At 43.7% G+C, this 270,009-nt stretch overlaps 3 protein-coding genes and 2 long non-coding RNA genes across 6 annotated transcripts in view; all 5 read left to right on the top strand.

Annotated features, from left to right (window-relative positions):
• LOC113017857 (uncharacterized) overlaps nucleotides 1–1,571 on the top strand; it is a 4,625-nt gene extending 3,054 nt beyond the window's left edge. For both annotated transcript variants that reach the window (XM_026160962.1, XM_026160961.1), the window contains exons 7-8: nucleotides 530–639; nucleotides 1,079–1,571. In XM_026160962.1, the coding sequence (XP_026016747.1) occupies nucleotides 530–639; nucleotides 1,079–1,384 (416 nt within the window). In that variant the 3' untranslated portion in view covers nucleotides 1,385–1,571. The remainder of the gene's footprint in view (nucleotides 1–529; nucleotides 640–1,078) is intronic.
• A 36,058-nt stretch (nucleotides 1,572–37,629) lies between these two features.
• LOC113017859 (adhesion G-protein coupled receptor G7-like) lies at nucleotides 37,630–78,432 on the top strand. The gene is made up of 17 exons (XM_026160964.1): nucleotides 37,630–37,663; nucleotides 41,640–42,224; nucleotides 42,444–42,545; nucleotides 42,642–42,751; nucleotides 42,867–43,007; nucleotides 43,085–43,173; nucleotides 44,173–44,321; nucleotides 58,437–58,550; nucleotides 59,189–59,379; nucleotides 61,845–61,997; nucleotides 62,071–62,094; nucleotides 62,495–62,586; nucleotides 71,229–71,593; nucleotides 71,679–71,760; nucleotides 72,985–73,106; nucleotides 73,139–73,299; nucleotides 78,268–78,432. Exons 1-17 carry the CDS (start codon nucleotides 37,630–37,632, stop codon nucleotides 78,430–78,432), a joined length of 2,679 nt encoding a protein of 892 aa, XP_026016749.1.
• Nucleotides 78,433–87,161: 8,729 nt separating this feature from the next.
• LOC113017855 (uncharacterized) lies at nucleotides 87,162–88,746 on the top strand. Its single transcript, XR_003271602.1, has 3 exons — nucleotides 87,162–87,237; nucleotides 87,669–87,726; nucleotides 88,670–88,746. It is a non-coding gene; the product is annotated as an uncharacterized LOC113017855 (long non-coding RNA).
• Nucleotides 88,747–119,146: 30,400 nt separating this feature from the next.
• Nucleotides 119,147–219,707, top strand: LOC113017856 (NACHT, LRR and PYD domains-containing protein 12-like). Its single transcript, XM_026160960.1, has 17 exons — nucleotides 119,147–119,639; nucleotides 123,589–123,690; nucleotides 124,075–124,176; nucleotides 124,561–124,662; nucleotides 125,047–125,148; nucleotides 125,534–125,635; nucleotides 139,609–139,687; nucleotides 168,200–168,386; nucleotides 168,543–170,328; nucleotides 208,667–208,840; nucleotides 209,711–209,884; nucleotides 210,171–210,344; nucleotides 210,809–210,982; nucleotides 212,968–213,141; nucleotides 214,974–215,147; nucleotides 218,876–218,925; nucleotides 219,101–219,707. The coding sequence occupies exons 1-17, from the start codon at nucleotides 119,542–119,544 to the stop codon at nucleotides 219,622–219,624; spliced, it is 4,278 nt and encodes a 1,425-aa protein (XP_026016745.1). The 5' UTR covers nucleotides 119,147–119,541; the 3' UTR covers nucleotides 219,625–219,707.
• Nucleotides 219,708–256,669: 36,962 nt separating this feature from the next.
• LOC113017858 (uncharacterized) lies at nucleotides 256,670–257,401 on the top strand. The gene is made up of 3 exons (XR_003271603.1): nucleotides 256,670–256,703; nucleotides 256,806–257,222; nucleotides 257,306–257,401. It is a non-coding gene; the product is annotated as an uncharacterized LOC113017858 (long non-coding RNA).
• Nucleotides 257,402–270,009: the final 12,608 nt, after the last annotated feature.

The raw sequence follows: 270,009 nt of genomic DNA on the forward strand, positions 1-270,009 counted from the left end.
AGGCCTAATCCCCCACTCCCCCTCTCCTTCTTGAAGGAGCTGAAAGCCGCACCTTTACTAGTTATGCGCAGGGAAAACAGACTCAACGCTACAAAAGGCTAAAAATACAAACCAACAGGCCGGTTTAGGAAAAGGTTGTTGTGTAGGCTCACTACACAACATACAATGTAAGATAAATCCCTTTTTGTTCCCCCTCCCTCCCCTCCTCAGTATTAAGTTTTACAGACTGACATTAATGCAATGTAAGTCAATGTAGGTGTAGTTAGCATACAAGCATAAGTCATATTAGCCTACTGTAAACACAGTATACAACAATTATCTACACCATTTAGCATTTTTTAGGTTACTGTGAGAAGTTTAAACTATGGATTACAGCTTTAACTTTCATGTGCTAGTGTCTTGTTGTTCACCTTTTCAATCCACGATGGTTGTCACTGGCCAAATATTTGTTGTTGTTGTTTTGTTTTTTTTGATCTTGAGGATTTTGTTTAAGTGTGGTAATGAGATGATGATTCTTTTTTCTGTATAGCTGAACAGGCTCTTGAGATCCTACATGTGCTGCCATCACTCTTCCCATCCACCTCTGCTCCTCCAAAGAGGGCACGGGATGCGAGTGAGGCTCTGGTGCATGTCCTTGAGGTGAGTTGTGTAAAATGTTTTTTGTTTTTGTTCTTTTTGGGACAACAGTATTTAAAAAATGCTTCTTCTGATGAGTGCGAAAGTATTTTATATTCACATATTATATGTTCTAAGCCTTCAAAAGGCACCTAAAACACATTTTTGGAATGAGGGTTCTCACAGGTTAGATCTCTGTGACCAGTAAATACAAACATGGATGCATTACGTGGTAGCACATTTTTATCACCTCAATGATACCTAATTAAATGTAGCCTTTGTTTTCTGTTTTTCAGGAAGGCTAGACAGATGTGAACACTAATTCCATCGAGAATAATTAAAAGTAGCAATTTCAGATGTGTTTTCTCAGAACCTCAACTTTTGTTGTAATTTAGCTTTAGTTATGTGTTTGAAACAAAAGTGCATCATCCTTACAAAAGTATGTCTGTGTTATGTGTTAAAGGACCAAGAAGACCCTAATACCTATCTGATGAAACGTCCTCTCTCCTGCCCAGTCCTGATTGTGAGTCCATCCAACTGCATCCTAGCGGTAGGAGATGTGCCAATAACCACATTTCCAAAAGACTTGGTTACCGAGGGTGCTTTATACCTTATGGCCTACTATTACACCCTTCACCTTACATACCCAAAGTGTGTAGCCACTCTGCTTTCCGTCATACAGACGGAGGTTCTCTTGGACAAAATCCATGAGAGAGATCTCACATCATCTTACAAGAAGGCTGAGTGGACTGCTTTTATTGGCCAGTAAAGCCAATATGGTCAGATGGACTATAGGAAAGCACTTCCTTTCTCCTTCCACAGCTACTACAGTCCATGTTGGTTGTGATTGATTTTTGTTTGTAATTTGGCCAGGTTAGCCCAGTGTTATAATTAAGGGTGCACGATAATATTGGCTAACATGCCGGCATTTTGTGTTTGGTTTGTGCAGTGCAGAGACGGCCTCGCTTTTAGTTAATTTTAAGTTTTTTTTTTTGTTTTTTTTTTTTTAATGCTGAGTTTAGACAGAGGACTATTCAGAAAATAGGCTCTACTGTGAAAGAGTAAATTGACTAAGCTGAGACTGACTAGTTTGGTATAAAAGTAAGAATTGCTTTATTGTGTATTGGCTAGTACAACTGTAAAATATTAGATATAGCTGAAAAATCAAATACTGTGCATCCTTAATGATACTGTTATGGTATTGTTTGAAGAATGTGGTCAAATGTTCATGTTAAAAGCACTTTGTAATAATAAACGTTACAGGTTGAGGAGTTTTAGCCTAGCAGTGTTTGTCTGTACTTTGCCTGTGCAATGCACATATGTTACAGGTGTGTTTAGTGTTAGATTGGGCAGGGGAAAAAGTCACTGCAAAATGGCTTTCTTTTATGTAGTCCCCTCTGTTTATGGGGTTTTATCAATAAAGTTATTGCTTTTGAAGTCTATAGTTCTCATTTTTTTTGTCTTATAAACAGTAGGTAAAAGTCTTGAATATGGGGTAAATGCACTAGAAATAGAGAATTATTACAAAAAAGATTGCCTAATACTAGTAAAAGAATGCTAACTTTAGTACATTTTGTCTCGAAATGCCAATTTCTAATCTTATTTCAAGTAAGGTGTTGGACTTAAATCTAGATGGGTGTCACATTTTTAGAACTGAAAATAAGTTATATACACTGAAAACAATGAGGATGATGTTGGGAGGTTTATAGAAAAAATGTTTTTTTTGAGGGGAAAATACTACTTTTGAGCACCACAAACTTATTATGAGACTCAAAAACTTCACAACACTAGTAAAATATAGCTAAGAATGAGTTTTTCCAGCTAATTTCAAGATCTCGTAAGGCTTGATTCACTGTCTTATTTCAAGAAATCTTGTCAAGAGAATTTTCACTTGTTCCATTGGCAGATTTTTTCACTTATTTCAAGCAAAAAATAACTTGTATTAAGTTTGTTTTTCTTGTTTTTGGAGGGCCATTTTTTCCAGTGTGGCAGGGCTTCTTTGAGCAGTTTTGTAGGAATGGGGTCTAAAAGACACGTTGATGGTTTGGAAGAAGTAATTATTGAAGTTAACTCAGAAAGATCAATTGGAGAAAAACAGTCTAACTTAACATCAATGGTACTAAAAGTAGCTGTAGATAATATTACATCTGTGGGATGATTATTGGTAATTTTTTCTTTAATGATAAAATTTTTATTTGTGAAGAAGTTCATGAAGTCATTACTAGTTAATGTTAAAGGGATGGTTGGCTCAACAGAGCTCTGACTGTTTGTCAGCCTGGCTACAGTGCTGAAGAGAAACCTGGGGTTGTTCTTATTTTCTTCAATCAGTGATGAATAGTAAGATGTTCTTGCTTTGCGGAGGGCTTTCTTATAAAGCAGCAAACTATTTCTCCAGGCTAAATGATGATCCTCTAGATTTGTGACACGCTATTTCCTCTCCAGATTACGAGTCATCTGCTTTAGGGTACGTGTTTGAGAATTATACCACGGAGTCAGGTACTTCTGATTTGAGGCCTTAGTTTTCACAGGAGCTACAGTATCCAGAGTCGTACGTAGTGAGGAGGTGAAATTATTAACAAGATAATCGACCTCTGTTGGGGTAGCGTTCAGATAGCTGCTCTGCTCTATGTTGGTACATGGCATTGAAGATGATAACAGTGGGTGGATTATATTTTTAAACTTAGTTACAGCGCTTTCAGAAAGACATCTACTTTGATAAAGTCTACTCTCCACTGCTGTGTAATCAATTATTGTAAATGTAAATGTTATCAGGAAATGATCAGACAGGAGAGGGTTTTCAGGAAACTAAATGTTAAGTTTCTATGCCATATGTTAAAACAAGATCTAGAGTGTGATTAAAGTGGTGGGTGGGTTCTTTTACATTTTGAGAGAAGCCAATTGAGTCTAATAACAGATGAAATGCCATGTTGAGGCTGTCATTTTTAGCATCTACATGGATGTTAAAATCACCCACAATAATTATTTTATCTGAGCTCAGAACTAAATTAGATATAAAGTCTGAGAAATCAGACAGAAACTCTGTGTAAGGCCCAGGTGGACGATAGATGATAACAAGTAAGACTGGTTTCTGAGTTTTACAGCTGGGGTGAACAAGGCTAAGGATCTGGCTTGCAAATGAATTAAAAGTCTGTCTTGGTCTTTCATTAATTAACAGGCTGGTGTGATCGTGGCTCAAGATTTGGGCGGTCGCCTTGTAATCGGAAGATTGCCGGTTCGAGCCCTGGCTCGGACAGTCTCGGTCAGTGTGTCCTTGGGCAAGACACTTCACCTGTTGCCTACTGGTGGTCGTCAGAGGGCTGTAAAGTGCTTCAGGGTCCTTAGGGATTAGTAAAGCACTATACAAATACAGGCCATGCCAGGCCAAAAATTCCTCCCACACCGACCTCAGCCTGTGCTTCAAGATTTCTGGTAGTTAGAATGACTCGGGGGTGTTGATTCATTTAAACTAACATAATCATCCTGCTGCAACCAGGTTTCTGTAAGGCAGAGTAAATCTCCAGTGCCAAAGTCCCTCCATCCAACCTCACTATACAGGAAAAGAAGGCCGTCGCTTCCCTGAGCAAAGACCACAACATCACTGTTTTACCAGCTGATAAGGGAAGATGCACCGTGGTCCTAAACACTACAGATTACCATACAAAGATCACTACTCTCCTCAGTGACAACAATACCTACGAAAAGAAAGTTATAGCTTGCCTTCAAGACTTTGAAAAGGACAAAATTATTGACCGCCTTACATATCACTGCCTTTACCCGGGGGATGCCATACCCTGCATCTATGGACTTCCGAAGATCCACAAGGAAGCTGTCCCACTCAGACCCATAGTCAGTAGCATAAACTCAGCCACGTATAACATTGCAAAACACCTTGCTACCATCCTTGCGCCTCTAGGGGGGAACACCTCACACCACATCAAGAACTCCACCGACTTCACCGAAAAGGTTCAGAAACTTACCCTGGATCCAGATGAAACCATGGTGTCCTTTGATGTAGTCTCTCTCTTCACTTGCATACCCACCACGGAGGCCGTGGAGACGGTCAGAAAATTATTACAAGAAGACAGCTCCTTGGAGGACAGGACCAACTTCACACCCGATCAGATCTGCACACTGTTAGACCTCTGCCTCACCACTACATATTTCAAGTACAACGAAGGCTTTTACAGACAAAAACATGGCTGTGCCATGGGCTCCCCCGTGTCACCTATTGTAGCCAACCTTTACATGGAGGAAGTGGAAAGGAAGGCTCTTGGCTCTTTCAAAGGGAGAGTACCCAGCCACTGGTACAGATATGTGGACGACACCTGGGTCAAAATCAAGACACAAGTAGTGGAATCCTTCACTGCGCACATTAACGCTGTGGATAAAAACATCAAGTTCACCAGGGAAGACACAAAGGACGACTGTTTGCCTTTCCTGGACTGCGCCGTGCACATTGAAGAGAACGGCAAACTCAACATCGAAATTTACCGGAAGCCCACACACACGGACCAGTACCTCCTTTTTGACTCCCATCACCCTCTGGAACACAAACTTGGAGTAATTAGGACCCTACACCACTGGGCAGAACATGTTCCCTCTCAACCTGAAGGAAAAAAGAAGGAACACACACATGTAAAGGAAGCACTCAAAACGTGCAGCTATCCTAAATGGGCGTTTTTAAAGTCAGCAAAGAGGCACAGAAAAGAAGACCAGACACCAGCGAAGGAGGATAAGAAGGACAGATGCAACAACATTGTCATCCCCTATGTAGCCGGTGTATCAGAAAAACTCAGGAGAGTTTTCTCCAAGCATGACATCCCAGTGTATTTCAGACCCAGCAACACACTCAGACAGAAACTGGTTCACCCGAAAGACAAAACGCCAAAACACAAACTTAACAATGTGGTGTATGCTGTACAGTGCAGCGAGGAATGCTCAGACCTCTACATTGGAGAGACCAAACAGCCACTTCACAAGCGCATGGCACAACACAGAAGAGCCACCTCCACAGGACAAGACTCAGCAGTCCATCTGCATCTTAAGGATAAAGGACACTCTTTCGAGGATGCCAATGTTCACATTTTGGACAGAGAGGACAGATGGTTTGAAAGAGGAGTGAAAGAAGTCATCTATGTCCACTGTGAGCGACCATCTTTGAACAGAGGCGGGGGTTTACGACACCAACTCTCTGCCATCTATAATCCAGTTTTGAGATCCCTTCCCAGACGCCTTAACGCCCACTCACATCCTGGGCCATCTGACCTCAGGAATTCGCATGACAAGGTGGGGCCAGGTTTCACAATGAACACACCCGAAACTCTGGCTGATTGGGTCCCACACCCAATTTCACACCTTGGCTCAGGTGATTAGAGGATCATCAGGGGCTCCTTTTGTCCCTCTGTGGGGGTCACTCCCACTAGGTTTATATCTGGGACTCTCCACCATTTGACCTTAGAACTGAAGAAGCTTCTCGGATGAGAGGTGAAACGTCTTCAAGCAACTTAAAGAAGTCCAGACGCTTTTCTTTGCAAGCTCCTTTGACGGCAGAGTAAATCGATTTGTTGATCAATTATTAAGTCATGCTCTAACAGAGACTTGGAGGAGAGAGACCTAATATTTAAGAATCAGAATCAGAATCAGAAACTTTATTGTCATTGTCATGAGAACAACGAAATCAAGAGTCATTGCATCATCCCTAGCAATATCAAAATATAAATAAAACAATAAAATTCAATAAATAAAATAGATAGAATACTTAAAATACTAATAAGATATAACAGTAAAACATTCACATACATTCCCACACACATGCTTCAGACCGTGCATAGATTAACACAAGAGTGGCGTGATGGACATTTTTTTGTAGTATTCAGATGTGTTATTGCAGTTGGATAACAGCTGTGTTTGAGTCTATTAGTCCTTGCTCTGATTGCCCTGTACCGTCTGCCTGAGGGCAACAGTTCGAACAGGGAGTGGCCAGGATGTGAGGTGTCTTTTATGATGTTTTGGGCCTTTTTAAAACAGTGGGCGTTGTGTAGAACTTCCAGTGTGGGGAGAGGGCAGCCAGTGATCTTTTGGGCGGTGTTAATGATCCCTTGGAGTGCTTTCCTCTGAGCCCCTGTGCAGCTAGTGTACCAGATGCATATGCAGTAAGTTAGAACACTCTCAATGGTGGCTCTGTAGAAGGACACCAGCAGTCTCTGTGTGATGTTATTCCTCCTGAGAATTCTCAGGAAGTACAGTCTCTGTTGGGCCTTTTTCAGCAGCTCGGAGGTGTTCACACTCCAGGAAAGGTTCTCCTCTATATTGACTCCCAGGAAGCGGAAGCTTGCCACCCTTTCTACACAGTCCCCATTTATGAATAGTGGTTGGATCTCTGCCTTTTTCCTTCTGAAGTCTATTATGAGTTCTTTGGTTTTTGAAGTGTTGAGGAGGAGGTTATTGGCCTTACACCATGACGTCAGCTGCTCCACCTCGTCTCTGTACGTAGACTCGTCTCCCTTGGAAATGAGCCCCACCACTGTGGTGTCATCTGCAAATTTCACAAAGATGTTGCTGTGGTGGCGAGGAGTGCAGTCGTGTGTGTAGAGAGAGTAGAGCAGTGGACTGAGCACACAGCCCTGGGGTGAGCCAGTGCTGAGACTCAGGGCTGAGGATGTGTGATGGCCAACTCTGACTCTCTGTCTACGGCCCGAGAGGAAGCTATTGATCCACATGCAGGTGCTGTATGGAAGCCCCAGGTCTTGTAGCTTGGCCACCAGTTTGTGTGGAAGGATGGTGTTAAAAGCTGAGCAGTAATCCACGAAGAGCATCCGCACATAGCTACCATGCTCTTCCAGGTGAGTTAATGCAGCATGGAGTGCTGTGGCTACAGCGTCTTCCGTGGATCGGTTTGCTCTGTAGGCAAACTGGTGTGGATCCAGGCTGCGGGGCAGGGCTGCTGTGATGTGTCTGCGGACCAGCTTCTCAAAGCATTTCATTACCACTGGGGTGAGTGCCACCGGTCTGTAGTCATTCAGGCCGGTGATGTGGGGCTTCTTAGGCAAGGGGACTATGGCAGAGGACTTCAGGCAGAGTGGGACAGTCACCTGTGCGAGGGATTTGTTGAAAATCCTGGTGAAGATCCCAGCCAGCTGTCCTGCACAATCCCTCAATATTCGACCTGGCACACCATCAGGACCCGCCGCCTTCCTCGGGTTAACAGCCTGCAGCATGCGCCTCACCTCGTGCTCTTCCAGGGTGAGGGTGGTGCTGCTATGGGTGGCGTGTTGCTGCTGTGGCTCCAATACCTCCGGTACCCTGGTCTCAAAGCGGGCAAAGAAGATATTCAGCTCCTCTGCCAGCTCCAGGTCACCGTCCGCAGCTCCAAGATTGATCTTATAGTTGGTTAGGTGCTGGATGCCTTGCCACACCTGCCGGCTGGTATTACTCTTCAAATGGTCCTCGATCCTCCTCCTATAGTCCCCCTTTGCCTCTCTGATGCCTCTCTTCAGGTTGGATCGGGCTGTGGTGTAGTAATCCCTGTTGCCAGACCTGAATGCAATGTTCCTCTCCTTCAGCAGCTGCCTGACCTCCCGGGTCATCCAGGGCTTTTGGTTGGGATAAGCCCGGATCCGTTTGACTGCTGTAACAGTGTCTATGCAGTGTTTTATATAGCAGAGGACACCGTCTGTGAACATTTCCAAGTCCTGATGTTCAAAGATATCCCAGTTAGTCCTGTCAAAACAGTCCTGCAGCTGCTGAGAGGCACCCTCTGGCCATATGGTAATATTCTTTGTGATGGTAAGAGCAGTTTTCTTGAGGGGGGCATATGCAGGGATTAGAAACAGTGACAAGTGGTCAGACTGACCCAGATGTGGCAAAGGTCTGGCCCTGTAGCCCATTTTGATGTCGGAATAAACTTTGTCCAGAATCTTGTCACCCCTAGTGGCACACTTGACGTGCTGGTGGAATTTGGGGATTGCTCTTTTTAAGTCTGCGTGATTGAAGTCCCCTGCTACGATATGTACAGCGTCAGGGTAAGTGCTCTGTTTATTATTGATGTTTGTATGCAGGAGTGCGATCGCAGAGTTAGCATTAGCATCTGGTGGTATGTAAACAGCTGTTATTATGACAACGGTGAACTCCCTAGGTAGGTAGATGGGCCTGCATTTAACAGTCAGATATTCAATGTCCGGTGAACACATTTCACTGTTTTACTCTTTGGTTCAGATGTGGATACTGTATTGTTCTTTCTTTGTGATTGTTTATGTTTAAGTTGTTTGTTGCTGGTTTTTAGTTTGTTTTTTGTCTGTTTGGGAGCTGACACAGTCTCTATGGAGATGGGTTTTTGGGAGGTTAGCAGGAGGAGAGAAGCTGCAGAGAGGGGTGTAAGACTGCAACTCTGCTTTCTGGTCCCAACTCTGGATAGTCATATTTTGGGGGGTTTAATAAATTTGGACTACAGAGTCCGACATTGTTTTGGCAAAGTTGCACACCGATTCAATATTAATTTTAGTGACCTCCGATTGGCATAACCGGGTGTCATTACTGCCGACGTGAATTATGATTTTACTGAATTTTCGTTTACCCCTAGCCAGCAGTTTTAAATTTCCTTCAATGTCGTCTGCTCTGGCCCCTGGAAGACAATTGACTATGGTTGCCGGTGTCTCTAGCTTCACATGTCACATGAGAACAGAATCACCCCCGGCGGGTGTGTCTCCGAGTGGGGAAAAACGGTTAGACACATGAACGGGTTGGTGGTGTACCTGGGGCTTCTGTTTAAGACTATGCTTCCTCCTCACCGTCACCCAGCCGCCCTCTTTCCCCAGCTGCTTGGGGTCTGCCGGGGAACAGCTAGCGGGGCCTACGCTGTCTTCGGCTCCACCAGCTACAGGGGCCTGGCTAGCTACGGATGAATGAAGGATGCGAAGCCGAGTCTCCAATTCAGTAATCCTGGCCTCCAGAGCTGCAAATATGCTACATTTGTTACAGATATCATTACTGCTAAAGGAGGCCGAGGAGTAACTAAACATCTGACACAATGAGCAAGAAAGTGCAGGAGGGACAGGTGAAGTAGCCATGGTGCTAACGAGTCTTCTACGAGCTAAGCTAAGCTAGCGAGACAGTACAGAGACAGTGAGTGAATACTTTGGCTATAAATTAGGTAGTGAGTACACAGAAAGTGTGCTTCGGATGAAGCACGTGAAGATTATACTATGAAAAAAGAATGTATTTAAAAGTTTTTAATTAAATTGAAAGCAGAAACGCTACTCAGAAGCTACTGAGCAGGAACAGGAAGTGATACTCTACCACAGAGCGAGCAAGCACCAAGTGACAGCGCCACCAAGAGTGCAGGATCAGAAGAAGATCAGTTCTGCAGGCAGAACACAAAAGCTCCTTAGACAGAGGTTCTAGTCTGAGTACGTGGGAAAGGTACAAGGTAGCACCAAGATGAGGATGGGGAAAACTGGAGCACCAAAATATAGCTGTGGGAGAACTGTAGAGTGATGGGAGTGTCATCTGTTACTACTGTTGTTGTAAATATAGTTTTTCTTGTATCTGAACTGCGCACAAAGGTCATCCCACATATGGTCCATCTGTTAAAGGGGGACAGAGGGTCTCAAGGGCAAGAAGAAATGGACCCTGCAACACTGGATTATAAGATGTAAGTGATCTCTTTAAAAAGAGATCAAAGCGGGAATCATGAGATTATTAAATTATCTTATGCCACGTTATACCCCTAATTAAAGATTGTGAAATTATTATGTAGTTTTAGTTTGCATTATTCTTCTGATTTAGAAGAAGATGATAACTATTACATTTATTAAACTTTTTTGTATTGCATTACACTTTTATTGTGAATGAATGATACTGTTTTATGATGCATGTTACTGCTGCATTATAAGAAATATTGTTTTCAGAGAATCATGGCCTTATTTGTCTGATTAGAAAAGAACCGAACATACTGCACAGGAAGCTATAAGAATGTGAGAAACGCTCAGACACTTCGAGATCAGGCAGACACCCTCCCGCGCTCATCACCCCTCCGGATGATTAATGCGCAAAAATGATTGTTGATTGAGCCTTTATACACTGAGTGTTGTCCTTCCTTCAGCCCAAAGATCAAAAGAACTGGAGATTTTAACAGTTCTTAAATCAGTGGCCATCTCACAAACCCAATCGGCAATCTTATTTCTCCTCATGCTCACATTTCAGTTCTAAGGAAAAAAGTCATCAGGTATCAGACAAAAAAAATTTCACAATTACTAACAAGTTTAAATTTAGATCACGTTTCAACACCACTGTCGCTAGCTAGAATGAATTAGCCAGACAAAAAGAGCGCTGACTTAGTTTATCATACAAAATTAGCTTTCCTTCTCTGACATGCATTATGTTACTTTCACATAACCGCAAGTTAATATAACCCAACTGTGGCAAAAGTATGGACAAAAGGGAGAGACCTTACATTCTTCCACTGTCACACGTTGATGACATATTTGGAAATCAATTCAGCTGGCACATGACAACAGTGCCCCCTGCAGGAAGATTTTCTAGCTGTCTGATAGCACGTGTTCTGAGACCTGACGACTTTTTTTCCTGACAACTGAGACCTGACAACTTTTTGACTGAGACTGAGACCTGACATTTTTTTTGTCTGATACCTGACATTTTTTTGTCTTAGACCTGATGACTTTTTTCCTGATAACTGAGACCTGACAACTTTTTGACTGAGACTGAGACCTGACATTTTTTTTTCCTGAGAACTGCGTTTGGCAAAAAGCAGTAGTCAATGCAGGCACACCACGACGGATTGATCAGCAAGCGAGTAGATCATATGACAGCTACAGGAATGGCTAAATGGACTCGTTCTTATATAAGGCTTTTCTATTCAACTTGTGCATTCACACCGATTTTCGAAGGCACATTTTTCTAAGTGCTTTTTAAATAACATTCACACAGACACACTCAAGAGCAATTTGGGGTTTGTATCTTGCCCAAGGATTTCTGGCATGCAGACTAGGTCAAGCGAACCACCAACCTTCCAATCAGTAGATGACCTGCTCTATCACCTGAGCTACAGCCACCCCATTAAGGCTCTCGCTTAACCTCTGATTCCCTCAGATTGCTAGAATTTGTAATAAGATAGTTTTGTGGCCCTGTTGTAGCACAGCCGTTTCTATTAACTCCAGCGTTGCGGAGAGAGGTGCTCAAGTTATCTCCACCAATGAGAGTATAGCGCCTCCGGTCCTGGGGTAAGCCGTTAAAACTAGTTTTATTAGCATTCACAGCTACAAGAGGCTAAGGTTACATTAATCCTTTGTTTTAGGGTTTGATTGCTGCCTTCACCTCTTCGTGGCAAATCGTCCAACCTTAATTGGAGAATCAAGACGCCTGCCTAGTCGCTGTTTGAAGGCTCCTCTTCGGTGGAGCTGCTGTCTTGTCTTGTCTCGTTTTTTTGGTGTCTTTTATTTTAGTGGAACCGTTTTTATTAAGTGGGTTTACCTTTTTTTGGTTCACCTGGTTTCATTCTATTTTACTCTGGACTGCTGCTTGCACCCACGCCTCTGTGATCGGGCTCGAGCGATCCTCTGCCTGAGTGCCGTGCTGGGAGCTTTAAACCGCCTCAGTTGCCAGTCCTGGTCTGTGGGGAGCCAGACCGGCCTGTGATCGAGGCCTGGACAATTACCACTAGCACAAGCTGTAGTTTACTGGTGGGGTGTAAGCCTTCCAGTTTGGTGTGTGTGTGTGCTCGTGTGATTTCTTTTATTAAAGTTATTAAAGTTGGTATTTAGTTTTTATGATATGTAGCAAGCTTGATGCTCAGTGTCATTTTTATTCTTTTAACGTGTTCTGTGTTTTATTTCAGTGAACAGAGGATGTACCAGTGGCCCTGGGACCTCAGGTGGTAGGTCGATTTCACACTTTCCTTTGTACAGCACTGGGTGGGCTGTAGTGATTTTCTTTTTGTGTGATTTTCTTTTGGGTCCGCGGCTGCTGGTAAGTCCAAGTTCCATGATTGTTTTATTGTACTTTTAGGACACGCTTGGTGGTGGTGCCTAGGGACCGTAAATGTCCCATGTTCAATGGCAGAACAGGCATCAATATAGCTGAATGGGTTGAAGAGGTGCAAGCGTGCATGCGTGTCCGGCATCTGTCTGTTGCTGATCAAGCGTTCTTTATTTTTGACCATTTAGAGGGAGAAACAAGGGAGGAGATCAAATTTCGCTGTAATTCAGAGCGAGGGGATCCTGCTCGGGTTTTGAATATTTTAAAGGAACTGTATGGTAATTCACAGTCCTATGTCACTCTGCAGCAGGCTTTCTTTTTGAGGAGACAGCGGGAGGGAGAGACTTTTTGCAGGAGTTTTCCTTAGCGCTAATGGCTCTGATGGAGCAAGTAAAATGAAGTGCACCTGACGGCATGCATAATGCGGAGGTGTTGCTCCGAGACCAGTTTGTGGGACATGATGTTGACAGTGCTCTCCGCAGAGAGCTTAAACAATACGTTCATCGCGTTCCCACTGTCACCTTGTTAGAGTTGCACGGGGAAGCAATTAGATAGGAAAGAGAAGGGTTTCCAGGCGGTGTTTGCGACCGTGGCTATTCCCACCCATCAGCGTATGGTTTTCAGTGTGGGGTGCACACTAGCCATAGGTCTGCTCCTGTTAGTACACCCGAGTGGCGTGAGCTAAAGGAACTCCTAAAGCACCAGCAAGAGCAGTTAAATCAGCTCACTGAGACAGTGGTTTCTTTACAGAACCCCGGAAGAGGTGTTCAGCCCTCATGGGGTGGCTCGGTGAATTGTCGCCGGTGTCAGCAGCTAGGACACTTTGCTAGGGAGTGCACTGGGGAGTGAGCTTCATGCCACACCAGAGCAGGTTCTGATTCAGGCCCTCCTCGTACGGCAGTTGGTAATCACCTTCCCGCTACCCAGTCGGAAAATTAAAGCCCTCTGAACTCCCCCACAGTTCAGGTGGGGAGTTCACTGGCTCACAGAAAGATAGGATTGGCAGGCTAATTTCATCTTCTCCAAAGACAGACGTGGTGATTAGTGGGGTGACTGTCCCTTGTTTGGTGGATACTGGTTCCATGGTTTCGACCATCACGGAGAGCTTCTTTTTGGCACATTTAGCACCCTGGGCACAGGAACGCCTCCAGTCATGCCATTGGTTGCAGCTTCGGGCCGCCAATGGGCTGGCCATTCCCTACATTGGTTATTTCGAACTCAGTGTACTCCTGTGTGGCAAGGAAATGCCCTCTTGTGGAATCCTTATAGTGAAGGACCCTCCTGGTACTATGCCCTCCGTCCCAGGCATCTTGGGAATGAATGTAATCCGCCGCTGTTATCAAGAGCTGTTTGGGGCTTTCGGTGGCTCTTTGTTTAATTCACCTTCTGTGTCACAGGCTCCTTTTTGTACTGGATTTCAATGTTGAAGTCCTGGAGGAGTAAGGACCAGCGCATAAAGCGCTGGTTGCTGTTCTGCATCCAAGTTAGGAACTGGAGAGGGTTGTGGTCAGAGAACACGACGGTTGGAAGGGGACTGGACCCAAGGTACAGTTCAAGGTGCTGCAAAGCTAGCAATAAGGCTACGGCTTCCTTTTCAATCGTGCTGTAATGCAATTGATGTTTTAGGAATTTTTGGGAAAAGAAACAGACTGGATGGTCAATGCCATTTTCATCCTCCTGCAAAAGCTTTGCACCAGCCCCAAAAGCACTGGCGTTCACCTCAAGCTTGAACGGATGTGCGAAATCAGGGGCGGCCAGCACAGCAGCATTGCAAAGGAGAGCTTTGGCAGCTTCGAAAGCAAACTGACATGTCTCTGACCACACGAATGGTAACTTTGGACTGGCAAGACTGGTTAATGGGGCTACTACCTCGGGAGAAGTTTTTTCAGAACCCACGATAATAACCTGCCATACCTAGAAAACGACACAGCTGTGGAGCTGGTAAGTTTAATATTGCCTGCACTTTAATGGCAACAGGGAGGACTTGACCCTGTCCTATTTGTTTCCCTAGGTAGGTTACAAACTCACATTTAGCCGAGTTTAGTGTCAGAGAGGCATCACGCAAGCGGTGAAATATTTCACTTAGGGTTTTGAGGTGTTCAGTCCAGGTGGATGAATAGGGCACTATATCATCCAGATACACTTCACAGTTTATGACTCCATGTAACACAGTGTTCATCAGTCGCTGGAATGTGGCGGGAGCATTTCTTAACCCGAATGGCATGACGGTGTCTTGCAAAAAATGGTCGAGTGTAACAAAGGCACTGATTTCTGAGGCGCGTTTGGTTAATGAGACTTGCCAGTATCTTTTTAGGAGGTCAAGTTTGTTCACAAATTTTGCCGAGCCCACACGGTCGACCAGGTCATCCATGCGTGGGAGTGGGAAAGAGTCTGGTTTTGTAACAGTATTTATCTTCCGGTAATCGTTACAGAAATGGTAGGTTTGATCGGGTTTTGGGATGAGAAGTGATGGTGAGCTCCAGGAACTATTAATGGTAAAATGGTAAATGGCCTGTATTTATATAGCGCTTTACTAGTCCCTAAGGACCCCAAAGCGCTTTACATATCCAGTCATCCACCCATTCACACACACATTCACACACTGGTGATGGCAAGCTACATTACTGGGAAGGACCAAACCATGGTCAAGAAGATACTGGACTTCTTGCTGCATTATGGCACGCTTAGTGGGATTTACTCTGTAGGCATGTTGCTTTATTGGTTTGTGATCACCCACATCAATATCATGACTTAGCACGTGCGTTTGAGTGGGGATATCACAAAAAAGAGTTGGGTAATTGTTAATGAGCTCACGGACATCAGATTTGGCAGGATCAGACAGATGTGCTAAATAGATATCCAAGTCAGCCAAAATTTCAGAGTTCCTCAGACGTGTAACGGAAACAGAGCTGTGCCTGTCATCCAACCCATCATCGCAGGGACTATGTAAAGGTGGAGAGACGGACACTGACACAGTAGGTGACACAGCAGACGACGGACCAGAGCGTTCACGACCAACATACTCCTTCAGCAAGTTGATGTGACAGACGCGACTTTTCTTCTTACGATCAGGGGTTAACACGACGTAATCGGTTTCACTCAGCTTACGCTCAATGACATACGGACCGGAAAACTTTGCCTGCAGGGGAGAACCAATGACAAGCAAGAAAATCAACACGCGATCACCTGACTGGAACATCCGTGCTACAGACTTTCTATCAAAATGGGTTTTCATTCTGACCTGAGCCTTTGCTAGCGCGTCACGAGTAAAATTGCAGGCATTATGCAGCCTCTCTCTAAACGAACTAACATAGTCCAGAATGTTTTCTCTTGGACGATGCCTATCTGAGAGAAATTTCTCTTTCGAAAGACGTAGCGGACCACGCACAGTGTGGCCAAAAACTAAATCAGCTGGACTGAACCCCAAAGACTCCTGTCATGTCTCCCTGATGGCGAACAACAGTAGTGGCAACCCCTCATCCCACTCACGGCTTGAATTTGCAAAGCATGTTTTTCAGAGTTTGGTGGAACCTTTCTAATGCACCCTGACTCTCCGGGTGATACGCGCTGGAAGTGTGATGCTTGACACCAAGCTCTGTCATGACCTGGGCAAAGATTTTAGACATAAAATTTGTGCCCTGATCTGTTTGGATGCGTTTAGGCAGTCCAAAGGTAGAAAAGAACTTAACAAGTGCTTTCACAATTCCACAGGTGTCATGGTTCTGGGTCCGTTGGACCCAGTATTTTGAGTTTATTATGTTTCGGTTTAATTTTGCATCATGGATTGTTTTCTTGTTCTCTTGTTGTGGTTGTGATTATTATTATTATTATTATTATTATTATTTCATGTTTCTGTTATCCATGTTTTAGGAATTGTGGTTTCATGTATAGTTCAGTTCCATGTGTCATTTTCTGTCTCTCTGTGTTGAGTCCGTGTCTCTGAGTTGTGATTCATGTTTCCTGTTTTATTGTGAAAGTCTTTGTCTTATGTTAGTGTGTGCAGCTTTGTTCCCCCTGTCTCGTTAGCCCTGATCTCTCCCAGCTGTGTCTCCCTCCTGTTGCCGATTCCCCCGTTACTACCCTGTATATAAGCCCTGTGTTTTCCCATGCTCGGTGTCGCGTCGTACCATCAGATTATGCCTGTGTGTTTTTTTAGTCTCAGTGTTCAGTCCTCACTTCATGTTTTGTTTTCTTGCCAGCAATAAAGCTGAGGTTTTTGAGTTGCATTCCGTTTTCCGAGTCCTGCATTTGGATCCTCATCTCCGCCTGCCCGCACACAGAGCCCTGACAACAGGTTTTTAATGAGCGCAACACAATGGCCTCAGGATAACGGGTGGCAGTACACATCATGGTGAGGAGGTATTGGTTTCCGGACAGGACCAACACAATCAACAATAACATGCTCGAATGGCTCCCCAACGACTGGGATGGGTTTTAACGGAGCTGCCGGAATCACCTTATTTGGTTTACCGGCAAGCTGACATGTATGGCACAAGCGGCAGAATTTTACTACATCAGATTTGAGACCAGGCCAGAAGAAGTAACAGAGGACACGGTTGTATATTTTTGTGATTCCCAAGTGACCGGACATGATGTGGTCATGAGCTAAGCTTAGGACTTGAGAACGGAATGACTGCGGAACAACTATTTACTGCACTCCCTCATGGGTGCAGCTAGAACTGGGAGTCCAGTAGCGCATCAGCACCCCATCCTCAATGAGGTAAGATGCAGATTTCCTACATTTAGGTTCCTTCACATAAGCCTAACAGGATGACAAGCTTTCATAATTTTTCTGGGCTTCTATAAGCTTGTCTTTATCTACTGAGAGTGTCATAGCTTCCTCATCAGGCTGAAGCTCCACTGAAACAGGGGTACTTTCACATTCGGGTGGTGCACTTGTTGGATCTGAATCACTTAGGAAAGATTCGCTAAGATCCACCAACTCTCCATATTTACGTGCCTGTGCACGCGTCACAGCACACACAGGAAACAAAGGAACAGAGTTTGGCGCGGCAAGATCAAAACCGCTGGTGTTTGTAACTGGCATTTCAACTACCTCAGGCAATGGGAAAACTTTGCAGCCAGCTAGATCGTTTCCAAGGATGATGTCAATGCCTGCCACCGGTAACTGGGGTCGCACACCAAGTTTAACCTCACCTGACACAAACTGAGACGAGAGCTGCACAAAGTGCAAAGGCACACGCATTACACACATTCTAACTTCCCACGCCAACACATCAGCTCCACAATAGGATTGAGCTGAGAACGGTAAGACACTCTCACGAATGAGTGACTGTTTTGCACCAGTGTCACGCAAAATACCAACAGGAACCCTCTTTTCTTCTCCCATCAATGAAACAAAACCTTTTGACACAAAAGGCTTGAACTCTTCATCTACTTTATCACTTTGAATTACAGTCACATCTTCCAAGGCATAAGGTTTGGTCTGTAGAAGGTTGATTGGGGAAGGAGATTTACCCTTCCTGGTCTGTTCCTTTTTTTTTTTGAGAATGGGACAAGCAGCAATGAGGGGTCCCTGCTCATGGCAATAATAACACTCTCTATTTTCAATGGATGAGGTGGTGGTACGACGGGTGTTCTTTGGAGACCAGATTTTAGGGCTAACAGAGGTCGGTGGGCTGTGAACAGGAGATGAAAACACCCCTTTGTGTGTCAACACAAACTCATCAGCCTGTACAGCAGCAATGGCAAGAGTTGTAAATTTCTGTTCGTTTAAGTAGGTTACCACTTTTTCTGGGAGTTGACTTTTGAACTCTTCTAACAACACCAACTCACGCAAGTCATCTAAGGTTTTTACTTTTGTAGCGTGACACCATTTATCAAACAGAGTTTTCTTTTCTCTGGCAAACTCCACATAAGTCTGGGTGGCAGATTTTTTCACATTCCTAAATCTTTGCCTATAAGCCTCTGGCACAAGCTCGTATGCACGCAGGACAGCAGCTTTCAAAATGTCATAGTCCAAACTGTCCTCAAGTGAAAGAGCTGTGCATACCTCTTGAGCTTTCCCCACCAATTTGCATTGAAGTAAAAGAGACCATACATTCTTTGGCCAGTGTAGTGCACCTGCAATGCGCTCAAACACTGTGAAATAAGAGTCTACCTCAGTTTCTCTAAATGCTGGGACTAATTTGATGTGCCTACTTACATCAAAGCTGTCTTCTGGCTTAGGGGATGGTGACTGCGGGGATGGTGACTGCGGAGCTGACCGAGGTGTAGGAGGACTGGCAGATACAGAGGCTTCCCTCTCTATCTCCAGAGCCCTCACCCTTAAGTGCATAGCTTCCACCTCCAACTGCTTCTTTTTTAACTCCACCTCCTTTATGCTCAGTGTTAACTGCAGCTCTTCCGCAGAAGGGCCAGTTTGAGGAGGGAGATTTTTCAGTGGGGCAGGAAAACCAGCAGCAGCTCCCAGCTCAACTCCCTTTGCAGGACCTGGCTCACCAAACAACCCTTTTCATGCAATTTAATACAGAGGAGCTCTTTAAGCTCTTTTTTCTTTGCATTCAATGGCACAGTCACATCAAAGAAATTGGCAATAAGAATGAGGTCATCCTTTTTACATCTGTCCAACTTTTCTTCAGTTGGGTCTAAATTGAAATCCTCCAATTTCAATTCCATACTAACACACACTCTCCCACACAAGAAAAAACTGCCAACCAGAAAATTAGAGCTAACCAAGAACACAGGTAACCTACCTGCGACAACAGCAACAAATAAAGAACAAAGAATGAAAGAGCCCACACGCCAAGTCAACCCGACGAAAAAAAAAAAAGGATGGACGAGCCCCCAATTAATGTTACGTCCTTTGTCTAGGCGTGTATTGAACGCAACAAGAAATTGGCCCACTCCCACACCACCAAAGCAAAAACACAAACAGTAGTATCTTTTAAAGTGCTAAGCAGCCATTTAATTGCTTCAGCAGTGATCAGTGCCAAAAATAACAAATAGAACTCCCTAATGGTCCCTATGCTTTCCTACACAAATGAAAAACCAACCAAAAGACAATTCACTTACCTAACTTCCTAAATGAAAAACAGGAGAAAACTTAATCAACAAAAATGGCTTCTCACACCTATTAGGCTGCTGCAGTGAGGAATATATATAAGGTGAACAAAATACACAATTGCTACTTTACAAATCTATTTACAGCTATTTACAAAATTAAGATACTAAAACCAGACACACACACACAAGGTAATACTTGCAAATCACTGGGCACAGACACTCAAACAACGACTCAAAAACACATGCTCTTTGTTGGATGGTGGATCTAGTAGAGAGGGGGGTCAGGTGGCTGTAATCCGGTAGTTAAGTACTGGAGGTGATCAACCAATTATCCAATCCCAGGACAGGAAGAGACTCCACCCAGCTACTCAGCAGGCACGTCCAGGTGTCCACCTCCTAAGAGAGAAAGGGGAAAAAACCCACAGCCATCCTCTGGTGGGAGGAGTCACACATAAAACAAACACTGACAACATTGAATCATAACAGTGGGCCACAATTGCGGAGAACAGCACGTTCGACAGCTGGTCAGCACTCGAATGTTCATCACTTGACATGTCCTGTTGAATCTGGACCAGTCACTAATGCTCAGCTTGCCATATTCAGGCCATGGTGTTAGGTTTAGTCATTGTCAGGGCGCCAATGTAAAGCCGGATGGGCTACTCGCCTTTCTTTTTCTCTCTCTCCCCCTCGCTCACTCTACTGCTCTCGCTCTCTCTGGTGCTCGCTCAGTCCGTCCGTATAAAGTTAAGCCGGTGGTCTCCTGGATTATTCCTCCCGTGCGTTTGGCAAAAAGCAGGAGTCAGTGCTGGCACACCGCGACAAATTGATGCTGTGGCTGGGGCTGGGGCTGTGCGGGGCAGACAGTCTGTTCCAGCTCAGATAAACAGTCCTCACTTGGCTGACTGAGCACCTCTGAACATCCAGCAAAGGATGGAAAGGGGTCGGGCCCTAGGCTGAACTACAAGCTGAGCAGCAGGCTGAACTACAAGCTGAGCAGCAGACTGAGTGAATAGATGGGCAGCAGACTGAGTGACTAGCTGGGCAGCCGACTGAGTGACCAGCTGGGCAGCAGACTGATTGGCTGCTACAGGTTGGGCCGATGACTGAGCTAAAGCTACAGGTTGGGCAATGGAGGAACTAATGATGGCACAGCAACTGCAATGATCTCCAAGAATCCACAGCTAGCTGAGGCCTCCACTTCAGTCCCAGGGAAGCCCTGGAGTGAGGAAATGTCTCATGGCCGTCGGGCTTAGCTAAACAAAGCTCAGACACAGAGCTCTCAACACATCAGCAGCCACAAACATAGTCTCTGGACTCTCAAGTACTTTAACATTAATAACCTCAGGAGTGTTTTCCTTCTGTCTCTTCTCCTCAGTCAGTACTTGCTCTTCCTGCCTTCTCTCTTCCATCTCCACCTCTGCAAGCCTCTTCTTCTCTGCTTCTACTCTTATCCTTTCCTCCTCAACTCTTTTCCTCTTCCTTCATTTGAATAGTCACAGAAAGGGAATTTGCAAAATTAGCAGAGCCCAGTTTACTCACCGCAGCGTCCCGTACTGCTGGAGTTGGAAGCAGGGTGGAGGCTGCCATAGGTGGAGCAGATGGCTGAACTTCAAACTGCTTAGCCGATATCCGGGCTACCTTAGTGTTTGTTGTCTCACCATCTTCTGTCAATAGACGAAAAGACCGAGTCGGTTAAGAAATATTGTCACTCACCACAGCCGGAAGTAGGAAGTCCAGGAATCCGCTTGCGGTGAGGAGCACCGCCAGTGGCGAGCGTCGCTTCCTTGACCATGCCGGGGCCGGCGTATCAGGCTGAGGATCCGCCAGCTGGCCGGGCAGCCTTAGTTGGAGAGTGGAGGTGGAGGGTGTAATTAAGAAGTCAGTGACGATTGGAAAGAGACGGTCCATTGCCGAAGGGAAACAAGCCAGTGTTTCCTGCAGCCGCTTTTCCACTGTGCAATGCACTACTTCCCCGTGCGTTGCCAGCCATAGGTCGCATAGTCTATTAATTTTATCCGTCACCTCCCTGCTGAACCTCTCCAATGAGTACGCTGGATCCATTGTGTGGCTGAATCGTTCTGTCACAGTCTGCGTGACAGACCTTGGGCATGTGAGGAATGAGGACCCAAAATGCAGGACTTTATGATGAAGGCAGTGCGTTTATTTACATTGGTGCAATGATCCAAACAACAATAAATCCCCAGTGGGATCCCGACTCCTGTTCCGTGTCTTCTTCTCAGTGCCTGTGCTCTGTGTCTCCGCTCCCGTGAGACTTGTGCTCACTGCTCTCCCGTTCCCACACTCCTGCTGGAAAACCACAAAGGCAGCTGTTAACCCACAACTCAACAGTGACAGACTAGCATGCACCGAATTTGCTGGAAACACTGACGGGTAGTTACTCAATGATCCAGCGTTGAGGAGTTCTCAGCCACACTGCTTTGTAGCTCCTTTGACAAGGCTTGATCAGCGCCAGGTGTGTGTGAAGATCCTTGGGTGTGACTGGTCATCTGGCAGGCCACACCCACCAGGCCTGAAGCTGCCTGTCACGACTGCACCCACACACACACAGACACACCTGCCAATACACAAACTTGGAACACAGGAGCAGCAGCAGTGTAGAATACACAGATATAATATAATAAGTCCACACTGCTCACGGATCCCGAGTCCCTGGAACTGGGTCCGTGACAGGTGTAAGCAGGGATTTATAAAAAAAACAGTGTAAAGAATAATCTGAGCAGGATTAGTGTATGTGTTATTTCAAATAACAGCGAGACGTGAAATTATTTCGAGGAAGTCGACATGAAATCATGTCGAGGAACTTGACATGGTTTTACGACATGATTTCAACCAGTTTGTTCTTTAGATACCAAAACATTACATGGTAAATGGCCTGTATTTGTATAGCACTTTACTAGTCCCTAAGGACCCCAAAGTGCTTTACACATCCAGTCATCCACCCATTCACACACACATTCACACACTGGTGATGGCAAGCTACATTGTAGCCACAGACACCCTGGAGCGCACCGACAGAGGCGAAGGTTAATAAAACTCAGATATAACATATGAAAAGTCGTCATGGCAGCTTCTGTCACAACTTCTCTAAAGAACGAACATATTTGTCATGGTCTGGGTCATTTTGACCCAGCTTTTTCTATTTCTTATATTTTGGTGTTTTTCTCAATTATGATTTATGTTGTGATTCTTGAGTTGTGCTGGTTTGATTTTGTATTACGGGTTATTCTGATGTAAATAGTCTCCTTGAGTCTACGCTCAAACCAGCATTCCTCCCTGTCCAGGATGTGTACATCCTCATCATTGAAAGAGTGCCCACTGGCCTGTAGGTGGAAATAGACTGCAGAGTCCTGGGCTGAAGAGGTGGCTTTTCTGCGTTGTGCCATCCGCCTCGCCAGAGGTTGTTTGGTTTCCCCAGAGGAAGAACGCTGGTTCCAGCGCGGAGTCAAGGAGGCCATTTACGTGAAATGGGAAATGCCATCTCTGAATCGAGGAGGGGGCCTAAGGGTACATCTTACATCATCTTACAATGCTGTGATTGCAGCCATTCCCCAATTCTCTGTGAGTGGTACTCATGGTCATTGATCAGTGGGCTTTGATGAGTGGTTGTTGATCAATGGTCATGAGAATTTGCATAATAATGATGAAGGAACTGACCTCCCAGCCCATTGTTCCTTCAGTGGTGCTAGTTCCAGTTATTATGCAAATGTACTGGTTATAAGATTGGGGAAACCTGCAGTGAGCTGAGACTGAAGAAGTCACTTGGATGAGTGACGAAACGTTTCTCCCGCTGAAAACGCTACATGCAGATGTACAGAATCAACTTTTGGAGATTTACTTACCTGGATGATTGACCATGCATCAAGACCTGACTCAAGCTAGCTTCTATAAGTAATGTGGAAACAAAAACTATGTAATTGTGTTCTTCTTATCAGCTAGCATGTCAAATGGAAACATTTGAAAAGTAACAAGCTGCAAAACAAATGTTAGACCAACGCTTTTAAATGTTAAGTTTTCTGGAGTGCATAAATCTGAGTACTGAAGAAAGCCAAAGTACAGAAATAGCTGCAGAAATACATCACCTACAGCACATTCCAGATGTGGACCACTGGAAAGAATGCTGAAAACTTTCTGACAAGCAAAGAATTGTTGATTGTAAGGGTCAGAGTCCTGTTTGTAAGATGGCTGGTAGCAGGACCTTTTGATCATATCGTAATATTGATAGATTATAAATACAAAATTTGGACTGTTCCCTTATCAGTGTCTAACAGTACGTGTATGAGAGCCATGTAACATACTCTGTCCCTTTACATTTTACATTGCATTTAAAAGTCTGCTATTACTGCTAACTCACCAATGGAACCAACTCTGGAGTTTTAATGAATTTTAGATTGGTACGTGAGTACCATGTGTTCAATGCAATATAGACTAGCTATCACACTTTGATTTCAAGTCCTCCTTTACTTAAAAAACAAAAACCAAACAAGCATTCCAGCATCTTTGTGCAACCTAGAGCATCAAGAGAGGCCACATGTTCCAGCTTGAGCATCTCAGTGTGTGCTGAGCAAATTTATCACTACAGCCTCTGGACCATGCTATAACTTGTCCTCTCCAGCAGGACATGGAGTTAGATCTCTCGTCTCAACCCATCCCGTTCCATCATTAGTGAAACATTAAACTCTGTCTACACTGGGAAGATGATACAATTCCCAACTGAAGATCACTCCTATGTTATAATTTTAGCTCCTTGACCTACATAGACAGAGGCAACAGCTGCATGACTCTTGTTTAACCACACATTGATGAGAGATTTTTTTAAATCTTTTAACAGATAGTCTACCGTGTTTTCTTATCTGTCAGACAAGTATTAACATTGTTATGCCTGCTTATCCTTGTTAAGGGGTTCTTAAAAGATTCCAGAACTGTTCAACCTCCTCTCTACACCACTGCGAGAGTGATTGTCATAGCCTCAGTAACCCAGTCCCTCTTTCCCTTTCTTTGTGTACATGTGAGTTTAAATAGCATGCAAACTTCCTAGCAGGATAGCCTGGAGGCATTTCTTCTTTTCATGTGTCAAGTGGCTGGAGGCATCCATCTGTTTCACATCCACTCATCACCTCCGTGAGTACAACAGCCAGTTCTCCACTCATTTGTTGTTGTGGATAACTCCTTGTGAAATCATTTCTGTCATGAATCGCTGTGTGGCAGGCAGGGATTGGACCCAAATGCAAATTCACGGGGACAGAACTTGAACTCAAAAGCACAGCTTTATTGCTGGAAAATAGAACAAAAGCAATACAAAACTAAACTGGGAAAAGCTAATTATAACACATACCAGAAGACACGGGGAGAATCACACACAGCATGAGGGAGAACGCGACACAGAACTGAGGGAGACTCAGACATAAATACACAGAGGGTTAACGAGGGAAGTGGGAGCACACGGGGAACACAGGTGACACTGATAATCATAACGAGAAATGGCAGGAGTGAACACAACACTGACGGGAGACGGGCAAAGTAAAACAGGAAGTACAGAGGTTCAGACAGGAGGAGAGACAGCACGGGGAGAACATAGACATAACGGGCAGGGGAAACAAGGAATAAACACAAAGAAAGACGAGGGCTCATAAATACACAGAGGGGCACACAGGGGGTAAGAGTCACGAAGGGAAAACACTTAGGGAACAACACAACAGGACAACTCAGGAAACATGGCCTAAATAAGGAATGAAATACAGGAATACAAGAAACTAAGAATACTGGGCCAACATGGCCCAGGACCATGACAGTACCCCCCCCCCCCCCCCCCCCCCCCACAAGGGCTGGCTCCCGACAGCCCAAACCCAGGAACCAAAACGCAAGCAAAACAGAAAACACCCCACCCAGGGCGGGAGGTGGGGGACCAGGACGGAGGGAACGAAACGAACAAAAAACAAGGAGCATGAGAACAAAACTGAGTCCAGAAATACACAAAAAAGTCTAGAACAGGGAGGCGAATGTCCAAAGAGGCCCGAAGGCCAACCCGAGAGGCGACAGCACAAAAGTCCAGTCCAACCGTTCCGGAGGCCGGCCATGGGAAAGGTGGCCACGGCGACAGAACAGATCCGGAGGCCGGTCGTGCAGAAGGCAGCAGTGGTGCAGTTCAGGAGGCCAACCCGGAGCCCGCGGGCACAAAAGTTCAAGGGTCACACGGTCGGGGGGCCGACCAGGCGGGTGACACAGGTAATAGAGCCGGTCCGGAGGCCAGCCATGCGGAAGGCAACGGCGGCGATGACGTAGAGACAGGTCAGGGGGCCGGCCGCGCGGAAGGCAGCGGAAGGCAGCGGAAGGCAGCGGAAGGCAGCGGAAGGCAGCGGAAGGCAGCGGAAGGCAGCGGAAGGCAGCGGAAGGCAGCGGAAGGCAGCGGCGGCGGCGAAGGAGACGACGGAGCAGTTCAGGGGGCCGACCGCGCGGAAGGCAGCGGCGGCGCTCCAGTGTCAGGCGTAGTGGCCGAGGCCCGGTGGGCACAGGACCAGTCAAGGCTGGACCCGACGAGGCAGGACCAGACAAGGCAGGAGCGGATGGTGGCGTGGCAGTCACAGGCGACGGAGCCGGACCAGGCGAAGGCGATGACGGAGCCGGACGAGGCGAAGCGGGGGCCGGACCAGGTGAAGCGGGGGCCGGACCAGGCGTCGCTGAAGCAGAGGCCGGACCAGGCGACGCTGAAGCAGATGCAGAGGCTGGACCAGGCGACGCTGAAGCAGATGCAGAGGCTGGACCAGGCGACGCTGATGCAGATGCAGAGGCTGGACCAGGCGACGCTGAAGCAGATGATGCTGGAGCTGGACCAGGCGACGGCGTGGGTGGAAACACGAAGGCTGCCGCTGGCGAGGGTGGAGACTCCGAGGCTGCAGCTGGCGGCGGCGTGGAAGCCAGGGCCGGAGGCGCTGCTGCAAACGTGGATGAGGTTGCTGGTGGGGCAGAGGGTGGCTGGACGGGCCCCTCGGACCCTCCAGCGGAGACAGGAGGCTGAACGGGCCCCCCGGACCCTCCAGCGGAGACGGGCGGCTGAACGGGCCCCTCGGACCCTCCAGCGGAGACGGGCGGCTGAACGGGCCCCTCGGACCCTCCAGCGGAGACGGGAGGCTGAACGGGCCCCTCGGACCCCCCAGCGTATACGGGGAGGTGCTGGCTGGGCTCGCTGGAACCCTCAGCAGACGAGGTAGATGGCGGCGCGGGAGCCGCGGAGTGCTGGATGAGCTCATCCGAGCTTCCAGCAGGAGCTGATGTAGAGCCAGAGAAGATTGGGACCCCTGGCTCAATGGTAAGCTGGCTAGAAAACTGCACTGCCACGGGGAACTGGGCCAATGGTTCAGGTGCGAGCTGAGCTACTGGACACACGGGTGAGAGTGGGAGCTGAGCTACTGGACACACGGGTGAGAGTGGGGGCTGAGCTACCAATGGTGGTGAAGTAGATAACTGCACGGGAGACTGAACCAGAGGTGAGTGCACAGGAGACTGAGCTAATGGTTCTGTTGCAAACGTAGCTGCTGCTGATGGAGCAAACGGCTGTGCTACAGGGAGCTGAGACACAGGAAACTGAGCTAGTGGTGGTGGTGGTGAGAGAGGAGACTGGGCTGACCGGACGGGAGGAGAGTGGGATATTGGCGACAGAGTGGCACACTGAACTGAGGGCGACGGAGCTACAGAGGACTGGAGAACAGGAGACTGAATCACAGGGGAGTGGAGGACTGGAGACTGGACTGCAAACTGAACAGTAGGAGAGTTAACTGACTGGGCTGGCGAAGCTAATGGCTGAGCAGGGGTTGGTGAGGCTAATGGCTGAGCTGAGGGTAGATTGTAATCCACAGAGGAAAATACTGCTTTACTCTCGGTGGGTATGCTATCATGATGTCTGGGATCTGAACGCTCGAGCGGAACGAGAAAAAGACAGTCGCTCTCGCCAACGGATGAAAGCTGCTCCGCTGCTCGGGAACGCCGGCGACGTGAACGCCGTTTTCTCCGGGAAGGGGGAGGAGACGAGCCGGGCCGCGAATCCTCCAGCGGACCGGGCTGAACGCCCTCCGACTCTTCGTACTGGAGAGGCAGCTCCGGGCAGATGCGTACGGTGGAGACGAGGAAGTCCTGGATGTGGGGGTGTAGCGCGCCGAATAACCATGGGAGTCCGGACATCCTCTGTAGACGGATGGCTACGGTCTCCCGGTATTCTTCCCCTGGCAGCGCTACCCACTCCTGACAGTGATATTCCACCGTGTAAATTAGATCCTCACGGAGCTCAGCGGAGGGGTTGTGAGCTGCTGGGTCCATGTCGTGGTCGCGTTCTTCTGTCATGAATCGCTGTGTGGCAGGCAGGGATTGGACCCAAGCGCAAACTCACGGGGACAGAACTTGAACTCAAAAGCACAGCTTTATTGCTGGAAAATAGAACAAAAGCAATACAAAACTAAACTGGGAAAAGCTAATTATAACACATACCAGAAGACACGGGGAGAATCACACACAGCATGAGGAAGAACGCGACACAGAACTGAGGGAGACGCAGACATAAATACACAGAGGGTTAACGAGGGAAGTGGGAGCACACGGGGAACACAGGTGACACTGATAATCATAACGAGACATGGCAGGAGTGAACACAACACTGACGGGAGACGGGCAAAGTAAAACAGGAAGTACAGAGGTTCAGACAGGAGGAGAGAGAGCATGGGGAGAACATAGACATAACGGGCAGGGGAAACATGGAATAAACACAAAGAGAGACCAGGGCTCATAAATACACAGAGGGGCACACAGGGGGTAAGAGTCACGAAGGGAAAACTCTTAGGGAACAACACAACAGGACAACTCAGGAAACATGGCCTAAATAAGGAACAAAATACAAAAATACAAGAAACTAAGAATACTGGGCCCACATGGCCCAGGACCATGACAATTTCCAGTTTTCATCTGCTCACATACATCCACTGTTACAGCTTGCTGATCCTACTTTCCAGAAGGAGCCCTTTCTTTGGAAAATATAAATGTTACTTCGACTGCCGCTGCTGTCATGCACTGATATGTGGCTATGTCTTAAAGTGATGACTTTTGAACCGGATGTTGTTGTCCGGAAGGAGGTCCCGTAAAGTGGCTAGTTGTCAGATCGACATTGTTCAATAAAGCAAGAGAAAGATCATGCTTTATGTCCTGATTTAATTCAGAGTGCCTAATAATAATAATGGATTGGATTTATATAGCGCTTTTCAAGGCACCCAAAGCTCTTTACAATACCACTATTCATTCACTCTCACATTCATACACTGGTGGAGGCAGCTACAAGTAATACAAGTATTACAAGTAATTCAGTAATAAGGTCGGCACACAACAATGGCGACGAGAAAGACACTGTTACGCCCCTGTTTAGGGGTGCAGGAACGTAGCATAAGTTAAAAGAAGAGTGACCCCGCCCTGGTCCCCAAAACCATACACAGAAAAACCAATTTCTTAGTGAACAGTGGTTTATTGTGCCTAAACTGAAGCGTGACTCTGGGGTGAGCAAAGGCCGAAATAACAAAGAAAACCAGCTTAATCAGTCAAGGGGGTGCTACCTAAACCCTACTTGATAAAAAGAACAAATAAAAGACAAATGCTACCCTAACTCCCTAACTGAATAAACAGGAGAAAATAATACAGAAAATAACAAGGCAGCTCACCCCTTCAGCTTCAGTGACTATTTACACGTGACTCTAAACTACACACTATATACAGAAACTCAGGAATCCTCAGGAACACACATGCAAGTAACACAGGGTTTGGAGGCCAATGATGGGTCTGCTGCTGCTGTCAGTTGCTGCTGACAACTGTTGGTGACAGATTTTCAAAGCAACCACATGATCAGGGACCAATCAGCAGCCGTCAGCTTCTCCAATCAGCGACCTGCAGAGACTCTTAAAGACAGAGACAGGCAGAACAAAAAACAGCCACCAACACACATTATGGCCAGGGCCGTAACACCCCCCTTCCCAAGACCATACATCTCCCCTATAGATGTTTGGCACTTAGGAATGGTGCTATTGACACCCTTTTCTCAACGAGAAGTCTGGGCTCGGGAGAGCCCGAGTGTCCTGGAGGGACTTTCCCTGCCGGATACACGATGGACGGGTGGCAGAAATGGAGGATTGTGTGCCTTGCGGGACTGTCGATCGAGGACGCTGAAGATATCTACATATTCGGAACCATGATAACAGGGTTCTTGCTGATCGGAGCTGGCTTGGCCCTGGCTTATCAAAGAATTAAGAAAGCGGAGCCAGCTGTTCAAACCCCCCAAGGCTGCCCACTGGGATTGAAACAATGGGACGAGGCGCGACTTCTCAGTATGGGCTCACTGAGTGCAGTATGGTTAAGATCTTGGAGAAGCTCACGGCTGCGGTGAATACTCAGAATGAGACCTCTGAGCGTATATTGGATTACATCATGGAGAAGTTCACTCAGAATAACATCTCTGAGCGAAAGATGGATCACATCGTGGAGCAGCTCACTGCAGTCGTGAGTTCTCAGAATCAGCTCCCTGAGCACAAGAATGACAAGACTATGGAGCGTAAGTTTGATAACATCATGGAAAAGCTCGCGGCTCTCTAACGGGAAATTGAGAGGTTGGTGTCGGAGTGTTAAAGAACAGCTTTGAAATTCTCATGAGTTGTTCGCACAAAAGAAAAACCACCATCATAATGCAGCAATCCCTCCGGCGCCAGCTGTGGGCTCAAGGCTGGAGCTGAACAAAAACTCCCTGATAATGACTGTGTTTAGACTGTTCTTCCCACTCTATACAAGGCCACCTGGGTTGGCTGGCAGACTGTTTATTTGATACTGATAGGGTGAAGGACACTGTCTCAGCTGAACTATGGACACGCACACGCATACACTTACACTGATAAGCACTCACTCATCCCTCCTCCCCTTCCAACGCCTTCAATGCTTGTTCCCTCCTTGAGAACACAGCGGGTCTGGGCCCGCGCTGCAGAGATGGCGCAGTGGCAGGATGGCTGCTGTGGTTGCCTGGGATTATTCCTCACCCCCTGCCCAACCCTGTTGCTGGTCACGTGCTCCATAATGTTGTAGTGTAGACATTTATGTGCTTTCTGTGCAGAGGAGTTTTTTTGTTTCCTGTTCTTATGCTTTCCTCCATAGGAGCCCAGCATGAGTAGAGGTCTCTTGTTTTCCTCTTGTACTTTCCAATTGTAGTGTACATTTCAGTGGTTTTCTGTAATGCAACCGTTCTCTGACTTGTATCCCCATGTGATTTCTCTGTTGTGTGTGTAAGGCCGGGGGCGGGTTCATTTCACTGCAGGGCAACCTGCATGTGGCGAATAAAATTTGAACTTGAACCACACGACAGTGCATCTGCCATTACATTCTCGGTTCCTTTTTTGTGATGGATCTCCAAATTAAAGTCCTGCACTAAGAGGGACAATCTCATGAGCCTCTGGTTAGAATTTTGCATCCTAGTCAAAAACACCAGGGGGTTGTGATTGATGTAATTGTAACCGGTGTGATTCTGCGTTGTGTCTGACGATAAAAGGTAAAAGAAAAAAAGACCTCCAAGTAAATAGCTTGCCCGCTCCAGCTCCTCTCCCAAAGGGGAATTATAGAAAAAGGCTGGCATTTATTTTTTACATTAAAGATAAAGTATGAATTTACACGTAACATATTTGACATAAGATAAAAAACAACAACAACACAAAATTCGACATACCTGACGATAAAAGGTAAAAGAAAGAAAGACCTCCAAGTAAATAGCTTGCCCGTTCCAGCTCCTATGACCAAATACAAACTGTGGGGAAGAGGGTTAGCTCAACCCACCACAACTTACAAGCTAGCAAGAAGTATATATTCATGCTAGCATTAATGGCGCCTAAAACATATTTATGATACACACATACTACACACTTATAACATCTAACAAAAAACAGGCCTAATAATGACAATAATTGAACTAAAATCACAATCATGAATATGAATTATATGTGTGTTTTAAAGTGTTGGAAAGAAATGACACCCACCTCTCCCACAGGGGAATTATAGAAAAGGGGAAAGGCCAAAGGGGTACACTGTTTTTATAGGGTTGCACCAAAGAAGAAGAAGAAAAGAATGAGGAGGGGCTCTAACTGATAATGAACATAACTACAGGCTTGGAGGTCCTAAAAGTCAGGTATAAAAGGAATGGTTAGGGGGTTTAGAACACATTTTGTGTAATTATAACAAGATGTGATTTATGACCCTGTTACATAAACAATGACAGGTGATGAACTACACCAGACATATACTTCGAAATGTAGTGCAAGCAACAGGGAAAGAACTTTTTTTCCAATGGTACTGTATTTTTGCTAGTGAATGTTGAACTTCTTTGAAAAGTAACCAATTGGGTGAGCAACACCCTGCTTGTCTTCATGCAAAAGCACCGCACCTGCACCATCCACCTCGAGTTTAAAAGGACATGTAAAATCAGGAGCGGCAAGTACTGGTGTGCTGCAGAGGAGACCTTTGGCAGACTCAAAAGCATTCTGGCATGTGGCTGACCACACGAATGGTTTTGACACACTTGTGAGACTGGTGAGAGGTGTAAGTACATCTGCAAAATTTTTGCAGAAGCCACGATAATAGCCGGCCATTCCAAGGAAACGGCGAACCTCATGTCTAGTGCAAGGCACAAGGAAATCTAGGATAGCCTGAATTTTGGCCAGAAGGGGACGTATCTGACTCTGATCCACCTGCTTCCCTAGATAAGTCACAGTGGCTTTACGGGCCAAAAGGCATGACGGTGTACTGGAGGAAGTGATCAGGGGTAACAAAAGCAGAAATTTCAGATGCACGTGGAGTGAGGGGAACTTGCCAATAACCCTTTAATAAATCCAGCTTGGTGACCAACCCTGTCAACACAGTCTTCCATGCGAGGAAGAGGATAGGAGTAAGGTTTGGTCACACTGTTCACTTTTCAAAAATGGGTACAAAAACATGGGCGTTTGTCCTTCTTCGGCACAAGAAGGCATGGGAACTCCAGGCACTAGAACTCATAACAGCTAGACCATTTTCCACGGGTAGGAAACTTCTTGCTGAAAAAGTGGGCGTTTGGTAGGGTTCACACGATAAGCGTGTTGTTTGATCGGAGGGTGGTCACCTACATCTATGTCATGTTCAAGGTCAGTAGTGCGAGATGGAGTGTCAGCAAACAGGGATGGGTAAGTATTGATCAGAGAGCACACATCATTCTGGGCAGCATCATCTAAATGTTTTAGGTGGGATTTTAAATTCTCTAATATTTCAGAGTTTCTGAGTCAGGAGCAACCCTCAGTATAAACGAAAACTAAGCCATCACTTTCTGGGCTATACTGAGACGGGGATGCTGGCACAACTACCGGCACGGCAGAGGGCGCAGTGGGGGATGAAGAGGTGTTTACACCTGCATCACGAATAAAATAAGGCTTCATCAGATTAACATGGCATAACTACGTTTTCTCCTACAGTCTGGGGTACCTATAACATAATTTGTGTCACTCAGTTTCTGTCAAGGGACCGTGACAGTACCCCCCCCTTAATGGGAGCCTCCCGGCAACCCACCAGGCTTATCTGGATGATGGCGATGAAAGTCCGCAAGCATCCTGGGATCCAACATCGCCTTGAGGAATCCAGCAAGGTTTCTCAAGGCCATAACCCTCCCAATCCACCAGATATTGAAGACTCCTCCCGCAGCGGCAAGAGTCCATGTTGCGGGAGATCGTGTAGGCAGGGAGTCCACCAATGACCCGGGCGGGCGGAGGGGGCCTGGAAGGAGGGCACAATGGACTGGAGAGACACGGCTTAATCTGAGACACATGGAAGACATTGTGTATCTTCATGTTGCACAGCACCTTAAGGCGAACAGAAACTGGGTTTATCAAAGCAGCAATTTCAAACGGCCTGATGAAGGTTGAGGCGAGTTTCTTTGATTTGGTATGAACAGGAACAAAGCCTGTGGACAACCAAACGTTTTGACCGATGGTGTACTCAGGAGCGGGAGTGCGGCACCAGTTGGCCAGACGCTTGTTGCGTTCCTTTGTGCTCAGCAAGGCTGCCTGGGTGGCCCTCCAAACCCGGCGACACCTGCGGAGGTGAAACTGGACTGAAGGGACAAAGTGCTCACCTTCCAGAGCACGGAACAGAAGAGGCTGATACCCCAGGGAGACCTCAAACGGACATTGCCCTGTAGCTGAAGACGTTAGGCTATTGTGGGCATATTCCACCAGGGCAGTTGGTCGCTCCAGATGGTTTGGTTGGAAGTAACTATGCAGCGCAGAGCGGTCTCCAGCTCCTGGTTGGTGCACTCAGTTTGTCCGTTACTCTGTGGGTGGTAACCAGAGGAGAGACTGACCTTGGCTCCTAGCGCCGAGCAGAACTCCTTCCATACACGACATGTGAATTGCGGCCCACGATCCTCTGGGATGCCATGGAGGGGCAACACATGATTCGTGAGGAGCCGAGCCGTCTCCAGAGCCGTCGGGAGCTTGGGGAGTGCAACAAAATAGGCAGCTTTTGAAAAGCGGTCAGCAATAGTCATTATAGTGGTGTTACCTGCTGACTGTGGGAGGCCGGTAACAAAATCCACAGCTATATGGGACCACAGCCGTGACGGTGTAGGTAAAGGTTGCAGCAAGCCAGCCGGAGGTTGATGTCCCAGCTTGCTGCGGGCGCAGGTTGAACAGGCAGAGACGTACTCCTGAACGTCCAGTGATAACATGGGCCACCAGAAATAGCACTGAAGAAAGGTGATCATTCTGCGTACTCACAGAACAACACAGACACAGAGAAACACAGGGCTTAAATACACAGAGGGAGCAATCAGGGATTGAGTAACAGGAAGGAAACACCGCTGGGGCAAATCAGGCCTAACGAGACAAAGGAAGCAAAACCAGACGCATTTACATGAGACACGGACTTTCAAAATAAAACAGGAAACATAACACAGAGACGCGAACTCGACAAGGGGATACAGCTGACGGGAGACAGAGCAACTAGAGAACAGAGAGACATAAACCATAAGACAGAACTCTAACAAAGAAACCAAAGACTAGAAATGATAAATAATATAATAAACTCAAAACCCTGGGTCAACGACCCAGGCATCCTAACATTTTACTGAAATCCCTAATAAACCAGCGATAAAAATTTGCAAAGCCGAGGAACTGCTTAAGCTTACGGCGATCAGTTGGTTCCGGCCATTCCACTACAGCTTTAATTTTGGGCGGATCGGGTTTGAGGTTACCCTGGTCAACTATGTAGCCCAGGAACAACACTGTTTGAACGTGAAATTCACATTTCTCCCCTTTTGCAACACACCATGGGGGTTTTATGATGGGGTCGCTTCTATAAAACTGGTTGTAACAAATAAAGAAGTGAAGATCTGCAAAGGGACAGCGGCCTTGCACATCTCCCCTTCAAGAAGATGCATGCGTAACTAAAGATGAATAAAGGTTTTTGTGAAAATGACTACTGAGTCCGGTGCCGTCTCTGGATCCCCGAGGAATAAAAAAGAACCAGGGTGAAACTGCTTTACATAACACCACCTTTCAGAGAAAGTGAGGTTGACTCTTACTTTAATGCCTTTGAACGCATTGCAACCACTTTAAAAATGGCCCAAGGATGTGTGGAGTTTGTTGCTGCAATGTAAATTGGGGGGAAAGCACAAGAAGTTTGTGCAAACTTATTCACTGATGACAGCCTGGATTATGAAATTGTGAAATCCACTATTTTACGGGCTTATGAGTTAGTTCCTGAGGCATATTGCCAAAAGTTTCAGTCATGTGAAAAATCTGTCAACCAAACACATGTAGAGTTTGCCAGGGAGAAGTCTCTCCTGTTTGAAAAGTGGGTAGCTGCAAGTAAAGTGAATGGTTTTGCTCAGCTAAGAGAATTGGTTCTGTTGGAAGAATTCAAAACGTGTCTTTCAGAAAATGTTGTCATGTACCTCAATGAGCAAAAGGTGGATTTGTTGTCTAAAGCTGCTGTTCTCGCAGATGAGTTTGTGTTGACCCACTGCGCTACGTTTTCAGCTGTCTGCCATGAATGTGCTCTGTTTTCTAAACCGGCGAAGAGTTTAAGGGTTTCTCCTAAGCGTCAAACGCGCCCTGACCAGGTAAACCATGACGATCCAAGAATGCTTTTATTGCCATGATATTGGCCTGGATTTGTTTTTTGTGAGAAGTAGACCCAGCGACAGCACGGTTTTAGCGAAAACCTGTGGGCTACCATGGAAAAGCCGTGTGAAGGATCATCCGTTCGCCTGCTACACTGATCCAGCTAAGCTTGGACCAAGGTGGTTAACATCTTTTGAGTTGTTTGCTGACGGTAAAGGTCTTATTTTGACTGATGATGCCACAGACGCGATCAGACAGCGGAGACGTGCTCTTCTACTTGGCCGGAAAGGACGTGCAGGACGTCTTTTCCACTCTACCACAGACAGGGGATGCAAAGGAATACAGCAAGGCGGTGACTGCACTCCAAGCTTATTTTATTCCTCAAGTGAATGCAGCGAACAGACGCCAAACTTTCCACAAATATTCCCAAACACCAGGTGCGACTGTGCAACAATTTTATACACGTTTAAGGCGGGCTGAGTAAATGCACTTCTGAATATTTATCTCTGACAGCTGCTTTACTTGAACCTGTGGTCAGTGTATAGACTTCAGCTTATACTGTTTGTGTTCAGTGTGTCACAGTCACTGTTACTGTGACAGCCATAACTGTAAAGCCAGAGTCACAGCTGTATTATCACAAGGCTGACAGGACTGAAGAGGCTGAATTTATTGTGATTAGAGGTAATGGTGAACCACTCCTGGGGAAAAAAGACTGCTATAAAGTTATGAGTGTTGAAAGTAGGTAAAAATATGGCGGCTGTCACAGATTTAAAGCAGACTCTTAAGGAAAAGTATCCAAAAGTGTTCAAAGGAGTAGGAAAGCTAAACACCAAACAAACCAGCCTGTACGTTGATTAAAATGTGAAACCAGTAGCACAGCCATTGAGGCGCATACATTATCATTTGAGGGATGCAGTGGAGAAAAAGATCAATGAACTAATCGACATGGACATTATAGAATGTGTAGAAGAACCTACACCTTGGGTAAATCCTGTAGTGGTACTCCCAAAGAAATGTGACACACAACAGCTGCCTACTCAATTACACACTCTCAGATTCTGACTCTGTCTGCTTTATCTATTTATCTGTCATAATTACACAGTTTTGTAATCATAGCAGTGATGAATGTTCTCAGCACAGAGAAGAAGTTCCACATGATTCACATGCCAGTAGTACCAGCTTACTCTTGCCTGCTCCAGAAAGGAGTTACAGTGTCCAGACTCTTAAGTGCTTGAGCTTGTAGCTAAACGTGTAACGTTTTGATCCAGATGGCTGAGAGCAAGGCACTGAACATTACCTCAATGAACTAGATTACGTCAATGAACCCTAACCCTAACGCAAACTAGTCGAGTTGCGAAATGCATCCAAAGAATTAAAGTTTAAGTTGTTTCACAATTTGAGTCACAAGCTCCAAGTGTCTGACATGACTATTGTGGGCTCCAACAGGCACTAATAGAAAAATGCTTTTATTGTGCTGATAAGACCACGTCATTCAGCACTCCGGTTAAAACTCAGCTCTTTTGCTGAGTGCACTTCAAAGTCCAACTTTTATAAGAGAGTCATTAAGAAACAGTAAATGTAGAATCAAAAAGAAATATAAACTGAAAAAATCATCAGATAAAACGAAACAGCCATAAACTTTGGCATTGGATAGGTGCCTGCAGTAGTTTAATTGAACCTTTGAGCTGCTTTGATGATCCTTATTGTTTTATCGGTGGCTGTTTTTGGAGCACAGAAGCTAGTTGTTTTCACACAGACTCACACAGCAACAGGATCTTTAAAAGTTTTAAATAATTGGACTGTGAAGAAACCTGTTCTGCAGCTGCTCATCATCATGGATGGCTGGGTTTGGCTTGTTTTAACAATGGGTGAGAAAAACTAAGCTTTCTGACATTTCTAAAGAAATTAGTGTGTTGAGTCAAGAGGTCATAATTGCACAATATTGATTGCACAAATAAGGTTGATATATATATGATCCATCAAGATAGACAGACAGCTTAGGAAAAAAGTTTCTTTTTTTGTTGCTCTTCTCAAACATAATACAAGCTCTGATTCCACATAAGTGTGAGTAAGAGAAGGATACTGGTAAAAATGTGTTATGTCTCTGGTTAATTATTAATGATTACACAATTAATGATTATTATAAACTATTTGGAATATATAGAGCCCCTGAAAGGTCATGGCGAGTATTTATTCATGTTTTGTTTTTTTTATTTTACATTTCTTCTCATCCACGTGAACAGTAAACTCGATCCACACACAGAGTGATGCTACATTACTGATACTGTCTTCCTGTCTGGAGACGTTTTACTGCGTTGTTATTATTTCTGTTATACAGAAATAATATTTATCTCTGACAGCTGCTTTACTTGAAGCTGTGGTCAGTGTATAGACTTCAGTAAAGCCAGATTCACAGCTGTATTATCACAAGGCTGCACTTATAGATCCTCTACAGTCTGTCTCAGCTGAACTCATGTATTGTTCTTTATTCCTGCTTTCTCTCTCTCTCTCTCTCTCTCTCTCTCTCTCTCTCTCTCTCTCTCTCTCGTGTGAGATGGGAATTATTAATGCTAGACATGACATACATTCATTTATAGACTGTTTATTTTTGGTTCATTTGTTTTTGCTTTTTTTGTCCCTGTCTTGTCCTACTTTGTCATGTTTGTCTAGCATTGAAAATAAAAACACACCTGGGGGTTATTGCTGTCTTTCTCCATTGGGTTCTGAAAGAAAATGTTGCCCAGAAAAATGTATCTTGCTGTGATGTTTCAGAGGCTTTATATAAATATGAGTACAGTTTTTAGCCACAGTAACATCAACATCAGTCATTTCCTTCATAGCTTGTTGGAATATCCATCCATCCATCCATCTTCTTCCACTTATCCAGAGCAAAGCCCAGATCTCCTTCTCCCCAGCCACCTCCTCCAGCGTATCTGGGGGGAAAACAAGGTATTCCCAGGCCAGCCAAGAGATATAATCTCTCCAGTGTCTCCTGGGCTTGCTTCAGGGCCTCCTCCCAATGAATAATGCCTGGAACACCTCAACTACGAGGCGCAAAGGAGGCATCCTTGTCAGATGCCCGTACCACCTCAACTGTCTCCTTTCGATGTGGAGGAGCAGCAGCTCTACTCTGAGCCCCTCCTGAATGGCAGAACTTCTCACCCTATCTCTAAGGTAAAGGTCAGCCACCCCTTGGAGGAAGCCCATTTCTTCCACTTGTATCCGTGATCTCATTCTTTTGGTCACTACCCACAGCTCATGACCATAGGTGAGGGTAGGAATGTAAATTGACTGGTAAATTGAGAGCTTCACTTTTACATTCAGCTCTATCTTCCCCACAACAGACAGGAACAGCGGCCGCATCACTGCAGCTGCAGCACCAATCCGTGTTTTGATCTCCCTTCTCCCATCACTCGTGAACAAGACACTGAGATACTTAAACTCCTCCACACTTGGGTCAAGGACTTATCCCTGAACTGGAGTGGGCACTCCACCCTTTTCAGGCTTAGGACCATGGCCTCAGATTTGGAGATGCTGATTCTTATTCCCACCTCTCGGCTGCAAACTGTTCCAAAGCGAGCTGGAGGCCATCCCCGATGAAGCCAACAGAACCACATCATCCAGGAAAAGTTTCTGAGACCACCCAAGTGAAAGCCTTCCACTACTTGGCTACACCTAGAAATTCTGTCCATAAAAATTGTGAACAGAATCACCCACTAGGAACGAGTCAGACTTCCCAGCTATGCTGACCAAGCTCTTGCAATGGTTGTATAAGGATTGTGTGGCCCGTAGCAATGGGCCAGACACCCCATACTCCTGGAGCACCCCCCCACAGGACCCCCCCGAAGGACACGGTCGAATGCCTTCTCCAATTCCACAAAACACATTTAGACTGTTGGGCAACCTCCCATACACCCTCAAGTATCCTTGAGAGGATAAAGAGCTGATTCAGTGTTCCACGACCAGAACGAAAACCACATTGTTCCTCTTGTATCCTAGGTTTGACTAACGGTCGGACTCTCCTCTCCAGCGCCCTGGCATAGACTTTCCCAGGGAGGCTGAGGAGTGTGATTCCCCTATAGTTGGAACACACCCTCTGGTCCCCTTTCTTAAAGATGGGAACCACCACCCCGGTCTGCCAAACCAGGGATACTGCCCCTGATCTCCGTGCTACATTGTAGAGGCATGTCAACCAAGACAGCCCTACAACATCCAGAGCCTTCAGGAACTCAAGGGGGACCTCATCCATACCCCGAGGCTCTGCCATCAAGGAGTTGTTTAACTGCCTCAGTGACCTCGACCTCAGAGATTGGCAGGTCATCCCCTTCGTCCCCAGACTCTGCTTCTGCCACGGAAGACGTGCCAGTAGGATTTAGGAGGTCCTCAAAGTATTTCTTCCACCACCTGACGATTTTCTCAGTCGAAGTCAAGAGCACTCAACCCGCACTATACACAGTGCTGGTAGAGCACCGCTTTCCCCTCCTGAGTCCGAAAGTCTTTTCCATGGCCTCTCTGAACTCCTCCCCCACCCGAGTTTTTGTTTCAACCACTGCCCACGCCTCATTCCGCTTAGCCTGTTGGTATCTATCAGCTGCCTCCGAAGTCCCACAGGCTAACCAAGCCTGATAAGACTCCTTCTTCAGCTTGGTGGTACCAGCATGACAGGAAACAACCACCTTGTGGCCACAGCTAAGTGCAGTGGCTTTAGCAATGGAGATGCTAAACATAGTCCATTCGGACTTAATGTCCCCTGTCTCCCTCGGAATGTTGTTGAAACTCTGCTGGAGATTTGCATTGAAGATCTCGCCGACCGGGGCCTCTGCTAGGCATTCCCAGCACACCCTCACTGTACTTTTAGGCATGCCAGGTCTGTCCTGCGTCCTCCCCCGCCACCTGATCCTACTCACCACCAGGTGGTGATCAGTTGACAGCTCAGCCCTTTCTTTACCCAAGTGTCCAGAACATAGGGCTTTAGGTCTGGTGATACAATTACAAAATTGATCATCGAACCGCAGCCTAGAGCATCCTGGTTCAATGTGCACTTATCGAACATGGTGTTCGTTATGGCCAAACTGTGGTTTGCAGAGAAGTCCAACAACAAACTTGGCTCGGATTTAGATCAGGGAGGCCATTCCTCCCATTTATGCTTTTCCAGGTCTTGCTGTCGTTGCCCACGTGAGCATTGAAGTGTCCCAGTAGGACAACAGAGTCCGCAGGCATAGCACCTTCCAGTAGCCCACCCAGGGACTCCAAGAAGGCTCGGTTCTCTGAACCGCCACTCGGCGCATAAGCGCAGATGACGGTCATGACCCGTTCCCTGACCCGGAGGCGCAGGGATGAAACCCTCTTTTCCACTGGGAGAAACCCCAACATACAAGCAGCAAGACACCCAACCCAGCCTGACGCCTCTCACCAGGGGCAACTCAAGACTGAGACAGAGTCCAGCCTCTCTCCAGGAGAGAGCCCAATCCGTGCGTTGAGGTGAGCCCCACTATATCTAGCCGGTACCTCTCAAACCCATGTACTAACTCAGGCTCCTTCTCCACCAGAGAAGTGACATTCCATGTCCCAATTTGCAGTCTTGGTAGCAGTAATATTAAAAACAAACAAACAAGAAAACAAAAAGGAAAGAACTGGGCAGATGGATTTTGATAACAGGGTTCAGATGTTCATGTGTATCAACAGCACCACCAAAACTATCTGGATCTGGGCTTTGTGTTTAATGCTAATGATGATATACTGCGATCAGGGTGAGCACAGTACATATTATCCGTGCTAAATATTAGCATGCTAGCATTGTTTATGAACTAACTGATCATTGTAATGCTGATGTGTTTCCCACAGCTGTTCCTTTAGCCTCCTCCATGGCTGGAGTAGAGATCACTGCAACAACAGACATCCCTGCAGCTACTGAACTCCAGCCTACTGATGTCCCTGCTACTACTGCTCCCTCTACTACTGCACAAAGTATAACTACTGAGCAAAGCATTGCTACTGTAACTCCAGATCCAACAGCCAGTCCTGTTCTTACAACCACCGATTTTACCCAGCCTGATACGACTGTTAGTCAGACAACTGATACTACCTCCAACCCCATCACTGATCAAATGATTACTACTCACCATTCTCCTATTACTACTATTGCAAGTGATGCTAATACAACTACTCCTCACACAAACACTACTAATTACTCAACAACTGCAAATATTACTACTTACAGTACTGCTATTACGATTCCTTCAGCTAACACTACTCATTTTATTTCACCTACTATACCTATTACTACTGCTAATACTACTACCACCACTATAATCCCAACTACGGTTACCCCTCCTACCACCACTGCCCTGAAATGTGAGAACGGAGGGGAAAACGTGAACGATGTCTGCATCTGTCCTGATGAATGGACTGGAAAGACATGCTCAGAAAGTAAGGTTTACCGACTAGAGTCTCTTCAAATATGATGGGCCAATAAAAACTGTAATTTGTTTAAAATGCCTACTGTACCAGCTGTAAAGATTTCTACAACCTAAAGTGATGTTCAGTATACATTAAAAGGTCTTTTTTTCTTTTGTAATTAAAATAAGGTACAATTCCTTGTATTCCAAAACAAACAAAAAAACATGTTTTTTAACAAACTTTTCCTAGAAAACTTCTGCAAAGAGGACCAGATAGGAGGCTTCAGGTTCCCCCGTACACCCATTGGCTGGTTTGCATATTCTGAGGAAAAATGTGAAACAGGAAGTGCTAGTAAGTCATCCACATCTTCTGCGTCAGTCCAACATCCCTCTATTAGGTACACTCTGGTGTTTTAATGTTTCTCTTTCTATCACCATCCCCACTCAGCTGGTAAACCTCGGGCTTCAACCAGATGCTTGTCCATGAATGGATCACCAGCTTTCAGTCCTCCACAGATCTTCCAGTGTGACCTGACGCTCAGTGACATACAGCAAAATGTAAGAACTGTTATCATTCATCTGAAGACTTAAAGATTGAAAGTGTCACCACATGCAGAGGATTCCAGATTCAGTAAAGCACCACATGAAGGAAATCATGTCTTTCTTCTCTCAGCTCACAAGTCCAGCTGATTTAGAGATGCTGGCGACCAGCACTCAGATTCTGACATCCAAACCAGAAGAGCTGACGGCTGAAAATGTTACAGCAGCAGCTGAGATCACCAACACACTGCTGCTGTCTGCAAATTCCACAGAGGTACAAACATTCAACAAATCTTAAGGAACAGAAAGAAGGTAAGATGTTAATTTGAGTTCATATTTGTGTGTGTGCAGAGTGTCAGAGTGGCAGCAGTAGCAACAGTCAGTCAGCTGCTGAATGCCAAAGTGCCAGATGATACCAAGGAAAACAACGCAACTCTGCGGTAAATTAAATAGCTCATCAGCAGTCTTTTAACACTTAAAAAATGCAGTAGAGGAAGCCCTGTGGGAAAGATCATAAAAATACTTACCATGAAACTGCAGCCACAAGAGCTTATGAAGATTAATCAAATAGAATGAGAAACAGAGAAATATCTGCTGTGACAGTGGCAAAAAGCAGATGTTTGCCATATTCACTATCTTCATTTGATTGGATTTTTTGTAATTCCTCTGAAGTTCGGTGCATTTTAGCATTGAAAAAGGAATTAGCAGTAGCTTAAGTTTTTCTGTTTTAGAAACAAAATATCCAAATTAAAAAACAAATATCCAATACTAAATGAATATTAATTAATTCAGAAATTTAAGAGCAGTTTAAAGAGTGTTACCATTCTTAATCTTTCCTGTTCCAATTCAAACAGCACATATCTCCAACTGTAAATAGAATCGTTAGACCTTACATACATTCATCAGGTGAGTTCATGTTTGAGATTAAAGTAATAAAGGTAAAGTTGAAGCTCTAAACTCAAAAGGCACAGCTTTATTAACAGGAACACTAGGAGCGATACAAAACTATACTGAGAGAAACTAAAGCTAAGGCACAGGGGAGACACAAGGAAACATACACGAAGGTAAGAGGAGAACACAGAACACAAGAAGTGGGAAAACGGCACCAGAAATAACACCACAATATAAGCACAGACACACAGAGGGTGACTATATGAGGGAAACCTATAAAATACTCAGGTAACTATAAAGAATACAGGAAACCTAAACTAGCACACGATGGAATAAACTAAGATAACAAAGAGAACCTTAACCATCAGATAACAATACTAAATCACAAAGACACAAAGAACTCAAAATGCTGGGTCGAGACAACTGACAACTAAATATTAGAATCTGCAAATCTGACTAAGACAAACAATGTTTTGTGTTTCTTTGTTTGTTTGTTTTATTATTATTTGTTTTTGTTTTGGGGTTGTTGGTTTTTTTTAAATGTCCAGGTTGACTGTGACTCTGGACCAGCTCTCTGTGAACCTCAGCCTCAGTCAAAATACATCTCAATCTCAGGTGGTCCAGCCAAACCTGGTGGTCCAGTCGGCACAGATCCCTGCTGTAGACACTCAGGGAGTCCAGTTCACCTCTCTCAGAGGTTAGTGAGAAACTGTGTCAAACAGCAGTGATCATCTTGTGGACTGGTTTTTATCACCGCAAATACCTTTAACTGTTGATACATTTTCCATAAAAAGTAGATGGAGTAAATCATTCTTAAGCAAATACCTGCAGTTCAATCAAAGATTCTAACTGACAGATCTAAAAGCAAAGATTTGAACACAGGAGAGAACATATTAGCTTCTTCTTTGTAGTTTATTAACCAGGTTATGACTTCTACTTCACTTGAGGTTTCAGTAGTCGAACTCTTGAGTGAACGCTCAAGGTTGAGAAGTTCATGCAGTTGACGGCTCTAAAGTCCATCTGTGGTGATTTCTTATCTTCTGTATGAAGCAAGTTTGTTTGCGTCATTTGATGGTTTTACTGTTTTAATTAGCTGCTGTTGTTGTACTCTGTGTACTACCCACTGTTTTGTCAAGGCTCTGTGTGCAGGCAGAGATAGGGATCCAAATGCAGGACTCTGACATGGATTTACAACTAAAAAAACCTCAGCTTTATTGCTGGCATGGAAACAAAACATGAATTGGAGACTGAACACTGAAACCAAAAACACACAGGCATAATCTGAGGGTACGACGTGACACAGAGCACGGGAAAACACAGGGCTTATATACACAGGGTGGTAATCAGGGAATGGGCAACAGGAGGGAGACACAGCTGGGAGGGATTGGACTAACGAGACAGGGGGAGCAAAGCTGCACACACTAACATAAGACATAGACTTTCACAATAAAACAGGAAACAAGAAACCAGTAAACAAAGACGCAGACACGACACTGAGAGACAGACTAGACACTAAACTAAACCTGCAATAAACATGAGAACACAAAACCTAAAAACTAATCCCTAAACAAGAATAACTGAAACATAGATTCATAATAATCATCATCATGATCATCATCAAAAGCACCACAATAAGAAAAGAGTCCAAAATGCAAAAACACACCAAAACATAACTCAAAATGCTGGATCAAACTGACCCAGTACCGTGACATGTTTAGTCTTTTACTACTGTTTCAACAAGTGTGATGGACTCTCATGTTTATCACGACTGTCTGTTAAGGTTCTCAGTCATCCAGGTCATCGTAGTCAAAGGAGCTTGCAAAGAAAAGCACCTGGACTTCTTTAAGTTGCTTGAAGACGTTTCACCTCTCATCCGAGAAGCTTCTTCAGTTCTAAGGTCAAATGGCAGAGAGTCCCAGATTTAAACCCAGTGGGAGTATCCCCCCAAAGAGGGACAAAAGGACCCCTTGAGCCAAGGTGTGAAAATGGGTGTGGGTCCCAATCAGCCAGGGTTTTGGGTGAGCTCATTGTGAAACCTGACCCCACCTTATCATGCAATTTCCTGAGGTCAGGTGGCCCAAGATGTGACTGGGCATTAAAGCGTCTTGGGAGGGAACTCAAAACTGGATTATAGATGGCAGACAGTTGGTGTCGTAAACCACCACCTCTGTTCAAAGATGGTCGCTCACAGTGGACATTGCCATTTCTCCGTAACAGTTGCCCATAGTGGACCTCATCACAGCCACAGAAACCGCCATACGGATTAATAAATTATCACAGACAGAAGCAGAGCAAATTAGGATGAAAGTCTCAGCCACCCTCTCCAGTGCCAAAGTCGCTCCATCCAACCTCACAATACAAGAAAAGAAGGCCGTCGCTTCTCTGAGCAAAGACCACAACATCACTGTTTAACCAGCTGATAAGGGAAGGTGCACCGTGGTCCTAAACACTACAGATTACCACACAAAGATCAGTACTCTCCTCAGTGACAACAATACCTACGAAGCCTTGAAGCGAGACCCTACAAGCAGCTACAAAAAGAAAGTTATAGCTTGCCTTCAGGACCTTGAAAAGGACAAAATCATTGACTGCCTTACATATCACCGCCTTTATCCAGGGGATGCCATACCCTGCATTTATGGACTTCCTAAAAATCCACAAGGAGGATGTCCCACTCTGACCCATAGTCAGTAGCATAAACTCAGCCACTTATAACATTGCGAAACACCTTGCTCCTCTCGTGGGGAACACACCACACCACATCAAGAACTCCACCGACTTCACAGACAAGGCCCAGAAACTTATCCTGGATCCAGATGAAACCATGGTGTCCTTTGATGTAGTCTCTCTCTTCACTTGCATACCCACCACTGATGCCGTAGAGACTGTCAGAAAATGACTACAAGAAGACAGCTCCTTGGAAGACAGGCCCAACTTCACACCCGATCAGATCTGCACCCTGTTAGACCTCTGCCTCACCACTACATATTTCAAATACAACGAAGGCTTTTACAGACAAAAACATGGCTGTGCCATGGGCTCCCCCGTGTCACCTATTGTAGCCAACCTTTACATGGAGGAAGTGGAAAGGAAGGCTCTTGGCTCTTTCAAAGGAAGAGTACCCAGCCACTGGTACAGATATGTGGACGACACCTGGGTCAAAATCAAGACACAAGAAGTGGAATCCTTCACTGCGCACATTAACGCTGTGGATAAAAACATCAAGTTCACCAGGGAAGACACAAAGGACAACTGTTTACCTTTCCTGGACTGCGCTGTGCACATTGAAGAGAACGGCAACCTCAACATCGAAGTTTACCGGAAGCCCACACACACGGACCAGTACCTCCTCTTTGACTCCCATCACCCTCTGGAACACAAACTTGGAGTAATTAGGACCCTACACCACCGGGAAGAACACGTTCCCTCTACGCCTGAAGGAAAAAAGAAGGAACACACACATGTAAAGGAAGCACTTAAAACGTGCGGCTATCCTAATTGGGCGTTCATAAAGTCAGCAAAGAGGCACAGAAAAGAAGACCAGACACCAGCGAGGGAGGATAAGAAGGATAGACGCAACAACATTGTCATCCCCTATGTAGCCGGTGTATCAGAGAAACTCAGGAGAGTTTTCTCCAAGCATGACATCCCGGTGCATTCCAGACCCAGCAACACACTCAGACAAAAACTGATTCACCCGAAAGACAAAACTCAAAAACACAAATTTAACAATGTGGTGTATGCTGTACAGTGCAGCGAGGAATGCCCAGACCTCTACTTTGGAGAGACCAAACAGCCACTTCACAAGCGTATGGCACAACATAGAAGAGCCACCTCCACAGGACAAGACTCAGCAGTCCATCTGCATCTAAAGGATAAAGGACACTCTTTCGAGGATGCCAATGTTCACATTTTGGACATAGAGAACAGATGGTTTGAAAGAGGAGTGAAAGAAGCATCTATGTCCACTGTGAGCGACCATCTTTGAACAGATGTGGTGGTTTACGACACCAACTGTCTGCCATCTATAATCTAGTTTTGAGATCCCTTCCTAGACGCCTTAACGCCCACTCACATCCTGGGCCATCTGACCTCAGGAATTCGCATGATAAGGTGGGGCCAGGTTTCACAATGAGCTCACCCGAAACCCTGGCTGATTGGGACCCACACCCATTTTCACACCTTGGCTCAGGTGATTAGAGGATCATCAGGGGGTCCTTTTGTCCCTCTTTGGGGGGATACTCCCACTGGGTTTAAATCTGGGACTCTCCACCATTTGACCTTAGAACTGAAGAAGCTTCTCGGATGAGAGGTGAAACGTCTTCAAGCAACTTAAAGAAGTCCAGGTGCTTTTCTTTGCAAGCTCCTTTGACTACGATGACCTGGATGACTGAGAACCTTAACAGACAGTCATGATAAACATGAGAGTCCATCACACTTGTTGAAACAGCATTAAAAGACTAAACATGTCTCTGTTTATCATGACTGAAAACATAAAATGGTTTTAAGACCCTAAAACTTATGGGAGGATTATAAACCTGAACTCAACTTAATCATGTGAATAACTTTGTCATGGGCTGGGTCTGGGACCCAGCAGTTTCTTTTCATTTTTTTTTTTACCATTGACATGTTGTCAAGGGTGAACAGTTATCAAACACTCAGGTGAAGAAATGACACTCAGACAGTTCAACAGTTAACGTGCACGGGTGAGAGCTCAACAAGACTCACACCCCTACACTTGTCTTGCATCTTTATTTATACACTTCACGCCACATAGAAAACAAAGTTAAAACAGGAACTTAGCTGCACGCTCTTCACTCGTGGGGGAAGAACATGCAGTTCCTGGAACTTAATCTAACAATAACGGCTGGTGTTGACAACTTCCCATCCATCGATCTTCATCCGCTTTATCCGGAGCCGGGTCGCGGGGGCAGCAGCCTAAGCAAAGAGGCCCAGACCTCCCTCTCCCCAGCCACCTCCTCCAGCTTATCCGGGGGAACACCAAGGCGTTCCCAGGCCAGCCGAGAGATATAATCTCTCCAGCGTGTCCTGGGTCTGCCCCGGGGCCTCCTCCCGGTGGGACATGCCTGGAACACCTCACCCAGGAGGCGCCCAGGGGGCATCCTTGTCAGATGCCTGAACCACCTCAGCTGGCTCCTTTCGATGTGGAGCAGCAGCTGCTCTACTCTGAGCCCCTCCCGGATGGCCGAACTTCTCACTCTATCTCTAAGGGAGAGGCCAGCCACATTTCGGAGGAAGCTCATTTCTGCCGCTTGTATCCGCGATCTCGTTCTTTCGGTCACTACCCACAGCTCGTGGCCATAGGTGAGGGTAGGGACGTAGATCGACCGGTAAATTGAGAGCTTCGCTTTTACACTCAGCTCCCTCTTCACCACGACGGACCGGTGCAGCGTCCGCATTACTGCAGCCGCAGCCCCAATCCGTCTGTCGATCTCCGGCTCCCTTCTCCCATCACTCGCGAACAAGACCCCGAGATACTTGAACTCCTCCACTTGGGGCAGGAACTCATCCCCGACCCGGAGTGGGCACTCCACCCTTTTCCGGCTGAGAACCATGGCCTCAGATTTGGAGGTGCTGATCCTCATTCCCGCTGCTTCACACTCGGCTGCGAACCGTTCCAGTGCGAGCTGGAGGCCCTCACCCGATGAAGCCAACAGAACCACATCATCTGCAAAAATCAGAGATGAGATTCTGAGGCCACCAAAGCGAAAGCCCTCCGCCACTTGGCTGCGCCTAGAAATCCTGTCCATAAAAATTCTGAACAGAACCGGAGACAAAGGGCAGCCCTGGCGGAGCCCATCACCCACCGGGAACGAGTCCGACTTATTGCCGGCAATGCGAACCAAGCTCTTGCAACGGTTGTATAGGGATCGAATGGCCCGTAGCAATGGTCCAGACACCCCATACTCCGGCAACACCTCCCACAAGACACCCCGAGGGACACGGTCGAATGCCTTCTCCAAGTCCACAAAACACATGTAGACTGGTTGGGCAAACTCCCATGCACCCTCAAGTATCCTGGAGAGGATAAAGAGCTGGTCCAGTGTTCCGCGACCAGGACGAAAACCGCATTGTTCCTCCTGTATCCGAGGTTCGACTAGCGGACGAACTCTCCTTTCCAGCACCCTGGCATAGACTTTCCCAGGGAGGCTGAGGAGTGTGATCCCCCTGTAGTTGGAACACACCCTCCGGTCCCCCTTCTTAAAGATGGGGGCCACCACCCCGGTCTGCCAGTCCGCAGGTACTGCCCCTGATCTCCACGCAACATTGCAGAGGCGTGTCAACCAGGACAGCCCTACAACGTCCAGAGCCTTCAGGAACTCGGGGCGGACCTCATCAACACCAGGGGCTCTGCCACCAAGGAGTTGTTTAACTGCCTCAGTGACCTCGCCCCCGGAAATTGGCGGGTCATTCCCCTCATCCCCAGACTCTGCTTCCTCCTCGGAAGACGTGTCAGTAGGATTAAGGAGGTCCTCGAAGTATTCCTTCCACCGCCTGACAATTTTCTCAGTCGACGTCAGTAGCGCTCCGCCAGCACTATACACAGTGCAGGTAGAGCACCGCTTTCCCCTCCTGAGACGCTTGACGGTTTGCCAGAATCTCTTCGAGGCAGTCCGAAAGTCTTTTTCCATGGCCTCTCCGAACTCCTCCCACACCCGAGTTTTTGCTTCAGCCACTGCCCGAGCCGCATTCCGCTTGGCCTGTCGATACCTGTCGGCTGCCTCCGGAGTCCCACAGGCCAACCAAGCCCGATAGGACTCCTTCTTCAGCCTGGTGGCTCCCTTCACCTCTGGTGTCCACCATTTGGTTCTGGGATTACCACCGCGGCAGGCACCAACCACCTTGCGGCCGCAGCTCAATGCAGCAGCTTCGGCAATGGAGACGCTGAACATGGTCCATTCGGACTCAATGTCCCCAGTCTCCCTTGGAATGCTGTTGAAGCTCTGCCGGAGGTGTGCGTTGAAGATCTCGCGGACTGGGGCCTCTGCTAGACGTTCCCAGCACACCCTCACTACGCATTTAGGTGCACCAGGTCTGTCCAGCGTCCTCCCCTGCCACCTGATCCAACTCACCACCAGGTGGTGATCAGTTGACAGCTCAGCCCTCTCTTTACCCGAGTGTCCAGAACATATGGTCGCAGGTCTGCTGATACGATTACAAAATCGATCATCGACCTACGGCCTAGAGCGTCCTGGTGCCACGTGCACTTATGGACACTCTTATGTTCGAACAGGGTGTTCGTTATGGCCAAACTGTGATTAGCACAGAAGTCCAATAACAAAGCACCGCTCGGGTTCAGATCAGGGAGGCCGTTCCTCCCAATCACGCCCCTCCAGGTCTCGCTGTCGTTACCCACGTGAGCATTGAAGTCTCCCAGCAGGACAACAGAGTCTCCAGGTTGAGCACCCTCCAGCACCCCCCCCAGGGACTCTAAGAAGGCTGGGTACTCTGAACTGCCACTCGGCGCATAAGCGCAGATGACAGTCAGGACCCGTTCCCCGACCCTAAGGCGCAGGGAACAAACCCTCTCGTCCACCGGGAAAAACCCCAACGTACCGGCAGCAAGCCGAGGGGATATTAGAATACCCACCCCAGCCCGCCGCCTCTCACCAGGGGCAACTCCAGACTGAGACAGAGTCCAGCCCCTCTCCAGGAGACTGGTTCCAGAGCCCAAGCCATGTGTAGAGGTGAGCCCGACTATATCTAGCCGGTACCTCTCAACCTCACGCACTAACTCAGGCTCCTTCCCCACCAGAGAGGTGACATTCCATGTCCCTATTGCCAGTCTTGGCAGCCGGGGGTCAGTCCGCCAGGGCCTCCGCTCCTGGCCGCCACCCGGCACACAATGCACCCGACCCCTATGGCGCCTCCTGCGGGTGGTGGGCCTGCGGGAGGATGGGCCCATGTCTCCTCTTCGGGCTGTGCCCGGCCGGGCCCCATGGACTAAGGCCCGGCCACCAGACGCTCGCCCTCGGGCACCCTCCCCGGGCCTGGCTCCAAGGCGGGTCCCCGGTAACCCTATCCCGGGCAGGGTAAACTGTTCCCTCGGTGTCCTTTTCATAAGGGTCTTTTGTTGACAACTTATTTTGGTTAATGCTTTGTACGCTTGCAAAGATAATTATATTTGCACACATCTCTTGTGATTTCCTCGAACAGTGGTGACCCACTGTTCAGAGAGTTCATGATAGAAAGACATTTGCATAAGCATGAAATATAAACACTTATCAATATATCACTCAGTTACATTTCATGACAATAAACGTTAAAAATTCCCTGACACATGTACTGTAGAACACGTTCTAATTTGTTGCTGTTTGTATCATTTGTTAGGATTTGATTTGCCTTCTGACATGCTTTTATGATAAGTCATCCAGTTACCTTAAAGTTCCTTAGTTGCTCAGTCTTTAGTCCTTGTTTATCTAGATCCTGTCATGTCATCACCTCTTATGTTCCTGTCTCCCTTGTTCATTGTGAGGAGAAAATTGTTAGAAGGCAAAGAAACTCAGATATCTTTTACATGTACATGGGCGATCCCCCTGACACTGCACCAACGTGTGCACTGTGTTTGTCACAAAGAAATCGCACGGGGCTCCCAGCACATTCTTTATTTATACTTCAAGTAAGCTTTCACAGCAGTAGGAGTGGCATGTATGGAACTGATAATATCTCCCTAAAAGGAGAGACCTTTAGCTTGTCTGTTGAAACAGGAGATAGCTTGGTATGTATAGAACTCAAAAACATTTCCTTAAAAGGAGAGAGACCGTTAACTTGTCTGTTGACACAGGAGGTAGCATGGTATGTCACAGCATTTTTTCTGCACATATGGTCTCACTCCCTTTTCCTGTGGTGGTTCCAATTCACAAGCTCTTCTTCCATTAACTGAAGCTACAAATAAACATAACACAAAACTCAAAATCTTTCAACATTCCCTCCTGTTTGTAGCTGAATTTAACAATATACATCAATGTGTTTCAGACACAGACCCTACATTGTGAGTGCTTTCGGTCTAGTCATCATAAAATGTGTATCATTCAAACATAATCATTCATCACATTAGTTTCATACTCATCGTCTTCTCCTTCCTCCTCGTCTGGCACAGTGACATATGCAACAAGAGACTGGGATATCATTCTTGATACCATTCCTCTTACACAGGGAATAATGCATGTAGTAAAGATACAAAACATGATAAGTATTACGCCAATAAACATCAAAACCTTAAACATCAGTGTTCTCCATCAGCCGCTCATAAGCCAATCCCACCAATTACTTTGTTAATTTGCCCAATCGGTTACCTGTGCCTGTTGAACATTTCTAAGTAATTGTAGAGCATTTGTCATATTATCAGAATGCACATTGTCTGGAATATATGTGCAACAAGTTACATTAAACAAAACACACAGTCCACCCTTTTCTGCCAAGATCATGTCCAGAGCAACTCGGTGTTGCATAACAGTTATTCTTATGGCATCAATTTCCTGATTTTGCTCGTTGTTGATGCTGGTCGATGCATTTAAAAACAGCCCAAAACGATAATCCAATAGTCAGAGGGTCACTGTGGTTTAGGACAATTCCTGAATATTGATAACCTAGACTGGCAAAGCTTGCTGCGCATGTCACTTGAGTCATGTTCATAGGTCTGCCATATAATGTAGCATGCTGTGTTATAGCAGGCATGTGTGAGCATATATAACAATCTTTGCCTTCTGTGCGATTATATATGTATCTATACCAGGCGTTGTTCATCCAGGGATGGATGTGGTCCTGTGTTACTTCGCCCAGGTGTGAGTTGTCATATGTCCATGCCCTTCTATGCAAGTTGACTTCTTGATCCATTAAGTGCATCAGGGTCCATGCTGTAAGCAGCAGGGCCAAGGTGGTAAGCAGAATAATCTTCATGATAACCAGACACACCGATTTGCTCTGGTGAGTAGACTACAGGCGAGAAGTAGAAAGGCGGGATATACCCAATCAGCCCTACCTTCACCTGTAGATCACCAAAGAGTCGGGGTGGTGGTATCTTTAGGTTGTGCTGTCACTCACTTCCACTTTTTTACAATGGCTCTGGTGGATCCAAGAGGGCCTCTCAGTGATTTTGCAAGCTGTTGGTGTCGTTTGGAGTACTTGGTATGGACCTTCCCACCGGGGTGAGTTCCAATTCTTTCTCTGGAGTACTCGTAGAAGGACCCAATCGCCTGGCTTTAATCTGCAAGAGACTTGAGAAGCGTCGCACGACAGTTCAAAACAATATCCCTATTTTCTACTAGTTTTGCCATCCATTCTACTAAAGTTGTCTTTCTAACAGATTTATCTATTGGTTCACTTGCATCAATTCATGCATCTTTTCACTGAGGTCTGATTCAAACTATCTTACTTCTGTCTGTGAAGGTTCTCAGTCATCCAGGTTATCGTAGTCAAAGGAGCTTGCAAAGAAAAGCGTCTGGACTTCTTTAAGTTACTTGAAGACGTTTCACCTCTCATCCGAGAAGCTTCTTCAGTTCTAAGGTCAAATGGTGGAGAGTCCCAGATATAAACCTAGTGGGAGTAACTGTGGGGACAGAGGGACAACTAGGTTACTCCCCCAGGGGGTCCTTTTGTCCCTCTGTGGGGGGTTACTCCCACAGAGGGATCAGTCCTTAAAAACTTTTAATTTGAAATCCTTTCGGCGGATTACTCCTATTTTTACAGATAGATCCTTTCGGCAGATCAGTCCTTAAAAACTTTTAATTTGAAATCCTTTCGGCGGATTAGTCCTATTTTTACAGATCCGTGCAGTGGGTCAGACTAATTAAATCCTTTCGGTGGATGAGACCTAAGTTCTTTTTACGCGAGTGTAAGTGAGTGGTTTCTTTACCTCCCAAAGATTCTCTGGCTATGTTGAAGGTCAGCCACTGGATCCCAGCGTCGTGGACCACTTGATTAGAACACTGGCCAGGAATCGAATTTTAACGTCCCTGGACTTTCACTCCTTCCTAGAAGAGGCTGTCGACAGATTTCAGTGCAAGATCTCCACGACGGCAGGACACAGTGGCTGATGCTTGCTATCCGGCTCGGAGGACCAAGAAAATGTGAGGAGAAAATTGTTAGAAGGCAAAGAAACTCAGACTCAGATATCTTTTACATGTACATGGGCGATCCCCCTGACACTGCACCAACGTGTGCACTGTGTTTGTCACAAAGAAATCGCACGGGGCTCCCAGCACATTCTTTATTTATACTTCAAGTAAGCTTTCACAGCAGTAGGAGTGGCATGTATGGAACTGATAATATCTCCTTAAAAGGAGAGACCTTTAGCTTGTCTGTTGAAACAGGAGATAGCTTGGTATGTATAGAACTCAAAAGCATTTCCTTAAAAGGAGAGAGACCGTTAACTTGTCTGTTGACACAGGAGCATGGTATGTCACAGCATTTTTTCTGCACATATGGTCTCACTCCCGGGGTGGCTGTAGCTCAGGTGGCAGAGCAGGTCAGCCACTAATCAGAAGGTCGGTGGTTCGATCCCAGGCTGCACCCTGGCTGCATGCCAAATATCCTTGGGCAAGATACTAACCCCGTGTTTGCCTGTGTCCGGCAGCCTCGCCTCTGTCAGTGCGCCCCAGGGCAGCTGTGGCTACAATGTAGCTTGCTATCGCCAGTGTGTGAATGGGTGAATGACTGAATGTAGTGTAAAGCGCTTTGGGGTCCTATGGACTAGAAAAGCGCTATACAAATGCAGGCCATTTACCATTTTCCTGTGGTGGTTCCAATTCACAAGCTGTTCTTCCTTTAAATGAAGCTACAAATAAACATAACACAAAACTCAAAATCTTTCAACATTCATGTTAGTCAGTATTGTCTGCCTCCGTCATGTTTGTTATTGTATTTTGAAAGAGTCTGGTGTTCTTCGTTCATTGTATTTAGTTTCACTTCCCCTGTCCCATTATTAGGTTCGTATGTCAGCTGTTTCTCCATGTGATTCAATTTCCCCACATCAACTCTCCGTTCCGTCTCCTTCTGGGTCCTCATTCTCACTCTCGAACAGTCAGCTCCAACTGACCATGACAAATTTGGTCTCAAATCACATCAAATCAAATCAAATCACTTTTATTGTCACATCACATGTGCAGGCACACTGGCACAGCACATGCGAGTGAAATTCTTGTGTGCGAGCCCCACAAGCAACAGAGATGTGCAAAACACAACAACACAAACGAGCTAAATACAAGAATGGCCAACCTGAAACTAATAAATATATGTATAATATATAATAGTGTATGCATTTCTGGATGTGTATACTAAATGTTTTTCTACGTGTGTGTGTGTGTGTGTGTGTGTATACACATTTTTACAAATTAAATAGTACAAAATAATAAAATAAAATATATAAAAATATACAGAGTTGAGACATGTGCAAAACAGTGGCATTACTGTACAGTGTGTAGTGCATAATGTTGAAGTTCCAGTAGTGAAGCTGAGGTGTCTATGAAGTGTTCAGCAGTCTGATGGCCTGATGGAAGAAGCTGTCTCTCAGTCTGCTGGTACGGGACCGGATGGTGCAGAACCTCCTTCCTGATGGAAGTAGTCTGAACAGTTTATGGCTGGGGTGACTGGAGTCCTTGATGATCCTACCCGCTTTCCTCAGGCAGCGCTTCCTGTAGATGTCTTGGAGGGAGGGAAGCTCACCTCCAATTATCCGTTCAGAGCACCGCACTACTCGCTGGAGAGCTTTGCAGTTGTAGGCAGTGCTGTTGCCATACCAGGTGGTGATGCATCCAGTGAGGATGCTCTCAATGGCACAGTGATAGAAGGTCTTGAGGATGCGGGGGCTCATGCCGAATCTTTTCAGTCTCCTGAGAAAGAAGAGGCGCTGCTGCGCCTTCTTCACTGTTTTGTTTATGTGTACTGACCACGTAAGATCCTCAGCCAGATGTACTCCAAGGAACCGGAAGCTGCTCACTCTCTCCACAGCAGCGCCGTTGATGGTGATGGGGGTGTGTACTTCTCTGCTTCTCTTACTTCTCCGGAAGTCCACTATCAACTCCTTTGTCTTTGCGACGTTGAGGGTGAGATGGTTGTCTTGACACCAGTGGGTCAGGGCGCTGACCTCCTCCCTGTAAGCCGTCTCATCACCGTTGGTGATAAGACCCACCACTGTAGTGTCGTCCGCAAACTTCACAATGATGTTGGAGTTGTCAGTGGCTGTGCAGTCGTAGGTGTAGAGTGAGTACAGGAGAGGGCTCAGTACACACCCCTGTGGAGCACCAGTGTTCAGTGTGATGGGGGATGAGGTGATGCTGCCCAGTCTGACCACTTGGCGTCTGTCAGACAGGAAGCTAAGGATCCAGCTGCAGAGGGAGCTGCTCAGTCCTAGATCCTGCAGTTTCCTGTCCAGCTTCGAGGGAACGATGGTATTGAATGCTGAGCTGTAATCTACCAACAGCATTCTCACATACGCGTCTCTCTTCTCCAGGTGTGACAGGGCAGTGTGTAGTGTCAGGGCTATGGCATCATCAGTGGACCTGTTGTGGCGGTATGCAAACTGTAGAGGGTCCAGTGACTCGGGTAGTGCAGAGCAGATGAAGTCCCTGACCAGCTTCTCGAAGCATTTGCTCACGATGGGGGTCAGGGCTACAGGTCGCCAGTCGTTCAATGAGGAGATGGTGGAGGATTTGGGTACAGGGACGATGGTGGCCATTTTGAAGCAGGCTGGGACTACAGACAGAGAGAGGGAAAGGTTGAAGATGTGTGTGAACACTCCAGCCAGCTGAGCCGCGCATGACTTGAGGACGCGGCCGGGAATCCCGTCCGGACCAGTAGCTTTGCGCGCGTTCACCTTCCTGAAGCACTTCCGCACATCCTCCTCAGACACAGTGTGCGCACTGACGTCATCCGCGGTGCGCACACTGTCCGGGCTCATGGTGTTCGCTGTGTCGAATCTAGCGTAGAATACGTTTAGATCCTCACACAGAGAGGCCGTGGTCTGCGGTGTGCTGGTTTTCTCTCTAAAGTCTGCGATCGTGTTTAGTCCCTGCCACATACTCCGAGGGTTGTCAAACTGTTGCTCCACCCTGTCCCTGTACTCACGTTTGGCTGCTTTGATCATCTTCCGGAGTTGGTAATGTGCGTATTTGTAGTCCGATGTGTTCGCGGAGGCAAAAGCCGTGCTCCGTGCCGCGCGAACACTCTCTGAATTTGCATCTAATAATATTTTCAGACTCAAAACACAGAAAACAACAATGAAAAAAGAACTTGACAAAGTCCGCAGAAACTAAAGATGCAGCTTAAAACCTGTCTGAGATTCTGTCTGCTTTTGTCAACCACATTTATCCAGTTAATTTGCCAAGGAATAAATGTGATCAGAATTCTTCCACTGGACAGCCCCCAAGAGTATTTGTATGGGTGAAGTCCTTGGCTTGTGGTATTTTATGGCTCTGCTGAACAATAAAAAAAACAAAACAATAAAAGGATTTCATCAAGATTTTAAAAAGTGGTGCTAAATATTTAAAATGTCAGGATTAGAAGTTCAATTCTTTGAGACTATGTCAAAGTTACAAAGTGACACTAAAAGTGAGTCCAACATGCATTGAATCCCAATTAAGTTTGATATATGCCACTTTCTTTTACTTTTTTTTTACTTTCTCCAGTCAGTTATATTAAATTGAAATGATCTTGTTCTAAAAAATATCATCTTGTAAAGAAATTATTTTAATTTTTTAATTTTAACTTTTGGAACTTAAAGATTAAAGACCCAACAGTAAGTTTCTACAATTTTTGATGTGTTCACTAACATTAAGTCATCTTGTCACCACAGGGATATCTGGAAATTTTTTGCCCAACAGAATTCATCTGAACACAAACGCAACACAGGTTGTGGTGGAAAACAGTTTCATAGCCGATGCCCTCATTTACGTACGATTCCCACCAGGTGAGTATTCTTCACTTCCACAAACTGGTATTCCTGGGATGGAACAAGACAGCTTGTTGGGATGCCAAAAGTGTCAGTGAGATTCATTTAAGAGAGCTGTTATAGTTTTTAGTAAAATATACAACCCTAATTCCAATAAAGTTGTGATTTTTTTCCAAAATGTAAGTAAAAACTGAATGAAGGGATTTGCAGTTGCCATAAATCCTTATTAAATTCACAATAGAACACAGAAAACATATCAGTGTTTAAACTGAGGAAGTTTACTGCTATGTGACTCATATCACCTCACTTTGAAAATGTCGTAACCAAGTTAGGATGGGAGCAACAAAAGGTTGGAAAAGTGAGTGGTACTAAAAAGAACACTTTGTAAATAATTAGGTTACCTGGCAACAAGTTAGTAACATGATTGGGTGTTTTTTCAAAAGCATATTAGAGAGGCAGAGTTTCTCGGAAATGAAAATGGGCATAGGTTGGTAAATCTGCAGAAAAAAAAACTGTCTATTAAATGTCTACTGCATTTATTTGAACTGGGGTTGTATGTGTAGTTGGGACATTGTCAGTCTTTTTAAAGCTAAAAAAAATCCTCTAATTTTAACAAGTTCTTACTCATAACACTGGATTTCTTTCTCTCTTATCAGCTGAAGGTGTCAGAAGTCGTCAGACAGACTCAAACGTCTCTCTGGGTTTCGTTCTTTATCAGAATGATCGTTTCTTCCGTTCAAAACTCTACATGAGCCGACGGGCAACCATCAGGGTCCTGTCAGCCAGCATCAGAGGGCAGGAACCCAACATGGAACCACAACATGTGGAGATGATGTTCAGGCCAAGAGTAAGAAATCCAATGTTATCATTCATATGTAGCCTGGCTATATTAAGCAGGCCAGAACACAGATTATCTTTGGTGTTCTTTTAATCTGAGTTATAAAATGAGCATCCAGACAAGAATAGAAAAGTTGTAAAAATAAGGAAATAAAATTGGTTCAGACAGTTCTCACCAAGTAACAGCTTCACGTACCAGTAACCCACTGTTACTAGAGGTTATTATCCCAACTTTCAGGGTCTGGAGCCTGGAGATGTCTAATATCAATTTGTGACTGATATAAACCCATCCAGAAACAAAACAAACCTAACACAGCAAAAATAACTGTAGTGGCTTCTCCTGCTAAAATACAGAGTCAAAACTGAGCAATTAACCATAGTACATGGTCCCTCTTATGCATGAAAATATTGTGATACAGTTGTGAACTCAAATACACACAGTGGATTAATCCAGCAGGAATACAGCCCCCCGTCGGTCGCAGAAACACCTGGTCTTCAGTTGTTTCATGCCTCACTCTTAAGCAGCCCACGCAGCAAAAAAACACCATTGCACACCCACATTACACCAAGTCAAGCTAGCACTTCTGTGACAGTCTCAGTAATTCCCCATCATCCCTTGTGCTCCCAGGGTTACCCCAAGAGAAACAGCACCGTCCAGTGGCATGTCCCATAATAAATGACTTTCGACCTGCCTACATATACATACAATAGATGATGCCTGCTGGTTACAATTTAATGTCTCTAGCCAAGATGCAGTTCCTCCTGGTGCAAATCTGACAACATTGACAGAGTAGCTAATTTGTCCAGTTGTGTTATTGATCTGTATAATTTTGAGAACGAGTTTTGTTTTTTTGTTTTTTTGTGAGTAATGGATTTAAATGGATAGTTTCTTTTAGTTGTAGGTATTCCAGAAGGACTTTTCTTCTGATTCCGTGTATCAAGTGGAAGAATCAAACCAGGGTATTATTATAAAAAAAAACACAAGTTGCAGATGTGTTGCCTTTTACAATCTGTGTGTGAAAACACAATGATGTCTGTTACAATCCTGGGTCATTTGACCCAGCGGTTTGAGTTTTCCTGTGTTTTTGTCATTTTGTATTATTATTTATCTTTAAGTCCTCTGTGTTAGTTATTCTATTGGTGGTTCTGTTTAGATATTTTTTTACTAGACTTCCCCTGGTGTCTTTGCCCTCTGTGTGTCTGAGATTATATAGTGGTGAAAGTTCTTGTGCCTGGTTTCCCCTCCTTTTGTTTTATTCCATCATGTTTCTCCAGCCTGTCATGATCGCTCCCTCTCGTGTGCCTCTCCTCCACTCTTGCATCATGTTCCTCTGTTTCCTGCTTTACAGCAACAGTCCCGTGTTTTTCATGTTCGGTTTATCTTGTTTTGCTTCCCGACGCGTCTAGTTAATTCGTGTTCACCATGTTAATTCTGTGTCTTCCTGTGCTTAGTTGTCGCAATCTCCCTCATTCCCGTCTGTGTGTTCTGCTTGCCAAGCCTGACTAGTTTATTTTGTATCTACAAGTTTATTTATGTGTTTTTTTCTAGTGTCCAGTAATAAACCTGCTTTTTGAGTTTAAGTTTAGCCTCTGCATATGAGTCTGCATTTAGGTCCTTTCCTGCCTGCCTGCATACAGATTATGACAGATGTCATGTTAATATGAAATATACAATAGCCAAATTGTCACGGTCTGGCTAGGGCAGACCGTATGTTGCAGGGAAGGACTCAAACGCAGACCAAAACGTGGTGTGGATTAACAAAACAAGCCGTTTATTGAGGTTAGCAACGAGGGTACAAAATAATAGGGCATCGGTGAAAACTAAACAATAACCTAAACTGGGTGAACTAATAACAAAACATGAAAAACCTTAACCATAGTGAACTGACATGGGTACCTGGAGATGAGACATGGATGAGCAGACGACCTGACAACGAATGACTGAAAGCACACGGACTAAATAGACACAGGAGGATAATGAGGAAAGTGGCAACACATGGGGAACCAGCTGACACATGACCATAACGACGTGACAGTGGGAGAGTAAAACTGAACACGATGAACACAGAAACACCAGACCTCTTCACAATAAAACAGGAAACATAATGAGACGGAGACATGACAACCCGAACTTGACAACGTAAGACACAGACATGAAACACATGAAGAGCAGGGGAGATTTAACATAGTTGGAACACGAGGGGGAAATAATAAAAACTAGAAACACTTAGGCATGATAACAAATGAACTTAGGAAACCTGATGAGCTTAAACATACACTATAAACATCAAAAGAACTAAAACTCAAAACACTGGGTCATAAGACCCAGGATCGTGACACAAATATCAGAATTGATTCACAGCAGATATTTTGAGCAAAAAATATCAATAGTGTTTACAAAACAAAATTGAAACAAACAAACACCACAAAATATGTGTTATATCTAAATTATCTGTTTGTGTGCTGCTCTTTCAGCTGATCAATGGGACATCTCTGTATGACTTCTCCTGTGTTTTCTGGAACTACAGTCAGAAAGACTGGAGCACTAGCGGCTGCTCTAAAGGAAACACTTCAGATGGACTTATGAGATGTTTCTGTAACCACACCACCAACTTTGCTGCTCTCTGGGTGAGTATCACATCTCTGCAGGCTGATACATGAAGCCACAGCTTGCTGTGTCATCAACAATTGGAAATCACAGAGCTTTAGTGAGACTTTTGATCATGTCAAAAGTCTCATCGATCGTCTCAGCGATCGTGGCTCAAGAGTTGGGAGTTCGCCTTGTAATCGGAAGGTTGCCGGTTCGAGCCCCGGCTTGGACAGTCTCGGTCGTTGTGTCCTTGGGCAAGACACTTCACCCGTTGCCTACTGGTGGTGGTCAGAGGGCCCGGTGGCGCCAGTGTTCGGCAGCCTCGCCTCTGTCAGTGCGCCCCAGGGTGGCTGTGGCTACATTGTAGCTTGCCATCACCAGTGTGTGAATGTGTGTGTGAATGGGTGGATGACAGGTTGTGTAAAGCGCTTTGGGGTCCTTAGGGACTAGAAAAGCGCTATACAAATACAGGCCATTTACCATTTACCATTTACCATGTCTGTGTTTCAGTCATTCAGAGAGAACTATGCAGAAGTATGCAGAAGCTCTGGGTGTGATCTCCACTGTGGGACTCTCTCTTTCTTTTCTGGGATTGATTGTGACGATCATTTATAACGTTAGAGAAATGTAAGACTAGACCACCCCACCTGCATTGTATTGTGTTATTTGACAAAAAAGTGTAGTTATCTAACAGGGTTACAACATATTTGACTATAATGAACATGTAGCAAACGTTTTAGAAACAGAAGTGTAATCTCCAGAGTCAACACTGGTCACAATATGACAAAACCTTAGCCAAAAATGTGGATATTTTAACGACTTCCCTGCTCTTCTCTCAGTGCTTTGTTTACTTTATTTAATTTTATTGTAACTGAGAAAATAATATTGTTTAATAAGTTGCCTTTTTTCAGAAAATGAATAATCTATTTCATGATTTTAAATATATATATATTTTTAGAGGTTTTCTCCACATTTTTACAGTAATATTTTAATTGTTTTGTCTGGATGCTAAACATAAACAGAAGGACAAATTGCTCCTGGTTTCTCCTATGTGTGAAACCAAGGGAGCATGTGGCGCTTTGAAAAAATTATTTGAAAATAACATTATGGTCAAAGGAGCTTGCAAAGAAAAGCATCTGGACTTCTTTAAGTTACTTGAAGGCGTTTCACCTCTCATCCGAGAAGCTTCTTCAGTTCTAAGGTCAAATGGTGGAGAGTCCCAGATATAAACCTAGTGGGAGTGACCCCCCACAGAGGGACAAAAGGACCCCCTGATGATCCACTAATCGCCTGAGCCAAGGTGTGAAACTGGGTGTGGGCCCCAATCAGCCAGAGTTTCGGGTGGGTTCATTGTGAAACCTGGCCCCACCTTATCATGCGAATTCCTGAGATCAGATGGCCCAGGATGTGAGTGGGCATTAAGACATCTGGGAAGGGATCTCAAAACTGGATTATAGATGGCAGAGAGTTGGTGTCGTAAACCCCCGCCTCTGTTCAAAGATGGTCGCTCACAGTGGACATAGATGGCTTCTTTCACTCCTCTTTCAAACCATCTGTCCTCTCTGTCCAAAATGTGAACATTGGCATCCTCGAAAGAGTGTCCTTTATTCTTAAGATGCAGATGGACTGCTGAGTCTTGTCCTGTGGAGGTGGCTCTTCTGTGTTGTGCCATACGCTTGTGAAGTGGCTGTTTGGTCTCTCCAATGTAGAGGTCTGGGCATTCCTCGCTGCACTGTACAGCATACACCACATTGTTAAGTTTGTGTTTAGGAGTTTTGTCTTTCAGGTGAACCAGTTTCTGTCTGAGTGTGTTACTGGGTCTGAAGTACACTGGGATGTCGCATTTGGAGAAAACTCTCCTGAGTTTTTCTGATACACCGGCTACATAGGGGATGACAATGTTGTTGCGTCTGTCCTTCTTATCCTCCCTCGCTGGTGTCTGGTCTTCTTTTCTGTGCCTCTTTGCTGACTTTAAGAACGCCCATTTAGGATAGCCGCACGTTTTGAGTGCTTCCTTTACATGTGTGTGTTCCTTCTTTTTTCCTTCAGGCTTAGAGGGAACATGTTCTGCCCGGTGGTGTAGGGTCCTAATTACTAATTACTCTCTTCAATGTGCACGGCCATGCACATTGAAGACAACGGCAACCTCAACATCGAGGTTGTCTTCAGGCTGTTCCAAACCCCTCTGATGTTGTCCTGTTGCAGCTGCTCTTCCATCTTCCTCCTGTAGTTTTCCTTTCCTTGTCTTATCTTCCATTTCGGCTTCTTCTGAACAACTCTCAGCTCCTGTTTGTCTCCAGATCTAAACACTCTCTTCTTCTCCTTGAGGAGAGCCTTAATTTCAGGATTTATCCATGGCTTGTTGTTAGAAAAACACCATACCTTTATGCTGGGTATGGTGCTGTCCACACACAAGTTCATGTAATCCGTAATGCAGTCTGTGATGCTGTTGAGGTCATCCTCCAGGGGGCTGCAGAGGTTGTCCCACACAGTAGAACGGAAAAAGTCTCTCAGGGCCTCTTCAGTCTCTGCCGACCATTTCCTTACTGTGCATTTCACTACTGGTTCCCTATGTACTAGAAGTTTATACACAGGCTGGAGATGAACCAGGTTGTGATCTGAGCCCCTGAGGGGAGGGAGGTGATGAGCTGTATGCCTCCTTGGTATTGGCACATAATAAGTCCAGTGTTTTATTGTTTCTGGTGTGGCAGGTAACATACTGGGTGAAGGTGGGGAGAGTGGAGGACAGGGAGATGTGATTAAAGTCCCCAGAGACCAGGAAAAGGGCCTGAGGGTGCTGTGTTTGGAGTCTGCTGGTTACAGTGTGCAGGACCTCACAGGCTGCTGCAGCGTTAGCAGAGGGCAGGACATACACAGCTATCACAATAACGTGTGTAAACTCTCACGGTAGATAGCACAGTCTCATGCTAACTGCTAGCAGCTCAATGTCCTCACAGCATAGCGTCTCTTTGATAGATAAATGCCCAGAGTTACACCATCTATCGTTCACAAACACAGCCAGACCCCCTCCTCTCTTCTTACCACTCTCCGTTGTTCTGTTGGCCCGGATCAGTTGTAAACCATCCATGTTTACAAGTGAGTCCGGAGTCAGCGCAGTTAGCCATGACTCTGTGAAGCACATCAGGCTGCACTCCCTGTAGCTCCTCTGATGTTGGGTAAGAGCCGCCAGTTCGTTTATTGGGGAGAGATCTCACATTCCCCATAATAATGGATGGATTCGCTGGCCGGTACTTCCTAACTTTACTGCGACCCCCGATCCCGGACCGAGTACCACTTCTCTTCCTCCTCACCTCGCGGGGGATGTTGGCTTGCTCGGCGGTAGGCAGGGCAGCAGAGGCTCCGAGGGCTAACAGCTGATCCCTGCTGTAAACAATGGGAGGTTGGACCTCCACGTGCTCTCTGAACACAGACACCGTGTCATAAAGAACACCATTGTCCATAGAATTCTGAGCTCCATTGTTGGGGACAGCAGTCCACAATAGATGAACAAAAACAAGACACACAAGAACAACAAAGGAACATATATTAAAGAGAAAAAAGGACTCGGTCAGGTCGGAGCTGCTGATACTGGCTGCCAGCTCGGAGCGGCGCCGGAGGCATCATCGTATCATCATCAATAATAATAATCACATTTAAAGAAATAACAGTAAACAATTTAATATTTTAAGAAGTCATATATTTCTAATGTTCTTCTGTTGTCCTATATGTTACGAACTTGTATGTCCGTGTGTTTGTTTGTGCAAGTGCTGTGTTTTTGTCTATGTTAATTTAGCTGTGCCAGGTCCCTGTTCCGATTGGTGCGTGGACTTACTGCCCCGGTGTGATTGGATCCAGCTGGAGGACCCGCCCATTAAAAGGAGGCTGGAGTGCTACAGCGGGAGAGGCCCTCGCGTTTCTCCTCATCACCCAGCAGTAGTCCTGTGGTAGCCGCTGGCTGCAGTATACGCTTGAAAGTTGTGGAAGTGGAGTGGGTAGGGGTGAGCTGCCATTTCTTTTGATCACCCGTTTTCTCCTGTTTTGAGTTAGTTAAGGAGGTCAGACTCTGTCTTTATTTTGACTTTATTTCGGCGAGGTCAGGGGTGCGGGATTTGTGTAGGTTTGTTTTGTTTATTGTTTTGGCCTTGGCTCACCCTGAAGTGTTGACACTCCCGTTTTGGTTCTCTTTATTCACATTGTAAATAAATCGCCTCATATCTAACGGATTTGTTGCGTGTGACTGCTTGGGTCTTGGGGAGGGAAGCGAGTGCCTCATTCATGTTATGGCCTGGCCCTAGACGGGTCGTAACATGAATTGGGGGCTCGTCCTCTGCCTTTTTCTGTGGGTTTTTGCGTGTGTTTGGTCTGTTGGCGGTTTTCTTGGGTGTGGGGGTGGTAGGTGTGTGGAATTATAGAGTTTTCTTTGGATGATTTTGTTACTTCGCCTTCGTGGGATAGAATTGTGAGGTGCAGGAAAGCGGATTTGCTTATCATTGCTAGTTGTTATGATGTTCAAGTGTCCTATGGTGCCCGCAAAGCGGTGGTTAGGGACGCTTTGTGTGCAGAGTTGGTGGAGCGAGGCGTTCTTCCTGCCCCGCAGGCAGCTGTAGAGCAGCCTGATGGCGGGGGTGTGAAGGTGGCTCCGGAGGCTGAGCCGGGGTCGGATGCCAAAGGGCCTGTTAACGTGCTACCAGCCGAGGCGGACTCTGATGCGGCTGAGGCGGGCTCTGACACAGCCGAGGCGGACTCTGATGCTGCTGGGGCGAAGCCTGAAGCAGCTGAGTCTGGTACGGCCGGGGAACCCCTGGCGGGGCGGTCTACGGAAGATCTCCGTTTGACCCTCCGTATTAGGGAGGTGGAAGCCCGTGCTAAAGAGCTTGAGGTACAAGCAATGCACCGCCGTGTCAGAGCTTTGGAGCTGGAGCGAAAGCCCTCCACATCTGCCTCTAGTCATCCTAGTACGTCCACCGCGGTCCCGACAGGTTTTGACATCACCAAACACGTTAAACTGGTTCCCCCGTTTCGTGAGGCCGAAGTGGATTCCTATTTTAACGCTTTTGAGCGTATAGCGGCCGCGTTAAGTTGGCCGAAGGAATTTTGGCCGCTGCTGTTACAATGCAGATTGGTTGGCAAAGCCCAGGAGGTGTGTACCAGTTTATCGATTGAAGATAGCCTGGATTATGACGTCATGAAGAAGACTGTGTTGCAGGCATATGAGCTCGTCCCAGAAGCCTACCGTCAAAAATTTAGGAAGTGTGAAAAAACCGCCAATCAGACATTTGTGGAGTTTGCCCGTGAAAAAAGTCGCCTGTTTGAACGATGGTTGCAGGCCAGTAAAGTAAAGGATCTCGAGGGGCTGAAAGAGCTTCTTTTGTTAGAGGAATTCAAAAAATGTTTGCCGGACCAAGTAGTTATTTATCTGAATGAGCAAAAGGTGACCTCACTTGCTAAAGCGGCAGTGATGGCTGATGAGTTTACTCTCACCCACAAAACTATATTTTCAGCCGCTGTCTCACAGAATATTAGGGTGGGACAGGAAAGGAAGATAAAGTCACCAAAGATAGGACTGAAAGATAGACAGGAGGATGGTGTTAATCGCGACTGTTTTTATTGTCGCGGACCCGGACATCTAATCGCTGCCTGTCCTGCGCTCCGGAGGAAAGAGCAGCGCAAAGGCTCTAAAAATCCAGCGGGCGTAGGTCTCATCAAAGTTGTCCCTTTGCCTAAATCGCATTCCACTCTCACCCGTGATTTGCACCATGTGGATGCAGAAATAGAGCCACGTTTTAAACCGTTCATCACGAAAGGCTTTGTTTCTGTGACGGGAGAAGAGAGGGACAAAGTGCCTGTTACTATTCTTCGGGACACAGGTGCGCATCAGTCGTTTATGTTGGATAGTGTACTGCCATTGTCAGATAAAACTGCTTGTGATTCGGATGTGTTGGTTTGGGGAATTAAGATGAGCGTTCTTCGGGCGCCGTTACACAAAGTCCATTTACATTCGCCCGTGAAAACGGGGCATGTCAAAGTTGCGGTGAGTTCCCAGTTGCCGATTAAAGGGGTTTCGTTTATTTTAGGAAATGACTTGGCTGGGGGAACAGTTTTCCCACCGCCTGAAGTGGTGGAAACGCCTATTTCTTCTGTCACTGAGGTTGCCGCCCCTTTGTTAAATGTGTTTCCTGTTTGTGCAATCACTCGTGCGCAGTCACGCAAATTTGATGACGTTATGGATGTTGCTGACACGTTTATGGCGACGCCAGACGGGAGAATATCTCCCAGCCGTGAGAGTGACAGAACAAAAAGCGATGTGATGAAACTGATGCCAGAGCTGGATGAGAAATTGAATAGGAATGCATTGATAACCGCTCAGCAGAATGACTCATCACTGGCTCCCTGTTTTCTATCTGCAGCTAAGAGTGCAGGAAGTGAATCACCCACTTCTTATTTTTTGCAAGATGGAGTTCTTATGAGGAGGTGGTCCTCTGACCGGTGTGGTTTGCCTGGTGCTACGCAGGTGGTGGTGCCGAAGCCACATCGAGGGCAGGTGCTTAGCTTAGCGCATGATGCCAGCATGGCTGGACATCTTGGGGTGAACAAAACATATCATCGGGTGTTGCGCAACTTCTTTTGGCCAGGGTTGAAAGCTGATGTGGTGGCTTATTGCCGTACCTGTACCACATGTCAGATGGCGGGGAAACCTAACAGACCCATTCCACCTGCTCCGTTACATCCTATTCCAGTAATAGGTGAGCCGTTTGAAAAAGTAATATTGGATTGTGTGGGTCCCCTGCCAAAAACCAAATCCGGACACCAATACATACTTACAATAATGTGTTCAGCAACAAGGTACCCAGAGGCAATTCCACTACGCACGCTGAAAGCAAAACCGGTGCTAAAAGCACTACTTAAATTTTTCTCTACTTTCGGACTTCCAAAGGTTGTTCAAACAGACCAAGGAACGAATTTCACCTCAAAAATGTTTGCACAGGTTGTGGAGGAGTTGCACATAAAACATGTAAAATCCAGTCCATACCACCCGGAAAGTCAAGGTGCTCTGGAAAGATTCCATCAAACCCTCAAAGCTATGCTGCGCAAGTTCTGCGCGGGGTCGGATAGAGAATGGGATGAGGGTCTGCCGTTATTGTTGTTTGCAGTCAGAGAAACCACTCAGGAATCCTTGGGATTCAGTCCGATGGATCTGGTGTTTGGACACGTGGTCCGCGGTCCCCTCTGCCTTCTGAAGGAGAGGTGGTTGTCAGAAACTTCTGAAACTCAGCATAATGTTCTGGATTATGTTAGCGGACTTCGGGAAAAGCTTCACCTTGCATGTCAGTTAGCTCGAGAGAATCTGTCACATACGCAAGCTAAAATGAAAACTCGCTATGATAAAAAAGCTGTTTGCAGAAGTTTTCAGCCGTTTTCAGGAGGCCTCGCTTACGTTGAACCTAGCCAAATGTGAATTTGGCAGAGCCACCATCACATATCTGGGAAAACAGGTGGGTCAGGGACAGATACTGCCTGTGACCGCGAAAATACAGGCGATCGTTGAGTTTCCAGTCCCACAAACGAGAAGGGCGCTGCGCCGATTTCTAAGAATGTGTGGTTATTATAGAGGGTTTTGTAAGAACTTTGCCACTGTCGTCGTTCCTCTCACCGATTTGATCAGTCCGAAGAAGCCTTTTGTGTGGACGCCTGTTTGTCAGACTGCTTTCGAGTCTGCGAAAGCATTACTGTGCAGTTCCCCTGTTCTTACGGCCCCGAATTTCATGTCCCCTTTCAAGCTCGAGGTTGACGCTAGTGCGGTTGGTGCAGGAGCTGTCCTTATGCAGGAAGACCATTGCGGCGTGGATCGCCCAATTTGTTACTTTTCAAAAAAATTCAACAAACATCAGATGAACTACAGTACCATTGAAAAGGAAGCCCTTGCCTTGTTGTTAGCCCTACAGCATTTCGAGGTGTATATCGGATCCAGCTCTATCCCTGTTCAAGTGTTCACTGACCATAACCCATTGGTTTTTCTCTCCCAGATGCAGAACTCAAATCAGAGACTTATGCGTTGGTCCCTTCTTTTGCAAGACTTCAACCTGCAGATCAAGCATAAGAAAGGGACGGAAAATGTCATCGCGGACGCCCTGTCGAGAGCAATTTTGTAGTTTAGGAATTAAACAATAGGAGGATTGTTTAAATCTTATGGAAGGGGGTGTTACGAACTTGTATGTCCGTGTGTTTGTTTGTGCAAGTGCTGTGTTTTTGTCTATGTTAATTTAGCTGTGCCAGGTCCCTGTTCCGATTGGTGCGTGGACTTACTGCCCCGGTGTGATTGGATCCAGCTGGAGGACCCGCCCATTAAAAGGAGGCTGGAGTGCTACAGCGGGAGAGGCCCTCGCGTTTCTCCTCATCACCCAGCAGTAGTCCTGTGGTAGCCGCTGGCTGCAGTATACGCTTGAAAGTTGTGGAAGTGGAGTGGGTAGGGGTGAGCTGCCATTTCTTTTGATCACCCGTTTTCTCCTGTTTTGAGTTAGTTAAGGAGGTCAGACTCTGTCTTTATTTTGACTTTATTTCGGCGAGGTCAGGGGTGCGGGATTTGTGTAGGTTTGTTTTGTTTATTGTTTTGGCCTTGGCTCACCCTGAAGTGTTGACACTCCCGTTTTGGTTCTCTTTATTCACATTGTAAATAAATCGCCTCATATCTAACGGATTTGTTGCGTGTGACTGCTTGGGTCTTGGGGAGGGAAGCGAGTGCCTCATTCATGTTATGGCCTGGCCCTAGACGGGTCGTAACATATAAGACTTCATATTTTGATATGTCACTTTTGCATTTTCATCTATAGTTTTCAGAACAAAGCGACGGGCTCTAAGAACCAAGAGATGAGGTTTCAGGATGAAGAGACGAGCTCTCAGAACAAAGTGACAGGCTCTAAGAACCAAAAGATGAGGTTTCAGAATGAAGAGATGAGCTCTCAGAGTGAAGAGATGAGCTCTCAGATGGAAGAAACGAGCTTTCAAAGTGAAGAGACAAGCTCTGAGAATGAAGAGACGAGCTCTCAGATGGAAGAGATGAGCTCTCAGATGGAAGGAACGAGCTTTCAGAGTGAAGAGACAAGCTCTGAGAATGAAGAGACGAGCTCTGAGAACAAAGAGACGAGCTCTCAGATGGAAGAGACGAGATTTCAGAGTGAAGAGACAAGCTCTGAGAACAAAGAGACGAGCTCTCAGATGGAAGAGACGAGCTTTCAGAGTGAAGAGACAAGCTCTCAGAACGAAGAGACGAGCTTTCAGAATGAAGAGACAAGCTCTCAGAACGCAGGTGATAGAAATCTGATATCAATGCGATCTCAGCTGTGCATCTACATCAGCCTACTGGCCTTCATCATCACCTTCGTGTCTGGAGTCCAAAACTCCAGCAGACAAATTGACGTTGCGGTGCAGACTGACGATCGGACCAACGACATCCTGGATTCGGACGAACGCATAGAACCAGACCGCGGCTCATGTACGGCTGTAGTGGCTCTTCTGCACTTCCTCCTGATGTCCACGTTCATGTGGAACAGCGTGAACAGTACTCAGATCCTGCTTTGGAAAATACACCTCAGTGTACCACCTCACTGGACTTTGCTGAGCATGGCTCTGGGATGGGGTAAGACATTCATAAAGTTGGGACTTAAATCTGTGTATGCTTGGAATCCCTTCAATCTGTCTCAATTAATGAACTGTTGTGTTAGGAGTACCAGCCTTGTTCATGGCCATCACACTGGGGGTGACCTACAGGGTGGACAGTCCTCTGGGATACAGACAGGAAGAATTGTGGGTAATCACACAAACCACATTTATCAACTTTACTTGACCTATACTTAAAAATTAACAAATGTCACATTTTTACAAATCATACAGTGTTGTTATTGTTGTTGTATGATGCTTCTCACAGAGATTCAGATTGATACAGAGATTCTTTTCGATGCCCATGTACATTTTGTGTAATTACATTTTTATGGTAGTTCCATTTTTTTCACTCCCATTTTTGACCTGTGTTTATACTCCAACTACGGATTGATTTTTAACAGCAATTTGACATTTGACAAACAGATAAATAACATAATCAAGACTAGCTTCTTTCATCTTCGCCTCCTTGCAAAAGTTAAGCCTTTTTGTCTGCTTCAGAGATTTTGAGAAAACAATCCATGCCTTCCTATCATCTCATCGCAACTTGTTACCTCTCATTACTTACTATCTCTATATGGTCAGAGGGCCCGGTGGCGCCAGTGTCCGGCAGCCTCGCCTCTGTCAGTGCGCCCCAGGGTGGCTGTGGCTACAATGTAGCTGCCATCACCAGTGTGTGAATGTGTGTGTGAATGGGTGGATGACTGGATATGTAAAGCACTTTGGGGTCCTTAGGGACTAGTAAAGCGCTATATAAATACAGGCCATTTACCATTTACCATGAATTTGCCGACTGCAGCTGGTCCAAGATGCTGCAACACGGCTCCTAACTGGCACGTGCATGCTGGATCACATATCTCCCATACTTGCATCATTACATTGGCTGCCAGTCAGCTGATCTTCTAACCCGGTATTCTCCTCCAAGATCCTTGAGGTCTGTGGACCAAATCCTTTTGGTTGTCACAAGGTCCAGATTAAAACACAGAGACCGGGCATTTGCCATGACTGCTCAGAAAATATGGAATTCATTGGCCTTGCATATCAGGACCTCTCCAACACTGGAGACTCTCAAACCTATCTAAAAGCCCATTTTTATTCTCTGCCTTTTAAATCAAGATGAGTCTGTTTCTACTGTTCTTTCCTTGATTCTATTTTCTCGTAATCTGTATTCTATTTTATTTGGTATGTCTTCTGCTTTTATTATTTTATAGTATCGTACTTCGATAAAGAACAGTTGTTTTTAAAAGTGCTTTATAAATGAATAAACGTGAAACTTTGGTGAAAACTAAGAGGAACTAGTTTCAAGTTTCAAAGGATATGCAAAGGTATTTATTCACATTATTTCTATCATTCTTTTTCATGTCACTGAAGTTGTTGGCTTGCGGCACTGGATAAGAACAAACACTTCAGCTTTGAGAAACCTTTGTTTTGGGGTTTCCTCCTTCCAGTCAGCCTGATCCTGATCTACAACATCGTCCTGCTCTTTTATTTCTTAATACCACTTCTTACTAACTTCCTTAAAGAACCTCGAAAGTCAGACAAGAGTTAACATTTTTATTCCTTAGTAGCTTCACTCTGGTTCTGTTACTGGGGGTGTCCTGGGTTTTTGGGTATCTGGTCCTCGTCACTTCAGGAACAGTGAACCTGACCTTCAGCATTTTGTTTTGCCTCTGCACAACCACACAGGTAAGATTCTACCTTCTGATCTGATTTTAACTCAGAGAATAAATCAAAAGGTTCTTTAACAAAGTATTGGTTCAAGGCTTATACAATCAGCTTATTATATTGTTTTAATGTTGTTATTATTTTGTTTGTTTTTCGGTTGAATATGTCAGGCTAGAGATCACATTAAAAGTTTTGGAATTATTTGTTTTTAACTTCACAAAAGTATTCCATTTTAACAGGGGTGTGTGCACTTAGACTCTTTTGATTCAACTCCGAGGAAAATTGAAAAGGAAAGAAAAAATGCTAACATTTTACTTTTGTTAAGAGTTTGTAAAATTTTGAGTGAAAATAATTTTTTTGATTTTAATTATGTTATTAATATTATATGACTCACAGACACATACAGGGAGTGCAGAATTATTAGGCAAGTTGTATTTTTGAGGAATAATTTTATTATTGAACAACAACCCTGTTCTCAATGAACCCAAAAAACTCATTAATATCAAAGCTGAATGTTTTTGGAAGAAGTTTTTAGTTTGTTTTTAGTTTTAGCTATTTTAGGGGGATATCTGTGTGTGCAGGTGACTATTACTGTGCATAATTATTAGGCAACTTAACAAAAAACAAATATATACCCATTTCAATTATTTATTTTTACCAGTGACACCAATATAACATCTCCACATTCACAAATATACATTTCTGACATTCAAAAACGAAACAAAAACAAATCAGCGACCAATATAGCCACCTTTCTTTGCAAGGACACTCAAAAGCCTGCCATCCATGGATTCTGTCAGTGTTTTGATCTGTTCACCATCAACATTGCGTGCAGCAGCAACCACAGCCTCCCAGACACTGTTCAGAGAGGTGTACTGTTTTCCCTCCTTGTAAATCTCACATTTGATGATGGACCACAGGTTCTCAATGGGGTTCAGATCAGGTGAACAAGGAGGCCATGTCATTAGTTTTTCTTCTTTTATACCCTTTCTTGCCAGCCACGCTGTGGAGTACTTGGACGCGTGTGATGGAGCATCGTCCTGCATGAAAATCATGTTTTTCTTGCAGGATGCAGACTTCTTCCTGTACCACTGCTTGAAGAAGGTGTCTTCCAGAAACTGGCAGTAGGACTGGGAGTTGAGCTTGACTCCATCCTCAACCCGAAAAGGCCCCACAAGCTCATCTTTGATGATACCAGCCCAAAACCAGTACTCCACCTCCACCTTGCTGGCGTCTGAGTGGGACTGGAGCTCTCTTTACCAATCAATGGGCCCGTGGCTTTACCAATCCAGCCACGGGCCCATCCATCTGGCCCATCAAGACTCACTCTCATTTCATCAGTCCATAAAACCTTAGAAAAACCAGTCTTGAGATATTTCTTGGCCCAGTCTTGACGTTTCAGCTTGTGTGTCTTGTTCAGTGGTGGTCGTCTTTCAGCCTTTCTTACCTTGGCCATGTCTCTGAGTATTGCACACCTTGTGCTTTTGGGCACTCCAGTGATGTTGCAGCTCTGAAATATGGCCAAACTGGTGGCAAGTGGCATCTTGGCAGCTGCACGCTTGACTTTTCTCAGTTCATGGGCAGTTATTTTGCGCCTTGGTTTTTCCACACGCTTCTTGCGACCCTGTTGACTATTTTGAATGAAACGCTTGATTGTTCGATGATCACGCTTCAGAAGCTTTGCAATTTTGAGACTGCTGCATCCCTCTGCAAGATATCTCACTATTTCTGACTTTTCTGAGCCTGTCAAGTCCTTCTTTTGACCCATTTTGCCAAAGGAAAGGACGTTGCCTAATAATTATGCACACCTGATATAGGGTGTTGATGTCATTAGACCACACCCCTTCTCATTACAGAGATGCACATCACCTAATATGCTTAATTGGTAGTAGGCTTTCGAGCCTATACAGCTTGGAGTAAGACAACATGCATGAAGAGGATGATGTGGACAAAATACTCATTTGCCTAATAATTCTGCACTCCCTGTACACATGCATATATATACAAACGGGTACATATTCAGTAAAGGAAACAATGAAGAGTATAGCGCTCCTAACATCAGTCAGATTCTCTTCCGGTTGCGCCGTAAGATGGCTGCACTGACGAGAGCTCCCAGTCATCTCAGCAAAAATGTTATTATTTATTTTTTACTGCTTTCTATTTCTGTGCGCACAGCGCGATCATACACTCGGTATGACAGACAAATGCTTTTGGAGCTACGTTCGTCAGCCTGTTTGGACTTTACAGCGGGTTTCGACTCCGTGGACGCACTGCTGCCTGAGATCCTTTGTTTACTCACGCGACGTCGAGAGAAAACAAAGAGGGGGAAACGCGCCGGAGTTTTGTGCCGAACGCGACAGAGAAACAGCAAGCCACCTCTGCCCAGCATCCTGTTTGTGAATCTCCAGTCTTTGGACAACAAACTTGACGAGCTGCGTGCACGGACTAAACACCAACAAGACATCAGGAACTGCTGTGTTCTGGCCTTCACAGAGACATGGCTGGAGCCCAGCGTCCCCGACTGCGCCATCACGCCGGATGGGTTCACTGTTTACCGGGGAGACCGAATGAAGGACTCAGGCAAGAAAAGGGGAGGAGGGGTGTGCTTTATGGTTAACTGATGAGATGTGGGCTAGAGATGTGTGTATCTTAAAAACTTACTGCTCTCAGAGCCTCGAGCTACTGACCATTAAAGTCAGGCCTTTTTACCTCCCGAGGGAGTTCAGTTCTCCTTTCAGCTGTTTACATTCCCCCACATGCTGCTGCCTGCATACAGACAAACACTAAAACAGGAAAAAACAGGTTCCGGGGTCATCTACAAATGGGACAGTGAGGCTGAGGAGGTCCTGACTGGCAGATATTTGTGGATGCAGCTGATGGCAACATCAATGAACTCACAGACTCTGTCATTGGATATATTGGAAAGTGCATGGATGATACCGTCACAAAAACCACTGTCCGCATATATCCAAATCAGAAACCCTGGGTAAATAAAGACGTTCGTGCCAAGCTAAAAGCGCGGACCTCTGCCTTTAACTCCGGGGATGCTGATGCATATAAAGCAGCCAGGTATGGTCAGAAAGGACTACAGGGACAAAATGGAGTCCAGCTACCACAGCTTTGACACCAGGCGACTGTGGAATGGACTGCGCTGCATCACTGACTACAAGAAGGTCAACACAGTCAGTGTTCAGCCCACTGCATCTCTCGCAGATGAGCTCAACAACTTCTATGCTCGTTTTGACGCAGACAGCAGATCCTCTACCCTCAGGAGGACAATGAGGCTGTAACTTTAACTCTGAAAACAGAAGCTGTTAGATGGACTTTTAAAAAGGTCAATCCTCACAAAGCTCCAGGACCAGATGGCATCCCAGGCCGGCTTCTCAGAGTGTGTGCCGACCAGCTGGCAGAGGTTTTCACCAACATCTTCAACCTCTCCCTGAGGCAGTCAGTGGTCCCCGCGTCCCTCAAAACATCCACCATCATTCCCATTCCTAAAAAATCAGTGGTGTCCTGTCTGAATGACTACCGTCAAGTTGCACTGACATCCGTCATCATGAAGTGCCTCGAGCGGCTGGTCAAAGGTTACATCTGCTCCTCCCTCCCTGACACACTGGACCCTCTTCAGTTTGGCTATCGGACAAACAGAGCCACAGAGGATGCCATCGTCCTGGCAACGCACACCACCCTCACTCACCTGGAAAAAGGGAATACAGATGCAAGGATGCTCTATATCGACTACAGCTCGGCACTTAACACCATCATCCCCTCAAAACTTGCCTGTACGAGTGGTGTCTGGAAAATAACCTGACTCTCAACATCAGCAAAACTAGAGAAATGATAGTGGACTCCCGGAAACGACCAGTCAGGGAACACCAGCCCTATCAGGAAAGCTTGCCAGCGGCTTTACTTCCTGAGGAGGCTGAGGAAGTTTGGCATGAACGCCAACATCACCTCAAATTTCTACAGGTGAGCAATCGAGAGCTTGCTGACGAGCTACATTACAGTTTGGTACGGAAGCTTCTCTGCCAGCAGCCGTAAATCACTACAGAAGGTGGTGAAAGCAGCAGAGCACATCACTGGCATGAGGCTTCCTGCCATTCAGGACATTTATCTCCAGCTGTGCCTCCGTAAAGCACACAGCATCATCAAGGACCACAGCCACCCTGCACATCAGCTGTTCTCCTTGTTACCATCTGGCAGACGTTACAGGAGTCTGTCTGCTCGGACTACAAGACTTAAAAACAGTTTCTACCATCAAGCCATACGACACCTCAACCGCAACACTTAAACACACACACACACACTCCACAGGACGCACTCAGAAGCTACCCTGCAGCTTCACAAGTACTCTGTATAATCTGCACTGGTCCCTCCACTTTATTGATATTTATATTTTTTTTAAAAAGTGCAATACTGTAACAACTGCCACAAAAAACAAAAACTTTTGTACTGTTTAGTTTGCACTGCTGCTCATTACTGTGCAATATCCCATCTGCCCCCCCCCCCCCACATTCCTATTTAAGATTTTCTTTATTTAATCACTAGTGTGTACACATATATATATATATATATATATATATATATATATATATATATATATATATATTTTAATTTATATATATATATATTTAGTCAGTTAACTGAAAATCTTTTTTTTCTTTTACTACATTGTCATTGATTTTTGTTTTCATATAAAGTGGTCAGCGTCATGAAATGTGCTTTTTCTGTTTGCTAAGCAATCTACATGTCTATTTAAGTCTTATTAATTATTTGCTCTTACTATTTTTCTATTTATTTTTTATTATTTTACTTTTATTTTATTTTTTTCTACTGTACCATTCTGCTGAGTGAATGTATTCTGCTCATCAAATACATTTCATTGCGGTGTTGACCCTGTGCTAACTTGCATATGACAAATAAAACTGAAAACTGAATAAGGAAGCAAAATGAAGAGAATAACTTTAATTTTCTTGCTTGTGTTTTCAGGGTTTTCAGATGTTTATCGCCACAGCCATAACGCAAGAATTCAGAGATGATGTGTCCCGATCAGTGCAGTACCTTTCCTCAGTCAGCATCTCGTTTAAGAAGGTGAAGTACCGTCTGTGGAAGAACTGGGACATGGACCACTCAGAGAAATACAGGGAAAGATGAGGTCATCACAAGCAGCTGACCCATGACCTTGGAATGATTTTAAAAGCTTCTGCATTAGGTTATATTTAATGTGAAAAAAACTACATAACTGAATCAGAGCCAATCAAGAAAATCACAATCATGATCACATCAACAATGTTCCCTCAAACTCATTCAGTGCTTCTGCAACAAGGACAATGTGAATATTTTGTTTGTTTTATTGATGAACAAGCTTTCCCTGAGCCGTTATTTGTCACATACACAATTATACAGAGTACAACATGTAGTGCAATTCTTGTGTCCGAGCTGCAGTCTAGCCAGGACCCTTACTGGATACCAGGTGGGAATCGAACTTGTGACTCCCACTCTAAAGGTGTGTTGTCTTACCACTACACTGCAAAGCCGAAAACCAGATCTATTAAATTCCATCTCACAGGATGCACAGAGGATGCTCCGACATGTTTGGGGTGCTTTTGATGCAGGCAGACTGTCTTTGATCAAACACAAACTGAAGTGACCCAGGTGAAAAAAGCAGTGACTATTTCTTTTCAACCCTGATAAGATGTTCTAACAGATTCAATATAATGGTTGGAAAGGCCATTTCATGTTTAGGATGACCGCTGTGTCATTTTAGATAAAATGTTTTGCATTTGTAAAACTGAATTGCTATTTTATGCTAATTCAAATTGTCTAACTTGTTTTAATAGTCTTAAGTATTAATAATGTGAAGAAACCCAAAAACCAAACAGAATTTTTAATTTCTTTTTTAAGGTCTAAATTTGTCTAAATGTCTGGTCTTTTAAAGGCACTGATTTTAAAAGCCCAGTCATATCTTATTACTTAATGAAATAATTTTCTCTTTCTAAATGATGGTTATGGTTATCATTTTGAGGCGTTTTGTGGTCTGTGCTCTGATTAAAACCTTTAAGTATCTTGAATAATTGTTAATTTTCTGATTATAATTTCAGATAATATACAAACTTCTGCACACTTTCAAGGCCATTCATAACCTTTCAATTCAATTCAATTCAATTTTATTTATATAGCGCCAAATCACAACAAAAGTCGCCTCAAGGTGCTTCATAGATACAGAGAAAAACCCAACAATCATATGACTCCCTATGAGCAAGCACTTTGGCGACAGTGGGAAGGAAAAACTCCCTTTTAACAGGAAGAAACCTCCGGCAGAACCAGGCTCAGGGAGAGGCGGCCATCTGCTGCGACCGGTTGGGGTGAGAGAAGGAAGACAGGATAAAGACATGCTGTGGAAGAGAGACAGAGGTTAATAACAGATATGATTCAATGCAGAGAGGTCTGTTAACACATAGTGAGTGAGAAAGGTGACTGGAAAGGAAAAACTCAATGCATCATGGGAATCCCCCGGCAGCCTACATCTATTGCAGCATAACTAAGGGAGGATCCAGGGTCACCTGGTCCAGCCCTAACTATATGCTTTAGCAAAAAGGAAAGTTTGAAGCCTAATCTTAAAAGTAGAGATAGTGTCTGTCTCCTGAATCCAAACTGGAAGCTGGTTCCACAGAAGAGGGGCCTGAAAACTGAAGGCTCTGCCTCCCATTCTACTTTTAAATACTCTACGAACAACAAGTAGGCCTGCAGAGCGAGAGCGAAGTGCTCTAATAGGGTGATATGATACTACAAGGTCATTAAGATAAGATGGGGCCTGATTATTTAAGACCTTGTATGTGAGGAGCAGGATTTTGAATTCAATTCTGGATGTAACAGGAAGCCAATGAAGGGAAGCCAAAACAGGAGAAATCTGCTCTCTCTTTCTAGTCCCTGTCAGGACTCTTGCTGCAGCATTTTGGATTAGCTGAAGGCTTTTCAGTGAGTTTTTTAGACTTCCTGATAATAATGAATTGCAGTCTGTATAATGTAAACAGAATTGGTCCTAGCACTGAACCCTGTGGAACTCCATAATTAACCTCAGTGTGTGAAGAGGACTCTCCATTTACATGTACAGGGAGTGCAGAATTATTAGGCAAATGAGTATTTTGTCCACACCATCCTCTTCATGCATGTTGTCTTACTCCAAGCTGTATAGGCTCGAAAGCCTACTACCAATTAAGCATATCAGGTGATGTGCATCTCTGTAATGAGAAGGGGTGTGGTCAAGAAATATCTCAAGACTGATTTTTCTAAGGTTTGATGGACTGATGAAATGAGAGTGAGTCTTGATGGGCCAGATGGATGGGCCCGTGGCTGGATTGGTAAAGGGCAGAGAGCTCCAGTCCGACTCAGATGCCAGCAAGGTGGAGGTGGACTACTGGTTTGGGCTGGTATCATCAAAGATGAGCTTGTGGGGCCTTTTCGGGTTGAGGATGGAGTCAAGCTCAACTCCCAGTCCTACTGCCAGTTTCTGGAAGACACCTTCTTCAAGCAGTGGTACAGGAAGAAGTCTGCATCCTTCAAGAAAAACATGATTTTCATGCAGGACAATGCTCCATCACACGTGTCCAAGTACTCCACAGCGTGGCTGGCAAGAAAGGGTATAAAAGAAGAAAAACTAATGACATGGCCTCCTTGTTCACCTGATCTGAACCCCATTGAGAACCTGTTGTCCATCATCAAATGTGAGATTTACAAGGAGGGAAAACAGTACACCTCTCTGAACAGTGTCTGGGAGGCTGTGGTTGCTGCTGCACGCAATGTTGATGGTGAACAGATCAAAACACTGACAGAATCCATGGATGGCAGGCTTTTGAGTGTCCTTGCAAAGAAAGGTGGCTATATTGGTCGCTGATTTGTTTTTGTTTCGTTTTTGAATGTCAGAAATGTATATTTGTGAATGTGGAGATGTTATATTGGTGTCACTGGTAAAAATAAATAATTGAAATGGGTATATATTTGTTTTTTGTTAAGTTGCCTAATAATTATGCACAGTAATAGTCACCTGCACACACAGATATCCCCCTAAAATAGCTAAAACTAAAAACAAACTAAAAACTACTTCCAAAAACATTCAGCTTTGATATTAATGAGTTTTTTGGGTTCATTGAGAACATGGTTGTTGTTCAATAATACAGTTTTTCTCAAATGTTAAAACACAAAAGCCAATCCTGTAACCCAAATGACCAGTAGTCTAAACACATTTACTAAATGTAGCCACCATATACCAGTACCATAAACACATGTCACATGAAGACACAATTCACAAAACACAACCCTCTGTACTCATAAATCTAAACACATTTTTCCTTGCCAAAACACATGTTGCAAAACAACTCTGCTCATATTCTCAAATGAAAGCCCATGTGATGCAAAATGCTTGCCACAGTCACCAATCTGTGAACACAGGGAACACACCTGGCGTCAGTCACTACGCACAACAACTCAAAATTGAAGACACCTGTTGCTAATGATGTGACCCCACCTATGAAAGCATAGTTTGGTGAAGATGCCAAACAATCACAATGGATGAAGGCATTCGAGCGTGCGGAAGGAGAAGAGCTGCAGGCCAAAGAGGAAGAGGGGTTGAGATCAGAGGAGGAAGAGGTGAAGGCCTAAGAAGAAGAGGAGTTCGGAGTAGAGGAGGAAGACAAGGAGGCCAACAAGAGAGAGGAGAAGGTCCAGGTGGGAGAAGAAGACAACCTCGCACCATCATAACAGATGATATGCGAGCAACAGTAATTGATCATGTCATTGTCCATGGCATGACAATGGCTGAAGCGGGACGAAGAGTACATCCAAACCTGAGTAGGTCCACCGTGGCCACCATTATCAAGGCATTTAGACAACACAACAGGTATAGTACGCTATTGCTTTCTTTGTCACACTACAGTTTTACAGGCCTGTGAAAGTGGTCTGTTACCTTACATGTAGTTTTACATATAAATCAGTCAATTGACAACACATGTTTCTTTCTTTAGAGCTGAAAGAATGCCACATAGAGGTGGGAGGGTTGCCATATTCACAGCGGCACAAGAAACCCTCATTGCAGATATGGTCCGTGAGAACAACTGCATTAGACTCCGAGAGATCAGAGACAAAGTCATTGCAGATAATGTAAACTTTGAGAACACTGATGCTGTCAGCGTGTCCACAATAGACCGAGTTCTCCGGCGCCAACAGATGAGGATGAAACAGGGTTCCCTTTGAGCGCAACTCTGCGCGACACATAGGACAACGTTACGAGTATGTGCAAGTACGTATACATCCATGTCCACAGTACAGTTAGTGGACATACTGTGTTGCTTAGTGGCCTACATTACTTCTGGACAATACTGTGCTACCTGATTGACCGTTCTGAACACCTGTACGCTTTCCCATGTTCACAGAGGATAATGCAGTTGGACGCGATGGCCAGACCCCATGAGTACCTCTTTCTGGATGAGGCTGGCTTCAACCTCCAGAAACGAAGGCGAAGAGGCCGTAACATCATTGGCCAGAGAGCCATCACTGAGGTTCCTGGCCAACGGGGGGGGGGGGGGGGGGGGGGTAATATTACTCTTTGTGCAGCTATGGGTACGGAGGGGCTTGTCCACCGGCATGCTGTCCTTGGGTCTTTCAACACCCAACGTCTCCTCACCTTCCTAGAGGAGCTAAAAGACATCCTCCTGGACCGTCAACAACACCATCCTAGGCTAGCACATCACATGTATGTGATCATTTGGGACAACGTCCGCTTCCACAAGACACACCAAATCAGAGAGTGGTTCACCACCAACAGTGACCACTTTTTAAACGTCTGTCTGCCACCCTACTCCCCTTTCCTGAACCCTATAGAGGAGTTCTTCTCATCATGGAGATGGAAGGTGTATGACAGACAGCCATACACAAGAGAGAACCTCGTACGGGCAATGGAGCTGGCCTGTGCTGACATCCCAGTGGAGGCCTTCCAGGGATGGATTCGCCATTCCAGGGCGTTTTTCCCGCGGTGCCTAGCAAGGGACAATATAGCCTGTGATGTGGATGAGGTGATGTGGCCCAATGCAGCTCGGCGACATGATGCCGCACAGTGACTGCGTGTAATACTGTAAAATGACCGTGTAGACAATAAAAAAGACTTCACACCCTGATCATGTTTCCGAGAGTACTGTTGTGTGCGATAGATTCTGTTTTTGCATTGAGTTGTGTTACAGTAGTGTACGTACATGCAGGATGTTTTTATAGATTTATAGTCTTCATGTGAAACTCACAAATCTAAATGCCTAATCCTCTGCAGGGTTCTATGACGATCCGTTACTGTACAGTTTATAAAAATATGCATTGGCAGTTATGAACCAAAGAACCTTCTCACAAATTGAGCATTGTGTTTTCAATTGTTTTGCTGTAGTGTGTAATGCTGTGTATAGTGTTTACAGTTTTGACAGCTTCGAGCTGCTCTCTTGGTGTGGGAGTTTGAGTTTTGCAGTGGGAAGGTGTGGTTGTGTTTATGTAGCTTTAGAGAAGGGTGTTGTGTTTGGACATTGGGGGACCTGGTGGTAACGTTTGTGACATGTGTTTTAGCATTTGAGAAAAACTGTAAAATTATTCCTCAAAAATACAACTTGCCTAATAATTCTGCACTCCCTGTACAAACTGGAGTCTATTAGATAGATATGATACAAACCACTGCAGTACAGTACCTGTAATACCTACAGCATGTTCTAATCGCTCTAATAGGATATTATAATAATAATGATAATAATGGATTGGATTTATATAGCGCTTTTCAAGGCACCCAAAGTGCTTTACAATACCACTATTCATTCACTCTCACATTCATACACTGGTGGAGGCAGCTACAGTTGTAGCCACAGCTGCCCTGGGGCAGACAGACAGAAACGAGGCTGCCATATCGCGCCAACAGTATCGAATGCTGCACTAAGGTCTAGCAGGACAAGCACAGAGATGAGTCCACTGTCAGAGGCCATAAGAAGTTCATTTGTAACCTTCACTAAAGCTGTTTCTGTGCTGTGCTGAGCTCTGAAACCTGACCGAAACTCTTCAAATAAACCATTCCTCTGCAGATGATCTGTTAGCTGTTTGACAACTACTCTTTCAAGGATTTTTGATATGGTTGGAGATTGGCCTATAATTAGCTAAGACTGCTGGGTCTAGAGATGCTTTTTGAGTAAAGGTTTAACTACAGCCAGCTTGAAGGCCTGTGGTACATATCCGATTATTAGAGATAGGTTGATCATATTTAAGATCGAAGAATTAATTAATGGCAGGACTTCTTTGAGCAGTTTTGTAGGAATGGGGTCTAAAAGACACGTTGATGGTTTGGAGGAGTAATTATTGAAGTTAACTCAGAAAGATCAATTGGAGAAAAAGAGTCTAACTTAACATCAATGGCACTAAGAGTAGCTGTAGATAATATGACATCTGTGGGATGATTATTGGTAATTTTTTCTCTAATGATAAAAATGTTATTTGTGAAGAAGTTCATGAAGTCATTACTAGTTAACTTTAAAGGGATGGTTGGCTCAAAAGAGCTCTGACTTTTTGTCAGCCTGGCTACAGTGCTGAAGAGAAACCTGGGGTTGTTCTTATTTTCTTCAATCAGTGATGAATAGTAAGATGTTCTGGCTTTGCGGAGGGCTTTCTTATAAAGCAGCAAACTATTTCTCCAGGCTAAATGATGATCCTCTAGATTTGTGACACGCCATTTCCTCTCCAGATTACGAGTCATCTGCTTTAGGGTACGTGTTTGAGAATTATACCACGGAGTCAGGTACTTCTGATTAGAGACCTTAGTTTTCATTGGAGCTACAGTATCCAGAGTCGTACGTAGTGAGGAGGTAAAATTATTAACAAGATAATCGACCTCTGTTGGGGTAGCGTTCAGATCAACACGTTCTCACTCCCAACTCGTCAAACATGTGACGCATGGTCAGGCTCCCTCTGCTTCACTGATGGATGCGCAGGGTACCCCCCCTCGCGTCGGGAATGGAGGGAGTGATGTATGCTGGGTAATGGCACAGCTAGCTACTGGGTGACTTTATTCACCCGCTTCGGCTGTTATCAGTCCATACAATGGGCGTTATTAGAACAAATCAGTCCCATAGATATGGACCATCTCCTGCTAGATTGTTCAGAAGGTGGTTCTCATCCATCCAGATGGAGGATCACTAACAGGAGCGTGGAAGACTCCAGAATCCACTCTGGCTGGAATCCGGTGGATATGCAGTGTGTACAGGTAAGACCATTTAAACGGACAGCATTTATAGAATGACTATTAAAAGTCAGCGAGTGTCAGTAATGTTAATGTGGTTATCTTAGTAATACACAGAGTGCTAATATAACAGCTTTAAGATGCATTTGTAGATATTATTACGTGTTTTACTGTCTTTATGGTGCTAGCTTAAAGTTACGGTGTAAACGTTAGCTTATATTGGAGTAAAGCTGTTACTGGTTAAACGATGTTAGCAGAGAAATATTAGCTTCTGTCATGACTGATGAAGTTACTAGTTAATAAAGTTTCCAGTAAAGTGTTTAATCGCAGCCACAGATTGACAGCAAATATCTCGATTAGCTTCAGTGTATCTATAATAAATATGTGCAAGTTTCAGTGCTTCGTTTAAACTTAAAACGAAATTTAGCATTATGGCTGCTGGTGGTTTGTAAAGCCTCTACTCAGCTGTATTTTTGTTACTAATTTATGTTTGTTGTTGTTTAACACAGATTTCAGAAGAGCAAAGATGCTTAATAGTTTAACTAGATTTCATTTGTCAGTGTGGGACTGCTGAGTCACCTGAAGAACTCATTTCATTCATTCTCCACATAATGTTCATTTACAGAAATGTTTCACAGGAACTGATTTCTCCCAAAGGTTGAACTAGTGTGTTTCCATAGATTACCTCTGTATGAATGTACTTCTTAAATGAAGGCAAGTGTTTGTCCTTTTTTGTTCCTCAGGTACAGTACGTGATATCAAGGGCAGGCGGTCGACACTGGGGGTAGACAAGAAGCAGACGTACTTCCAAGAGGGAGCTGCAGTGAGGTCAGAGGTCAGAATCTGAAACAGCTCACGTTTATATTTTAGAGGTTATAAAAAATCAAAATGTATTTATAAAGAAACCTTTAAATAATAGTCATAATTATGATTATTATAAGAAATATCAAACATTTAAGTGGATTTTCTGTTACACATATCGTGTTAGCCCTGCAATAAACTGGCAGCCTGTCTTTGTCCTGTATCAGCTGGGATAGGCTTCATCCTCTGAATTGGATACATTGTATTCCAATTATGTAATCTGATCATTTACAAACTCAAGGTATCTAATCAAAATGTAAGTAATAATTATAAAATGGGAAAGCAGAAATAAGTGTGACATGAATGTAAATGTGTGAGCTGACATAGAGGACAGCTACATGCAGTCTGAAAAACCTTTGTTGTCAAGTTTGCAGGTCTATCAGCACGAGACATTCTTACATAGAAGAGTCTGTTAAAGTCTCTAACTCAGCGAAGCATTATTGGTCCCGTCTGTTTGGATAAATATAGTAAGTTGATGTTTGTCCATTTATTGACACATTTCTTAAGTGCTTATCCAGTTCAGGATCACAGTGGAGCTGCAGCTGGATATGTTCACTAAATAAACCTTACAAAAGTTAACAATAAACCTGCATCCATGTACGTTGTTGTCCACAGGATGAGAAAATCAAACTGGAAGACTGTGGAACATGTTAATAAATGTTTGTGTGTTTATCCCTGTGTCTTTCACAGGAGGCGCTGGAAGGTTTCCCTAATAGTTCCTGGTGAATCAAAGCAGAACCATAAAGGTTGCTGGACTGTATGATGGCCTTACCCCTGAGCCGTCATCCTGTTAAAGGAGGAACCAGTTAGAAGCTGTTTTCAAAGTAGCTGATTAGATTTCATCTCAAGTAAGCAATTAACTGTTTGTTCATCTGTTCTGCCACTTAAAGAGCATTTAAGGACGTCTTTTGAGTGTCCAGTTGAATTAACTCGACTGGCTCTCATGGTCATTTGTTATTATAGACATATTTTTCATGTTCATCCAGCTATTTAGTAAATTCTATCTATTTAGTAATATCCGTCAGCTATAAAATGTAATATAAATATAAAAATATCTAAATATCTCCTGTCCTTTATGTTTTAATGATGTAAGTCTGTTATCGTGTTACATTAGCATTCCTCACATATCAATGAGATGCTGTACAGTACAGTACAATCCTACTGACACAGCAGAGGGATAACGACGGCTATTCAACATCGTTACACGACACATTCGAGCTGCATGATGCAGACAAAGTGACTAAATCATCTTTTTTGTGGTTTATTGTCTTCAAACCAGCAGACAAAGCTGATGGCAGAAGATGTCGGAGAAGAACTTCAGGCCGTGGACTGAAAAGGTATTTTTTTCTTGTTATCAAAAGACATTTGGAGTGGCAGCTTCTACAACTGGTTGTGCTAAAGTAAAGCTTACAGTCTAAGAAATCACAGTGTTGATATTCAGCACAAAGAGAAAAGCTCACTTGTTTGAATTTATTTACAATCATAGTTTTATAAATTCTGACTGTAAACAGCGTTTACAGCTTTGATATTGTTTGACACTCGATATCAGGTGATAGGTTTTAATTTAAAGGTTTCTGTGTCCCAATGAGCCATTTACACTGACCAGTGTCACTTTAACTGTAACACATTCATTATTTAGATCCAACAAAGAAATAACTGAATGTAAAAAATGGCAGCCCTCAGGCAGGTTTATAGAGATATATGCATGCATTATGAAATTTATGTATCCCAGATGATTGTTATTCATCTAGTCATGGCAGACCCACCCCTCCTCCCTAGTTAACTGCAACCCAAAAGAACTAGTGGGGCTATTTACACACTCACAACCAGTGTGGGGTAAAAAGAGCCACCAAAAAGCTGTCAGCCACAGATGTGCTAGAAGAGTTAGAAACTCTACTTATGGAGAAACTTTCTAAGTCTCACAGGGGACAGGTACTCCTACCCAAATAACATGATATAACCCCACATACAGCCCAGCCATAAAATGAACCAAGTCATTTAGTTAAAGACAGCATGGGACCAAATGCATGTAACCAGCCTGCACCAACCTGACATTTCTTCCTCCTGAATTAAATGAATGAATGAAAGTTAAATGACTACAAACCTAAAGCCACTAGTTCCCACACTGGAGCTCCCTGACACTGTGTGTTAACCGTATTTAGCTTGTATCAACAGTTGTAACAGGCTAAGCCACCTGACACACTGCATTGAATGATTGTTCCTGTCTTAATGATTTCAGCTGACTGGTTTCAACTCAGATGTTCTGCTTTTTCCTTTCAGTAGATCAAAGCAGCTCGTGCTCCTTCTGCTTCCAATTTAGAAGAAGAAGAAGAAGGCGAAGGCTTCAGCGAAGTGGCGTTCATGGCCTCAGTGAACAGTCACGGTCACACACTGCATGTGGTTTTAAAAGCAACATGTCTGTTCACCACAACAATGGAGATGTGTAATATTAGTGCAGCTACGGTTTGTTCTTGAACATCAGTTCTGTTTTCTACTTTGATCACTTAGACCAAAAAAGTGTTGTTTTCAGATTCTTTCTTTTACATCTATTAACCACCTGCTCATTTTTTATTACAATTAGTTTCACATGAATGTTAGTGTTTCCTTTATGATCTTTTAATGCTTACACTACACTGTACACGTCTACATTAGAGACATTTCTGTTACCTGTTTCTGTTGACTCAGAGTTGTGAAATGTTCTTTTATTTGATGCACAATATGAAGTTCATAATTTTCTTACAAATAAAACTCTAATGACAAACATGAACAGCTGTGCTTATTTCTGAGACATGAGTTTTTGAATGTGTTCATATTTAGACAGTGTGCATCTGTATGCTGAAACTGTAATGGTGAACCTGAGGTGATGGTCAACAGAAGGCAAATATATATCAATATAAATGTCACGGACCCAGCTCTGGAGGACTCGGGGTCCGTGAGCAGTTTTGACTCACCTCCCGTTGATATTGTTGTTATTATTATTTTGGTGATTTGTGTGTTTTTCTGCACTGTGCTGTGTTAGTCTGTGTCCCACTCATATGTATAGGCAGGGTATGGGTGTGTATGTCTGCGGGTGTAGCTGGAGGATGGAGCTCAGCCACCTGCAGGCCTGAGGGGTGTGGCCCTGCGGAAGGACTGGCCACACCTGAAGTTCATGCCACACCTGTTGGTGATCAGGGCTCGTCGGGGGAGCTACTTAGGGGAGAGTTGGAGCTCCCACTGGCGCGGGATCATTAAGCTAAGACTCCAAGTCAGTGTGTAGCATTAGGAAGTGCGGATCGTGTGTGTGTGCGCGCGGGTTCAGTGTTAACGGCTGCTTCTGTATTGTCCTGCAGGTGAAACGAGGGACCAGAAGGGCAGCACGCACAGGGTGTGCAGTAACACAACAGCGGGGAGCACGAGCACGAGCACAGACGTCGGAGGGAAGCACGCACATGGGGTTCGAGGGAGCAACGGGGAGTTATTGTGTTTACAGCTTTCCACTGTAAATAAAGAGCACTGTTTGCATCGCAGAGTCTGCGTTTTGGGTCCTCCTTTCCCCACATCCCCACGGTCTGCCCTCCAGACCGTAACAGAATGATCCCGCCAACCACCATGGACCCAGCAAACTCAGGAGTTGCCACGGAGGAGAGATCGCTCACGCAGCTATGGGATTACTGCCGGAGCGTAATCCAGGCTGTAGACCCACCCAAGAGACATATACAGGTAGTGTTCTTTGACAATTATCTCTCATCCACTACCTTCACCACGAACATTCTGGACATTAACAAACTTAGGCACCTGGTCGCTAGTTTAAGGGAGAGCTCGAGTTTTGAACTATTTGGCTTGGGTGGTCCGAGCACGGACAGTTCGGCTGCTCTCCTAGAGACTCTTGCTGCTTGGTTTTTCACGCGTCGGCGGAGGGCTTTCCCGTCGATGCTCGCGGCACAATCGTTTGATCCGCCATTACAGAAGGCATGCCGCACTCTCCACCGCCATCCCATTATGCCTCAACCCACTCCTGCGGTTTCAGCCCAGTCAGCTGGCAACGGACCAACAGCGCTCATCACCGCAGTGAGTAAACCCGACTCGTTTGTGTCTATTAATCATGTCATTGAAAATCACAACCCAGATGAACAGCAGAAGACTGTTTCCATACACCCGGCCCCGCCTTCATGGAGGAGAAGGCGTCCTCGCAAGCAGCGTTCAACCACATCCACACTCACTCCTGTGCTGGTCGAAGACTCAGGACCAGCGGCTCTGGATGCCACAGTGAGTAAAATGGACTCTGCCGGTGTTATAAATTCCCTTTCTGTAAACATAAAAATAGAAACTGTTTGCTGTACCTCCAAAGACCCAGCAAATATTCCCTCTGAGACTGTAAGCTGGGAGCTAGGGAGTTCCGAGCATCCAGACCCAAATGACTTTTTGGCTCAGTCTGGCCGCATGGAGACGGAGGTTCTCCCCAGGGCTTCCCCAGAGACCGAACTGGAGGTCTCAGTTGCCTCTGGACCCCTGGAATTTGTTGGGCCAGCTGTAACATTTTCATCCTCTCCACCCTTCATAGTAGCCATCTCACCCTCACCTCAGCTTGCTGCCCAGCTGGTGGCTCGGTCTTCAGTCCTGTCAGCCTCTCACCTTCATCCTCAGTTGGAGGTCGATATGCCGGCCGGACCACCTCTGCCATCATTTCACCCATCTGTCCCTGCATCGCTGTCCAGTCTACCGGGAGTGGCTGCCACACCATCGTCGCCTCCGGATCATCCATCTGTGGCTGAAGCGCAGCCGTCAACTCATCCGCCTGCAGTCGCCCCTCAGCCGTCTGCTTCACTGGCCGCTACCTCACCACCCGCACCTGCCCTGCCCGAGTGAGAGCTCTGCGGGCCCCAGTGGGTGCTCAGCGAACGGGAGGAGCTCGCGCTGCCGGAGCAGGAGCTCGCGCTGCCGGAGCAGGAGCTCGCGCTGCCGGAGCAGGAGCTCGCGCTGCCAGCCAAGGAGGAGCTCGCGCTGCCAGCCGAGGAGCCCGGCGAGCCGGAGGAGCTCGCGCTGCCAGCCGAGGAGGAGCTCAGCGAGTGGGAGCCGGAGCTCAGCGAGCCGCCAGCCGAGGAGCAGCTCAGCGAGCCGGAGGAGCTCAGCGAGCCGGAGGAGCTCAGCATGCCCGAGCAGGAGCTCAGCGAGCCGGAGGAGCTCAGCATGCCCGAGCAGGAGCTCAGCGAGCCGGAGGAGCTCAGCATGCCCGAGCAGGAGCTCAGCATGCCCGAGGAGCTCAGCGAGCCGGAGCAGGAGCAGCTCAGCGAGCCGGAGCAGGAGCAGCTCAGCGAGCAGGAGCAGCTCAGCGAACCACCAGCAGAGGAGCCCGGCGAGCGGAAGGAACAACCGGCGCTGCCAGCAGCCGAGGAGGAGCTCTCGCTGCCAGCAGCCGAGGAGGGACCCGCTCAGCCGGAGCCGGAGATCAGCGGACCGGAGGGACCTCCACGTCTAGCGCGGCCTCCTCGCCATCTACGTCCGGTGCGTCCACGTCAGCGATCGGCGCGTCATGGACCTGGTGCCACGCCTCGCTGTTGCTCACCGGAGCAGCGCCGCCGCCACCGGACCCGTGGCAGGCCACCAGAACCGTTCCGCCGCCACCGGACCCGTGGCAGGCCGCCGGAGGAGCAGCGCCGCTGCCACCGGACCCGTGGCAGGCCCCCTGAACTGTTTTGCTGCTGCTGCCGGACCCGGGGCCGTCCGCTGGAGCTGCTACGTCGCCGCCGTTGGACTCGAGGTAGGCCCCCTGAACTCTTTTTGTAATGATGGGCCGCCTGAGACTGTTTTGTGGCGTTTTTCCTTTTTTGCTCCGTTGCAGGGGGTGCGGTCGGACTTTGGAACTGTGACCTTGGGGGGGTTGTTTCTTTTGTGGTTTTTGGTTCTGGCCCTCCGTCCTGGACCCCCGCCGCCCGCCCTGGGTTGGTTGTGCTGTGGTTTTTGGTTTGTGTTTTTGTTTTCGGGTCGTCGGGAGCCGACCCTTAGAGGGGGGGTACTGTCACGGACCCAGCTCTGGAGGACTCGGGGTCCGTGAGCAGTTTTGACTCACCTCCCGTTGATATTGTTGTTATTATTATTTTGGTGATTTGTGTGTTTTTCTGCACTGTGCTGTGTTAGTCTGTGTCCCACTCATATGTATAGGCAGGGTATGGGTGTGTATGTCTGCGGGTGTGGCTGGAGGATGGAGCTCAGCCACCTGCAGGCCTGAGGGGTGTGGCCCTGCGGAAGGACTGGCCACACCTGAAGTTCATGCCACACCTGTTGGTGATCAGGGCTCGTCGGGGGAGCTACTTAGGGGAGAGTTGGAGCTCCCACCGGCGCGGGATCATTAAGCTAAGACTCCAAGTCAGTGTGTAGCATTAGGAAGTGCGGATCGTGTGTGTGTGCGCGCGGGTTCAGTGTTAACGGCTGCTTCTGTATTGTCCTGCAGGTGAAACGAGGGACCAGAAGGGCAGCACGCACAGGGTGTGCAGTAACACAACAGCGGGGAGCACGAGCACGAGCACAGACGTCGGAGGGAAGCACGCACATGGGGTTCGAGGGAGCAACGGGGAGTTATTGTGTTTACAGCTTTCCACTGTAAATAAAGAGCACTGTTTGCATCGCAGAGTCTGCGTTTTGGGTCCTCCTTTCCCCACATCCCCACGGTCTGCCCTCCAGACCGTGACAACAAAACAATATTGAAGTAATGTCTTTACCCTCTGCAGCGTGTGGACGCTGTGCACACAATCACCTTATTCACTGTAGTAAACATGCACCGCTAGCTCACAGGACTGACTGTCTCCATGGTTACATCGTATATTATTAGCTATGTAAAGAGCTTCCAAAGATACCGCCATAGCTCTCTGCAGCTGTAACACTTTCACACTTTGCAAATCATTTCACGTTTTTGATAGTTATGAAGACAGAATATGTTTTTAAGGCCATGCTAGGCTGTTGCTATGGTGGTTGCTGTGGACTTGGCTGGACCGCGTCCGATTCCTGTTATTAGCTGTCCGCCGTAGGAAGGCTGCGTTCCATTTACAAGTAGTGACAGTCTGCCGCAACTCGAACTCAAACCCCGCTTTGTTCTTTAATTATAGGCCTTTTATAGCCGTTCATGACACGCACACACAGACATAAAGCACTTTGCCTCACCATGAGAATGCAACTTCACCTAACCTAACCTTAAAGTATCTGATATAGGATAGAAAAATGAAGCAACCAGAGATTTAATGATGAAGACTCTGGGCTCTGTAGTTCACGTTTTACAGTCCTGAATGACTCTTTGCATATGATTTATTGAAGAGGACTTTAGAATGCACTTTACATTTAGACTGTTGCTGTTTCATTTTTTAAATTGTTGCCGTGTTATGTCATGAATAAGGTTCACCTGCTGGGGGTTTGATGGATCAGCTGGACAATACAGTCAAAGACAGACTTCATTCATCATATGCAAGAATCCTAGTTGGATTTTTGTTGTCACTCATGTTTTTGAACCAAATATTGAAAACAATTCTGACAGACTGGATACCTGGTCAGGTGTACATTACCTTGTACTCAAGCATCCCAGGACAGAGCCCTGCCCCACCATGAGCCTGGGTGGATACGTGGTTATAATATAAAAGGACCAATACTGAATATGAATATTTCATGAAAATGGAATTATAATACAAATTAGTAATAAGGGTTTCTCTGCGCCCTTATCTACCCCATACTCAGCTGCGGGCAGAGAGAGGATGGCACTGAAGAGAAGATGCTCAGTTTCTGGAGTCTCCTGGTCCTGTCAGTATTAGTAGGATGCATCTGCTGTGTCTTCTCGTGGATGCTCACCTACCTTGACTCGTTCCAGCCTGGTATGGATTTCCCAACACTGCGGACAGTGGCCCACGTCAGAGACGTTTAATATTGATTACATATGTCTGAATTGCTAACCCTAACCCTAGCTCAACAGACCACAATGGCCTGGACTGTCAGTATTATTACATGCTGTGAACATAAGTAGCTTTGATCACAGTTTATGTTGTAAAAGAGAAGGAATATTGAAAAAAAGATCAACATTCTCATATTATTTCTTCCAAACTGACCAGAAACATGCTTGTCAGACTCTCACAGCAAAGGATCAGACTCACTGTGCATGACAGCTCAGGCCAATGATGTCTGTTAGATTGTCAGTTGTTTAGTGCTTCTGTACAGTTAGGGTCACCGTCTCTATTTCAGAATAATTAATATGCGGAAAACACTAAAAGTTGATTTTCTTCCAATATTCTAGCATAATTAAAAAACTTTGACGTTGTAAGTACAGTATTAGTCCTAATGCCAGCATGATTCTTCATAACTCCTGCTTTGAAATACTGAACTTTAAAATTGACCTTGTTATGGTTCAAAATATTGGGGATGGAGACAAGAGGAAAAACCACAATAACAACACTGGTCCGGTCGGGTTGAGTCAAACGATGATTTTAATGATCACACGCGTGGGAGATGGACACTGATGCAGACAGCCTCAGATCTCAAAATGGTGGAGCATTGATCAAACTTTTATAGCCTCTGGTGCCTCCACCTTATCATAAAAAGCCTAAACATTCACATGCTTTCTCTCACACAGCGCCTAAGCTACGACCTTGGCTCCCCGTCTATCTGCTCCTGCTGAGATGGGGCAGAAAACTCCAGCATATTCTGTTCTCTTCTAATCAGACAAATAAGACAATAACTTTCTGCGAACCGTATTTCTTATAACTCAGCAGTATAATGCATCATAAAACAATATCATTCATTCACAAAAAGTCAGCAGTTTAATGTAATGCAAATCAGTTTAACTAATGCAATAGTTATCAGCTTCTAATTCAGGAGAATAATGCAAACTAAAACTACATAATAATTCACAATCTTTAATTAGGGGTATAACATGGCATAAAATAATATTATAATCTAACAATTCCCCCTGATGAGCTCATTAGAATAATGAGCTCACCAACACCCCATAATCCAGTGTGGCCGGGTTCATCTCTTCTCACTCCTGAGGTCCTTTGTCCCCCTGAGGGGCGAACCATATGTGGGATGACCTCTATGTTTGCGCAGTTCAGATGCAAGAAAAACTATTATTCCAACAATAGCAGGTACAGATGACACTCCCCAGTTCTCCCACAGCTTTATTTTGGTGCTACCTTATACCCTACAGACGTACTCAGACTAGAACCTCTGTCCAAGGAGCTTTTAGCCTTTATTTTATTGCTGCAGCTACCAGTGTCGTCCAGTTGGGTGATCCTCTGCTCTTCATTCTTCAACCTTAGGGGTTAGACAACCCTTCAGTCGTGGCACAGATCAGGGGATTATTCTGCCCCGATTTCAAACAACGATCTGTGTATCCTCCAGAAAAAGGAACAGGAAGGTGTCCCCCTTTTTGCCCAAGAGCCTCTCGAACTTCGTTGGTCTGGTGTTCCCGGATTTCCGCCAACCCCTTCATGGTTATTGCTGTGTTTATGGGATCCATCCTTTTGTGGTGACTAGCTGGAGCCCAAACGCCATGACCCTTGGACCCAGTTGATGTCTCGGCAGTCACTGTGTCTGTCTCTGCTGCGGAGGATCCTCGCATCTCTGTGACCTCGTCTGGTGTCTGTTCCTTTCTCTGTAAGAGACAGAAAACCAAAACACCTCTCTTCCTAATCCTAATAATCTAATGTTGTTATCTACTGACCTTCTAGTGACTCAGAATTGGTCTAAAACATTCAGAATGTCCCAGGGACTTATTCTAATCATATTATATGTGTGTGTAAGCGTGTTTGCATTATGCCCTCTGCACTCAAAGTCAATACCTGCAATATATCAGTCCGGACCATCACGCCGAACGAAGCTTATGACCTTCAAAAGACCAAGTGCCAACTCGTTATAAGCACATTTGCAAGGTGTGTCTGAGAATTATTGAAACCCCTCTTTTTAACAAAAGACAAAGAAATTAACAAATCTTCTAAACGCTCTTCAGTTCATTTCAATGATTGATGCTTACACATGGAAATAATGATTTATGCTTCTTACTGATTCTCTACAAAAGACCGGAAACTTCTCGGGCCACTATTAGCTTAAGTTTTACCATTCCTAAGCTATTAAAGACACAAATGAAGTTATAAAAATGTTCAAATAATCCTTGTGTGATGTTAAAACTCAACTCCCCCCCCCCCCTTTTTTGACACATTCCAATGTGTCAAATCAACAGAGCTAGAACATTAAAAGAAAAGTTTAGGCAGCTACAAGGTTTCCCAGATTGTTAAGGTGATCTGCGTGTAATGTTCTGACTCAGGTATTTAATATTTTAATAAATGTCGTTTAATCAACTGCCGCTACTTAAACTTAACAAAAGGCATAATTGAAGAAAAGATCACAAAAAATAACATGATATCAGTGTTTTGTAAGCGCGTGCGGCCCTCTATGCTCGAAGCCTTTTCCCTCAATAGATCAGTCAGACATTCGCGCTGACTGTAGCTTTTAACCCTTATTAACTTGAGCACAACTCTACAATGAGCAACAAGTTGCAATATGTATAAAAATGATCATGGTTACACCGGCAATGAAAAATTATATCATTATCCTAACACCTGTAAATAGAAGATTCATCAGAGGTTGTGACAATCACAGGAACACAGATGTTAGTATAAGGTCAAAAGCTTCAATAATGATCATCGATGCAATGTTTGTTGCATGATTCTCATACAATAATAATGCTGATATTAAAATAACAGTATAAGACCCCCTTTTATCCCGTTTCACTTGACCCATAAACGTTTATAGATGCCTCTTTTAAATTTTATTTCCCCCTGGTTTCTCCCTCACTGACCACAGCAGGGGGATCTTAGTTTTGACTCAGCCATGAATCCAGCTCACCTGATTCATCAGTGAGCTCCACTGTCACTGGCGTCTGACAGGGTGGCGCTGCATACTCTTCCTTTAATGTCACTATTTTCAACCTGTTAATTAGAGTGCTTAAACCTGAAGTCGACTACGTCCACAACAAGTCAATACAGCTGTAAATGTGGCCAATTATCAATCTATTACCAATCAATAACAACAGATAACTTTTATTTTATGCATGCTTTTAATCAACCACTCACCCAGAGGATCTCCAATCCCAGGAAATTCCTTCTCCTCCTTTAATGAGTCTGTCTCTGCTTCCATGCCCTGGTAACTGGTCCATCCAGAGCCACATGATCTCAAAATATACATACAACAAGCCAAACCACACCTTGGTCACACCAACCCTTTTCCGCCCCGAAGATGTTTAACGCCATCTTAGTCTGGACTGCCAAAGGTGACTTTAACACTGACTGTTCCGACAATCCATTTTATAACGTTCCTGGTCAGATTTGCCAATCTCTGCACCAGGGTTTTAAACGTTTCGTCATTTTCATTAGTTGTTATTTTTTATTTAGTTTCGACTCCAGATTTTCAATTTTTACCAGTTGTAATTAGTTTTTACCAATTCTTTGCTAGTTTAGTCTAGTTTTTATTTTTTGAAAATCCTTAGTTTCAATTTAGTTTTAGTTGTGTTTTGCAAAAATTAAGTGTAACAAAATCTCAGTTCCATCATATCAATCATGCTCTTCTGGTTATCCTTGGGTGTTAAGACTAATAACTATTAACTCTTGCCGCACCGAGTGTTCCTAATTTTGGTTGAAGTGAATTGATAACCTTTTGAAGGCGATTGTTTCACACATTTATTTAGATGTCCCAGTCCTGTTATCTCGGGATACATCACGCTGCCTTATCTGGGGTTAGCTGTTTTCTGGGGATGCGGGTTGAGTGGGGGAGCTCTTCAAGATAAGCCAGGTTAACCTTCTTGTGTGAGCTTTTCAAGTGCACTTCGAGGTTTGTGGGATTTTTAGTTTTATAAATGTCCCTCATAACCCCCTGATGACCCAGTATTTCATTTTTGCACACTGTAGTACACATTTAGATTTTGCTTGTAGCTCTCATACTCTACTTGCCACTCCTCTAAGTCCTGATGTTTCTTAGAGAGGACAACAGTACCTTTAAAATTATATCACATGTGTGGGGGTGTGGCCTTGCCAATTGTTTTTCCCACCTCTTAACAATGGCTGGCATGCCCACAAGCACATTTTATGGAAGAAAGAAAGGTAAGCTTGATATTTACATTTAAAATGTTTTGTTAAACTCAGATTTTTATTAATTTTCAAAGAATAAACATCTATTAAATGATTTGAGACGTCTTTCAGAATTAAGCTTATTTAGTTTCACAGAGTGTTGGGGGAAAACTCTGTAAAAGACCCAGGAGAAATAAAGACACAATGAGACAAAGTTACTTTCTTTATCAAACGTGTACACGGGTGAGCTGCTAAGAACAACTCACACCATGCACAGTGGCTTGGTAATTTTTATAGGCACAGAGCACAGAGACAGTGAGAACAGGATAACAAATAATAAACAGATAAAATAAAACAACTCCATATATGGTGCTAGTCTCGTCAGCAGAGAGCTAGGGAAGATAAAACAATCTAAAACAATATGTCCCAGAAACAAGATGTGTTTGCTGGGAAAGTCTAAAAAGATAATTCTAAACTAATCTAACCATAGGGAGAGGGCAGACAAAAGGCATCTTTGTACATTTAAAAGAAGGTAAAGAAACATAGAATCATTTTTCCTGTAACATTCCCTCCTGTTTCAACTTATTTTAAATGTATACAACAATTGTCTGTGAAGGTTATTTATTAAGTATCTTAAGCAATTTTTTAATTTTCAAAATGTCAGCATAGCAGAAATGGAAGTCATCTGGTCTAAAGAATAAAACAAAAGAAAATAATAAAAAGAAAAACATAGTAAATGAAAATCATAGTAATTGAAATAACAAGTGGAATAAACAAGAAAAAATAATAAAACTACAAAAAATAAAAGATAAAAACCTTATATTTTAAAATGAAAACTACAAAAAATAAAAGGATGAAAACTAAAATGAAAACTTTGTATTTAAAAATGATGAAAACTTCATATGTAAAATGAAAACTTCAAAAAAAATACAAGGATGAAAACCTTATACTTAAAATGATGCAAACCTTAAATTGAAAACTTTATATGTAAAATAATGAAAACTTCATATTTAAAATGAAAACTTCAAAAAATAAAGGATGAGAACTTCAAAAAATAAAAGGGTGAAAACCTTATATTGTACCTGCATAAACTACTAATGTGTTAATCAGTGCATGATCACTTGAAAAAGGCAGAAGTCATTTTTAATCACCACGTCATTCATTAGCAGTTATTACAAGTTCTCCTCTAACAGAATTGCAACGGGATGCTGTTCTTCTTTAGGCACGGCAACATAAGCAGTCATTGTAGTTGTTATCATCTTTGAAATCATTACTCTTAGACATGGCGGTGTAGCTGCTCCAGATGTGTGGTCAGTGACATATTTTTGCAGAATGGACAAATTCTGCAAAGTTTCATAAATGTCTCCTCCAGTTTCGTATCCATCAGGGATAAAAGTGCAACATGTTTCCCCGATCAGCTTGCAAACTCCTCCTTGTGATGCTGTTAGCAGGTCTAGTGTCAGTCTTTTCTGCAGCACCATCGTTCTGATGGCCTGCTGTTCTCCTGCTAAGGCGGTTCCCAGGGTCTTAGTCAAGTTGATGTGTCGTAGCAGAGCATATCGGTTGATTTCCACATGATCCCGCACCTCGGCAACTCCAATGCCGGGGATCAAGCTCTGTAAGAATTTCACTCCTCCTCAGATGCGAAACTCTGGTTCCTTTACTGCTTGGTGCCGTCCGTGCACATCCTGTCTGGTAATGAGTCTTTGTTTGTAGTATCATTCGGTAGCTGTAGTTGGAGCGACAGTTGAGGCTCATCAGTGTCGCGTTACTGGCACAGGTTTCGTTGAGTGAACAGTCCATACACTTCCTCTCGTTCCTTGGTGGGCAGAAAGTGTATATGTATTTGCATAGCAGTCAGTTTTATTATTCAAGTAAGCTGTAGTGTTCATAAACTGCCACCAGAAATTAGTGGCATAGCCATGGGGAAACTTGGTGTACTTTCCTTTGTCATACAGTGTCTGCCTTTTCTCCATATAACGTGACTTATTGTCCCTCACGGAAGCAAAGATGAGGAGCCCGGCCATGGTCAGGGCCGCTGCAGTTGTTAAGAGCCACCACCTCATGACGACGGGACACACCCTCCTGTCGCGAGTAGACCCCCCGGCCAGGAAAGCTGACCCCTCCACCGGGCGAGATCACAACAAGTGGGCAAGCCTGCCGTCAGCTGTGTTTAGATGGCTTCACTTACTGGCTCTGATGGATGCAAGATGGTCGTTCCGCAATTTTGCAAGCTCCAGTTTTTCCTTTGGAGCACTTTGATCAGAACCCAGTCACCGGGCTGTGATCTGCAAGACACTTGATAGACATCATTACATTCTTCGTCATTTACAATCATCTCTTTATTTTCCTACAACTTAGACATACATTTTGCTACTGAAATTGTATCTGCCTTTTTCACTGGGTAGATTTCTGGCCACTTTGAGAATACATCTATAACCACTAGGGTGTATTTTTACCCTTGGCATTCATTTAGCTCAATAAAGTCCATATGGATTGTGTGGTCTCAGGTTTCCCTGAGCATTACATTTTTGACACGTCATGCATGTTCTGACAAATTGTTTTGCTGAGGTTTCAAAATTTACAGTGTAGAATTTACAGTGTAGAAAGAAATGAGAGTTGACAATACTGGTCAGTCCCCCCGTTGACAAATGCGTACAGCCATGAGTCACTAATGCTGCCATTTTGTGGAGGAATTTTGGCAACACTGGCTTGCCATAACACATCATTAAGTCGTTTGTCAGAACTGCACCGTGTTTTAGCCATTTTGCCTGCTCTGCTGTGCTTGCTGCTTTTGTTCATTTTTCAACACATCCAGTGGAATCTGATGTGTGTTCACTGCCATCAATGTGATGTTTGTCTTTTGTGCCGCCTATTTTGCTGCTCTGTCAGCAAAATTGTTGCCTGTAGTAATGAAAGAGTCAGTAGGCGTTGTAAGAGGTTGGCATGCTGGTTTGCCAGTTGGTGTAATCATTCCTCTGGTTTTCCAGATTTTTTGCAAAATGATGCACAGCAGAGAAAACATACTGGCTGTCTATATAAATGGTTATTTGTTTATCTTTGTGTATTTCACATGCGCAACAATCTCGTGTGAAGTGACCTTCCTCTCCACGGTTCTAGCAGGCGTTGTCTCTATGTTATCTGCTGTTTCTGCGTGGCTGTCTGCAGCCTTGGTGTTTGTGACTTTGCTCGCCTCTCTGTTCCTGATAGCCACCTGCGAATTAGTGTTTTAGTCTGTTGTCAACAGTCAGCCTTATTTTTAAGTTACAGAATGCTTCTCCCTTTTTTTGTTTTTTGTTTTTTTTTGTTTGGGAGAATAGATGCAACTCTACATTTTCACTTAAGGCAGTTTTAGATAATTTCTAGTTCTTCAAACAATGCATGGATCTCACACATTTCAAACTTTCAAGTTAGGGTTGTTTCCCATTTATACAAATATATATATTTAACTTTGCATTGCTCACAGCTCATAGCTCACAGCTCTAAACCTAGGCATTTTTCAATCATATGCCTAATCACTATGTGTCACTGTGATTCTCAAGTATGGTCACAAGTTCGTTTAAATTCGTTTCCAAAACCAACAAAATAATCAAACAAAAACAAAAAACATAAACGTGTCAGGACACAAAAGAAAAAAGAAAAATGCTGCCACCCGAACAAGGCAGAAGTCTGCATATGTTGGCTTGTAATAGCATGCAGCTTGTAACATACTAGACTAATGTGCCTGTGTTAATTCAGCTCCATATTATTGTGTGAAGTTTCACTGGGTTGGGAGTGGTTTTGTGTGTGTCACATTTTTGGTGAGCCAATGGCTGGAATGAGGTTGGACTAATTAGAGGCAGGTGTACTTGATTGCACTGATACACTGGTCTACTTATAGCCCACACTACAACCACTGCTGTTTTGTTTTGTCTCTCTGTGCAGGTATGTAATGTGATGAAATCAGATATGATTGGGATGGATTGGTTTTGCGCTATGAATTTTATATTAAGTGTGTCGTTTTGTCTCTCTGTGCAGTCCAGGGCCTATTATATGCCACAGCCTAAAGGCAGCTGGGTTGCAGAGGCTTGAGTGACCACTGACTATATGCTTGCAGGGTGGTGGGTCTCCAAGGACAACTTCTAACCCTGTTAAAGGCAACATGTGGGGTGCAACTTGGCTGTGTGGCATAGCTGGCTCTGGCCTTGGGACTGTGTGTTTTTATACAATTCATAAGTGGGACACTGGACTGTTCTATCTTTTATCTCTTGATATATTTTTTGTCAATAAATTATCTTTTAGAATTTTATTGACTGACATCTTTTTGCCCACGACTGAGACGGTTGGTCAGACCTAGAGTCTTTCTTTGGGTGTGTTACAGCAGCTTCTGCTCTAAAAGAAACAAAAAAGAAAAAGAAAAGAAAATGTGTAACATGCTCATCAGCTTAGCAGTGTCTACATATTTAATTCAGCTTCTCAATCCTGTAGTTGTAGCTGTTGTCTACAGGGTTTTGCTTATTGGTTGTTATTATAGGTGTGCTCTATATCTCAGCAATGTGTCATTCTAGGATGATAGGTTTCAAGCTGGTCAAGTGCCTCTATGCACTTCATTAGTTTAGTTATTCTCTGTATTGTCTTCATCTCACATGTCATTACACTGAGTTTCAGCAAACCTTAAGCTTGATGCAGACTACTGCTTAACAATTATCCACCTCACATCATAACCGATTAAGGTGCCTCTTCATATTAATATTATGTCATTGTTAATATTATCCTCTTTGTCTTATATAACAGCAATAGCATAATATTTTATTAGTGTGTACCACTATACTACTCCTGAGCCAATTTGTTAGTTAGGATCATCTTATTCAGCAAACAGATAATTTAGAATTCATCCAATCTGCGGTCACATTTGTTCTCTCTGTTGCATGGCGGACCAGGCAGTTCTATTATAATATATTATATTTTATTTTGTATCCATCAAGGGCTTCAGATGACCTGCAGAATCATCCTTTTCCCAGGGTGGAGACAGTTACCTTTTCACACACTGTCCTTGGCTGAACAATGACACAGCCTTAATATACCTTATTTATTTTATTAAAATATTTTCGTGTGAATTATTTGCTTTATATTCATTTTATACATGCTGGGCATGGTCATCATGCCAACTGTGTTTCATTGTTAATATCACTTTACAGGTTGTTATCCTTGCTATTATTAATTTCAAATACTCTAAAGATCATTTCTACTGTAATTTTCCCTTTGTTTATCTTTATTTCGTACTTTTTATATTTATATCTACTCAGTGGGGTCTGTTTTCAACCCTTTTAAACTACTTCAAACTACTTTCATCTCTAGTTTTCACCTAATAAGGGATTATTATGTTCTTCCTGAATGGGTGATGGTTTACTAAAAGGATTGTGGGAACTGCACAGTGTCTCGTCTTCTGGTTTTACTAAACTGGCAGTTGGATTCTGTTCTCCCGACTGTTTATATTTTGTTTTCTTAAATCTCTCAGTTTACAGACACTGTTTTTGTCCGGCGTCTGGACTTTTCTTTTCTCACCACTGCTCGTCAGCAGGAGTGAGTTTTAATTTCACTTGCTTGATTACCCATCTTATTTATGTATTTACTTATTTTTGTTTAAGTAATATATACACAATACAGCTGCTATCACCTTCGCTGGTATTAGAGACGAGAGTGGTTGCTCACACGCCCTTCTACTTTCGGACTATTTCCAAAAGCGGTGTGAACTTTACGAGACGGAACTCGACCGTTCTCTCAACTCACCAGCACGTCAGTGAACAGCAGTAAAAGAAAAACACAGTAGGAGCAGCTCAGCAGCTCTTATCGGACCGTGAAAATTCAGCTTGCTCCGTTAGTTACAACAATACACACGCATACATTCACATTCACACTTATTCGCGCGATCGGAACCCTTATAATAAAGGGGAGCTGCCAGTCTTTCTGTAGACGAGCTACTTATTCCCTTGACCCAGCTGGGGGAGCTACCCAGAGCTCCAAACCTAACCCACAAGAGTGGGGAGCTTCCAGTCGACGAGCTCCAAGCTACCAGCCGACGAGCTACTTTAAACCCACAGAAGTGGGGAGCTTCCAGTCGCGACGAGCTACTTTCGCTATTTTAAATTCCCTGAATTTAAAATACGTTTTTACGCAAGATTGTGTCAGTGTGTCTGTATCTACCTGGTCAGTGTCGCCGGGTCTGGTCCACCTCGATCGGGCCCCACCACCGTGGGTCGCTTTCTAAGAACGTTGGCCAAGACTCGAATTTAACGCCCTTGGTCTTTGACCACACACCTAGTGTGTGGGCTGTCGACAGACGAACAACGTGGACTGGTCACGGAGATGGGACACGATGGAGGCGCTCCGGCTCCGAAGGACCAAGAAATGTTGGGGGAAAACTCTGTAAAAGACCCAGGAGAAATAAAGACACAATGAGACAAAGTTACTTTCTTTATCAAACGTGTACACGGGTGAGCTGCTAAGAACAACTCACACCATGCACAGTGGCTTGGTAATTTTTATAGGCACAGAGCACAGAGACAGTGAGAACAGGATAACAAATAATAAACAGATAAAATAAAACAACTCCATATATGGTGCTAGTCTCGTCAGCAGAGAGCTAGGGAAGATAAAACAATCTAAAACAATATGTCCCAGAAACAAGATGTGTTTGCTGGGAAAGTCTAAAAAGATAATTCTAAACTAATCTAACCATAGGGAGAGGGCAGACAAAAGGCATCTTTGTACATTTAAAAGAAGGTAAAGAAACATAGAATCATTTTTCCTGTAACACAGAGGAAATGACTCATTTATTAATGTGTACTCTACACATTGGGACTTTATACTTATATTTATTTCACTGTTTCCTAGTAGACAACTTTTGACAAAGGCGGAGAGAATTCTTAACAGAATTATTGAGGGAGATTCAAACATAGATTTTTCAAAAGATGAGAGTCATGTGAGCCAGATATGAGAGGGTGAGAACCCAGTAGGAGCCACACAAAGATTATCGAGATGCAGTGGCAGATGTAATAGAGAAAAACACAGGGCCACCTGGAAACTGTCATCCTATCTGGTCCAAAACCAACCTGTAGGAGAATCTGGAATTTTGATTTTGAGTTAAAAATAAAATATGGGTAAAATGCAGAAATGTTTTCCAGTAAAGTAAAAAATAAGAGTCGCAATTATAGCTGAATCCATGACACCTAATTGTTTCTACAAGATCACGTCGTTGCTAAAAGTTATCAGTGATCTCAATGTGTGAAAAGAACTCCCAGTATCTGGAGTTCAAGCTCCTCTTGGCTGAGAACCCTGGGACAAACATGTGAACAAGACCTGAATAGTACCAGTAATGAAGAGTTCTCCAAAAATCAATAAAAGGAAGCCCCAATCTGATGAGAGTCTAGCAAAATATGGTTCACTCCACTTGCCTGAAATGGTTAAGAGTCCAAGGCATTTCAGTTGTAGAATGGGTGCAACAGTAAAACATATGTGAGATGTGGGAAGTGCCAAATGTTCTTTTGTGTCTCCAAATAAAAATAAAAAATCACAGTACTTCCTCAGATATCATAAATGAATTGACTTTTGTGAAATAGAAAGCCCAGTGTAATCACTTGTTCCTGAACCAATGGCTTACAGCTAGTGAAGTGTCAGTGACTTCTAGGTTGATCCCTGATCTACATTTTTATGATATTGTTATATAAATAAGTTTTAATATCCTGCTTACAAAAATTTCAGTGGAACATGTAATCTTCTTAAATAGCTCTTGAATGTTGTTAGTTTCACATTCGTGATCAATGAACTCCCCTTGTGCACTGTAGTGCACATGTTGTAAAATTTAAATAAAATTAGTTAAAAACAATTTTGTTTTTGTAACGTGTTTATTTTACCATCCCAACACTTGATTTATCTTAAAAAGAAAAAAGAAAAAGAAAAAGAAAAAAACGAAAATACTTTTCCTTTTTTTCTTTTTCCTTCTTCCCTGGGCCTCAGGAGCACATTGTGTCTCTCTCCACTCCAAGACTCTTGCTATATCTAAAAGACAGTCATATTCAAAGTACTCCTAAATTGGACTCTGGCGCTTTCTCCCGACTTTTCCTGACATGATTCTGCGCGTGGACGGAGCAGCAACACAGACGACTCGACGAACATACTGCGTTGACTCTTATCGTAGGGCACGCACACATCAATGCAAATAAACACATTTTACTATAAATCCAGTTAATTTTAGTTAGTTTTGTGAACATTCATTACAGTTTTAGTTAGTATTCATTTTTGTTTTGATTTTATTTCCGTTAACGCAAATGTTTTCCACTTCTAGTTTTTGTTATTACATTTGTTGTCTTTAATAATAACAATCTTGCTCTGCACACTCGAATAAACATAATCAATATGATCAACATTTTGCTGCGTATCAATTCACCTTTTTGATTCAAATGCTCCAGACTTATGTGGTTTGTGACATTATGTTGATCTAAACCTCCACTTTGTCTCTAAATGTTTGAAGAATTTTTCAAGTTCGGGGTCAAATTTTGAGAATTTGACCATAAGTGAAAGTTATGGCGTTATCACCCCCTTTGGGGATTACCTTTTTCCAGTTTTGATGATATTCCTCCCCATTCTCTATTTTTTGCAAGTACCCCTCTTCGGTGGCGAGAAACTGTTGGTGTGATCAAGCGGGTGCTGTAAAAACAAAAGCTCAGGACAGAACAGTCACCAATCATGTACTTCATGCAAAATTAACATATATCGAACTTCATATTGATCCTCTGAGTGTAATGGTACATTTTAATTTGCACTTCTCCAAACTAAAAACAATATTTTCTTTATTTTACTCTTGTTCTTGTGCAGCACCACCCCTCAGCACATGCCCCTGTTATTTTATCTTATTTTTAAATTGTTGACTACTTCAAGAAAGCGCCCAAAAGGCGGGGACCAGTGTTTATCATTACATATCTCCATTTTGAGTGTGGCTGTCTATCATTCCCCTGTTATTCATAGACGTCGGTGGAGTTTTTTTTTTTTTTTATCTCTATAAAAGTTAATTGACTCTTTACAGTGACCCACTATGGTTAATAATAACATGTTCAGTCATGAGTGGAATCAAACCTTTTCTTCACTTTAGCATTTAACATTCCCAACCATATAATATGATACATTAATTAAAACACAGCTACTAAAACACAATTTTCTTAATGCAAACATCAGTAACTCAAAATTAGCAACCAAAGGGTTAAGCCTGCAGTTCACACTCCTGTGAAACTACAGCCTCCCCCTTTAGTCTCTGTCATCCTTCTGTTCTTGCAAAACCAAAACAAAGCAAGACAAAACATCCACCCTTCTTTTACAGGCTGGGTGAATTGTCTGTGGACATTCAATAATCCTAAAGTCGGCACCGTTTTTGTCTCATTATCAAGTCAGTCAAAACTTTTAGTCGTCAGTCCGTCACAGTCCAGTTCACATGCATACATCCACACACATTCATACCAGAAGTTGCTGATAATGGAGTCTCACGCGCAGCCTATTCGAGCCTCCATCACCAGCAAGATGACGTCATCATTTTAAAGGAAAACATTTCCTTGTTTGTTTTTCCTTCTTTGGACTGGATTGACTCGCTGCAATCCTTTTAGGCTCAGGACTTCTCATTCAATCAGTGTCCCATATAAGTGAATTTCTCCCAAGCCCATTATAATCATGGAGAAAAACACTTTGCGACTGTTTTCAGTAAGAATATTTTATAGCGCTTTAAAGTTCAATCTCTCAGGCCTGGATTAAAGAGCTGATTTGTTAAATCAGGAACTCACAAAATACCAAAATATCACCACCGGTGGATCACACCTCTCAGATGTTCTTATCTCAGACTGGTGAAACACTTCCTGTCACATGGCTGGGAATCTGTCAGAGCAACAGTAACACAGGCAAATCCCAGATGGACTACTCAGCAGAGGAGGAAGGCTGAAAGACTCTGGATTGCCAAACTGGACACTGTACACCCTAAGGGGTTAAATGAAAAAAGTTTTTAAAGGACATAAAGTCCACATAATGTATATACTTGTTTATTATTACTGTTCTGTTTTTCCTGTGTTTGCCATGTTCATTGTTACTATCATTGTTACCAACACTCCACCTGTCTGTATATATTTGCTGTGACATCCTAACCATGAGTTTTATCCTAACCCTAACCAATTCTAACCCTGTGCTGATTCTAATCTTATCCTTGGAACCCGACCCTAAGCCCAAATCCTAACCCCAACCATTTTTAACCCTATTTTGGAATGACCCTCAACTCCAAACTCCACCCTCCCTCCCTCCCTCCCTCCCTCCCTCCCTCTCTCTCTCTCTCCCTCTCTCACTCTCTCTCTCTCTCTTACCTCTCGCTCTCCTCCCTCCCCCCCTCCCCCATCTGGGGCTGATCACAATGTAAACCTCATGTTTAGAATACTAACATAATCCCTTTTGCAGGGCACCAAGTTTGGGGCATGGTTCCTTGAGCCGGGAGCAGGGAAGGCCTGTGCATTGAGACTCGATTGCCTTCGGCAATCGAGTTCTCACCTTATCTCCTCCTAACCCGCCTGTGCCCCTTGTCAACCCACTCCTGGGACCCTCTGCCCTTACACTGAAACACTGTATATATATGTGTGTATACTCAATTGCTGTACATATCATCAACGTAATTCTGATTGTGATGATTTCCTTTTGACTCTCACATGGAGAGAGACTTTTTGTAAATACTGTATATTTCTATCCACAAGTTACTGTCGTCCGGTGTGTATATATTTTCTGACTGCATATTTTATCAACACTGTTTTGTTTGTGACCATGTTCCTTTAACTCTCATATGGAGAGCAACATTTTTTGAAAACTGTATATATCTCTGTTCACAAATTACTGTGATTCAAGATGTTCCTGAACGCAGCAAACGGGCTAACAACCAATCAATTTGAATCTTTCGAGGGGGGCCTCTGACTCACGGAGCAGGAGCTCCTCTCATTGGTTGTGGAGACCCGCAAGGTTTGAATGTGGACTTGCGCAGTGTACACACCGGCGACTTGGATTGTAACTGATGTTTTATTATGCTGTTTTCATTCTTCAAGTAAGCCAGCCTGAAGAAGGTTAATGTGAACCGAAACGTCGTGACTTTGGCTTATTTCTTTGCAAATTTTGTAAAATTGTTTTGCTTTTATTTTTTGCATTAAGCGAAAATAAAGCTCTTGTTTCTTTCTCTGAAAAAACGTGAGGACCATCATCATTTTTGGGACACACAGCAATTCTTACACTGCTAGCACGGTCCCCAGCGACCATTTGTCTAAGCTGAGACAACAAGTGTGCCTGCAAAAATGCCCACGTTTTATCCAGAAGACGACTGGACCGTCGTCCGCCATCGCAGAGGCCGGAGAGGCGACCGCGACTTCAGAGACGACCGGAGGTCTCCCAGACGGACCAGCTACCCGTCCCGTGCCGTGCGCCGCACCTACGCATCGGTGGTGAGGGGACATGACCGCCGTGAGGAGAGAGAAATTCCCCACAACGCTCACCCGGCATGGCGTCAACACCGGAGGGCAGAACAGCCAGCTCCAGTCCGCTATGCAGCCCGCTACCGTGATCGGCCGGAACAAAGGCACCGTTTTGAACAGGAGCGAGCCCGGGATCACAGCTACCCATCCCACACTGAGCGCCGGACCTACGCTTCAGTGGTGAGTGGATGGCACCACCGGAGAGAGGAGAGAGAAATCCCCCACACATGGCGGCAGCGCCGGAGCAGAGAGCGACCAACTACGACCCGCTATGCTGCCCGTCACGGGGATCAACACGAGCAGAGACGCCGTGCAGACCGGGGACAAGCACGGGACAGACGGTATGTGACACGCACCAGATTTGAACGATCTGAACCTCCCAGACACGCCATACCATCTGATGACCCAGACTTTTCGGCTAAAGTGCGGATTATTCACAGACTAATCAAATCTGTTCATCACCTTAAAAACGTTTCAAGGGACAAATATCCGCCCTCCCTGAATAAAATTTTACAGAATTTAATGACTGTCATTAAGCCAGCTGCACCGAGCGAACAAACACAGACTCGAATAGAGGGTAATGCGAAGAACTGGGCATACACAGCACTCTTGATTCTCCGCGATCATTATTCTATGGCTATGGAGGTGGAGCTAAAACGCCTCTTTGAGTTTCCCTAAACAGGACTGGGAAGGACCCTTTGAGGTGGCGTCATCCTGGGCCAAGCGCAACCTGGGCCGCCGTCTCCGACCGGAGTCACTGGACCAGACCCAGGCAGCCATCATAGCCAGACTGGCAGACCTGAGAGCGGACACCGAATCGAGAGAACAGAGCCGCGGGACCAGCGAGCCGACACCACAACCAGAGGTGAGGGATGATCTAATAACACTCGACTCGACCGAACCTCTGACAGAAGTGTTGCAGCCAGCTCCAACTCCACAGCCTGCCACGCCACAGCCCAGAGCCGGCCGAACCATAACGGTGACCGCACAGGTGCATGCTCCACCTCCAGCGCGCCCGGTCACCACGGCGACGGCGACCACCATGACCGACACCATCAGCGGTGACTGGTCACCTTTCATAGAGCGCGACGGTGAGGAGGACGACGATCCAAGGCCCATCACCCCCACCCCCCATGAAGACCCTCCTGAACCCACACCAACGTCACCAAAAGACCGGAGAGTGGAGAGGGTATTCGCCGCGCTTCGCACGACCTCTGCTGAGGAGGAGCCACCCCCGCCCACTCAGTCCCCGCAACCGGAAGATGACATAATGATCGAGGTAATGGACCTCACTCAGGGGGACGAGACCATCCCCACGAGACCCATAAAAGACATTGAAACAGCGCCTGGACCGTCCACGTCTGCACATCTCGGCCTGCCACGCACCACACAGGACAGACTGAAATCCTGCGTGCAGACCCGCCTCCAGACGAGGAGAATGGAGGAATCCTCCCAGTCTCCTCCCCTTGCACCTGCTTCACCTGCTGAACAACCCGTCCTCCCCACGAGACATCCAAACACGCAGAGGAAGCTGCAGGATTGGAGCCTCCACATCAGGAAATCAGCACTCATCATCGGTGACTCCAATGTAAGCACACTCCCATCTTTTTCAGCGGAGAACGTGCAAATTGACAGCTTCCCCGGTGCAAAGTGGTGCCATGCACAGGCCCTGCTGGAAAAAGCCACTTCCAGCGTAGAAGTGGAAACAATAATTTTATCTTTTGGCCTAAATAACAGATCACAGAGGGACAAGAACACACCAATCACAGAACTGAAAAAGGCACTACTGACGGCCCAGAATGAATTTCCTGAAGCTGACATCTACGTGCCAGTGGTGAACTACTCCTCCGCTCTGCCCCAGAATGAGCAGGACACACTCCTGCACTTAAACACTTTCATTACAGGTCTGGTGAACCACATACCGGCTCTTCCTGATGACAGTTTTGAGACAGGAAGGGACAACATCCACTGGACTGACGTAACGGCTTTGCATATGTTGGAGCACTGGAATGCTTTTGTGGAGTCCCCTTGAGCCCATCTGATAAAAGGGAGGGGGTAAGTTCTGGTGTTATTAACTTGTCTAAGCATTTTAAGCCTTCCACTGCCCAGCGGAACCTCCTGAATAGGGGTCTTAATTTCATTCCTGCAATAGGTCATGACAAAAATTTCAAATTACAATGTAAGCATGATATTCAACAATATCACAGGAGAATCAAATTGGCTATCCATTATGGGGAGAAGTCTGATGCAGAACCCCAGCCTTTCACTCCTAAATCTGAGTGGTCTCCTCCATTAGGTCAGCTTCCACAGGAAGTGTCCACTTTAGTGAAAGCTGACTATGAATATTTTAATAACCATTTCCACATCAGCCACGTTAAACCAAATTTAACGGAGGAGGAGATCAAAGCTCTAAAGGAACTAAAAGAAAACAAATCAATAATTCTAAAACCAGCAGATAAAGGCAGCGCTGTAGTAATCTTGGACAGGGATCAATACCTACAAGAGGGCTACAGACAATTACATGATAAAACCTATTATTCTAAATTAAAGAAACCCATCTATTTGGATACATTACCTATTGTGGAGAAAATTGTTAATAATCTACACCTAAAAAAATTCATTAATTTGAAACAAAAAACCTATTTACTGGGCTCCGCTGAGCCAAGGGGAAGGCTCTTTTATTTATTACCTAAAATCCACAAAGACCCAGCAAAGTGGTCTATACCATTTCAGGTGCCTCCCGGGCGTCCCATTGTGTCTGACTGCGGTAGTGAAACTTACCACACTGCAGAATATCTGGACTTCTTCCTTAATCCCTTATCCATAAGGCATGACAGTTACATTAAGGATACGTATGACTTTGTGGAAAAGGTTAAGCAGACAGAAGTCCCCACTGAATCATTTCTCTTTTCAATTGACATTGACAGCCTATACACAAATATTGACATTAAGGAGGGAATAAACTCCATTAGGAATATTTTCCAAAAATACCCTGACAAAAAAAGACCTGAAAAAGAATTATTACAATTATTAGAAATCAACTTAACGAGAAATGATTTTGAATTCAATGGGGACTTCTTCTTGCAAATTAAAGGTACGGCCATGGGCAAAAAATTCGCGCCGGCATATGCCAACATTTTCATGGCAGAATGGGAAACTGCAGCCCTGGCAAAATGTGTCAAGAAACCACTGTACTATTACCGATTTCTTGACGACATCTGGGGCATATGGCCACACTCTGAACAAGATTTTGAAGCCTTTCTAAGCACTCTGAATGGCCATAATAATTCGATCAAATTAAAATCTACAATTAATAAAACCACAATTGATTTCTTGGATACAACTACTTTCAAAGGCCCAAATTTTCCACAGACACACAAATTGGATATTAAAGTATTCTTCAAGCCCACAGACACACATGCCCTTTTATTCAAAACAAGTTTCCACCCAAAACACACCTTTGCTGGTTTAATAAAGTCACAACTGTTGAGATTTCACAGAATTTGCACACAACCTACTGACTTCAGAGCAGCGACCAAAATTTTATTCTCAGCTCTCACCAGTAGGGGGTATTGTCGCTCTTTCCTCAGGAAATGCTTCAATTCATTCCTGCAGACAAAACCCATTGATTTGACACCTGTCCTGCCTGTTGTTTTGACCTATGCCCCATCAATGTGCAAACTAATCAGAGTGATTAGAAACAATTTTCAGGATCTTGTCCAGAAAACCCAATTGCTGGGGGATCACAAGGTAATAGCTGCCTTTAGGAGGAATAAAAACCTAAGGGATTTCCTCATTAAGGCAAAAATCTCGCCTCTCTCTGAGCCCAAACTCAGAGACCAGGGGCAATTTTTTAAGCACCAGAAATGGTTGCGTAGTTTTTCTAATGGGAATGTATTCTGCTCACAAGCTAATGGGACTCCACGCTCCAAGAACTGTGTATATATGATCACTTGCAGCAAATGTGGGATTCAGTATGTGGGTGAGACAAGCAACACAATTTTGACAAGATTCACCCAGCATAGGTATAATGTGTTAAGGAAGAAGAACACACACACACAACTGGTGAAACACTTCCTGACACATGGCTGGGAATCTGTCAGAGCAACAGTAACACAGGCAAATCCCAGGTGGACTACTCAGCAGAGGAGGAAGGCTGAAAGACTCTGGATTGCCAAACTGGACACTGTACACCCTAAGGGGTTAAATGAAAAAAGTTTTTAAAGGATATAAAGTCCACATAATGTATATACTTGTTCAAACAAATAATGGAATGATATTTTGTAATGATTGTGAAGGCACATGTTTGAAATGTTTGAAATAAAAATGAACTGAACTGAACTGAATTATTACTGTTTTGTTGTTCCTGTGTTTGCCATGTTCATTATCATCATCGTTGTCACCAACACTCCACCTGTCTGTATATATTTGCTGTGACATCCTGACCATGAGATTTATTCTAACCCTAACCAGTTCTAACCCTGTGCTGGTTTTAATCTTATCCTTGAAGCCCAACCCTAAGTTCAATCCTAACCTTAACCATTTTTAACCCTATATTGGAATGACCCTCAACTCCAAACTCCACCCTCCCTCCCTCCCTCTCTCTCTCTCTCTCTCACTCTCTCTCTCTCTCTTACCTCTCGCTCTCCCTTGCTCTTTCCCCCCCTCCCCCATCTGGGGCTGATCACAATGTAAACCTCATGTCCAGGATGCTAACATAATCCCTTTTTCAGGGCACCAAGTTTGGGACATGGTTCCTTGAGCCGGGAGCAGGAATGGCCTGTGCATTGGGACCCGATTGCCTTCGGCAATCGAGCCCCCATCTTACCTTCTCCTAACCAGGGGGGGGGGTTAAATTCAAAAAAGAAAAAAGCCTAAAAAAAAGGAGTGAAAAAAACCTAAATAAAAGGAAGAAAAAAGTTAAAAGAAATGCTTACCTGCAAAAACCTAAATAAAAGGAATGGAAAAAAAACCTAAATAAAAGGAAGAAAAAAGTTAAAAGAAATGCTTACCTGCAAAAACCTAAATAAAAGGAATGAAAAAAAAACCTAAATAAAAGGAAGAAAAAAGTTAAAAGAAATACTTACCTGCAAAACCTAAATAAAAGGGAGAGAAAAAAGTCAAATAGACCACTTATCTGCAACCATACTTACCTGAGCCAGCCTGAAGAAGGCACTATAATGCCGAAACGTCGCGATGGCTCATTGCAGACCTAACCCAAGACATGGGTAATTTTTGGACCTGCCGGGCAGGGTCTCCACCTCCCGGCCCCCATTGATGGACAGTGCACGTCAGGCCCCTGGTGGCCTGCTATCACCATAACCCTAACCCTTAAATGATATAGTCTTTTTGAATATTAAAAATACGTTCATTAGATCAGGATTATCAAACTCACAAAATGACGGCTATTAATCAGTGGGAATAAAATGGCTGGCAGTGCTCATCAGGATCCAAAATGGTGGTCCAGCTGGACATGGATTAGTTGCCCCTGGTGACAAGAAGATGGAAGACCCAAGATGGTGGAGGAACCCATCCAGATCCAACATGGCGGTTCGTTGTAAACAAACACAGTCGCCCTTGGTTACAAAATGGTGGAGGGCTAATGCTAAGCTAATGCTAATAATTATATGACAGTGACACATGATAAAGGACAATATGTACATGTGACTAGTCAACTTCATATTAAGTTTCGTTGATGCTAATATGGAAGCTAACACTGAGCTAAGGCTAAAGCTAATGTTCCAAGATGGCGACTGTAAACAAAATAGTTACTATGGACACAAGATGGCGGATTTCAAAATGGCGGTTCATGGACACAAAAGTGGTTACCCTGGACACCAGCAAGGAGTATGATGGGAACCAGGAAGTTGGACCAGGCAGAGCACATGGAGCACAGGGAGCAGGTGGCAGGCAGGTCGGAGAGGAAGCCTCATTTGAAGAACAAGGTACAGGTAGGTGGGAATACAAGATAACAAATATAGGAAACGAATGAAGGGGAAACATCTATGTGATGGTATTAATATTTTAAGTTTGTAGAAGCTAAAAGTGAATAATTGTGAGCTAATGAGTGGAATTTTCAAAGTCACGGATATACGTTAGATTTCCATGAACCCAAAATGGGCCTCATTGGCTCTTTAAAATGCAGCTCAACAATACAGTACTTCATTAAATTAATACTTTAAATTTGTAGAAACTAAAAATGAATACTTGTGAGCTAATGAGTGGAATTTTCAAAGTCACGGAAATACGTTAGATTTCCGTGAACCCAAACAGGGCCTCATTGGCTCTTTAAAATGCGGCTCAATAATACAATACTTCATTAAATGTGCACAACAATTACCGGTACAACAGGAATACTTGATTTTGGATGGTTTTATTGAAATGAAGATAAAACCGCTAACGTTAGGATTTTACAAAGTCACGGCACCTCGTTGGATTTGGACTGAACCTGACAGGGCCTGATTGGCCCCTTGGAGACTTTAAAAATTAAATCCCAGATGGGCATTAATCAATTACTGTGATTTTATTTAGTTGATGACACACTCCAAGGCGTGATCAACCTTGGGAGGGCCTTCCTTGGAAGAGGGTGTCTAGTGATAATGGCCGAAACACCCAATGATTCCAAGGTCCACTACTGATGATGTGTCCCTAAATATTACCTTAAAAATTAATATTTTTATAATTATAAAATTATATTATAATATAATGATACAAGACATAACCTGGAAATCAGAAATTACACAGAAAAACAGAATTAACATTTGAAAAATGGGAGATAAACAACTGATAAAAATTTGTAGAGTGATGTGACAATGAAAAGGTAGAAAAGAAAAATGTTCAAGACTAGAACAACAGATAAGTCATTAAATAAAGGGTACCATATAATGGGGAGTGACCAAGAGTGCTGTCTCAGGGTCTCCTGGGGGCGAAATGGTCGCTTTTCAGGGACAGAAGGAGGAGGACTGAGACGGGGAAGGGGAATGGGGGGCTGCGCATCTCCAGTGGCCCTCCATCCAACCACCCAGTCGTCGGACGAAGTGGGGAGGGCTCATTGCGTTTTCTTTCACAAACCCTAACCCTTCCACCTTATTCTCCCTAACCTCTTTTAACCCCATGCAGGGATCTCATTCCGGCCCTAAAACCTAACCGCCTAGAGCCCTATTTGGACATTGGGCTCTAACTTCAACCCTCATTTTCTTCTAGTTCTGAACCTAACCTTTGGATTCCCTAGGCCCACTTTCAAACCCCTTTATTGGTGATGTGAGAGGACACCTTCCTCCTGGAGAGCAATCTGTGGGTGGTGTGGGGACCCGGGTGGGAACAAGATTGGCCTGTGCATGGAGTTTGGCCGCCTTTGGCGGCCATCCTCCCAACCTTACCTTCCCCTAAAATTCAAAATAAAGGCCAAGACACAAAGTCTAAACAAAAATGACGGCCAGGTGTATAATTAGGAAAGGAGGGTATGTAAACCAAAGGAAAGGAAGCAGGAATTAGGAGCAAAAGGAAACAGAAGGCAAAGCAAGGGTAGGAAAGGAGAAAGGAAAGGAAAAGGATAGGGTTAAGCCAAAGAAAGCAGTGGAAAAAAGGAAAAACGGCAAGTCACGTATATCCGGCACTTTGGATGCTCTGCAGTGGGGAGGAGCCAAAAGCCTATAAAAGGAGGGGGCAGAGAGGAGTCTCCTTTATTTGGATTTGGCCACTGATGCATGAGCATAGCCTGAAGAAGGCACAACCCAGCCGAAAGCTAGCGCAAGCCATGCATCACTAATAAAAATGTTTTGTTTGTTATTTTAGTTTGTTATTTTAGTTTGTTATTTTTGGGGGAGGTTTATTTAAATTTTATTCATTTTCATGTTTCTTAACGGCCTAAAAACTAATTTAAAACCTAAGATTGGGAATTTATAAAAACAACACGGAGACAAAAATCATTGGGAAAATAGAAAATTTATTACAAACACAGTAAAAACAGTTAAAAACAATTAAACCTGAAAGAAAAATGAAAATTAGAACAATTTGATTAAAAAAACCAATTAAAATGTGGTACTTACCTGGGAAGCCTAATTAAGGAAGGTACTTACCTGAATTTGGACCTGGAGAGTGACGGACACGGAAATCGGGGTGGCGATAACGTGATGGGCCACGGGAAGGGTCACGGTATGGCCCGTGCACCACTCCTGCCCTCCTCGTGCAGGGAGGAGTTTCATTCCCCTTACCTAACCAGATGGTAACCTTTAAAAACAAAGAAATGCAAAACAAGGAAAAGAAAAGACAAGAATATCAAGCAAAAAACACAAGTACAAAGACAAGAAAGTCACGTAGAAAGAAACAAAGCCAGAAAATAAGAGAAAAACAAAGAATAACGTACACCAAATAACAGAAAGGATTTAAAGGAAGGGGGTGCCATAAACACAAATAGAGTGACCAAAGGACAGGATGTCAAAAAAGACAGGGGGTGCCATTAAGAGACAAATATAAACAAAGTGTTGAAAGAAAACAAAGAGAAGAACAAGTGAAAAACAAAGAGAAAAATAGTGAGAAAAATAAAGATATGAAAGAAAACAAACAGAAAAAGAAGTGAAAAGCAGTAAGACAAAGACAAAGTAAGTCAAAGGAAAAAGGAGAAAATAAGTAAAAGCAAAAGAATGTTTCACAAAAACTAAGAAATAATTTTTCAACTAAAAACACAAGTGGGAGGAGCTAACGAAAGTATAAAAAGCCAAGGAAGGCAAACAGAAAACAGAGAGACAAAGACAAGACACACTGGGTCGGCCTGAAGAAGGCAAAAACATGCCGAAACGTCGCGAACGGCCCAGTGATGCTAAAAGTGCACTAAAACCCTAGATAAGGGCAATTTTTTCATCCAGGGCAGGGACACCACCACCCGGCCCCATCGATGGCCCGTGCACGCCAGGCTACCAGCTTGCTGGTGGCCTGTTCCTTTCTCACACCTAACCCTATTTAAAAGTTAAACACAAATAATTAAAAGCCACCCGTCATGGCAGATGAGTGGCATGAAGTCCGCTACGGAAGGCGGCGCCAGTGCCCCTTCCTTGACAACCCAAACCGGGGGTTCTCCCGTGAGATGGCCCGCACACCTTCTTTCTACCCTTGTAGGAGGAATCAATTCCCTTAGCCAAGTTAATGTTCCAAGAGGGAAAAAATGATGATTAATCATAGACCTAAATTGATATCAGGATACTGAGCTTTGACCTGTGAACTGCAGCTTCAGCCTCTTTTATGGTTTAATATTTAGACTGTTTTAGCTTGTAGAGTAGATATCTTCTCTTAAAAAGTGAATTGTTGTATAGATTGTGGGTGTTATATCAGGGCGTTGCATCTGATCTTTGTCCTGTGAGCTGGAACTTAAACTTCTTTTATGATTTTGCGTTTAATGATTAAAATTTTTCATACTGCAGGGAGGCTTGAGAATTCACTTGCTATAAACAGTGTGGGTGATATATCAGGGTTTTGCATACGATCTTTGATCTTTAAGCTGGAACTTGAGACTCGTTGATAGTGTGGAGTGTTTAATGTGACGGCAGCCAGCAGACACAGAGGACTGATGACGGAGAAAAAGCACAAGATATTCTCTGTTTCTAAACAGACCTGGTCCACACGACAGAGAGCGGCAGAGTCGAAAAGTTCATGGGAAGAAGCTGAGTAAGTACAGCAGGCTCTGAGGTTTCCTTTTCATCACAGAGCAGCTGCTCTTTCCTTGTTAGCCCGTTTCTGTTGAGAACACACACAGACTTGTTTCATCTCTGACGTATGGTGTTGGATAAGGACTACAAAGCAACAACAAAGTCTCCGACATCCAGCTCAGAGCCTTTCAAACAGAGTGTGCAGGTAGAGATTTGTTCTCCTCACATCACATCAGACTAACAGTGTATGTGGCACCTTCATCAGACTGTTGATGGGTACCAACATCATGAAAAGTTCGTCACACATGTGACACTGTTTGATCCTCTTTAACAGAGGAAGTGTGACTGTGCTGTGATGTTTAGTAGGACATCTACCTGATGTTTAGGACTCTGAAAAGGCTCACAGCCAAACTATCAAACTGGAGTCCTGATATGAGAACCTGCTTCACACGCTGGACTCCAGTTTGACTCTGAAGGTTTTTGATGACGGATCAGAGTTCATATTTGTTTTTTCAATATTATACAGTATTCATGGAGAATATTTAACAGGACTCAGAGGGAACCAGCAGGGGGCGCTCACTGAGTGCTGCTTTGAGTCTCCAATCATCCTGTTGATGGATTAAGGGAGGCTTTGAGGGATTCACTGCAGTCACAACTACACTTACATTAATCACTGACAGCTCAGTGTGGTCTGCGCAGCAACATTACCTCATTTCATCTCTTCCATCTCCTTGTTTCAGATGGACTCAGATGGGAGCTGTAAACTTCGAAATCATTCAAACTCTTTAAACACTAAGAGTAAGACTGCTGATACTGACATATCACACATGATGTCACAGTTCAACATTTGTCTCCAAATCTTCACTACATAACATCGGGGCTGGATTTAGCACAATAGATTGTTTCATTGATGCTGATATTAATTAATGTGTCATATGTAACATATGATGTATGCGGTAGCACAGAGGGAAGGTGGGCACTAAAATAACTTCCTATTCCTTTAAAAATGCCTCTCACTGAGCCATGACTGTCATCGTTCTGGATCATTTTGAGTTCTTATGTTTTGGTTTGCTGTTGTATTAAGGGCTAAATTCTTTCAGTCCGTCTCTCAGTATTAAGTCTGCACCTTTCAGAATTGGCTCGTTTCCTGTTTTACTTTGAAGGTCCATGTCTTATGTCATATTATATTCAGTTTTACTCCAAACCTGTCCCGTTAGCACCAATTTCTCCCAGCTGTCTCCCTACTGTTACCCATTCCCTGTTTTCCCGTGGACATAAACCTTGTCGCATCATTAATGTTTACTACCCTCAGCATGCTATGCGTTTGTCTCGTGCTCCTGTTAGTCTCTGTTTAGTTGTTAGTTTTATAATTTGATTTTCGTCTTTTTGTGACCTTTACTTTTATCAAGTCAAAGTCAAAGTAAAAAAAAACTTTATTATCCCCAAGGGGCAATAAAGATAGTTAATACCTTGTCGACCATACATACAATACACAAACATCAAATTGGAAAGACAGGTTAGGTAGCACTGGCCGGTCGAAAACAAGAGCAGTGCATGCTCACTCATCCAGGTATGTAAATCCCAAAAGGTTTATTCTGATCATCTGGATGCAGCGTTCTCAGTGGGAGAACCATTTTGTAACTCATCCAAGTGACTTCAGTCTCAGCTGACTGCAGGTTTCTCCAAATTTGTAAACAGTACAATTCATAATGACTGAAACTAGCACCACTGAATGAACAATGGACTATGACGTCATTTAGGGATGCACCAATACTGATACTGGTATCGGGTATCGGGGCCGATACTGTAAAATGTGTGTGTACTCATACTCGTAAAAGTTTACCGATACCATGAACCGATACTAAATTATTTCATTAATCAGAGGGTGGCTTGTCATTTCTGTTGTAGTTTTTTAGATTGGCCACTAGGGGGTCATCCCGCGCTAAACAGGCACAGGGTTAGGCGAGTGAGACTGGCGGCTCCAGATAAAAAAGAGAAACTGGAGGCTGCCGTAGCTAGGCTAAGCAAAATGTCAGCAGTGTGGACCGGAACAGCCAACTTTAACTCAGGTTTTGGAAAAGCAATGAAAAATGTCAAGAGAAAATCCACGGGCAGTTTAAATAACAGAGGCTCTGACTCATTTTATCGCTCTGGATGACCATACATCAGGGAGATAATGGTGCCAAAACTTTCTGAAGAGGTAAAGACAAGCAGTGTGCGCGATGTCAGTCCTTGGTTTAACGGCACAGTGGACTGATAATCCACGGGCAGATGAGGAGTTCGTCAATGCCAAATACTTTCATTATTTTGTTTGTTTGTTTACAATATGGACACTCTGCAACAATTTAAAAGTTAATTTTATTCTCAAACCTAATTTGTATTTATTGTATTCCAAACATAAGTGTTTGTTTATTATTCTGGAAGCTGGAGACAGTGCCAATAGCTCAGTGGTATTTTGTTAAATTACAATGTGGATACTCTGCAATAATTTAACAGAAGTGCTTATTTTTCACTTAAAATTTTTTTGTGGTCATTTTTATTAAGATTTTATTTTTTATCGGCAAACAATAAAATAAAACCTTTCTTCCAATTCATTGCATTTGTGTGTGTGTGTGGTAGAAGTATCGGTTTTTGTACTTTCTAAAAGCCACAGAGACGTGGCGTTTAGAAAAGATATGTCTCAACTGTTTCGATACTCCTGACACAGACAAGATAACTACGAGGTTTGTCCTTCTCTTCTTGATTGGCAGGAGCTTTCTTTAGGTGCCTTCCGAGCTTTGAAAAATGTACAGCTGGGATAACCACGTTTAATCAGAGCCTCATTGATGTGATGTTCTTCTACTTCTCTGCCCACTGTGTCTGTTGAGATGTGTTCGCTCTATATTGCAGCGTCCTGATGACACACAGTTTATGTTCTAGTAGATGATGACAGTAAAACCTTAAACACTGATCCGTATGCAAAGGTTTACGGTACACTTCAGCTTTTAGATGTTCCTGATTACTATTGGAAATCTCTCAGTCTCAGAAGGCTAACCTACCACTTTTTATATTCTCCCTGGTGAGTTTGATGTGTTGGTCCACTGAGGTGATGTGATCCGTGAATTGCGGTCTGTCCTGAGATTTTATTTTCACACAGGCCTCATTACCATATCTGAACCAATGACTTAGGTGTGTGAGGATAGGATAGCGAAGCCCTCTTTTCCCCTTCTTTCATGTAGAAATTTGCCACAATGGGTGAAATAGGGGAACATATGGCATACCCATATTTCTGCCTGTTGTAATGACCATTGTATGTGAAATAGTTTGTAAGAGATTACATGATGACACAATGCTCATCAACAGGATCACTCTTAGCACCAAACAAGTGTGTTTGATTTTGCAACTGTCTTAATTCCATCTAAGTCCAATGCTTCTGTGACTGGGATGCAATTGAAGAGAGATGTAACATTGTACGAGATCATGGCATCTCTCACCTTAACAACAAAATCCAATGGGTTCTGGATGTGGTCTTCAGTGCTTCCTACCAATGGGCTGAGGATTGACTCCAGAAATTTAGAGATGTTATAGGTGACCAAGATAATCACACAGACAATTGGCCTTAAAGGTGTACCCTGTTTGTGTGACTTTGTTAAACCATACAGACTCAGTTTAGATTCCCCCGTTCTTTTGAATTCTTTTGGGGACTCAGAGTGGTCAACCTAAAAAAAAAAGATCTTTATTTTACATTTCCGGAAATGGAGGCCTGAACACACGAACACACACGCTCAGGTCTGAAAGCATTAGAAGCCAGAATGGTTATGCAATGTGTGTTGGTGAGCATGTATGTATGTGATGTGATGAGTGATATGTGTTAGTGTTCGTGTGTGGAAAACAGGTGAGCATTCTTGCTAAAGATGTAATTATTTTGCAAAAGATCAATGACTTTATCAGAAAATTTATCGTTGAAAAAAATATGTTTGTGTCTGCAGTGGTAAGATGTCACAGTCTTCAGGATTCAAATTTGTGTCTGTGAGGAGTGATCAATCCCAACTTGACCCTCTGGACTTCAATAATGAACTTGGACCAACGAGGTCAGAGAACTGTGATGAGCGCATTTACATGTTTGTGTTTTGTTGGATAAATGTGTGTTGGTGAGCATGTGTGTATGTGATGTGATGAGTGATATGTGTGATTGTTCGTGTGTGGAAAACAGAGGTGAGCATTCTTGCTAAAGATCTAATTATTTCGCTAAAGATCTAATAACCTTGCAAAGATATAATCATTTTGCATAATGGCAACCATAATGATCAACAATTTCCTAACATTGATTATGGTTGATTTTATGACTGGGTTTGTGTGCTGAGTAAATGAAAATGAACGTCTAACAAAAAAGCTGTTCAGTCTTTGTGATCAGAGCTGCGTCAATGACTTTATCAGAAAATTTATCGTTGAAAAAAATATGTTTGTGTCTGCAGTGGTAAGATGTCACAGTCTTCAGGATTCAAATTTGTGTCTGTGAGGAGTGATCAATCCCAACTTGACCCTCTGGACTTCAATAATGAACTTGGACCAACGAGGTCAGAGAACTGTGATGAGTGCATTTACATGTTTGTGTTTTGTTGGATAAATGTGTGTTGGTGAGCATGTGTGTATGTGATGTGATGAGTGATATGTGTGATTGTTCGTGTGTGGAAAACAGAGGTGAGCATTCTTGCTAAAGATCTAATTATTTCGCTAAAGATCTAATAACCTTGCAAAGATATAATCATTTTGCATAATGGCAACCATAATGATCAACAATTTCCTAACATTGATTATGGTTGATTTTATGACTGGGTTTGTGTGCTGAGTAAATGAAAATGAACGTCTAACAAAAAAGCTGTTCAGTCTTTGTGATCAGAGCTGCGTCAATGACTTTATCAGAAAATTTATCGTTGAAAAAAATATGTTTGTGTCTGCAGTGGTAAGATGTCACAGTCTTCAGGATTCAAATTTGTGTCTGTGAGGAGTGATCAATCCCAACTTGACCCTCTGGACTTCAATAATGAACTTGGACCAACGAGGTCAGAGAACTGTGATGAGCGCATTTACATGTTTGTGTTTTGTTGGATAAATGTGTGTTGGTGAGCATGTGTGTATGTGATGTGATGAGTGATATGTGTGATTGTTCGTGTGTGGAAAACAGAGGTGAGCATTCTTGCTAAAGATCTAATTATTTCGCTAAAGATCTAATAACCTTGCAAAGATATAATCATTTTGCATAATGGCAACCATAATGATCAACAATTTCCTAACATTGATTATGGTTGATTTTATGACTGGGTTTCTGTGCTGAGTAAATGAAAATGAACGTCTAACAAAAAAGCTGTTCAGTCTTTGTGATCAGAGCTGCGTCAATGACTTTATCAGCAAATTTATCATTGAAAAAAATATGTTTGTGTCTGCAGTGGTAAGATGTCACAGTCTTCAGGATTCAAATTTGTGTCTGTGAGGAGTGATCAATCCCAACTTGACCCTCTGGACTTCAATAATGAACTTGGACCAACGAGGTCAGAGAACTGTGATGAGCGCATTTACATGTTTGTGTTTTGTTGGATAAATGTGTGTTGGTGAGCATGTGTGTATGTGATGTGATGAGCGATATGTGTGATTGTTCGTGTGTGGAAAACAGAGGTGAGCATTCTTGCTAAAGATCTAATTATTTCACTAAAGATCTAATAACCTTGCAAAGATATAATCATTTTGCATAATGGCAACCATAATGATCAACAATTTCCTAACATTGATTATGGTTGATTTTATGACTGGGTTTGTGTGCTGAGTAAATGAAAACGAACGTCTAACAAAAAAGCTGTTCAGTCTGTGTGATCAGAGTTGCTTAAATGACTTTATCAGAGAATTTGTCATTGAAAAAAATTATGTTTGTGTCTGCAGTGGTCAGATGTCACAGTCTGCAGGATTCAAATTTGTGTCGGTGAGGAGTGATCAGTCCCAACTTGACCCTCTGGACTTCAATAATGAACCTGGATCAACAAGGTCAGAGAACTGTGATGAGTGCCTTTACATGTTGTTGTTTTCCTGGATAATTATGACATGCAAAAATCCTCAACTTTTCACAAAGATTCATTAAAAAGAAAACAATGAAACAACAAAGATAAAAATATTAGACTTGGTCATTTGCTGTTTCAGGACAGTGATGCTCATATCTGTGGGGAAAGTCTGTACTGAGTGTGTCCATGTTTGTCTTTAAAGAACAGAGCTGCTCTGTCTCTGATTTTAATGTCTTTGTGTCTGATCTTTAAGAGTGAGGTGTTAAACAGTCTGAGAGGTCACAAAGAGACCCAGGGAAATGCCTAAGTGTGGTGTTATTTTTATTCCTCTATTCAGGGAGCAGAATGTAGCTGAATGTATTTTTGGTTAGTATGTTTAATTATTTCATTTTAAAATATATACATTTTTAAAACCATTACTGGTTTTAATCTAGTTCAAACAAAACCACTATACCAGATTTAGCTACATTCTGGACCGTGTTTCTGGAATGCAATAGCTAGCAAGCTGATTGGAGACCGTAACAACCAATCAGTTATTGTGTGTGTATATGAATAATAGCAATCACTGAAATACATTTCTTGCATGCAGGAGTGAATTTTGTTAGCTTAAATTAAACTTTTGTTTCCTCAAAATAATTTTCACCTGAAAATGCAAGATTTGCACTTGCAAAGAAATGTTAATGTGCGCTCAGAATAGAGGCACAAAAATATTGCTATATCTAAGCAGCTAAAGCCTGGATCATACTGGGTGGTGTTAATGAGACCACCATTAGAATAACACTGAATAACAGTGGTGCTTATATAAGGGATATATCAGAATCAGAATAGTTTAATAATCTGTAAGGAAATTATGTGAGTTTCAATTGCTGACAATAACAGAAACAGAATAAACTATCCATCCATCTTCATCCACTTTATCCGGAGCCGGGTCGCGGGGGCAGCAGCCTAAGCAGAGAATCCCAGACCTCCCTCTCCCCAGCCACCTCCTCCAGCTTATCCGGGGGAACACCAAGGCGTCCCCAGGCCAGCCGAGAGATATAATCTCTCCAGCATGTCCTGGGTCTGCCGCGGGGCCTCCTCCCGGTGGGACATGCCTGGAACACCTCACCCAGGAGGCGCCCAGGGGGCATCCTTGTCAGATGCCCGAACCACCTCAGCTGGCTCCTTTCGATGTGGAGCAGCAGCTGCTCTACTCTGAGCCCCTCCCGGATGGCCGAACTTCTCACCCTATCTCTAAGGGAGAGGCCAGCCACCCTTCGGAGGAAGCTCATTTCTGCCGCTTGTATCCGCGATCTCGTTCTTTCGGTCACTACCCACAGCTCGTGGCCATAGGTGAGGGTAGGGACGTAGATCGACCGGTAAATTGAGAGCTTCGCTTTTACACAGAATAAACTAATTAAATAATATATTACAAGGTTTACTAACATATATAATACAATTTGTATATGTTAGTGCCAAGAAACATCACTAACATATACAAAGTGCTCAATTAGAAATATCAAGAATATTACAGAGGCCAAATATATGTAATTAACATTTAACTCTAACCTGTGATACTTTGTTATTTATTTTCCTGTGAAGCATGTGCAAAAGGGTGTAACTACCGCAGTATATACAGTGTATTAAATTGTATTGTTTTGTTTTAGATTGTGTTACATATTGCGTATAGTGTAGATATGTGTTAGATATGTCATGGTACTGATGCTGAGATTCATTCACAAAGTGAACAAATCCAGATTTTATCTTAACATTATTAACTTTGGAGTAGATGCAAAATTGAATAGATCCAAAGATCTTTGTTGTCCGGGGGCTTCTGCCCTCTGGTTGGGTCCCCCATGGAAAATTGTTCCTGGCTGAGGAATGGGACAAAGAGCAATTCAGAATATCCTTATGAGAAAGACTGAGGGAACAGATCACCCTGCCTAGGAGGGTGCCCGAGGGTGAGCGTCTGGTGGTTGGGCCTTAGTCCATGGGACCCGGCTTGGCACTGCCCGAAAAGGGGACATGGGCCCATCCTCCTACAGGTCTACCGCCCACAGGAGGTGCCGTGCACTGAGTGCAGGGCAGTTGCCAGGAGAGGAAGCTCTGGTCGGCTGATCCACCAATACTGACAATTGGGACATGTCACCTTTCCCTGGTGGGGAAAGAGCCTGAGTTAATGCGTGAGGCTGAGTGGTACAGGCTAGATATAGTCGGGCTCACCTCAACGTACTGCTTGGACTCTTGAACCAGTCTCCGGGAAAGGGGCTGGACTCTGTCTAAGTCTGGAGTTGCCCCCAGTGAGACGTTGGGTGGGTTTTCCTTGTATCTCCTCGGCTCTCTGCGAGTAAATTTGGGGTTCTTCCCAGTGGGTGAGAGGGTTTGTTCCCTGCACCTTTGGGTTGCGGAATGAGTCGTCACTGTAATCTGCGCTTATGCACCGAGTGGAAGCTTAGAGTACACAGCCATCTTGGAGTCCTTGGTTGGGGTGAGGTGGGTGCTCCGCCTGGAGACTCTGTTATCCTACTGGGAAACTTCAATGCTCATGTGGGCAACGGCAGTGAGACCTGGAGGGGCATGATTAGTAGCAATGGCCTCCCTGATCTGAATCCGAGTGGTGTATTGTTATTGGATTTCAGTGTAAACCACAGTTTGGCTATAACGAACACCATGTTCGAGCATAAGAGTGTCTATAAGTCCACATGGCATCAGGATGCTCTAGTCTGCAAGGTCGATTTTTTAATTTTGTAATTGTTTCACCAGACCTGCGGCCTTACCTGCGGCCTTATGCTCTGCACACTCGGGTAAAGAGAGTGGCTAAGCTGTCAACTGATCACCATGTGGTGGGGGGTTGGGTCAGGTTGAGGAGGAGGATGCTGGACACTCCTGGTACATGAGGCATGTGGTATCACCTTAAAGGCAGTTCATGCTCAAAATGTACCTGAATTACAACAATTCTGCAAACATGAGGGGGCAGAATTCCTCCATAGAGATGTAAATGTCAGGGCTCTGTGTGCAGGCGGATGGAGAGGAGGATCCAAATGCGAGACTCTGAGACTGAATTGAAACTGAGAACCTTAGCTTTATAGCTGGTGATAAACGAAAACATGAACTGAACAACGACACTGAGAACTGAACACACAGGGATAATTCTGAGGGTACGACACGACACTGAGCACAGGAAAACACAGGGCTAATATACACAGGGTGGTAATCAGGGAATGGGCAACAGGAGGGAGACACAGCTGGGAGAAATTGGACTAACGAGACAGGGGGAGCAAAGCTGCACACACTAACATAAGACATAGACTTTAACAATAAAACAGGAAATAAGACACAAGGACGCAGACTAAGAAACACAGACTTAACACGGGCAGAATAAAACGGTTTGCAGTGAATAAAAAGGTATTCCAGAGAGGAAGAGCAGTGCTGAGCAATCACTGTTACATCTGTGCACCAGCCACTATTAATGTAGAAGCAGACACCTCCACCTTTGGTGTTACCGGAGAGAGAGGCCTGCCGGTCCGCGCGCTTAGATGAAAGCCCTCCAGCTTGAGCGCGCTGTCCGGGATGTCCTCACAGAGCCACGTCTCCGTAAAACATAACACACAGGAGGAGGCAAAGTCTGTTCATGCTTCTCATCAGGGCCAGTTCGTCTGTCTTATTCCTGAGTGATCGTACATTGGAAAGGAAGATCCCAGGAAGAGCAGTTCGCAGTCCACGTCTCCTCAGACGCACGAGTGCGCCGGCTCGCTTACCTCTCTTACGGCGTCTCACTTTCCTGATCAGAGTCTGCAGTAAATCTGCCGCGGATGCGACAAATATTGGAAGTAAATCCACAGGTGTTGTAGTCCTGTGGTTAAGAAGCTCTTCTCTGGTGTAAGAATATCCAGAGGAGTGCCCAGACACAGAAGTTATGCACAAAAACAAGACAGAAGTAACGCACTGAAGCACCAGGGCATCCATACGCGGCGCCATCTTGGTTGTGTGTCTGGAAGGGCTCGCCTGAGCCTCCAGCTGACACAGGAATGGGTGCCGGCACCAGCTGAACACCAACCCCTCCCACCCGAGGACCTGAAACGGGTGGAGGGGAACGCTGGGCCCGAGCTACCCTAGGAGCAGAAACAGGAGGAGAGAGAAGCGCAGGAACGGTGTCAAAATGCCCAATATTGCCATCTGGGTCTGGGCATACAGTGGGGCAAAAAAGTATTTAGTCAGCCACCGATTGTGCAAGTTCCCCCACTTAAAATGATGACAGAGGTCAGTAATTTGCACCAGAGGTACACTTCAACTGTGAGAGACAGAATGTGAAAAAAAAATCCATGAATTCACATGGTAGGATTTGTAAAGAATTTATTCGTAAATTAGGGTGGAAAATAAGTATTTGGTCACCTCAAACATGCAAAATCTCTGGCTCTCACAGACCTGTAACGTCTTCTGTAAGACGCTCTTCTGTCCCCCACTCATTACCTGTATGAATGGCACCTGTTTGAACTCATCATCTGTATAAAAGATACCTGTCCACAGCCTCAAACAGTCAGACTCCAAACTCTGTCATGGCCAAGACCAAAGAGCTTTCGAAGGACACCAGGAAAAGTATTGTAGACCTGCACCAGACTGGGAAGAGTGAATCTACAATAGGCAAGCAGCTTGGTGTGAAAAAAATCAACTGTGGGAGCAATCATCAGAAAATGGAAGACATACAAGACCACTGATAATCTCCCACGATCTGGGGCTCCACGCAAGATCTCATCCCGTGGGGTCAAAATGATCATGAGAACGGTGAGCAAAGATCCCAGAACCACACGGGGGGACCTGGTGAATGACCTGCAGAGAGCTGGGACCAAAGTAACAAAGGTCACCATCAGTAACACACTACAACGGCAGGGAATCAAATCCCGCAGTGCCAGACGTGTTCCGCTGCTGAAGCCAGTGCATGTCCAGGCCCGTCTGAAGTTTGCCAGAGAGCACATGGATGATACAGCAGAGGATTGGGAGAATGTCATGTGGTCAGATGAAACCAAAGTAGAACTTTTTGGTATAAACTCAACTCGTCGTGTTTGGAGGACGAAGAATACTGAGTTGCATCCCAAGAACATCATACCTACTGTGAAGCATGGGGGTGGAAACATCATGCTATGGGGCTGTTTTTCTGCCAAGGGGACAGGACGACTGATCCGTGTTAAGGACAGAATGAATGGGGCCATGTATCGTGAGATTTTGAGCCAAAACCTCCTTCCATCAGTGAGAACTTTGAAGATGAAACGAGGCTGGGTCTTCCAACATGACAATGATCCAAAACACACCGCCCGGGCAACAAAGGAGTGGCTCCGTAAGAAGCATTTGAAAGTCCTGGAGTGGCCTAGCCAGTCTCCAGACCTCAACCCCATAGAAAATCTGTGGCGGGAGTTGAAAGTCCGTGTTGCTCGGCGACAGCCCCAAAACATCACTGCTCTCGAGAAGATCTGCATGGAGGAATGGGCCAAAATACCAGCTACTGTGTGTGCAAACCTGGTAAAGACCTATAGTAAACGTTTGACCTCTGTTATTGCCAACAAAGGTTATGTTACAAAGTATTGAGTTGTATTTTTGTTATTGACCAAATACTTATTTTCCACCCTGATTTACGAATAAATTCTTTACAAATCCTACCATGAGAATTCATGGATTTTTTTTCACATTCTGTCTCTCACAGTTGAAGTGTACCTCTGGTGCAAATTACTGACCTCTGTCATCATTTTAGGTGGGGGAACTTGCACAATCGGTGGCTGACTAAATACTTTTTTGCCCCACTGTATAGTCTTAGCAGAGTGGGAAACCTCAGAAACATTCAACTGGGACACAGAACAGTCCCTGGGAAGAGCCACAGTCTTAATAGATTGTAGAGAGGTGCAACTAGAGTCCTTAAATGTCCTTGGGGAACAGACAGCCTCTTCCTTCAGAGAGCCTAAGTTACAGCCTGCAGTTTCTGTCCCTACCAACTGCCTGTGCCCTTGCTGAAAAGTACATGGCGGAAAGGCTGGATTAGAAACATTAACCACCTCCCTTTCAGCTGACTTGAAAACAGAACTTGAAGCCTCCGGAAATTTCACAGCAGTTCGAACATCTCTCCCCCCAGATTTAAGTAGAGTAGTCTTAGTCATTTTAACACTGGGTTCAGATTGTGCAGAATGAAAACAGGTTCTTAAAATCCTCAGAGCAGGGGTTCACAGGGTTAACAAACACAGACTCAACTACCTTTAAGTTAGTAGATATAGATTCACTTGCATGGCAGGTAGTCTTCAGAATCTTAGGGGTGGATTTATTGTTTGTTATGTTCATGAGTTCAGGAGGAGCATGAGAAAGACAGTCTTTGTTGCTCACCACTGCTGATTGTCCAGGAAGCGGAGCGACGGCTGTGTGAGCATCGCTCACTCTGGGAAGAGGGAGGTAAGCCAGACTGCAAATCCTCCTGCAGACCAGGCCGAAAGTCTTTCGGTGGGCCGGGTTGGGACGAAGAGGCAGGAAGTTTGTGTAGCTCCGAACGTGGAAGTCCCAAAAACAAAGCAAAGGATTGCAGTGGAGTAAGCCCAGTGTCTTCCACCACATAATCCTTCTTTCACCGCTGCTTGCCCCTCCTGCAGGGCCTGAATTTTGAGAGCAGCGGTGGAGTGACACCAGAAAACTGAGGAGCTACTGCTTTCGAGGGAGAGCGCTTGGCCCCTTGCATCCCTGACGGAACAATAATAATAATAATAATAATAATAATAATAATTATTAAATAATAACAGCTGATGGAACGGCGGTAGCCATCGCAGTTTGGAAGCTGCGGGGCCCACCCAGAGCCAAACGAGACCCATCGAAGGGTGACTCGTGCTCCCAAGCACACCTAGACCCCTGCCTCTCCCTCTCCTTGAGGAAGGTGGAAACTGCGGGTCGCCGATACCATACGGAGTCTGCTGGATCCATTACTGGTCGCGTCATTCTGTCAGGGCTCTGTGTGCAGGCGGTTGGAGAGGAGGATCCAAATGCGAGACTCTGAGACTGAATTGAAACTGAGAACCTTAGCTTTATTGCTGGTGATAAACGAAAACATGAACTGAACAACGACACTGAGAACTGAACACACAGGCATAATTCTGAGGGTACGACGCGACACTGAGCACAGGAAAACACAGGGCTAATATACACAGGGTGGTAATCAGGGAATGGGCAACAGGAGGGAGACACAGCTGGGAGACACAGCTGGGAGAAAATGGAGTAACGAGACAGGGGGAGCAAAGCGGCACACACTAACATAAGACACAGACTTTCACAATAAAACAGGAAATAAGACACAAGGACGCAGACTAAGAAACACAGACTTAACACGGGCAGAACTAAAAATAAACCAGAATAAGCTGGAACATAGAACATCGTCATAATCATCATCACAAGCACTAAGAGAATAAGAAAACAATCAAACACACCAAAGTAACTTGAAACGCAGATTCATCATAAAACCCAACAAAGCACCAGAGAAACATAAACAATCCATCATTCAAAAATAAACCAAAACATAACTCAAAATAGTAGGTCAAACTGACCCAGAACCGTGACACTACCCCCCACCCCCTCCCCCCTCCAAGGGCTGGCTCCCGACAGCCCCAAACAAAAAACAGAATGAAACAAGAGCACCAAACCAGGGCGGGCGGAGGGGGTCCAGGAAGGAGGGTCTGAAACAAAATAGAAAATAAGGAGCATGAGTCCAGAGTAGTTCATAAACACAAGAAAAACAGTGCAACACAAACACTGGAGGTCAGGGAAACAGGCCAAAAACCAAAAAACACTGGAGACCTAGAAACAGTCCAAGAAATCAAAAGTCCAGGAATACAGAAATGATCCAAGCGAAACGAGAGCGGATTTCAACACGAGTCCACGAAAACGTTCAGGGGGTCGACCATGTAGATGGCAACGGTCATGACCGGGAAACAGTCCTGGGAGCCGACCGTGCACACGGCAATGGCAGCGGTGCAGACAAAACAAATCAGGTGGCTGGCCATGCGGGTGGCAGTGGCGGCAACAGAGCAGGTCGGGAGGCTGGCCACGAAGCCAGCAGCGGCGGCGACAGAGCAGGTCCGGAGGTCGGCCGCAAAGCCAGCGGCGGCGAATTCTTTCAGGAGGCCGCCCTCGAGGGCCATGATGCCAACTTAGAGGCCTGGAAAGCGGCCGACGAAGGTGAGGTGGAACAGGCCGAGCTGTCTCTGACGGCAGTGTTGCAACCGCAGGACCAGGCGAGGCAGGACCAGACGAGGCAGGACCAGATGAAGGCGGAGCTGAAGCTGGACCAGACGAAGATGAAGGCGGAGCTGAAGCTGGACCAGATGAAGGTGGAGCTGAAGCTGGACCAGACAAGGCGGTCCCTCGGACCCTCCAGCAGAGACAGGAGGCCGGAGCGGTCCCTCGGACCCTCCAGCAGAGACGAGGACGGGCTGGCCGGGCTCTCCAGAACCCCCAGCGGAAACAGTCACTGAACCAGCAGGCACAGGGGCCCCTGGCACACACATGGCTGACTGCAGCTGAACGGAGCACTGACCCTGCGCAGGCAGCGACAGCCGGGTGCAGTCCTCAGCTGGATTCTTAGCCCCCAGGGGTCCAGAGTGGGCTGAGGGCTGAATCTCAGCCTCTGGGGGGGGGGCTGGCGTGCATCACAGTCTCTGAAATGGCCAGCTTTTGAGGACTGATTACAACATTTATTGGTTTGTCTCTCTGCTTAGAATTAGAGGAACAGTTCTTTTCGGGTTGGATTGACTTAGCTTGTTGTACAGGAGGAGTAGATGAAGATGACGGCCAAATAGGTGGCTGAGCTGAGGGCGACTGAAGTAAAGGTTGGGACAATAATGGTGGTGAAGTTGGAGACTGAGCTGATGATAAGGCTGATGATTCTTCTACCAAATGAGCTATTGACTGGGCTATGGATTGTAACATAGTTTGTAGTAAGTCTGGCTGTGGTAGTGACTGAGCTATGGGTAGTAAGGCTGAATGTGGTGGAGGTGTTAAGAGAGCTGAAGATGGCTGCTGGGCAGGGGACACTGGAAACTGAGCTGGGAACTGCCATAAAGGTTGTAGTGATGGTGGTTGTGATGGTGACTGAGCTAATCCTCCTGAGCCCTTCTGAACACGAGAAAATTTGCTGGAATCAGAATCAGAATCAGAAAGGGTTTTATTGCCAAATGTTGAGCAGGTTTACAACATTAGGAAATTGCTGCGGTGCTTCAGTGCAAACATACTGTCACAGGGGCCCCTGGCACACACATGGCTGACTGCAGCTGAACGGAGCACTGACCCTGCGCAGGCAGCGACAGCCGGGTGCAGTCCTCAGCTGGATTCTTAGCCCCCAGGGGTCCAGAGTGGGCTGAGGGCTGAATCTCAGCCTCTGGGGGGGGGGGCTGGAGTGCATCACAGTCTCTGAAATGGCCAGCTTTTGAGGACTGATTACAACATTTATTGGTTTGTCTCTCTGCTTAGAATTAGAGGTGATAGGTTTGTAGCTTGTACCTATCCGCTGGAATGTTGAAGACAATATAATTACACCGCAAAGCAAAACACGAGTAGGCAAGCTTCTTCATGTTTCTCCTGCACGGGAGAGAACTGAACAGACGCCGTTCTCTCGTCTGACCCCAGTTGCTCTCGTCCGTTCTCCCGTACCGCTGTTCTTTTATTGAGGTTACATGAATATGCATAAGTTCATTAACATATGACGTCTACATTCACACAAAGAGTACCTTGCCTGTGTGTGTGTGTGTGTGTGTGTGTGTGTGTGTGTGTGTGTGTGTGTGTGTGTGTGTGATCTGTGTGAGGTCAAGATGTGACCCTGTGAAGACTCCCCAAAGCTGGCGCCAGGACGTCTGAGTCCATCATTAAAAGGCTCTTATACTTAAACAGATATACGTATATTTGCTATACCATAAATCAACAAGAAGAGATAAACTCTCCTAGGGAGTATGTGATTTATACCAAGGACACTCTAGAGGAATGAATGCACTTCCTTCTACACAGAGTTAATACAGACCTCTTTTAGGATGAGACATCCTTTCAATCTACCAATGATTATATACTTCTAAGCATCTATGGTTAAATATTTCTAAGCATAAATGACAATCAACAATACAAACTCTAACAAGAGGAACAGTTCTTTTCGGGTTGGATTGACTTAGCTTGTTGTACAGGAGGAGTAGATGAAGATGACGGCCGAATAGGTGGCTGAGCTGAAGGCGAATGAAGTAAAGGTTGGGACAATAATGGTGGTGAAGTTGGAGACTGAGCTGATGATAAGGCTGATGATTCTTCTACCAACTAAGCTATTGACTGGGCTATGGATTGTAACATAGTTTGTAGTTTGTAAAACCCAAAAAAGCACCAGAGAAACATAAACAATCCATCATTCAAAAATAAACCAAAACATAACTCAAAATAGTAGGTCAAACTGACCTAGAACCGTGACAGTAAAAGGCTCATTGCCAGTCATTGCAAATGCTTGATTGCATTTGTTGATGCTAAAGGTGGCCCAATCAGTTATAAGGTTTAGGGGCCAATCTCCTATTCAATAAGGGCCATCTATGTTTGGATTTTTTTCCCCTTAATAATAAACACCTTCATTTAGAAACTGCATTTTTTGTTTACTTGTTTTATCTTTGTCTTGTACTTAAATTTGTTTTTTCATCTGCAACATTTAAATGTGACAAACATACAAAAAAAATATCTTAAAGAATGCTCAATCATCAAGATAAGTAAATACCCAAAGTTTGATTCTTAAACATCGCGTTTTCGGTGGGAGAAACATTTCGTCACTCATCCAAGTTACTTCTTCTGTCTCAGACTTCAGTCACTTGGATGAGTGACAAAACCTTTATCCCACTGAAAACGCAATGTCCAGATGAACAGAATCAAACTTTGGGGATTTACTTACCTGGATGATTGAGCACGCTTTAAGATGTTTTAACCCACTTTGGCAAGGGCTGCATAAAGCTTGTACGCCAGTTTGAGCAAACAGCTTTAAAGATTCAGCCTTTAGATGCAGATAAAACAGGATTACTCATAAAATTCTGCAAATGAGAGCTTCAGTTAAGGGCCTCTGAGCAACAAAAATCCTCCAGAAGGCACAGCACCAGCTGCTCAATGAACGAGTGAGACAAACAAATTTCACCATCGACGTCCTAAAATCTGAAGAGAAGCGGATCCATCAGTGACTTACAATGCTTCTAGAAGAGAGAACTCTTAAAAACATGTTTGAATTCACTGGGAACGCTCATCTGGCACAGCACGAAACGTCTAAGAGCAGGCTACACAGCCAGTTTGACTTACTTGTTGTATGTTGGAAACCACAGTGTAATACGGAGAGTGTTGTCAACGGCCAGAAGAGAAAAGGTTGCAACACCCAAGCTGTGGACAGGTGAGTGAAGAATTCGTCTGACAGACAGCTCACCTAAGCAAAGAAAAACATCCTTGCTAAAACGTTGAATTTTTCTCCAACGCTAATGGAACTGATCACAGCCAAAGAAACGGCAATTCAAAAAAACAATATTACAGACTGGGAAGCAGAGCAACAATGGACGAAAGTTTTGGCCTGTCTCAGCAATGCAAAACCCCCAGTATCCAACATCAACATGGAGGAGAGGAAGGCCCTCACATCACTTAGTAATCTGACAAGTAAGGATAGGTACACAGTTTTGCTAAACCAGAAAGACTATCATGAGAAGATTTTGTCACTGCTCTGTGACGAAATCACTTATGAGCCCCTGAAACGAGACCCAGGAAGTGGTTACAAGAAGAGGGTGATAGATTGTCTGAAGCAGTGAGAAAAAGACAATGCTATCCTGTCTTTAAGACTGATGTCAATAGCCATGTCTAGACCCAAACTTTGCTGCAGGTCCCAAAGTCAAACAAACAACAACTATGGCATCACTGAGATTTGAAAAACGTCTCTAAATTCTTTCATCTTTAATAAAATTAAGTTTAACATTTAGGCACCCATGAAAATGGAATTTATTAAATTTAACATTTCGTTGGAAGTTAGCAGGGAGTTAGCTCACTAGTTCTCATCAAAACATCATATACCGTGTTCTGACTGAGAATTTTCTGAAACAAATCAAGAAGTACAGCTCTGCTATCACTTCCAACATAAATGAAGACAGAAAACTGAACAGCAGTGATGTTTTTTTGGGTTACTGAAGTTTGGCTAGCTAGTATGATGTGCTACATGATCGATAGTGACAGAGCTCCGTTAGCATAATATAAACAGTGATGGTGGATGAATGCTAACTTTATTCCACTCAGTAAAAATTAACGTGAGGGTGCCAATGGTTAGGTACAAATACAATTGCATGACAGGATGCTTTAAACGGACCAAAATTCAATCAGAAGAACAACTGAGATAATCCATCCACAATACGAGGTTAGTCTTTAATATACTGCATAGGCTGGGCTGTAGTTATATTGTAAGGTTTTAAAAACGGAGCTTTAAAATGAATAGCGGTAATAAATATTGAGAGAGGTAATCAATGACTGTTTTTAGGGGCTTTTTGAGAATAAATAGATCAAGATAAAAACCATTAAAACATGTTAAAAATACAAAAGCCTTTAGGCCCGGAAGCAGGGTTCATACGTCATCACTGAAAGACCCGATTGACCGGACCTCATACCACAGGCTATACCCAGGGGACTCTAGACCAAGTCTGTATGGTATACTGAAGATACATAAACAGGGATCACCTTTAAGACCAATTGTCTATATGATCAACTTGGTCACCTATAACATCTCTAAGTTTCTGGAATTGATCCTCAACCCATTGGTAGGCCGCTCTGAACACCACATCCAGAACACCTTTGGATTTCATTGAGAAGGTGAGAGATGCCATTGTGGAGTAAGATGAAACAATGGTCTTGTACTATGTTTATTATATCTCCTCACTTGCATCCCAGTCACGGAAGCATTGGAGGTAGTTTGTAAGAAATTACAGAATAACCCCAACCTCAGCAACAGGACCACTCTCAGCACCGACCAAGTGTGTTCGGTTGTGGAACTGTGTCTTATATACAAGGGTCATTACTACAGGCAGAGACCTGGGTGTGCCATGGGTTCCCCAATTTCACCCATCATGGCCAATTTGTAGATGGAAGAAGTGGAAAAGAGGGCTTTGCTCTCCTATCCTGGAGCATCACCAAGTCATTGGTTCAGGTATGTGGATGACACCTGGGCGAAAATCAAATCTCAGGACGTACCACCATTCATGGATCACATTAACTCGGTACACCAACACATCAAAGTCACCAGGGAGGATATGAAAAGTGTCAAGTTAGCCTTCTTAGACTGCGAGAGTTCCATCAGTAATGGGGGACATCTAAAAGCTAATGTGTACCGTAAACCTACGCATACGGATCAGTATTTAAGGTTTTACTGTCATCATCTACTAGAACATAAACTGTGTGTTATCAGGGCGCTACAACACAGAGTGACACCACCCCCAAAAACACGGCCTTCTTGATGTAATGTTCTTCTGCTTCCCTGGCCACTGAGTAATTGTGGTTATGCCAGCTGGACATTTGCTCTTTGACTGCAGCCATTCCCTAACTTTCTCTGAATGGTACTCATGGCCATTAATCAGTGGTTGTTGATCAATGGTCATGAGAATTTGCATATTCATACGTAAGAAACATTGCCCATTATTCCTTCAGAGGTACTAGTTTCCGTGATTATGTACATGTACTTTTTATAAGACTGGGGAAACCTGCAAAAGTGACTGAAGAAGTCACTTGAATGAGTGACGAAACATTTCTCCCACTGAAAATGCAACACCCAGATGAACAGAATCAAACTTTGGAGAAACAGGAAAATACGAAATCATGAAGGAGCTGAACACTTTTACCACAAGACTGTATCTCTAAATGATATAATTTTTTTTTCTTTAGCAGAATGTTTAAGCCTGGCAAAATCAAAACAGTTTCTTCATGATTCTTCCACAGAGTGGACCAGGACAGCTCAGAGGTTCCCAGTGGTCAGTCTGCCCAGCAGCATCAAACACACCTGGACTCCATATTTATGGTCTGTACATGTACAACAACTACTTTTACCAATAACAGATTTCATTCAATTGCACCTTTTAAAACATCCGAATACACCAACATGTAATAAACATAAAACATTTAAAATGAGAAATATAAAATCATGTTACAATTAGACAGTGCAAATTTTATCACAGGGAAAAAAGTCTGTTTTAAACATTCAGTTAAAGGACTAGATGTTACAGTCCCCAATAATGCATCGCTTTAGATGGAGAGACTCTTGAGGGATGGCTGTTATGAGGAAAGGTAGCCCAGAAACTTTGCCAGCAGCACACGTTGTTGTGTGCCTAAACTTTCGGTCTTTTACCTAGGCTAATCTGCCATTTTCCTTCCTTGGTTAGGTTTAGGGATTAGAGATCGATCTAGATTACCATTTTAAATTTGTGACACATCATCAGTAGTGGACCATGGGTTCATCAGGTGTTTCGGCCATTATCAGTAGACACCCTCATCCAAGGAGGCCCTGCCAGGCTTGATCAGGCCCCGGAGTGTGTCATTGGTTATGTTAGATTTTTATTTCTCTTCTTCTTTCTTCTGTTTAGTTTCCTACATTTTTCTTTCTATATATTCTCTGCAACTGAGAAATATGACTTAACTCTTTAGCATTTATGGAGCCTAACTTCTTCAAAGGGATAGAAAAGGTGATAGAGAGAAATAAGACAAAAGGGACAAGATAGGAGAGAGCAGGGAGAAGAGCTGGAAGGGGGGCACCTGTTCTGGCTTCCCACACTTCCCTGCCGGATCGGGCTGTGTGCTCTACCTCCCCACTGCCTCCCAGAAAAGGGAAGAAGAGCAGAGAGGAGAAGAGCAGAATATTTCTTTTCTCTCATGGTTAGCTGACTGCCTTAGCTGCCCAAGTGATGTTAGCCCTTTTTAACCATAGCCAGTGACTGGTCCTCTCAGAAGTGTTAGCTAGATCTCTTATAGCCTGCTGTTGCCCCTGTCCTCTGATCCCAATCTCTCTAAGCAGTTTTGTTGTTGTACTAGCAACAAAGCCCCTGCACTCCGCTTCCACCGGGTGCACCTTGATCTTCCAGCCTCTGTCCTCTGCCTCAGTTGCCAAGTTAGCATAGCGCAGCTTCTTAGGCTCAACTGCTTCCTCAATTGCTTCCTCCCATGGTACCGTCAGCTCAATGACGTACGCAAGTTTTCAGGAGTTAGACCAAAGGACGAAGTCTGGTTGCAGAGTAGTTGTTATGATCTCTGAGGGAAATATTAGTCTCTGATCCAAGTCCACTTCCATCTGCCAATCTCTGGTGGCCTTCAGCGGGCCCAGGTCTGGGTTTGGGGGGGGCTTGTCCTCGGCTTGTCTCCTTCCCGAACAAATGTTGCTGAAAACTGACGCTCCTCTTGGTTCGTAAAAGGTTGAGCTTTAATGGATTTTCTTTTGCACTCAATGTTCTCAGCTAGACACCTGAGAACCTGGTTGTGTCTCCATGTGTATCTGCCCTGATTAAGGCTAGTCCTACAACCAACCAAGATGTGCTTGAGTGTTGCTGGGACTGTACACAGAGGGCACGATGGGTCCTTTCCAAACCACAGCTGCAGATTTATTGGGGAAGGTAGCACATCGTACCAATCAATCAATCAAGGCTTTATTCGCCACATGCAGGTTGCCCTGCAGTGAAATGGGAACACCCCCCCCCCCCCCCCCGACCATACATACACAACACAGACATCACATGGGGTTACAGGTCGGAGATCGGTAGCGTTACAGAAAAAAACCTGAAATATATGTTACAATGGGAAAGTACAAGAGGAAAAAAAGAGACCTCTACTCATGCTGGGCTCCTGGGAGGACAGCATGAGAACAGGAAACAAAAAAACTCCTCTCCAAAAAAAGAAGCACATGAATGTCCACAGCACAACATTATGGAACACGTGACAAGCCACAGGGTTGGGTAGGGGGTGAGGAATAGTCCGAAGCAACACAGCAGCCATCCTGCCCAGCGCTACCATTCCAGTGCGGGCTCAGACCCGCCGTGTTCTCCAAGAGGGAGCAAGCATCGAAGGCGTTTGGAAAGGGAGGGTGGATGAGTGTCTGCATATCAATGTATGTGTGTGTCTGCGTGTCCAGAGTTCAGCTGAGACAGTGTCCTTCGCCCTGCCAGGCTAAGTAAACAGTCTTCCAGCCAACCCAGGTGGCCTTGCATGGAATAGGAAGAAACAGACTCAACACAGTCGTTATCAGGGAGTTTTTGTTCAGCTCCAGCCTTGAGCCCACAGCTGGTGCTGAAGGGGTAGCCGCATTATGATGGTGATTTTTCTTTTACAAACAACTCATGAGAATTTCAAGCTGTTTTTAACACTCTGACACTGGTCTCTCCATCTCCCGTTGGATAGCTGCCAGTTTCTCCATGGTGGTATCAACCTTCAATTCCATGGTCTTGTCACTCTTTTGCTCACAGAGCAGATTCTGAGACCTCACGACCGCAGCCAACTGATCCGCGATGTAATCCAACTTCCGCCCCGAGGTGTTGTTCCGGGTGGATTCTTCCCTGATGTACTCCAATATACGATCAGAGGTCTCATTCTGAGTATTTACTGCAGCCGTTAGTGCCTCCAAGCTCTTAACCATGCTGCATTCAGTGAGCCCTTTCTGAGAAGCCGCACCTCGTCCCATCGTTTCAATCCCAGCGGGCAGCCTTGTGGGGTTTGAACAGCTGGTTCCGCTTTCTTAATTCTCCGATAAGCCAGGGCCAAGCCAGCTCTGATCAGCAAGAACCCTGTTATCATGGTTCCGAATAGGTAGATATCCTCAGCGTCCTCGATCGACAGTCCCGCCAGGCACACGATCCTCCATTTCTGCCACCCGTCCATCGTGTATCCGGCAGGGAAAGTCCCTCCAGGGCACTCGGGCTCTCCCGAGCCCAGACTTCTCGTTGAGAAAAGGGTGTCAATAGCATTCAGAGACCAGTTGATCAAATCCATAATTCTCTTTTAGGTTTTTTAGACACTGACTGTGAGAGAGTGTTCCAGGGAAGTGAAAAAGCACGAGACAAGACAAGGACATAAGAAGCTAAGCAGGGAAGATAAGGGAGAGGAGAGGAGAAAAGTGTGACCGTCTTCACTGAGAGCCAAACGAGAAAGCTATGTTGTTGCTTGGATGATGAAACTTAATCTATTAGACTCCATGCCCCAGATTTCACTCCATGAGAGTTTCCTCTTTTCCACACTCTCCCAATTCATCCAGCGACCCTGTTTGGCCAGTGCCACGGTTCTGGCATGTCTGGCTGTTTCCTCCTGTCGTCGCACCACCTCCACTACCATTTTCCAATGTTTGGTTACAGATGCCTGTTGCCACTGAGGTGTTACTGTGCCAAGACCAAATCCCCCTCTACCCTGTTGGACGTGACCCACCACGTCACTATGCTGAAGAGCAGATTTCGCCTGTAGCACAGATGTGGCTGGGGTCCACTTCCTCCCTGTTGCTAGGGTGGGAGCAGTGCCTCTCACTATGGGGTCCTGTGAGTGACATCTCAAGCCTCACTTTTGCACATTTAAACTCCTCAACCAGGCTAGGGATAGGCAATGACAGTATAGTATATGTAGAGCTGTTGGGATACTGCTGAGGCACTTGGGAAGTCCGAGCCACTTTTTAACGTAGGAGCTCACTAGCCTCTCTAGTCCATTGGCATGATTGAGTGAGACCTCGTAGATTTTCAACGGCCACAGTAGTCTAGGTAATAACCCAAACTGGAAGCACCAGAGCTTAAGTTTCCCTGGGAGTGCAGTGTTGTTAACCTACTTGAGGTTATCAGCCAGATTCTGTCTTAGTTGCTCTAGTTGCCACATATCACTGAGGTCTGCATTATACCACCATCCTAGGCTCTTTATGGGCTTCTCAACATCATAACAGATTGGTTTTGATCTTGGATTTAAAATGGCGCAGTGAATCAATATTTCTGATGTTGACAGTTAAAGAATTCCAGAGCTGGATAGCACAGCAGCAGAAACATATATACTGCATCATTGTGAGAGGAGCACTAGGGCTGGGAAGTCAGTTTTTGATCATGGTTATGCAAACTGTCATGACCATTGATCAAATCCCACTGATCAATGACTATGAGTACCATTCACAGAGAGTTGGGGAATGTGTCACAGTCTGCGGGGCAAACCAAGTGAAGGCATGTGTGGACCCAGGAGCAGACACAGGCGAGGATACAGCACTGAACTTGAAACCAAAAGTGAACCTAGATTTTGACTGATTTAAGGTGGCAAACAAAGCAGTAAACACAGAGGCCCCAGTCTGCAAAGTTTGGCAAAGTTTGGCAAAATACTAACCCCACTCTCTGATGTGTCCATCGGACTATGAATGTGCATGAGTGTAAGTTAGTTGAAAGCACTGACAAAAAGCATAGAGTGCTTGTGTGTATGTGTATGGGTGAATGCAACACGTTGTATAGAGGGCTTTGAGTACTCCAGTCCATTTACCATTTAACTAAGACAACTAGGAAGGCTATGACAAGAAGGTGAGTGTGACGACTGTAAACAGGACTCTATGTCGGAACATGACAGAACAATGAAATGTATAGATGAATAAGCTACATGAACATGACCAGCACGGAGTCCTAAACCTGATGTAACATGAGGGAAAAAACACAGACAACACGACACAGACTGAAAGAGACACAGAGACTAAATACCCACAGGCTATGATAAGGGGAAGTGGAAACACATGAGGGAGAACAGCTGACACATATGAACCTAATGACAGGACAGGGGAAGTGAAACTAAATACAATGAACAAAAAAAACACCAGACTCTTACAAAATAAAACCACAGACATGAAACATAAGCAGGTAGACTCATGAATTAATGAGGATTTAGTACAGGGAGAGATGACAAAAGCAACTAAGAAACAAAGGACTAAACAGTAACCTGAAATTAACTAGATGAGCTAAACTAAAACTAGAACACAAATGAACGGTGATGCTGTGTTTTTTGACCAGGAGAGATCTTCTGAGATGTGCACACCCAGGAACTTGGTGCTGCTTACCCTCTCCACAATTCAATTCTATTTTATTTATATAGCACCGAATCACAACAACAGTCCCCTCACGGTGCTTTATATTTTATGTTAGACGGTATAGTAATACATATCGAACAATCGTATGACCCCCTATGAGCAAGCACTTTAGCCACAGTGTGTAGGAAAAACTCTCTTTTAACAGGAAGAAACCTCCAGTAGAACAAGGCTCAAGGAGGGTGGCCATCTGCTGGGATTGGTTGGGGTGAGAGAAGGAAAACAGGATAAAAGACATTCAGTGGAAGAGAGACAGAGATTTATAAAAGGTACGATTCAATGCAGAGAGGTCTATTAACACATAGTGAGTGAAGAAGAAACACTCAGTGCATCACGGGAGTCCCCCAACAGCCTACACCCATCCATCCATCCATCCATCCATCCATCCATCCATCCATCTTCATCCGCTTTATCCGGTGCCGGGTCGCGGGGGCAGCAGCCTAAGCAGAGAATCCCAGACCTCCCTCTCCCCAGCCACCTCCTCCAGCTTATCTGGGGGAACACCAAGGCGTTCCCAGGCCAGCCGAGAGATATAATCTCCAGCGTGTCCTGGGTCTGCCCTGGGGCCTCCTCCCGGTGGGACATGCCCGAAACACCTCACCCAGGAGGCACCCAGGAGGCATCCTTGTCAGATGCCTGAACCACCTCAGCTGGCTCCTTTTGATGTGGAGGAGCAGCGGCTCTACTCTGAGCCCCTCCCGGATGGCCAAACTTCTCACCCTATATCTAAGGGAGAGGCCAGCCACCCTTCGGAGGAAGCTCATTTCTGCCGCTTGGATCCGCGATCTCGTTCTTTTGGTCACTACCCACAGCTCGCGGCCATAGGTGAGGGTAGGGACGTAGATCGACTGGTAAATTGAGAGCTTCGCTTTTACACTCAGCTCCCTCCTCACCACGATGGACCGTGCGGCGTCCGCATCACTGCAGCTGCAGCACCAATCCGTCTGTCGATCTCCGGCTCCTTTCTCCCATCACTCACAAACAAGACCCCGAGATGCTTGAACTCATCCCCGACCTGGAGGGGGCACTCCACCCTTTTCCGGCTGGGAACCATGGCCTCAGATTTTAGGTGCTCATCCTCATTCCCGCCTCTTCACACTCAGCTGCGAACTGTTCCAGTGCGAGCAGGAGGCTTTCACGCGATGAAGCCAACAGAACCACATCATCCGCGATAAGCAGAGATGAGATTCTGAGCCCACCGAAGTGAAAGCCCTCCACCACTTGGCTGTGCCTAGAAATCCTGTCCATAAAAATTATGAACAGAATCGGTGACAAAGGGCAGCCCTGACGGAGCCCATCACCCACCGGGAATGAGTCCGACTTATTGCCGGCAATGTGAACCAAGCTCTTGCAATGGTTGTATGGGGATCAAATGGCAGTAGCAATGGGCCAGACACCCCATACTCCTGCAGCACCTCCCACAGGACACCCCGAGGGACACGGTCGAATGCCTTCTCCAAGTCCACAGAACACATGTAGATTGGTTGGGCAAACTCCCATGCAACCTCAAGTATCCTTGAGAGGATAAAGAGCTGGTAGAGTGTTCCGCGACCAGGACGAAAACCGCATTGTTCCTCCTGTATCCGAGGTTCGACTACCGGATGAACTCTCCTTTCCAGCACCCTAGCATAGACTTTCCCAGGGAGGCTGAGGAATGTGATCCCCCTGTAGTTGGAACACACCCTCCGGTCTCCCTTCTTAAAGATGGGGACCACCACCCCGGTCTGCCAGTCCAGGGGTACTGCCCCTGATCTCCACGCAACATTGTAGATGCATGTCAACCAGGACAGCCCTACAATGTCCAGAGCCTTCAGGAACTCGGGGCGGACCTCATCAACACCAGGGGCTCTGCCACCAAGGAGTTAGTTAACTGCCTCAGTGACCTCGTCTCCGGAAATTGGCGGGTCTTTCCCCTCATCCCCAGACTCTGCTTCCTCCTCGGAAGACGTGTCAGTTGGATTAAGGAGGTCGTCGAAGTATTCCTTCCACCGCCTGACAATTTTCTCAGTCGAAGTCAGCAGCGCTCCGCCAGCACTATACACAGTGCAGGTAGAGCACCACTTTCCCCTCCTGAGACGCCTGACGGTTTGCCAGAATCTCTTCGAGGCAGTCCGAAAGTCTTTTTCCATGGTCTTTCCGAACTTCTCCCACACCCGAGTTTTTGCTTCAGCCACTGCCCGAGCCGCATTCCGCTTGGCCTGTCGATACCTGTCGGCTGCCTCTGGAGTCCCACAGGCTAACTAAGCCCGATAGGACTCCTTCTTCAGCCTGGTGGCTCCCTTCACCTATGGTGTCCACTATTTGGTTCGGGGATTACCACCATGGCAGGCACCAACCACATTGCAGCCGCAGCTCATTGCAGCAGCTTCGGCAATGAAGACGCGGAACATGGTCCATTAGGACTCAATGTCCCAAGTCTCCCTCGGAATACTGTTGAAGCTCTGCCGGAGGTGTGCGTTGAAGATCTCGCGGACTGGGGCCTCTGCTGGACATTCCCAGCACACCCTCACTACGCATTTAGGTGCACTGGGTCTGTCCAGCGTCCTCCCCCGCCACCTGATCCAACTCACTACCAGGTGGTGATCAGTTGACAGCTCAGCCCCTCTCTTTACCCAAGTGTCCAGAACATATGGTCGCAGGTCTGGTGATCAATCATCGACCTACGGCCTAGAGCATCCTGGTGCCAGTCTGGTCCAGCCCTATATATATGCTTTAGCAAAAAGGAAAATTTGAAGCCTAATAATTAAAGTAGAGATAGTTTCTCTCTCCTGAATGAAAACTGGAAGCTGGTTCCATAGAAGAGGGGCCTGAAAACTAAAGGCTCTGCCTCCCATTCTACTCTACCTCTCCACCAGATGTTGAACTCCACCCCTGTAGTAGGTCTCATTATTGTTGGTGATCTAAACTACCACAGTTTTGTCATCTGCAAACTTGATGAATAGGTTGGTGCTGTGTGATGTTGGCAGTCATGGGTCAGCACAGTGAAGAGAAGGGGGCTCAACAGACATCCTTGGGGAGCCCACATATTCAGTGATCTTGTGCTTTATTTATAAAGCACTTTAACATAAAAGCAGGGTTCACAAAGTGCTGTACACTTTGTGTACAGAGCATGGTAAATGGTAAATGGACTGATTCTTATATAGCGCTTTTCTACTCTCCCGGAGTACTCAAAGCGCTTCACATGCCACTTTCACCCATTCACACCCACTTATACAAGCACTTCTAAAGTCCATTGCAACTAATTAATTGCAACTACAACTAACCATCTCCTGCAGGCAGAGCAAAGAAACTGGCTCAAACCTGTCAAAGACAGCAGAGCAAAGAACAGGGATCGATTGGTTAAGTACAGAATGGGAAATCTGCGCTTTCACATATGATACTTTATCAATAAATTAATAATAGCTGCAAAATGTTTTCTCTTAGCATCTCTGTTTTCCCGTATGAATTCCTTTAAGCAAGGGTAATACCATTAGCATAACAGTTATGAGAAGCACCAAGGTGGTGGATGGGGGGGCTTTGTAATCTCCTCTCTGTGTGTTGAAAACATTGCCCAAAATGTTGTTTCCCATCGTTGCATCGTTGATGAAACACAGGGTCCCCCTCCATGGGTCTTTCCCCCTTCGACACGAGCTCTGTCTGTTTGAAAGGATGTTAGCCAGTCGAGTTGAATGACGCTGACTTCAAAAGTGGACTGAAGTAAGCCCTAAAAATGCATTTCAGCGTTTCCGATACTCGTGATATGTACGGGATCATTATGAGGTTTTGGTTTGGCAGCAGTCGTCCTTCTCTCCTGGATCGGCTGGAGCTTTCTTTAAGTGCCTTCCCAGCTTTGACAAATGTCCAGCTGGAATAACCACATTTACTCAAGGCATTCTTGATGTGATTTTCTTGTGTTTCCCTGGCCGGTGTGTCTGTGGGGATGGTGTTCGCTCTGTGTTTTAGATTCCTGATGACACCCAGTATATGCTCCAGTGGATGATGATAGTGAAACCTTAAATACTGATTCCTATGCGTACGTTTACGGTACACATCACTTTTTACATGTCCCCCATTACTGATGGAAATCTCACAGTCTAAGAAGGCTAACCTGTTACTTTTCAAATCCCTGGTGAATTTGATGTGTTGGTTCACAAAGTTTATGTGATCCGTGAATGGGGGTACGTCCTGAGATTTGATTTTCAACCAGGTCTTATCCACATACCTGAACCAATGACTTGGTGGTGTTCCAGGGTAGGATAGCAAAGCCCTCTTTTTCTGCTTTTCCATGTTTAAGTTGGCCACGAGGGGTGAAACTGGGGAACCCAGTTGATCATACAGACAATTGCTCTTGAAGGTACACCCCGTTTATCTATCGTTGGGAAACCATACAGCTTTGGTGTCTTGTTCTAACCGTTTCATACACCCTCTTCTGGTTACCACTTCATGGTTATACAGGTATAACATAAAGTGAAATGAATCTTGATACGCTCCTCGACTGTGCAAAAAAAAGAAGAAGAGAGAAACAGACAGAACAGAACTTTATATACAGTGAATGAGTATATACAAAGAGCACATTATGTGCATCAAGTGGGTGAGTTCTGTACATTATATAAATAGAAATAAAATAAAAAATAAAACAATCTGGAAATTTACCGCTTATGTACATTGTGTGGGTATGGTGTTAAAGTGTCTTGTGCTGTAGTAAGGCTAAAAAGGTCAGGATGATGTCAGAATGTGTTAATGAGTCCTGTCTCAGTCACTTATGGATGATTTTGGGGGGTGATTTATCACATGAATGGCCTGAGGGAAAAAAAAAAAACTCCTCTTGAGCCTCTCTGTTTTTGTATGGATGGTGCGAAATGAAAAGAAAACTGAAATTCTGGTGTGTGACAGTCATATTCCCCAGGGGCCAACTAGTTGATACCTTTGGCTCCTGGGTTAGGGTAGGGTTAGCCACTTTTCTCTCTGACACTGTTCGTAACATAGGTGTGCTTTCAAATTTGACAAACAAGTGTAGTCTGTAGTCAAATCTAACTTCCACCAACTGCGTTTTAGTTTGAAGGCTAAGCATTACCTACCACATAAGCATCTTGAAAAGCTTATTCATGCCTTTGTGACCTCTAAATTGGATTACTGTAATTCCCTTTACTGTGGTCTCCATGCTGTTCTTCTACATAGATTGCAGCTTGTCCAAAATGCCGTGGCACATCTTTTGACTGGAACCAGAAGTTTTGCCTCTATCACCCCTTTCCTTGCTGATTTGCACTGGACGACCTTACTGTCTACAGTAAAAGTGCAGCTGAGCATGCCCAAAACCTTAGCACAGTCCTGCAGAAGCTCAAAGATGCTGGACTTGTGCTTAATGAAAAAAATGCCATTTTAGAAAGACATCTCTCTGCTTCTTAGGTTATGTTGTTACTGCTGATGGCATTTTTCCTGATGAAGAGCATCTGGATGCTGTTTTGACAGCCCCTCCCCCATCTGATGCTGCTGCTTTGAGCTCCTGGGCTTGGTGTCATGGTATCCAAGTTTTTGTCTAACTTTGAGACTGTTGTAGCCCCTATGCGTGCCTGTGCCAGTGACAAGAACACCTTCACATGGACTTCAGATGCACAAGCAAGCGTTGAAGAAGTTAAAAAACACTCCTGGTGAATAGTCCTGCAGTGGAAATGTTTGACCCTGCCTTGCCTGTTGTGATCTTTACAGATGCAAGTGACTATGGGCTTGGTGCTGTATTTGCTCAAGTGCAACCTGATGTCACAGAAAAACCTGCGGTGTTTGCTTCCTGCACACTGTCTGCAACAGAACAAAATAATCTACTGTTGAAAAAGAAGCTCTTGCTTGTGTGTGGGCTACAGAAAAATGGACAATATATTTGTGAGGCCGACATTTTACTCTGCGAAAAGACCACTATGATCTGACAACACTGCTGAGCACCAAAGGGATTAATAGGGCTGGTATGCATAGTACCCCCTGGTCTGCCGGCCTGCTGTGCTTCGATTATGATCTGATCTACCACCCAGGTTTTAAGAACTATGCAGCTGATTGTCTCTGTTTCTTCCCATCTCACTTGGGATGCAGATCCTGAAATGGTAGCTCAAGTTTCTGCTGCCATGTCCTCACTTCCAGTTGCTGAATTTGACTCTGGCTATTCAACTTGCCCTATACTGGTTGCTTTGCACCAGCAAATACAAAGTGGATGGGCTGCCTCAATCAAAGCACTTGATGTCACACTTGCTACAAAATCTGTAACGAACTCGCAACTTTAAGGGAATATGTTCTCAGAGGCTCAAGGCTCATTGCACCACTTTCAGTGAGATCTAAACTGATTGCACCAGCACATGAAAGTCACCGAGGGATTGTGCGCACAAAGCAAAGATTAAGAGACCTCTACTAGTGGCCAAAAATGGTACTACAAGTTCAGTCTGCCATAGCGTCATGTCTCCTTTGCCAATCTAATGACAAAACTGCTTGTACCAACCCTGCTCCTCTCCAACCCATCCCATTTGTTGATGGACCATGCAAAAACCTGGTCTTGACATTGTTGGGCTTTATGATACTGCAATACCTGCTTGTAGATCTGTCATTACATTAAATGACTACTACTTCAAATGGCCTGATATTGTCTTTTCACCTGCTACTATTACTACTGATATGGAAGAATAGAAGAAACATGCCTACTAAATTGGACACACTCCCTTTGCATTGTGCTATGTCTCCACTGGATGATGTTGCACGTCACTCAGTTCAGAAATATCTGTTAAAAATGCAATGTTACACTGATGATAGGCATCATGCCCGGAAAGGAAACCACACCATATTTCTAAAGGGCATCCCAGATTTACTCCTCCTAAAACAGTAATAAAACCTAAAGGTTCAAATGCCTTCCTGCTGAGTGATGGAGGTGGCGCTGTCACTTAGTGTTCGCTCTCTCTGCAGTAGATTATCACTTCCTGTGGTGTTTTTAAGTAGCTTATCTTCATAGCAATTTAATGAAAAACTTTAAGATAACTTCTTTTTTCATAGTATAATCTTCACGTGCTTCATCCGAGGCACCTGGCTATAAATTAGGTAGTGAGTGCATAAAGTATTCACTCTGTGTCTTTACTGTTTCACTTGCTTAGTTTAGCTTGTAGTCGACCCACTAGCAGCATGGCCTCTTCACCTGTCCCTCCTGCATATTCCTGCTCATTGTGTCAGATAATAATAATGGATTGGATTTATATAGCGCTTTTCAAGGCACCCAAAGCGCTTTACAATGCCACTATTCATTCACTCTAGCATTCACACACTGGTGGAGGCAAGCTACGGTTGTAGCCACAGCTGCCCTGGGGCAGACTGACAGAAGCCAGGCTGCCATATCGCGCCATCGGCCCCTCTGGCCAACACCAGTAGGCGGTAGGGTAAAGTGTCTTGCCCAGGGACACAACGACCAGGACAGAAAGCCCGGGGATCGAACCGGCGACCTTCCGGTTACAGATACGCTTCCCAACCCCCTGAGCCACGGTCGTTACCCTTTGGCCTCCTACTTATAATAAATGTAGCATATTTACAGCTCTGTAGGCCAGGACTACTAAATTCGAGATTCAGCTTGGCACCCTCAATATACCCGTAACTAGCCAGGCCCCTGTAGCTGGTGCAGCCGAGGGTAGCGTAGGCCCCACTAGCTATCACACGGCAGGCCCCGAGCAGCTGGGAAAAGAAGGGGGCTGGGTGACAGTGAGGGTTAGGTACGCATAATCTTAAACAGAAACCCCAGGTACACCACCAACCTGTTCATGTGTGTTAATAGTTTTCCCCATTCTGCGACACACCTGCCCGGGGGTCAAACTCTGGTAACTGGTGATTCTGTTCTGAGACATCTGAAGCTAGAGACACCAGAAACCATAGTCAATTGTCTTCCAGGAGCAAGAGCCAACCCAGCCTTGCCGTATTGGTCTATTTGATTCACCTTTTATTGTTTATTTTATTTTATTTTCACTTGCTAAATACGGGACAGACTTGACAGGGGAGAAAGAAAGATGAAAAGAAAAACAGTGGGGAAGAGGAACGGTGATTAAGGGCAAAAAATCACCTGGATCACCTGTTGAGAAAGAAAAAAGCGAAAACAAGCAAAAAAAAAAGCAATATAATAAACAACATCATCGCGATGATCTATGTGAATGTAACAGTAAATACTAAATATTAAATATTATTGTGCACCAGATAAGATCGACAGCGCACAGTGTGCTTTGAGATAGGAGCCAAAAAGGGTGTAGTTTGTGTGTGTTGGACTAGTTTTCTCTGGTCTTCTCCCCAATCAGACCAGGAGTGACATGTTTAGTTGCACTTTCTCCTTAAATTGCTGTCTGTCTGAGTGGTCTCCAAAAAAAAGGGCATACATTTATTAAACCCCCCAAAATATGACTATCCAGAGTTGGGACTAGGAAGCAGAGTTGCAATCTTACACTTCTCTCTACAGCTTCTTTCCTCCTGTTACCAAAAAATAAACCTTGAATATAGAGGGATCCAAACTACGAGAACTGGTGTTTATTCACGCACATCAAAACAAACACAAGTGTTTATTTCCAATTCAAAACAAAATAGTAATTTCACTGAGGAAAAAAAAAATCAGTCTACATCGTGTCGTTTCTCTGGGTCTGGCCACAAAATTTCATTACATCCCATGCAATGTTCTCTAGTCCAAGGCACTTGGGAAAATATCGTCTTGAACGACGTATCCAGGTGTGACATGATGCCTGGTCAATATCCCCACATGCCTCCTCCATTGCTTGTAAAAGGGCTATATGTTGATGGGGATGATGGTCATAGACCTTCCAGTGCCATGAAGAGAAGAACTCTTCAATTAAATTCAAGAATGGAGAGTATGGGGGGTTGGGTACAATGAAGAGTGATCTGTAAACCAGTTGCGGACCAAAGCAGCCCCATGGAAACTAACATTGTCCCATATGATGACGTATCTGGTCTGCTCTGGTCTCTGAACATTAGTGAGCATGTCATGTAAGGTGTCCAGGAATGCAATAATATGTGCAGTGTTATTGGGGGTGGCTGTGGCTCAGGTGGTATAGCAGATCAGCTACTAATCGGAAGGTTGGTGGTTCAATCTTTGGCTTCCCCAGTCTGCATGCCAAATATCCTTGGGCAAGATACTAACCCGAAGTTGCCCTCCGATGCGTTCATCGGAGTGTGAATGTGTGTGAATGTAGTTTAGTTTGCACTTGAGTTTAGAAGTGCTTGTATGACTGGGTGCGAATGGGTGAATGAGGCACGTTGTATAGAGCGCTTTGAGTACTCCGGTAGAAAAGAGTAGAAAAGCGCTATATAAGAATCAGTCCATTTACCATATGGGCCCAGGATTGCATGAAGGAGCTGTTTTGCAAGAATGGGCAAGAATTTCACTCTCTTGATGTGCAAGGCTGGTAGAGACATACCCTAAAAGACTGGCAGCTGTAATTGCAGCAAAAGGTGGTTCTACAAAGTATTGACTCAGGGGGCTGAATAATTTCGCACACCACACTTTGCAGTTATTTTTTTGTAAAACATGTTTGGAATCATGTATGATTTTCGTTCCACTTCTCACGTGTACACCACTTTGTATTGGTCTTTCACGAGGAATTCCAATAAAACTGAATCATGTTTGTGGCTGTAATGTGACAAAATGTGGAAAAGTTCAAGGGGGCCGAATACTTTTGCAAGCCACTGTAGCTGCATACATAGTTATGTTACCACCACATTGTCCTGGGACATTGATTATGGCACGGTGTGCCATAATGTCCCTGCCACGTCTCCTTGTCTTAGTGAGGTGAAAACCAGCCTCATCCCCAAAAAACTGCTTATAACCCATGGCATCTGCCTCTAGCTCCATCACTCTCTAGACAAGACAAAACAAATTCAGCACAGCAGGCACATGCACAGCACTACAGTATGCACTTCCAGATTCAGTATCAATGATACCATAGCTTACCTGGACATATTCACATCGCAGCTGTTTTACACATTCACTGTTTCTTTCAAAAGGTACTCTGTAGATTTGTTTCATTCGGATTCTGTTGCGGGCAAGTACACGACCTAATGCGGAAATGCTCACATTTTGTACGTTTTGGAAGGTGGTGTCATCCTCAATTATGTCCTGCTGAATTTCATGTACCCTTATGGAATTACTTGCAATCACCATATTGACTACATGGGTTTCTTGGTCTGAGTGTAATAATAATGTAATAATGTGTATGTGTTAGTCCCCATGGGGAAATAGTTCCTCTGCATTTAACCCATTCACCCAGTGAAGCAGTGGGCAGCCACCAATGCAGCGCCCGGGGAGCAGTGTGTAGGGACGGTACCTTGCTCAGGGGTACCATCAGGGTAGCTGTTCAGTGGAGTCGAACCCCCAACCTTCCGATCATGGGGCCACCACTCTACCTACTGAGCTATCCCTGTCCTGGAGTGAACATTCTTCCTCTGCACCCAACATCTGGTCGTCGAGCAATTCTGTAAAATAACAATTTCAGTGTTTTTACCTCTATTGTCTTGTTCTGTTTCTCATTAGCATATGGCAGTGCTACAAATCTTAGTGCAAAGTGACTGTACTAACCGATTCTCATTTCGAAATATCCTTATGATGCTTGCTACAGTGTAGCGGCTCAAGTTAGGCTGAACCTGTTGGCCAGCTTCTCTCAGGGTCATTCCATGGTTGATTACATTGTCCACTATTGCAGTGATAGGAATAACGGCATTAATTCAATTCAATTTTATTTATATAGCGCCAAATCATAACAAAAGTTTCCTCAAGGCGCTTACAAGTAACGACGTTACTAACGGCGTTATTTTTTTCAGTAATGAGTAATCTAACTAATTACTATCCCTATCATTACAACACCATTACAGTTACTAACAAGAAAATGTGGTCTGTTACTATTTTTCAACAAACAGACAGTTGAAGCTGTGTTCAGCTTACCGCATCTTATATCAGTTGCAGTAGCTGACTACGTAAGTAATCTGGACGCTACAGCTTTAAGCAGCTGCGCACGCTCCCGCGGATGGTAAACATGATCACTGTCTAGCACAACACCTGGAGCTAAGAGGGGCGTTTAAAGACAAAACAACAAGGTGATATATACCCGGTTTTAAATTGTGCTGATAGGCCACGTAAAACCAGAGTTATGATAAACAATATATACGCTACATTTTTTCCTCAATAGTTTCGTCACGTTTACTGTGTAAGGACAGTGCAAGCAAGCACTCTCTGCTTATGAGCAAAAAAAACAAAACAAAACAAAAACAGGGGAAGTTTTAGGAGTGACGGAGAGAGAGAGAGAGAGAGAGCGAGAGAGAGAGAAAGACAGCACAAAAAGAGAGAGAGAGAGAGTTTTGAGATGTGAGAGATTTGTGATGTTTAGCGTGTTTGGAGTGTGTAGCTAATGTGTTGTCTTGTGTAGTTAGTGTGTAGTGTTGTGGATAGTTTTGTATTGTGTGTCAGAACAATGAGGCGACTGCTGTCTCCAGGTAGAAAAAGGAGTGACACATCTGCTGCTGTCAGACCTGCAGGTATCAGGCTGTGATGTTCTCCTTTATAGTGGACAGAAACTATTTTTTTGGAGTGGCACAAACAATTTGTTTGGCATCTTATTGAATGCAGAACAGCTGATTGTTCTGTAAATAGTTTGAAATGGTTATTTAAAAAATCAAGGTAAATGGATGCAAATAATTTTGTTGTTTGCAAAACTTGTGCATAGGATTTAAAATTTGACAATTTATATTTGCATTTAAAGTTATGAAATATGATTCATTAAACATGTTTGTGGTTGTTACAGTAAAAAGAAAACCTTTTTCTACTCTGATTTTATATTTTTTGTCTGATTTTAGATCAATTGTGTTAATACAGTATGTCAAATTGAAAACATAACTGTAAATTCAGACACGTGAGGTTGTGCTGAAAAGGATGATACCAAACAAGGCAAATAAACTTTTTTAAAGGTGAAATGTAGAGGGAAAATCAAAAGTAGTTGGCCCTAGACCCCAGAGGGTTAAACGTTTTTTTTAAAGTAACGCAATAGTTACTTTTCAAGTAATTAATTACTTTTAGAATATTGTAACTCAGTTACTAACTCAGTTACTTTTTCAAGAAGTAACGGGTGACCGTGGCTCAGGGGGTTGGGAATCGCATCTGTAACCGGAAGGTTGCCGGTTCGATCCCTGGGCTCTCTGTCCTGGTTGTTGTGTCCCTGGGCAAGACACTTTACCCTACTTGCCTACTGGTGTTGGCCAGAGGGGCCGATGGCGCGATATGGCAGCCTTGCTTCTGTCAGTCTGCCCCAGGGCAGCTGTGGCTACAACTGTAGCTTGCCTCCACCAGTGTATGAATGTGAGAGTGAATGAATAGTGGTATTGTAAAGCGCTTTGGGTGCCTTGAAAAGCCCTATATAAATCCAATCCATTATTATTAACTATAATTAATTACTTTTTCAAAGTAGCTTGCCCAACACTGCACTATTGTAGCTCTGATGTCATCAGTAATTCTATTTACTTACTCTTCTTACCCTTCCTCTTCCCCCTCCCTGTCCTCCTCTTGCTCCTCCTTGTCCTCTTCCTCTAACTTTACCCCCTTGTCCTTGTCGTCCTCTTCCTCCTACTTCTTCACCTCCACGTCCTCTTCCTCAGCTTAGGCTGACTACAAAGTGAACTAATTATCTAACACAGTTTTCAAATGTGACAGTGTGCCAGACAGTTGGCAAAGTAGTGTAAATAATAGCCATAAATGTGTATAGTTTTGCTAGGAGGGTGTTGATCATTTGGAAATTGAGTGTAAAGCAGTGAGTTGTGTTTACAGTTCTGTAAAAAGTGTGCTGTGCAGTGGATTGTACCTTTGTACAGTTTTGCAAATCGTGTGTTACCAAATGGCAAACTGAGTACAAAGCAGTGTTTGTGCTTTTAGTTTTGCAAACTCAGTGAGTGGTTTTGCTATAAGTATTAATAGTTTTAGAAATTGTGCTATAAGAATCACAGTTAGGGTTTAAGCATTCAGAAAAAACTGTAATCAACCAAAGACTAACACAGACTTTTAATTCATTTGAAAGCCTGATTCTTGGCCTTGTCCACCCCAGTTGTAAAACTCAAAAACCAGTCTTATTTGTTATCCTCTAACGTCCACCTGGGCCTTACACAGAGTTTCTGTCTGATTTCTAGGACTTTTTATCTGATTTAGCGCTCAGCTCAGATAAAATAATTATTGTGGGTGATTTTAACATCCACGTAGATGCAAAAAAAATGACAGCCTCAACATGGCATTTAATCTGGTATTAGACTCAACTGGCTTGTCTCAAAATGTAAACAAATCCACCCACCACTTTAATCACACTCTAGATCCTGTTTTACAGTTATTCCCAATTGTTTACACACGTTTGCTGAAAGCATGCCTCTTATTGTCAGAACTCTACACACAAATAAAAAAAAACCACACACAATGGGCAAAACCTTTCAATTCTCCTGCAAAATGAAACTCTACATTCAAAACAATGTAATTTCTTCTCAAAATTGTATTTTGTTTTCAAATGACACACACAAACTATCACATGAATAGACATTTACAGGAACTAGTTTAACACTGATGTGCTTAATATAAAAAACTGTGACCACTTCTTTTCCACTCATCATAATGACTTACTGTAAGCCTTTTGTTCAGTGTTATATTTACTACAAACTAGGCCTACATAAGTACATTGTTAAACATTTCAGAATGTTTGTGTACAAAACACAAGTACGTGTGTAACGTTTGTCCTGTCAAGCATCTACGGGACATAGGTGTAGGGACAGCAATACTTTTATCAATACTGTGGTTTTAAGGTTTAATGGCCAGTAGTAGCCGGCCAGCCCCAGATACTGTCTCATCTCCTTTTTCGTCTTGGGGTGTTGGCAGGATGCAATTGCCGCCGTCTTCTCCACTTGTGGTCGCACCTGCCCGCCCCCCAAGTGGTACCCCAAATACTATACCTCGGTTAAATCCAGTGTTGTGAAAAAGCGAGCGGTGCCAAACCGGTCCACGAGCTCGTCAACCCGGGGCATGGGATAAGCATCGAAACGTGACACCTCATTCACCCTGCGATAATCGACACAGAACCAAATAGACCTATCCTTCTTCACCACAAGAACGATGGCAGCCTCAGCATTTCCTTCAATTCCCGGAGAACAATTTGTCTTTTATGGTCCTGCAGCCTGTAGGTCCGTGAACGCACCGTTACACCAGGCTGCGTCTCAAAATGGTGCTCTATGAGAGAAGTGCGGCCGGGTAAGGGGGAGAACACGTCGGCAAAGCGCTGTTGCAATCCAGCAACATCCGCTCTCTGGGCCTTTGTGAGATGGCCACTACAATGGACGGAGGCGGGGATGTTAGATTTTGGCACCTCCAGCCCCAACTCATCTCTCTCTCTTATCAGGCTCACCAGCGAAGCGGTCTCCGCCTCCCTCCAGGCTTTGAGGAGGGTGAGGTGGTAAATCTGCGTGGCTCCGCCCATGTCTGACTGCACTACTTCATAGTCAACGTCCCCAACTCGCCGTGTCACCACGAAGGGCCCTTGCCACTTGGCGAGTAACTTAGAGCCGGAGGAAGGAAGTAACACAAGCACTTTATCTCCCGGTGAAAATTGCCTGAGCCTAGCCCCTCTTTTGTACAGGCATTGCTGCTGCTGCTGGGCCTTGAGTAAATTCTCCCGTGAGAGTCTCCCCAGTGTGTGCAGCTTTGCTCGCAGGTCCAGCACATACTGAACTTCCCTTTTTGCAGGTCTCGGACATCCTCCCAGTTTTCCTTAATCAGGTCGAGCACCCCCCGCGGCTTTCTGCTGTAAAACAGTTCAAAGGGAGAAAATCCAGTGGAGGCCTCGGGCACCTTCCACACTGCGAACAACAGAGGGTCTAACCAGTGATCCCAATTGCATTCATCCTCGAGAATGAACTTACGAATCATGGACTTCAAAGTCTTATTCAGCCTCTCTACCAGCCATTCGGTCTGAGGGTGGTAGAAACTGGTCCGAATAGATTTAATGCCCAGTAATTCGTACAGTTCCCGCAATGTGCGCGACATGAATGACGTGCCCTGGTCAGTCAGTATTTCTTTCGGAATACTGACTCGGGAGATGACCTGAAACAGTGCCTGCGCCACACTCTTCGCTGAGATGGTGCCCAGCAGCACTGCTTCTGGGTATCGAGTTGCGTAATCCACCAGGGCAAATACAAAGCGATAGCCCCGTGCACTCCGGTGAAATGGCCCGATGAGATCCATGCCAATGCGGTCAAACGGGATCTCCATCAGTTGTAATGGGCGCAATGGCGCCTTTGGCACGGCCGGCTGGTTAACCAGCTTGCATTCTGGGCACGACGAAGGGGATGCGACAGGCGCGGGCTAACAGCCGCCTTCACTCTATGTGTTTTGCCCCTGAATTTCAGCAACAGTGACACTACCAGGTACCTGTGAATATCCCCATGCACACATTTAACCTCCACCCAGTTAGCCTCCAAAAATGCCCCGGGGCGAACCACTACCCTGACCTGGAAAGCCTCGATGTCCTCCACATCCCTCATTCGGTACATAACGTCACGACAGTGGAGGGGGGGGGGCGTCGCCACTGGGGCAGTCCCCAGCAGCTGCCCCAGAGCTGCGGTCTGCTGCTCCAAGTGCTGGCGAAGCGACGCCAGCTTGTGGTCCTGCGCGGTGGCCTGACGAGCCGACATCGCCGCCATGTCCAACATCATCTGGCCCAAGATCTGCAGCGGTTGGGCCGCCCGCCCGCCCAGCCGCCAGGGAAGCAGGTAGAGCGGTATGGGGATCAGACATTGCGCCAGGGTTTCGGCACCAGTCTAATGTTTGTCCTGTCAAGCACAAAAGATGCCTAAGGGTACATCTTTCGCCATCTTACAATGCTGCGATTGCAGCCATTCCCCAACTCTCTGTGAATGGTACTCATTGCCATTGATCAGTGGTCTTTGATCAATGGGTTTTGGTCAGTGGTTGTTGATCAATGGTCATGAGAATTTGCATAATTAAGATTAAGGAACTGACCTCCCAGCCCATTGTTCCTTCAGTGGGCTGGTTTTAGTCATTAGGCAAATGTACTGTTTATAAGATTGGGGAAACCTGCAGTCAGCTGAGACTGAAGAAGTCACTTGGATGAGTAACGAAACGTTTCTCCCACAAAATGCTACGTCCAGATGAACAGAATCAACTTTTTGGAGATTTTACTGTATTTTTCCAACAAAAGCAAATTTACACAGTTTTCATCCCAACCAACACAAAGTTGCACATACTGTGGTCTACATTTGCAAACAACAGAAGAATTTACTGAATACAGTTAGAGTCAAAACTAAAGAACAAAACAACTATGCTGCATCATCTTTTCTGTTTCTGTCTGGCCACAGTATCTCATCCACATCACAAGCAATATTTTCCCTGGCCCATCAGCAGGGCAAATATCGCCTAGCATGGCAAATCCAGCCATGACTAGCATCAACTTCTATATCTCCAAATGTATCTTGGTTGGAGAAGGGGTATATGTGTGTGTGGATTTTGGTCACACATTTTACATCTCCGGGCAGAAAAAGATTCCTTATGATCAGACTGAGGAATGGAGAGTATGGAAGGAGATAAACAACTAAAAAGCATGGGTGGGTAGTGAACCAGTTATGGACTCTGAAACACACATGATACGTAATACAGACTTGGAGTTGTCACTATTGTGAAGCATAATCAGAGTATGATTGCTGTACAGTCCTGTAATTTATACAGTGTTGAGAGTATGCATCAATTGCAATTCTTTGACTCTGAATTGCATTCAAATTGCACCCTATAGAGCTGATTCTTCCTCAGATTAATTCTGTGCAAGACTTAGTCCAGTGTTAATAAGCTGACCCTATCATTATTTTCAAATATGTAGTTGTCTTCTATTATTTTTCGTTGTATTTGCTGTACATTTATGGTGTTATTTTCTAGAACCGTGTTTATGATTTCAGTCTCCTGTTCAGGAGACAGAAGATGTCCTCCCTCATTGTTGACCACATGGTCAACCAAAGCGGCTTTGATCTCATCAGAGTGGATGTCTGAAATGTGTTTAGCCATGTGATGAGCTAGTATGCAAAGTAGGGCAACTGAGTTTAAAATTTTGAATGACAGTGTGTTTCTTGTGCAAAGTGATTTTTTTTCCTGAAAATTGTGACAAATGCAGAGAATTGTGTGTAGTGTTTTGAAAAAAGTGTGTTTAAAAACTGGAGTTTGAGTGTAAAGCAGAAATTGGCTTGTAGTTTAGAAGAATTGGTTCAGGGGGTAGTGCATCAGTTACATGTTGTAGTCAGTGTGTCTCAATTACAAGAAACATTTAACAGTATTTCCTGAAAATCCTCTCTTGTCTGATCATTTCCTGATAACATTTAAATTTACAATAATCAATTACACAGCAGTGGGGAGTAGACTGTTGTAACTAAGTTTAAGAATATAATCCACCCACTATTATCATTGTCAATGCCCTGTACCAACACAGAGCAGAGCAGCTACCTGAACACTACTCCAACAAAAGTCGATTAGCTTGTTAATAATTTTGCCTCCTCACTACATATGACTCTGGATACTGTAGGTCCTGTGAAAAACAAGGCCTCAAATCAGAAGTACTTGACTCCGTGGTATAATTCTCAAAGATGTAGCCTAAAGCAGATAACTCGTAAGCTGGAGAGGAAATGGCATGTCACAAATTTAGAAGATCATCATTTAGCCTGGAGAAATATTTTGTTGCTTTATAAGAAAGCCCCCGTAAGCTAGAACATCCTACTATTCATTGCTGATTGAAGAAAATAAGAACAATCCTAGGGTTTCTTTTCAGCACTGTAGCGAGGCTAACAAAGTCAGAGCACTGTTGAGCAAACTATTCATTTAACGTTAACTAGTAATAACTTCATAAACTTCTTCACAAATAAAATTTTAACCATTAGAGAAAAAATTACTCGTAATCATCTCACAGATTTAACAATATCCACAGCTATTTTCTGTACTATTGAATTTTATTTAGAGTATTTTTCTCCAATTGATCTTTCTGAGTTAACTTCAATAATTACTTCCTCCAAACCATCAACGAGTCTTTTAAACCCCATTCCTACAAAACTGCTCAAGGAAGTCCTGCCATTAATTAATGCTTCAATCTTAAGTCTGATCAACCCATCTCTAATAATCGTTTATGTAACATAGGCCTTCAAGTTAAACCGTTACTTAAAAATGCCATCTCTAAGCCCAGCTGTCTAAGTTAATTATAAGCCAAGCTCAAACATTTCTTTCATATCAAAAGTTCTTGAAAGAGTAGTTGTCAAACAGCTAACAGATCATCTACAGAGGAATGGCTTATTTGAAGAGTTTCAATCAGGTTTCAGAGCTCATCACAAGTGACACGAGTGACATCCGACTGACGAAACATTTCTCCCACTGAAAACGTTACGTCCAGATGAACGGAATCAACTTTTGGATACAAATAGTACATTTGCATAATGACCGAAACTGGCACCACTGAAAGAACAATGGCCTGGGAGGTCAGTTCCTTCAGAATCAGAATCAGAATCAGAAAGGGTTTTATTGCCAAATGTTGAGTTTACAACATTAGGAAATTGCTGCGGTGCTTCAGTGCAAACATACTGTTATAAATTACACTTAAATAGACATGAAAATAAAAATAAGAATAAGAATTAAAAGTGCTAATAATAATTAAAAGTGCAAGTAGATAGATAGATATATACATGATATATACATGAGTGCAGGTGGTGATCAGTGCCAAACATGGAATGATGCAGTGAACACAGCGTAGGGTCATGTGTTAGTGGTGGGAACAGTCATACGGTTATTGTTCATGTGTCCAACAGCAGAGGGGAAGAAACTGTTCTTATGGCGAGAGGTTCTGGTGCGAATGGACCGGAGCCTCCTGCCTGAGGGGAGCAGGTCAAACAGACTGTGTCCAGGGTGAGAAGGGTAAGCTGAGATCCGAGCTGCACGCCCCAGTGTCCTGGAGGTGTACAGGTCCTGCAGAGATGGGAGTCTGCAGCCAATCACCTTCTCAGCAGAGCGCACAACACGCTGCAGTCTCTGTTTGTCCCTAATAGTGGCTCCAGCGTACCACACGGTGATGGAGGATGTGAGGATGGACTCGATGATTGCAGTGTAGAATTGCATCATCGTCCGTGTTGGCAGGTTGAATTTCTTCAGCTGCCTCAGGAAGTACTCATCATAATTATGCAAATTCTCATAACCATTGATCAACAACCACCGATCAAAGCCCACTAATCAAAGACAACTGATTAACCCTTTAAGACCTACCATAGAACCAAGTCCGCCAGAGCTTATATTATATTTTTACATGCTGTAGTGCCATTTTTGGGAGCATTTCAAGTTGCTATACATCAATACAACCATTATAGCCCAGATTTCAATAATATGTATGCATTAAGTGCATAGTACTTACATAAATTGCAAAAGAGTGCAATAAACTACAAAAAAATTGAAAATTGTTTTTGCTTTTTTAACATCTATTTCTAGTTATAGAAATTTAAGAGGCTTATCCCTCAAAACTGTAAATACCAAAAAGTTGCACAAAATAGTTTCCTACCACAGGAAATTTATTTTGAGTGTCTTCATTATTATTAACCTTTATTTTACCAGGAAAAGTCCCATTGAGATTAAAAACCTCTTTTTCAAGGGAGTCCTGGCAAAGAGGCGACAGCATGTTAAAATTACAAAGTTACATACATATTATAAATAACAATTACATTTTAAAAAACATTTTTCTCTGGCTCTCTCAATTTGGACTTAAAAGCATTTAATGAAATAAGATCTGCTATCTTCCAGTCTTTTTGCATCATGTTCCATGTAAAAGGGGCAGCATAAGTAAAAGCCCTCTTTCCCAGTTCAGTTCTGGCAAATGGAACATTGAGCAGAAGAAGATCGCTTGAACGCAGGCTATAAGAAACAGTACTCCTCCGTGTGAGCAGATCGCAAATGTAGGTGGGCATTTGTCCAAGCAGGGCTTTGTAAATAAAGATGCACCAGTGATCAAACCTCCTGGAGGACAACGAAGGCCATCCCACTCGAGCATACAGATCACAACAATGGGTCAAGGCCCTACAGTTTGTAATAAACCGTAAAGAGGCATGATATACTGAGTCAATCTTATGAAGACACTGGGCGGAAGCATTCATGTACAGCAGATCACCATAATCTAAAACAGATAAAAATGTGGCATTTACAAGATGCTTTTTTGTCTCAAAAGAAAAACAAAATTTGTTTCGAAAGAAAAATCCCAATTTTAGTTTGAGTTTTTTCACAAGATTGTCTATGTGAGATTTAAAGGTCAGAGAATCATCAATTAAAAAGCCAAGATATTTATACGTATGCACCACTTCTATGAGGTTTCCCTCAAGAGTGGACACCAAAGGGACAGTTTGAGGAAATCTCTTCATGTTTGAAAACAACATTAGCTTTGTCTTTTCAGCATTAAGAACCAATTTCAGGGAGTTTTTAGGACTTCATAGTTTTATTTTTGAAATACACCAATTTTTATATACTGCGGGAAAAACGAAAAATATTATAATGCAAATTTGCAAAAAAACAGCATATGCATCAAAATAAACTATTTCCAGCAGTGCAATATGAGTCCTAAGCATCCCAGAAATGACACAGAAAGTCATAAAGTCAAACATAACTTTTAAAAACACCAGTATAGGCTCATGAGGCTATATGGTTAAAAAAAAATAAAAACTACATTTCCGCGAAAATGATGTCACTTCCGGTTTCGGGCAGGTAATGGCGGACATGCAAAAGTTCGCGCTGACGTCTATTCCAACGTAGGAAGTGTTACAAACAGCTGATCGGATCGGCAAAGCGTGTTTCTGGAATATTGTGCTTTTGTTGCTGCAAGCGCTTTTTATGCAGTTTTTGCAAAGCTATATGTGGAAGGAAACTGACCTAGGACAAGCTGATGGCATAAGATGGAAGTACAACTCCTCCGGTTTCATATGCAAAAAATTATTGCGCTAGATTACGTGGTTGCAGAGCTACCGGAATTTAAAAATAGTTACGCAAAACAGAGCGTGCCAGCTCCCACCGGTTTTAAAGGGTTAATGGCGATGAGTAGTACTCACAAATATGTAGGACTGCTTTCTTCCTGTCATGGCTGGGGCTGTTTGACTGGAGGACTCAATCTTGGAACACATAAGTTCCTGTAAATGTGAATACATGAAAAAAAATTTTTATGTCTTTTTCCAAAAGGCAACAACATCAAGACATAAGTTACTGAACTAAGGTTTTCCTCTATTGCCTGTGAACCTAACTTGAAACAAGAGCTTGATCTCCAATTAACAATTGGTAAAACTTAAATCTTCATAGAAACTCTGATTAAGCTTGGAAAAAGTGTCCAGGAAAAGCTTGTAAAGCATCACAGTATTTTGCCTTACTGTTTGCGGGCGAAGGGTGCACACAGAAGGAGTATAATATCCGGGTGAGGTGGCAGGTACTTGGGTGCCATGATCTGACGGGGTCAACTGGAGGCAGAAGGGCAGGCAGGCAAGCGCGGTTGAACGAGACGAGACGAGAATATTGAGCTGACAGGTATGAACCATTGAAGAAGTTCCGGTAAGTATTGCCGTGGGTGGAGTGGATAAAGTTGGCTGAGCAACTATGGGGAAAAAAACACAGTCTCAGTAGGCCAAATTATCCCTAAGAGTGAATTGCCTGAAGCAACACTGACTAGGTGTAGCAGAAACCATGGCAAGGAGTGAAGTGAGCCTGGTCCATGAATGCTGAAAGCTCAATTGCCCACAGGTGAGGAGACCCGTCACTGTACGGTGACTCCACCCCAAGGCGGAGACAGAAGCTCAGAGGCACAAGAGCTGTACTCATCCGGACCATGACACTTCCATTTGGCAATATCTCTAAAATTCGAAAAATTCTTTGTCAGAGTGACACTGAAAAACTAGTTCATGCATTTATTAATTCTAAGCTGGACTACTGTAATTCATTATTATCAGGATGTCCAAAAAACTCCCTGAAATGCCTCTAATTAATCTAAAATGCTGCAGCAAGAGTACTGACAGGGACTAGAAAGAGAGAGCAGATTTTTCCTGTATTGGCTTCCCTTCATTGGATCCCTGTTAAAGCCAGACTTGAATTCAAAATCCTGCTCCTCACATACAAGGTGTTAAATAATCAGGCCCCATCTTATCTTAATGACCTTCTAGTACCATTGAGCTTTTCCTTTTCAGTCACCTTTCTCACGCACTATGTGTTAATAGACCCCTCTGCATTGACTCACACTTGTCATTAATCTCTGTCTCTCTTCCACAGCAAGTCTTTTATCTTGTTTTCCTTCTCCCCAACTGGTCTCATCAGAGGCCACCCCTCCCTGAGCTGGTTCTGCCGGAGTTTCATGTTAAAATAGAGCTTTTCCTTCCTTCTGTCACCAAAGTGCCAGTGAATTGAATTGAATTGATTTGGAATGCCACTTATCTAGCATGCTGTTGCCCAGTCACTGAAAGCAATGCTAACACTGCTACTCTGCAAAACACTCAGAATGGATCACCTACTGCCAGAAGACTCCCACGTGTCGAGTACAAGTCTTACTAGCAGAACGACTGTATTGTACCATAATAGGTTGCTTGATAAAAGGAAACTAGAGAAATGTTATCCCTTTTTGTACTTTAGGTTAACAGAAGTGATTTACAGCCACCAATGCACTAGGAACTAAAAAACAGAAATTGAAATGGAAATAATTTGAATATTTTTTTTTTTCATTTTACATAGTAGTGCAATATAATTTCAGGCTTACCTAGCTTTGGTAGTTGTAGTATTTTGAAGTTACATCTGTTACTACAATTTAAGTTTACAAGTGTATTGTTGATTTGCTAAATGTTGAATTGCATCATTTTGGTGCTACTCTATTGCTGATAAATTCTTACGACAAAGTCTCTTTCATAAAGTGGGAGGAGATGTGGTGTTCCGTAATGCTATAAAATATTCCACCACTAGAGGGTGATGCCATAACAAAGTGCTGTTATATTTGAAAAATAGAGTTAAGATGGCGAACTGGAAAACATGTATGTAACACCCGGTCACCTTTACAATTAAGGTTATGTGCTGCATTAATTAAAGAGCACTTGTTCCTCAACAAGGAGTTGTTTATTACTAGTGTTATCTGCATTGCAGTGAAATGTAAGCTATCATACTGCCTAACCTACATGTGTGACAATCTCTATTTACATGAGCAAACTGGAGTCTATTAGATGGCTATGATTCAAACCTCTGTGGTACAGCACATTTAATTCCTACAGCACGCTGCAATCACAATAATAAAATACAATGGTCCAGCAGGGTGAGTAGCCGCAGGAAGTTTGCTTGGATAGTTGTCTTTTTTTGTTCAGTGACCTCCGTGCTGCTCTTTGTAGAACAGTGGATTGTCAGCGTGTCCAACATGTATTCTTTTCCAGGTCCTGGAGAACAACATTATCACTTTTGTGAAGGACGAGCTAAAGAAGATCCAGAAGGTTCTGAGCTCAGATTACCCAGAATACTTAGAGAAAAAGAGAAGCAACAGCAGAGAAGCATTTGTGGAGATCACGCTTAACTTCCTGAGAAGAATGAAGCAGGAGGCGCTTGCTGACTGTCTGCAGAGCAGTACGAGGATTTTAATAAATATTTAGACTGCTTGATAAGTGACACATGTAAACTAATGTCTAACAAGATGAATCAACATGTTTTAAAGATTCATTCATCTTCAATTTATGTGTTTATATCCACTTCCAATTGATATTATACTTTTTCTTCATTCAGAACTCTTTGCTGCAGTTTGTCAGCGTAACCTTAAATCTGCACTAAAGAAGAAGTTCCAGTGTGTGTTTGAGGGGATACCTAAAGCAGGAAAAGCAACACTTCTGAATAAGATTTACACAGAGCTCTACATCACAGAGGGAGGGATTGCAGAGGTCAATAATGAACATGAGGTCAGACAGATTGAAACAGCGTCCAGGAAACATCCAGACAGACCAGAAACTACAATCAAACGAAAAGACATCTTTAAAGCCTCATGTGGAAGAGATGTACCAATTAGAACAGTGCTGACAAAGGGAGTGGCTGGCATTGGGAAAACAGTTTTAACACAGAAATACACGCTCGACTGGGCTGAAGACAAAGCCAACCAGGACATCCAGTTCATATTTCCATTTACTTTCAAAGAGATGAATGTGCTGAAAGAGAAAAGGTTCAGCTTGGTGGAACTTGTTCATCACTTCTTTACTGAAACCAAAGAAACAGGAATCAGCAGCTTTGAAGACTTCCAGGTTGTGTTCATCTTTGATGGTCTGGATGAGTGTCGACTTCCTCTGGACTTCCACGAAACTGCAATCCTAACTGACCCTAGGGAGTCCACCTCATTGGATGTGTTGCTGATAAACCTTATCAGGGGGGAACTGCTTCCCTATGCTCACATCTGGATAACCACACGACCGGCAGCAGCCAATCAGATCCCCCCTGATTGTGTTCACATGGTGACAGAGGTTAGAGGGTTCACTGACCCACAGAAGGAGAAGTACTTCAAGAAGAGATTCAAAGATACGAAGCAGGCCAGGAGGATCATCATCTCCCACATAAAAAGATCACGAAGCCTCTACATCATGTGCCACATCCCAGTCTTCTGCTGGATCACTGCTACAGTTATGGAGGATGTGCTGGAAACCAGAGAGGGAGGACAGCTGCCCAAGACCCTGACTGAGATGTACATCCAATTCCTGGTGGTTCAGGCCAAAATGAAGAAGGCCAAGTATGATGGAGGAGCTGAGACAGATTCACCCTGGAGTCCAGAGAACAGTAAGATGATTGAGTCTCTGGGAAAACTGGCTTTTGATCAGCTGCAGAAAGGAAACCTGATCTTCTATAAATCAGACATAAGAGAGTGTGGCATCAATATCAAAGCAGCTTCAGTGTACTCGGGAGTGTTCACACAGATCTTTAAAGAGGAGAGTGGACTGTACCAGCACAAGGTGTTCTGCTTCATCCATCTCAGTGTTCAGGAGTTTCTGGCTGCTCTTCATGTCCATCTGACTTTCATCAACTCTGGACTCAATCTGTTGGAAGAACAACAAGGAACATCCAGGTCGTTTAAACCATCTTTCCATCAGAGCGCTGTGAACAAGGCCTTAGAGAGTCCAAATGGACACTGGGACTTGTTCCTCCGCTTCCTCCTGGGTCTTTCACTGCAGACCAATCAGAATCTCCTACAAGACTTGCTGACGAAGACAGGAAGTTACTCACAGACCAATCAGGAAACAGTTCAGTACATCAAGAAGAAGCTCAGTGAGAATCTGTCTGTAGAGAAAAGCATCAATCTGCTGCACTGTCTGAATGAACTGAATGATCGTTCTCTAGTGGAAGAGATCCAACAGTCCCTGACTTCAGGAAGTCTCTCCACAGATGAACTGTCTCCTGCTCAGTGGTCAGCTCTGGTCTTCATCTTACTGTCATCAGAAAAAGATCTGGATGTGTTTGATCTGAAGAAATACTCTGCTTCAGAGGAGGCTCTTCTGAGGCTGCTGCCAGTGGTCAAAGCCTCTAACAAAGCTCTGTAAGTAAATGGATGGTTGTGCCCATTAAATTTAATAATTGTCAGAATCAGAATACTTCATTATTCCTTAAAAAAATTATGTAGATGTCCTTAGTCACTCTCAACTTGTCTTTTGGGTAACACTGGAAAGTCTGAGAAGTGGAGTCGGTGCAGAGTGCTATATAGTTATATAGTGAGTGTCAGTGTTGGGTCTATATTTCCACATGCCCCGCTAGTTTAGAGACTTATTCCTCATGAAGAAAACAAGACAGAACATCTTCAACTGGTCTTTTCACTTGTTAACGAGGGAGGCTTGGGTCAGAACCAGCTCTTGGAGCTCACGCTCCTCATCTGTGACTAAAAAAGAAACTACTTCATCTACCAAACCATGTTTCCATGAAATTTCTTAACGGGTAAGTCATCTCTTAATTCTTGGTGAATTCATCAGCTAGGGTAAAACCATAGTGGACAGGGTGCTGTATGAACAAAAAAAATGCTCGGATACTGCAAGCATAATGGACAGGTTTTTGACAGGGCTCCCACACAAATACAAAGAAGAAGATAAAGCAACACCAAATATGCTTCCAAACCAACTTCTGTCCAAGACAAAGACTAGAAAATATGATGAAGCATATCTTACCCTTCGCTTCAGCTGCACAATGGTGTTGCCAAAGTAGGTATTGCCATCAGAATTTGTTTCCCCAGCATTGAGAGAATGTACAAACAGTATCCCACATTCTTGATTTTTCTTTTTGTTTGATTTTGTTAGTTTGGTTTTTTTTGTTGTTTTTTTTTCCTGTCCCTTTTGGCTCTTTTGCCATCAGAATTATGATCTAAAGGCAAAGAAAGATGCCCAACGGATTTACTTTACCAAATGGACCATCGCAGCCTTGCCGTAATGATCTATTTGATTCACATTTTTTTGTTTATTTTATTTTCACTTGCTTCTTTTTTTTTTTTTTTTTTTTGCCTGTCCCGTTTGGCTCTTTTCCCATCAGAATTATTGTCTAAAGCCGAAGAAAGATGCCCAACGGATTTACTTTGCCAAATGGACCATCCCAGCCTTGCCGTAATGGTCTATTTGATTCAGCTTTTATTGTTTATTTTATTTTGTTTTCACTTTAAATACAGAACAGACTTGACTGGGGAAAAGAAAGGGGAGAAAGAAAGGGAAAGAAAAACAGCGGGGAAGAGGGACGTGGATAAAGGGCAAAGAACAAAAACCAACAAAATAAGCAGACAAAAAATACATATATCAATCACCTGGATCACTTGTTGAGAAAGAAAAAAGAGAAAACAAGCAGAAGAAAAAAATGCAACATAATAAACAACATCACGATGATCTATGGGAATATAACAGTAAATACTAAACATTAAACATTATTGTGCAGCACGTAAGATCAACAGCGCACAGTGTGCTTTGAGGTAGTAGTAAGTAAGTAGTCAAAGGAGCTTGCAAAGAAAAGCGTCTGGACTTCTTTAAGTTTCTTGAAGACGTTTCACCTCTCATCCGAGAAGCTTCTTCAGTTCTAAGGTCAAATGGTGGAGAGTCCCAGATATAAACCTAGTGGGAGTGACCCCCACAGAGGGACAAAAGGACCCCCTGATGATCCTCTAATCACCTGAGCCAAGGTGTGAAATTGGGTGTGGGACCCAATCAGCCAGAGTTTCGGGTGTGTTCATTGTGAAACCTGGCCCCACCTTGTCATGCGAATTCCTGAGGTCAGATGGCCCAGGATGTGAGTGGGCGTTAAGGCGTCTGGGAAGGGATCTCAAAACTGGATTATAAATGGCAGAGAGTTGGTGTCGTAAACCCCCGCCTCTGTTCAAAGATGGTCGCTCACAGTGGACATAGATGGCTTCTTTCACTCCTCTTTCAAACCATCTGTCCTCTCTGTCCAAAATGTGAACATTGGCATCCTCGAAAGAGTGTCCTTTATCCTTAAGATGCAGATGGACTGCTGAGTCTTGTCCTGTGGAGGTGGCTCTTCTGTGTTGTGCCATGCGCTTGTGAAGTGGCTGTTTGGTCTCTCCAATGTAGAGGTCTGGGCATTCCTCACTGCACTGTACAGCATACACCACGTTGTTAAGTTTGTGTTTTGGCGTTTTGTCTTTCGGGTGAACCAGTTTCTGTCTGAGTGTGTTGCTGGGTCTGAAATACACTGGGATGTCATGCTTGGAGAAAACTCTCCTGAGTTTTTCTGATACACCGGCTACATAGGGGATGACAATGTTGTTGCGTCTGTCCTTCTTATCCTCCTTCGCTGGTGTCTGGTCTTCTTTTCTGTGCCTCTTTGCTGACTTTAAAAACGCCCATTTAGGATAGCCGCACGTTTTGAGGAACGTGCGGCTATCCTAAATGGGTCCCACACCCAATTTCACACCTTGGCTCAGGTGATTAGAGGATCATCAGGGGGTCCTTTTGTCCCTCTGTGGGGGTCACTCCCACTAGGTTTATATCTGGGACTCTCCACCATTTGACCTTAGAACTGAAGAAGCTTCTCGGATGAGAGGTGAAACGTCTTCGAGCAACTTAAAGAAGTCCAGACGCTTTTCTTTGCAAGCTCCTTTGACTACGATGACCTGGATGACTGAGAACCTTCACAGACATAGTAAGTAAGTAAAATTTATTTATATAGCGCTTTACACAGATAAAAATCACAAAGTGCTTTACAACACAGGAAATGGAAATATAAAAACAATATAACAATAAATCAAACAATGTAAAACAATAAAACTATTAAAACAGCATAAGAAGAAATTAATCAAATGCTTTTCTAAATAAAATGTCTTCAGCTGTTTCTTAAAAGAATCAATGGAGTCTGTGCAGCGAAGAGACAGTGGGAGAGAATTCCACAACCGTGGTAAATGGTAAATGGTAAATGGTCTGTATTTATATAGCGAAAGGCCCGATCACCACGAGTTTTAAAACGAGTGCGCGGTACCACCAGCAGTCTCTGATCTAATGACCTTAAAGCCCGAGAAGATGAATGTGGTTTCAGCAGGTCAGATAAATATTGAGGAGCTTGACCATGTAGGGCCCTAAAGGTTAGAACTAAAACTTTAAAATGAAACCTAAAATTTACAGGCAACCAGTGAAGGGAGGCCAAGACTGGAGTGATATGCGATCTTCTCTTGGTGCCTGTTAAGAGACGTGCTGTAGCATTCTGGACAGTCTGAAGCTGATTTAAGGCTGATTTGTTAAAACAAGTAAAAAGGCCATTACAGTAGTCTGAACGAGAAGAAATAAAAGAATGAATATTCATCTCAAGTTCAAGCTTTGATACCATTAGTCTGAGTTTAGAAATATTCCGTAAATGATAAAAACAGTTTCAGACCAGCTGCTTAGAATGCTGCACGAACAACATCGAGCTGTCAAATATGACACCGAGGTTTCTAAGGCTTGATTTTACATAAGGGTCTAAGAAGTTGATATGCTGTCTAATTTCTGGGACCATGTGGTCTGGAGCAATAATTAGAGTTTCTTTTTTATCAGAGTTTAGTTGGAGAAAATTGTCATTTAACCATTTGTCGATTTCTGTCAGGCAATTACTTAAATTAGACAATTTATAAAACTCAGACATTTTGAAGGAACAGTATAGTTGGATGTCATCAGCATAGAGGTGATAGGAGATATATTTATAGCGCTTAATAATTTGGCCTAGGGGAAATACATAAAGTAAAAAGAGAATTGGACCCAGGACAGATCCCTGAGGTACTCCACATGGCAAAACTGTTGATTCTGATGTGACGTGATTCATGCAAACAGTAAAAGATCTCTCAGACAGATATGATATAAACCATTTTAAAACAACACCAGTAATCCCAAACAAGTTCTTGAGTCTGTTTATCATGATACTGTGATCTACAGTCTCAAAAGCAGAGCTGAAATCCAATAGGACCAGCACTGTGTATTCTCCAGAGTCAGCTGCCATCAAGATATCACTAGATACTCTAAGTAAGGTCGTTTCAGTGGAATGCAATTTACGAAAACCAGACTGGAAAGTGTCCATAACAGCATTTTTATCAAGGAAATAGTTAAGTTGTTCTACTACTACTTTTTTAAAAAAAAAAAAATTTCGATATGAAAGGCAATTTGGATATTGACCTATAACTGTTAGGAAGAGATGGATCCAGCTGGGGTTTCTTTAATATTGGCTCAACAATAGCTTGTTTAAAGAAGCTGGGGACTGAGCCAGTATGAAGAGAAGTATTTATCATTTCCACAATTCAGGGGCCAATTGAATCAAACACACAAGTGAAAAATGAAAATGGAAGGATATCAAGGGGGCTTGAAGTATGTTTTATATGACAAAGCCGGCCTCTGATGTCTTGTAATGTAACAGGAGTAAAAGAGGACCAAGTATCAGAGGAGAGCATGTTGAAAGTTTGATATTGAGAAGATGATGGAGAGATATTAGACCTGATGGCAATGACCTTATTTCTGAAATAGTTCATAAACTCATTGCATTCGGACATTGAGTGAACTGGTGCACAAGGAGCATCAGGAGAAACAATACTCTTAATTTTTTTAAACAAGAATTTAGGATCTTTCTTTTTTGAAGCTATGAGGTGTGAAAAATACTCTGTTCTGGCATTTTTCCACATGTCATTTAGCAAGAGGATAGATTCTTTAAGGTGTAACTTATAAACCTCAAGCTTGGAAGCCTTCCACAAACGTTCTAGCTTGCGACAGTCCATCCATCCATCCATCCATCCATCCATCTTCATCTGCTTTATCCGAGGCCGGGTCGCGGGGGCAGCAGCCTAAGCAAAGAGGCCCAGACCTCCCTCTCCCCAGCCACCTCCTCCAGATTGTCCGGGGGAATACCAAGGCGTTCCCAGGCCAGCCGAGAGATATAATCTCTCCAGCGTGTCCTGGGTTTGCCCCGGGGCCTCCTCCCGGTGGGACATGCCTGGAACACCTCACCCAGGAGGCGCCCAGGGGGCATCCTTGTCAAATGCCCGAACCACCTCAGCTGGCTCCTTTCGATGTGGAGCAGCAGCTTCTCTACTCTGAGCCCCTCCCGGATGGCCGAACTTCTCACCCTATCTCTAACGGAGAGGCCAGCCACCCTTCGGAGGAAGCTCATTTCTGCCACTTGTATCCGCGATCTCGTTCTTTCGGTCACTACCCACAGCTCGTGGCCATAGGTGAGGGTAGGGACATAGATCGACCGGTAAATTGAGAGCTTCGCTTTTACACTCAGCTCCCTCTTCACCACGACGGACCGGTGCAGCGTCTGCATTACTGCAGCTGCAGCCCCAATCCATCTGTCGATCTCCGGCTCCCTTCTCCCATCACTCGCGAACAAGACCCCGAGATACTTGAACTCCTCCACTTGGGTCAAGAACTCATCCCCGACCCGGAGTGGGCACTCCACCCTTTTCCGGCTGAGAACCATGGCCTCAGATTTGGAGGTGCTGATCCTCATTCCCGCTGCTTCACACTCGGCTGCGAACCGTTCCAGTGCGAGCTGGAGGCCCTCACCCGATGAAGCCAACAGAACCACATCATCCGCAAAAATCAGAGATGAGATTCTGAGGCCACCAAAGCGAAAGCCCTCCGCCACTTGGCTGCGCCTAGAAATCCTGTCCATAAAAATTATGAACAGAACCGGAGACAAAGGGCAGCCCTGGCGGAGCCCATCACCCACCGGGAACGAGTCCGACTTATTGCCGGCAATGCGAACCAAGCTCTTGCAACGGTTGTATAGGGATCGAATGGCCCGCCGTAGCAATGGGCCAGACACCCCATACTCCCGCAACACCTCCCACAGGACACCCCGAGGGACACGGTCGAATGCCTTCTCCAAGTCCACAAAACACATGTAGACTGGTTGGGCAAACTCCCATGCAACCTCAAGTATCCTCGAGAGGATAAAGAGCTGGTCCAGGGTTCCGCGACCAGGACGAAAACCGCATTGTTCCTCCTGTATCCGAGGTTCGACTAGCGGATGAACTCTCCTTTCCAGCACCCTGGCATAGACTTTCCCAGGGAGGCTGAGGAGTGTGATCCCCCTGTAGTTGGAACACACCCTCCGGTCCCCCTTCTTAAAGATGGGGGCCACCACCCCGGTCTGCCAGTCCGCAGGTACTGCCCCTGATCTCCACGCAACATTGCAGAGGCGTGTCAACCAGGACAGCCCTACAACGTCCAGAGCCTTCAGGAACTCAGGGCGGACCTCATCAACACCAGGGGCTCTGCCATCAAGGAGTTAGTTAACTGCCTCAGTGACCTCGCCCCCGGAAATTGGCGGGTCAATCCCCTCATCCCCAGACTCTGCTTCCTTCTCGGAAGACGTGTCAGTGGGATTAAGGAGGTCCTCGAAGTATTCCTTCCACCGCATGACAATTTTCTCAGTCGAAGTCAGCAGCGCTCCGCCAGCACTATACACAGTGCAGGTAGAGCACCACTTTCCCCTCCTTAGACGCCTGACAGTTTGCCAGAATCTCTTCGAGGCAGTCCGAAAGTCTTTTTCCATGACCTCTCCGAACTCCTCCCACACCCGAGTTTTTGCTTCAGCCACTGTCCGAGCCGCATTCCGCTTGGCTTGTCGATACCCGTCGGCTGCCTCCGGAGTCCCACAGGCTAACCAAGCCCGATAGGACTCCTTCTTCAGCCTGGTGGCTCCCTTCACCTCTGGTGTCCACCATTTGGTTCGGGGATTACCACCACGGCAGGCACCAACCACCTTGCGGCCGCAGCTCAATGCGGCAGCTTCGGCAATGGAGACGCTGAACATGTCCCCAGTCTCCCTCGGAATGCTGTTGAAGCTCTGCCGGAGGTGTGCGTTGAAGATCTCGCGGACTGGGGCCTCTGCTAGATGTTCCCAGCACACCCTCACTACGCGTTTAGGTGCACCAGGTCTGTCCAGTGTTCTCCCCCGCCATCTGATCCAACTCACCACCAGGTGGTGATCAGTTGACAGCTCAGCCCCTCTCTTTACCCGAGTATCCAGAACATATGGTCGCAGGTCTGGTGATACGATTACAAAATCGATCATCGACCTACGGCCTAGAGCGTCCTGGAGCCACGTGCACTTATAGACACTCTTATGTTCGAACAGTGTGTTCGTTATGGCCAAACTGTGATTAGCACAGAAGTCCAATAACAAAGCACCGCTCGGGTTCAGATCAGGGAGGCCGTTCCTCCCAATCACGCCCCTCCAGGTCTCGCTGTCGTTACCCACGTGAGCATTGAAGTCTCCCAGCCGGACAATAGAGTCTCCAGGTGGAGCACCTTCCAGCACCCCCCCCCCCCCCCAGGGACTCTAAGAAGGCTGGGTACTCTGAACTGCCACTCGGCACATAAGCGCAGATGACAGTCAGGACCCGTTCCCCGACCCTAAGCCGCAGGGAACAAACCCTCTCGTCCACCGGGAAAAACCCCAACGTACCAGCAGCAAGCCGAGGGGATATTAGAATACCCACCCCAGCCGGCCGCCTCTCACCAGGGGCAACTCCAGACTGAGACAGAGTCCAGGCCATGCGTAGAGGTGAGCCTGACTATATCTAGCCGGTACCTCTCAACCTCACGCACTAACTCAGGCTCCTTCCCCACCAGAGAGGTGACATTCCATGTCCCTATTGCCAGTCTTGGCAGCCGGGGGTCAGTCCGCCAGGGCCTCCGCTCCTGGCCGCCACCCGGCACACAATGCACCCGACCCCTATGGCGCCTCCTGCGGGTGGTGGGCCTGCGGGAGGATGGGCCCATGTCTCCTCTTCAGGCTGTGCCCGGCCGGGCCCCATGGACTAAGGCCCGGCCACCAGACGCTCGCCCTCGGGCACCCTCCCCGGGCCTGGCTCCAGGGCGGGTCCCCGGTAACCCTATCCCGGGCAGGGTAAACTGTTCCCTCGATATCCTTTTCATAAGGGTCTTCTGAATCGCTCTTTGTCTGGTCCCTCACCCAGGACCAATTTGCCATGGGAGACCCTACCAGAGGGCAAAAGCCCCCAGACAACATAGCCCCTGGGATCCCTGGGACACACAAACCCCTCCACCACGATAAGGTAGCGATTCAAGGAGGAGAGCTTGCGACAGTATCTCCTGAAATTACGAATGTTTTCATTTAACCAAGGATAAGATTTCAAACATAGGACAGTACTTTTTTTCAGAGGTGCCACTATGTCTAAAATAGAATTACACTGGTTATTAAAGGATGAGACAAGAGAGTCCAAATCATTGTAAGTCATTTCAGCGTCAAACATGGCAGAGAACCTTTTGCTGGCGTTCTGGCTTATGATTCACCTTTGTTAAGAAATATATTCTAAAACACTTCTTCAGCAAAGACTCAGAGAAGAGAAACACACAGAACTTCTTGCTAGCAAAGGCAGTCTCCAGAACTGAGACTCGCGCTAAGAAACTGCCCCGGTCTTTATTTATACTTCAGTGTGTGTGTGTGTGTGTGTGTGTGTGTGTGGTCCTGCTGATCAAAGGGTCATATAACATGAAAACACAAAAGGAAACATCCTTGGTCAGCAAGAGGGTAGTCTCCCCCTCACCCTAGATGTTTCACCCTAGATAACATGGTGAGGAAGTCCAGCAGTTCATCTATATGTAAAGAAGCACTTAAACTAAAACAGACATAGCTACGTTAATCCTACCGTAAAACAATAAGACAAGGTACGACCTCTCTCATGCTCCTAGGATGTGGGGGTGAACACCCTAGAATGTTACAGACCTCCTAGGATGAGACATTCTTTCAATATGCCACCAACTATATACTTCTACACACAAGTGATTACATGCAGTATTCTACCATATGCAAACTTATATCACTGAAAGATTATACTGACTACTAAGTACAATTTTTATTGACATTCCCTCCTGTTGTCAGTAAAATTTTTAAGTGAGATATCAGTTTGTAGCATCTTGTTGTACATTTTCTGTCACATCGCCATTAATCACACAAAGTCTTCATGTTCCAATAGGTCCGGGTCATCATTATCATTTGTCATGGCTATGTATGCAGCAACAGTAGAAAATATTATGAGGTTAATCATGAGTTTTAGACATGGCAATATACACGTTACAAAGACACAAAATAAAAGTAAAAATATCCCAACTCTGATGAGTAGTCTTTTTAGCACCTGTAACCAGGAGCCAGTGTAGAACCAAGAAAACCAGTCACTTGTATCACTTACATAGTCCTGATTTTTGGCCTGCTGGATCTGTCTAAAAGCACTCAGGGCGTCAGTCATGTTTGATGAATGTGCGTCTTCTTTATGTAAATGCAGCATGTGTTGTTGAAGAGGACACAAAGTCCCCTTTCTCTGCTAGTATCATAGAGTAGTTCTTCCCTGGGAGTTGGTCCAGGAACACATATAGTGTGGGGTATGTTGCCGTGCTGGGTAGATGGGAACAGACATAACAGTCTGTATTTGCCGATTCTGCTTTTGTTATGTCGTGAATATAACGGTACCAGACATTGTTCATCCACGGATGGATGTGGTCTTGCATCATGTCTCTTAGGTGAGAGTTGTCGTGTGTCCATCTTTTCTGCCTTTCTCCTGGTTCAGCTGTTGTTTGCGTCAGCTGGGGTCCTGTAAGGGTGAGCGTCTTAGTCAAGGTAACCAAGAGGGACCTGGTCGCACACAGGTCCGTCACGCCTCGCACTTGGTTGCCCTAGAGTTGATCAGAGGCTGGAGGTTGAAGTGCGAGCTTACCCTACGGGGGCTCAATCAGCACTCCCCCCTCACCACTGAAACAACCAAGTGTGAGATTTCCCTAATGTGCTGTCTTGGGGGTGCCGGGTTTCCTGGGACCTCAATCTTTTTGCAGTGGCTCTGATGTATACAGGAGGGTCTCTCCGCTATTTTGCAGGCAGTTGAAATGGTCAGAAGCACTTGAATTGGCCTCTATCAACCCCCATCACCTCACTTCAGGCCTTCATCCTGCGGTAGGAATACTTATGACTCTTCTACTGTCCATCCTCTGCAGAAAAACCCCTTTGTGGAAAAGGGTGCTGGGTCCAGTTATCTTACTGCTGTTATGATCCCAGCAGTCTTCAGTGTGCCATCGTATGCACAGTATAGTGACACAGCATTAGGTGATGTTCATAGGAAACTGTTGTCATCACCACCATAGCTTCTGGTTCCTGTGCTTTCACAGAATTATGATGTCATCCTTAGACTCCCTCTGTGCTGTCGATGGAGCTTGGCACGCTCCCCTCATCCTTCAGGTGCTCGTCTGTTGTCCACAATCTCCTTTGTTGGCCTCTGGAAATCCCCCTTGGCACAGCTCTCATTCCAACGCAGTTTCATGGTCCTTGCTGTGGCTCCAAATTCTGATCTCATGATGGGCCCCAACCAGCTCGACCTTTGACCTCAACCACTGCCTGGGCTGTCAGCTATGCCTGGAATGGTTCTCGCTTCTCACTGGGCCTCTGAAGATTTCTCAGGAGATTACTGCTGCACCTGTATTTCCTTGCTAGGAGGAAAAACTTCTATTTGGAGAGCATGTCAACAATCATCAAACCACATTCTTTAGTTCAGTGAACTTCACTTATAGGCCATCAAAGCCTCATCTGAACATGGATGCACTGCTTGCATAGGTTTAATACCCGTTGAATGAACTGTTAATCACACAAATCGCTGCAAAAATCATGTAAAACAAAATTTAATGTTAATTCATTGTTTCATGTTAATCCTGGATCCCTCCTCTTGACACATGGACACTCCCATGAGTCAACTCATCAAAATCAGATTCCTGTCTTAAAGAAAAAGGTTAAATAGACCATATCCCAGGCAACATCAGGGCATCTCCTCCCCTGGAGCAGCACCACCCTGGACCTATAATCCTGCAATAAAAATATTAGTGTGTTTTGCATATTAAATTTGCTTAAAAACTGGCTCCACCAGGAGCCTGCATACACACCATCATGGCCTGGAAAACAAGATCTGGAAATGAAATCAAACTTCACACTTATAAACAATTATATCATAAGAGTAATAAGCATTCAGCACTAGCAAGACAAGTGTCATGTGCAGGTTTTCTCAAATCAGTAAACTACAATTATTACCATAATTTGCCTCAGTCATGGATCATCCCATGTACTCAGTCAACATTAATGTAATCAGTGACTTCTCTTAAGCAAAGTCACTCAACTCATCAATCACTATGAGCTCAAAAGTGGCCAGCTAATAAGCACGATATTAAACTATTCCATAAACACTGCATCTCTTATTTGTTTTTCTCATGTCACTTGTCCGCTTCTGCTGAATCTTCTACATGCATTCTTAAAGAAAACAAACATTAGCAATACACATTGACTGTGGTCAGACGGTGGTCAGACACAGGTCAAACGCAGGTCGACAGGTTCCAGAGGTGCCATAAAAAGACCATAAAGTTAGCCATCCATAGCTGTGGAAAAAATGTCATTCACATATAAACCCAGAAATCCTGTAGTAGAAAAACATTAACTAATCCTCTTATAAATCACATGATCAAACACATCAAAAACTGTAATGCTGTAGAAAAGAAAATACAAATGTTAGCGCTGCGCAGGCATATGCATACTTTGTCACCGTTACCTCTGTAAGCAACACAAGGTAGTGAATAACACCCCTGGTAGATGCACAGACACAGAAAATGGCATTTAAAAGGTAAAACCATCACGCAACCTCAAATGTTGCTGTCATCTTTCTGCTCCTGTAACAAAAGACACATAAATTCATCCACCCTTTGTCCTGTCTAGGTGGAGGTTAACCTTGAGTCGTGGTCAAGTCTTGTCAGCTTTTACCAGTCAGTCAGTTTGTTTTTTATTTCCATTCATTCATTCATTCATTCTTTCTTTCTTTGCTGATAGTGGAACCTGTCGTCGCATTTAGTTTCCACTCTTAGCAAAATTACGTCATTTCAAAAGAAAAAGAAGAACGTTTAGATCGGATTTCCTCGCTGAATCCTTTTTAGGGAGGCACTCTCATTTTCTAATTGTCCCAAATGAGTGGCTTTCTCCAGAGCCCATTTTAATGTGGAGAAACTCACTTGTAATGGTTTTCTCGACATGTCGTATAGCGCTTTTAATTCCCGACGTACAGATCTGCTTAAAGAAAAGAAATTGACAAACAAAAAATCAGTGCCTGTTCAAAAAATGAAAAATGAAGAATAACAGAGATTATCGAACAAAAACTTTCAGTGCACTGTGAAAGTATCAAAATAAAAAAGGCCTTGTTAAGTCATGACACAAGCTCCTCATCTCAGGAGGGTAAATCATACCATTAGCATGGTTCATCATGCCATCATACTAATTGGCACGCTCAACTTCACAATACAAAAGGAAAATCATCAGCTAGATTCACTCCAAACCAACCATCAGCTGCACAACACACAACATAATCCGAATATGTCTTATTAACTATGAATTTAGTCCCCAGGTCTGTGCTCTTCACTCATTTAGGCCACAGATTTTATTCAATTTTCCTTTTTTCCCGTCATCATAAAACATGTGACATGTTGTCATGCACTTCACAAAAGAAGTTTGTTCTGATGTATTCAGAGTTGTGTATCTAGGTACAGAATTCACTCGCACATCAAAACAGGAAACTCAGTGTTTTAGAGTCTCCACTCAACACACAACAAACTCCAAACATCCTATTCACTCGTGCTAGAATTCAGTCACCTTTCATTAATCTAAGAACAATCAACTAATTTGCATATCAGCTATTAACCCACTAAGTTGACAGGACGACAGAAAAGCATGTTCAAAATAGTATCACAAAAAACAATTTCCCTCATACAGTAAATTACTTGTGCTGCATCAATCAAGCAGTAAGCATCTCCCAATTTACTATATTAGCAACTAAATGTATTGTCTGATCACTGGTTGGTCAAACCAGGATCTTTTTTCCCACGAAAGTTAAACTGTTGTCCTGCAACCTAGAGAGTCAATTTTTTGCATTGGATAAATTCAATATTTGATAACAAGTGTCTGCTAAATTGACACTATTTTAACACTGATGAGAGATAACAAGCTGATCTTCATTGCATGTGTGTTTGTGTTATTAGGCAGGTTTAATGCATGTCTGTGGAGCTGCATATCCAGCAGAGCATGTTCTTAAAGCTGCCTTTCCTACACATTTCTCTGCTACTATTTGATCATTTTGTAACCGATGTGCTATGAGTCCACTGGTCTTTGCATCACACTAAGTGACTTGGACAAGATGATAAACAGACTCACGCTTAAGATGTTGTCTAATCTTCATAAGCTCTCTTGTGTTTGGAAGTGTTAGTAGGGTTAATGCATGTTCTGCTTGTGTGTGTGATTTTGTATGTTTCTTTTTTGCAGTGTTTCAGACTCCTTCTCAATTTTCCAACTTAAGCAGTCAGTTTTCTTTTCCCCAGGTTTGCTAACCCAAATTTTGATTTCCCACATTAAATAATTCCTATGTGTTCTCACCTAGTCCTCTCACTCTGTTGTCCTCTCCGACTTCAACAGTCCAACAGCCGGCAGTTCTCCTTCAGCTTTGTCCTGTGTTCCACTGTCTCTTCTTGCCATTTTACTCCAAAGGTGGCAAATGTCAAACTCCAACTGCTCAGTTCTCCTCAAACGTTCTTGTCACATGCACAGTGAAGTTGCAGCTTGTTGGAAACACAGTGCCATTCATCCGATCAGGCAGGATGATGGGTTTGCTCTTCTTCTCTGATGCTGTTTGTCCACATTGCTGCTGCTTGTTGGGACTCTTTGTTCAGGACTTTGCTGCTGTCTCTTTATCTGCCATGTTATTGCTCTTTGGAGCTGCATTCCTTATCTTCAGGGAGGAGTGAGAGCTTGCTTGTGAGTTTGAGAGACACATGGTGCTGTAAATAAGTCAGCCAGAAATTTGGCCTGCATGTTTCCAATGATGTTAAACTATAACTTTCTTCCGACCGCTGCATGTGGAAAATTGATTCAGGTCTGCTTTGCACCTGAAAGTGACAAACTAAGACATTTTCATTATTATTATCACTGCTTCATCTCTCTCTCTCTCTGTTTTTGTGAACAGTCCTTTCTTAAAAGCAGAAAATGAGATTGTAGTTGTTCTTGGCTGATCAACACAAAACCTATTTCCTATGATTATTTTTCATCTACAATGTAAATTTTGTCTCTTTTTCACTCTTTTGTTGCTTTTTTTTTTTTTTTTAAATAGCTGGTGACCTGCAGAATCACCGCTCTCACAATCAAAGGCAATTACTTTTACACAGCGCACAGAAGCACTGTGACGTCAGACACATTCACACTCACTTTTTCATCTGCGTAAATAAATCAAATGGCTGATGATATGTGCCATGGTGATCCATGAATATGATCACAAGTTTATTTAACTATTTTCCAACCCAACAAAACAAACAGAAACATGATGCTGATGCTATGAACACTCCACACACATGAGTCAAGATACAGGAAAACTGCTCACGGAAACGCTTCACACTCCAGTTATCACAGTTATCAGTTCTGTTTCCCTCTCTTTGAGGAGTTCTCAGACAGTTCTCGATCTGATGTTGTGTAGCTTGCTCATCAGCTCAGAAGAGACCGCAACGCAACCTCACAGTGGCCGCGTGCTTTTCCCCACACAGTGGCAAAGACTTGCACTTTCATATTCAATTCAGCTTCTCCATCATGTACCTTTAGATGTTTCATACAGGGTTCAACATATTAGTTGTTTTCACAGGTGTGCTCTATATCTCAACCATGGCTCATAATAAGACGACAGTCTTTCAAACAGGTCAAATGCCTCTATGCACATCATTAGTTTAAATATTTACCTATTTCACTCCATGGCATATGTACTTAATTTGAGCAACCCTAAGCTTAATGCAGGTTACTTTCAACAGTTATCCACCTCACATCATAACTGACTGAGGTGCCTCTTCATATTAATATTATTTCATCATTAATGCTATTATTTTTATATAACAACAATGGTATATTACAATACAATATTACAATACCTTAATATACCTTATGCATCTCTCTATTTCATTTAATATGTGTTTGTGTGAATTATCTGCTTTCATTATTAATACCAGTTTATAGGTTGTTATCCTTGCTATTATTAGTTTGAATGCATTAAAATTAAGTTGTAATTTAGCCTTTTGTTTATTTTACTTTATTCCTCTTGTATTTATATCTATTCAGTCGGGTCTGTTTCCAACCCTTTTTTTTAACTACTTTAAACTACTGTGATCTCTAATTTTCACTGGGTGAGGGATTATTTACGTTCTTCCTAGTCTGAACTGCTCTCTTCACCTGAGCTGCTATCCTATTCTGAGTTACTGTCTTCTTTGTTTCGTATAGTCACGTACAAAATGTCCCTCTTTTCCACACCTCCACCATTTAGTGCTAAAGCCACTGTTTGGTGTGTGTGTAGCTCTGCCTCTACCTCTTGCTCTTCCACTATGCATTCCTCTCTCTTTCTTTTGGATTAGTCCTGCTCCGGCTTGCTGTTTTTCTAGACATTTCTCATCAGGTGTCAATTTTACTTGTTTATCCCCCATTTTCAAAGATTTTGCTGGGCCGTCGCTTGCACGCTTGACTTCAGAGTGGTTTACTGATACGGCCTTCAACTTCACCCTAACGGTGAAGCGGTATCAGTTTTATGAGATGAAACTCAACTGTTCTCCTTTGTCACCAGTACATGAGCCTCAGCAAAGAAAACAAAAACGGAAGTAGTTCAGCAGCATATTGTGCTGTAAAATCAACTTACTTCCAGACACATACACACACATAGACATTTGCGCGCTAATTTGTCACGAGATAATTTCAGCTACCTCTAAAACTCAGGTCTAATTCAGCTCTTTCCGGCGAACCCAACCTATTTTAATTCCCCTGTCTCAACGTGTTTTCATTTTGAATTTGTCACGAAGTAATTTCAGCTACCTCTAAAACTTAAGTCTAATTCAGCTCTTTCCGGCGAACCCAACCTATTTTAATTTGTCACGAAGTAATTTAAGCTACCTCTAAAACTCAATTCTAATTCAGCTCTTTCCGGCGAACCCAACCTAATTTATCACGTTTCTTTAAACCTTTGAGGCCGTCTTATATACCAAAATAGTGTTTCTCACTCTCCGACGTCTCACTGGTGATTCAGATCATCGGACTGAATCCCACCGCCGTGGACCAGATTATAACACCGGCCCAGACCTGAATTTAACGTCCTGGGGCTCTCTCCTCGTCCAAGAGGGCTGTGCACAGGCTTCGGTGCTGGCTCCCCACAGCGTCAGGAACCATTGCTGGATCCTGGAACAGAGTCACAGATAACAGTTCTGATATTTTCTGATCCGGCTACGAAGGACCAAATAATGTTAAGAAATATATTCTAAAACACTTCTTCAGCAAAGACTCAGAGAAGAGAAACACACAGAACTTCTTGCTAGCAAGGGCAGTCTCCAGAACTGAGACTCGCGTGTGTGTGGTCCTGCTGATCAAAGGGTCATATAACATGAAAACACAAAAGGAAACATCCTTGGTCAGCAAGAGGGTAGTCTCCCCTTCACCCTAGATGTTTCACCCTAGATAACATGGTGAGGAAGTCCAGCAGTTCATCTATATGTAAAGAAGCACTTAAACTAAAACAGACATAGCTACGTTAATCCTACCGTAAAACAATAAGACAAGGTACGACCTCTCTCATGCTCCTAGGATGTGGGGGTGAACACCCTAGAATGTTACAGACCTCCTAGGATGAGACATTCTTTCAATATGCCACCAACTATATACTTCCACACACAAATGATTACATGCAGTATTCTACCATATGCAAACTTATATCACTGAAAGATTATACTGACTACTAAGTACAATTTTCCATTGACAACCTTTCAATTGATATTTTGGGAGCCGGGAGATCCAAATAAAATGACAAGTTAAAATATATGCAGCTATGGTCACTCACACGGACATTTTCCACACGAATGTCATTTATATTTAAACCCAAGGAGAAAACAACGTCCAATGTGTGACCCTTTACATGTGTAGGGCCAGAAACATGCTGCATAAAATTAAAAGACTCTGTGATAGTCATGAAGTCAACAGCCATATTACAGGATGCATCATCAATATGAAGGTTAAAATCTCCCAACATTACCACCTTCTCTAATTTAATAATGGATGATAGGAGGTCGTTAAATTCAGATAAAAAGACTCCGGCAGAGCCAGGAGGTTGGTAGATTAAAATACAATAAAAGGTGTGCAAAGAGCCGACCTTGATCATCTGAAGTTCAAATGAGGTAAAAGAATCCGAGTTCATCAGTCTGCATGTGAATCTGTCCTGGTGCACAACAGCGAGACCTCCGGCATGTCCCGAAAGATGTGGAGTTCCGATGATGGAGCAGGCAGTCGAACAAATTTCCTTCAGATGTATATAATCCATGTTTTGTTGCGACGTCTCAGTTAAACACATGAAGTTGAGAGATTCCTTTATAAATAGATCGTTTAAAATAAACGATTTGTTTGTGATTGAGCGAGTATTGAGCAGGGCAAACCTGATTGAAGGAGCCAAAGAGGGTGTAGTTTGTGTGTGTGAGCACCTGTCTGTACACTTGTGAGCATGAGCGCGCTTGTATTTAAAAGGTTCCTTTGTGTAATGATCTGCTAGAGGGTGTGGGGAGCCACAGCCCCATCCTCCAGGGCATGAAGCAGGTATGGAGGAGATCAAACTCCAGACATCCAGAGGCCCCCAGAACACAAGAGACCAAGGAAGACCAACAGAGGGGCAGCCGCGCCACTATCCCAGAAAGAGCTGATGAGAGCAACAGATTAGGGGTCACTCAGAAGCCGCGGAGCAGAAGCCGGGGGGTTGCAGTGAAGTGTCCATGAGCTCCGCCGGCAGCCAGCTGTGCCAGAGTGACCGAGCCCCAGGCCGAGAGGCCGAGGGCACCCCACCCCCGAAGTGGCCCGAGCGAGCCCAGGGCTCCAGGCCCCGACAAGCAGCCACCAAGGAGTGAGCTGGTGGGTACCCGGACGCCCATCCCCAAACACAAAGAACCACCAATGCACCGATGTCTGAGGGTGTCTGCCATTGGCAGGGGAAGTGGTGGGGGGAGATAGGCCTCCATATCTTGAGATGTCCCTGATACCCAACCTGACATATGGACACTGACATACAGGCACACACAGATACAAACATCCATTCCCACCGTCATGCTCTCATATGCAATTACTCAACACTCACCCAACGTGGAGAAAGACATAAAGAGACATTGTACACATAATCACACTCCCCAATCGTACTCTAAGCCCCAAGTCTAGGTACCCTTGCCCCCGGAGGGGGAAACTGCACCCAGACCCAGGTAGTGTTACACTTTTCCCTGGGGTGGAGAGAAGCAGACTGCCCCGGCTCAGCAGCAGCAGGGAGGCCCCACATTCCAGACCCCAATCGGACGGCCAACTCCTCCTCCCAGCCCCCCCCCCCCCCCTCGCTCCAACAGGCCGCAGAAAACAGGGGTGTGTGAAGACTCCAAACTTCCCACCGTCCACTCATATGTAGTGTTGATGCATGTGTGTTCTAAGATGCATTTAAAACCCAGGAGGGCATGGAGCTACCTGCCAGAGAGCAGCAGGTAAGCGCATAGCCCCTCCTAATAGCCCTCAATGTCTACATGTATTTAAAATAGAGAGGTCGCCAGGGGTGAGGTTGTACACCCTCATGGTCTTTTGGAGTCCGTGTAGCGTGCCCACCCCCAAGATCCTATATGTATGTGTTATAAGAGTGTGTGTAATGTGAATGTCTAAGTTGTGGGATAAAATTGAGGCACAGGCAGCCAGAAGGGGACAGAGGGGGGGGGGATGCCTCCCCTGCACCTTGGTGATACACCTTTACCCCAAGACCCTGCATGTGTGGGTGATTGTGGTGGAGCGGGAAGAGGGAGGCAGCTGGAGATGGGGAGGGAAGGAAGGGAGGGGCAAGTGACCCCCTCCCTGGGGCCAGCTCCCCCGCTTAACCCATTAGGCACCCCCATACTCTGCAACCTGCCAGGGAAAGGGGGGCCCAGGCCCATCCGGACCGGGGCCCAGTTCAGCAGCGCCGCCTGGCCCCACAGAGCCCGGGTCAGCCCACCCGACCCCCATCACAGAGAAAACTGCTCCCACCCCGTCATCCACTCATCTTCCAGACTACACAAGACAATAGACGCCCAGGCTGAAATCTTCCTCCACCTCTCCTATATCTCCCCCTCCTGCAGAGTGAGTTCCTGAAGAGAGGAGACCTCCTGCAAGATGTAACAACCTCCCCCACCAGTTGAAGAGCCCCCCAGGTGGCTCAATGCACTGGCGGCACCTTGCGCCTGGGTTGGGCCCCCATACACCCACCCACCCACAACCCCGGCAACACACCAACCAGGACCCAATCCCCCAAGGCCCAGCCAGGGCCCCAGCCCAGAGACGAAGCACCCCCAGAACCCCACACCTGACCCGGACACACCCAGGGGCAGCCAGGCTACCAGGTCAGTAACCCACATCCGTCAGCACAGACCCTCACGTAGCCCCGCTGCACACAGCCACGAGGAAACCGTCACCTAAGAGCCAACAGAGCCTTTAATAGGCCATGACCGCTACCCTGGGTTGAGCCCTCCAAGGAAGATGCTCTCGGGGAATCCCACGACGCCCAAAGCCTGTCCCTACCCCCACAACAATCACAACAGCAAAGGTAGGACCAAACTATGACCCCCCCACCCCCACTAGGTGATGGAGCTGATCAAAGGAGCCCAGAGCAATTGATCTGATGTGGTGGCAGAGGCTGTATCAAGACTAATGTAATCTAATAATAGATAATTTCTATATTGGTTAGAATTAAGATTATCTTTATTTTTCCAGTTCATGAGGACTGTTTTCTTGGCTATGCATAGGGCAGTGAAAACCATATGGGCTATATCCTTTTCTGTAGTGACATTATCTAAGCTGCCCAACAAACACACTAAGGGGGAAGTTGGAATGTTACATTTCAGACACTTTGATAAGTCTTCACATATCTCGCGCCAAAACTTCTGCACTGGTGGACAGAACCAAAGAGCATGAATATAATTTTTCGGTGAATTGGTTTGGCAGTGTGAGCAGCTGTTGGTAGACTTAAAGCCCATCTTGAACATCGGATGACCTGTATAGTGTACTCTATGTAGTATTGAATTAATTGAAGACTGGGATTTCTAATTAAATGAAAGGTTTTTAAGCATATCTGAGACCAGAAGTTTAGGTCTAAGTTAACTGATAAATCCGCTTCCCATTTTGCAATAGGAAGTGATATTGATTCATCTGTTTTAGAAAGCATTCTGTATATTTTGGAAAGTAATTTTGGGGTTTTAAGAGTAAGAATCTGTACCACACTTGGTGGTGTTTGTAGTTCAACATGACCCGGTTTAAATTTCTTTTTTACTATGGATTTAATTTGTTGATATTCTAAAAATCTTTTCTTGTTGATCCCATATTGTGTAACTAGTCTGTCAAATGTAATAAATTCTGTTCTTTCTAATATATGTTCTAAATATTTGATTCTTTTACCACTCCAATCTGAAAAGTTTATCATATTATTGTTTCGTAATATGTCAGGGTTGTTCCAGATAGGTGTACGTTTGCATGGGATTAATGAAGACTCCGTCACTTTTAGAACTCCCACCATGCTGTCAGAGGAGAGCTGATGTTGATGCTTTTGAAGCATTCATGTCGTTGGATTTTTGAGCTGATAAATGCTAGATCTGAAATCTCTAGATTATTGCAAAGTGCTTGTTGTACATCTAGCCAAGGTTCATCTAAGAGGGTATGTTTTAGCCATCCTAAGATAAATTGGAGCCTGTTGGCTAAGAAGTAGTGCTGAAAGTTAGGTAGTTCTAATCCTCCTTTATCCTTGGTCTTTTGTAGTGTTTTTAAGCTTATACGTGGGGGTTTATTTTTCCAAAGGAATTTGGACATATATGAATCTAGAGATCTGAACCAATCATGTGGAGGTTTAGTTGGGATCATTTAGAATAAATAATTTATTTTTGGTAAGACCATCATTTTTTATAGCGGCAACCCTTCCCATGAGTGATATGGGTAGACATTTCCATCTATTCAGATCGCCTTCTACTTTCTTTAAAAGTGGGATATGGTTTAATGTAGTTAGATCTGGAAGCTTGGGAGAAACATTAATACCTACAGTGGGGCAAAAAAGTATTTAGTCAGCCACCGATTGTGCAAGTTCCCCCACCTAAAATGATGACAGAGGTCAGTAATTTGCACCAGAGGTACACTTCAACTGTGAGAGACAGAATGTGAAAAAAAAATCCATGAATTCACATGGTAGGATTTGTAAAGAATTAATTCGTAAATCAGGGTGGAAAATAAGTATTTGGTCAATAACAAAAATACAACTCAATACTTTGTAACATAACCTTTCTTTGCAATAACAGAGGTCAAACGTTTACTATAGGTCTTTACCAGGTTTGCACACACAGTAGCTGGTATTTTGGCCCATTCCTCCATGCAGATCTTCTCGAGAGCAGTGATGTTTTGGGGCTGTCGCCGAGCAACACGGACTTTCAACTCCCGCCACAGATTTTCTATGGGGTTGATGTCTGGAGACTTTCCAGGACTTTCAAATGCTTCTTATGGAGACATTCCTTTGTTGCCCGGGCGGGGTGTTTTGGATCATTGTCATGTTGGAAGACCCAGCCTCGTTTCATCTTCAAAGTTCTCACTGATGGAAGGAGGTTTTGGCTCAAAATCTCACGATACATGGCCCCATTCATTCTGTCCTTAACACGGATCAGTTGTCCTGTCCCCTTGGCAGAAAAACTGCACCATAGCATGATGTTTCCACCCCCATGCTTCACAGTAGGTATGGTGTTCTTGGGATGCAACTCAGTATTCTTCGTCCTCCAAACACGACGAGTTGAGTTTATACCAAAAAGTTCTACTTTGGTTTCATCTGACCACATGACATTCTCCCAATCCTCTGCTGTATCATCCATGTGCTCTCTGGCAAACTTCAGACGGGCCTGGACATGCACTGGCTTCAGCAGCGGAACACGTCTGGCACTGCGGGATTTGATTCCCTGCCGTTGTAGTGTGTTACTGATGGTGACCTTTGTTACTTTGGTCCCAGCTCTCTGCAGGTCATTCACCAGGTCCCCCCGTGTGGTTCTGGGATCTTTGCTCACCGTTCTCATGATCATTTTGACCCCACGGGATGAGATCTTGTGTGGAGCCCCAGATCGTGGGAGATTATCAGTGGACTTGTATGCCTTCCATTTTCTGATGATTGCTCCCACAGTTGATTTTTTCACACCAAGTTGCTTGCCTATTGTAGATTCACTCTTCACAGTCTGGTGCAGGTCTACAATACTTTCCTGGTGTCCTTCGAAAGCTCTTTGGTCTTGGCCATGGCGGAGTTTGGAGTCTGACTGTTTGAGGCTGTGGACAGGTGTCTTTTATACAGATGATGAGTTCAAACAGGTGCCATTCATACAGGTAACGAGTGGGGGACAGAAGAGCGTCTTACAGAAGACGTTACAGGTCTGTGAGAGCCAGAGATTTTGCATGTTTGAGGTGACCAAATACTTATTTTCCACCCTAATTTACGAATAAATTCTTTACAAATCCTACCATGTGAATTCATGGATTTTTTTTTCACATTCTGTCTCTCACAGTTGAAGTGTACCTCTGGTGCAAATTACTGACCTCTGTCATCATTTTAAGTGGGGGAACTTGCACAATCGGTGGCTGACTAAATACTTTTTTGTCCCACTGTAAATATTTTATATTTCGCGATTGCAGTGGTGTAGAAGGGAGCAAAGGAGCAATTAATCGGAAGGACTGTAGATTTTTGACCAGTTAATTGAGTAATCTGATATTCTTGCAAAAGAGTTTATCAACTCAATCACCCCAGAGATATTTGTTTGTGAATTTTGGAGAAAAAGTAACACATAAAGCCTGATTTTATGTTCCACGTTCTTGCATTTTATGCCCTTAATTACTGAATTCCGTGTAATTGCTGCTGCTGCTAGTGGTTCAATAAAAATTGCAAACAGTGAAGGGGAAAGTGGGCATCCTTGCCTGGTGCCCCTCAGGAGACAGAAGCTGGAGGATGTTTGGTCATTTGTTTTGACACAAGCTGTTGGCGAATTGTATAATATTTTTAACCAGTTAATGAAAGAGGTTCAAAAACCAAATTTCTGTAAAGTTGCAAATAGAAATTCCCAGTTAACTCTGTCAAATGCTGTTTCTGCATCTAAAGAAAATATTGGTTTTTACTGTATGAGTAGTCTATCAAATTAAGTAATTTACGTGTATTTGTTGATTGGTGCCTACCTTTTAGGATGAATTAAGAGGGGGGTTATTTTCTCAAATCTCTTTGAGAGAGCTTTGCAGATAATTTTAAGGTGTACATTTAGAAGGCATATTAGATGATAGCTTGAGGGATATACAGGGTCTTTGCCTGATTTTAGCGGGAGATTAATGTTTGCAGAATTCATATTTGATGCAAGTTATTTATTTTTAGCTGGTTTGCTAGAAATTGACTGGATTTATTACCATGTTCATAATTTTGTAAGCGTAGTCTTTGTACTAAGAATTTTGTTTTTTTTAATCAATTATCTCATTTAATTCTTGTTTCATTTTGCGTATTTTGTTTAACATTTGTTGATCTTGGTGGGAAACGTAGGCTTCTTCTAGTGATTTGATGTTTTTTTCTAATTCCTGAATATTTTTGTTTTCTTCTTTTCTTTCTATGATGAGAAAGAAATTATTTTACCTCTCATCACAGCTTTCCCTGCTTCCCATAGAACAGATGCTGAAGTTCCGGGAGCTTTATTATAATCTAAATATAAAGTTCATTCTTTTTGAAAATATTTAATAAAGTCTTCATCTTTAAGCAGTGATGTATTAAATCTCCAGGTTTTACTTGCCGTACTATTATTATTGTGCATTCGTGTTAAAGATACAGGAGCATGATCGCTGACAGCTATAGGGTGAATCTCAGTGTCTGAAATGTCATTCAGCAGTGAGCTGCTGACCAAAAAAATAATCCAGACGAGAGTAGGAGTGATGAACATGTGAGAAAAAAGTATATTCCTTACTGTTGAGGTGAAGGGAGCACCATGCATCGCAAAGACCAAAGTCGCTCATATACTGTTTGATTATATTTGTGGACTGCCAATTACGCTGAGTTCCTGCTGTGTTGAGCCTATCCATTCCTTCATTTAGTCCAAGGTTGAGATCGCCTCCAAGAACAAGTGTGCCATCTAAGTGTTCAGAGAGTGCACTGAAAAAACCGTGAAAGAATGAGGGATCATCAACATTTGGACCATATACACTTACAATACATAGCTTTTTATTACGTATAGATAGTTTAATGATTAAGAATCTGCCCTCTGGATCTATAACTGTATAGTGTACTGTGAAATTAATATTTTTATGTATTAAAATTGCTACTCCCCTTTGTCTAGAATTATAACAAGCTGAGAACACATTAGGAAACTCAGGTGTTTTAAGTTCATTCGAACCTCTAAGAGGTCTGTGGGTCTCTTGTAAAAAGAACAACATCTGCCTGTAGTTTTTTGAGTTGGTTAAATATTTTTAACCTCTTTTCTCTGGAGTCAGCTCCGTTTACATTCCATGTAAGAAAACCTTAGTGCGCCCATAGATGTCTGTGTATAACTAGGGGTGTATGCTGTGTGTGTCGCTTAGACAGGTGGAGAGAATGCATCACTTGTTCATAAATAAAGAGAAAGAGAGAGAGAAAAAATGTGTGGCAAGATGCTCCTTGAGTCTGACTATGTGTATGCATATTTACTAATATTATTACGCTTGGCTTAAGTGTGTGTATCCTATACACTGTGTGCACTGTCTGTGTTAAGTCTAATTGTTGAATGTCGCCATTGTGTTTCTTAAATTTGTATAGTCTTAGTTTAAGCAGTAGGATCAAAGCCATTCCTTTGATCCTGACCACCTCTCCAGCCACTCTGTGCTGGGGGAGGTTTTATTGTAGATACATCCTAACTTGAAGATCTGTTTGATGTTTGGTAGAGCTTCCTACCCTTTGTATGGTTTCACTGTGTTATCTTTGGTAAACCATACATTGGGTGTGGGGGAAGACTACCCTCTTTATGACCAAGGATGTTGTTCCTGCTTTTAGGTTTTATGACCCTTTGACCAACAAACACACACACACACACACACACACACACACACACATTCTCACATAACACACACACACACACACACACACACACACACACACACACACACACACACACACACACACACACACATTCTCACACACACACACACACTCAGTGTATACATTTACATACAGTGCCTTGTCTTTGTAGCCAAAGGGGGGTTGCAAGGGGAGGTGTTTTGTAAACTATTGTTTGAAGTTTGTCAATAAAAGGCAGCGAGAGGAGGCCACCAGTGTGGTCATTTCAACGTGCTGGTCACAGACGAGAGGCCTCCCTTGCGCAAGAAATCGAACGTTGTTGCCTTGCTTTTCTTTCATGGGAATAAGTCTTAGATACAGCGGGGTCTGAGTTTAGACCCAACAGTCTGACTGATGTAAATGTGCTGCCGTTGAGCGCATGACTGTGCGTGATCGTGTATGTGTCGAAATAAAGGATGTTGTTTGTGGATGAGAGTGGAAGCAGGTGATCGAAGCAGTGAAAGAAATAAAGAAAGAAACCAAGGACAAGGGTGGGCAGCATAAAAACAAGAGGGGGGGAAAAGAGAAAAAAAACGAGAAGGAAAAAAAAACCGGAAACATTCCAATCAAACCACTGACGGAGAGTGACGGTGTTAATTATGCTATCATATCACACTTAAGATGTGATTTGATACCGGTAAGTTAAACAGATGTTAATGCAAGTTAGTGTGAGTGGATAGGGAAAAGGTGTAGCGGATTCTTATCTGGTGTGAACTTAATACAGCCACGGAGTGATGTTGGGGTCGTGGTGGAGCTGTCCGTCCACGTACAGCCGGTCCACAGCGATGACAGTGTGGGAGCCCTTCTGGATGAAGCCGCGTCGGATTGGGAAGAGGACCCTGCGTCGTTCCAGGATCTCTTTGGGGAACTGGTCGTTCACGCTGAAGTCCGTTCCTTTTAATTCCCTGCCGCGACTTTTCACCTGTTCCTTTTGTTTGAAGTGGCTGAATTTGGCCACAGTAGGACATGGTCTCCCGGCCGCAGCCCGCATGGGGCCGATGCGATGCACTCTATCGAAGGCGATGTTCTTCACCGTGTCCTCCGGCAGCTTCAGGTGGGTTTTGATGAAGCTTTTCACTGTGGTCTCCGCGTCTTCTCCAGCGGCTTCTGGAATACCAGAAAATACAAGATTATCACACATGCCACGAGCTTGTAGATCAATGACTGTCTCTTCTATTTTTTTATTTTCTCTATTTAGCTGGGTAACATTGTCTGTGAGACATTTCACCGACTCCATTTTCAGCAGCGAGCGTTTCCACCTGCTGCTGGCTGAACTCCAGGGATTCTCGCAAGGATTTAAATTCCCGGTGAAGAATCTCCACCAAGGACAGCCTTACATCGAAACTGGACAATCGCTTGTTGATTGACTCCAGTATGTCGGCAATATCTTTGCCGGCTGGTGATGTTTGCCGGGGGAATCTGCATTCTGGGCCTTCTTCATCACGAGATCCTGGAAGCACTGATCAATGTAATCTTGGAGAGCGTCTAAACTCTCCCCGTTGTTCTCCAGGGTGTTGGAGATGATTTAGACAAATGTTGTTAGTTATAAGACAATTGATAAGTGTATTTTGTAATACTGAAGCTTAAAGGAATTTGTTCAAATGTAAACTACCATTCACTTTAATTTTTGCGGCAAAATCTCCGGCGTCTGACGTCAGTTACAACATGAGTCGCTTACCTTGTCCGTCACTTCCGTCACTTACCTCTCCTTCCCAAAAACTGCCACTCTCTACATCTAAACAATGTCTCATCTAGGATGACAGGTTTTCAAGCAGGTCAAGTGCCTCTATGCACTTAATTAGTTTGGATATTTTCTTTGTTGTCTTCATTTTATATTTCATTGTACTGAATTTGAGCAACCTCAAGCTTGATGCTGACTACTTTTAGCAGTTATCCACCTCACATTATAACTGACTAAGGTGCCTCGTCATATTAATATTATGTCATTATTAATGCTGTTATCTTTTTATATAACAGCAATAGTATATTACAATATTTTATTTGTATTTAATTTGTATCCACCAAGGGCTGTGGGTGATCTGCAGTTTCACCCTTTTCCAAGCTGGAGACATTTTCCTTTTCAAACACTTTCCTTGGCTGAACGATGACACAACCTTAATATACTTTATGCATCTCTTTATTTCATTTAATATATGTTTGTGTGAATTATCTGCTTTCGTTCATTCTATTCATTCTGGGCATGGTCCTCATCCCAACTATGTTTCATTTTAAATACCAGTTTACAGTTTGTTATCCTTGCTATTATCAGTTTGAATACATTACAGATAAGCTCTAATTTAATTTAGCCTTTTGTTTATTTTACTTTATTCCTCTTGTATTTATATTTATTCAGTCAGGTCTGTTTCCAACCCTTTTTAAACTTCAGTCGGCTGATAATACAATCCGGTTTCTGTGATCTCTGCTTTGATCTCTAATTTTTCACCAACACTTTTTTGTCTGCTCTGCTCTGCTCTGCTCTGCACTCACTCACTCACTCACTCACACACTCACACACACACACACACACACACACACACACACACACACCCACACACACACACCAGTGCACTTCTATTTCACTTTTCGTTGTTGTCAGCCACATGGCGTCCCTAACACCGGGCTACGATGGCCACACGGTGCCCCACGCACCAGGCCACATGATTCTCGATTGTGGGTTTTTCTTGAAAGACTTCTAGTCGTCTTTGACGACAGCCATATGGCCTCTCTAACACCGGGCTACACGGTCCTGGACCGGGGCTTCCATAGAAAGACTCAGTGGTACCAAACTACTCTTCATATACGGAACACGGTTTACAGGGCCGTCCCCTTTGTACTTACATGAAGTCGTTCCCATGTGAGTTCTGCCTCGGATTCGTGGATCTGTGGCCGTTGAGGGGAAGGCAGACGCTATGCAGCCGGCCCAGCAACGAATCTTGCGTCCTGGGTCTCTCGAAAGGTACTCTGGGAGTCCTGGCTGACGTCAGGCTTCGGCCCGTTGTTCTCCTCCCCGACAAACCAAGATCCCGAATCCGGCTCGAAGGACCAATTAGTGTCATAGTTTTACCCCTGATAGTGCTGGATAAACAGAAACTCACTCAGGAACGAGGTCACACAGTGCTCAAGTTCTCACTCGCGAGAGGGAAGCAGTTGTCTCCAACCCACTTCAACTTGCTTTCCCCCTGCAGGTTGTTCTTATTTGTTACACACATGAATATTCATAAAGCTTGTTGCTGTATTACCTATGAGAATTTACTATAACTGGTTACAAAGTGTGATTGTGCCGTGCAAGTGTGATTGGGCTGTGCAAGCATGGTTATATAATGTGTGTGGTTACATGATGGGAGTGCAGCTCTCCCAGATTGTTGTCGGTAGAATCTGTTCTTCTCAATGCTGCTTGTTTCCCTTATCAATGTCGTGCACGTAGTCATATGCGTAGGTTACCTAGATAGCAAACAGAAGCATTCTAGCTTTCTAAATGGCATTGTGTAGCTTTTTAAATGGCAACCTACAACACATACATTAAACCTAACAAGCGGGACCTAATATTTAATAATACACGTTTCACTTTTTTACTCTTTGGTTCAGATGTGGATACTGTATTGTTCTTTCTTTGTTATTTTTTCATGTTTAAGTGGTTTGTTGTTGGTTTCTAGTTTGTTTTTGTCTGTTTGGCAGCTGACACAGTCTCTATGGAGATGGGTTTTTTTTTTTTCAATTTCAAGTTATGAAAGTGACTGGGTAAACATATTTGTGGTTTTAACTATTTTTCTACTAAAATTTTAGGTATTTTGTCTGAATTTAGATCAGTTTTGCTAATACAGTATGTCAAAATGAAAAAAAAAATAACTACAATTTCAGATATTCAAAGTTGTGCTGAAAAGAGTGATAACAAACAAAGCAAGATACCAGTTTTTAAAGATGAAACAAAAAGGTTATATTAAAAGTAGCCAACAATGGCCATTTATACCCTTAACCCCAGAGGGCTATGATTGAAGCATTAATTGATGGCAGGACTTCTTTTAGCAGTCTTGTGGGAATGTGGTCTAAAAGACAAAATGATGGTTTACAGGAAGTAATTACTAAAGTTTACTCAGAAAGAACAATTGGAGAAAAAGTCTCTAAAGCAAAATCAATCTACTTAAAATAGCTGTAGGTAATATTACATCCGTGCGATGATTATGGGAGATTTTTTTTCTCTAAAGGTTAAAATGTTTAACCATTAAAGTAAGTAGTTCCTGAAGTCATTATTAGTTAAGGTTAAAGAAATTTTTAGTCAACAGTGCTCTGAATTTTTGTCAGCCTGGCTACACTGCTGAAGAGAAACCTAGGGTTATTCTTATTTTCTTCAATGAGTGATGAATAGTAAGACTTTCTGGTTTTGCGGAGGGCTTTCTTATAAAGCAACAAACTTTCAACACCTTGCCCAGGAGGCATCCTTGTCTGATGCCCAAAGTACATTAATCAGAATCAGAATCAGAATACTTTATTGATCCTTGGGGGAAATTATTTTTTGTTACAGTGCTCCATTATAAACCAACATTAAGACAAGACAGACAATACGCTAACTAAGAATAGTACAATATATACATATATATATACATACATAAGTCACTCATAAATAAATAGCTGGAAAAGAAACGTGTAGTTGTAGCAGCAAACAGTGTGTTAAGTGGATGCGTTGTACAGGGAGATGGCCACAGGCAGGAATGATTTCCTGTGTCGTTCAGTGGTGCTTTTTGGTAATCTCAGTCTCTCACTGAACGTGCTCCTGTGACTGACCAGCATGTCATGGAGTGGGTGGGAGGTGTTATCCATCATTGTCTTTATCTTGGACAGCATCCGCCTCTCCGACACCAAGTTGAGGGAGTCCAGCTCCATCCCCACAACATTGCTGGCCTTACGGATTAGTTTATTAAGTCTGTTGGCATCTGCGACCCTCAGCCTGCTCCCCCAGCATGCAACAGCATAGAGGATCGCACTGGCCACAACAGACTCATAGAAAATCCTCAGCATTTTCTGGCAGATGTTGAAGGACCTCAGTCGCCTCAAAAAATAGAGACGACTCTGGCCCTTCCTGTAAAGTGCTGTGGTGTTTTTAGCCCAGTCCAGTTTATTGTCAATGTGTACTCCAAGGTATTTATAGTCCTCCACAATGTCAACACTGACCCCCTGGATTGAAACAGGGGTCAAGTGTTTCCTGGTCTTCCTGAAGTCCACGATCAGTTCCTTGGTCTTTGCCACGTTGAGCTGCAGATGATTCTGCTCACACCACGTGACAAAGGAGTCGACCACAGCCCGGTACTCTGTCTCATCATCCCTGCTGATGCATCCAACCACCGCAGAGTCATCAGAAAACTTCTGAAGATGGCAGGTCTCTGTGCAGTGGCTGAAGTCTGTGGTATAGAGGGTGAAGAGGAAGGGGGAGAGGACAGTCCCCTGTGGTGCCCCTGTGTTGCTGATCACCTTGTCAGACACACACTGTGGGAGACGTACATATTGTGGTCTTCCTGTCAGGTAATCAACAATCTAGGACACCAGAGAAGCATCCACCTGCATCGCTGCTAACTTATCACCCAGGAGGGTCGGCCTGATGGTATTGAAAGCACTAGAAAAGTCAAAAAACATGACCCTCACAGTGCTCGCCGGCTGGTCCAGATGGGTGTAGACACGATTGAGCAGGTAGATGATGGCATCCTCAGTTCCGAGACGAGGCTGATAAGCGAACTGAAGGGAATCCAGATGTGGTCTTACTAGGGGTCGCAGCTGGTCCAGGATGAGCCTTTCCAGGGTCTTCATGATGTGGGAGGTCAGTGCCACGGGCCTGTAATCCTGGGGGCCACTGAGACGTGGCGTCTTTGGTACAGGGACGAGGCATGATGTCTTCCACATCACTGGGACCCTCTGCAGACTCAGACTCAGCATAAACAGTTTATCAAAGACTCCACACAGCTGGGGGGCACAGGTCTTGAGGACGAGGGGACTCACTCCGTCTGGTCCAGCAGACTTGCCTGAGTGAAGTCTCCTCATTTGCATCTCAACCTGGTATTGAGTGAAGGTGATGGGTGGGGGAGGGGTGTCAGGAATCTCACAGGAGGCAACAGTGCCATGTGAAGAGAGAGGCTGGCAAAGTGGTGAAGAGAGAGGCTGGCAAAGTGGTGTGGCTCTGGATTCCAGGCTGACTACAGGTGAGGTTGTGGGGGTGGGAGCAGACACTGTGGTGTCGAATCTATTGAAAAACAGATTCAACTCGTTGGCTCTATTCTCACCTCCCTCAGCTCCCCTGCTGTTGGTTGGCCTGAATCCAGTGATGGTCTTCATGCCCCTCCACACCTCTCTCATGCTCTCTCTGAGAGAGGTGTGGAGGGGCATGAAGACCATAACTGGCTCCTTTTTAAATGGAGGAGCAGCAGCTCTACTCTGAGCCCCTCCTGGATAGCTGAACTTCTCACCCTATCTCTAAGGGAGAGGCCAGCCACCCTTCGGAGGAAGCCGCTTGTATCCGCAATCTTTTTCTTTCAGTCACTATCCACAGCTCGCGAGCATAGGTGACGATAGGGATATAGATCGACTGGTAAATCGAGAGCTTCGCCTTTACACTCAGCTCTCTCTTCACCATGACAGACCAGTACAGCGTCCGCATCACTGTAGCTGCACCACCGATCCATCTGCTAATCTCCGGCTCTCTTCTCCCATCACTTGTGTACAAGACCCCAAGATACTGAAACTTCTGCAATTGGGGCAGGAACTTGTCCCAGACCTGGAGTGGGAAATCCACACTTTTACAACTGAGAACTATGGCCTTTGTCATGGTCCTGGGACGGTGACCCAGTGCTTTTAGTTTGTTATCATTTTCTAGATGATGATGATGATTGTTTGAGTTCTATGTGTTATATTCGGTCTGCCTTTGAGTCTGCGTCTGTGTCTCTGTCTGTCTATGATGTCAACCCGTTTGTTTGTGAAGCTGTCTGTTTAGTTCTGTGTCTTGTTTGGTTCCCCATGTTTGAGTTTCCTGCTTTATTGTGAAGGTCTCTGTCTGACGTGAGTGTGTTCAGTTTACATTTCCCCTGTCCCATCAGCTCCGATTCCTCCCAGCTGTGTTGCCCTCCTGTCTCTCATCTCCTGATTACTGGTGTGTGTATTTAAGCCCTGTGTGTTCTCCTGCCTGATGCCGGTTTGTCTGTATTACGCCGTGTCAGTCTGTGTTACCCTGTGGTCCACGGTGTCCTGTTCCTCGTCTGCGTCTCTCTGCTTCTCATCCCGTTGTCGTATGCTCCCAGGTCTGTTATTTTTTAGTTCTCCCAGTTTAGGTGTCTTCAGTTATTTGTTATGCCCCACTGCTTGTTTGCCACTACACCTCTGTAAATAAACCTCACCAGCATCTCATCCACTGCCTGCATCTTGGGTCCTTCTTCCAACTCCACACGGCTCGCCTCGGCAGCCGTGACAGCCTTAGATTTGGAGGTGCTGATCCTCATTCCCGCCTCTTCACACTCGGCTGCAAACCATTCCAGTGCGAGCTAATAGCCACTACCCGATAAAGCCAACAGAACCACATCGTCCGCGAAAAGCAGAGATGAGATTCTGAGACTAAGTGAACTAGCCTTCCGCCACTTGGCTTTTCCCAGAAATCCTGTCCATAAAAACTACGAACAGAATTGGTGACAAAGGGCAGCCCTGCTGGACCCCATCACCCACCGGGATCAAAAACTGACTTAGTGCCAGCTATGCGGGCCAAGCTCTTGCAGTGGTTGTATAGGGATTGAATGGACCATAACAATGGGCCAGACACCCCATACTTCCGTGCACCTACAATTGGACACCCTGAGGTTGAAAGCCTTCTCCAAGTCCACAAAACACATTTAAACTGGTTGTGCAAACTCCCATGCACCGTCAAATATCTTCGAGAGGATAAAGAGCTGGTCCAGGACAAAAGCCACACTCCCTACTGCTTTGGAGCCGGGTGCAGTCTGCGTGTCTCCACCCCAAGGGAAAGGGTAACATCTCCTGGGATCTAGGTGTGGTTTGCCCCTCTGTAGGCGATGGTACCTGGACCCAGGGTATAGAGTATGTTAGGGGAGTGTTATTGTGTGTACAGTGTCCATTCGGGTCTGCCTTCATGTTGGATGATTGCTGAGTATTTGTATATGTGTGTGCATGAGAGTGGGAATGCATGTTTGTGTCTGTGTGTGCCTGTTAGTTTGTGTCTACAATTCAGGTCGGGTCTCACATTCCGCCTCTCTGGGAACATCTTTGGCCCTGCGAGTTATGGAGGCTTGTCTCCCCTCACCACACTCTCTGCCGATGGCTGATGTTCACTCTGGCAAATCTGGCTGGCAGCAGAGCCCACAGGCACGTCACCACAGCCCCCTCTGGCTTCTGCTCGCTGGCTACTTGGTGACCCCTGTTTTGGGGCTCTCCTCAGTTCTTCCCAGGAGGGTGGCACCAATGCCCGGCCCATGGTCCTCCTTGGGCTCTCACACTCCGGGGGCCTCTGAATTCCTGGGGCCTAGATCCCTCCATGCCTACTTCATTACATGGGTGAAAGGGTTATGGCTCCCCACACCATCCAGCACACAAGTGTCAAACTCCAGTCCTTGCGGGCCGGTGTCCGAAAACTTTTCCATTTGTCCCAGCTACAACACGCCTGAATAACATAAGTAGGTCATTAGCAAAATTCTATAGAACTGGACTGCATGCTGAGGTGGCAATTCAGCCATTTGATTCATGTTACAGCAGCTCATGACTGAATGAACATGGTGCATGTAGTTTTAGGAGTACATTTTTTTCCAAATACTTTACTTCAGTTTATTTGAGAAGGTTTAGGGGTTGTTACCTCAGCATGCCGTCAAGTTCTATAGAGTTTTTCTAATGACCTACTAATTTTCTTCAGGTGTGTTGCAGCAGGGTCACATTTAAAAGTTTCAGGACACAAGCCCTCAAGGACTGGATTTTGCCACGCCTGCTCTAGTGGATTCTTATATGGAGAAACCTTTTCAATACATGCACGCTGATCCATAAAGGTGTGCACATGAGTGTTCACTGTTCATAGTGACAAACTAGACCTTTCTTGGCTGCTACCTCAAAGCACATTGTGCGCTGTTAATCCTGTACAACAACATTCAATATTTAGTATTTACGTTTATTTACACTTAGCTAGATTAATGCAATGGTGTTGTGTTTCTTATGTTGCTCTCTTGTTTGTTTTTGTTTTGTTTTTTACATTTTTTCTTCTTTCAACAGGTGATGCAGGAGATGTTTTTTCTTTTCAAGTGCCCTTTCTCACTCTCCTTCTTCCCCTCTGTTTTTCTTTTCCTTCCTAGCTTTCTTACTTCCTTTCCTATCCAACAACTGAAAATAAAATAAAATGAAATAAATTAATAGTAATTTACATGGCTGATCAAATGGACCAATACGGCAAGGCCGTGATGATCCACTTGGTAAAGTAAATCTGTTGGCTCTAGACTAACTTTCTGCCATGGTTGCACTGGTGCACCTAACTTTTTTCTTAGACGCACCAGCACAAAAGTTAGGCACACCCACATTTTTCAACCGCATTGCTTAACACCGCAGTTTTACATTTGTACTTTTAAGGGGGGGAAATTGCAGCCCATACAGACAATATTGATTTGATAGTTAAATGATTAACTAACAATCTTGTCAACACAAAGTTCTTTATTTCTACCAGAAATATAAGTTACTGAAAAACTGATTGTGCTTAAAGTGCTTTGTCACTCTTTGACAATATTGTAGACAATGTTAAACTTAATCATCACATCGGCCTCCTCTGACGACCTGTTTGCTGCTGCCTTCTGCTGAAAGGCAGTGGGGAGAGCGGACACTTGGGCAGTGCATTTATTGCAGCATATAATGTGTTTTCTGGATACACTGTGCTTTTTCAGGATTCAGAGATTGATAGCTCAGTCTCAAAGCACTGGCTATGGATTTCACATGGACTAGGCGTTAACTTAACAAAACAATTGTCAATAGTTCTTTTCATCTTTTCTTATTACCCACAGCTACACCCACTTCTGACAGCCCTAGGCTGCTCACTATGGTAAGTGGTAAATGGACTGGTTCTTATTCGCTTGTTACCCACCAGTCTACCGTTGTTTACAGCGCTGTCAGCCGCTGTCTTTTTTTTTTTTTTACTTAAATTACCCTGGACAAGCTTTTCCACTCTTCTGAGCACTCAAAGCGCTTTATACAACTTGTGCATTCACCCATTCACACCCATTCGCACAAGCACAACTGACATTCACACACATTCATACTCCGATGAATGCATCGGAGAGCAATATCTTGCCCAAGGATATTTGGCATGCAGACTAGGGGAAGCCCCTGACTATCTCTGATTGGTATAGATCACAATAGGGGCATAATATGTGTCGTTGACCACCCGGAGACTTACGGAGACTTTTCTTTTTTTTTTTACTCATACAGATGGTCAATCCAGTGCAATTTAGGATTTTTTTTTTTTTTTTATCGCACCATTGAAAAGTTTGGTCGCATTCCAAATTGGTCGCACTCTAGAGCCCTGGTTGGGTATATTTGTTGGCCTTCATACAACAATTTTTATGGCTAAAGAACCACACAGGACAGACACAAAAAACCCCAAAATGGGATTATGCTTTAAATACTTTATTAGAGTTGTCGTCAATAACCTTACAACAAATAAAAAGAGAATAAATCAGTCAGCAGCGGAGAATAAATCAGTCAGCAGCGGAATCCAGATACGGCAGCGTTCACTCAATCGATCACACCTGAGGTTTTACTTTAGCCACTGCCCTATTAGCCACTGTTCTTCTTGTCCTGTCAGTACCTATCAGCTGCCTCCAGAGCCCCACAGGCTAACCAAGCCCGATAGGACTCCTTCAGTCTGGTGGCTCCCTTCACCTCTGGTGTCCACCATTTGGTTCGGGTGTTACCACCACGACAGGTGCCAACCACCTTGCGGCTCCAGCTCATTGCAGTAGCTTCGGCAATAAAGGTGCTGAACATGTCTTCCTTATTCCTCGGAATGCTGTTGAAGCTCTGCCAGAGGTGTGCGTTGAAGATCTTGTAGAATGGGGCTTTTCCTACGCGATACCAGTGCACCCTCACTATACATTTAGGTGGCCACGTCTATCCAGCATCCTCCCCCGCCACCTGAACTTACTCACCACCAAGTGGTGATCAGTTGACAGCTTACCCGAGTGTCTGGAACATATGGCCCTAGGTCAAGCTATACAATTACAAAATCAATCATCAACCTGCAGCCTAGAGCATCCTGGTGCCATGTGCACTTATGGAGACTCTTGTGTTCGAACATGGTGTTTGTTATGGCCGAACTGTGGTTTGCACAGTAGTCCAATAACAAAACACGACTCGGATTCAGATCAGGGAGGCCGTTCCTCCAAATCACTCCTCTCCAGGTCTTACTGTCATTGCCCACATGAGCAATGAAGTCGCCCAGTGGAACAACAGAGTCTCCACGAGGAGCACATCTCAAATTTACCCCTCTGAAATTCTACATTATCGTGGAGGAAGGGTTTGAGTGTTTGAGACCTAGAAGTGGCATGATTATCACAAAATTTACTGCACATTGTGTCATCTAAGCGGCAAATTGAAGTACACAAATGAAAACATTAGGAAAGCTGATGGGACCTTGAAGAATTGGAAGAAATTCTTTACTGGCCTCTACAATCATGACACGCTGCAAGGCCAAATTGCAGTGCCTCCCAAATTAATCCCCCCCCCCTGCACCAATGTCAGACACCAAACATACAATTGAAGAAGTTAAACATCCAGTCCACGGACTAAATAATGGGAAATCGCCTGGGCTGGACCAAGTCATGGCGGAAGTAATAAAACTGGAGGAGACAGCCTCATTTCTTGACTCCATGGTACCATCACTGGTAAGGTCTTAATGAAAACCATTCAGTCACCCCTACAAAAGCATTGCGAGCAGTCAAGCAGAGAAGAGCAAGCTTTCAACATGGGTGCAGATGCTGTGATCAGATCTTCTTTCTTTGCTGGTCAAGTGAAGGGTTTGATGTGCACAGGGGACAGGGATTGAAAAGAAAGTGGCATCATGAGTAGAAATACATTCAAGAATTGGTCAAGCGGAGGCAGCTTTCAACTCCCTCCGATGGTGCATCTGGAAGAAGGGAATTGTCACCCTCACCACCAAAATCCACCTGTACTGTACACTGGTATTGCCCATACTTCTCTATGGGTCGGTGACCTGGGTTTTCCTCAAACACAAACTGAACAATCTTAAGGACACTAAAATGCGCTGTTTGTGTCAGATTCTTCGAGTGTCCCTCAGTGATTGTCTCAGCAACAGCGTGATACGTAGTCAATGTCACCAGCAGCCCTCAATGGAAGAGCTGATCAGCGACGACTGCAATGGTTTGGCCACATCTGCTGCATGAGCAACCATCGCCTGTCATAATGCTTTTGATGCAGCAGCACCCCGCAAACTGAAGAATCAAGTGTGATGCGCCCAAGAACACTTGGATCAAACAAATTGAAGACAATCTTAAACAACAACATCTAACTCTAGAGCAAGCAAAGGTGAAGGCAAGAGACCACATTGCCTGGAAATATATCATTGATCAAGATTGAAACCCTAAGGCACCTACAGCAATGTATTGGCTTCATGGACAACCTCCCCTGCCAACTGCCAGCTCGGGACAAAAGAAGATATTTCTGTGGGTTCTTTGTGTCACTTTTAGGAAAAATCAGATCTCGGAAATACTGAAATGTCAATGTAGTACAATCAAAATTGACGGACCTAAAAAAAATTCAATAGATTGTTTTCCAGTTCTTTGTCATAATTAAGCATTGAGTTGTACACCAAGCACGTAATGAGTGTAATATGTCTCAAAAAAGTCGGGCCTGCTATAATCTGTCTTGATGTGGCTGTTCCTGCCCCCATATCGGGGGCGTTGGGGCTTAAGAGGTTTAATTGTTTTTTGGGGGTTTTTTTGTTGTTTTTTTTTCCATGAGCACACAGCTATTTATTTTTCATATTTAGGTTCACCATTAAAAGTGTTGGGTTTTGAAAACAGATTTTTTTTTTTTTGTTGTTTGTCAGTCTGGGTGGCAATTTAAATTTTCACATTTAAGTGGAAATGTCACATCTAGTTAGTGTTTTCCACACCATGAATGCATACTAATTTCAGTCATTGTGTTTTTGTTTTCATTTTTGTCTGTTCTTTATTTATAGATTGAGTAGGTGTTCCCTCTCAGAGAGAAGCTGTGAAGCTCTTTCCTCAGTTCTTAGCTCCCCGTCCTCGAGTCTTAAAGAGCTGGACTTGAGTTACAACAGCCTACAGGATTCAGGACTGAAGCTTCTTTCTGCTTCACTGCAGCATCCACATTGTAAACTGGAAACTGTGAGGTCAGACCATTGGATTTTTTTTTTTCATCAAATTGTCACGGTCCTGGGTCAGTGACCCAGTGTTTTGAGGTTCTTGTGCCTCTGAGTTTTTTGTATTATGTTCTCAGTTCTCTTTGTTGTCCCAGCTTATTCTTTAGTATAGTGTCTTAGTTTGGTTTTCTTGTATTCTGTTTAGTTCTCTGAGTATTTAGTAGCTGCCCTCTGTGTCTCTTTGTTGTTGGTGTTGTCTGCATTTCTTAGTTGCTCTGTCTCCCCTAGTCTAGTTTGCGTCTGTGCTAATTCCTGTTTTACTTTGAAGGTCTGTGTCTCATGTGAGTGTATCCTACTTTGCTCCCTTGTCTCGTCAGTTCTGATTTCTCCCAGCTGTGCTCTCCTTCTGTGTCTCATTCCCCTTGTTACTTCCCAGTGTATTTAAACCCTGTGTTTCTCTGAGTCAGTGTCGCATCGTCCCTCTTGCTGTCTGGATCTCCCTGTGAGTTTTAGTTCATCGTTTCCCAGTTTAGCTTAGTTTACTTTGTATTCTCGTTTTTCTGTGACCAGCAAATAAAGCTGTGATTTTCAGTTCATCCCCTGAGTCTGTGAGTCCTGCACTTTGAGTCCTCATCTCCTGCCTGCCACACAGCATTTCATGACACAAATGATATATCTGCATTTTAAAAAAATAATCTAATAACAGGCACTCATTTCAATAGTTTTCAATATTTCTAAGTCAGAGTAAATTAGCATATTTTAGATTTGATTAAAAAAAGTCCATAGTAATACCAGACAATCCTAGAAGAACATACAAGAGTGCCAAATCTAGTAACGTTTTATGGCACCATCAATACACTTTAACCGCAGCATTTTTTTGTCCATGTTATTTATTTCTAGACTGAGTGGCTGTTGTCTCTCAGAAAGAAGTTGTGAAGCCTTGTCCCCAGTTCTCAGCTCCAAGTCCTCGAGCCTGAAAGAGGTAAATCTGAACAACAACAACCTACAGGATTCAGGCGTGAAACTTCTGTCGGCTGCACTGCAAAGTCCACATTGTACACTGGAAACTCTGAGGTAAGGTCCAAGCATGTTCAATGTTTCATCAAATTAAATATTTTAGTTTATTTAAAAATCTTATAACAGTCAATTCCATCCATGTGTTGGTGTCTCTTAGTATATTTCATTATTTATAAGTCAGATATATTAGCATATTTCAGATTTGTATAAAAGCATGCAATCACAATTCAGCCACCCCTAGAAGAACATTAAGTAATACCAAATCTAGTAACTATTTTAGGCAACTTCAATGCATTTTGATCCAGTATTTTTCTTGTTTTATGTATGTGTTCTTTACTTCTAGACTGAGTGGCTGTTTCCTCTCAGAAAAAAGCTGTGAAGCTCTGTCCTCAGTTCTCAACTCCCAGTCCTCAAGTCTGAAAGAGCTAGACCTGAGCAACAACAACCTGCAGGATTCAAGCGTGACTCTTCTGTCTGTTTTAAGGGAGAAACCACATTGTACCTTAGAATGTCTTAGGTCAGGAATCAGTCTTTTCCACCCTGTGTTATTTAGAATCTGTATTGTAATCAATGACAACAACTTATATAATTCTCAGGTGCCTTCTCTTTGCTTTTAGTTAAATTATTAGACTTTGAATTGCTGTGTGTGAAGCTAAACCAACAAAACAACACCAACACCAGCAGATGTGACATCATTTTGGAATTTGCCACCATCTGACAGGGTATATAGTGAATATAAAAGTCTTACTCGTGGATCCCGGAGTTTCTACAAGCAGAATGGAAGGGGACACCTTCAGCTTCCAGATTCCTCTCCATTGGAAAAAGCTCTGAGTTTCGTTTTGGAAGACAGACAATTTTCATGTGTTTAAAATAAGAGATTAGCAATTCCAGCAAGTCCTGGAAAAACATTAAATAATGCTAAATATGGTAATTCCTTACTAAACAATCAGAAGACATTTTGTTTTTGTTCTTTATTTCTAGACTTAGTGGCTGTTTTCTTTCAAGGAGAAGCTATGATGTGCTGGCCTCAGTTCTCCGCTCCCAGTCCTCGAGTCTGAGAAAGCTGATCCTGAGCAAAAATAACCTACAGGATTCAGTCATTAAACTTCTGTCTGCTGCACTGAGAAGTCCACATTGTACACTGAAAACGCTGAGGTCAGCTCAAAGAATATTTTATTTGTTTTCAAATTATATAATTAAATGTTAAAAATGTATCCATGCATGCTCAATCATCCAGGTAAGTAAATCTCCAAAAGTTGACTTTGTTTATCTGGACGTAACGTTTTCAGTGGGAGAAACGTTTCTTCACTCATCCAAAGGACTTCTTCAGTCTCAGCTGACTGCAGGTTTCCCCAATCTTGTAAATAGTGCATTTGCATAATGACTGAAAATAGCACCACTGAAGAAACAATGGGTATTCATTGTAATTATGCAAATTATCATGACCATTGATCAACAACCACTGATCAAAGCCCATTGATCAAAGGCCACTGATCAATGGCCATGAGTACCATTCACATAGAGTTGGGGAATGACTAATCACAGCATTGTAAGATGGCGAAAGATGTACACTTAGGACCCCTCTTCAATTCAGAGATGGTCTTTCCCTTTTCACGTAAATGGCCTCCTTGACTCCACACTCAAACCAGCATTCCATCCTGTCCAGGATCTGTACATACTCATCATTGAAAGAGTGTCCATTATTTCAATTAGTTAATGGCATGGTCATTAGCATTAGTATGGTCGGACTTCCTTGAGCAGTTTGGTATGAATCAGGTCTAAAAGACATGTTGATGGTTTGGATGAAGTAATTAAAGTTAACTCAGAAAGATCAAGAAATAAAAGTCTAAACGAATATCAAAGGTATTAAAAGTAGCTGAAGATAATATTACATCTGTGAGATGATTGTGGGTAATTTTTTCTGCAATGATTAAAATTTTCTTTGTGAAGAAGTTCATGAAGCCATTACTAGTTAACGCTGAAGGAATAGTTAGCTCAATGGTGTTCTGACTTTTTGTCTGCCTGGCTACACTGCTGATGAGAAACCTAGGATTGTTCTAATTTTTTTCCAATTTTTTTCATCAGTGATGAATAGTAGGATGTTCCAGCTTTATGGAGGGCTTTCTTATAAAGCAACAAACTATTTCTCCAGGCTAAATGATTATCTTCTAAATTTGTGACACGTCATTTCCTCTCCAGCTTTTGAGTTATTTCCTTTAACCCTTTATTGACCGGCCCTTAAAATTTACCTGTAAAATGGGCCCGCCGGTGGGCCCATGGTCAATGAAGGGTTAAGCTACGTCATTGAGAATTATTACAGGGAGTCATATTTGAGGCTTTATCTTTTACAGGAGCTACAGTATCCACAGTCATACTTAGTGAAGAGGCAAAGATATTAACACGATAATGTTATTAAAGACCCTCTGTTGGGGTCATTTTTAGGTAGCTGTTCTGTTTTGTGTTGTTACAGGGCATTGACGATGATAATGTCATGTTTTTGACTGTAGTTACGCACTTTCAGAAAGACATCGAGTGTGATAAAGTCTACTCCCCATTGTGGTGTAATAAATTTTTGTAAATTTATATGTTATCAGGAAATGATCAGACAAGATACGATTTCAAGCAAGTACTGTTAAATGTTCAATTTCTATGCTATATGTAAAAAAAGATCCAGACTGTAATTAAAGTGGTGGGTGGATTCTTTTACATTTTGAGAGAAGCCAGTTGAGTCTAACAACAGATTAAATGCTGTGTTGAGGCTGTCATTGTTAGCATCGACATGGATATTAAAGTCACCCAAAATAACTATTTTATCTGAGCTGAGCACTAAATCAAATAAAAATTTGAGAAATCAGATATAAACTCTGTGTAAGGCCCAGGTGGATGATAAATGATAACAAGACTGGTTCATGAGTTTTACAGCTTTAAAACCACTAAATATTTGGGGTGACTCTTAAGGAGCCAGGAAACTTGTCATTGTTTGCATGTCATAGTATAGTGCCACATTTCTGAAATCTTTCAAATAAGGTGATAGCAGTTCTCGCCAGTCTTAAAACCACATTAAATGTTGCAAATCTTGTAACTCCGAGATCTACCATTAATATGCTGAAGTTTGTTTGTCTTTGTGTTCTTTGTTTCAGACTTAATGCCTGTAATCTCTTAAAGAGAAGCTGTGAAGATTTGACCTCAGTTCTCTGCTCCCAATCATCTCACCTGAGAGAGCTGGACCTGAGTGACAATGACCTGGAGGATTCAGGAGTGAAGCTTCTGTCAGCTGCAGTTGCAAGTCCACATTGTACACTAGAAAGTCTCAGGTTAGCATTCAGTCTTTTTCACTCTGTATTCTTTAGGATGTCGATCAGATTAGTGAAAATAAAACTCTAATCTTATTAGAATTTTCAGGTAGTGAATACTGAGGAAATATCATGTGTTAAAGAACTCAATATAGAGTGGCTTGCAAAGTATTCGGCCCCCTTGAACTTTTTCTTTTGGAATTCCACATAAAGACCAATGCAAAGTCGTGTACACGTGAGAAGTGGAACGAAAATCATACATGATTCCAAACAATTTTATAAATGAATAACTGAAAAGTGGGGTGTGCATAATTATTCAGCCCCCTGAGTCAATACTTTGTAGAACCACCTTTTGCTGCAGTTACAGCTGCCAGTCTTTTATGGTATGTCTCTACCAGCTTTGCACATCTACAGACTGAAATCCTTGCGCATTCTTTGCAAAACAGCTCCACCTCAGTCAGATTAAATGGACAGCGTTTGTGAACAGCAGTTTTCAGACCTTGCCACATATTCTCGATTGGATTTAGATCTGGACTTTGACTGGGCCATTCTAACGCATGGATGTTTTGTTTTTAACCATTCCATTGTTGCCCTGGCTTTACGTTTAGGGTCGTTGTCCTGCTGGAAGGTGAACCTCCGCCCTAGTCTCAAGACTTTTGTATTTTGCTCCATCCATCTTCCCATCAACTCTGACCAGCTTCCCTGTCCCTGCTGAAGAGAAGCACCCCCAGAGCATGATGCTGCCACCACCATATTTGACAGTGGGGATTGTGTGTTCAGAGTGATGTGCAGTGTTAGTTTTCTGCCACAAATAGCGATTTGCATTTTGGCCAAAAAGTTCCATTTTGGTCTCATCTGACCAGAGCAGCTTCTTCCACGTGTTTGCTGTGTTCCCCACATGGCTTTTGGCAAACTGCCAAAGGGACTTCTTATGGTTTTTTTTTTAACAATAGCTTTCTTCTTGCCACTCTTCGATAAAGGCCAACTTTGTGCAGTGCACGGCTAATAGTTGTCCTATGGACAGATTCCCCCACCTGAGCTGTAGGTCTCTGCAGCTCGTCCAGAGTCACCATGTGCCTGTTGGCTGCATTTCTGATCAGCGCTCTCCTTGTTCGGCCTGTGAGTTTAGGTGGACGGCCTTGTTTTGGTAGGTTTACAGTTTTGCCATACTCCTTCCATTTCTGAATGATCACTTGAACAGTGCTCCGTGGGATGTTCAAGGCTTGGGAAATATTTTTGCAGCCTAAGCCTGCTTTAAATTTCTCAATAACTATATTACTGACCTGTCTGGTGTGTTCTTTGGACTTCATGGTGTTGTTGCTCCCAATATTCTCTTAGACAACCTCTGAGGCCATCATAGAGCAGCTGTATTTGTACTGACATTAGATTACACAGAGGTGCACTCTATTTAGTCATTAGCATCCATCGGGCAATGTCTATGGGTAACTGACTGCACTCAGACCAAAGAGGGCTGAGTAATTATGCACACCCCATTTTGCAGTTATTTATCTTTTAAGATATTGTTGGAATGTGTGATTTTCATTCCACTTCTCATGTTTACACCACTTTGTGTTGGTCTTTCACGTGGAATTCCATTAAAATTGATTCATGTTTGTGGCTGTAATGTGACAAAATGTATGAAAGTTAAAGGGGGTCGAATACTTTTGCAAGGCACTGTATTATTCTATGGGGTTGTTGCAGACTCTCAGACTGAAATTAATTGGGCTGTTATTGAATTTATTATTTGTTATTGAATTTGTTATTGAATTTCCCTAGGGATCAATAAAGTATTCTGATTCAGATTCTGATTTTCCGTGAAGTTTTCATGAATGAATTGTTTTGTGTGTCTGCAGTCTGTCACGCTGTCTGATCACAGAGGAAGGCTGTACGTTTCTGGTTTCAGCTCTGAGCTCCAACCCCTCCCACCTGAGAGAGCTGGACCTGAGCTACAATGATCCAGGAGCCTCAGGAATTAAACTGCTCTCTGCTGGACTGAAGGATCCAGATTGGAGACTGGAGACTCTCAGGTATGGAGAGAATGTCTGATAGAGGAGGAAGAGCTGGAAACATTTTATATGTGATTCACTCACTTCCTATTTATTCCTATTTCCTATTCATTCAACATTTGTATAGATGTCTGTACAATTAATGGTGCAGTCACTTTTCGGTAATAGTTTAGCTATCAAACAACTACAGCTGGATTTTATTATCTCGGAAGTAACAATTTTGGGATGTAGGGCTACTTAATTACACATACAATTAAATTAAATCCACAACAACCCTTATCACTCCCCTGTCAGGGTATACCACATTTTGCTTTAACAAAACTTTACTAATGACTTATTGTTTATCTTTTGATCAAGCTAGTCTAATAATCTCCAGTCCTTGTAACTAGCCTAAATATGGTTGTAGGCCTGTCTGTACAGACATTAATGTGATTTGAGTCAGGTTAAAAGGGAGAAAGGAGGGTTTTTTTTTTCCCCCCAAATCATATTCATTTAAAATGATGCTAAAAAGTGAGGATGTCTGATTATGCTAGATAACTGTAGTCTTAACTCCTCTGGCCCATCTTAAAATATTTTTCCTTTGCCGCTGGTTCATATTTCATTAAGCTCTGTACAGAGATACCTAGAACATATTTTTCCCATATCAAAGCAACCACTGGAAGCACCAGAAACTGTTAGCCTGGCTTTCTCAGGGGAAAAAAATCATGTTTTAAGCAGAGCTGTGGTGGAAGCTGACTAGAACAGGGAGACATTTTATGCATTTTTAAAGGCAAGAAGCCCTGCACAAATACATTTATGTATTTTGGTGCTTTTCATAGACAAAGTTCACATTGTGCTTTATACAGACCCAGGTGGAAGAAACAGAGGCAGGAAGGGAGTGACAAAAAGGAGTGTTTATCATCCAAGCAGTGCAAACAAATGCAAACATGGCTTCATGACACTCATCTTTTATCAAGATGGATATCAGAATAAGCTGTTTCTATCACATTCAACCTGAGACTGAATTTTGGGTAATTTTTAATATATTCTTTTTTAATTTATATAAAACTCAACAGAAGTATGAAAAAAAAAGTTTTTTTTAATTATTATTTTTTTTAACCTTGAAACTGTTTAGCCTTTAGTCTTTTCCATTGTATGGTCAGACTGGCTTTACTTCTCTGGGATAGCATGCGGAGATGAAATGCCAGTTTGGCAGCACGTAGCAAGGCTCCAGATGCTTTCACTATGAGAGGTTTTGCACACAAGATCTGCTCTATCAAGTGACTCATTCTGCTCCGACTTCCTAAGGTCATTACCTGGGTTATGTCATGCCGTAAGTGCTTTTGTGATCCGGGTTATATTTTTTATTTCTCCCCGATATACGATCCACTAATTTTGGTCAGGATTGGACAGATACTGATACTTTATATCGGATCGGTCCATCCCTATTTAAAACCTGATGAACAAAGTGAAGAAAACATCAAAGACTGAGCAAAAGAAACTGGCAGAGGTAGTTTTTCCCCAATGTTATCTATGTACAGGAAACCAGGCTTAAGCCAAGGTTAGATTGAGTTTTCTATGGGTACACTGCAGTGAGATATGATAGGTTTATGCTGCCTGTGAAGGGTTTGCAACATTCATTAAATGAGACATAACATACAGGAAACTGGGTAAAGGACATTATCTTGAGCACCCAACAGTAGAAATATTGTTAGATAGGGATACTCTCATTGCAATAAACTTTTTAAATCCCAGTTTCAAAAAAACAAAACAACACAATTACTCCGTTTAGAAATATTAAAGGCCTCAAGAATAAGAAAATAATCTGGTGTAGAGGGGTCAATGAGAAAGGGAAGGTGGAAGTATTAACCCCGATTCTTTAATCCTGTCACGGCTGCCGAGGCGAGCCGTGTGGAGTTGGAAGAAGGACCCAAAATGCAGGCAGTGGATGGAATGCTAGTGAGGTTTATTTACAAAGGTGTAGTGGCAAACAAGCAGTGGGGCATGACAAATAACTGAAGACACCTAAACTGGGAGAACTAAAAAAATAACATACCTGGGAGCATACGACAACGGGATGAGAAGCAGCGAGATGCAGACGAGGCACAGGACACCGTGGAACACAGGGTAACGCAGACTAACACAGACAAACCGGCAACAGGCAGGAGAACACACAGGGCTTAAATACACACATCAGTAATCAGGGGATGAGAGACAGGAGGGCAACACGGCTGGGAGGAATCAGAGCTGACGGGACAGGGGAAACGTAAACTGAACACACTCACATCAGACAGAGACCTTCACAATAAAACAGGAAACTAACAGACAGAGAACAAGACAGGACACTGAACTTGACAGGCGGACTCATTAGTAGACACAATAACACCATGGACAGACAGAGGGAACACAGAGAAGTGGGAGCAGGAAGGCAAAGAACAGAAACCTAACGAATGACAAAATCACAACAGAATACATACTCGGAATGAACAAAAGCATAAGGAAACACAAAACACTGAGTCCTCAGACTCAGGACCATGACAAATCCCCATAATAGAACAGAGAAAACCCGACTCAGAGTGGTCAAAATATTTATATATTCTTTTTATTCAATCATCTACCGGAAGAGAGAGCCCTGCACACCCCAAAAGCATTTGCAGGGTCTCTAACATTTTACGCTCAACATGTGTCTTATATGGTGTTATTTCTGTACTTCAGACGTCACACACGTCACACGTGACACACACAGTTTCATTACAAACAAACTCCTACTCAGTTCCTCTTTTCTGTGTCCGATTTATTAATATGCCTGTGCACTAAAACTTCCTGTGCAGCTTTCAATAACTTCCCCTTTCTGAGGTCTATTGCCAGGGCAACCTGTCTGAACTTAATTTCACTCTGTCTGTTGCTTATACTCTACAAAAACATGCAGTTTCCTGTCAGCCTGTGACCTAGTCTCAAAGCTGGCCTTCTTTTATACATAAAACAATATAATCATCAAATAAGATTCAAAATATATATTTCAAATCTCAACAGAAGGTGGAAGGGTATAGAGGACAATGGATCAAGAATGTAACACAGCAGTAGAGGACAGTAACAGCCTTTAGGGAGCTTAAAATATGTACAATTTTAAAAAGCTCAGTAGTGGTGAGGAAACAGTTGGGAAAACTGAAAGGACATAGTGCAGTACTTTAGGAAGAATTGCACAATTTCAGAATGTGTGAAGTACTGTTAAGAACATCAGTGGAGTCAGGAAACTACAGCATATTCACTATTAGTAAGTCAAGGAATTAAGGGAAGTATGGATCAGGAAAAAGCAAAGAAATTTCTCTGTCTGCATCTAGAGAAATCTGCTATTAAATCAGAACATGAACAGGTTTGAGGTGGCATTAAAACACATGAAAACAATGCTGCACTCACTTAAAGGTCAGAGGTCATGTACAGTAACCACACGGACACCAAGAGGAAAAAGACAGCTGGCAGTTGGAGGTTCCGTTTCTAGCTAACAGAAGAGGAATACAGATGACCGGTAATAAAGATAATGAAGGTCACAGTTTGAATCAGTCATATATCATTCAATACAATGGTGTACTGACAGATCCAGAATCAGTCCAAATCATCAGCAGTTTGATCCACATATGAAGTGAAGTGCATTTGTGAAATTGTTGGACTGTTACCTTATCAGTGTCTAACAATATGTGTATGAGAGCCATGTAATGTCCATGTGTGCATACTGAAAGAGAATGTGCTGGTCTGACCCCCCTCACTTTCAGGGTGGAGCCTGCTGGAGTCCAATGGTTGAAACCAGGAGGTCTGAGGAAGTGTAAGTGTGTTTTTAATGTGTTTCATGAAAACAAAGCAGCACACATTCAACCATCTTTAAGCAGTCACATCACTAATTCACATATCTGATGTCAGGAGTCATCATCAAAGTGTCAATCAATGAACAGATGATGGATTAATAACTGCAGCTGGATTGTGTTTGTTCTCTCCATCAGATTCCTGTCAACTCACAATTGACACAAACACAGTGAACACAAACCTCAAACTGTCTGACAGCAACAGGAAGGTGACACGTGTGGAGGAGGTTCAGTCATATCCTGATCATCCAGACAGATTTGATGGTTGGTCTCAGCTGCTGTGTAGAAATGGTCTGACTGGTCGCTGTTACTGGGAGGTCGAGTGGAGAGGACAGGTTTATATGTCAGTGAGTTACAGAAGAATCGGAAGGAAAGGAGACAGTGGTGACTGTGTGTTTGGAAACAATGATCAGTCCTGGAGTCTTTACTGCTCTGGTGTACCTGTTTGTGTTTATCATAATAATAAAAGAACATCCATCTCCTCCTCCTCTGCCTCTAACAGAGTGGCAGTGTATGTGGACTGTCCTGCTGGCACTCTTTCCTTCTACAGTGTCTCTTCTGAAACTCTGATCCACCTCCACACCTTCAACACCACATTCACCGAAAGTCTTTATCCCGGATTTACATTCAGGTCTCCTGGTTCCTCAGTGTCCCTGTGCTGAGTTGAGTGTAAAGAGTGTCCTCCTCTTAAAGAAACACGCTGGCTGTCAAGCAGATGTTTGATTTCTTTTTCTTAATTTGAAACCTCCCCATAAGTTCTTACTGTTTCAGTAATTTTTGAAAATATTTCAGACATAAGCTGAAAATATTGGCTCAGTAGTTTTTAATGGAAAACAGAGCTTTTAAAAAATACTAGTGTATAATGTCACAACAGCAGAGCAAAGCCACCAGATCTCACTGTAGAGATGACAGGTTCTGCTTTTTACTTTATTTTGTCAGACAGTGTCAGGGAGGCCAAGGCTCTCTGTCAGTCATTTGAAGATGAAGTCCTAGATGCGGCTAAACCTTCCTGTTGTCACGGTTCTGGGTCATTGTGACCCAGCTTTTTCTGTTTTTGTTTTGGTGTTTTTCTAAACTATGATTTGTTTGGGTTTTTGAGTTGTGCTTTTGTATTTAGGGTTATTCTTGGTTTTGTTCCCTTTACATTACTTGGTGTTCTGACCTTTAGTTTAAGTCACTGTCGTCTCTATTTTATGTCTTATATTCTTTCTGTCTGCCTTCTGGTGTGAAGTCTGCTTCTTTGTGATTTGTTTCATGTTTCCTGTCTTATTTTGATAGTCCCTGTCTGTTGTCAGTGTGTTCAGTTTTGCTTCTTCCCTTTCTCGTTAGTCTAATTTCTCCCAGCATTGTCTACCTCCTGTTGCCCATTCTCTGATTACTTCCCAGTGTGCTTAAGCCCTGTGTTTCTCTGTGTCCTTATCGCATCATACTTTCAACATGCTGTGTGTTTATGTCCACTTTTCCTGCACCTCGGTTCTAAGTCCTGTTTTCGCTTTGATTTGTGAGTTTTATTTTTTGAGTAAGTTTCTCCAGCAATAAAACTGTGTTTTCAGTTTAAGTCTTGTCTCAAAGAGTCCTGCATTTTGGGTCCACCACTTCTGCCTGCCTGCCACACAGCACAACCATGACACCTGTAGTTTGTCAGTCATAGTTTTGTGTCTATGATTTATTTTACACTATGTATATATTCAAAGATCTAAATTTGAATAGTATTCATTCAGCTTCTTTGACAGGCGGCAATACTGAGACCTGAAATTCCAACTAGTTTTCACTGAAACACAGTATTGTCCAAACTAGAGATGGACCGATCCGATATTATGTATCGGTATCGGTCCGATACTGACCTAAATTACTGGATCGGATATTGGAGAGAAATAAAAAATGTAGTCCGATCACAAAACACCCTCACAAAACGCCCCCAGCTCGGCGCATCGGAGCAGTATGTGTCAAGTGATAGAGCGGCTGTTGTCTGCGAGACCTTTCGGCGGTCTGTTGGAGCATTTGGAGCCTCGCTACATGCTTCCTAACCACGGCATTTCATCTTGGCGAAAACTATCCCAGATAAGTAAAGCAAGTGTGTAAGTTCATCCCTGAATGTTTGCATAGTATTTCCACGTTAAGCTTAACAACTGATATGTTGAGCCACAGCTGGACTGGCCATCGGAGTTCCATATTGAGGCTGTGAGGCTCCTGAACTCTCTGCCCCCCTCTCACGGACAATAACCATATCCAACTTCTTAATAGCAATGAACTGGTCTGCATTGGTGCATCATATCTTTATTCTCTTCCCCCTCCTGCCCCCCCCCCCCCTCTTTCTTAAATAGATAACTATCATATCTGATATCATATCGCACAGTACAATAATATCGAATGGGTTGCATTGTTGTATTTTGTCATGTTTCTCAGGTCTTTGTCTGAATTTCTACGAACATTATTGCTAAGGATTGTCTTATTGCATTGGAGTCACACTGGGTTAAATATGTACACTTGGGTTTTAAGGGGTATTTATTATTTTCTTCTTTTTTTTGGGTTGTATGGAAGCCCCAAACGCAATTTCATTGTTCTTGACAATGACAATAAATAAATAAATACTAAATACTAATACTAAAAGGAAACGATTTGTCCCGTACTTCAGCTAGAATTAAAAAATAGACACAAAGCTGGAGTTATTCTGTCTTTGCTGGTCAGTTGCATCTACTTCTTTTATTCACTCCCCCTCCCTCTCCTGTTATTACTTCAAACATGAAACTGATCAATGATCAGCTGATCAGCTTTTCTGCCGCAAGTCCCGTCTTTCTTTTTTGTTTTTCGGCCACTTTGTGCTAGAAAGAGGAGACCAGCGGAAAAAAAACAGCAGCGCGTTTAAGCGTGAAAAGCTGTTGTTAAAATTTATTTAATATTACTTTCTAGTATCAGCTGATGTTTGCTGGTCATGATATCCGTTTGGATATGTCGTGAGAGGGAAATATGAAGATGAAACCAAGAGATGTCCTTACTGAATCATCAGAGCTGAGCAGGTGATGGAGAAACAGGTTTACCTTTAAGGTGACTTGAATGAGTTGAAGGGAAATTATGAACTGTTCCTGAAAGACAAATAACAGCAGGATCCTTTCCTATGTAGCTGACGGCTGGTAACTGTGCAGGGGCGGTTCTAGCAAAGTTTTGCCATTGGGCCAGGTTGGGCATTAACAGGAAAAGGGGGGCGCAAAGAAATATTTTTCTTTATTATGTCATTTAAAAACTTTGAATGAATAATTATCTGAATCTTACAACAAAAGTGGTCACCTGATTAAATGTATAGAAATCCATCCATCTTCATCCGCTTTATCCGAGGCCGGGTCGTGGGGGCAGCAGCCTAAGCAAAGAGGTCCAGACCTCCCTCTCCCCAGCCACCTCCCGCAGCTTATCTGGGGGAATACCAAGGCGTTCCCAGGCCAGCCGAGAGATATAATCTCTCCAGCGTGTCCTGGGTCTGCCCCGGGGCCTCCTCCCGGTGGGATATGCCTTGGTATTCCCCCAGATAAGCTGGGGGAGGTGGCTGGGGAGAGGGAGGTCTGGACCTCTTTGCTTAGGCTGCTGCCCCCGCTTATCTGGGGGAATACCAAGGCGTTCCCAGGCCAGCCGAGAGATATAATCTCTCCAGCGTGTCCTGGGTCTGCCCCGGGGCCTCCTCCCAGTGGGATATGCCTGGAACACCTCACCCAGGAGGCGCCCAGGGGGCATCCTTGTCAGATGCCCGAACCACCTCAGCTGGCTCCTTTCGATGTGGAGCAGCAGCTTCTCTACTCTGAGCCCCTCCCGGATGGCCGAACTTCTCACCCTATCTCTAAGGGAGAGGCCAGCCACCCTTCGGAGGAAGCTCATTTCTGCCGCTTGTATCCGCGATCTCGTTCTTTCGGTCACTACCCACAGCTCGTGGCCATAGGTGAGGGTAGGGACGTAGATCGACCGGTAAATTGAGAGCTCCGCTTTTACACTCAGCTCCCTCTTCACCACGACGGACCGGTGCAGCGTCTGCATTACTGCAGCTGCAGCCCCAATCCATCTGTCGATCTCCGGCTCCCTTCTCCCATCACTCGCGAACAAGACCCCGAGATACTTGAACTCCTCCACTTGGGTCAAGAACTCATCCCCGACCCAGAGTGGGCACTCCACCCTTTTCCGGCTGAGAACCATGGCCTCAGATTTGGAGGTGCTGATCCTCATTCCCGCTGCTTCACACTCGGCTGCGAACCGTTCCAGTGCGAGCTGGAGGCCCTCACCCGATGAAGCCAACAGAACCACATCATCCGCAAAAATCAGAGATGAGATTCTGAGGCCACCAAAGCGAAAGCCCTCCGCCACTTGGCTGCGCCTAGAAATCCTGTCCATAAAAATTATGAACAGAACCGGAGACAAAGGGCAGCCCTGGCGGAGCCCATCACCCACCGGGAACGAGTCCGACTTATTGCCGGCAATGCGAACCAAGCTCTTGCAACGGTTGTATAGGGATCGAATGGCCCGTAGCAATGGGCCAGACACTTCATACTCCCGCAACACCTCCCACAGGACACCCCGAGGGACACTGTCGAATGCCTTCTCCAAGTCCACAAAACACATGTAGACTAGTTGGGCAAACTCCCATGCACCCTCAAGTATCCTCGAGAGGATAAAGAGCTGGTCCAGTGTTCTGCGACCAGGACGAAAACCGCATTGTTCCTCCTGTATCCGAGGTTCAACTAGCGGATGAACTCTCCTTTCCAGCACCCTGGCATAGACTTTCCCAGGGAGGCTGAGGAGTGTGATCCCCCTGTAGTTGGAACACACCCTCCGGTCCCCCTTCTTAAAGATGGGGACCACCACCCTGGTCTGCCAGTCCAGGGGTACTGCCCCTGATCTCCACGCAACATTGCAGAGGCGTGTCAACCAGGACAGCCCTACAACGTCCAGAGCCTTCAGGAACTCGGGGCGGACCTCATCAACACCAGGGGCTCTGCCACCAAGGAGTTGTTTAACTGCCTCAGTGACCTCGCCCCCGGAAATTGGCGGGTCATTCCCCTCATCCCCAGACTCTGCTTCCTCCTGGGAAGACGCGTCAGTGGGATTAAGGAGGTCCTCGAAGTATTTCTTCCACCGCCTGACAATTTTCTCAGTCGACGTCAGCAGCGGTCCGCCAGGACTATACACAGTGCAGGTAGAGCACCGCTTTCCCCTCTTGAGACTTCTGAAGGTTTGCCAGAATCTCTTCGAGGCAGTCCGAAAGTCTTTTATATTATTGTATATAGTAACTAATAAGTCTAATATACACCCTTGTAAGCTATAGTACTTTTTCCTGTGCAGTCTGCAATTCTGTTGAAGAAAGATGTTGAATCTATTTAAATATTGTAGAAAAATAATTGATTTCTGTGAATTTGTTTTACATTGCATTAAATCAAAGTTGCTTATATCAATTAAGGGTGGGGGTGGTTCCCTAATTTTGGCTGGGAGTTGGCAACCCTATTAGTTAGGTTGCTTAATATTTCCACTAAGTACTCTTTAAAATATCAGATTAGGGAGGATGGTGTAGGTTTAAATTTATTAAATTGATCAGTGTTGCTGAACTATAAAATGTTTTGGGTGTAGTGTATTTTTTGCATACAGGTATAGCAGAACAGCTTCAGTGTCTTGTTTTTTTAAACTTGAGTATAAACTTATACAAAATACAGCAAGATATTTATAAAAAACAGTTTTATTGTTTACTGATTGATATTCGTATCGGCAGATATCCAAATTTATGATATCGGAATCGGTATCGGACATTAAAAAGTGGTATCGTGCCATCTCTAGTCTAAGCAGCTGAAAGTTTAATGACATGAGCTTATCCATATTCTAACACTTAACCGGTGCCGGGTTGTGGGGACAGCAGCCTAAGCAGAGAAGCCCAGACCTCCCTTTCCTCAGCCACCTCCTCCAGCTTGTCAGGGGGAACACCAAGGCGTTCCCATGCCAGCCAAGAGATATAATCTTTCCCCCAGTGGGACATGCCCAGAACATCGTCCGCCATCCTTATCAGATGCCGGACGACCTCAACTGGCTTCTTTTGATGTGGAGGAGCAGCGGCTGTAATCTGATCCCCTCCCAGATTGCTGAACTTCTTACCCTATCTCGAAGGAAGAGGCCAGCCACCCTTCGGAGGAAGCTTATATCTGCTGCTTGTATCTGCGATGTCGTTCTTTCAGTCACTACCCACAACTCATGACCATAGGTGAGGGTAGCAACGTAGCTTGACCGGTAAATTGAGAGCTTCGATTTTACACTCAGCTCTCTCTTCACAACAACGGACCAATACAGCATCCACATCACAGCAGCCACAGCACCAATCCATCTGTCCATCTCCGGCTCCTTTCTCCCATCAGGATGCGCGACTGGCTAAGGGGGTTGGGAAGCGCATCTGTAACCAGAAGGTCGCCGGTTCGATCCCCGGGCTCTCTGTTCTGGTCAATGTGTCCTTGGGCAAGACACTTTACCCTACTGCTGTTGGCCAGAGGGGCCGATGGCATGATATGGCAGCCTCGCTTCTGTCTGTCTGCTCCAGGGCAGCTGTGGCTACAATAGTGGCATTGTAAAGCGCTTTGGGTGCCTTGAAAAGCGCTATATAAATCCAATCCATTATTATCACAAGACCCCCAAACACTTAAACTCCTCCACTTGGGGCAGAAACCTGTGCCTGACCCAGAGTGGGCTTTTTACCCTTTTTTCCGGCTGAGGACTCTCAAGTATATTTGAGTCGATAAAGAGCTGGTCCAGTGTTCCACGACTAACATGAAAACCGCATTTTTCCTCCTCTAGCTTAGGATCAACTAACGGACGCACTCTCCTTTCCAGGACACTGGCATGGACTTTCCCACGGAGGCTGAAGAGCCCTACAACATCCAGAGCCTTCAAGAACTCAGGGTGGACCTCATCCACTGTCAGTGACCTCACTAAGGGAAATAGGCGAGTTGTCCCGTTCATCCCCAGACTCTGCTTCCTCCATGGAAGATGTGTCAGTGGGATTGAGGTCCTCAAAATATTCCTTTCACAGGCCAACAATTTTCTCAGTCAAACTCAGCAGCGCTTCACCCACACTATACAAAGTCTAGGTAGAGCACTGCTTTCCCCTCCTGAGTTGCCTGACAGTTTGCTAGAATCTCTTCGAGGCAGTCCGAAATGTTTTCCATGACCTCTCCAAACTCCTCCCACACTTGAGTTTTTGCTTCAGCCTGAGGCACAATCTGCTTGGCCTGCCGAAGTCCCACAGGATAACCAAGAAAGATATAATTTATTCTTCAGCACGGTGGCTCCCTTTACATCTGGTATCCACCATTTGCTTTGAGGGTTACAACCACGACAGGCACCAACCACCTTGTGGCTGCAAGAAACTTCAAGAAACAAAGAATTCCAGACACTTTTCTTTTCAAGCTCCTTAGACTACAATGACCTGGATGAGTGAGAACCTTTACAGAGAGGTCTCCACTGAAACAGACAGCCATCATTTATCCTCTCACCACCACCAGAGAGCTATGCTCTAGGTGCTAACATTATTTCTACATGTGTTTAAAGGCCAGAAGAAGAAAAAGATATTTATCAATATTCTGAACATTTGTTTCACACCAAAATAAGCAGAAAAATAAAACAGGATAGCAAAATTTATTTTCAAACTTTATTTAAAATACAGTAAAAACATAAAAATGTGAGATTAAAAAGTGTCAGTGAAATAAAAGAATTCACTAAAATCACGTAAATCTAATATTTTATACTCACAATAAAAATGAAAAATAGGCTCATCACATCAAGGAAGACTTGGAGCAAGGAGAGAAGGACAAGAGAGGAGGAGACAAAGGACTGATGGAAAGAAGCAGGATTGAAGGAGGAGGGGAGAGGAAGAAAAATGAGGAAGTGAGATAGAGGGAGGGAGGAAAGAAGGGAATTGGAAATAATGTACAATGTATTTGTAAGAACTCACCAAGTCTGAGTCCTTTCCTTTCTTTGGAATGAGAGTCACAGTTGCTTCATTCAGGGTCTGTGGAAGTGCACCCCCTGCCAAGGCCATATGGCAAATATGGGGTTAGTAAAGTACTAAACTTTTTTAAAACTCATTACATAGACAGTCACATAGACACATAGACACATTACATAGGTCGTGGGCTCTTCGTGTTTTTCAGGGAGCGTATGGTATTAATCAGTTCTGGACATGTTAAGTCTGTATCTAGAGAGGTCCTGTCCTTTCATGCCAATGTGGGTAAGTTATATTTACATAGAAAGCCCTGCATACTTTCAGGAGGTGCATTACACTGTGATGTAAATAACTTTTTATAAAGCTGTCTAAAAGCAGTATTAATATCCTTATAAGAGTTAATAAACAACCCTGACTCTGACCTGATTGCATGAATGACCCTATTACTTTCTCTGTTCCTAAGGTGCCTGGCTAGCAATTTACGTGGCTTATCACCAAATTCAAAATAGGTCTGCTTACATACATGAAGGCCCTCGAAAATTTATCAAAGAGTAATTCATTGAGTTTGTACTTCAGGGCCAAAATTGTACTGTGTAGCTGTACTGATAGTTGTTAAGCATTCTCAGAGTCCAATTTTTGTATTTGAACCTCCAACTGTTTGCGGTCCATGTCACAGCACTTTTTCTCCGACGACTGAAAAGAAATGAATAGACACTGGGCTATGATCTGATATGAGGATATTATATTTACTACTCTGAACACCATGTAGCAATTTACTATCAAATAAACAGTAGTATATATGGGTGTATGTTCATATGTATGAACCCCAGAGTGAAAGGAGTATTCCCTTCCAGGTGCATTCAAAGTTCTCCAAACATCCACGAGACCCGAGTTATCAACAAACAGTTTCAAAACACTAGACGCATTCTCTGAGCTGACAACCTGTCCAGATAGGTATCTAAAACTAAATTAAAATCTCCCCCAATTATTAGATTTTTAGTTGAAATATCTGGGGTCAAGCGAAACCTTTTTTGAAAGAGTTCAGGGTCATCCACATTCAACAGTGTGATTGGTATAGACTGAATTTCTCCCACCACCATAATATATCTCCCCTCATTATCTGCCAGAGTACATTTAAGTATGAATGGCACATTTTTACAAACAACTATTGCTGTCCTCCTTGCCATTGTGGAAATTTTTTCCATTGATAGACCTGTCCTATCCACTTAGCCCTAATCCTTCAATGTGCATTATTTTAAGATGTGTGTCCTGTAAGAAAAACACATTTGATCTCAGTGATTTTTGGCATGCCAACACTTTAACATGTTTTATCGTTTCACTAATGCCATTCACATTCCAAGAGCAAAAAGTTACAAGCCCTCTTCTGTTCACCCCATTATCTCGATCACCATCTACTGAGGCCATATTGTTACTAATTTATGTGCATTGTCCCATATTGAGTTGAACATGTTCTACAGATAGCACATTTCCACCCAGCAACACCATTCCACCCATGAAAATACAAAGTAAATACAGCAGTGTACTCTTAAAATAAGATGTTGCGAGTGCTCATTATCCAAGAGTTTCATTTTCAAAGCTCTGTGTGCTCTGCAAATCACAGGTGCATTGTCCAGTTGATCTTGTATAGGCCCAGGCATTCCAGGATCCAGCTGTGGGGCAATAAGTCATCCTTCTTGTAATCAATCCAGGCAGTGCACAGGTTGGTTAGCCTAGATTTGCAGTCTCGACTGACTGCTTGTTCTACCAGTAGCTGCTGTTTTGTGCCTCTGGGATTCTTTTTTTTTTTTTTTTGCCTGCCACATTTGGTTCTTTAGCCATCAGAATTGACGTCTGAGGGCCAACAAAGATACCCCAGGGATTTACTTTACCAAGTGAATCAACACAACCTTGCCGTATTGGTCCATTTGATTGACCTTTGTAACAACTGAAAATAAAAATAAAAAATAATAATAACAACAGACAGGACAGACATGGCTGGGGGATAAGAAAGGGAGAAAGATAGAGAGGAAGAGTGACAGTGAGAAAGGACTCTTAACAACAAAGAAAAAAAAACCTCCCAGATCACCTGTTGGGAGACAAAAAGAAAAAAAGAGAAAACTACCAAATAAACAGAGCAACATAATAAACAGAGTACCATTGCATTAATCTAGCTAAGTGTAAATCAAAGTGAATACTAAATTTTAAATGTTGCTGTGCATCACGCAGGACCGACAGCGCACCATGTGCTCTGAGGTAGCAGCCAGGAAAGATGTAGTTTGTGTCTATGAACAGTGAACACTCATGTGCACACCTGTGTGGATCTGCACACTTGTATTCAAAAGATTTCTCCATGTAACGATCTGCTAGAGGGTATGGGGAGCCATAGCCCCGTCCCCCAGGGAATGAAGCAGGCATGGAGGAGATCCAGGCCCCAGACAGTGCGAGAATGCGAGCACCAAGGAGAACCAATGAAAGGGAAGTGTGCCACCCTTCTGGGTAGAGCTGAGGAGAGCCCAAGATGAGGGATCACCCAGCAGCCAGTGAGCATAAGCCAGAGGGGTTTGCAGTGGTGTGGCCGCGGGGTCAGCTGGGAACCAGCTGTTCCAAAGTGAACCGAACCGCAAGCCCAAAGGCCGGAGGCCTGAGGGCTCCCCCATCCCCCAGATTAGGTCCGACCGAGCCACCAGGGCGCCAGGCCCCGCCATCAGCCACCAGGACTGAGCTGGTGTATATACCTGAGCGCCCAGCCCCAGACACCAAGATCCACCAATGCGCCGACGCCTGAGGGCATCACCCACCGGCAGGGAGGGTGGTCAGAGGAGATAGGCCTCCATACTTTGGAGGGCGTGAGATGTTCCAAGAGAGGTGGAGTCTGAGACCCCACCTGACATATAGATAAAGATAAACAGACACAAACACACACACAAACCTGCATTCCCACTCTCATGCACACCTATACAAATATTCAGCACTCACCCAATGTAAAGACAGAAACAAATGGACGTTGTACACACCATCACACTCCCCAAACATACTCTATAGCCCAGGTCCAGGTTCTCTCGCCCCCAGAGGAGGAAATCGCACCCAGACCTAGGAGATGTTACCCTTTCTCCCGGGGAAGCACACTACCCCGCAGCACCAGGGAGGCCCCGCATCCCAGACCCTAGTTGGATGGCCAACACCTCCACCCAATGCATAGAGCAGTCAAAACCATCTGGACTGTATTCATTTTTGTAGTAATAGCTTCCAATTTGTCCAACAAGCACATTAAAGGGGAGGTTGGAATTTTACATTTCAGACACTTTGGTAAGTCGTCACATATCCCGTGCCAAAACGTCTGAGCATGGATGTAATTGTCCGGCATATTGCCTTGACAGTGTGAGCAGTCGTTAGAAGACATAGAGCCCATCTTGAACATCCGATGACCTGTATAGTCTAATCTATTTAGTATTTTATATTAATTGCAGACAGGGAATTCTTATCAATTGAATGGTCTTTAAGAATACCTGAGACCAGAAGTTTTGGTCCCAGCTGATCAATAAACCTGCTTCCCATATAGCTTTAGGAAGGGATATTAATTCATTTTAGAAAGTGTTCTATATATTTTAGACAATAATTTGGGGATTTAAGAGTAAGAAATGGTAGCACACTTGGTGGTGTTTGTAATTTAACTTGACCGCGGTTGAATTTCTTTTTAACTATGGATTTAATTTGTTGATATTCAAAAACTCTTTTCTTGTTGATCCCATATTGTGTAGGTTCGGATTTTTGAGGAAGAGACATACGACTGAAAGTCCATAGTGGGTCAACACAAATGATTTTATTAAAGCACATATATGTGGTGAAGATGGGCTCTGCAAAACATCAGGCTCCATCTCCCGCCTGACAATAGGTGGGTGTGATATTTATACTTATGATGACCAGTAACTCCAGCGAGGACATATTCTAAAAAGGAACCGCTACTTCCTCTGATCCTCCAGATGCTTCCTGTTGTTCTACTCTCTGCACTTCAGAACAGAACATGAGCATACCGTTTACAAGCAAAACAAGTCTGTGTGCAGGCAGACTTATGTCTGTATTTTAACCTCAGTACATGACCTCACTCAACAAACAAAGACATTTTAGAAGTATACTTCCTGACTCCGTTTGAGTCATCTGTTACCAGGCAAACTCCAATGCAGCAGGCTGCTGAATGCACACAGGCAATATGTAGTAAATTATACTGTAAACATGTAGGCAACCTTTCAATAGCTGAACTTTGCTCGATTAATCGGCCAGACATCGCGCTGCCCGTAGCTTCAAACCATTAATTAACTTGACCGAGCTTCAACCCTTGAATTATGCAATATGTGTATAACATGATTACAGTTGCACCTGCAATGAAAGATTATTAGGTGCTTATGCTAACACCTGAAATACAGACTTTAATACAACATCAACTGTTTCAATAAATGTGTCAATGAAATGACAATAATGATAGATCATAAATGATGCAACAGTAATAATAAGGATTATGAATAGTAATATAGATTATGAATATAAAATAATATTTCATTCCGATAGTAACTAGTCTGTCAAAATGAATAAAGTCTGTTCCTTCTAATATATGGTCCAAGTATTTGACTCTTTTACAACTCCAATCTGGAAATTTTATCATATGATTTTCTTGTAATATGTCATGGTTATTATAGATGGGTGTACGTTTGCATGGGATTAATGAAGACTCCGTTATTTTTAGAAGCTCCAACCATGCTCTCAGAGAAGAGCTGATGTTGATGCTTTTAAAGCATTCGTATCGTTTTATGTTTCAGCTGATAAATGGTAAGTCTGAAATCTCTAGATTATTGCAAAGTGTCTGTTCTACATCTAGCTAAGGTTCATCTCAGGAGGTATGATTTAACCATCCGGGGATGAACTGAAGCCTTTTGGCTAAGAAGTATTGTTGAAAGTTAGGCAGATCTCGTCCTCCTGTATCCTCCTGTATCCTCCTGTATCCTTTTTCCTTTGTAACGTTTTTATGCGGATACCCAGAGGTTTTGTCTTTCCAAAGGAATTTAGAAATATAAGAATCCAGAGATCTGAACCAATCTTGTGATATTTTATTCAGCATCATTGTAAATAAATAGTTTATTTTTGGCAAGAACATCCCATGAGCGATATGGGTAGAGATTTCCATCAGGTCATATCACCTTCTACTTTCTTTACAAGTGGAATGTGGTTTAATTTAGTTAAATCAGCAAGCTTAGCCACCCAAAGCAGCTTTGTGGTTTAGTGACCTGACACAATTTATACAGTTGGAAAAGATAAAGTACGCTTTCAAGGGGTCGAAGGAGAGATTCTTTGCTGTTTGGGATACATTGCTAAAACATTTAGAGAAAATGAAAACCATACCCCCCTGAAAGATGCTTGACAGCTGCCGTAAATTCTTTTTTGTGTGTGTGATTAGGATTAATTTTTTGTAAACTATTCCCCTTTAAGTTCACATCTTCAAATATGGTGAATTTCCTTGTACTTTATTTAAATTCACTTTATTCATTTATTTATTTTAATTTCTTTCCCCTTCTGGATCGGTGTCCAATATGTTCTTGGGGTGGGGTAAATATATAAAAAGGAGCATTGTGACCTTGCTATATCTATGTCTTTGTACTACATTGTTGATGCTCAATAAAAAAAAAGTTTAAAAAAATCAGCAAGCTTAGGAGAGACATTAATATCCAAGTACTTAATATTTCCAGACTGTAGTGGGGTAGAAGAATTGTGAAAGGAGCAATTAATCGGGAGAACTGTAGATTTTGACCAGTTAATTGAATGATCTGAAACTCTTGTGACTTAGCAGGTGACTGACTCTTGGCTGCTCTCCTCCAGGGAACAGGAACAGCTACTGGGACTGGCCAAACACCAGCCATCCCCACCCGAGGAACAGATATAGGTGCAGGGACGAGCTGGACTCTGGCTGCCCTTACCCTGGGAGCCGGTGTAGGTGCAGGAGCTAGCTGGACCTCTGCTGTTCCCACCCGAGGAACTGAGACTGGTGCAGGAGTTGGCAGGGACACAGTTGCCCTCACTTGGGGAACTGGAACAGGCAATAACTGGGCATCCACCATCCCCACCCGAACAGCAGGTATGGGTGCAGGGACGGGCGGAGCTTCCACCAGCCTGGAGACAGAAGCAGGGACCAGCTGGACCTAAGCCACCCTCACCCGAGGAACTGATACAGGTGTAAGGGAAAGCTGGGCCCGAGCTGCCCTGGAACAGTAACTGGAGGTGGAGAGCGGAGCTCAGGAACAGTAACAGTCACTGGATAAACAAGGTTAATGGTGGCTAACACAGTACTAGCAATCAGAGACTTAAGGTAGGCTGGTTTCAGCAACTCTGCTGTTCTTAAGCTGCTGTAAATGGCAAATGGCATATGCGAGCATTCCCAGAATCTAATGGCTCAGGAACATCAATATCACTAGTGAGCTCAACCGGTTAATAACTTGGCACCGAGAAGTCACTTTGTGTAACATCTTTCAAGTCCAAACACACTGTGGCGGAGTTATCTGATTCAGGCAAGGCGATATCCATGGAGGGCAAAACAGTGGCTACAGTGGTTACTCACTGTTATGATATTTTGATACCACGGTAAGCATTTACAGGATATTGTTTTATACAGGAAAACTGTTACTCAATAAGGCCGATCTACTAGTTGTTTTTCTCTTTCTCTGTGACCCAAGAATTAATGTGTAGGACTCACAAGCTGGTACCCCAAGGTCGAAAACACCACAGAGATGAGACCACTTCCTTACTCCCATCCTCCCTTTTTCTTTATCTCCTGGAAAAGGCTCGTTAAAGGCTAGGTGGTTTGTTTCAGAATTCACTAATGAAAGAACTCTGTATTTTATGTCTAGGAGTGTATTTTGCTGGGATGATCATAAATTATAGCTGAACTGATAAACTACACAAGGGATACTTTGCTCAGAAGGCAGGAAGACGTTTCCTTATTTAGTCTGTACCGGTTTGAACTGGGAAAGCTGACACACGAACCTTTTTTTCTCTATATAAACTGCTGTGTATCAAATAAACCTTTGAGTTGATTCTGGGAAAGCAATCTGAACAGTTTCTGTATCACTTTGTTCTCCTAACTGCTCCCGATATCGTAACTAACCCAGCTGAACGGCATACCTGAGTGTTACTTTAAATAATTAGGAATCTTATAAGGAAAGGACAGAACTCTGCTTATCGCTCACGCCACGGAGGAAACCCGGGACGGCAATTTCCTTCAATTTTGGTGTCAGAAGTGGGATAGCTGACAGAAGGTAAATACACGTATTTAATATTTATATAAAGACCGTGTTATGCCTCTCTCAGTGATCGATCCATAAAGAAACGGGATATGCTGACGAAGTTTCACTTAGTGATCCAGAGAGATACACTGACGACTTCCTCAGTCCCCGAATAAAGTAAATTAACCCTTGTGTGGTGTTGGTGGACACAGGAAGTTGCCTGTTGTCTTGAATATTTTAATTTTGTTTAAAAAATAATAATAATAATAATAATTAATTGTTTAATTAAACGAACGTTAAAAAGTGAGAAGTTGCTCACTCAGAAAAAGTGACACAGAAAGTTGCCTGTTGTCTTAAATACTTCTCGTTAAGTGAGAAGTTGCTCACCAAAGAGTGACACAGGAAGTTGCCTGTTGTCTTGAAACGTACGTTAAAAAGTGAGAAGTTGCTCACTCACAGAAAGCTAGTAAATAATTAAATTTAATTTTGTTAAAAAAAAAAAAAAAAAAAAAAAACGAAAGAAAACTGAAAACGGGTCTCACAGACCCGATTACCATACAAGGGTTAAAAGCAGTAAATTAAAAGCAGAAAGACACAGGAAGTTGCCTGTTGTTTTACGAGAAGTTGCTCTTTAAGCGAGAAGTTGCTCGCTAAGTGAGAGTTGCTCACCCAAACAAAAATTGCTAGCAATAAATTTAAAGTAACCTCAGCTGTGCCGCAGCGAAAATACTAACATAAATCCTTCAAGCGTGTAAACCCCTCTGGAAATCACTGAACATGGGTCAGAATAATTCAAAAACCACAGACAAGTCCGATAAAAACTCAAAATTACCTGTAAAACCAAAAAAATTAAATTTAAAGTCTCAAACAACAGCTCAGTACGAATCCCATTTCCGGTTACGTGTAACCCACGTCCACGAATCGGCGAAGACTTCCATGATTACGTATCCAGAACATGCGGGAGTGCTTATGTGACTGACTTTGTTTACAACTTACGGACTATAAGTTCAATGCATTCTAATTTATTTCCGGAGCCTTATCCCGAACGATTATCGCCAGAAAACAGGTCAGTAGAAATGTTGAATATCATTTGTGATAAGAAAAGTAGTCTGCTTAAAAAGTCCTGTAGAAAATACATGATAGAATGCCGCGACGTGATACATCAAATGTTACCACTATGGAAAAAAGGACCGGAACCAGGTGTAGATACTTTTACATCAAATAAAACTAGTGCAGGCTCCAGCATAGAAAATAAATCTACCGCGGGAAAAGCTAGTCTTGCATGCTCAGCCATTCAGCCTACAGCCCCGCCGCCTTACGAAGATGAGACCGAATTAATAGTTGCTGCAGCAGCCGCATGCAAACAACGTCAGCGCTTTGATCCAACCAGCTTAAAAGACAGTGACAAAAAACCTGAATCACATGCAACGGGTCTCAGCCACCTAATTGAACAAGATCAGGAAAAACAATATATACGCCGCGAGGAAGAATTAGCAGAACATAGAAAGAGAGAAAAACTTTTGAAAGAAGAATGTGAGGAACTTATGAAAAACAATTTAGACGTCTATGAAGAAAAACTTTTGCATCAGGCAGTGTCCACAATAGACACCCACATGAAACGCCACGATATCGTAGCTAGAGGTTTAGAGGTAGCTAAAGAAATACCTGTTACCCGAACTTTAATAAAGACTTATCTAAAAGGAAAAAAGGAAAAACAAAGCCGGAATGACAAAGGTCCTCACGCCAACACTCGCGGTAGTAAACAAACAGACCCAAAATCTAGTGACGTCAATGACGCTTACCCCTTTATGATAATAGGAGATCAGTGTTGTATTCAGCCCCCTAAAATCTCAGAATTAGTGACAACTATTAAAGAGCTTCCCAATCCTCTTAAAAATCCTACAGCCTTTGTCTCTGCACTACAGAGAAGTACCAGATATCACCATTTGGGTGGTCCGGATTACAGGTACATATTGTGTCAATGCATTCCTGGAGTAACCGAGTCACAACTCATAAGAGAGATAGGTGAATTAGACCCAAAGCATGATAAAGCATCCACAACTGTAGAGTTTTTGTGGGTAAATAATGACAAAGTCGCCGATTTCTTTAAGAATCTAAAGAAATTCCTGCTCACAATGTCCAGAGACAAAATTGACTTAAATGCAGTAACTATGTGTAAACAGAAGCCTGATGAATCTATCCTAGTATTCATAAAACGCTTTATGCACTGTTGGACTGATGAGGCATGCATGCCTGAGGATGGTAATGATCAGATTTTCATCACCACCTTTTTGAACAATATCCACCCTGAATGCTCTCAGTTGCTAAAAGTGACAGCTACTGATAATCTCTACGAATTGAGTAAAGATGCTTTCTTAAAGCTTGTACAACTGAAGGCCAGTGCAGACCTTTTTCCTACTATCACAAAAGCTAACAGTGTTAAGATGATGTTGAATTTTGATGTTCAAGGCTCAGAGGAAAGTGAGAAATTAATGTATGCAGGATTACCCGCTCCAGCACAGCAAGGAAGTTTCAGAGGACGGAATGGTAAGAATAGAGATGTTTGTTTTTGCTGTGGAAGGGTAGGACACTGGTCCAGAGAATGTCGCTTTGCAGCCACCAACAGGGCACACACGCCTCGACCACAGAACGCAGTACAAGTTCCCGCCACTAGGCGTCAGCAGAGCTCTTCCAGTCAAGGTAACTGGCAACCACAAGACGCATGCAATAATGGCCCTACATCTAGGCCGCAGCCTTACAACCCACATTATAACCCACAAGGCAGACAAGCTAGAGGTGCAAATTTAGCTCAGTTTTCCAGTAACCGCAGACACCCAGAGCATGAATCAGAATGGGAAAGGGTGCGTTACAATTCTCACCATGATCTTTTCCCATCACCTGATAATCCCCGGCTGGGTCGCTACTAGGGAGGCCCAGGTGAGGATGAGGGACAGCAGTGTGAAGCACTACACACGATGCTGCATCTGCAGCTGTCCCCTAACACAGAACATTTGCCCATGCTACAAGTAGAAATAGATGGTAAGAAATACCCATTTTTAGTGGATAGTGGAGCCACTAAAAGTTCACTGTCTGGGAAATTCTATAATGGGCCTGTGTCCTCTGTGTGCATCAACACTATGGGAATTAATGGAACTGTAGTGCAATGCCCTAAAACTCATTCTCTAAAGACACGTTGGGGCTCTAAACCAGATGAAATCACATATCATCCATTTGTAATTATTCCAAACTCGCCTGTGAATTTATTAGGCAGAGATCTAATGGCAAAAATGAATTTGTGTATTTCATTTAACACAAAAGGTGAAATGTTTGCTGATACTGATAACAGCTATGTTTTCTCTGCCTTATGTACCATGGAGAAGGAACAGCCTCTGTGTCAGCTGGACGGCTCAGCAGAGAATGAACTCAACACCTTTTTGTCTGGTATTCCACGACACACACTGTGCCAAAGACGTGTTCAAAAACCACTGCCAGGTAATCCCATATCTGGGAGCCACACTTTTGTTTCTCTCACACTGTTCAACAACATGATAACTGCTCACACAAGTGAAGGCCAAACAGTGGTTTTGTCACATAACTCAGACATAGGTTATGACATAACTACACCATGTCGTCACATAGATCTAACCTATCCTATCCACTGTACTATTTCTGCACTTACGTTGCCAGCTGAATACCAGAATATGACATTGTGGTCTAAAGGTGAGAATGATGTAGGATTTATTGACTGTATACCTTATCACGCACAGCTAAAAAACAACACGCCAGTATATGTCAAGCAGTATCCCATTTCTGTCGAAAAAGCCTCAGCCCTAGATGTCATCATAGGAGATTTATTGACTACAGGAGTGATAAAGCCTACAGTATCTCCATATAATACTCCTGTCAATCCTGTGCCAAAGCCTAACAAACCTGGCGTATGGCGTTTTACACAAGACTTAAGACAAATTAATGCAGTCATTATCCCTTTGCCACCTCTGGTTCCAGACGTCCCCAGCATATTGACATGTATTCCATCCACAGCCACACATTTTACCGTGGTGGATTTATGCTCTGCCTTTTTCTCAGTGCCTGTGCATGAAGATACACAGCCGTTATTTGCATTTACACATAGAAATAAGCAGTACACTTGGACTCGTCTGCCTCAAGGCATGATAGACAGCCCTGCTGCTTTCTCAATGGTGATCCGTGCTACCCTGGACAGCTTCGCTCCTCCTGAGGGCTGTACTCTGATCCAGTATGTGGACGATCTCCTCCTCTGTGCTCCGAGTGAGGAATTGTGTCAAACTGCTACACACATGCTTCTCCAGCACCTCCAAAAGACTGGCCACAAAGCATCTGCAAAGAAAATGCAGTACTGTCAGACTTCTGTTCAATATTTGGGATTTACACTGTCTCACGGAAAACGTTCCATGACTGCAGACAGGGTCAAAGCTGTGACCTCCGTCCCTCGGCCTACTACACAGAAGGAAATGCTGTCCTTCTTAGGCATGGTGAACTATTGCAGACAGTGGATACCAGACTGTTCTTTTCATGACCACATTCTGCGTGAATGCTGCAAAAAAGACAAGCTTCCTCGAATACTGTGGTCAACAGAAATGACTGCCTCTTTCGATGCATTGAAGGGAGCGCTGACCTCCGCCCCTTGTTTGGGTCTGCCTGACTACCACTTACCTTTCCATCTGTACGTTACAGAGAACGGCACGACCTGCACAGGTGTACTGGCCCAAGAGCATGGCAGTGGCTACCGTCCAGTAGCCTTCTATTCAAAGGTATTGCCAGCAGTAGTTCAGGGGATGCCGGCCTGCCTGAGAGCAGTAGCAGCTTGCTCTATCATGATAAGGGACTGCGAGAAGCTTACACTCTCACATGACACTATTCTACACACCAATCACCAGGTCACGACCATTCTAGCAAACATAACTACACAACACATGACCGCACAACGTCGCTCAGGTTATGAAGCTACACTGACCTCCACAGCAAACCTCACCATAAAAGCGAGCAGCACACCCAATTCGCCAGCACATTTATTGATCCATATGCTGTGTTCTTCTGACCGACAGGATGGCTCAGACAGGCTTGATGTTCATGACTGCATGACACGTATACAGGAATCCACGGCACCACGTCCAGATTTAGAGCAAACACCTATCCCAGACTCAGCCACGGTTTATGTGGACGGGTCCTGTTCAAGGCCGAATGACAACTCATTTCTTTGTGGCTATTCAGTGGTGACATTGCCTGACATCATACTAGAGGCTCACTCATTACCATTTCACTCAGCACAAAAAGCAGAGCTCATGGCTTTAATACGCGCCTGTGAGCTCCATTTGGATAAGCGTGTGACAATTTACACAGACAGCCGCTATGCGTTTGGCGTCATACATGACTTTGGCACATTGTGGAGACAAAGAGGATTTAGATCTGCTGATGGAAAACCGATTGCTAATTCTGATCTTGTGCAGAGACTTTTGCAGGCTATACAGCTGCCATCGGCCGTTGCAGTTGTAAAAACGAAAGGACACAGTACAGCTGACACAGACGAAGCAACAGGTAATGCTCTAGCAGACGTGACAGCCAAAGCTGCAGCTGCATCACAGCTCCCACCTCCACAGGAAGTATTATCTGTGCCCCTACAGCTGCCACTTGTTACACTCCCAGACTATTTGGAAACAAATGTTGATTTAAAATTCATACAAGAGCAAGCATCTGCATGTGATTACACTTATTGGGAGAATAATGGCTGTACCTTAGATGACAGAGATGGCCTGTATAAAAACCTTGAGGGTTTGATTGCCCTCCCATCTTCCCTGCTGCCAGTCCTTGTCCGACATTTTCACGGTGTGAGTCATGTCGGACAAAGAGGGGTAATAGGAGCAATAAAATCAAGATTTGTAATTGAGAAAACATTGCATGCAGTAAAAAGCATATTAGCAACCTGTCTAACATGTGCACGAACTAATTTAGGAAGACCAAAAGCAGAACATCAGCATTTACCACAACCAGATTTTCCATTTCATACATTACAAATTGATTTCACACACATGCCAGCACAAGGAAGCATCAAGTACTTACTGGTAATAGTGGATCAATTTAGTAAATGGGTAGAAGCTTATCCAACCTCAAAAGAAACTGCAGAAGTAGTCTGTCAAAAGTTGTGCAATGAAATAATACCCAGATTCGGAATACCTCACCAAATTAACAGTGATAGAGGACCTTCATTTACATCAGAAGTAATTCAAAAGTGTACTAAAACTCTAGGAATAGACTGGAAATATCATGTGCCATACCATCCTCAGAGTTCAGGAGTTGTAGAAAGAATGAATAGGACCATAAAAAAATCGCCTGACTAAAGCAATGATAGAAACAGGAATGACCTGGATCAAACTACTTCCTCAAATCCTCTGTGAGATTAGAATGACTCCATCCGCAGCAACCAAATTATCTCCATTTGAAATAATCATGGGAAGACCATTTCCAACACCATGGTCAGCTTCCAGAGGGGCACCGCTATTGGAAGGGGACATAGACACTGCATTGTCCGACTATGTCCACAATCTGGTAGAAACACTGAATAATAACTATCAAAAAGTTTGTCTCTCCCAGCCTCTCCCCTCCACAGATCCAACCCACAAGTGGAGACCAGGGGACGCGGTACTAGTGAAGTCACTAAAACCAAGGACACTCGGGGAGGCCGCGTTTTCCAGCCCCCAGACTGTACTGGCAGTGACGAGAACCAGCATCCTTACGGACGGACAACCTCAGTGGATTCATGCCAGCAGGGTTAAGACCAGCCCAATCGGACCATCTCAGGCGTCGGATCAAGCAGACGACATCTCCGGCGAGCCAGCGCCCGGAACTAGAGCAAATAAACACACACGGGTAGATGACATCTCAGGCGAGCCAGCGCCCGGATCCAGTGCACACACGCAATCACTGATTAACACACAACGTCTGAAAGAGCCACAGCAAGGTACTCGAACATCCAGCAGGAATAGAAAGCCAAAAGTACCACATGATGTCTAACCTGATAAAGCCAGACTCACTCCATCCTGATAATGGAGAAAATGAAATGCCCATTGTCATCATACGGCGCTTATTCAATGTCTCTCGAACCTGGGACCAGGCCAGAAGACGACTGAAGAACTGTTTTTCTTATATATTTAGGTTATTTATCATATCTATCGCATTAACCTTAGGATTTTTCTTTGCTATGTTGTATTGTAAACTGCAACCATGTTCACATTTCTGCAGGTCATATTTCGCTGACTATACCTCATGCTCTATTTTGCGAGACACCTACTTAATGCACTCTTCACGTTCCCTAAAAATCAGTAAATGACAACATAGACGCCACTAATAAACCATTTTATGCGCCCTCTAGAGTAGGAGTCAACTCCTGGTATGAAAATGCTAGAACAGCTGCTCGTGATTTAGGAAACAGCAATTGTTATGTCTGTTCAAAGGGTAATCCAGAACAGGTTATAGTGGGATACCCAATCTCAGGTTTTCCCCTGACAAAGATGCTATTCAAAAATGATGAAAAAGGGCCCTTAACAGTAACCCTGATTGAAGCGGTGCGAGTAGAACTAAGTCCTTTAGATTGTCTACTCATATATACAGGACAAGTCTCTAGTAAGGATGTCAGCATGATTAACGACTCTACCCACCCCTGTAACCCAATGAAGCGCCCCGAAGACCGCACTGAACCTCTCTCGCCCCCAAAACAGGTGCGCCATCACCCAAATATCTTGATGACATGCATCCACCGACCAAAACTTGAAAACATAAATTATGACGCGCAAAACTATACATTCTTTTCTGACTCTCCAGGAGCACGCTGTAATGAAACATGGCTAGCAGCGAGTGTTGACAGGACACAACATAAACATATGTTTTTTTATCTATATGCATATATAAGTACGCATTCAGATAACTCCACAATCCTGCATTCGCCCAACACACTAAACGACTCGTACTGGGGAGGCATATTAAAAGGCTTTACAGCTTCGCGCCTGACCAGACCAATCCCACATGCTTATTGGATGTGCAATAATACCCTTAGAGTGGCTTTACCTGTTAATTGGACCGGTACCTGCGGTCTAGTAACTTTAGCTCAAGAACTACTAATACAACAAACCTCAGATCTGCCTGTATCCAGCAAACGTACAAGACGCTCCACTTACTCACATAACGTTTACATAGATGCTATAGGGGTTCCACACGGGATACCAAGGGAATTAAAGGCACAAGGGGAAATATCCGCAGGGTTTGTCTCACTAATACCGCATATACAGGTAAACAAAAATGTAGCCTGGATCAATTATGTTTATTACAATCAGCAAAGACTTACTAATTTGACCAATACGGCCCTTAAGGCCCTAGGAGAACAGATGTCTGCTACCTCTTTAATGACCATGCAAAATAGGATGGCCTTAGACATGCTGTTAGCTGAGAAAGGAGGTGTTTGTGCGATGTTCGGAGATGTTTGTTGTACTTTCATTCCCAATAATACCGCCCCTAACGGTTCATTCACACAAGCTATGAATAAACTTGAAGCGTTGCAGATAGAACTAAGAGCCAATGCAGGTCACGGTCAGTGGCTTGACAAGTGGCCGCAGGACACGTTTGGAAAATGGAAGGAACTAATTGTAGCTTTTGTAACCATTGTAGCATGTATTATTTTGTTTTTGATGATTATTGTCTGTTGTGTGGTACCCTGTGTACGTTCAATGATAACCCGTATAGCTACTAGTACAGCTACTTCAATGTATTTGCAATTGGCACAAATTGACCCAGATTATGTGTCAGATGTCATCAATGATGATCCTGATGTATGTATTGAGCATTAGATTGTGAATTACTCGATTGTCAAAGAAGAGAATGACGTTTTCTTCTTTTTCTTTTCTTCTTTTTAAGATTTTGATATTAAGCTTACTCGAAGGACTAATCACATTCATGATTTGTTTCACATTTATGATTTGTTTCACATTTATGATTTGTCTTTATATTATGTTATTACATTCTGTCTTTATACTATGTTATCATTTCATGATAAAAGGGGAGAACTGTTATGATATTTTGATACCACGGTAAGCATTTACAGGATATTGTTTTATACAGGAAAACTGTTACTCAATAAGGCCGATCTACTAGTTGTTTTTCTCTTTCTCTGTGACCCAAGAATTAATGTGTAGGACTCACAAGCTGGTACCCCAAGGTCGAAAACACCACAGAGATGAGACCACTTCCTTACTCCCATCCTCCCTTTTTCTTTATCTCCTGGAAAAGGCTCGTTAAAGGCTAGGTGGTTTGTTTCAGAATTCACTAATGAAAGAACTCTGTATTTTATGTCTAGGAGTGTATTTTGCTGGGATGATCATAAATTATAGCTGAACTGATAAACTACACAAGGGATACTTTGCTCAGAAGGCAGGAAGACGTTTCCTTATTTAGTCTGTACCGGTTTGAACTGGGAAAGCTGACACACGAACCTTTTTTTCTCTATATAAACTGCTGTGTATCAAATAAACCTTTGAGTTGATTCTGGGAAAGCAATCTGAACAGTTTCTGTATCACTTTGTTCTCCTAACTGCTCCCGATATCGTAACTAACCCAGCTGAACGGCATACCTGAGTGTTACTTTAAATAATTAGGAATCTTAGAAGGAAAGGACAGAACTCTGCTTATCGCTCACGCCACGGAGGAAACCCGGGACGGCAATTTCCTTCACTCACAGTGGTGGACAAGTCATGAAGTCCAGGATCAGAAAGCTTGGGCTGAGTGTGTGAAGCACAGTCACTCCCTCCCACGGGTGCAGCCTGCTCAGCTGTAAAGGGGTGACAGCGGCGTGAACACCGTTGTCGCTTTGAAGATGGAGGAGATGGGTTGGTCCACAAATCCAACAGCAGATCGGACTGAAAGTCCTCCGGCAGGTCGTAAAGCAGTGGCTGCTCCGTGCGGATATGCACAGTAGAAACAAGAAAATCCTGGATGAGTGGATGTAGCGAGCCAAATAACCAGGGGAGTCCGGAGATCATCTTCTGTAAGCGAGTGGCTAACAACTCCTGGTATTCTGGCAGTGCTACCCACTCTTGGCAATGATACTGTCTTAAAGACATAAAGACCTGGATGGCCGCTAACCTTCTGCTTCTTAATTCAGATAAAACTGAGGTTATTGTACTCGGCCCTGAAAAGCTTAGAAATATAGTATCTAACCAGATTCTTACTCTGGATGGCATTACCTTGGCCTCCAGTAACGCTGTGAGGAACCTTGGAGTCATTTTTGACCAGGATATGTCCTTCAACGCACATATTAAACAAATATGTAAGACTGTGTTTTTTCATTTGCGCAACATCTCTAAAATTAGAAATATCCTGTCTCAGAGTGACGCTGAAAAACTAGTTCATGCATTTATTACTTCCAGGCTGGACTACTGTAATTCATTATTATCAGGATGTCCAAAAAACTCACTGAAAAGCCTTCAGCTAATCCAAAATGCTGCAGCAAGAGTCCTGACAGGGACTAGAAAGAGAGAGCATATTTCTCCTGTTTTGGCTTCCCTTCATTGGCTTCATGTTAAATCCAGAATTGAATTCAAAATCCTGCTCCTCACATACAAGGTCTTAAATAATCAGGCCCCATCTTATCTTAATGACCTTGTAGTACCATATCACCCTATTAGAGCACTTCGCTCTCGCTCTGCATGCCTACTTGTTGTTCCTAGAGTGTTCCCCGTGTGTTCCCACTTTCCTCGTTAACCCTCTGTGTATTTCTGTCTGCGTCTCCCTCTGTTCGGCGTCGCGTTCTCCCTCATGTTGTGTGTGTTCCTCCCTATGTTTCTTGGCGAGCTTTGTATTTAGTTTTCCCAGTTTAGTTTCGTATTTCCTACGTTCTGCCTCTCCAGCATTAAAGCTGTAATTTTTGAGTTCATCCCCGTGTCTGTGAGTTTTGCATTTTGGGTCCTCCTCCTGCCTGCCACACAGCGATCCATGACAAAAGCATATAGTTAGGGCTGGACCAGGTGACCCTGAATCCTCCCTTAGTTATGCTGCAATAGACATAGGCTGCCGGGGGATTCCCATGATGCATTGAGTTTTCTGTTTCCAGTCACCTTTCTCACTCACTATGTGTTAATAGACCTCTCTGTATTGAATCATATCTGTTATTAACCTCTGTCTCTCTTCCACAGCATGTCTTTCATCCTGTCTTCCTTCTCTCACCCCAACCGGTCACAGCAGATGGCCCCGCCCCTCCCTGAGCCTGGTTCTGCTGGAATTTTCTTCCTGTTAAAAGGGAGTTGTTCCTTCCCACTGTCGCCAAAGTGCTTGCTCATAAGGGGTCATATGATTGTTGGGTTTTTCTCTGTATCTATCAAGCGCCTTGAGGCGACTTTTGTTGTGATTTGGCGCTATATAAATAAAATTGAATTGAATTGAATTGAATTATGTACTTTAATAATGAAGGCTTGTAGAGCAAGGCCACTTTTAACTCACAAACTAAGTGCTCAGCCAGACTGAAAAACAGGAAGTTTTAGTGCACAGCCATATTAATAGATAAGATACTTAAATGAGGAACTTGCCACATAAGCAATGTTTGAGACTGTGTGACATGTAAAGTACCAAAATAACACCTATATGAAGCACAGTTTATGATTCTAATGTTAGAGCTCTTGCAACTGGCATTTGAGCTGTGCATGGGTCTCTCTCTTCCGGAAGATGATTGAATAAAAAGAAATATCAATATTTTAACACACTGTGAGTCGGTTTTCTCTGTTCTGTCATGGGGACAAAAGAATCGTGGTTTAATACTTCCCCAAACCCAACACCCTCTAGAATTACTGGGTTTTTTATTTTCTGGTGCAAGACCCGAGGTGTTAAGCACCCCTGCTGATATTTTCACAGGTCGTCAGCTCGTTTCTCCTCCAGCTTTTGTTGTGCAAACCACCCATTATCCTTGAGGCCTGGCACATTTGTATTTGGTCACTCAGAGTTGCTCAGATCCAAGTCAGGCCAAACCTCTGTGTTACAACTTTCAGAAATGCCTGCCGTACCTATACAAAATATCCCACACATTGACTGACCTGTAAATATAAAATACGCACATTCACACCTTCCTTGACTTTCAGCACAGATCTTCCATTGTTCCATTGTTACTGTGTATGTGAGGAAGTGGCATTGCTTGACTACAGCACAGTGCTGTGCATAAAAGCAGACCGACCCAGGCAGGAGAATGATTTCTTGTTCGCATTTCTGAGAATGCACATCAGGATGGCCTCCGTATCACTGCCACGCAGGAAGTACCTGTCGCGGTTCGAATTTTGGAGGAAGAGACATACGACTGAAAGTTCATAGTGGGTCAACACAAATGATTTTATTAAAACACATATATGTGGTGAAAATGGGCTCTGCAAAACATCAGCCTCCATCTCCCGCCTGACAATAGGTGGGTGTAATATTTATACTTATGATGACCAGTAACTCGCGTCACCACAGATGAAAAACAACATGCCTGTTCCAGTAATTCTATGTCAGGAGATATTCTAAAACAGAACAGTTCCTTTCTCAGTTCCTCCACCACCTCCCAGATGCTTCCTGTTATTACACTTTTCTAGACTTACACAACATTTGCAATCAGTTTACCCAGACAGACTATGTATCTGTGTTGTTAACCCCAGTACATGACCCCCCTCTACGTCATCTGTTACCAGGCAAACTCCAAAGCACAGTGCACACGGCCTTTATTTCCTTTCTTAAACAATCATGTATAATATGTGTTAAATTGTATAAGCAATCCTTTCAGCTTGAACTTTGCTCCATTGATCAGTCGAACTCGCGCCGGCTGTAGCTTCAAACCATTAATTGACTTCAACCCTTTAATAAGCACAAAAAGCAATATATATGTGTATATAAGATTATAATGTAGTTATACTAACACCTGAAATACAGACTTTAATATAACATCATCAGTTTCAATAAATGTGTCAATGAAATGATAATAATGATGAATCATAAGTGATGCCACAGTAATAATACTGATTATGAATAGTAACATAGATTATGAATGTAAAATAATATTTCACCCCAATAAACCTCTCCGCGCAACAGGCTTTGGCCTTGCTTCAGGAAATGGACGAAGCAGATTCTGATGGAGGAGAGGTTTCATTTGTCCAGCAGGCCACTGATACCTCCTCAGAAGAATCTGAAAAGAAGACGGAACAAGAACCCAACATGCCTCCACGGAAGAGGCCCTGTGGTTCTGGGAAGCCCAGCCAGAGCCACATGGCAAAAGACGGCACTGTGTGGGTTGAGGAGGACATTGGAATGCCCAGTGCAGTAGCAAATCGTACGTGCTTCACTTCACTGTCCATTCACACAGTATACTGCAACCAAGCCAGACAAATTTGGGATCAAGTTCTGGATGGCCACGGATTTGGACACCAAATATGTTTGCAGTGCATCTCCTTACTTGGGAAAGGACCCCAGTCGTCAGAAGGGAGAGAGGCTGGCAGAGAACGTGGTCATGAAACTGATGGAGCCGTTTTTGGATGATGGGAGAAATGTCAAAACGGACAATTTCTTTACTTCACTGTCACTGTCGCACAGACTGCTGCAGCGCAAAACAACGTTACGGGGCACGGTGAACAAAGTCCAGCGTGAACTTCCTCAACTTGCAAAAGATACTGCAAAGCGAGAGGTATTCTCCACTTCAGTGCTTAGAAGTGGCGGTGTCTCCTTGACAATTTATGCACCTAAAAAAAACAAGACTGTGTGTGTTCTAAGTTCCATGCACCAAGACGTGATGATCGGTGACGGCAGAAAGAGGAAACCCAAAACGATAACACACTATAACCACATGAAGGTATGTGAATGTGTGTACAATTTTACACCAGTGCTACAATGTTTTCTGATGTGTGTTATACACACTGCAAATTATCTGGTGCTTGCCACGATTTAAAATCCTATTTTTAGACAGGCCAGATTATTTGCCTTGTTTTAAAAAAGATTTACTTGTTTCTAAGTCTGGATTTTAGATAATAAACTTAAATTGAGAATAACCACATAATTGTGTCTATATTAGTACAGAAATCCAGAAATGGGAAGAATAACTCTTAAAATAGCCTACATTAGGTCTCTCACCAGATTTCTCTCAAAATATCACTTGTTTCAAGATAGAGTGACAAACTCAATTTGCTTGATTTAGGAAATTCACCCAAGGCACCTGTTGAAAATATGATTTATTCAAAATCATGTCTGACTTCAAAGTTGTACATATAAGGGAAAAAAATTAACCACAATTTATGATACAAATCACATTTCAAAGACAGCTGTTTGTCACAGCATGCCAGCATTATGTGGTACAACATTGACATTGGTTTAGGGAACATTTAATGACTGTCAACTGATATCATCACAAACTACACTAAGCCAATACTTGGTGCAACCCTAATCTTAAGGGTGATTTCTATGGGAAATAATATCAGAAAGACTGTATTTGATTGGCACAAACACACTGTCCCTAAAACTAATAGAAAAGTATGAAGTATAATCAATTAGCTCATGGGCTAATTCTGTAGCTTGAGCAACAATGGGCACAGTTACTTCATATGCCAATAAGTCTTCATTTAAATTCAAAGTTTCATAGCGTTGGTACTCAAAAGCAATAAAAGATGAGTCAATCAAAAAGATATCCTTTATCAGTCCAAACACAGGGAAAGTGCCATCCACATCTGCAATAATCATGGACTTCCCAGCAATGTATTTATTGCCATTTAGAACATACCATTTCACTGAGACAACAGACTGCATGACATCTATTCCAAAAAATTCTTTCATTTTTTCCCTAACATATTCATTATTTTTAACAGCTGATACTGGCCCGGATTCCTTTTCTTTCGCAAAAATAGGATGTTCAGTGCCTATTTCATTTTGACAACACTCAAGAAATTGATTGTGGTTTGCAAGGGATTTACAAACATTTTTAAAATTTAACTTAGAAGCCCACTGTTTAAAATAGGAGTGCTTAGCCTCAAAGCGCATGCACATACTCCTTATTAAAGGTCCAAGCGATAAGATTTGACTGGGAAGATGCAACATATAATGTTGCTTAGGTATTATATTGGCTTCGGGAAAAAGTTGCTTGAACTGATACAGGTGTTCTTCAATCATACTTCTCAGTTGCAATACAGTTTGTAAAGAAATAATGGGAGCAAGAACTATTTGAACTATCATAATTAACTTTCTAATAAATACAACATACTCACTCTCCACACCATACAAAAGAAAAAGTAATATTTTTAAAAGAATTAGCATCTGTCCACTATGGAACGCCAGGACTGCCATAATGAATTAATTAAATACACCATTAAATAATTAATTAAATGTGGCAATAATTAATTAAAATTGGAATTAATTAATTAAATAAATAGTTATGATATATGTAATTAATTAATTATTGACACATTTAATTAATTATTTATGTATTTCACGTTTTAATTAATTATTGACACATTTAATTAATTAATTATTGACATATTTAATTAATTATTTATGTATTTCACATTTTAATTAATTATTGACACATTTAATTAATTATTTAATGATATATTTATTTATTTCATTTTGGCAGTCCTGACGCCTGGCTCTCATCATGAAATAATTTTATCTGTCAGCCTCACCCATCAAACTCAGGGGGCGGGGTTAACGCTGATCGAGTCAAAACCATTGCTTTGGCCTGGTGGCCATTGTTTCTAGCACACAACAACCGGCATGTGGAAGCTAACAGAACTGAGCTTTGAAAAACCCTGTTTGTGTGTTACCAAATACCGTTTTAATATTTTTTTAGCCGAGAATGTAGTGGTTTAATCTTCATGTGTCTGGTCGGTTTGTCAAGATACAGCCTCTTTGCAAAAGTGTTTCGATGATTTCGGAGATGTCGTCCCAGTCTCACGGCAAAGCGTGGGATAGACCCGCTCGCCTCGCAAGCAATCCCACCGACAAAGCGCAGGCCCCGGTACACAGCTGTTGTAACCCCCGCTGACTTCTTTTACTGAGGTTATATTTATCGGTGTTTTATTTCCTGATGTTCTTATGTGTCCTACGTGTTTCAGTCGCCAATTCTGAATTATAACTAACATTAAAAACATGTTTAAGGAGGAGAGAGAGCAAATAAATCTGTTTAACATCTGATCTTTGGGTTTTTGTTCAGTAATCAGCGTGACCTGTGTATAAACACATAAAAGAGATAACGTTGGTGTTTCCGTCATGTAGTAACTGCTGGCTTTAACTGTACAAAGGTTGTTCGACACTATGAAACACATACAGACTTCATGATGTTCGGCTAATATTTTTATTGTGAATATTAATCATGCTGACCTCGCTCTGTACACCACGCAGCGAGGTCAGCATTTCCACGATATCCTCAGCTCCATGAGTTAACACAAAGTTTCCCAGCTGACTATCTAACTGCCAACTATTCCAGAGACGTGAAAATATACAGCATAAAGAAAAGTGTAAGAGACTCAGCAGCAGATTAGAATAACAGTTATACATTTAATAAATCACCAAATGAATCCAAGAAACGAGCAAACCTGTTCCGACAATTTGAATTTGTATTCCCTCAGCTGCAGACTCGCTGCTGTTTAAATGTTTGAAAAGGAAGATTAGATATAAAAAACGTCAAACATAGACTCAGTCTGCCTTCACATTTGATATGAGGCCAGCACGTATAGTGGCCTCAGCAGGCTATTACTGAAATACACGTGCTATATCATAAACTATGATATAAACAGGGAGGTCCTATTAACATGTTTAGTTTTAAAGGACACCTTCCTGCCTTTAGTCTCATTCATGAGCAGTATTCGTTTTCTTCTAACATCCAGAAGTCTGCACAATGTGTTTCATAGTTTGTAACAAGCCTTTGACAGGTAAACATAACATGACTGAAAAAGCAAAAAAAAAAAAAAAAAAAAGAGAGAGAGAGAGAGAGAGTGTTGACATAAGAAGAGAAAATGCTCTCAATTATGGAGACAGGCAAATGGTTATTCCTCCCTAAATATCGTCGGTGAAGTTTGCCATGCACGTCAGATTTTCCTGCGCATTTTTATACCTCTGCCAACAGAGAGAGAAAAAAAATCACATTCTAACAGACAGCTGGTGCTTAGAATACAGTTGAATAACTATTAAAAAACAGATGATATTTAGATGATAGTTCAGTCTAACACATGTGCCAGTGAACCATTAAACGTCTGTGAAACTATGCAGTTATGAAACGTAACTTTAACCTCAGCCAAACCGATTTGCTCAGTTGTAAATAAAACAGCGAAGTAAACGTGACCCGACAGACAGAACCTGAGTGAATGAAGTCCAGCGTTTAACCACTGAGAGCTAAAACTCAGCTGAGGTTTGAAAGCTGTGTGCTGGTGATTGGACATCAGCCGCTGATAAAGCTGGCTCGCCTATAAAGTGCTCTGTAAGGAAACGAGCTCCAGCAGCTCTGCGCTCGGGGAAAATACTATATTTACTTATCTTGTGCAGAAAAATGCGCTGACATTGCGTTATATCGAGCACCGGCTGCCCAGTTAAACTGTGACTATCACCAGGTAACTAGGCCTGTTCCTTGAATTAGCAGCAGGTGTTAAACAGCTGACAGATGAGGAGGAGGATGCATGCAGGTAAACTGAGGGTCTGCTGAGCTGATCGCTGGTTTCGTGAGAAAAATGTCAGCTCGTTCTTTATGTTACAGAAGCACAGAGACACAAGACCAGGCGGAAAGAGACGATCGTTCGGTGAAAATGAGAATCTGCGAATGCAACATGTGGAACACGGAGAGTGGAATATGTAAACAAACCGGTTAATGTACCCCCTCGGTGCGCTCTGCATGCTAACTGTTAGCAGAGCTAGTGAAATCTCTGAAAACATCTGAGCACTTTTGCAAACATGTTCTATGTTGACAACCTGACCAGACATACGTCGCGACATTCGCGGCTAAAACACTGTTAAAAGTGTAGCTGGTGACAGAAAAACGGGGTATTTTAAAACTACACCACCACCATTGCTGCCTGTGATTTGATCTGCATTCTGGGATAACTGGCTGCCCCAAGTCTACACAAGCAATCGATTATCTAGAATCGACCTGTTTTGACTTACTTTGCACGGCAACCAATCAAATGTTAGAGAAGCTGCATGGGCAGCGTTAACCCCGCCCCCTGAGTTTGATGGGTGAGGCTGACAGATAAAATTATTTCATGACGAGAGCCAGGCGCCAGGACTGCCAAAATAAATAAATATATCATTAAATAATTAATTAAATGTGTCAATAATTAATTAAATGTGTCAATAATTAATTAAAATGTGAAATACATAAATAATTAATTAAATGTGTCAATAATTAATTAATTAAATGTGTCAATAATTAATTAAAATGTGAAATACATAAATAATTAATTAAATGTGTCAATAATTAATTAATTACATGTGTCATAACTATTTATTTAATTAATTAATTCCAATTTTAATTAATTATTGACACATTTAATTAATTATTTAATGGTGTATTTAATTAATTCATTATGGCAGTCCTGGCGTTCCATAGTCCACAAGACTGTTTCAATTTGTTGTCGTTAGCCGCTAAAGTGCCAAAGCTAATAGGACATGGTTTATCCCGTATTTCAAGAGGTGAGTAAGGAAAATTTTGAATGTCTGAATTAAACTTGTCTAATTCCAATTGTCCTGAGAGAATTAGGTGTTTTAATACAAATTTAACTTCCATTGATGCAACACCTTCAAAAATAACATGCATTATGTCCTGTGGAGTTTGTTTGATCAGGTCAAATGCAGGAACATCAACTAGTCTGCTTCTTCTATTAATTCCATAAGTAGTTTTGAGGGACGCTTTCAATAAATCTGTGCTTGCTTTATCTATTTCAAAACACTGCCTGATATGTTTCTCCAGAGTTCTTTGAACAAACTTCTTCTCCTCAAAAACACTTTGCATATTATCAAAGTTGCATTCACAGTGTCTACATTTGCTATAAGCAAAACCAATCCCTTCTTTAAAGCCAGCAATCTCATGCTGGGCTAGCGTGTCTCCGCAAATGGCTATAACAGCACCAAACAATTCAATTTCACCATTTGACATTTTAATCCTTACACCATTGTAAAGCAGTGATAGATCTTGAAGTATTCTTTTCAGTACAACATCAGTACCCCACTGAGAAATGTCATTTGCTTTAGCAATAGCAAGAAGTATTGCAGCTAACTTTGACCTAAATTTTGGATCAACATTGACCAATTTGTTTGCAGAAGCATGGGACCCTAAGGGGTTACATATTTCAATTTCATCTGTGTACAGTATTAATTGCAATGCATTTGGCCTCTGAGAAAACAAGGGGTGAGATGTAAAGAGGGACCCGTCTCTAAAATCATAGAAGAATCCCTCTCTGCTTCTTTGTGGTGCAGTGTTCAACATGGTAAAGATTCTCTCATTAGTCATTAACTGCTTTAGACTTTCAATTAATGGTACATAGTAAAAACTTTTGTTCCTTAAGGACATGACCCTTGAAAGACCTTGCTTTACCCAACATATCTTCTGGGATACTACTACTTCCTCTGCGTTGACTGGACAGAACATTTCCCCTATGGCTCTACTCTGTCCATATGCAATGGTGGAGAAAGGATCCATGAATTTATCAAATGTAGCCAAAGCCTCATCTTGAAGCTGAGTGGTTCCCTCGGCATTATCTTCAAACACTGTCTTCATTCTTTCCTTGAGCGTATCCAAAAGAACAGCCTGATACTGTTGCACTCCTGAGATGATATGTTTGACCGTTCTCTGTGAAAACATTTGAAACAAAAGTAACTTATTCTGCATTTATATATATAAAAAAAAATAATTCTGAATTCCATTATGAACAAGTAAGACATTGATTGCCTTATGTAATGTATTGATCCATTAAGACTATAACATACCTGTGATAAGTGGCACTGTTCTTGAACACTGATCTGGTAATATCATGTCTGGTAAAGGATGTTGTAGCAACAGCTTCTTCCTTTAGAGCAGAAAAACAAAGTTACTCCAAACTCCTGGCCAATTATAGAAATTCTTACATAACAGGTATAATCAGTTACACCTAATGATTGGTCCATTAAAAAACAAAGTGCATGACAGTGACTAGTGTTACAGTTGTGAATATTCAATATAATATAAGATAATATAATATTCATTCTTTGGAATAAAGAAAAAAGAAGTGGAAAAGAAATCAAAGACAAAGAAACAATAAAAAAGGGGTTGTCCATTTTTTTTGATGAGGCTAGGGATTGGATTCATGAGAATGAGATTTTATCTTTTTAAATAATGAATTTTTGTTCGCACTTAGATATTAGTTTCTTTACATGTTTGTTGTATTTATTAAATTATTTATGTATTTTTAAATCACGTAATTTAGATTTGCACTTAGAATTTATGGTAGTATTAGTATATGGATATATTTTATTGTATGCATTTATTAATTTATTTAATTTTCAAGAAAATCATTCTTATCCATGTTTTGGCAGTATTTCTGGCCAACAGATTTTTTTTTACAGTGCTTCCAAATACTCTGTGTCTTACCTGAAACCGTATTCACCATTTCTAATTCTTACGAGATACCCAAATTGCTGCCACATTGAATGATTTAAGCGCGCTGAGAGTGTCTTTGATGCAAACTTCACCAGGAGACATGCCAGCCGCAGAGTGTGTGCCTTCTCCGGCTGCAGCATAGCCTGTACTATCTACACTGAACTGCTATTCTGTTTATTTATTTTTTATTTCATCCTGCAGGATGAAATTGTGATTTAAAATCCAACCATAGTGGAAATCGCTTGTAACAGTTTGAAGAACAATATCTAGCGGTATAATATCGCGAGATCTCGTTAAATTTCTCTTGACTAAAAATGGAGAAAAGGATTAAAAGTAATATAGGACCAAATACGAGGAGTTAGACATAGCTAAATTTGTCATCAGAAGCCACACTACATTTTATTTAGTTTAACACTTACCGTGATCGGGCTGTCAACAACCTGAGGCTCCTGGACTTCAGCCAAAGATCCACCAGTTGATATTTCCACGGTGCTGGTTGTTGTTGCAGTACTACAGTTGGCAAAGACTGAAACACCAAAATTTTCCGATCCTAAAGAGTGGGATGTTGGGGGGATCCTCCATCCTCTTGGTGGGCTTCCATTCGTCAAATACAGAGGGTGCGTCCGTTTAATGTGGCGAAAGAATGAGTTAAAAACTCTTGTTCACAGCCATCTATTCCACAGTAAACCCAAAAATCCTGCCTTCGACCATGAGCTGCATTTATGTGGCTAAGGAGCACCTTCAGAGTTAAAGAAACAAAGATAAAACAGATCATACATCTCCAGAGCGCCATGGTGAACTGTTTTCGCGCTGTAGCAATGCAGCTTTACTTTACCGCTCTCCACTGAAGGCCACAGATGAGAGTGTGGGACCATGGGAAAGGCAATTTTAAAAATATATGTATCCTTAATTATCCAATTTTTCAGGTTTAAATTACATCAGTTATATTTATTTTTAGGCAATAAGTGTTTAAGACTGAATTTATATTTTCATTTTCTTTTTTTTTACTTAAAAAAAATTAAATATAAATAATTTTCTGCATGCGCATTCTCAGTTCCTGTCGTGACGTTACTTTCACGCGGGACAAACTCTTTTCCCCTGCTTTGTTAACCATCAGGACCGTTATGAAGATCAAAATTATTTATCTAAACAAAGGGAACAGTAATTTAAGGTTGGTAACATTAAGTTGATTTGAAAAATACTATGGTACAACGGTGTTATTAAGATAAAGTCGTGTTTTGTGAGGGCTGCTACTAGTTAGCAGTCTAGCTAATGTGTTAACTTTAGCTAAATGATCTTATTTAAGCTGTAGGATATTTCCAGGTACTGTGAGTGGAGGCTTTGGAACGAACTAGAGAACTGCTGTCACGGCATGGACAAGTTTGACGATGCCATACTGTCTGTGTTGCAGGGTAAGTCTTATTTTTCAGTTATTTTGGTACGTTAGCTAAGCAGCCTTAACATCTGTTAGCATCATTTCTGAAACTTGGAGCTAGGATTGCACTCTCTGAACTTTATCCACATTATAGCCTTGAGCTGTCTTTGCCTAAATAGACTTGGAACATCATTCTTGAAGACACCCAAAAATAGTTTTATTGCATTCCTAAATATTTGATAAACTGTTTTAAGTTTGACATTTTATCCTGTTAATATTACTTATTGCTAAAATACATTTATTGACAAAAAATGACCTCAATATGTAATAAGCCACGCCCAGGAAAAGAGAAATAAATATCACTTTTGAAGTTGTTTTTCTCTTTTACAGCTGCGAATATTGATGAGGAAACTTTTAGAAGCTTTACCCGGGATGACCTAAAGGATCTTTTTCCGGGCCATGAAAATTTCTTCCATAGAAAGAAGATTTGGGATTTTATCAGCCAAAAGGTAAATACACATTATACCACTAAGAAGATGATTACTGTCCATATTGTCTAGCATTAATTTGCCTAATTGTGTATTTTTGTTTATATCCCACAACTGTTATAGTTTAAGAGTACTGACCAAGATGCCAACACTTTCCATCGAAGCGAGAGTAACCCCTTAGGCTTTGATGTGTCACAATGTCAGCCTCAAACTTCCACTCCCATTTCCTACACTGCTGACAAAAAAATGAAAATGCCAGACCCACCAGAGTATGTGGTGTATACAGATTCAGAGTTGGACATGGTGCGCAGTCAGTACTGTGCATTGCTCCACAGTGGAAAGGAAAAGGACTGTAGGATGTCGAAGGAGCTCTGTTGCAGACTTGTAAGGAACACAGTCACCAGCATGGTTGCAATCCTCCGTGCTAGTCCCATGGGGAAAGAAGTAACATACCCCTCCAAACTCGAAATGAGAGCAATGTCACAGAAGATTGTCGACTATTACCCCATGTTACGTGATGCTGACACACACATGCCATACGTAAGTCATTCTTTACCCACTACAATATCTAAAATTGAGTGAGATAATAAAAGGATGTACAAATATATATTATTTTACCACAGCTGACCATCTACACCAAACTGTACAAACGACTCCAAAATATGAAGTCTCCAAGGAAGAGGCAGGGCTCCATGCCACAACGAGGCAGGCCCAGGAAGACTCTTTTGTAAAATTGTATTTATTTAAATTTTTACTTTTTAATTATTTTACTTGCATTTTTAATCACTTTTATATTTAAATATATTTAAATGTTCATTTGCTATTTATCTAGGGATTGAGAGTAACGCAATTTCTATTCTCTGTATGTCCTGTACATGTGGCAGAATCGACAAATAAAGTTGACTTTGACTTTGACTTTTTTTTTCAGCTCAGATGACACAGACAATGGGACTGAAGGTGACCTAAGTGGTGAAGCAAGTGGTTCAAGTGACTATACCAAAGTTCTTGAGAGCAATGATGACCTCAGCGAGGATAACTCAAATGCAGGTGTGTACTTTGGTCTGCTGTACTAATGACTTTTGGACATCTAAAACTTCAAAGAGACCACAACAACAACAACAACAACAATCTTTATTTATAGAGCACATTTAAAAGCCTTGGGCATACCAAAGTGCTTTACATAAAACAATAAAAAATAAAACAGTTCAAACATTAACATCAAATACATAAAAGTAACGGATTATGTTCGCAGATAAAAGCCACCAATAAGAGTAAACTGCAGCACATAGGTTATAGCGAGGTAAGACTGTACCCCCATGATAAAAGACACCAATAATGGAAAGATAGCAGAGAATTTAATACAATACAATACAATAGGTCAATAGGTCACTGCAAGCAAGCCAGCATTTAACTGGTAGAAAAGGCAAGTTTAAAAAGATATGTTTTTAGCCGTGATTTAAAAGAATGAATAGAATCAGACGCCCGGATGCCAATCGGGAGATTGTTCCACAGCTCCGGTGCAACTAGAGCAAACGATCGATCACCTCTAGATTTCAGTCAAGATCTGGGCTGAACCAACAGTAACTGTGAGAATGACCTTAAAGCCCTAGCAGGAGCATATGGGTTTAAAAGTTCCTTAAGATAGCTTGGTGCAGTGTTATTGGTAATTTTAAAAGTAAACAACAAAATTTGAAATTGAATACGATATTTGACAGGCAGCCAGTGCAGATCAGCGAGGACAGGAGTAATGTGGGCAAACTTCTTGGTTTTAGTTAGAATGCGTGCTGCAGCATTCTGAACTGTCTGTAATCTATGTAAAAGGGAAGAGTGGAGACCACAGTAAAGTGAATTGCAGTAATCAAGCCTTGACGTTATAAAGGCGTGGATGAGCTTTTCTAGGTCTTTATACGGGATATAGTGCCTGGTCTTAGAAATAAGGTGAAGCTGGTAAAAACTGGATCTGACAACAGCAGACACTTGTTTATCAAGTTTAAATGAGCTGTCAAATAAGACACCCAGATTCCTAACAGTGTCAGAGAAAGAACTAGTGAGAAAACCAAAGGCATCCCGAAGTTTGGCACGAAGGGCATTACTACCAAAAATCATAATTTCAGTTTTCTTATCATTGAGGATAAGAGTATTTGCCAAAAGCCATTTCTTGACCTCACACATGCATTCTCGAAAGCTATTCAAAGACAGAGCAAGATCATCGTTTAACTCAAAATAGATCTGGATATCATCCGCATAATAGTGAAAAGCAATGTGGTATTTCTCAAAGATAGCACTTAAGGGAAGCATGTACAATGAGAAAAGGGTAGGGCCTAACACAGATTCCTGGGGGACACCACAGCAAACAGGTACAGCCGAAGAAGAGGATGTGGCCAAATGTACCGAAGAGAGCCGATTGGAGAGGTAAGATTTAAACCAATCCAAGGCAGCGCCCTTAATGCCTACAGTGTGCTCTAGTCTCGCCAATAGGATGTTGTGGTCAACCATGTCAAATGCCGATGAAAGATCCAATAGCACTAGGACAGAGGGGCGTCCATTGTCAGCCATTAGTAAAAGATCATTGAAAACACGAAGCAGCGCTGATTCAGTGCTGTGAGGTTGTTTGAAGGCCGATTGAAATTTATCATTTATAATTATTCTCATCCAGGAAGGTCTGCAATTGAAGCAGAACCACCTTCTCAAGAATTTTAGCCAGGAAGGGAAGCTTAGAAATCGGTCTATAGTTGGCAAAATCACTATGATCAAGGTTCCTTTTTTTAGAACAGGTTGAATTATAGCATGTTTGAGAGCTGAAGGTACATAGCCAGAAAGCAAGGAAAAGTTCAATATGGACAATAAACAAGGTCCAATTGCATTAAAACAATCCTTGACTATACGGGATACCACCTGCCCTCAGTTTTCTGTTCAGAGTGCATCACAAGATTTATACAGTGTTGAGTATTTTCCTTAACTTTCTAGCTATTCCCTGTTATTACATTCTGCTCATCTTCTGTTTTTTCCTCAGAGAAAGAATCCCAATTGCCGCTACCCTCCACTGTACCAACTACGTCAAACAATACTACGCTGGCTTTACCACTATTATCCAAGTCAGCCTCATGCTCTGCACCCAGGCCTGATATAGGTCCTTCAACTGCACCTCCAGATGATGTTGTTAGTAAGTCCACCATCACCCTTATCTACCTCTCAGTCTGACTGTGGTTCCTCTTACAGCTCTTTCCAAAATATGGTTGAAGCAATGAACCCCGTTCTAAGTGTTTATTCCATAAATCATAGTGGTTTGGCATTAACTCGAGTTGGTGTGTAAAATCAACAAATGATAGATCCGTCATTCCAGTTTGCCAGTTAGCCATAGTAAGTATTTTAATACTTTGTGTTGTAATGGGTGTTACTCAGTGCTGATTATTTACACATGTAAATCCTCATGCTGGTCACATCTATCATGCCTTATCACAGTGTTTCTGTCATAGATCAAATTACCTAAAATATTTTTATCCATCAGCTCATAATCACTGTTCACACTGATGTGAACGATATACACAGTAAACAACCTTTACCTTATTTTCACCACAGTTTTATTCACGGGCATCTTAAACTTTCGTTTTAATATTTGATTCTGTTCAATCTAACAATTAACATAAATCCATGATCATTATAAGAAAAGGACACAAAGGGAAATGATCAGGACATATAGGGTCAGTTCATTACTCAAACAAATTTAACCTAAACATTAATTCTCATAAATATTATACTTAAAAACAACCATGCAACCTTACTAGAAATGACTGATTAGAAAAATCTGAATTTTGTGAAGTCTAGTTACACCATGTCTTACAATTGCTCTTTGCTTTCCCTAGCAGACCATGACAGCCTGAAGATGCAGGCAAGACATTACAAAACTTTGAGCAACATGTACAGGAAACCCAATGCAAAACCCAACCAAAGTGACGTCGCTGAAATTTTGGACCTGGAGTTTGAGGCCAGACGAGCTTTTGTTGACGCAGATGTTACAAGGGAAGAAGACAGGCCTAGAAAAATATTTGAAGCATACCCGTGCTTCAAAGACATAGGAAATGTAAGTTCAACTACCGTCAGTTAAATTCCTTGCTTTCTCTGGATAGGTTTAGTTAGTTCTTGACTAACTGAGCACAACTTTGTCATAGGTGATGGATGAACTGCGTTGCATCATTGGTGGCTCCAACTGCAAATACATAGATCAAATGAAGGGTCGATGGGCAGAGTTTTGTTCGAAGGTGCAGTTCTATGGCATTTGGAAGAAGGTCCTGAAACCTCCTCTCCCCTTGGATGTACGTGGAGGTAAGTGGCCTTTGCATACATTAAATCCATACATCAGATATGTTCGGATTGCTTTGTTGAGATACTTTTCTCCGTTCACAGTGGATTTTACTGTCACTCTCTTCAATGCACTTCCATCTCTTTTTCCTTCAAAAACTACACCACCAAAGCGGCTGGGAGGTGCCAGTGAGGCTCTCCTTCATATCCTCAAGGTGCGAACAGCTGCAATACCAGCCACTGTAACTTGTACTCCATTTACTTGTATTGTTATTATTAATATTATTATTTTGCTTTTTCAGAAATGTATATTTGTGAATGTGGAGATGTTATATTGGTGTCACTGGTAAAAATAAATAATTGAAATGGGTATATATTTGTTTTTTGTTAAGTTGCCTAATAATTATGCACAGTAATAGTCACCTGCACATACAGATATCCCCCTAAAATAGCTAAAACTAAAAACAAACTAAAAACTACTTCCAAAAACATTCAGCTTTGATATTAATGAGTTTTTTGGGTTCATTGAGAACATGGTTGTTGTTCAATAATAAAATTATTCCTCAAAAATACAACTTGCCTAATAATTCTGCACTCCCTGTATAAATAAAATTGAATTGAATTGAATTGAGTGGAAGCTGGGAGGTGGGCCAGTGGCTGAGCACTTTGTGCAGGTGGCAAAGCTTTGCATGACTCCAGAGCATTGTTTTATGGCTGCTGTAGACCTGCATTGCATGTCGTATTTCTCCCTACAGGGGCCTGATGACAGATATGAGAAAACATGATACTCGGTAAAGAATGATAAGTGCTTGTTTTGGAGCTCCACATTTGCTATGCTTGCAATTACACTGACTAAAGAGCAAGAGAAAGGGTTTGTTATGGATGCATCTGCCCCAGATATTTCCCTGGCAAAAACCCATGATTGCCAGTGGTATTAAATCTGGTTCTTGCAATTCTTGAATACTGAATAGAGAGAACACGACTCAGTTAATCAAAATATTTATAATTTTTTAGTTAATCATCTTGCGGAAGAGAGAGACCTGCACAGCCCACAAAGCCAGTTGCAAAATCTCTAGCATTAGAAACCAAAAATGTGTGTCATATAGGTGTTATTTTGGTCCTTTACACATCACACATAGTTTCAATAAAATCAACTCCTCCTGTGTTACTAGTTCTGCTTTTTCTGTCCGGTTTCCTGTATTTTATTAATATGCCTCTGCAGCTCTGCACTAAACTTCCTGTTTTTTAAACTTCCACTAACTTAAGCTCCTGTTGCTAAGGCGACCTATCACCCTCTGACCTAGTTCTCTCTCACAGCTGGCCTTGCTTTATAGAGGCCTTTATTATTAAACTACATAAAACAATATAATCAGAAAAAAAGCGCTAAGAATATATATTTATTCCATAACAGTGAGAAGCTGTGGCATTGTTTGTGCACCTGTGCAATAATGCTCACGATTGGCAGGCCACAGAGAACCCCACAGTGCTATACTGCCCAGAATTGAAAGATTTCAAGAAGAATATTTTTTGCGCGGTCTATTGTGCCCACTTAGTTGACCTGGTAGACATGACAGTCATACAGTGTTTGGTTCAAGCAGCATCTTCTGCAGACTTCTTGCACACCCATTGCTGGTACAGGGGCCTGATCGCCTGTGGGCTTCATCCAAATACGTTGTAGGACTGATAAAACACTGAGCCTGTGATGATAAGTCCTAAGTCCTCTTTTTGGCCATGTCAAAAACAATACCCTCTGAAACAGGAAGATTTAGACGGGATCACTTCTGTTTTTGAAGCTTTGTTAGAAGCAGGAGTGATTGTTCCATGCCCCACTTCTCCAGTTCATACTCTATTGTTCCCTGTGAAAAATAATTAGAGGGCCAGATGAACCTGTTGAATAGTGTTTTGTGCAGGATTTACAGGCTCAGATCCATCACATCCCACCCATGATAGGGTTATCAGGGCCCCGCCCTGAAGCCAGGCCAGGGAGGCTGCCCGAGGTCTAGTGTCTGGTGGCCGGGCCTTAGTCCATGGGGCCCAGCCGGGCACAGCCCGAAAAGGGGACATGGGCCAATCCTCCCGCAGGCCCACCACCCGCAGGAGGTGCCGTAGGGGTAGGGTGCATTGTGTGCACGAGCGGAGGCCCTGGCAGACTGATCCCCGACTACCAAGACTGGTAATTGGGACATGGAATGTAAACTCTTTTTTGGGAAAGGAGCCTGAATTAGTGCGTGAGCTACCAGCTAGAAATAGTTGGGCTCATCTCAACGCATGGCTTGGGCTCATGAACCAGTCTCTTGGAGAGGGGCTGGACTTTGTCTCAGTCTGGAGTTGCCCCTGATGAGAGGAGGCAGGCTAGGGTGGGTATTCTAATATCCCCTCGGCTTGCTGCCTGTTTGTTGGGGTTCTTCCCGGTAGATGAGAGGGTTTGTTCCCTGTGCTTTAGGGTCGGGGAACTGGTCCTGAGTGTCATCTGCACTTATGCGCCAAGTGACAGTTCAGAGGTTCCAGCCTTTTTAGAGTCTCTGGGTGGGGTGCTGGAAGGTGCTCCTACTGGAGACTCTGTTGTCCTACTGGGAGACTTCAATGCTCACGTGGGTAACGACAGCGAGACCTGGAGGGGCGTGATTGGGAGGAACGGCCTCCCTGATCTGAACCCGAGCGGTGCTTTGTTATTGGACTTCTGTGCTAATGACAGTTTGGCCATAACGAACACACTGTTCGAACATAAGAGTGTCCATAAGTGCACGTGGCACCAGGACGCTCTAGGCCGTAGGTCGATGATCGATTTTGTAATCGTATCACCAGACCTGCGACCATATGTTCTGGATACTCGGGTAAAGAGAGGGGCTGAGCTGTCAACTGATCACCACCTGGTGGTGAGTTGGATCAGGTGGCGGGAGGACACAGGAGAGACCCAGTGTGCCTAAACGTATAGTGATGGTGCGCTGGGAACGCCTAGCAGAGGCCCCAGTCCGCAAGATCTTCATCCCACGCCTCCGGCAGACCTTCAGCCACATTCCGAGGGAGACTGGGGACATTGAGTCAGAATGGACCAAGTTCAGCATTTCCATTGCCGAAGCTACTACAATGAGCTGCGGCTGCAAGGTGGTTGGTGCCTGTCGCCTGTCTCAACCTCACGCACTAACTCAGACTCCTTCCCCACCAGAGAGGTGACATCCCATGTCCCGATTGCCAGTCTTGGCAGCCCGGGATCAGTCCGCCAGGGCCTCTGCTCCTGGCCACCGCCCGGCACACAATGCACCTGACCCCTATGGTGCCTCCTGCGGGTGGTGGGCCTGTAGGAGAATAGGCCCATGTCCCCTCTTCAGGCTGTGCCCCGCCGAACCCAATGGTCTAAAGCCCGGCCACCAGATGCTCGCCCTCCGGCTCCCTCCCCGGGCCTCGCTCCAGGGCGGGGCCCCGGTAACCCTATCATGGGCAGGGTAAACTGTTCCCTCAATGTTTTCTTGATAAGGGTCTTCTGAATCGCTCTTTTTCTGGTCCCTCACCCAGGACCAATTTGCCATGGGAGAACCTACCAGGGGGCAAAACCCCCAGACAACATAGCCCTTGGGATCCCTGGGACACACAAACCCCTCCACCACGATAAGGTAGTGTCTTCATAGTTTTATTTTTGAAATACACCAATTTTTATATACTGCAGGTAAAATGAAAATAAATTTTACAATGCCAATTTGCAAAAAAAACAGTATATGAATCAAAACAAACTATTCCCAGCAGTGCAATTTTAGTTCTAAGCATCCCAGAAATGACACAGAAAGTCATAAAGTCAAACATAACTTTTATAAACACCAGTATAGGCTTATAAGGCCCTGATGATGAAACACTACATTTCCGGGAAACGACGTCACTTCCGGTTTCGGGCAGGTAATGGCGGACATGCGATAGTTCACACTGACGTCTATTCCAACCTAGGAAGTGTTACAAACAGCTGATCGGATCAGCAAAGCATGTTTCTGGAATATTATGTTTTTGTTGCTGCAAGTGCTTTTTATGCAGTTTTTGCAAAGCTACAGTGGGGCAAAAAAGTATTTAGTCAGCCACCGATTGTGCACGTTCACCCACTTAAAATGATGACAGAGGTCAGTAATTTGCACCAGAGGTACACTTCAACTGTGAGAGACAGAATGTGAAAAAAAAGTCCATGAATTCACATGGTAGGATTTGTAAAGAATTTATTCGTAAATCAGGGTGGAAAATAAGTATTTGGTCAATAACAAAAATACAACTCAATACTTTGTAACATAACCTTTGTTGGCAATAACAGAGGTCAAACGTTTACTATAGGTCTTTACCAGGTTTGCACACACAGTAGCTGGTATTTTGGCCCATTCCTCCATGCAGATCTTCTCGAGAGCAGTGATGTTTTGGGGCTGTCGCCGAGCAACACGGACTTTCAACTCCCGCCACAGATTTTCTATGGGGTTGATGTCTGGAGACTGGCTAGGCCACTCCAGGACTTTCAAATGCTTCTTATGGAGACATTCCTTTGTTGCCCGGGCGGGGTGTTTTGGATCATTGTCATGTTGGAAGACCCAGCCTCGTTTCATCTTCAAAGTTCTCACTGATGGAAGGAGGTTTTGGCTCAAAATCTCACGATACATGGCCCCATTCATTCTGTCCTTAACACGGATCAGTCGTCCTGTCCCCTTGGCAGAAAAACAGCCCCATAGCATGATGTTTCCAACCCCATGCTTCACAGTAGGTATGATGTTCTTGGGATGCAACTCAGTATTCTTCGTCCTCCAAACACGACGAGTTGAGTTTATACCAAAAAGTTCTACTTTGGTTTCATCTGACCACATGACATTCTCCCAATCCTCTGCTGTATCATCCATGTGCTCTCTGGCAAACTTCAGACGGGCCTGGACATGCACTGGCTTCAGCAGCGGAACACGTCTGGCACTGCGGGATTTGATTCCCTGCCGTTGTAGTGTGTTACTGATGGTGACCTTTGTTACTTTGGTCCCAGCTCTCTGCAGGTCATTCACCAGGTCCCCCCGTGTGGTTCTGGGATCTTTGCTCACCGTTCTCATGATCATTTTGACCCCACGGGATGAGATCTTGCGTGGAGCCCCAGATCGTGGGAGATTATCAGTGGTCTTGTATGTCTTCCATTTTCTGATGATTGCTCCCACAGTTGATTTTTTCACACCAAGCTGCTTGCCTATTGTAGATTCACTCTTCACAGTCTGGTGCAGGTCTACAATACTTTTCCTGGTGTCCTTCGAAAGCTCTTTGGTCTTGGCCATGGCGGAGTTTGGAGTCTGACTGTTTGAGGCTGTGGACAGGTGTCTTTTATACAGATGATGAGTTCAAACAGGTGCCATTCATACAGGTAATGAGTGGGGGACAGAAAAGCGTCTTACAGAAGACGTTACAGGTCTGTGAGAGCCAGAGATTTTGCATGTTTGAGGTGACCAAATACTTATTTTCCACCCCAATTTACGAATAAATTCTTTACAAATCCTACCATGTGAATTCATGGATTTTTTTTTCACATTCTGTCTCTCATTGAAGTGTACCTCTGGTGAAAATTACTGACCTCTGTCATCATTTTAAGTGGGGGAACTTGCACAATCGGTGGCTGACTAAATACTTTTTTGCCCCACTGTATATGTGGAAGGACACCTTGACCTAGGGTAAGCTGATGGCATAAGATGTAAGTATAACTCCTCCGGTTTCATATGGAAAAAAAGATATTGCGCTAGCTTACATGGTTGCAGTGCTACCGGGATTGAAAAATAGTTAGCCAAAACAGAGCATGCCCGCTCGGCTTTAAAGGGTTAATCCCAGTGACACGCCTTCTGAGGAGGAAGCAGAGTCTGGGGATGAGGGGGATGAACCGCCAACTTCCGGTTGTGAGGTCACTGAGGCAATTAAACAGCTCCTTAGTGGCAGAGCCCCTGGTGTGGATGATGTCCTCCCCAAGTTCCTGAAGGCTCTGGATGTTGCAGGGTTGTCCTGGCTGACACGCCTCTGCAATGTTGCGTGGAGATCAGGGGTTTAAGAAGAGGGACAGGAGGGTGTGTTCCAGCTACAGGGGGATCACACTCCTCAGCCTCCCTGGGAAAGTCTATGCCAGATTGCTGGAAAGGAGAGTGCATCCGTTAGTCGAACCTCAAATATAGGAGAAACAATACCGGTTTCGTCCTCGTCACGTAAAACTGGACAAGCTCTTTATCCTTTCAAGGATACTTCCAGCCCCAAGTAGAGGAGCTCAAGTATCTCGGGGTCTTGTTCATGAGTTATAGGAGAAGGGAGTCGGAGATCGACAGATGGATTGGTGCTGCGGCTGCAGTGATGCCGAGTGAGTTAAAGGACTTTATTGCTATTTTCAGAGTGTGTGTGTGTGTGTGTGTGTGTGTGTGTGTGTGTGTGTGTGTGTGTGTGTGTGTGAGAATGCAAATTTGGAAGCTGTGAACTGCTTAAACCACCGTTGGTTTCACAAATACTGCTGTGAACATTGTTGAATGCGTGTATTTAAGACGCCGTTTATGTTCATTAGAGGGTTATACATAAAGTTTTGAGTTGTTGCAGTGGATTTAGAGTAATCGACTGAGTTTTGATATATATTGAGTGAACTGTACATCCCTCAGACCAATATATTCCTTTCAATAGTAACCGGCGTATAGTAATAGTAATAGGCTTTCTGGACGAAGGCCAGTTCTGTTTTTATTTAGGTAGAAGGTATGCTTACTTCTGCGTCTTTCAGGATTGAAATTACATATGTAGGGGATCGACTTCATGCGCACTGCATTGGTCACAGTGAGACAGTGGAGTCACCTTATGAATTTTCCGTGTCTTCAGAAATAGAACAGTCAGAATTCCCTGAATTCCTTAGAAAATGTTATGTCCTATTTTGAGGCCTGAACGAAATTTGTGAGGGGGAAGGTACCGCTGATTGGGAACCAACAAAGGGCAGTTTTAAAGAGGACATGGAATGAGTGTTTTTGAATGTTTTTTTTTTCTATAGGCCTGCACTGCAAAAATGGCTAGTCTATATTTAGGAAAAAAATACTACATTTGATACAAAAAGCACTGAAAACAAGTGAAATTATCTGTCCATGCAGCAAGTTTATTTTACTTAATAAGAAATCTTGAAATAAGATTTTTTAATCCAGAAATAAAAGAACACATTTGAGAATTGAAGAGGGTTAAAATAAGCTTTAAAAAGCTCAATTTAAGATAAAATTACTTGATATCAAGTCCCAAAAGTAAGTTAAATATGCTAAATTACAGTCTTTTTTTATGTTTTGAGTTCTTACTTGCAGCAAATGAATGCACTGCAACGAGAAAAATAGTTCTAATACTATGAAAAACTACTCAATATTAGTGAAGTATGATTAATTTGTTTCTTGATTCAGGTTGGCTTATCTTAAAATAGAGCCAAATCAATATTAAATCCAGGCAAAAAAACCTTAAAACAGACCTTTTTCCTAGAATACTCCTTGGCTTCTACTGAAATCACAACCAGGACAAGAGTGATATATGTCAACATTTATTTCTCTCATGAGAACAAAATCCTTTTTTAAACAATATAGGGCTGCTGCACAATCCCTAAAAGTCTAAATCAACCCTTTAAAAGGCCTAAACAGAGAAAAGAAATTACATTTTTGGCCTTAAACTTTTGTGACAGTCACATAGTCTCACAATGTTGTAAATAATGGCATTACTGACTTAAAACTTTAAATGCCTCAGGTAAAGTGTCACTAAGAAAAAAAATAACAACTTTCATTTGTAAAGCATTATAAGTAAAGCCGTTTCTCAGGACATTGCTAGGCAAATTAGGAACAAAGTTGTACAAACGTACTACAAAACTAAACAAACTGCAAATGACCTGATAAAATCCTGCTTGGTATTCACCTATTTTTCAAAGAACGACTTCCACTCAGCTATTGCTTTCTTATATGCACTAGTGGCATCTTGATCATGGATGGCATCAGTGATTACCTCAGTTTGTATGACAGAGAGGACCGTTGCAACACATTTTGGGTATGTTAAGTGCAAGGTGTAGTAATATGCCATCAACACCAACATTCCTTCCCAGAAATCCTCCAAGGGGAGAGTGGTCACTGGTATGTTTCCTACAGCAACAATGCTGGTTGTTCCATCAAAAAGCAGCACTGGGGAGGAGAGAGGCCGCTTCTCCAGGTATAGCATTGCATCTTCACCCGGCTAGAAAAGCACAAAAAAAGGACAAATTCTTCAAGATTTTAAATGAAAGGGTTGCTGTGCATCCAAACAGCTTAAGACACAAAAAGCAATATCAAGAGTTTAGAATGCTCCAACTGATTTACTGTTGGAATAGAAGAAATAAATATAAAATATCTGACTTACATAAATATGAAATTTTGGAAATGTACACAGCAAAATCTCCAGTGTTAAATTAACACTGGAGAGTGTCTATATGGGTCCACACCTCTGAGTGTTGAATACAACACTGTTGAGTGTTAAATTAACACTTTTGACAGTGTTATATGTTTAAAAGTAACCTAGTCAGTTTTGAAGATTAACAATGGCTAACACTGAGCAGTGCTGGTTTTCTAACACTAGAATATTTCTAACATTTTGAGTTATTTTCCAGTGTTAGAAAATCAGCACTGCTCAGTGTTAGCCATTGTTAATCTTCAAAACTGACTAGGTTACTTTTAAACATATAACACTGTCAAAAGTGTTAATTTAACACTGGAGATTTTGCTGTGTATTAATTCTGAGCATGAATTTTCTCTAGTTTGCAGCATTTTTATCATGTCTATTTGTGCTTTTTTTCTCATTTGTTTTTTTTAAAACTATTTCTTTTAACTTTGTTACATATTCTAGTTTTTGAAGGCCTTTTTAAATATATCATTTTACTGCTTCTACTTGTATCCTAACTGCAATGTGCTTTTGCTCTGTGCTGCCTCTCTGGAGTAGGTTTTGAATAACAATTAAGAAATCCTGAATAAGGAGTAATTTAATCCCTGCTGAATTGAACTTCAACCCACTCTTATTAAGCAGGAAAAGC

This window comes from Astatotilapia calliptera, unplaced genomic scaffold, assembly GCF_900246225.1.
Source record: "Astatotilapia calliptera unplaced genomic scaffold, fAstCal1.2 U_scaffold_23, whole genome shotgun sequence".
NCBI lineage: Eukaryota > Metazoa > Chordata > Actinopteri > Cichliformes > Cichlidae > Astatotilapia > Astatotilapia calliptera.

Coding starts and splice junctions, on each gene's coding strand:
- LOC113017859 (XM_026160964.1), top strand. CDS start 37,630: ATGGATGGCTGGGTTTGGCTTGTTTTAACAATGG. Junction 44,322..58,436: donor CCAGTTCACCTCTCTCAGAG/GTTAGTGAGAAA, acceptor TTGTCACCACAG/GGATATCTGGAAATTTTTTG. Junction 73,107..73,138: donor CGTCCTGCTCTTTTATTTCT/TAATACCACTTC, acceptor TTCCTTAAAGAA/CCTCGAAAGTCAGACAAGAG.
- LOC113017856 (XM_026160960.1), top strand. CDS start 119,542: ATGACGGAGAAAAAGCACAAGATATTCTCTGTTTCTAAACAGACCTGG. Junction 124,177..124,560: donor AATGAACTTGGACCAACGAG/GTCAGAGAACTG, acceptor TTGTGTCTGCAG/TGGTAAGATGTCACAGTCTT. Junction 210,345..210,808: donor TGTACCTTAGAATGTCTTAG/GTCAGGAATCAG, acceptor CTTTATTTCTAG/ACTTAGTGGCTGTTTTCTTT.